Below are 288,358 nucleotides of genomic sequence, written 5' to 3' on the forward strand. Positions count from 1 at the left end.
AACTGCAATCGACCACGATGGAATCGTGAGTCACAAATAGCAGCTACCTCAAATTCAGGACCACTGTCTGTGAGAATCGTAGGAGGTAGAGAATCAATATTGCGATGAAAACGATCCCGCACCACTGGCTTAATCTGAGACAGGTGGAAAACCGGGTGAATCCGAGACCAGGAAGCAGGTAAGGCAAGTCGGACAGCGGCTGCCCCAATCTTGGAGAGAACTAGAAAGGGACCAAAGTATCTGGGAGATAGCTTAGATGGGACCAAATGACGAGGAAGAAATCTGGAACCCAACCAGACTGAATCCCTGATGGTCAGTTCCTTAAAGTCTCGACGATGACGATCAGCATACTTCTTTGCTCGATCCTGAGCTTTCTGCAACGACTGCTTAGCCAGTCTCTGTCCCTCATGGATATCCGCAATCAGAGAATCCACACCCGGACAGCCAGAATCGGAGGGAGACACACTTGGAGCAAAGGAAGGGTGATAACCATAGGTACAAAAGAAGGGAGTTGACTGGAGAGCAGAATGTAAAGAATTGTTGTATGCAAATTCTGCTAGTGGGAGCAGTTCCACCCAATTGTCTTGAGCCGCTGAAATAAAGCACCGTAAATATCCCTCGAGGGTTTGGTTCAATCGCTCAGTTTGACCGTTCGTCTGAGGATGATATCCAGAAAAGAGGGCACGTTTAATACCCAGAATGCGGCAGACCTGTTGCCAAAAGAGAGAGGTGTACTGGGGACCTCTGTTCGACACAATTGTGTCCGGTAGACCATGGCGAGAAAATAACTCAGAGAGAAAAATGTTGGCCATGGAAGGAGCATTTGGTAATCTTCGCAGAGGGGTAAAGTGTGCTAACTTGGTGAAGTAATCGATCGTTACCATGATAGTAGTCATATTCGCTGATGGCGGTAGGTCAGATATGAAATCAGTGGAAATGATTTGCCAAGGACGGTCTGGTATGGGCATTCTTGCTAATAACCCTAATGGTGGTGAGCGAGGAGACTTAGCAAGAGCACAGATCTTACAGGCGGCAACATAGTCCCGGACATCAGATCTCATGGAAGGCTACCAGAAATGTCGTTGGATGAGTTCCAATGTGGGAAGTACTCCCCTATGTCCTGCAGCTCGTGAGTCATGGCAGATTTTTAACACCTCCAGTTGTAAAGAAGGAACGGGAATCAAAACTTGAGTACCATGAAAGTAGTATTCTGTTTCTTTGGAGAGACGATAAGTAGATGCCAGATCTTCACAAAAAGTCTTATTACAAGCGGTGGCTGTTCGTACCTCTTGCAGGAAATCAGTGAGTACTGGAATAAACCGAGCATTGGGGAACAGCTTTTCTGGGCAAAACGAGGAAGTTGGAGAATCCTTACGGGATGAAGCATCTGCTCTTAAATTCTGTCTGCCAGGCCAGTATATAAATTCTATCCGAAAAGGTAAGAAGAAGTAAGCCCAACGTGCTTGTCTGCTGTTAGTGGTATAAGCATTTTGGAGAACCTTGAGATTTTGGTGATCAGTACGCACCAAGACAGGAAAGGGAGAGCCCAAAAGCAAATGTCTCCATTCCTCGAAGGCGCATTTGATAGCCATCAGTTCCTTCTCAAGTACTGAATAATTTATCTCAGCAGAATTAAATGTCTTGGATAAGTATTCCACCGGTCTTTCTTCACCTTGTTCTGATGACTGTAACAACACAGCTCCTAACGCATTCTGAGAAGCGTCTGTCTCGACAATGAATTGTTTGGATTGGTCAGGGTTGATCAAAATTGTTGAGGAAGTAAATATTTCCTTCAAAATATCGAATGCTTTCTGAGCTGATTCATTCCAAACAAATGATACCCCTTTCTTGAGAAGTCGAGTCAAGGGGAGTATGATTTCTGAAAAGGAAGGAATGAATTTACGATAAAAATTTGCGAACCCCAAAAACCTCTGTATGTCCTTTCATTCATTCGGTAATCAATCAATGTGATCATATCAGCTAGATTAGCGGGACGAGGGACTTTAGAGACCTCGTCTTTTAGTTCATCTGTGAGACCTCTCCGAAAAAGAGTGAGGAGACCTTCATCTGGCCAGCCTAGTTCAGAGGATAGTTGTTTAAACTGAGTGATATACCAAAGTAATTCTTTGTTTCCTTGTTTTTAATCGAGAAGTCTCTCTTGTGTGGCAACCGAAATCTCCTTTCTTCCAAACATGGTTTTGAGGCTGTTAGTGAAGGCGGCGTAAGAATCGAGAATAACATTGTTGGAGGTTACTAAAGGACTCGCCCAAGCTATCGCAGGACCAGAAAGGTGGGAAATAATATAGCCTACCTTATCTTTATCGGTAGGGAAGAAGCGAGGTTTGAATGTGAATTGGACGGTACAACTGTCAAGGAATTCTTTTAGTCTGTAGGGATCACCGTCGTACATAATGGAATGTAAGGATGACAGGGGAGTGTCTGAAAAAGCTCTAGCTACGTGATGTCGTAGTTGAGCATTATCCTGTTTCAAGGATTGTACCTCTAATGACATGGCGTACATGGCCGTCACTAGCTGCTGCATTTGTTGTTCCATTTATATATGATATGATATGATAAGGTATTTGTAACGCGCCTATACACAAGTGTTTCAAGGCGCGACGAGGCAGGGAGGGAGGGAAACAAGGGGAAGACAGACAAACGATCCTACTAGGCCAGGTGTCATTCAGATCGCGCAAGTGCAGAGGAAGGGGAAAAGGAGAAAGTGCAGGGGGAGCAGGTGGGGGGGAAAGTGCAGTACAAGGTAAGTAGCGTAAATAAATAATAAATAATAAATAATAAATAAAAAGGGCCAGCTGGTGGCAAGTGCGAGATAAGTGCAGAGTTGGGAAGGGGGCTGTAGGGATACAGTGACAGTCCTGCAGTGCAGGGGGAGCCAGGGAGGCAGTGCAAGTGGAATTACGATTGCCAATATTCTTTCAGGCGTCACTTACTGATATTACTGTTAGGGAACTGTGTAAATCTGAGTAAGCTGTTGTAGAATTAAATCAAGTAATAGCTCACACACAGCTCACCTTGGCAATCGATGACTCGAACTGGGAGGATTAAACAGCTGTGAAGATTTCCCAGTGACAGCCCTGGCCACTCAGCCCAGGGTAATGTAACCCAGGAGAGCGGGCAGGACTCCCAGGGAAACCCTCAATAGGAAGAAAACCCTGGACGAAATCCCAGCTCGTGTAGATCAGGTTTTACGATGGAAGGTTGGACGTCTCTGACAGGAACCCCCGGGAATCACACAAGACACCTTGTCTGCAGGAATGAAAAGTGAAGAAATAGGGAGCAGGTTAGAGGAGGGTTACATTAGAGGAGGGCCCATAGAAGGAAAAGGAAAGAGATATCAATGGGAACACTCTCACCCGAATAGGACTGAGGGAAAGTTCGGATCTGGAACCTGGCTGAAAAGGACAGCTTCGGGCAAGTCCGGAGAGTGTGGAAGGATAACAGGAGATGAGTACCTGGTAAAATATTCAAGGGAATCCTAGAGAAAGGGAACTTACTCAGATGGGGATCTGTCCGGAATGGGAGACAAATAAGATGGACTTGCGAAGCCGGTTGAGAATGAAACCAGCGAAGGCTGAGAGGAGGATCTGACGAGAGAAAGTAACACAGGGTAAGTAGGAGCCGTAAACAACAGAGAGAAATGAGAGCATGAAGAGAAAGGTTTCAGAAGCGAACTCACGGAGCGTCAAAGGCAGAAGCGGCGCGAAGCACTGGTCGCTTCGTTTCTGGATAAAGGATCACGTGATCGGTCGTCCACACGTCAAGGGAGCGTGCAACCACTAGACCGCTGCCAACGGGTCGGGAAAATTCACCAGCTTCCATCTTATAAATGTTAGGAATCAGGGCGCCGCACCAGCGGGTCCGTGCCCATAAAGACCACTTGCAGCGATGTGTAACAATTATATTGCTGACATGTGTACTGTTTAAAATTACTCCATTGATGCAAGAAGTAGCTTCCTCAGGAGGGAAGCAGTAATATGTGGAACTTTAAATTCATAACACATCTGTAGATGAAAAAACACATAGTACACATACAGCAATGTCAATCGGCAATGTATTAGCTGTTACAAGTGGAAATAAACAATTTTCTCTGAATACACAGGAAGATAGTCAGGAATTTGTAATGATTGTCTTTGATTTATTAGTGCAGAAAAGTGTTAGTGTAGATAGGTATGTAGGAATTAGTTATACGTGGAATCATATGTATCCACAATGTAAGAAAGATTAGAGTACTCAGGATCTTTCTGAAAGATTTGTATATTTTCCTATCCCTGATCAGAAAAGTGTGCATTTTTGTGATCTTCTAACTATAGCATTCCATAACATAATTTACAATTAACACTGCACAATCTAGTTTTTAATAAGTATGTATTGATTATGTTTCAAAGATACAGTGTAAATAATAGGAACATTAACACATCAGTAATGAACTTTGTGAATACTCAAGTTTCTATTATCAAGAAACTTTTAAGATGTGTGCAATTATTTTTCATGAGGAGGCATCCATTCACTGTGGACATTTCACAACATGGGTGCCCACAGAAATAGATTGACTTGTTTGTAATGACTCTATATTGATCCAGCAAGCGAAATTGCCAAAGCCTTTGAAGAATGCTCACTTAATGTTGTTAGAACCACACTTTTAAAATGAATGTATTGTATTCTTTGTGAATATAAACATGCACAATAAAAGTTTAAAATGGAAGAATAGGGTAATAATTGTTTCATGGAAAGTAGAAGATGGATTGTTATTAGAATGTATTTTAAAACAGTATGAAATAAATGTAGAGGTAAGATTCCGAGGATTACATAAACTAGAAGAGAAAACAACATTCTGCAGTCTTCTACTCATGTTTTATTATTATTATTATTTTTTTTGTTGTGTTTAATTGTGTTACAATTTTTACAAAATCTTTCCGTACTGACAAGTTCCCTTTGGTTTGCTTATTTGTTTTAATTTGTCCTCCAGTAATCTTCTGTTGTATGCTCTTTCTTCTTAAGGATCGACGCTTTTCTATTTATTCTCGTTTATCTTTTCCTCCAACTTCAAGCTTTCCAGGAATTGTGGTGTTGCTACCGTCAAGGTTGTGGAATCCCCACACATTAATTTGTACCACCAATCTTCTTCACTTCCGGTCAGATGGTTTGATCTATGTAGACGAAAGTAAGTTTTCCTAAGTTTGTCCATTCCTGGGCAGTGGAGAAGCAGATGTCATAACGTTTCAGTCTCCAAAGTCTCGCAGTAACGACAGTTGTTGTTCTTCGACTGCTTTCTGAGAAAAAGGATCTCATTTGTCTTCAATATATTTAGACGTGCTCTCAGAAAGATCGTTCGCAGTCGCTTGTCTGGGAACTTTATTAGGTAGTTTCTTACTGCGTTTATCTTTTGTGTGTTAACTGTGTGATGAGTCGCAGCTGTATGTTCTTCCGCTTTTTCCAGCGTCTCGATCCAGTCTTGTGTTTTTAATTTTTTCTTTACTTTTCCAGGAATATGTTCTATGTCCCAATCAGAACATCCCATTTTTTCTCCTTCTTCTCGTAGGCTGTTATACCAAGTTGTCATCATTAGGTTTTTCTCACTCTTCATTTCTTTGAAAATAATGTCCAAGATTTTCGGTCGGGGGTGTCTTAAGATTTTTCCTAAGAACAGTAGGCTGTTTCTCTCGACCACTGATTTTAGCGATTGCAAACTCAGTTCACGTCAGATGGTTGCTATGGGAGTAGAGTTAGGCAGTCGTAACACCCTACGCCAGAATGTACCTTCCAATTTGTTCCACAACGTCTTCGGAAGATGCGGCACAGCCTCTGCCCTATAGGTCAGAGCTGGAATGGCTTTTGCTTTGTAGAATTTTATTATTGGTAGAATTGAAAATTTGACGTATTTTCTTTCCAGAGACAGTGCTTGTGCTGCTAGTGTTTTTGCTTTGGAGAAAAGATGCTCTTGCATCGTGATTTCAATTTTGCTGCTAGATAGTTTCACCCCTAAGTATGTAAAACTTTTCACTGTGTCCAGTTTTTCTGAGTTCGCAAACCAGTGACGTCTTTTGCTTGGCTTTGATGATTTTTCCAAGATCATAATTTTGGTTTTTGAGGTGTTCAGTTCAAGATCGTTTTTCTTTAGGTAGGTAGTGAGACTATCTAGTTGTCTCTGGAGTCCAATGGCCATTTGATCCAGCAGTAGAATGTCGTCCGCGTAGAGCAGACGTGTCACTTTCGACTCTCCTATCTGGGGAGGAAATGAGCGGGTATCATTTTCTGCATCTACTATGTATGCCATATATGCCTTTTAAAACGCCGGGGCTAAGGAGCAGCCTTGTTTGACCCGTCTGGCTGTCTTTATACTTTTTGACAGCAAGCCAGCTGCATTTAGCCGGACTCTGATTGAAGTGTCGTTGTACAGGGCCTTCATAGGTTCAAGGAGAAATGATGGACATTTTTGTTTTTATAATTTTCTCCATAATTTACCTCTGTTTACTCGGTCGAAAACTTGGACCAAATCGAACGTGGCGATGAATATTGTTGGATGACCCTCGAGAACTTTGGATTTTAAGATGCTTATCATCATGATATTTACAGAGGTACCTAGGTTCTTTTCGAAACCAGATTGTAGTGGATCTGCTATTTTTGCCTCCTTCTGCCATGTTTAAAGTTCGTCCAACACCAAAGTGCCGAAGAGTTTACCGAGCACATCCAATAATGCGATCGGCCTGTAGTTTTTCGGATCGTCCCTCAGGCCCTTTTTGTAAATTGGGACACTGTTTGCTGTTTTCCACGTGTCTGGAATTGATCTTGAGATCCTACATCTTCGAAATATTTCCATTATTAACGGTGCCCAGGTTTCTGCGTCCTGTTTCAGGTGGGCGTTGGAAATTCCATCTGGACCTGGAGCACGGGAGTTGTTTAGCTTCTTGATCTTTTCCAGAATGGCCTGCTCAGAGCATACGATCCATTTGGATGTGTCTCGTTTGTCAATGTTGTTTTCTGTTGGTGTGGTTCTTTGAATAATTCAGTGAAATGTTCCGTCCATTTCTCTTCTGGAACACTATTGATGATTGTCGTATCTGTGACAGCTAGTTTGTTCTCTATTATCGCCCAGAAATCTTGCGAGTTCTTTTTGCACATCGCTCTCAACATATACTCTGTGTCATCTTGATACATTTCCCATCGGATTGATTGTAGCCATGCTTTATACCCTTTTTTCTGTGTAATTGCCACATCGAGATTGTTTTGAGTTGGGTTTGTTTGTGCCCGCCGTGTCACTTTTCGTAAATTGGATTTCTTCACCCTCAATTCTTCGTTGTGTTTGCGGATATGAGATTTTTCCTGTCTCCTTGTGTGTCTTGGACGAAGATACGGTATGAGAAGAGGGCGGTAATCCAATTTTTCTATTTGGTCATTCAGGTTGATTTGTCTGTTGTAAGTTGCTGTAATAGAAATTAAGGCATCTGTTGTCATTTTCAGCCGATTCCCTTGTGGGTTTGTTTCAATCTTTTGTGGCATTTTCACCGGCGAATGTTTCGTTGCAGACCATGTTGCGGTTAATAAATTGTGGTCACTGCAGGTAGTTTTCACTACCTTAAAACTCTTTATTATTGAGTATAGTTCTTTGGAAGTAAAGATGTAATCAATTGTGCTTTCGTTTCCTTCACTTTCCCATGTTGGAATCCTGGGTTTGGCAGTTTCTAAAGAGTTTAGGTTGTGTAGGTCACGAGATTTCATCAGCTCAGACCATGCTTGGCCTCTTGCTATTGATTACAAACTGGCGCTATTTTGAAATGTCTTTTTCATCTCAAAACCCGGACAAGTAGCATTCAGGTCACCACATATTAAAGTGTGGTCCACGTCATATGTTTCAGCGACGTCTGTTAGTATTTTTTCCACGTTGTTCAGAAATTCATTTGTTTTGGTTGCCATTGGCTTCCAATAGATGTTCAATAGGAGGATGAGATCAGGTCTGAGTTTTTTCTGTGATGTTTCGTCTTTCTCCCTTTCTAACAATGTTGCCTGAATTGCCAAAGATTATATCAGGTTTTGAGCTATGCACAATGTTCCCCCTGTAACGGCTGTTAAAAGGCCTGATGTAGGACGGCCTCTTAACCCTTTTTGAGTGGGAGAGAGTAGAACCTCTAAGCTGTCCAGACTAGGCAGAAAAAGCAGCCACGTCTCTTGCAAACTTATTAGATCAAATCGGCCAAGGTTTATCTCTCCTGGTTGTGTCAGGTGAGTGTGGTCTCTGGTGTTCCAAGAGCCAATGATGATGTTTTGCTCCAATTTCTGTGCACAATGATTCTTCTCAGATGTGTCCCTTCCAAGACTGGCCAAGGGACAGTTTGGTTGCTATTTCCCGTCGTACCGTGTCAGCACCGAAGGGATCCATGCCCATTTTTTGTCATCTTTTTTGGACTTGTCTGCATGTTGCCGAGTCGAAAGCTTGTCTCGCTCCATGCGAGTTTCTTTTTCTCTTTCGGACTGCAATAGTAGCATTCTTTTTGGCTTTCTAGTTGACATTCTTTCAGCGTCCTCCTCGTTTGTCTTCAACTGACTTCTACTCCAAAAGATTTCTCTTGTTTTGGCTCTTTCTTTATCTTTTCTGATGTATAATGAATTTGAGCCTGAGGTTCTCCGGGATGCTCATCTTTGTCTTCTTCTTTTCGCTCGTCTTTTTCAGGTGTTTGCTTATAATTTCTCTTCACTCTAAATGAGTCTTTCGTGTTTGGCGTTCTCTGTATCAATTTCCGTCTTTCTTTGTCATTAGTCTCGTTGATGCGTTCATGTTTTGTTGTGTTTAAATTGTCTCTCCTGTAACCTCTTTCTTCTGATGTTGTTTCTCTTAAAAGGTATCCTCTGTTTGATAGTTCTCCTGCCACCGAGAGCAGAAGTTTTTTCACTGTTTGGGACGTAATGTGCAGGAAAATACTATCCGTCCATGCCTTATGTGCAAATTCCACTATGTTTATGTCCACACTTCTAATTTGATCTCTTTTGTGGATTTTTTCTAAGAGCTTCATAGTGGCTGTTCTGTTTAGGACAGTTTTTTCTCCCGTACTCTCACGTCTTTCTAGTTTCAACGTACGTGATGTGTTACTCTTGTGAGTGAAGATTGCCGATGTACGAGTTGGGTTTTGCTGCCTGAACGAGTCAGAAAATCTTCGGTTTGATCTGGTTGTCTTTTCAGAGGATTTATCTCTTTGTCTGTTTTCTTCTGTCCAATGGTTGGTTTTTCTGTGTGTTGATGTGTCGAACTTTTTCGGTTTGTTCCTTGGCTAGACAGATGGTTTTGTCTGTAACGAGTTTCACTGTTTGGGGTCTCTTCAAACCTTTCCGCCTCAAGTTTTTTCTTAAAGCTCTTTGAATGGTAGTCTTCATTATCATCATATTTATATTCTGTTTTGTTTATTCTTGCATTAGCCAATCAGAACAATGTTTTTCTCTCTGGAGTAATCCGAGGTCTTCTGTTGCTTTCATCTTCTACTTTACCTTTCTCTTTTTTTGTAGTTATTGTTTGTCTCTGCTGTTGTTTTTCCTTTGGATCTTGCTGTGGAGAGTTATCCCCGAAGGACACCTTTCTTTTTTTCACCATCGGTCGAGGTATTTCTGACTCTGAGTTTTCAATAGAGTAAAACACTTAGGTTGGATATGTCAAGCGAAGTGTCTTCCAAAACTTGACACACTTCTCTTATTTCGTTATTTTGTTGAGCGTCATTCTCCATAGTTTTTGATTTTGCATCAGCCACTATTACCCACGTTGTCATCAGCTTATTTGTATTTCTTTCAGTTGTTGTTTTCTTCCGCATCTGTTGTGATATTGTGCTTCGTTTTTCTTTTGATGTTAAACAGTTTTTTGTGATCTTTTCTCTCGGTTGTTGTTGGTGCTTCTCGTTATTACATAATTTAAACTGAACTTCTTCAGTTTGACCTTTTAAGTTCTTTTCAGCTTCGCGTGAATTTCCGTTTGTGCTTTTGTGACTTTTTGTCGTATTTGATTGTCGTGAGGGCTCCTCAAGTTCTACTTTCTTAGAAGTAGGTGTCAATCTCGCGCTAGTTTTACCTAGGGTCACAAGTTTGTCTTCTTCATTCTTTTTCTCGACAATCTCCGTTTGATCAGTTTGAGAGCTAATGGACACTGCTTTTTTTAAAACTGGAACATCTCGGGTTTATCAGTCATATTACCTTGCTCTTTTGTATTTGCCTTCCATGCTTCTAAGGCTGTTATATATCCCTCCAAGTGTGTTAGCTTCAAATGACATACCGCTAGTAATGAGGTGTGATCCTTCAATGTGTCGCTGATGGTTTAATATAGCTTCCCAAATGGTGCAAGAGCGATGGTCACTGCAGACATGACAGGTAATATGTCAATGTTTTTAACGGGTGAATTTAATTCTTTTTTCTTTTGGGTTTCGTTTTCCATTTTTGCTTTGTGTGGAGTAGAAAGGAGTGATTGTACTGCATCCACTGAGGTATCAGCCTTTCTTTGTTGAGGAGCAAGTTTCCAACCTGGAGTTGTCTCTCTATGTTTTAACATGTTTTTGTAGTTTAATATTGCCTCTGCCAATTTAGTTTCTTACTGATTCCTCTGTTGGTTAGGTTGGTGTTTCAGTGAGCAGTCTTCCCTTTTTTTCTCCTTCACAATTTATGTTTCATTAGATAGTTTGACTTTGTTCGTTTCGTCTGACAATTTTGGTTGCATGGGCAGTGGTTTTTGATTTGAGGTAAGTTCTGCCATTTTTACTTCTTCATGCTTTCTTTCATCAATGGAGTCAGACTTTGGTGCAATTTCTTGTTTTCTTCCTTTCCCATCTGAAGGTCTAACTGTTGTTATCAAAGCGTTCTTTCCCTCTTCGTCGTGGCTCTGCAACCTTTGCTCATGCTTTCTTTCATCAGTGGGGTCAGACTTTGGTGCAATTTCTTGTTTTTTACCTTTCCCATCTGAAGGTCTAACTGTTGTTACCAAAGCATTCTTTTCCTCTTCGTCGTGGCTTTCCAACCTTTGCTCTATGGTTCCCAGATCTATTACAAGTTTAGTTGTTTCCATTTTCTGTGGAGGAATCAGTTGGTTGAAGTGCCAGCATATTTGGCGTGGAGGACCACCACTTTCAGGTCTGTGTACTTGGACCGGTTGTTTGGATACATTTCTTTGGGGGGACGGTGGAGTCCCCTCCAAAATTTCCAAGTCAGAAAGTTCAAATTGGTTCACCGTGGGGATCTTTCCTAGTTTTTCAAAAAACCTTCCGATCGGATTGTTGGTCAGAACTATCGGTTTGCCTGTTTTTTTCATTTGTAGTTTTTGTGGCAATTTGTTGTTAGGTGTTGATGAGTCAGGTGGATTAGGTTTTTTGACTCCTTGTCTTTTTATGTTTTGATTAGATGAGATTTTTTCCATTTTGTATTCGGGAATGTTTCCTTCTTCCTCATCTTCTTTTTGATCGTTTGGTAGATGATTTAGTTCTGTATTACACTGATCCCCACTTTGAGTTTCTGTTGATGAATAGGTATATGTTTTACCCCAGTTGTGTTCCCTCAGGATGTTTAGTTTGTCTATTTCTCCTTCATCAGGTTCTTCCAGATATGAATGAGTTCTATTACAGCAGTTGTTGTCTCTGATATCTGTTAGATTTAGGTCAGGGCTTGGTAAGTCAGCTCTTACTTTCACTGGATGGGACTCACTTTCACATATCAGCTTTTGGGGGGATACGTTTGTTTCTACCCCGTTATCTTTATTTGAAAAAGTTTTATCAAACAACTCCTTTAATCCTTTTGTGGTGGTTAAATTGTTTTCCTTGACTTTGTCTTTATTGATCTTTTCATGCAGCGTCTCCATCGCGCCACCAGACGGCGCTCCACAGCCGCACTCTCTCTCGGGCTCTCCCTCTCTCCCTCTCAGCAAAACCGAGCCTTGGCCCGGATGCACTCGGGTGTGGCCGGGCCCCGGCCCACTCTCCGCCACACCAGGGTCCTCGGTTCGAAGGCACCGGACCCCCCACCGTGACCCCACTCGGAGGACTCGGAGGGCGGCGTATTCGCGGCCATCCCCTCCAGAGACCCACGTCCACCCTCACAATCGGCTCCACGGCCTCATGCCTGCCGCGAAACGCTGTCCCCGAAGGGAGAGCTCCCGCATGAGAGCCGCGGCGCCCTCACGCCAGCGGGCTCGGAGTCTGATTCCGCATCTTTCCTCCAAGGTAGGCTGTGCTGGTGCAGGGATCTGAGGGGGGATTGGGAGAGAGGATTTGGGAGCTCCTGAATGTTGCATGTCCTTCGTTTTACTTTTACACGTATTTTCTTGTTTTTCTTGTTTTATAAGCGCGTTGGTTTCAATTGACATTTTTGCTTTAAGGAAGCCACTTCTCAACACACGGCCAGTTTCAGTTGGCCAAGGCTCTTCAACCCGGCGACAGCTCTCCATAAATACCAGATTGACAGTCGATATTGGAATATTGAAATGTTTGTGTGTTTATATGTTGTGGCCACCGTTATTCTTAGTTACTCTTGGTTTCCTTGAGTGTGATGAACTTCGGTAAGTTTTGCAGGGGGCAGTCACCCAGCATCCAGACTGCCAGACTGCACCTCCTCGCACCTCTCCGCGGCCGCTCCGCGGCCAGAATGGGTTTTTAAACTCTGTGCCTCAATGAAAGGCAAGAAAAGACTTCAGGTCACAGGTTGCAGGTAGGAAAAATCAGGACTCTCTGCCAGACTGCACCTCCTCGCACCTCCTCGCACCTCTCTGCGGCCACTCCGCGGCCAGAATGGGTTTTTAAACCCTGTGCCTCAATGAAAGGCAAGAAAAGACTTCAGGTCACAGGTTGCAGGTAGGAAAAATCAGGACTCTCTGCCAGACTGCACCTCCTCGCACCTCCTCGCACCTCTCCGCGGCCACTCCGTAGCCAGAATGGGTTTTAAAACCCTGTGCCTCAATGAAAGGCAAGAAAAGACTTCAGGTCACAAGTTGCAGGTAGGAAAAATCAGGACTCTCTGCCAGACTGCACCTCCTTGCAACTCTCCTCTTTATTATGTAAAACACTGTTTGTAATATGTGCAAGCGTTCCTTATAAGTGCTAGGTTACATAAATGGTTCCATGTACATTATTTTGAGTTTTAGGGAAAGTAGAAGGTCATGACTGTTTACATATGAATCACTTAAACAGTAGGTTGTAGGTACAAAAACAATAAATTACAATGTTTGTAAAATAAATAAGATATAACTACTAAAAAGAGTTTTAGGGTAGAATTGAGAAATACTGTGTTTAGTTGTTTAGTTGTTATGTGTGTAGGTGGTGAAAGTAAGTATGCACACAATGGCTAAAAAAAGTATTTCAGTTAAATAAAAAAATGAAAACATCTTACTTGAAGTGTTACTTTTTTCAATTTTAAATGTGTTCTGTGATCAGCGTGGAGGTTTTCAGAAAAATTGTAAAATATATTGAGTCATTAAACCATGGACATTTTTTCTTTGTTTATAGTACGTTTTAGAAAATTGTCATTAGCTTCTTAGTTGTGTAGGTGGCCAAAAAAAGGATGGACACCATATTATAAAAGAAGTATTGTAATTGCAATGTAGACATAATTTTTATATTTTAGAATTAATTTTGATATCATAAATAAGTGTTCCATACTGCACATGACTATCTGTGCAATAGAAGTTTAAATAACAATTCCTACTTTTTGAAATGTTTAAATATGATGGGTGTATTTGGAAATGTCATTATGAACTTCTCATGTGTGTAGGTGGCCAAACAAAGGATGCATGCAGATTTTACAAGAAGCATGGAAATGACATTTGTTAGGCTATTAGTGTAGTTTTTGCTAAGTGTTAATGTGTTTGCACATACAAATGTTTGTGTTGTCTATCTATTAATTGAAATATTGGTATGACAATACATAAAAAAGATTTATACTCAAAATAATGTTATTTATTTGTAAAACTGAAGACATAGTTAGGTTTTATGTCTTGGTTTCCTGATTAAGGTGTTGTGAATTTGTCATCATTTAATATTAAATAATGTTTGTAGAGTATTTTTACATATTTTCATTGTAGTGAAATGCCTTTATTGGCACACAGACTATTGCGATTGTGGGCAATTCTTTTTTAGAATTTGCTGATGAAAACACCAAGTTCATAGTTACCTAAATGGTTAGTATAGTCAAGGTAATCATACTGCATTGTATTTCCCCTATAATGCACTGTAGCAACCCTTTCTTTTTTAAAGTGTTATTGAGTATGGGTGTTGTTTGGATACAATGTTATTTTATAAAATTGTTTACAATTTAAATTCACAAGTTATATAAATATACTTGTAGAAAGTGACAGTGTATAATTTGTATATCTACAATGAGAAGTTGTATGATTAATGAATACAAAATTGTATTGCTTTTCTACTGGGAATAAATTCAGTATTCACTCACTGCCACTATAAAAAAAGTTAGTAATGTTGAAGAAAGCAGACAAAAAATTTAAAGATACTGAGTAAGACGTTTGATCAATATTATATATATATATGCAATGCACATATGTATAGATATATATTTGTATATTTTTTATATTATTATTTTTAGCTGCAACTACAGGATCAGAAAATGAGTCACATGATTATACTTCCATGGATATGGCGAGCAATGACTTAAATGGTTCAATCCAGTGTTAAATGGCTCCCCTGATAAAATTGCAACTGCGGTTACAAAAAACAGTTTGGGGGATTTTAGGCTTTCATACTGCATTAAAAAAAATTACAAGAGATATTGTAATGTATTTTTGCAGTCTTTTTTCAATTTTATCTATTTTTGTAAATTAAAGGGTTGTCCTTAAAAGGGCCGTTTTGGGGGATCAAAGAGGGGGGTGGAACAGGGGAACAAAACATATAAGGATGAAACATGTAACACAGGGAATTAAAATAAAAAGAAGCATATATTTTGTTGGTATTTTCTTTCTTTTTCTACTTCTTTATTCAAGAAGAGTTGGGATAAATGGCACTTAAAAAAAAACAAAATTAAGTGTGGCAGTTAATCTGGTGTTCAGATATTAACTTCTCCCAATCCTTAAATGTGCATCTACTATGGCTACCCATGTGAGGCATCTTTCGCAGAAGACTCTGATCACTGAGAGGTTGGGAGTTGGTAAAATGTCAGGAGGTGAAATTGGCACTGGTGCCGAAATTGAGGCTTCATTCAGTGTCAGTGATGTTCCTCTGGTGGATGCAGGTGATGCATGTTGTGCTGGTCGCCATGCACATAATGCATCAGGCCCATGCAATCTTATTTTGTGCTGCTCGTCCGATTTCCAATAGGCATCATTCACTTCATCCCAGTGGACTCACACAAGAGGGTTTATCATTATTGATGTTCCTAGGCTTTGTGATAGAACATTAGAAAGGCACTGTCGTAGAGTTTGTTTGCACAATGTGCATAGTAAGTCCTCTTCCTCTTTTTTCGAATAGTGTTCTTTCGCCGGAAAGTATCACAAACTGCCTGCGATGGTCTTCATTCCAGTTGCTTTGTTTCACGGTGGCGAGGGATTTTGGGCACAAGTGAAATCGTTATCACTGCTGCTACCATCCTGGTTGGACATGTTGGAACGTCCAATGGGGGAGGAATATGTAAAACAATAAAAATGACAACACTAAAAAGACAATGCCTCAAAAAATGGAAAAGTTAAAAAAATAAAATACAATAAAAAATAGAACATAAATAGACACACTGAACAAATCACAAGTCAAGGGAATAGAGGAGTAGGTGAAAAGTGGTTAAAAATGAAAAAGGATTAAATGGATAAAATGCCAAAAGTTGTTGAAGTTACTTGGATAACCTTTCACAAACAAGCACTGATAGCAATGATCAATGATCAATATAAAAAAAAAATTGTGGGTGGGGTGATATATTTTTTTTATTGGTTTATTCAAACCTTTAAATCAACAACAGAATGTTACATTTCATCTTTCCATCTATGATTCACATACAAATATTCACACATTATTCCATCCCATCATGTTCCTTATTATTGACTATGCAAGTGTTATGCCCTTAAAATTCTACATCACAACTGTTCTCTGCCAAAAGATCTCATGTCTTTCAGGAAAAATGTCAAGGCAAATGTCAGTTTCGGATTGGCCCCATCATACATTAGCTGCCACCAATTCTCAGCACTCAGTGTTTTCTGTTTTATGAGTAGTGGGCCCAAATGTCTTGTCCATTGGTTTTGTAACACTGCAAAACAGTGTGAGATGTTTTAACGTTTCTTCTTGGTGAGCACAAAATCAGCAGGTTTGATTCAGTTCAGCATATTTTGGCCAAGTAATTATTCTATCTTTTGTTTTAAGTACATTGAACCAAAAGCTCATGTACAGAGATCTTTGGCCCTTGCTTCACTGGGCACATCCTTCATAAGTCTGCATCTCCTCCTTTGATCTCCCGTTTAAATTCAATCAGATCTGCATAGTTTTGTTTTTGCCAAGTTTGTATTTTCATGCAACGTTGTCATATCGATTTCGTACTCCTTCAGCACTTCTTCACATCGATTATTCCACAATGATAATAAATTGTTTGGATTACCATTGCCGGGATTATGCAAGATTTGGACCTGTGGGACAGTCTCTTTCATAGTTGTTTTCCGGAATAGTGTCAATAAGTTCTAACATATTCGTGCATTGATTGATATTAAGTTTAGTTTGTATCGTAAACACGCCATTGATGTGCCTTTGGGTAACTGGAGAACTTTTACCCAGAATATGTTCTCAAGTGACGACCAAAGCTCTTTTGAACAGCCAAAGATTAGTGATGGTACTACTTTTTGTTGATAAAAATTGATCACGGGTCTTAAGGAAAACTTCCCATATTTTTTTATTCAAGATAACCGCTTGAAATGCGAGCTGCCGGTATTTGCTTTTATCAGTTTGAGTCCATGGACCATTATTGATGTTCTCGCTGATCCTCATGCCTAAGTATCTGGTGTTGGTTACAGTGTTAAAAATTTCCTTTTCCAAGCACCATACACAGTTTTTACCATTGCTCTTTTTCATTGTCTTGAGGTTTTGAGGAGACAGTATCTCACAATTCTTTTTATTAATGTGTAAGCCATTGTTTCTGATGTATACTTCAACCGCATCCAATTTCCGTTGTAACCCAATTGGGGTTGCGTCTAGAAGTATTAAATCATTAGCATACAACAGCCGTGAATATTAGGTGGAAAAGAAGGAACTCTGTCAATTAAATCACCAATGTCGAAGAGAAAGGATTGAATATAATTGATGCCAGAGGGAATCCTTGTTTCACACCCCGAAAGGTTTTAATCGCGGCCGACAGTGTGCCATTTTGATCCAGTCGAATTTTTATGTTGGTGTTCATGTGAAGTTCTTTGATGGCGGCTAGCAGACTGGGGGACAATCACAATTTTTCATCCTAGACCAGAGTTTTTCTCGGTCGATGCTATCAAACGCCTGTGAAAAGTCTATAAATGCTAGATAAACTTTGTTCCTGGTTCCTAGCACCTCCATTTTAAGTAGATTTCATATTAGGAGGTCCAGGCAGCAACCAACACCCCTCACAAAGCCTGATTGGCTCATGTCAACGTGATTGCTTTACACAATCCATTCCAATAGCTTTTGTTGTAGGAGTGTTGCATAGACTTTCCCCAAGACATCTAACAGAGCTGTCGGGCGATAGTCTTTCGGATTGGCTCTGTTACCTTTTTTGAATATCAGTACAACAACCGCACTCTTCCAGGATCTTGGGTTTATGAATTTGATGGGAATTCTCTTGAATAGAATATTGCAAATGTCAGCCCATCTCTTGGGATTTCTCTTGATTGTATTGTTTGTCAAGCCATTGTGCCAGGAGCCCTCGACTCACTTAATTTTTTAATGGTACTTAGGATATCATGCTTTTCAAACTTGAGGTCCCACTGAATAAGCTTGAGCAGAATCACGTTTCCACTTTCCTTTAAAGCTGTGCAATTCGCTGTAATATGATATCCATGCCGTCTCTGATACCATATTGGTCTGTAAGGCAGTCTGTGGTGCACATTCGTTATTGATGATTTTCCAGAACTCTGATGAATTTTTATCTTTCATCTTGACATCATTAGTTCTGAATCATTTTGCAGCATTATGTGTTTTAATCCAGTTTTGGTACTTTTGTTTTGCAGTTCTTTTTGCAAGTAGAAAGGATGCAATATCTGCTTGTGGTATATTTCTGATTTCACTACGCATCAGCCGTTTTCTCTTTAAGATTTCAAGATCAAATTCATGTTTTGGGACAAATGCTTGATGTTTTAGCCCTTGCTTTTTTCCACAAATTGATTTAGAAAGTATCAATATTCTACCTCCTCTTGTTCTTTGCAGTATTTTGTTGCAATGTGATTCACAGCTTCTTCATTGAGTTTTAATCTAACTCTGTTTGGTTCTACTGTGATTTCATGATTCCATTGTGTGTGATTATTTTACCCATTTTTGTATACCCTCCGACACAAAAATGTAGTCAAGGATTAATTTTTGCTCAGATCTTCTCCATGACAGAACAGCGGGTATGTCTCTGGCCGTGTTTCCATTTAGCATAAATAGGTTCTTTAAATCAATCTCTAGACACCACTGTGTCGCTGGTTGTTGATTAGTACACGTGTCATTCTTTCCTCTGTGCTGTATATTTGCACAGTTGGTATTTAGATCTCTGCAGACTTTTATATCTGTTGAACTGGCTTCTTCATATATCTCATTGAAAACTGAGGTTACTTGGTCTATAAAGTTTGTTGTTCCTGCCGATAAGTAGTGCCAGTGTAAATTGATGACATACATTAGCCTGCCTTCCGCGTTGCATTTCCAGGGCATCGTAACTGTTGTTACCTGTATGTAGGGTGATATGTTCTTGGATTTAACAATCCTGTATCCGGTTTATTTCTTAACAAGGGTTAATAGACCTGCCATTGGTAAGATTTTTTATGGCTGTTTTTATTGCAATTTCAAATTCGTCCGAAATCGGGCACTCTGTCAACCAGGTTTCCAGTAGACAGGCTAGATCTAAGCCATCTAACCAATTGTTCTGAAAAAGGTGCAAGAAACCACTGGTGTTCCATGACCCAAAGGTAAACACGGTTTGGTCCTCATGTTCCTCGCATTAATTTCAGGATTTTGTGCTTAGGGCCTCAGCCAACCAATACCACCCATGCGTCTTTCCCACATTTTTCTGTGTTTCAGATCCATCAGTGATGTTTGTTTAATTGCAATTTACACCTTCAATGGTTATTTTGATTTGTTCTCCTTTCTGAGCCTTTTTTGCTATTTCTACTTCCATATCTGAGGGGCAGACATTTCTTCAGGTGTTCACCTCTTGCACAACATTCTTTTGACTGTCACAGTTCCTTGAATTGCTTGTGCTCTCCGGCTTCTGTGTTTGTGTTGGGACATTATCTGTTGTCGCCTCAGTTCTCACATCTTTGGTGAGGCAAAAACATTTGTCTTTTGCCTTAAAAATGATACGATGGTCCTAAGGCTAGGCACAAGATGAAACAGCTGCACCACATTATTCCAATTCAGGATGAAATCGTCGCTACTTTCCACACATTGGAGCCTGATCCTATAAGGTGCTTGCGGTTTGTTGTTACTCCTCACTTCATATTTATTGTTTTTCATGTGGCCGTGCCCTTGTACAGCACTTCCCGCAATATTTTGAGCACTGTTGTAATTATTGGCATGAGTCTGAGGATCGACCAACGAATTGTGAATTGAGTCACAATTTCCTTCTTTAGCTATTTTGGTGTCGGATTGTGAGATTACTAATTCATTGCCTCTTTTAATCATGTCCATATTCTGATGTCCTTGTGCTAGTTGCTCCCATTTTTTCATTTAAGGTGATGAAGATTGGGCTGGATGTTATCAGTGGCTCTGTTTCAGCCAGTCTTTTCAGTTGTATTAGGGTACACGTTCTCGTTGTCTTTACTGATTTAGTTCCACAACTTTTTACTTCAGGCTCAGTTTTCCTATTTTCTTCATGTGATTCCATTGGACAGAGGATTTCCATCCTCAATGTCGTCTTCATGAGTCGACATGTCCATTAAGTCAATTGAGAGGTCGTCAATACATACTGTCTCTCCCACCATATCTTTTTTAGGCCTAGATTGAATGTTCGCCTCAGTGTATGTTTTTGTTTTTCCCATTTTTGATGTTACTATTGACCATTACATTAACAGTCTTCATGTTTCATAGGGACTTCCTTGTTGCGCTTTCTTGGTTGTTTGATTTTTGGTCTTTTTTTGCTTGTGCTTGTTTCACGGGCATCTTTTTTGTCCTGTCAGAATTTGAGCTCAGTTGAGTTCATCTTTCCTTCACTGTTGTTCTTCGGCGTCCCTTCTTTGTTGTTTGCTTTGGGGGTTAAGTTGGGACTTTCATTGCTTACAAAAGTCACCATCTCCTTTCTCGCTCCTTGCGAGTTCATGCCAAATTCCAGACCACTATTTGCATGATTCATGGTGTGATTCAGCTCATCTGGGAAGCAATTCTCTTTATTGAGCTCATTGTGGTTAACGCTGATGGGCTTCTCTTGAGTCGTCAGATCCCCGTTTGACAGTCTGCAATGGCAGAGCCCGGTGTCATTATTACATGCTGGCCTTGATGTTGACTTTATATTTTTAAAGAGGCCCAGTGCCTCTTTTGCAATTTCAGCAAAATGTTTATTTTCCATGTTGCTGTTTTTCTTTTGCTCTAACAATATATTTAAGGAGGCATCAATACTTTTGTTCAGATCGTAATGGGTCACCTTGAAGAGAATGTTGTCACCTTCAAGATTCATTATTTTAGAATTTATTAGGAAAACCAGCGTTGACAAGTCCTTAATGTTATCGTTAAGTTGCTCATATAATTTTGTAAATGGTGCAATGGTAATGGCCATTGAGGACATTATTATTGGTTGTATTTCTTGTATAAATGTACCTCCTTGTGCCATGTCTAACTCGTCGTGTTTCTCATGATGTCTAGATTTAAAATAACTTTTTGCTCGCCTTATTTTCATGTAAGCCCGCTTCATGATCGACAAGTCAGTCGTAGACATCTCAGAAGTCAAGCACCTCTCATTTCTGTTTTTTTGTTTGATCCTGATTGTCTTCAATTATTGTTTCAAGCTCTAATGTGTCATTGTGTAAATGTTTGTTCATATGCTGGGATCAATTTATGGTAGTTGACATGCTGATTTCGATTATTCTTCGTTTTAATTGTCCACTCTGCCACCTTTTTGCTGGTGTCTTCTCAGGCGAGAAGACTTTATCACTTGCAATTTGTGTGCTGTGGCCACCTTTTTCAGATTTACTTTTAGAATTGCATACCTTGTTTATTTGCATTAAGTCGCATAATAGTTTGTTAACGACTACAAGTGAGTTTCGTCTATCTCCTTCATTGCATGCCGCTGGTGATGTTACGCCTTGTGATCCCTTTAATCCTTTGTTGATCACACCTTTGGGATCCGGAGGTGAGCAAAATACATAATCCTCATCTATTGAGTTAGTTCTGAAATTTTCTTCGAATGGCTCCAGACTAAGAGGTCTTGCAGGTAAATTGAGAGGTACTTTCGGGCTCAAGTGAGATTTAGTACTTGTATTTCCTTCAGCGCTCCATTTTCCAGCTTGTATGTCTGTACAGGACACACACTGATATATATGCAATCTGTGTGAGTCAAGTGGCCCACGAACATCGTCATCCTTTGCGTGTTCTTTGTGATCACGCCATGTGAGTACATGTAACTGGGGGACTGCATTAACAGGACCCAGCTGTCGTGCTAAGCCTGCAGGACTTGCCGAGAGCCCTGCATATGTATGTTCACATATCTGGCACCCCACTTCACTGCAGCCAACCATACTATCACTACACAATGTGTGATGTTTAATATGCTGCTCATTGTACGGTTTAGTGTGATGTTCGCAGTTTGTCAACTCTCCTTCATTTAAACATTCGAACAGTACAGCATTTTCATTCTCAGTACTTTGCTGTGAGAGAGCTCTATGCAAGTGGAGGCAACAGCAACTTCCAGTGACGCACATGCATGTTTATTTGTTTGTTGACTTACTTGAGCCAAGTGTGATGACGCTCCTTCCCACTGAAGTTCCTAATTCCTGCATCGCTGCTGTGCTCTAGTTTTTGGCAATGGGGCTGATTTATTTTTCTCTCGCATGATGCTGCTCATTAAACCGTTTGCAGCTGGGTCACAGGAGTCTCTTCTGGCAGCATTAACCCCACACTTCCAAGGCTTCCACGGACTCCACATACTCTAGTAGACTCCGCGCCCACTCCACAGTGTGAGTCACTTTTTTTATCAGAGTCAAACCCACAGTCAATGGACACAATAGAGATACTCCGCTGCAGACCACGATCCACTTTACTCCACAGACTCTGCTAGAATCTGCGCCCGTTCCGTGGTGCGAGTCAGTTTTCATCAGAGTCACCGCCACAGTCAATTGAAGCAATAGAGATACTCCGCTGCAGTCCACGATCCACTTCAACCAACAGACTCTGCTAGACTCCGCACCCGTTCTGCGGTGCGAGTCGGTTTTTATCAGAATCACGCCCACAGTCAATGGAAACAATAGAGATACTCCGCTGCAGACCACAATCCACTTCACTCCACTGACCGTGCTAGACTCTGCACATGCTGATAGGAGACCTCTTCATGAGTGCATGTCGTATGGCATGGGCACACCTGCGTCAATACATCGCAAAGTGTAATTGGATCATTCATTGACGTAGAGACACAGCACATGATATGATTGGCTGGCGCATCAGGCGCAAAGATGCGTAGGCATGTTGAAGGAGGTTGAGGTCCTACTGGCTCATTTCGCATGCGTGGGTTTCGTCAAACGACATGGGTGTAGCTGAATCAATACATTGCAGCTTGCAGGGCCGTCACGAGGAGGGTGCAGGGGGGGGCAAGCTGCCCCAGGCCTCACGCTTGCCAGGGGCCTCGTGGCCCCCTCTCCTAAGGAGAAGGCAGCTCAGTCTCCCATGTACTTTATTCACACGGGGGAGTGTGCTGTCTGCTCTCTGCCCCTGCAATGATTTTGCTGTTTGTTGCGAAGCCATTTGGCTCTGCAGCAAACAGCAAAATAATGGGAGACAGCAGGGCTCAGAAGTGAGCTCTGCTGCCTACCGTTATTCAGCTGACAACGTGGACATGCTGAATGACAAGAGAGGACTCCTCTCCTGTCAGTCAGTGTGTTCACGTTGCTCAGCGTGGCCATGCTGACTGATGGGAGAGGAGTCCTCTCCTGTCAGGCAACATATCTACGTGTCGGCTGTGTGGATGCTTTTGAAGGGTGCATGGAGGTAAGGTAAGTGTTTTATTTTAAATTAAATGTTTATATATGTGTATTTAAATAAATCAAATTAGTATGTATATGTATGTATGAATGCATGCGTGCATGTTGGTGTTTGTGTCAATGCTGCGTTTGATTTTATGTATGTATGCATGCATGGAGTTGTGTACCTGGTGGATGAATGTATGGGTGAAAGTGTTTTATGTGAATGTGTGTTCAGCCTGACCCCTAAATCTAGGCGCCCTGGCAGCCATTTCATTAAGGGGTGTGCAGTGGTGGAAATGGAAGAAAATGTTGGGGGATCCCACAAGGGATCAGTACTAAAAAAAGAGATAGAGAGAGAGAGAGAGCACGAAAGTGGAGTGGCTGTGTCGATAGACAAGTATATCTCAGGCACAGTGAGGTAAGGGTGGAGATGGGGCAGGGATGACTACACAGGGCACACCTGGGGAAAAGTGAATAGGAGCAGAGAAAATAGAATCTAGAAAAAGAGGGCGGTGCAGACGAGAGAGCAAGAGGGGCAATTACCAGATGAATATTCAGATGAGGGCAGGTATAGTGATTGTGGTCTGAAAATCAAATCAGAATTGAGAAAACGTACGGGAGTATACGGTAAATGGGAAAGGGAGAGGAACCTGCTGAACAACTATGGTTAGTCACAGAGCACTTTGCCTTACAAACCCTGTATTAGGCAAAGAGAGCCTGCAATGTGAGTGGCTTTGTTAGGGTCTTAAACTAAATCAGATATTCTTGGAGTACAGCTGTATCCATATCCATAGTAGCATGTGTTGCTTGATCCAAAAAAGGCGCAGATTAGTGGAAAACTATGCTAGACTACCACTGACTTCTGTCATATGCCCAGCAACCACATTAAAAGTGGCAAGAGACCACCACTAACGACTTCCCCTGTTCAAATGATTATTTATGTGAGAGAAAGAAGCAGTGATGTTGATTCACCAAAATCCCATACATGGCAGACGTGACATCACCGACTTGATGCCATAAAAGGAAGTGATGTCACTTGATCTTTGACTCGGATGTCATCAGTTCCTCTTTAACCATGGAGATGTTACTGGAAGTGGCTTCAGGTTTTTAAAAAAATACATACACATACAACATTTAAAATACCAAACAGGTACTGAAGAATACAAGACTATTTTATATACCACTCACATTTTTACAAGGGTGCTGCCTTCACATGCCATGGATGGGGTCATGATATGAAAGGGTTAGATCCAATAGTACAACATAGGATGAGGAAATATTGGTTCCATCATCGGGTTTGCTATTTGAAGATTTGAATATATCTTTAAGCAACAATTATGACAAAGCATTGAACAATTTTGAGGAGTGCTGTCACCTGATTTTTGCTGAAATGGACTCTGACAAACTTAACTTGATGGAAAGCCTGGTGAAGACATACAACAAAATGAAAATTGTAAAAATGAGGAAAGATCTAAAGAGAATGTCATTGTATGAACTACAAAGGGAGCCAACCACACATCTGAGGAAATATAAGGAGTTACAGTCCTCAGTGATAAGATTCTCAGGGCCGAAATATCATTACACTTATATGTGCTTTTGACGTAACTTACTAGGCTCCCTTCATGAGAGGGATCCCTTGGTAAGAAATACACTGTCAGCTCTGTAAAATGTCATGGAAGGCAGAAATGCAAACTAGGGCCGAGCAAAATGTTGTTGGGAAAGTTCACAAGGAGATTAGAGGATTTAAACAGTGAAGTCATGTGAGATTCACTCTTGTATGGATATTTTATCTCAATGACCATTGCTTTGTGAATATTTTAAAAGTGATACACAAAATGTTGGGGGATATTTTTTCCCTTGATTAGTCCACCATAATGAAGCAGGGAAGGGAGTAATTTGTCAAATAGGTCTAAAATGTGTTCTTGGGTGTTAGAAAGGCATGCCATGATGGGTATATAGTATATGGTATTATATTGTATTGTGTTGGCTAAATTAATGCCTGTAATGTTTGTTTTGAAATGTTGTGTCCAAAGAAATGTATGACCATTTGTAATAAACTAAGCGTTTTGAAGTATATGATTAAAACATGTGTTAATCTTTTAAAACTATAAACACAACAACAACAACATAGGCTGAGGCACTGCCATAGATATGCCACTTCAGCATTGCATAACCATTTACTTCCATGTTATACCAATTATAGCGGCATGTCAGGTTATGTCATTAAATGAAAAGTCGATCCCCTGCATTGCCAGTTGCTGTTATAAAAAAGTATCCAAAACTCCAATAGATGCAAGTCACTCTCAGCGCACAGGAGCATTATTGCTTTATTTCATGATAACAGTCCACTTACTTATAAAATTGCATCATAGGACGACTGTAAGAAGCACTGAACCCTCTTCGCTCACTTGCAGAGTGAGCTGGTATTTATTTGTTTAGACTGCTATCATATTGAACCCTCTTCCTGTCAGCTACAGTTACAATTTCAATGTTAATTATAATAAATGCCTAAGAAGAACACTATTGAAGTCCCATGTCTGTGCCTGATTGAGAAAGGGAGACTCCTCTCACCCATGTGAGAGTTCTATGTAAGTTTAAGAAATCTTTGTGCAACACATGCAAATGATATTTAGAATATTTATTTGTCTCTCTCTCTCTCTCTCTCTCTCTCTCTCTCTCTCTCTCTCTCTGTCTTTCTCAACCTATATAAACTTTTTTCAGAAATAAACAACAAGCAGACAACAAAATGAATGTATACAACATAGTAATAGCTATTGTTCAAAATAGAGCATTTTAAATAAGAAAAATAATCTTATGGGAATTCAAGACAAACATACTCGGCCTTAGCTCTTACAGGAAAGTATTTAGCTAACACATTTCATTGAAGCCCAGTACACTTGGAGTCATAATTTATCTTCACCCATTGATGAAACGGTCTAGAGGCACATTCCATGGCCTTTAGTACACAAGAAACCCATGGTTGTTCCACACTCTGAAGAATGGCCATTAACTGAAATGAATCAGCTATTAACCATTACACCCCAATGATCTATAACCTCCAGAACCTTTCAAAAGAAGACAAGTCATGTATTATGGCTACAATATGCAAAATATATTGATGTCTAAATAAATGTAGATTGTCTATTTTAGTTCCTCATGGAATGCGAATGATATAGGTGTGCAAATCTCATGACCAAAAACATAAGCTGTTTTGCTTACCCTTTTAAATCTGACATGCTGTAGTTAATGAACTCTATGTATTCGGATAAACAAAGACCTACAGCTACAGTTGGTTGGTGCTAGAAACATTACACACAATGCCATAGTGAGGTTGTTGGATTAGCCTCCTCACTACTATAATGGATGTTTCATACCTTAGATTCGGAAAGGACAATTTCACCAAATAAAGTGGGAGGTGGCGTAGGGCGGTGATTTGCTGATAAGGTGGAGAGCAGAGTTTGAAGGATTTACATTTAGGATCCACTCACTTTGAGGATGTTTTACCCAAACAAATAGTCAAGGGCCCCATATGATTGTTAAACTGGTATTGGTGTCCTATATATTTGTGTGTCATCTTCCATTGAGTGCCTTTGTACATTATTGGAATGGAATGGATCCATCAGGGTTTAATGTCATATGCTTGAAAGAAACAGCAAAAGCAGATATTTTGCTTGACACCACATTGAACAGAAGCTAGCAGCAAAGATAAGTCTCCAGCCTGACACACATTCAGACAGGAAGAAAGCGGGACAATGTCCTGACATCGTGGAGATGCTGGCTTCTTGTTTTAGCCTTGAGATAAGGTGTGGTGGTGTACAATGTTGATGGTTGCGGGGACACCAGTAATACACATGCTGACAGATGTTCAATCTGCAGGGATTGGCAGTACTTTCTATAGTGAGACCTCAGTCTTATCTGATCTGTATTTGGGTCATAAATCTGATTTACTGGTGGCAGGATGTTTTTTTTAATTTATTTATTCTGGAAGTTGTGAGGTGACAACTTCTCTCCATGATTCTTGACAATGATGGAAGTCCAGTAATGATCATACAAATATAGTGGCTAAGCAGTCTAATAACGATGGAATTACCTAGCATAACTGGAGGGAGGTCTTGATGAGGGTGGTGGTGAGTGTGAATTATATGGCTGTGTGGGCTGCAGCAAGGGCCGCAGGGCAGGGATCATATCAGCCCTTGCCATGTCTAATCTTTTTGATGATGGTTTCATCTGCTGAGGTTTTGGTGAAGTCATGAGTTTGGTTGGGATTTTGGATGACCCCAGAAATGAGGGGAGGCTGTTTTTCTATCAGTTTTGCATCAATGATTGAGGCTCGGATTCGTTGCTCTTGTGCCTAGGATGTGGTTGGGTTTGTGGCTTGTGGAGAAAAAATTTGAGTCTCTTTGGAACAGTTTGCTGGGGCTGCTGACAGCTTCCTGCGTGCTGTGTGAAATGTCATGTTTTTTTTTTTTTGCGGTTGAAAAGACTGCCTTAAAATACTTGGTTATCTCATCTAGTACGGGGGTCTATTTCTGTTCAGTGTTTCCTACCTGTAGCCTATTCTTTTGAGATGCACTTTAGGTTTCTGACGAGTGGTTGGTTACTTCTGGGGTGAGGTGCAGTATCCAACCCTTTATATTATGCTATGGGGATATGGTAGAGGGGACAAGAAATGACAGTGCCTAGGTGTTCAGTTTGGAGATACTGTCTTTCATTGTAGATCTGAAAAATCAGAAATCGTGTTTCTTTCTGGAGCAAGAAGGTTTTGTTTGGATCTGTGGACGGTAACTGTGGAGAGGTTATAGGGTGAGGTATGGAATTTGGTGATCTTATACATTGATGCAAAAATAATGGAATTATGGTCTGACCATCTGACTGGGAGGGAGTGAAGAATGCCTACTATCTGTTTGTGCTTGTGGACTATGTCCAGGCATTGCCCTTTGAAAAGTAAGGTACCTTTTAACATGAATACAAGTTGATGCCTTCACAGATGTCAATATACTGCTTTGATTATGCAAGGGTGTTAACCTCAATAGAAATGTTGAAGTCCTTCATCTAAGGAGGTGCTTGGAGTTTGGACAAGCTGTTCCAGGAGGGAACAGGAGGGTGTGAATAATTACTTGCATGGACCATAAGGGCAGTAGCAGGTGAAATGTGTGTAGTGCATTTGTGGTGACACATGTAGTTGAATGAGGGAGGTGGTAAAGGGGTAAAAGCATGTGCTTCAGAATTATTGCTACCATTCCATAATAGTTTGTGAGTCTCTTAGGATGGTGGAGTGAGTAGTGGGGTACAATGTGTTTAAGACAGGGTAAGGGGCATCTTTTAATCATGTCTACTTGATTATCAGATACTTGTGTCAGTGATGTGGTTGTGGGCATATTTGACAGCTCATCTGCCATTTGGGGACATAGCAGAGAATAATGTAAGGGAATTGTCATAATCTGTCTCCAGAACCGGCTGATGTCAGTTGAGGGGATCTGAGTGGTGTGGAGAGATGCTAATGAGGTTAGTCAGAGTTTGGTAATTGTGTTAATGATGCAAAGTAGGTTCTGATTTCCTAGCATTGTTTAGCCTTAACTGGTTCTGCTAACTGGGTAGCATGGTGCTGGTACCTGGATCCTTTATGGTTTGAACAGACCAAAACAATGTTTTTCTTTTTCTGAGTTTGTCCTTCACTGGTGGATGCCATAGAGCATTGTAGAAGAATAAAAGATTCCTTGGTCACCTGATGTGCAAGAACCAATCAGCAGTTGGGGATGGGGAGACTGCAAACAAGTGGGAATTCGGTTCTAATTGTTGCTATGTCTGCTGACCTGGGGGTATCCATCAACAGAGGGATGTGGGATCAGTTAATCCCGGTACCCATGTATACATACATTTGTGGTACAATCAACCCGAATGATCAGTGGGTGTCACCAGCATAGGACTAAATAATAGCCTCATCTCTCCGAATTAAATAGAGGTATGATCCCCAATACTTGCTAAATCATGGCCAATGATGAGGATACCTGTGTGACAGCACACATCAGCTGGAGCAGAATGGCAAAGTGAGGGTTTATCATTTGTTCCATGTATACAAAAATCCCCTAACGCGTTTCTCTCTCCTCCTAAACTTTCTTCCTTTTCCTCCACTCTTTCTGCTAATGATCTTGCTTCTGAAAATTCACTTTCCTGCAACACACCTACCCTCCTCTCCTGCTACTATGTCCTCCATTGCCCCTAACAACCATGAGGATATTCTTGCATTACTCCTTAAGGTTAACCCTCCCATTGCTCCCATGGATCCACTGTGCCATCACATTGGTAAAAAGAGATATCCCAGTGTCGCTCCTGAACTGTATGGCCACTTCAACTCTTCTCTTGAAAATGCCACAGTGCCCTCATCCTACAAGTCAGCTAATGTTATCCCTTTCCTTATGAAACCTGGTCCTGATCCTAATTGTCCTTCCAACTTTTGTCTTGTCTCTCTTCTTCCACACTATTCAAAAATCCTAGAGCGCGTGATTTTCAATTTACTAAATGAGTTCCTTGATGCTCACAACCTCAGTGACACTCTTCAATCTGGCTTCCAGACTGCATTCTACTGAGATGGCTCTCCTGAGTGTCAGCAACGTTATCCCTTCTGCACGTCATGCAATCCATTCTAGTTTTTCTTGACGTTTTGGCTGCCTTTGATTCTGAAGAGCAGTCTTACCTGATCTCTTCATGATATCTCTTTGGCATCAGATACAAGGCCCTGGCTTGGTTTACTTCTCACCTTGCCTCCAGACATTTCCAGGTGGCCTGGAGCAGCCATGCCTTCCATGTAGCCCACTCAATGTTGGAGTTCCCCAAGGGTCTGTCCTTGGTCCACTTCCTTTCACTCTATATGCCTCAGCTCTGGGCACACATATCTCCTCTCATTGATTCTCCCATCAGCTTTTTGCTCATGGGAGAATCAATGATCAATGACAATCCACTATCCAAAATTTCAAAATTACTCTCCAACATAAAATACTGGATGGCATCTCACTCAAGCTCAACTCCACTGATAATGAAGTTCTCTATTTCCTAGACAAACTGGCCATCTCTTCCTCTCCCCCGTCTTCTCTTCTCTCCTGACAACCTTCCTTACTCTGCTTCTGTCTGTAACCTTGGTGTCCTATTCAACCCACCACAAACTTCTCACGCTTCATTTCTAAATGTGCCACTGCTGCCAGACTCAACATCAGAAGAATCTGTCATCTTCTTCCTTTAAATACTGCTGAACAACTATCTTATCCCTATTCCTTTCTAGATCTGACTGATGTGTCAGTCTCCTCTATATACTCCCTAACTGTGCATTTTCACCTCTAAATAAAGTCATCAGCTTTGATGTGTGCACACTTCTCAACCTTCCTCCCTTTACCTCTACCTATACTGCACTGTCGACATATTGGCTGGCTTTCTAAGGAACAAAGGGCCATGTATAAACCTCTTATCTTCTTCAAAACTATCCATGCAATTGCCCCATCCTACCAATCTGCTCATCTCACTCACTCTTCTCCTCCTAGATTGCTATGATTATCCGCGTCTCACATCCTTGCCACTACCCATGTTCTGTTCACCCTCTCTCATTTCTACTCTCTCCCACTCCTAGATCATCTACTCTGGAACGCTCTTCTTCTCCCTCTTCATACCTCCCCAAATCTGCCACTATTTAAATCCAACCTCAAAGCCCTCCTCAACTTTGAAAAACCTGTTTTTTTTAGCAAAATGTGATAATTCATCACCCATGCTTTCCTCTCTCACTACCCTCACTAACCTCCTTCCAAAACGTGTCCTTCTCTCCTTCATCCTCATATCATCACTTCACTCCCATCACCTTGCTTTGTTAGTCCATCCTGTCCTCATCCCTGGTTCACGTTTCCACTCCACACCTTCATTGATTCTACAAGTCATATTCTCCCCTCCATTGTAAGGGACAAATGTCCTCTGTTGTGTTATCAAATGTGAAATTGTCGTAAGCGTGTTTGCGTCAAAAATGTATGGCTTTCCTTCTGATTCATTCCTAAATAAATGTTGTCCATTTAAAATGATTTGCAGCAGTTTGGTATGATTGTGTGTCAAGCATGGGACTGTAACTAAACGAGACATTGTGAGCTCTAGGTGCGGATATGGCACTCAAGCCTTTGAGCAGAGCCAAACAAATCTTTGTCTGGTTGGATCTTTTAAGCAAGTCATATCACATATTGATTAACAAGGGCATCAATTTCATAACTTGTTTTAAAACCAGATCTGATGGGTATTGCTGTTAATAATTAAAGTGCATCTGCATTAACATTCATTGATAAATGCTATTATTGAAATATTGCTTATACGCTTCAATTACTTTATTGACTAGGATGTAATGACTGTTTAATAATTTGTGGGTAATTAACATCCAGGCTTAAATTGATAAGTATGCATTCTTCTCCCAAAGGATCGTTACAATGCTGGCAATATTCCATTCAGAAATATACCTTGAGATAAGTACTACTTACTCCATTTGGTAACCTGTGTAGTCTACCTCTATTATAGGTTTACATTCATTATGGCAGTATGAACAGTTATTATTTCCAAAATACTGCATGCTGTACACCCAAAGCGTGCTTTAAACAAACCTGAAATAAAGAATTTCAATGACAGTTTGAGTAATGAAAATGCATATGAAACATCAGTGGTACATACCGCTGCTATGCCAGGAGTAAAATAGTAAAAAATAAAATGGGACAAAAAAGTTAATAATAATCTCACTGCATATTATAAAGATTGCACATATGGCATCAGAATGTACACATTAATGTACATTGAAATGCTATTTGAGTGCCACATCATTTGTCAAGCAAATTAAGAGATGTTTCGGCACATTGATTCACTTATTGGATAACATGTTTTTCTGAGGCACCCAGATTTTTTACACCCAAACAATATGTGTGCCTGTTGCTTTTTAGAGGAGAACAACATAGGGGTTATTTTTGGGCTGTATGCTATAGCGAACTCATGCAATATTTACTGCATGCGATATTTACCAATGTTTTCATGGTTATCCAGTATAATATTGCAGGGAATAATACATAATGAATTTAAAAAGATGACAAAATATTGCAAGAAAGAACAGAGTGGGTATAAGATACCTAAAAGCAGTACAAATATCGAAATAAATTAAAGAAAATGTAATGATAGGGGTGGGTTTTAGGTGTATAAAAAAAGAAAAAAAATGGTTAAAATTGGGATAACGGGAAGGGAGACAATGAGAGTTTGGAGTAGGAGGGATAAGGGATATCTGGGGTACCCCCCAAAAATAGGTATTTTACAATGTGCACTGTAAAAGGCATTTCAATATTTTTTCATGCACTATTTATTACACTGTGTAATTGTACATCACTGTTATTTCTGCGATAAAATCACAGTGAAAAATTTTCATCAGGCAAATAACTCACTGCTCACAATGGGTATCCATGGTCATTAAAAGCAGGGGTATTGTACCAAAATAACGACGACGAACACAGTGAGTAACAAACAACACATTGCTTTAATAACATTGTATCACAGTTTTTTGAAAAAATAGGGGGGGTGTTGGGTTGGGGTATTAATTAAAGTGAGTGATGTTGGGTGGCTGCAGTGGGTCTCCCCCTGCATCTTTTTCAATGAACTGACAAACTTCAAATTTAAGTAGTTGAGAGTATTCAGAGCTACCTATATCTTGGTATGCTGGTTAAAGATTGCCTTATTAACGCTTATTATGGAAATGTTATTGTGTCTAAAGTATTTTAAAAAAATGGTGGATCCTTAGGAAATGTGTAAGTTGTAAGGGCAGATGTAACATCAAGGGATTGATTGTGGTGTACAGAACTAGCATTGTGCCTACGATTTTGTACGCCACTGCGGCTATAACAGAGCCAAAAATAAGGTGGCTAGAGACCTTGGAAGCAAAACTCTTACACTCCATCTTGGGGGTCCCAATTTTGGTCCCTGTTGAAGCTTTATGATTGAAGCTTGGTCTTGTGTCCCTGAGAGCTCTTTGATCCCTTCAACGTTGTACATTTGTGGTTACTCTCCTTTCCGGTTACCTTGATTTTAATTCCCTGCAGGCCTCATTGTGAGGCATTATTCTCGGGACACCTCTAATTTCTATCTTCAAGATCTCTGTGAAACTACATTAAAATTCTTGAATGAGATTCATACAAATATTGATGATTTGATTGATTCCACAGTGGACATGAAGAAATTGAAGGGCAATACTGCTGTGTGGCCTGGTAATCATAATCTCAGTAGGTTATCTGATAAGACAAGTCTTGTTGAATTTTCAAGACAGGGTTTAATTCCTGATACTCCTCGTATTTATCTAATTAAACCATGCACTATACAAATTAGGAGATGTATTACCTATATGCGGTTTCATATTCTCTCCATGAGGGAGGTCATGGGATGCTGGACAGGGGTGCCTCATGAAAAATGGCTTTGACAATTTTGTGTGGAAGAAGTTGAGACCCCTTGTCACTTATTTACCTGTTGTCCCAGGCTGATCGATCTATATGTAAAACTAGCCTCCCTTGTGTCCAGCTTGGATAGGGTCATAACAGACCAATTCTGAAGCTGCATATATGGTGCAGGGTCTACTTTATATGCAACAGTCACATTTTACATATGGAGAGAGATATTGTGCAAAATGCGTAATTTAAGAGTGACTAATATCTTATTTCACACCACTTCATTTATATAAAATGTTGTTTTCACCCTAAAGACATCCTTACTTTTTTAAGCAAGTGTAGGCATTGCAGGGTAAGAGGAGGGAAAAAGTATTCCTTTAAAGTTTCTAGTAGCATGCATATTGATTTGATCTGTACATGAGTTCTCTTATCTGATTGAGCTTCTTATTGTATGTATAATTGTTTATGTGCCTAAGGTTTTATTGTCTAATAACCAAATGCACAATATAAAAATTAAAAAATAAAATAAAATTTAAAAACTCGTTTTGTGACTCGCTGTTAAATGTTTGTTATTTTAACATAGTCCCCAAAGCAGGTAGTATCCCAAATACCAGCCCACTAGTGTTCTGGTCATCTCGAGATGGTAGCAGGCAAAGCGAGCAGGGACTTTTTACAGCAGCCACTCAAAGTCCGTGTCTGTTTATTTATTAGTCAAGTATTTGCAGGGTTGGAACCCGGGTGCACGCCACCTTGAGACCAGGGGTACTGTGGGTTATTTATCATAGTAGTAAGGAAACATTTGTTTTGGGAAAAACAAAGAAAACCATATACTCCCCTTTTTGCTGTAAAGACATTTGTTTCATTGGTCCTCATTCCGAGGTTGGTGCTAGTGATGGCGCTACTAGTGCCATGTCTAGCACCAATACCGGTACCGCCACCGAATTGGTGGTATGGGGACTTACCAGTCTATTCCGAACTTTGCGGGACCGGTAAGTACCCATTTGAAAAGCCATTCCCCATTCCCATTTGAGCCCCCATAGGGTCAATGGGATGGGGGAAGGCTTCAATAACGGTACCACAAATTGCGGTACCATTATTGACCCCGGTATCCCTTTGCAGGTCCCGTCCATAAAGCTGCTAAAACCAGGCGTTAAGGGAGGGACCCGCAAAGGGACCTCGGAATAGGGCGCAAAGGGATTACCGGCACAGGTGTCATTACCGGTGCCCAGTATCCCTTTGCGCCCAGGTCGTAATGACCCCCATTGTCTTATTGTGGTTGGATACACTGTAAGGCAAGAATGTGAGCTTTGTTTATTGTTTGTTTAAAAAAAAAACAATGTAAGTGTAATGTATTAAGCCAGAGGTGTCAAAGGAGAGTTAGACTTTGAACCAGGCCATTCATTATCGTCTGCGTAATACAATTATAGTGTATTGGATGCAGTTTTCTTTCACACAAATAGTATTATTATTGTTATTCAGAGGGAACTCTCAAATTGTTCCTGAAGCTTAAGGACTTTTTTTTATTAACACATATAATTTAACATATTGTGTGCTCAACATAATTAGCAGTTGAATTTGTCAAACAAAAATGGAGGAGGAATGACGAAAAATAAATGAATCAGCCAAAAAAAGGCAATCATCTTGATTTATTTCACCTGAACTTTTTCGGTGTGTGCAGAATTTAACAGCTAATGTCAGCTTGCCACCGTTTTATTTATGTATTAAAACGCTGAGAATTGAAGTTGCAGGGCTGCTGACAGACAATGAAGACTCCTTTAAAAATAAAAAAAATAAAAAACATCACTCTAAAAAACAAATATGAGAATTTGTCATAACACCATACAGATGATGCAAAATAAACATGATCACTCTCTCTATAGCTGTTCTTCCACTAAAGGCATCAGGCATGCCAATGCAGTCTTAAGAAGCTGCATCGTCACCTTCTAATAAGTAAAAGTACGTTCTAATAGTTGTTTTTCATGGGAATTGGTATATCTTCATTAATTTATTGTGTTAATGGGCTCCTTATTACCTGGCAGTTTTAACCCTGGTCAGGATTGAATTCTAGTTGTGACAACAAACTTATTATAACTAGTCAGAGAAGTGAAATAGATGGGGCCTTATACAAGTATTTCAACAAAGCAACACATTCGGAGGGTATTCACAGCTGCATTTCATCTTCCTCTCTGAGGGATTATCTGTGTAGAAGGAACGTGGAAATAGCTCATGTTCATCAAATATGTCTATATTGCACAGAGAGGACGTGTTATGTTTGCACTTAGGTGCATGGGCGTAGGACATGGGGGTAGAGGAGGGACAAAACCAATACACAATTTTAGGCAGGCGGGATATAATGCCATTTATCCCCCACCTCAATCAGAAGCCAAATGAGGAGGGTTTAATTTTAGCAAGGCTGCCTGTGTTAACTTAAAATCAGGGCTGGAGCTGGACACTGTACACTGGACACTGTATGAGCGGATGTTGGCTCGGCTCTGCTCATACAGTGTTTCTTGCTCAGAGACAGTCACACTGGCTAGCTGTATGTGACTGGCTGCCTGGCGCACAGGTCCAGACGGCGCACATAATTTTTTATCTGCTCTCGCTCTTGGATTTATTTTGCTTGTGAGCACAATAGTTCCCACCTCTTTGATTGGATGAAATTCCAGGCATGTTGCTTAATGGGCAGGCTTGAGGTGGCACCTATACTTAAAGCAGTCCAGGCATTGATGCCGAAATAAATAATTTTTTATGGCGCGCAGACAACTGATCTCGTAGTTTTGAAAGTATGATCCATTACTGTTGAAATTTCAATTAAGCAACGTTATGCAGCTTCAGTCTACCTCTAGATTGACAACGTGTGAAATCCCAGACTCACAGACTGATCATAATAATAATAATAATTCACATTTATGTAGCGCTACGAACCCTCAGGTATCTGAGCACTGCTTATTATTAGCCACAGTGTGTGGTGCTCACTTATCGACCTCGGAAGGATGAAAGGCTGAGTCTGGCCTTTCCGGTATTGGAAACCTGCGTCTGCAGGCTCTGCATGGATGTCAAAGCCAACGCTGTGCTATCTGACTGGCATTTTGCTTAATGGGCAGGCTGGAGGTGATACCTATACCTAAAGCATTCCATGCCATGATGGCCAAATAAATGATTTTTTATGGAACGCAGACAACTGTGCTAGTAGTTTTGTAAGTATGAACCATTACAGTTGAAATTGCATTTAAACAACTTTATCATAATACTTGATCGTTGTGAGGCAAGCTAAGCAACATTATTAACAATGCGTTTCGGGCTCGTATTTGATTTGAGTGTACACTCACTGTGATTTGTTAAGTTTTAGCCTCAAGATGCCTTCAGCAGGTTTGCATTTGATTTATCTGCCAGTGCCACTCTGCTGGCGACAGCCATCCATTATCATCACAATGCTTTCCTGGCAGCAGTGGCCAGAAGCGATGGGCATGCAATTACAGGTGCATATTTCACACTTGGGGAAACTGCTGTATTACCAAACATAAATTGTACTCCTCACTGGGGCGGCACTAACTTCAAACTGGAACCTCGGGGATTCCACCCATCGACATCTGCACTTCCAAGCATTAAGTAGGTTGATACCTTGGGTGAATAGGCTTTTATAGTAACCTTTGAGGCATGTTGAGCCTCATCACTGGTGCAATCGTATAATGAGGGGCTCTAGATGCATCTTTTGTAAATAGTGACATGGACCGTTTTCCTGGAAGATTACAAATGGGTGATATCTTTTTTGTACCCAAGAAGAACAGATTTGTTAACATTGAGTGGACACTAGAGGGGATTGGAGAGTTGCCCAAATTGATTGTTGAGAGACGATGGACAAAAAGGGAAAAAGGGTCTGTGTGCCTGTGTGCCTACGTGCAGGGGCTCTTCTCCATAGTGACAGAATCTGGGGGACACGCGGGCAATCAGAGTTGGGGATTTTACAACTCCTTTTATATAGAAATGTTTTAATGCTTTTCCATGCCGACAAATCTGGTATAATTAGCCAATGGTGTGGTGTGATCACTATTTGTTCATATGTGGCAAAGGATATCAATGGAAGGTAAATCTTGCATTCAATGTTTGTAGCCAAATAATAATAAATAAAGTGTAGTATTGTTGCATATGCTGCATAATTCTGCCTCTCATCTTTTCCTTTTTGGGTAGTTTTTTTGCCCTTCTCTTTTATCTGTGGTGACAATGCAGGAAACACAGAAAAGACAGGCTCCGGCCAATTGGTCATCACACACATATGTGATCATGAATGGATTCTTTATTTGTCCTGAGGATGGCTGTGGCATGAAAACCACCTTCAATGGCCAGCCGGAACTCGAGTCAATATTATACTAGTTTAAACTCCAATTAGTTAACAATTTGGACAGTTATACAACGTTTGTGGGAAATTATTGTATCCAAATTATAGAGTGATACATTCCATGATTGTAAATCACTGGTGCATTGATGGTTACAAAAAGTATTTTGCACTCAAGGTCTAATGGTATGACCTATATTCTTTTAAATTAATTGTTCTTATTGCGAGTTTTGCACAGTATGTAAACAGTAGAATGGGAATTAATGTTTTTGGTGTTGATGAATTAGAATGATAGACCATTGTATGTGTGTTGACATGATTAATATGTATTGTTATATCCTAAATTGAGCTATGCATATTCTTTAAAATTATATCAAATTTTGCGCACATTATTTTTATATGCTCTTATGTACTTTATGAAATAAAATGAAGAATTGGGACAAATTATCGAAGTTATTCTTTATTCAGAGAGATTGTTTTTTTTAATGCAATGAGAGTTTGTATTTGCCCTTCGGGTATCTACATGTTGTGATGCATATTTCACACTAGTCATTAATGCTGCATTGCCTGGTTAAAATCATTGGGCCTCATTACGAGTCCTATAGGACTCAATGGGAATGGGGAAGTGGAAACACCGGCACCATCTCGTGATGGCGCTGGTGTTTCCACGTCCGCCTGCAGGCGGGAGGTGTTCAATCCGCCAGGTCAGACCTGGCGGGAAGATCACCTCCCGACTGCAGGACTCAGGATAAGGTGGTCTGGAATTAACAGTGGTGGCGGGTTTACCGCCACTGTTAATTCCGAACTGCCCGACCTGTAATGAGGCCCATTGTTTATCAGCTCCTGGACCGCCCACATGGGCTGAATGGTGTGGCACCCATGCCCGGCTGTCGCCGCACACGAAACACGTGCTGGTCCTTCGCTGCGGTGACCGATGTGCTGACCCGGGCATGATGCATATTATTAGCTGCACTTTGACTTTTAGTGCTATGATAAAAATTAAACCATCGGCATAATCCATGCAGATTGTGTTTAATGTTTGGTCCTGATTATGAGCTAGAGACATTGTAAAGGCAATGTAGGTGCAGTAATGTATAGTAGCGCATTTGGTTCTGCGGCTGCTGGAGCTTTTTGATATATATGCTCGCTGCTCACGTTCCAAAGTGTCATGATGATGCTGCACTCATAGCAACTTACTAGCAAGTGCAATTTTGGTAAAAACTGTCGAGCAGAGCTTGCTTCTTTGGCCAATTAACAACCAACCACTACAAGACCAGTTTATTTACCCAAGATTAGCTGAGTGGGACTTGGGGCGGGAACAAAGTCTACAAGTCTCCAAGTTGTCCCATGCCCCCCACCACAAGTTTTTATGTGTCTCCTATGCCCGTGCTTAGGTGCAAACAGTTCCCCTCCCGGTAACTATTGTCATTTGCTTTGGGAAGGGCAAAAGGTGGGGGAAAAAGGCTGGCAAAATAACCTTTACACTTCACTTTGATACTTTGCAGCACACAATGGATTCCTCTGGAATATGCATGTTTTTCCGGCTGTACAAAGTCATGGGAATCCATTGCTGCTACACCATCATGAAAATTCCATGCTGGTGTAAAAACAGGTGTTTTTTGGAGATGGCGGGGACAATCGCAGCAGAAACATAAATCCCATTCCTAGCCTACTCTCTCCACTGGCCAAATATCACAAACATGCCACCAAATGTGAAAGTAGCACCTGCCTCTGGAACTGTTTTAAGCTCTGCGGACCTGGAACATGAGATCCACTGTGTTTTAGTCAAACTGTTGATGTCCCCACATAGTAGCAACAGATATTTGGTTCTGGCAACTGTAGCCTATCCTCTACAAGATAGGGTGTATCCTTGACCACATATGGCACCATTCATATCCCATTCTATTTTGAAAAATGTCTGGCCATTGAAATCGGTACTGGATTTTCACAGGAAGATCAGCAGGGGCTTCCCAGTGTCTTCATGCTGTAAATCTCTTGAATCAAAATAGTATGCTACCAACCAATCGAGCCCAGAAAGCAAGTTCTGTGAGGAGTCGCACACCGTGAAATTCAGAGAGGCTCTTGATCCTTCAGGGGGCTCAGTTTGTATACTCATGCCTAATGAGGTGTTTAGTGAGGACTCATCGGGGGAAAAACAAAAAAACTCAGCCTTATGTCTAGAAGTGCATGATGGAACTTTTAGCCTCACAGGCGTGCAGCACTGCACCAGATGTGCATTGACAAACTGCATGTGGTAACCAGCACGTGAACAACACAGGTATCTGTATCTCTGGAATGAGCTATAGTGAAGAATGGTTTGTGGGACAAGACATAGCTGCATCTCAGGAGTGCAATTGTGTGAATCGCTGGATCTGGAATATACCATGTGAACATCAGCCCTGGAGTTACACGTATTGCAAAGATACATGGGATACAATGCATGAGAATAATCAAGGATGCTTTACAGACATGAGGAACTTTGAGGATCTGCAGGTTGCAGATATCACTGAAACAGTGCATCCTTGAATTGTGTGTTGTACACATCATTAGTGCGGAAGAGGTGGGTTCATCTTAGGACTCTTGCATATTAAAGAGCTGGGCGTGGTACATTGAGCCCTAAAGGCAGAGGTGGATACTGCTCATAGTTCCTAGTATTAGTTGATTCCATTGTTCTAGCCATTTACTGGCTAATTTTCTTAGTTTCGTGCAGCTGTATGGTTAGTTTGCTGTTGGGGCTTAAGTGATTTAACAATAGTCTACTTTCAGGGGTGAGGGGCTTGGTGAAATGTTTATGGTGCCAATCCACAGTAGGTCCCTTGGGATTTGCTTCCAAGATGGAGGTGAATCACAAAAGGCATACCAGTGAACATACCATTAATGGGCCAGAATATTACCCTTTGTAAACCCATAAGGACAATTGTAAACATCCTGACTGGAGTCAGCCATTTCCATGCAATGAAATGTGCAACATGTATTTATAATTTGAGTGTACTTTAAAGTCATGCAAATTCATCCCCTCCTTTAAAACTGTTCCAATCAGGCAGAAAGCAATGGGCAATGCCTAAAATGGTAAATTCTAAAAGATTCCTTATTTCTGCTTCCTACAGTTACATTGTAGAATTACATGCCCAGGATCCCTTGCCTGCTGTACCTTCTTCCTCCTCCACTCAGGCTCCCTTGCCTATTATGCATTCCTCCACCTCTACACAAGCTCCCTTTTATACTGTGCTTTCCTCCTCCTCTGCACAAGCTCCCTTGCCTACTGTGACTTCCTCCTCTTTTGCACAGGTGCCCTTGACTTGCCTCACTGTTATGGCTCCTGCGTCGGTCTTGGCTTCTCAACCTTCCTCCACTATCCCTCTGGCTTTCTTGCACCCTCGCGGGGGACCAACGTCCCCTGCTCCCCCCCACGGAAGACCTTCAAAGATGGCAAGCTGCCTCATATTGCCACGCTTAACTCTCGCTCTGCTGTCAAACACTTGTCTGACATCCTGCAATCTCCTTGAATGCATGGATCTGGATGTGCTTGCCATTACAGAGACATGGTTCAAGGACAGCTAGGCCTAAAAGGACAGGAGGTGTAGTGACGCTGATCTTCCCAGAATGGATACCTGTGTCCATCATCCCCTCTCAGGCCTACTCCTCCTTCGAGTGTTTAGTCTGCAGGCTCTCACTCTCTCCTAAATCTTCTCTTCTTTTGGTCACCTTCTACCGGCCACCAGGACAATCCAGTCTCTTCCTCACGGAATGGGCTGACCTGGAATCCTCTCTACTCTCCTCCTCCTCTCAACTTCTCCTTTTGGATGACCTCAACATTCATCTGGACTCTCCTCAGGACCTTTCTGCAACCTATGCAACTCTCTCTCCTAGCCCCACACACACAGCGGGCCACACCTTGGATGCTCTCATCTCTACCGACATGCCACTCTCTATCCCTCTCACTCCCTCTCTCTCTTGGATGGACCACTTTCTTTTATCGTCACACTTGAAGCTCTCCTCGCCTCTTGCATTGGCACACCCAGTGCGGACACTCGGTTTCAAAGTCACCAGACCCATGAAAAGAGTGACAGCAGCTGCCTTTGCCTCCACCTACTCTCAGCCTCCTACTCCTGTGGTTGACTCCGAGACTGACACACCCCTCGCTACCTTCAAGCTCTCTATCTCTAACACCTTTGATACTCTTGCTCCTGTCTTGAGGGTCTGACGAAGCCTTCAAAAAAAGTGCAACTCTTGGTACGACTCTGATCTGGCTGACCTCAAACGCAAGTGTCAGACAGCTGAGCGGAAACTGAATTCATCAGGAGGACCCTCTGACAAACTTTCATGCCACCTCCGTCAAAGGCAATATCAACTCTGCATCCACACCAAGAAAAGAATCTTCATTCAAGCCTGCATGTAGGTGGCATCAAGCAACACGGCCAAACTTTTCAAAGTCTGTAAGGAACTGGCCATTCCTGCAGCAGCCTCCTCATCCGTCACACCCACCCAGATGCTCTGCTCAGCCCTGGCTGCACACTTCACCGCAAAAACCTGAGACATCCTCTCCCACTCCCACACCAAATCTTACACCAACTCCTCTGGAGCCTCCCTTGGCTCCTCCACCATTTCTCCTCTCTTTCCTCACGCTCATCACAACTGATGAGGTCGCCGGACAAGTCCAGTCTATGAAAACCTCACAAAAACAGGTGGATCCCTGTCACTCCAAAACCATTAAGGACAACATGGAATCTCTCGATCCAGCCTTGGCTGATCTCTGCAATCTCTGTTTTGCCATTGGAGTTTTCCCAACTTCTCTCAAGCACTCCTGTGTGTGCCCTCTGCTTATGAAACCCTCTATTGACCCCTCCATTCCGACAAACTGCTGCCCACCTATATCACCCATTTCCTGGGCAATCTTGTGGAGAAGCTGGCTATCTCTGGCTATCTCCCAGCTCACCCTCCACACTGAATCTGCTGGTTGCCTGCATGATCATCAGTCTGGCTTTAGACCATCCAGAGGCATGGAACTGCTCTTCTGAGCACCCGTGAAGACCTGCTCTCAAATCCTGACACTAACACTCCCTTTGTCATCATTATTCTTGAACTCTCCTCTGCCTTTGACACAGTAAACCATAACATCCTGATCGCACGTCTCTGATACCCTGGGAATCCCAGGTCAGGCTCTGGCATTGTTAAACTCCTTCTTCTCTGACCTCCCATCCCAGGTGGAACTTGGGTCCTCCCTCCTACTATCACTCTATCAACATGTGACATTTCCCATGGTTCTATCCTATCCCCCTGGTTCTTCAATGTCTACATGGCTGCTCTGGCATGTGTGATTGCCACTTTCTCCAATAACGTCCAGTGTTATGCGGATGATGCTCAACTCTCCTTCAAGCTACCCTCAGCCACCTCCTCTACATCACTCATATCTGTCTGTCCGCAATTCAGTCATGGTGTACTGCAAACAACCTCTGCCTCAATGCCAGTAAGATTGAGATCTTTTGCGTTGGGACTCCTGCTTTCCCACTCTCACTCTGGCCAGCCTCCCTTGGCCCTGTGCCCGCACCCAGCTGCAAGGCAAAAAACATTGGGGTCATCTTCAACCCACTCTCTCCTTCCCCATTCACATTTCGGACATCTCTACGAAGTCCAACTACCAGCTGCACCTCCTCAGAGGTGCTCTTCCTTTTCTCACCATTCCCCAGTAAATCGCTGTCTCCAGAGCTCTGGTTCTCTCAAGGCTGGAATACTGCAACAATCTCTTTTTCAACCTCCCACCCTCTGCTTTGCGCCCTTTGCAACTCATCCATAACAGAACCTCAAGACTTATCCTTGGCCTCAAGCCAAGAGACTGCATCTCTCTAGCGCTGAAATCCCTTCACTGGCTCCCCGCGGCTGGAAGGATAAAGTTTGAGATCCTCTGCATTGTCCACACGGCTTTCTGGGGCCTGCAACCTACCTATCTGCAACAATGCCTACCTAAATACTATCCTTCGCGAAGCCCCCCACTCATCTACCTCCAACCGTCTGCGAGTGAGCCGGTTCTCCAAACAGAAATTTGGAGGGAAAACTTTATCCACAGTAGGGGCCTCCCAGTGGAATAACCTCCCTGCCACCCCCCACCTTGAGCCTGATCTCCTTAAGTTCTGGAAATTCCTCAAGGCATTCCTTTTCTCCTCTTCCTTCTCTCTCCTTCTACCCTGCTAACGTTTCTCTCCATTCTATCCCTCTCCCCCTCCTTTTCCACACAGCTTGCATACTGGCTGCTGGTTGTACCTCAGAGTCTCACAGGTCCCTGGCATCCTCACCAGTCCTATTCGCGCTTGCCCCTGGCCTGCACTTGCCTCATCAATACTACACTTGGTTAATGACCCATGACACTGTTAACTGTACTATATGGAGTTTCTCTGACTGTGCAGACTTGTATCGTTCAGAAATTCACGGGCTGTGAATGACTTATTTGTTCTCCCCTTGTTTCCCTCCCTTCTTGAGGGCTTTGGAACACTTGTCTTGTGTATAGGCGCTTTATAAATAAACATTGCCATTTACCATTTACCATTACAGACACTAGGATTAGCTACTGAAGGAAGTCAGACATTACTTTTTTCAACCATGTTTTATCACCTTCCTTTTAGTGAATTTCATTGTACAGAGGTCGTCCGACCATTTTTACTTGCCATCATTCAATGTGTTCCTCATACATCATAGCTTTCGAACTGCATTTCCCTACCATAAGGGTGCCAGGGTCACAAAATAAACCCTCTCCCGTAATAAAGCCTCCCTGGGAGAATTTATTCTGAAATGGAATCTCTCCCTGTGAAATAAATTCTGCCCATGACAAGAGATTAATTTCCTTTCATTTTGAACACACGAATATCTGAAATGTATTTTAAAAGTGTGTCTTTATGAGTCTCTGTTGAAATTTTGTTGAGTCATCACATTGATGGGGAGAGACTCTGTAGCAGAATAAACACCCCAGCCTTGAAAGGGGAGATTCTGTATCAAAATAAACGCTCCCCTTGAATGGGGAGATTCTGTAGCAGAATAAACTCTCCCCCATCAAGGGGGAGATTCTGTATCTGTATAACTCTCCCCCTTAAAGGGAAGACTCTGTATCAGAATAAACTCAACCCATTGAAGGGGAAGACTCTGTATCAGAATCAACGCTACCCCTACAATGGGAGACTCTGTTGCAGAATAAGCTCTCCCCCTTCATGGGGGAGTCTCTATATAAGAACAATCTCACCCCTTTGAAGCATAGACACTGTAGCAGACTAAACTCACCCTTTTATGGGGAGATACTGTAGCAGAATACATGCTTCCCCTTGTAGAGGAGACTCAATAGCTGAATAAACTCTCCCCATTGAACGGCGATACTCTGTAGCAGAAAAAACTCTCCCCTCGAAAGGGGAAACTTTGTATCAGAATCAACCTCACCCCTTGAATGGGAGACTATGTTGCAGAATAAGCTCTCCCCCTTCATGGGGAAGGCTCTATATCAGAATAATGTCTCCCCTTTGAAGGGAAGACACTGTAACAGAATAAAATCCCCCCTTGATGTGGGGTACTCTGTAGCACAATCAACTCTCCCCATTGAATGAGGGACTCTGTATCAGAGGAAATTCTCCCCTTGAATGGGGAGATTCTGTAGCAGAATAACTTCTCCCCTTCGAAAGGGGTGACTCTGTACCGTAATAAACTCTCCCAGTTGAAGGTGAGACTCTGTATCAGAATACACCCCCTTCTTGATGTGGGATACTCTGTAGCAGAATCCACTCTCCCGATTGAATGGGAGACTCTGTAGCAGAATAAACTCTCCCCCTTGATGGGGGAGATTCTATACCAGAATAAACTCTCCACATTGAAGGGGAGACTCTATCAGTATAACATTTCCCCCTTAAAGGGAAGACTCTATGTCAGAATAAACTCTCCACCTGCAAAGTGGAGTCTCTGTAGCTTGATGGGGGAGACTCTGTAGCAGAATAAACTTTCCCCATTGAATGGGAAACTCTGTAGCAGAATAAACTCTCCCCCTTGATGGGGAGAACCTGTAGCAGAAAACATTCTTCCCCTTTTAGGGGAGACTTTATAGCTGAATAAACTCTCCCCATTGAAAGGGGAGACTCTATCAGAATAAATTCTTCCCTTGATGGGGGAGATTCTGTATCAGAGTAAACTCTCCCCCTTGATGGGGGAGACAATGGGCTTCATTACAAATTTGCCGGTCCGGGAACTACGGTACGGTAAGCTTGCCGGTACGGTAGTTTCCTGACCGGCAAACTACGAGTTGTGCTCTCGGGTGCCATTCTGCCTGCCAGGTATAACCTGGCGGGCAGAGCAGCACCCGCGAGCACAGCATGTCAAATGCACCAGCACCATTCATAACGGTGCCGGTACATCTGGCTTCCCCATTGAGCCCTATGGGGCTCAAATGGGAATGGGAAAGAATTTTTCCGGCGCAAAGGAATGGGCAAACACCGGGTCCAGCAAGGCCTTAATGACCCGGTAATTTTGTATTACAGGCGCAGCTACCGCCAGCCTCGTAATGAGGCCCAATGTCTCGTGGTAGGCTAAACGCCTTGAAGAGGAGACTGTGTATCAGGATAAACTCTCTCCCTTGAAAGGTAAACTCCATAGCAGAACAAAAACTCTTCCTTGCTGGGGCAGACTCAGTAGCAAAATAAACTCTCCTGCTTGAAGAGGACACTCTGTAGAAGAATAAACTCTCCACCTTAAATGGTAGACTCTGGTGCACAATAAACACTCACTCTCCCACTTGAAGGGGGGACTCTATATCAGAATAAACTCTCCTACTTGAAGGGGAGACTTTGTAGCAGAATACACTCTCCCCCTTGAATGGGAGACTCTATTTCAGAATAAACTCTCCCCTTTGAAGAGGAGACACTGTATCAGAATAAACTCTCCACCTTAAAGGAGGAGACTCTTTTTCTGAATAAAAACTCCCCAATAGACTCTGTATCAGAATTGACTCTGCCCCTTTAAGTGGAGACTCTGTAGCAGAATACCCTCTCCCACTTGATGGGGGAGACTCTGTATCAGAATAAAGTCTATCTCTTGAAGAGGAGACGCAGTCTCAGAATCAATTCTCCCCTTGATAGGGGAGACTCTGTTTCAGAATACACTCTCCCACCTGAAGTGGGAGACTCAGTACCAGAATTGATTCTACCCTTTAAGGGAAGACTATGGGCCTCATTACACGGTAGGCGGTGAGCCATGGCGCTAATAGCGCCATGGCTCATGCCGGTAAAATACCGGCACCGCCTTGGCGGAAAGGGGATTTACCGCCCCATTCCAAGGTTGGAGGGGCGGTAAATCCCCTTTCCGCCATTGCCCTTCCCCATTCCCATTTCTGCCCCATAGGGCTCTATGGGAATGGGGAAGGCGCTAATTACGGCACCGCAATTTTGCGGTGCCGTAATTAGCTCCGAGGTCCCTTAGCGGGTTGGATTTTACCGCCTGCAAGAAGCAGGCGTTAAATCCTCCAACCCGCAAAGGGACCTCGTAGTACGGCGGTAAGGGTTAACGGTCACCGTTGCCATTAACGGTGACCGTTAACCCTTACCGCCGTCCGTGTAATGAGGCCCTATGTTTCAGAATAAATGTTCCTCCTTGATGGGGGAGATTAGGAATCAGAATAAACTCTCCCCCTTGAAGGGGAGACGCTGCAGCAGAATAAACTCTCCCATTTGAAGGAGAGAAACTGTAGCAGAATAAACGTTCCCCTTTGAAGCAGAGAAACTGTAGAAGAATAAGCACTGCCCCCCTTGTAGGTGAACCTCAATAGCTAAATACGCTCTCCCCCTTGATGGGGGAGACTTTGTATTAGAATACATGCTCCCCCTTGAAGTGCAAGGCTCTGTACCAGAATTGACACTACCCTTTAAGGAGAGACTCTGTAGCAGAATAAACTCTCCCTCTTTTTTTTGGGGATTAATTATTTTCAATTATTCAGATACAAAATACACAAATAGAAATTCCAAACAGTATAAACAAATCATCCATTAAACAACATCAGATATATCAATAATAGAACTATGTACATTAAAAGCAAATTCTGTACACCTCGCCATCACCCCGCACCTATCCCTCCAGTCCATAACATAATCAAGCAGAGTGCACTACAAAGCATAAACTTCACACAAATCTTATCAAAAATAGTGAATTTCCTTTCTCTCCTATAGATAGTTTTCTCCATTTCAGCCAGCTTGTGCATTTCATCAATCCAAACATCAATTTTCGGTGAGAAAGCTGAATTCCAGCCTGTAAGAATCAATTTTTTTCTCATCACAGCACCTCGAAATAGTCATTTCTTTTGACAAGTAGTCAATTCTTCAAGTAATTCATCACCTCCCAGTATCAATGTCATGAAATCAAAATCAATGTTCTCCTCCAATAACTTGATGCACACACCCCCAGCAATCACTGGTATCAGAAAGTCCTCTCTTACACAATCTCTGCGGGGTCCAATATACCCTGTTTAAGATTTTAATTCCCCGGGACCTTTCACCCAGGTTTAAAGAGCAAAATATGACATTTAGGCATATTCTCAGCCAGAGCGCTTAAGAAATACCCCAACAAATTCTCTGACTTCATCCCGTAGTTGAACATTCTCCTTGTATTCTGTAACAATCTGTCTATAAATCCTACTAGCCAAACCTCCTTCACCATTTTTCGATGTAGTAGTGAAACATTCCATATTCAATCCATTATCTACCTCCACATCACCAATGGCTCTCCTAAGCCTCTGATAATCCATGTTCGTAAAACCATTAATATTCAATTTTTCATTAACTTCCCTGGCCGTCAACCACTTCCCATCTTTGAACAGGTCAGCAATCCACTTGATCCCTCCCAAAAACCATTCAGGCCAGCATAGTCTTCCCACACATGTTATGCTCACCTGGTATCCATGGGGGCACCACACGATAATGGATGGAGGTCTAAGCGCTATCCTGGACCCCTCTCTGCTTGGTTATGTGCCAAATATTGCGTAGTGCCTATAACAGTAGAATGGAGGGTTAAGATACTGGTTCTGTGATGAGTGGACTCCCCCCTCCCTCCGGTCCAAATCCCCTCACTTGGGGTTATTGCTCACCTTAGGTTTTTGTGCGTTGAACTCTCCGTCCTGCGTCTCTGTGCAGGGGCGCATGGTTGGTGCGGGTGTTCTGTGGACCTCGTTGCTGCACTCGTCCGTGTGCCCTTATGTCGGGTCCAGACCAGCTGTGACTCTGACTCTGCTTGCTGTCTTCCAGGTGAGTTATAATGTGATTTCCGTCTTTATTCTGTGTCTTTCTTTCCCACCGTTTTCTCTGTCTTCTCAGCGTCTTGCTCCACTATGCTGTTCCCTAACAATGTCTCTTTTTGTTTTCACAGGGATGGTTGCGATCTTGGCGTTGCCGCACCGATGGCGAAGACCACGGTGAGTTATTGATGGGCGGAGCGCTGCGTTGTTTATTGGTGTTAATTGCTAACCTGTGTTCTCTTCCCTTCTTTTTACAGGCTGCAGTGATGTTCCGGAGTGATGAGCGATCGAAGCGCTGCTTGCCCAGGTAAGTGCTGACCTTGTTCCTTCTTCATTGCAGGTTGAGGTGAAACCCAGAGATGGGCGAGGTAAGACAAGCACAGGGTGCTGCCAGGACTCGCTGCTTCCCCCGGTAAGAATTGTTAATAATGCTGTCCTTGTTTCTTTACCTTTGCAGGTTGCAGCAAACTCCGGAGATGGGCGACGTAAGCGAAGTGCAGGATGGATTCAAGACCGGTTACTTCACAGGTAAGTGTTCTTGCTCACTAATGCTGTTCTTGTTCTTCCAGGTTATTAATGGAACCAGATCTAGGGCTTCAGGATCGGGCCGCCGGAGAAGCAGATGAGCAGGAGCTGGACATGGTGAGCATTACGCTGCAGGAGTGAAGATTAACGCGAAGCGTGTTCTGCTGTTTGGGTGTGGTTCAAATAGCCCAGGTAAAGTAGTTCCAGGCCAAGTAGGACCAGGCCCAGCCACACCCAAAACACTAGACCGCATGGCTTGGTTCTAAAGAACTGAGCTGTGTAATAGGCCTCCATGTTGGATTAAGGTGCAAAACTGATATTGCTTTATTCCTGATAATGAGCCTGGTGCCAAAAGTGCCAGGACTGAATCCACGTATGTTTTTGATGGAGTTTTAAGGCCCTTGGGGCCAGTGTGAAGGGCTTTAGGCCCACTGCTGCCAGGGGGCTGTTATACCTGAGGGGGTCAGGGGCCTGGATCGTGACAGCACTCCCCCCTAAGGCCCCTCTCAAGGTATTTCCTCCGCCTGGCCCTGGTTTGGTCAGATGGTTCCGATGAAATCATCTTACCAGGCATGGCGCATGGACGTGCTCGCTAGGCTCCCATGTCCTGTCCTGAGGGCTGTATCCCTTCCAGTCCACTAAGTAATATAACTTGGACCTGGTGAGCTTAGAATCTAGGATGTCCTTGACTTCAAATTCGGGTTCTCTGTTAACCAGTACCGGATTTGGTGGTGTTTTGAACCAAGTTCTAGGCTGAACAGGTTTTAAGAGTGACATGCGGAATACGGGATAAATCTGCATATTTGGTGGTAAAGCTAGTTTTACTGCCACAGGGTTTATAATAGTCTTGATTGTATAGGACCCTAGATATCTGGGACAAAATGTTCGAGTTCCTCTTATGGGCACGTGCCGAGACACCGGCACGCTACGATACAATGTTCGTTACGATACAGCCGTATCGATACACAGATTAGTCCCACCCTTTCTGATGCTACTCCTTCAATAGCAGAGTACTGAAGGAGCGTACCTGACCCAAAATAGACTACTGTGGAGTAGAAGCATTTAACAGCCACCAAATAGTATCAGCTGATTATAATTCCAAATTTGGTGCAATTATATGTATTTTTATAGATTGAAGAGCCACTCTCTTTATCCTAACTCGAGTGTATATTTGGTTAAATGATTTAGCAAGGAGTTGAGGACTAGGATGATAGCAAAGACATAGAGACATTTGCTATGTTTTTCAATGTTTTCTCCTTTACTCAAGACAGATTACTTGTGGAGCAAGATCTGTAGGTAAATTGCCTCTGGCACCAGTCTGCTTTTCTAGAATTTAAATTCCCTTTATCAGGCTGAGACAAGTTTTAAATAGTGAGTTATCAAGACTCTTTGACTTGGGTGATTAAACATCTACTATTCCAGGATCTTATTCCTTATTAGAGAGGTAATGGAGAGAAAGAGATTTTCAAATTGATACAGCAGTATCTTCAGTGGTATGCACAGATGTATACATGTGTAATTCTCTCCCAAACTGAAAAGGGCCATTTCATAAAGTATACTGACAGGGTTTGATTCTTTGAAATTAACTTTAGGGCATGAACCTATTTGGTCATCTTTGGTCTCCTTTTTTAATACAAAGGCCATTTGTTCTTGAGGGGAGTGTTGTCAGACAGCCTTATTTATGTGTTTGCTCCACAGGCTAAAAGAATACATCACAATTATAGATCATACAGTATTAATTCCATCTCAGAAGGAAAATGAAAAGTTTTCATTTTTACTATGCACCTAAATCTTTCCTCAATAGCAGCAGAGTCAACGCTTAGGCCTTTAACTTTGGCTAACTGCACGGCACTTATCCCAGGCACTAATCGCACTTCACTTGTGAAGCCTTTTTGAGTCTTTCCGGTTTACTTTCTTTACTCCCTCCACTGGGAGTCCTCTGGGTTCAGGGGACATATTATAAAACCTTTGCACAGTGACAAGTGCAGTTTGTCATGGCATAAGAGCCAGGGCAAACATCTTCCTAGTGCGGAAAAGATACATTTTCAATGCATTTTTAAGATAGGGGAAAGTTTGCCATAGTGCTAATACAATCTGTATTAGCAGTAGGGCAAACTTGTCCCTGGTGCAAAAATGCATTGAAAATATATCTTTATTTGCACCAAGGCATTTTGTGCCCTGGTACCTATGTCATGTCAAACTGCATTTTTCACTGTGCAATGTTTTTAGAAATGCAGGTAAGCTTTGCCCTAGTGGTAATACCATGCAAACTAGTTACATTTCTATAATCTGGCCCCAAGTGTTCACTGAGCTGCAGTGCATTTTAAGAGATTCATTTCACAGGACACTATGGTAAAATAAGGTCTACCGTTGCTAATACTGACAGTGCAGTTGAGTCACACTTTCACTATCGGTGTAGGTGCGCCTTATCACCATTTGGGAAAAAGCATTGGCAACCAGAGGAAGGGCTGGATGTGCAAACCTTTAGTAAAGCAGTGAACGCTGTGCATTGGAAATATCCCTATGTATCATTCCCATGAAAAATCCAATAATGTTTACAACAGTGATCCAATGCACCTGTGATATGTTAACATGATATGGATTTTTCCATATACGATCGTGTGTTTTTGCTTTTGAAAAACAGGCATTGGCAATGCCAACAGTTTTGGATTGTGTGTAGGCATAATAAAGCCACTTGGCAGGCAGTGCAGTAGTTGTATTAACCGGCCATTGATGCTAGTAGGCGCAAAACGGTGTCACTACCTGTGCATCTAATAGAAGTTCTTGGCAAATGCCTACTACTTAAACAAAAATAGTAAAGGTTGGCTTTGCCAATGTTTCTTTTAAACAGGACTTCAGTGAAAGACACAGATAATACCTATAAATCTAGTACTGAATGCAGATCTGGCTAAGACATTTTTATTACATCAGTAGTGGGTTTAACGCTCCAATTAAGTCATTAACTCTCAGAAGAATGTTTTGAAAACTAACATGCACTTTGAGTGCAACGTTTGATGGTAATGTTTGAGTAAAGCAAGTTCAAAGATTTCCCATGAGGAGGTGTTTTGTGCATGGGGAGGGACTGGAAGTGAGTGGGAATGCCTTTAGGGATTAGCATGGCCATTGGCAGCCAATGGTTCGGCAAATAACCAAACACCACCTAGCAGTTGTGTGTAACTCCTCATATGCCATTTCTCCCTATCTGTACTACAATACAATAGTTTCAGCGTATAGGTTGCATTATGAGGGCTGCAGATACCTAAACCAAATACTACAGGATTATGAATGGTGTCTGTGTTCCAGACCAGAAAAAAAAAAAAAACATCTCAGTGAAAGCCTGTTGAAATGTCTTTGAAAGTTTGAATGAGGGAATGCCCAGTGACTAGGCGCCTGTTAAAAAGTTTGAATGGATACACAACACCTAATTGGGAACAGCTTGTTAACTCGGCTCTCAAATTCCCTATATTACCAGAACATCTGAAGCTATAATGGTTCAAAGAATGTAAGTTGAGCTTAGTGGATTCATGTAGGAAGATGAAACTGAACATTGGATGCATCTGTTTCCACTTGAAAAGGTTTTACAGGGTCTGGGTGTCTCAATACTGGGGTGAGCTGAGGTGAATGCCTCTTTCATCTCTTGAAAAGCCCTTTCCGCTTCCTGATTCAAACAAAAGCTAGTTGACTTCCTTAACAACTTGTTATTAGAGTAACAAGTTGTGCAACATTTGGAATAAACCTTCTATAAAAGTTAGCAAATTCAAGAAAGACTGAATATTCTTGATACATTGTGGCTCTGGCCATTCAGTGACTGCCTGTACTTTCTTTTTGTCCATTACTATGCCTGTAGAAGTCAATATGAACCCAAGAAATTCCACCTGCATGGTATGAAATGCACATTTTTCCAATTGTACATACAACTGATAATCTTGCAACTTCTGCAGAACTGCCCTGACATGTCCTATAATGTTGATCTTCTGAAGAAGTGTAAATCAGGATGTCATTGATGTATACAATAACAAATACATCCAGGAACACACTCAACACTTCCTGAATGAAAAAACTGGAATGCTGCAGGCGTGTTACACAACCAAAAAGTCATAAATAAATATTCAAACAATCCAAATTTAAAAGCAGTTTTCCATTCATCCCCTTCCTTCCCTCCAATCAAATGATATGCCCCTCTTAAATCCAGTTTTGTATACACCACTGTTGCCTTTACCTGATCTTACAATACTGAAATTAAAGGCAAGGGATACCTATTCTTCACTCTCACTTTGTTCAAAGTTCGATAGCCAATGCAGGTTATAAGTGTTCCTTCCTTCTTTGGATCAAAAAACAAGGGCGACGAAACCCTTTTTTTAAATGTAATCCAAATATTCTTGTAAATGTTGATTTTCTGTTTCAGTTAGCACATATAACCTGCTACAAGGTAATTTGGCCCCAGGCTCTAATTCAATCCCATAATAATACGATTGATGGGCAGGCAACCTTTCTGCTCTTGCTTTATCAAAAACACTGGCAAAATCACCATACTGGTCTGCAATACCTGGCCCCACAGCTCCCACCACTTGTGGTTCTTATGTATGATACGCCAAGAACAAGGCAGGACCCATTTCTTCCTCCATACGACTCACACACTCTGACATTTCAAAAAGTACTTCCCGGGTGACCAAATCAATCCTAGGATTATGCTGTACTAACCAAGGCATACCTAAAATGAGTCCAAACTGAGGTGCCACTATTAGATCAAGCACAATTTCGACCGACACCTCATCTGAATTGGTTGAGTCTGTTGACAAATGGGCCCAGAAATTAAGGGATACCCATCCAACAATTGCACCCCTTCCACCTGTGATTTATCCCTCAAAGGCAAACACAACCTATCGGCCAAACTGATGTCAATGAAATTTCCTGTGGCCCCTGAGTCCACCATAGCTGACACCATCTGTTTAGTGCACGCAAAGAATAGCATCAGCAGGATGTACAAATGTGAATTCCTGTTTCCTGCCGTATTCACTACCCAACTGGGGAACCTACCTTCAGTTGGGCCTGACACCTCATTTCCCCCCATACTGGCCCAATACTTTTCCCATCTCCCCCTTGCTTCCATCACCTCTTGCCACTTTCTTTGGAGTATTTGGGCATGTCCGGACATAATGTCCTGGTTGCCCACAATACAAACACAGATTATTAGCCTTACGTTGCTCTTTCTCTGCTACCAATAAGGGACCCCTCACTCCTCCAATATGCATAGGCTTTCCTTCTCCACTTCTGCTTCCCCTACCCTTATCCAATCGTGCAAAAGGTACCACCTCTGGTCTCTTCTTACCTCCCTTGCGTTCATTCATACAGTGGTCCAATCTCAAGGCTAAGTCAAAAATCGCTGTGCAAGAACTAGGTTAAGGTTCTACTTGCGCAATAGCTTCCTTCAATTCTTCTCTCAGCCCTTGATAAAACAAAACGGTCTGTTTATTTTCCGGCCAATCTGTCTCAATGACCAGTCCATTAAACTGGGTCACATATGATACCAAATCGTGTGTTACTTGTCTTAAGGCCAACAATTCTTTATCTTGTGCCAAAGAAATTTCTCTACGGTCGAACAATCTTCCAAATTCTGTCAAAAACCCATCCCAATTGTACATTAAGGCATCATCCTTTTGCACTAGAGGCATCGCTCAAGCTGCCGCATCCCCAGTTAAGTATCAAATTACAAATGCTGTCCTGGCCTGAATTGTCTCAAAAGCGGAGGGTTTACACAAGAAATGCAATCGACACTGCCTCAAAAACATCATATATTTCTTCGGATCACCTGCAATCCTTTCTGGTGTCGCTATTGTTACACTACTAGGGGGTTGCGCAATCACTGTGGAAGGCCTTCCTGCTGTGATCCCTGTAGATGATCCAGCACCCTCCAAAGGGGTGCCTTGCGCTCCTGACCCTTGCACCTGAGCCTTAAGGGTACCCAATTCCTGTCTTCTGTGTGCTAATTCAAGTTGAATCTCCTGCAAAGCCTTTAGGACATCCCCTAAAAAGGGAGGATTCAACTCCATTGGGCCTGGGTGGTTCAAATACCCCAAAATCAGCGGCGGATAATTCTGTCAAAACTTAAAGGGATGAAAGGATATCTACCCCCTCTACCGAACCACAGAAGCCGAATAGATCGCCCCTCGCCCATGGTTGGCACGGGCGTCTGGATGTTAATAACACAAGTAACCACGTGGTAGCCAATGGGGGGAAGAAGGAGTTAGGGAAAGGGCCTGGAAAGATATGGGGAAGGTGGGGAAGAGAGAACATGCATGTACATAACAATCAAATCCTACTGAAAATCTGTACTCCTAGCCTAACCTCCAAAGCCTGATAAATTCTACTCCTACCTGACTCCTGCCTCTCTGTGTAACCTATGCATAATAGTACATGCTTAATCAGCTAAAACAAAACATGAATGCACACGTAACAAGGTTTTAACTAACATGAAACATGATGCAACATAACACCAGACATAAAGCGTATGAGGACCAAAATAGAAGACATGGTTTTGACAGCAAGCTGTATGGCACACATAAGGGAATTTCCCTTTGGGGAAGAAAGATGACGCATGGCCCATTGGGCTAGTAAAAGCAAGAAACAAACATTACATTTAGCAGCGCTCTTCTTAACTTGACTAGAGAAGCCACCCCTATTTGGCATGTAATATTCAGAATAACGTGTCCTTAGTGTCCTATATCAGCACTAATGGCGTTCTGCTATCCTCATGGGCATGTGTGCTACAAAGGTGTTCACCAGCATAAACCAATAAATTAACGTGTCCTTAATCTCTCCCATTTATACATAAGGCTTGTTTGTAAACCCAGATGGCATGAGCTATACTGCACTTGCCAACATAATATGCCAAAGCACGTGTCTTTAACGCCTCTCCATTTGCTTATCACAAGCTGCAGATGATTGCTTTGACCCGGCACTCATACACTTCCCCATAAAGCGTATAGGGAGAGGTGAACACTGGCATTCCCAACAAGGTAATAAATGCTCTGCCACTTATCTGAGTGTCTGAGTGCCTCGCAAGGTCACCTACCTAATTTCGTAGAATGACGCAAGGTTGCCACTGGGGCCGATGCTGCTCACAGCCGCAGTCCGGGCTCATAAATGAGCATTCCTTCAGCATCCAGCTTTGCCCAGAATCTCCACACTTCCGAACGCTGTGACTGCCCGTGCTGCACATCATTAAATATCTGCACCAGAGCACGGGTGGCCGGCAGTTTAGTAAGCCACATAATAACTTCCAATTTGCTCACCGCGCAAACACACACTGAACTACACATTGGCCCACAGGCTGCTGGGAAATGTAGTTCAGAGCCTATTTTCTGCAATTGATGCACCTTCTCTTGCCCCAAACCCAATTCCTGACAAGAGAAGACCGTCCACCTTCTGACGGATCTGGGGTTCTCAGTGAATTATACAAAGTACTGCTTGACTCCATCGCAGGGCGCTCTGTTCCTGGGATCCCGACTCAACACAGTGTCATGCCTGGCATCACCGTCGGAAAAGAGGATATCAGCTATAATGAGCAAGGTGCAGCGCTGCTAGCGCTGAAGATCGCCATGGTGAGGGCCATCTAGGCTCTTCTCGGCATGTCTTCATGCATTTACCTCATCAGACTCTGCAGGTTACTGAGGCGCCTGCTGCAGGAGCTGCTCTATGCCCGTAGGCTTCAGGTGTCCAAGTTTCCAAGACAGGGTCACGCTCAATGGGGGTTTCCATTGAGCGGTAAGGTGGGGGGGTGTGCACTCTCATCTGACCAGAGGCATGGATTTCCAGGCCCCACCGCACCAGGAGACGGTCACGACAAATGCTTCCATGGAAGGATGGGGAGCCCACATCGGAAGTCTTCACACCAGAGGCCTGTGGCTGCCAGAGAAGACTTTGCACATCAACGTTCTGGAGCTACGGGCAGTGTTTTGGGCCCTCAAATCATTATTTCCGTCCCTCAAGGACAAGGTGTTGCGGGTCTTCATCGACAATACCACCACAATGTTTTACATCAGGACACATGGGAGCCCAAGATCCTCAGCACTCTCCAAAGAGGCACAGGACTTATAGCACTCAGCTGTTGTCCATGGGATGTTCCTCATTCCGTTTCATCTGACAGGAGTAAAGGACACGGTCGCTGACTCTCTGAGCAGAGAGCTTTGCTCTTGCCATGAGTGGGAACTTCGGCAGGACCTAGTGGAGAACCTTTTTGTCAAATGTGGCAATCGACTTATTTGCGACAATGACGAACACCAAGTGTCGGAGGTTTGCCATCAGGTTTGCCCAGTGAGGGATCATCGGAGACGCATTCTCATTGCGTTGAGAAATCCTCTTTCTGTATGCGCTCCCTCCGTTGCCGTTGTTACTTCGAGTCATCAATCAACTCAGACGGTGCTGTGCTGGATATTCTATGTCGCACCGGCGTGGCAGAGGAAGATCTGGTACCTGGACTTTCTCAGCATGTCAGCGTCCCCGCCAGTCAAGCTGCAAGTGGTCGTGGATCTTCTAGCCAGGCAAGGAGGTGCCATTATTCACCAAGATCCAGGGTCTCTGAACATGAAGGCATGGCTCCTGCATCGCTAGAATTCGGTGTCTACGATCTCCCGGCAGACTGCAAGGAAGTTCTCGCCAAGGCTAGAGCATTGTCTACTCTGAAATGCTGTGGACACTAATGGAAGCGTTTTGCGATTTGGTGACGGTCTCAGAAGATTAACTCCCTGCGGGTCACGGCTCCTCAAGTTCTTCTATATTTGCTGTCATTGGCCAAATCGGTACTGGGCCATGCCTCCATTAAGTTATATCTGGTGACCCGCTATACCCGCTACACCAGATCTCCGGGACGGTCTTCCTTGTGGTTGCACCGTCTGGTGAAGGAGTTCCTCAAAGGACTGGTTAGCCTGTTCCCTCTGTTGAAGGCTCTGGCCCCGGCATGGGAACTCAATGTGTTGCTGACCAGGCTCATGGGGGCCCCATTCGAAACTATGCATCAAGCTTAAGTTGCTGTCGTGGAAAACAGCTTTTCTTGTGGCCATCACCTCTGCAAGATAAGTTGGTGAAATCCAGGCCCTGCCATGCAACTGGCCTTACTTAACTTTTCATAAGACAAGGGTGGTGCTGGGGACGCAACCCTCCTTCATGCCCAAGGTTCTGTTGGAATTTCACCTCAACAAGCCCTTTTTGTTACCTCTATTTTTTCCGACACCTTCATCAACAGCTGAAAGTACTTTGCACTTGCTGGATGTGGCTAGAGTGCTGGAGTTCTATGTGGCCCGCACAAAGATTTTCCGGAAAACCTCTCAACATTTTGTGAACTTTGGTCCTGTGAGCCACGGGAAAGCCCTGTCCAAGGCTTCCATTTCCAGGTGGCTCTCCGACTGTATCACCTACTGACAACAGTTGGCAAACTGACCGCTGCCTGGCCGTCTGAGAGCCTATTCTACTAGAGCGATCACTGCTACAATGGCATTCTTGTCTGGTGTGCCCCTGCTGGACATCTGCAGGGCTGCTATGCAGAGGTCAAAGCACACGTTCATGAAATTCTACTGCGTCGACAGGGATTGCAAGGAGGAGTCCAGAGCCGGCCAAACAGTGCTGCACGACCTGTTTGCTTTAAGGTGAGCCTGGTGAGGGGGTAAGAGATGCTTATGTTGAGCCTTGCCACCTCCCGTGGTTGTGCAAGATGTACTGCTATTTATTCTTTATTCATGAGCGTGTGAATCCATGCCGACCCCATGCTGGAGAAGGAACAAGTTACATACATGTAACTGTTGTTCTCCAGCAAGATCTGGCATGGATTCACATGTGAACTCTCACCCTGCCTCTCTGCATCTCTTCTGTTGGTCATACTTTATATGGATAAATGAAAACGATGCAAGCACTCACCTCTGAAGTGTCACAGTACTAAACATACTGTAGGAAAAGTTTTCGTACCTCCATTTTCTGGTGATGGGTGCTTATGTGGATCAATGTGGATGCACATATCTTGATGTCCAGTGACAGCACACTAGCAGGCTGTTTTTCTAATGGTACCTACAAATTGCTGTACAGAACTGACAGTGTTAGATGCTATTGTCTTGGATAGCATTGGTGGAATCGTGTGTGCCTATATACCCATACCCAATGAGTTAGTGGTGGGCAAAAGGTAGTGGAAAGGGAAGAAGGACTGTTCCTGCTTTACTGGGGTGTGGTCCTCTTGGTAATTTGGGGAACACACGTGCCACAATCTGCGCTTCTCAACATGTTGCCCAATGGAGATGGTACTGTGGAGATTATCCAATCAGGTACTGTGGGTGTGGTTCACAGGAAGGGTGGTCCAACTGTTGTACATTATACTCTGCGTAGTGAGGGTGGCTGACATGGCGAAACACATTGTGTTGACTGTAGGTGATCCACTTGTCATAGATCTGCACAAGTATGCCCTGGAAAGACACTTTGACAGCAATTTCCATATGGAAGGAGTGGACGCATTGTGGAACGCTGTGTATGAGTGCAGTTTCGGCGATATGCATGCACTTTGTAAAGATCTGGTCACTTTGCTCATGTCAATGTTATCGTCATCCACTAAGGCGGAATGCACATGGGTGTCGTGGCTTTAGATTTGTTCCGTCGACTGAGGAGATTGCTGAATGAAGTAAAGAGGCTTTTCCCCACTGCCAAGGTGCTTTTCTCATCCATAACATCATGAAGAGTATGGGGCAATGGTCATGGATGTTGTTACGAGCCAGACACAGGAAGGTGTCTCAGCAACAGAAGCGTGTACACTTTTTTGTCCGCTCGTGGAATGTTCTACTGCAACAATTACCTTATTAGTTGTGGAAATGCTGAATTTTTCCAAGAAAATGGCATTTTGTTGTCACCCATTGGTAATGCAGTTTTGTTTGCCCATCTACAGGATGTGGTAAAGAGTTTACTGTAATTATGTCTGCACAAGAACACACAAAATCAAATAAAAACTGAAAAAGGTGTTTCTATAGAAGCATCTGAAAAAAAGGAAGCTCTTTTCAGAGCTGCCCCATACAACTCCGCCTACTCTGGTGGCAAGTTATTCCACCACGCCTGTATGCAGCACGAAAAGCCATATCCAGGGATTTTCAGGATGGCGGCCATGGAAATGGGGCTGTGGGGCTGTGGGGTTTGTCCAATCAGGTGTTCAGGGTGGGCAGCAATAGGAAGAAGGACTCCTGCTTCACTGGGGAGCAAACCTGGCGGTACTTGGGGTAGCGCACGTGCCACAATATGCGCTTCTCACCACGCCGGTCAATGGAGATGGGTCTGTGGAGATTGTCCAATCAGGTGCTCAAGGTGTGAGTCACAGGAAAGGGTGGCAGTATATTTTTCCATTACTATGTGTACTGAGGGTAGCAGGCAGAGATGGAGAGATGCACTGTCTTGAAAGTCGGGATGCCTTTGTTGAAGATATGTTCCAGTATGCTGTCGCAAAAGTCTTTTATGGCAATTTTGATTTGGAGGGAACGGAGGCTGTGGCGATGTGTTCAGTTTTGGTGCAGTGCTTGCAGTATGTCGACGAGTGGCCACTTTAGCTACTGTACATAGTGTGGTCATGAACTATGGAGCATTGCATTTGGGTTCCATGCTTTGTTCCCGTCTGTACCGTCAACTGAAGAAAGTGATGAAAGTAGTGCAGCACGTTTTTCCCACTGCCAAGGTGATTTTCCCATGTATACCACCAAGATTAGTATGGGCCTATTCCAATGAGTGCTGTCACCAGCCAGATGTCAGAAGGAGTTTCATCAACAGAAGCATGTATACTTTTTTGTCCGTTTGTCGGATGTTCTTCTGCAACAATTACGTCATTAGTTATGGAAATGTAGATTTTTTCCAAGAAAATGGCATTTTGTTGTCGCCCATTGGTAATGCAGTTTTATTTGCACATGTACAGGATGCGGTCAAGAGTTTACTGTAATTATGTGAGCAGAAGAAAACACAAAAGCAAATAAAAACCGAACAAAGGTGTTTCTCTGGAAGCAACTAAATAATAAAAATACACAAACCTTTTCAGAGCCGTCCCTTACAACGAAATCCTTCTACCCTGGTTGCAATTTATTCCACCAAAGCCGCACCCAGTACGAAAGCCACATCCAGGGATTTTCAGGATGGTGGCCATGGAAATGGGACTGTGGAGGCAGAGGGATTGTGCAACAAAGTTTTCTGACCATGGTGTGTACGCAGAGGACTGTTGTACAGAACTGATACTGTTACATGGAGAGCTCTTCAATGTCATTGGTGGAAGTGTGTGCAACTTGTTAAGAGTATGCAATGACGGCATGCTGCAAAGAAGAAAGTGGAAAGGGAAGAAGGTATGTTTGTGCTTCATTGGACATGGCCCTCGCCGCCCTTGGGGAAACGCACGAGCGCATACTCCCATTTTCCGCTAGCTACCCATTAGATTGGGACATTGAGACTATCGCTGCTGTGGGTGTGGGTCACAGCAAGGGCCGTTCTTAATTTTCTCCATTACTGTGCATACTCAGCCAGACTGACATGGTTGATATTAGTTGCAAACGCACTGTAGCACAACATATTTGGAACACCATCATTTACAGGGCAAACCTATGTGGCCTGCTACTCTGTTCTGAAAATCTGCAAGCAGATTGTGGAGCAGACCTGGGTTGTGCCCTTTTGTAGGGAGGCTGTGGGGAATTTTCACCCGGAAAACAGGCCTATATTGTTCAAAACCATACATACATGTGCAACGGCACATTGTGGAGAGTTTGTAATTGTGTACTTTCCGAAAAACAATCCGTACATTGCTCAACCCTGTACTTTGCCGCTGTTTGAGGGTCAGTCTCGTGTCCCCCCTAAATAAGGGCCCATGCACAGTGTGGGCACAGTTGCATGGTGACTTAGCCACTGTTCTCCTTTGGGACGGTTATCCAATAGGATGCATTTTGGGTGGAATACGTGATGCGCATGTGCATGGGTGTCCTATGCACACCGTTGCCACTGCTCTACTGACAAATAGTGTGCCACACGTGCGTCAACCATTTTGGGAGACACTGGCTATTTATAGGGTAGAGCAGGTGAGATGTTTATTTGTATAGCTACCTGTAGGACGTAGGTGGCCGCCTCAACCTAATTAACGTTCCTTTGCATATGCTGCACAATGCCTATGTTACCAGGACACAGAGGATCACATACACATGTGTGTACTTGAAGAACAAACAAACATCCGCTCTCACACTCATTGATAGGTGTTGGACAACATGCAGACATTCAGAGCCTGCTGGCATCGTACAGATGCCTCCATTGTCATTGTGGATAGGCCAGGCAGCTGCATTGTCCATAGGACACCTACCTTTTTCTTAATTGTGATCATTGCAACAAGGACTGTGTGCCGCTGAGTCAGAATGGCATTTCAGGAAAACAACTATACCACACATTCACTCAGCAATATTTTCATTATTAACGTCTACTTGTACATATTCATAAACACCTTTAGCAAAGGGAAGGGGTAGTAGAAGTGGGTACTTATTGTGTGGAAATGGGGATTTGCACAACTTGGTTGTGAGGGGAGGAAGAGATTGATGTATCACCGTAAAGTCTCCCATCAGATGGATTTTGAGGAGATGGCGGCCTCTGACATGGGGAAGTAGTACACGTGCAGGTGTGCCAGTGCTGTTTCATTTTGTCCAAAATATATTGTTTTGCGCAATCTTTAAGGTGGCACATTTGTTCACCAATTTGTCCACTTTGGCTTTCATGCTGTCCATTTTCCTACGCACAGAGTTTCATTCCGTTCCAATGCTCGTATGCTGTAGTGGAAGTGTTACAGCTTGTACTGCCTTGCTTTCCTTTCCAATATGTTCTCTTACCAAAAAGAGAATGAGTTTGGAGTACATGTAGCAATATATATTACATAATGTATGGTTCACACTACTTTGCGTACCAATGGGTTTAATACATTAAGTCATTGCGTCATGAGGGAAATGTTCTTCCTGCCACTCTAAGGTGCTTTCCATTGCTGTGTTAAAACAAAGACATGTTATGCTTATGTAATATTGTATACTGCAGCACCTGTGCAATTATTAGACAAAGTTTAGTGTCCTTACTACATTGTAGTGATGCTCTGGTCTTAGTACTTTCCATCCTTACTCTGACCGTTCGTTCTTTGTTCCCATTTACAGTAACAGTGCAGTAAGATTGTTGAAGGCAGATGTCACTTCTGTTGTTGATGCATTCCTTTGTGATGTACTCCCTATGCCTTCGTCCTGTTTGCTTCACAAGTACACAATTTGCAAACATACTCAATGTTCCCTTGCAATTCTTGTACATGGTGCTGTTTGTATATGCTCTTTGAGTTTGGTGATTGGTACCACTATGTAAGAAATCACTTGCCTTCCTGACCAGGTTGGATGCCACCCGATCCACATTAACATGGTCCCAGCAGTTTCACTGTGTTGCACAGTGCATCTTTACAAACTAAGGGTATTCTGCTAAAAACCATTGAAATTCACTGACAAAAAATGTTGGTAAAGGGACGTTATGGTTAAGTTGCACTAGTAAAAATCTATGCAATTCAATGGACAAACATTGTTACAGGGACGTTATGGTTACAGGTAAAACCGAAAACCCCCAGAAATGTGCAAGTTATGGTACGGTGCACAACCATAACTCACGCTACCACTGTGCACTGCATGGACTAACACCCATGACCTCAAATATGACATCACAAATGGCATTTATGACATCACAATGCCATCACATGTGCCTTTAGTTTTCATACCAAGCCTCCACAAGGGATTGCCCATATAATGTTGCCACAAAACTATCAGAAGTCATTGGGAGAACTATCATAAGATACATAACTCATTACACAATCCATTGCTGTAAACACCATTGCACTACAGACTTCTTTCCAGTATAGCAATGAACTCATGTGGAAATGTAGGCATTGTCTGCAGCATGCACCATAGAGGTGCAATATTAAAATGTTTGCCATGTTAGATAGTATAATGTTGAATTATTTATTTTCCTGTACTGTGAAATATGTAATAAGTAGCTAATATCGCCTCACTTACTACATATTTGGACTACTACACAGAAAACATAAAGAGACCACAACACGCAGAAATATGCCCATATACCGAGCAAGTACAGTAAACAAAAAAGCAGCAGCATTACCAGAAAGTGTTCATAACCTAACCGATTATATTCATGCACAGAAATGATTGCTATATTTTAGGCCTGCTTCTTCCCCTATATATGTATGTATCATACGATGTGACTGAACCCTTAGGAAAGGAGTATAAGGACATATGAAAAGGGTAAGGTCTACAAATATAGTACCATTTGAATGTTTACTTCCTGACTGTCAGCGAAGAAAACCACCTGCCCTACCTATGTCAGTGAACACAAAAAGAGGGAGCCAGACATGTGATGGCATCAGTGATGTCATCAATGATATGATATGGCATTTATAAGATATATATCAATGACATTTGTGATGTCATATTTGAGGTCATGTGTGTTAGTCCGTGCAGTGCAAAGTGGTAGCGTCAGTTATGGTTGCGTACCTTACCATAACTGGTCAATTTCTGGGAGTTTTCGGTTTTTTCTGTAACCATAATGTCCCTGTTACAATGTTTGTCCATTGAATTGCATACGTTTTTACTAGCGCAACTAAACCATAAAGTCCCTTTAACAATGTTTTTTGTCAGTGAATATATATTTCTTCCGGTTATGGAGACTTAATTGACAAAATATCTGTCAAGGAGGTTTAGAAATTCTTATATGAGATTCAGATTTAATGTCATGCATACGTATTGTATATTAAATATAAGAAATCCTTTGGAGGAAAAGAAATGGTGTAGATTCTGCAACATGTTTGAAACAGAAGAGACTCTAGAACATATTCTGTTGAGATGTCCCGATCTGCTAAAACAGAGAACTTAATACTTTGCAGAGTTATTCAACAAGAGTCTCAGCAACGAACCCAATTATATATGGTACAGAATGAGAAATGGATACTCATTGATTTTGTTTATTCGTGTAATTTCTTTCTTAAAAACAGTATGTGATTTAAGTTAGATATTTTTTTGACATTTGAATTCCGCTTCACTGTTCTTATTTGTTTTTGTCCTAAAGCATTTTAAAGAATTGTTTATATCGTGAACATGTTAATGGATTTTAATGGTTTGTTATTATGCTCTTATTATTCTGTTCTTTGTGACTATTTTTTAAAGGTTTGTGATAAACCATGAACAAATAAACAAATAAATATATATATATATATATATATATATATATATATATATATATATATATATATATATATATATTATATATGCCACTATGGTGTGAATGTGCATAAAAAATAATTGCATGCCTTCTCGACACCATCAGGAAGGGGAATACTGACCTTAAATGTCCAGCAAAAGACGATTTTAATTAACAGTTGTGTATATTTTGTGAATTTCTACTGTGTTCCTCGAATGTTTAAACTGACCAACAAACATGTATTTAAATTAAAATGTAAAGAACAGTTTCATTTCCTCTTTAACAAATATGAATGCATTAGGTGAAAAAGGATTTACGTCAAGGTAGTGTTAAAACCCAGTTTTTAAATGTATTTAGTATCCGTTTTTAATGTTTCAAAACTGCAGCAAAACCAGTCACCCAAAGCCAACAAGTTAGGTGTGCGCATTCGTTCATGCTCGTTTTAAAAAAATACATTGCTTTTCAGCATAGTTGGGGTTTCACGTTCATTAACAAGGTTAGAAGAACAAACTAAACAGACTTATTGGATGCCTGTAGGTAACTGGCAGGTGGACGTTATTAGAATGGACAGTTTTTCATTGAACACACGTCCTCTGTGGGGTTTTGCCGACATGTGTTTCCCTTCCCGTTACCCTACCTTTGCTTCAAGCGACTGTGTCCTCGGAAACACGAAAGACCATTTATCTCTTGGTTTCAAGCTCATCGCATGAAATTAGACACCAGAATGTGCAGTAATTAGAAATCACCTCGCCCTGGAAAATTGTCTAATGGCGACGTCCTTGAAATCAATGGAGGTTAGAGCCGCTTGCTTACAGCACAATTGGGTGAACCTGAGATAAGAGGCTGATTACTAACACGCAGTCTCCATTACACTACAATTAAAAGTTATATTCGATCCTCCGCAAGGCATGTGTTTTGAACAATGTGACCTTATAATAACGTTTTCGCGAGAACAAGCTGTTGAAAAGAAACAGATATGGACATAAAATACCCACTGCTGACTTGCACTGGTGCATCTTTCAAGCTCATTAGGGTAAAACGAATTTGATAGTTAGGTGACCAGGACACTTTATACCAAGCCTTATTTTTTTTTAACTGAGATATCTTTCATCTATTCCAGGTGAAATATGTTCGAATTCTCAAGCAAATGATCATCCTGTTGCCCCATCCGCTCTACGTCTTTGCCGTTGATGATGGTTTCCTATATGCTTTTCTGGTGGGTTTTACCCATCCGTGGTATTACTGCAGGATATCCTGAAGGTCAACCTCTTCTTTGAGTCAAGGCACGATTCAAGGTCCCGCCGTGTCCTTTTGCAAGGCCCCGGAATTAGGATGAGAGCTCGACCAGCCAATCAGATGCACTTATCCATTCTAACACTGGTTCAAAGTTATTTAGACGAAACAACCTGCTTCCTTCTTACTTTGTGGGTTTTGTTTCATCCCTTTTACATAGGAAGGCTCCATTCTATTAATTGAAAAACATTTTTAATAGTAGACACAATTATGATGACCCCCATCCTCAGTGACATTTCTGTAAACAACAAACCTAACATATATGTGTGTAAAAAAATGTAATGTCCATAAATGTATCTCTTGAAATCATGTTTTTCAAAATATTCTTACTTGTATTGATAATGTCAATTTTCATTCAAGACATTGTAAACTCAATGGCAAAAAAGAACGATAGATTACATTGAAACAATGCTACAGTTATTTTGCATTTCTTGCTTGATATTATAAAGTTCACCTAAAACCAACAATGTTATTAAACTTACCTCCATAAATTCAGTCACCACTAAGAGAAGGTTTTCCTGGAGTGTGGTAGGTGTCTGTGAAAAAAATGTTAAAACCATACAAAAACGTACTTAATTGTGATGGCAGCTACATTAATTAAATAATCTAAAGCTTGTGCCTCCGAAGAAAAGAATCAACTCCCAGGGTTATAGTGACATGAAATGCTCACCAAAAAGTAGTTTTTCTATGCTGTTTAGACCATGGATGGAATTTGATTAAATGCAGTATTTCTGTAAACAGTAGAGAGAACGTTCAGGTGATGCCACAGGTGTGATAATGTCATCAACGTGATGGTGTCATTGGTGCAGTGACATCACACCTCAAGTATGTCACTGCTATGAAATAGCAGTAAAAAGATTTTAATGCGGGAACAAGTGGAATTAATAGTAGACATGTATATCATTTCGTAATTACCATTATATTGAACAATGCATATTAAATAATCAAGTTATATATATATATTTTTAAAATCATTGAAAAAACTTTGTTAAAGGGACGTTATGGTTACAAGTAAAATCAAAAAACTCAGAAATTCACCAGTTGTGGTAAGCTAAGCAACAATAACTTGTGCCACCACCGTGCACTGCTAAGACTAACACCTAGGAATATCAAATATGACATGCCAAATGTCATTGATGACATCACTGATGACATCACATATCTGGGCCAGTTGTTTTTGTTCACTGACATATATAGGCCAGTTGGTTTTGTTCACTGACGGTCAGATAATTAAAATTGAAAAGGTCCTATATACCTAGACATTAACCTTATCATATGTTCTTAAAGTATGCTCCTTAGGAATTAGTCTCAGCTAATGGTGTACATACATGGGGAAATAAGCAGGTCTCAAACACATAATTCATTTGTATACATGAAGATAAACTTTAATGTTATTAACATTTTCTGATGATGCTGTTTCTTTCTTCCTTACTTTAATTTCCCTGTATGTGCTTCTGATTTGTATGGATTGTGGTTCTTCATATGTACTAGCAGAAGTGTAGTAAGTCTTGAATTGTTAGCTTGTTATGACATGTTTAGCATTACTCAAAACTTGCATAAGGTAGCATTCATTATTGTACTTTCCAAAATTACAAGATTATAGATATTCTACTTCTATGGTGCATGCTGCAGCCACTGCGTCTGTTTATATATGATTAGGTTCCTGTAATAACAACACTCCAAAACAATGTTGTTTATATGAGTACATTCTTTAATACATTAAGTAGTTCATGATAGGTCTACCGATCACCCCTGACATCCTGTTACCAAAATTATAAACACAACCCCATGTAGGGACTTTTCATCAAAATTAATTTCAGATGTGATGTCATCAGTGATGTCATCAATGACATTTGTGATGTCATGTTTGATGTCCTGGGTGTTAGTCTTAGCAGTGCACGGTGGTGGCGCGATTTATGGTTGCTTAGCTTACCATAACTGGCGAATTTCTGAGGTTTTTCGGTTTTACTTGTAACAATAACATCCCTTTAACAACGTTTTTTCAATGCATTATATAGGTTTTTATTAGTGCAACTTAACCATAATGTCCCTTTAACAGTTTTTTCTGTGAATTTCATGGGTGTCTACCAGTGCATGCTATTTTCCTACAATTTACTAATATCATATTTACCCAATTAGCAACATTTGTGTGCAATTTACAAAGTTTCACCTTAAAACTCTGTCATTTCCCACCTTCTTGCATGATTTTTAACACTGATATACACTTTTTGCAACGTTTTCAATTGATTTTGCGTCCGTAGACGTCCACAAACATCTGACTTCATCGTGGCGATTACAGACAGTGTCAAGTGACCATACCCTGGTGTGCGGCATGATGACGTGTCAGAGAACGCGTCTGCACATCGCGAGCAGATCCATGCTTCGCGGACAGTTCGGAACTGCTTTTTCTACTGATCTTGGAACTTTCAACTTCAAAATTTCCCATGCACAGCTCCTACACCTATTCTTACTCATTATCCATTAACAATCTACTACACAGCACATACTTGGAAGAATTTAAGCGCAACTGCTATTTATCTTAACAATGGCATCACATATTGCCATCCATCCTCCCAAGAGCCACCACCACCACCAGCTGGAGGACCTTCACAACAAAAAAAGCACGGTACTTCCAAAGACAATAAAGAGGACCAAGAAGTTGCGGTAGAGGAAGTACCTACCAATAGCACTGAGATAGAATCATGCGTGTGGCAGTTCTTTACCACTGTTAGGAATGTACTGAAGGTTAAAGCTGCCAAAGTGAAACGCACTGAGTGTTGCAGACTCCTAGAGGACCACCTCCATGTGCTGTCACACCAAATCCAATGACCACAATGCTCTCAGAAATGTTGTTCCTTTCTTAGCAAGTAGGAGGCTATTTTCCTCCACCTCACCTTCCTCAACCAATACTGTAACCACACAGCCTACTTCTGTGGGACACAAAATCGCACCAGCGACCGTGCAAGCAGTAAAAGATGCTGTTGATCCATTTCTTTTAAGACAACAGTCCTCTGTATATACTACAACACATCATTCTGCAGAGGGAAGCAATTTCTAAGTGCTTTTGAAGCAGTAATCAAGGAGCATGAGAAACACAGCCCCCTACCTTAGAAGTAACACATGTGCAACATCTTTCCTTCTCCACCTGCCCCTCCATATTAGTGTTTGGTGCCTCTTCCCTCTTTTCCCTCCCCACCATTTGTTCTAAGCTCACCTGCCAAAAAATAAATACATAAAAAAACAACAAAAGAAAGTTCCTTTAGGAACCACCTTTCACAGTTAAAAAAATAGAACAAAGCAACACTTAGACTCCATCTACTTTACATTTCTCAGTAAAATACATAGATTCAATAAGATTTTCCAACATTTCCATTAGCATGTTGGGTTATGCTAATAGGAATATTGTGCTGTTCATCCCCCGTTCCAAGGACTGTAACAGTGGATACCACTGTTTTTCAAGGTTGTGTCTTCCCCTATGTATATATTTCATATGATATGACTAGACCATAATGGAATTATTGTAAGAACATACTTGAAGAATAAGGCTACGAATATAGTACATTTACAATTTTTAGTTCCTGACTGTTACTGAAGATAATCATGTTCCCTAGATATGTCAGGAAAGGAAAAAAGGGAGAGTCAGACATATGATGTCATCAGGGATGTCATCAATGACATTTGTGATGCCATCTTTGATGTCCTGGGTGTTAGGCTTAGCAGTGCACTCTAGTGGCGCGAGTTATGGTTGCTTAGCTTACCATAACTGTCGAATTTCAAGTGTTTTTAGGTTTTACTTGGAACCATAACATCCCTTTAACAAAGTTTTTTTACTGAATTTCATAGGTTTGTAGTAGCGCAACTTAACCATAACGTCCCTTTAATAAAGTTTTTTCACTGAATTTCATAAGTTTTTAGTAGCGCAACTTAACCATAACGTCCCTTTAACAAAGTTTTTTCACTGAATTTCATAGGTTTTTAGTAGCACAACTTAACTGAATTTCATAGGTTTTTAGTAGCGCAACTTAAACATAACTTCCCTTCAACAAAGTTTTTTCAGTGTATTTCATAGGTTTTTAGTAGCGCAACTTAACCATACCGTCCCTTTAACAAAGTTTTTTCACTGAATTTCATAGGTTTTTAGTGGCGCAACTTAACAATAATAACTTTGACCTTATGTACATGTAATATGGAACATACTGAACCTCTTCTACTGAACTTGATGTCCGCAAACTCTTTTAATGTCCGCGGACATGTTCGGAGAACAGTACCACTACCGAAAAACTCTGGGGGGGTATGTTTGATCGTTATATCATAACATAGGAACATTTAACAAATTCAAAAAGCAACACACACACACATTATATGTAGTAATACATAAGAAATGTAAACCATATATGTAACACACTAACCATTCATTTAAATACAATATGTTCTAAAATGGAATATACTAGAAGAACATAAATTGGCTTCCAATATAATTACCTCACAGACACTACAGAACTAAGAACAACACCAGACCTACACAGTACTTAGAACATATTTTACCTGAAATAGTAAGTGTACTTCATTTTACTCATATATTTATAAACTTTCTGTATTAGATAAAAAAAATATAATATCTTTTTTCTTCTCACAGAAATGTCTAGTAATCTGGAATGGCTAGAGCAGCATTTCCCACATGAGAAAATGTCACAAGATAGTGAAACTAATGGTAAACACTTTACAATACAAACCATTTAATTATTATTATTTTATGTACATTTAACATATATATTTTTTTTGTACAGAGCATGCCAATATAGAAAATACCTCTGAAGAAGCTGTTATGGAAAACATACGGAGAACAGTACCACTACCGAAAAACTCTGGGGGGGTATGTTTGATCGTTATATCATAACATAGGAACATTTAACAAATTCAAAAAGCAACACACACACACATTATATGTAGTAATACATAAGAAATGTAACCCATATATGTAACACACTAACCATTCATTTAAATACAATATGTTCTAAAATGGAATATACTAGAAGAACATAAATTGGCTTCCAATATAATTACCTCACAGACACTACAGAACTAAGAACAACACCAGACCTACACAGTACTTAGAACATATTTTACCTGAAATAGTAAGTGTACTTCATTTTACTCATATATTTATAAACTTTCTGTATTAGATAAAAAAAATATAATATCTTTTTTCTTCTCACAGAAATGTCTAGTAATCTGGAATGGCTAGAGCAGCATTTCCCACATGAGAAAATGTCACAAGATAGTGAAACTAATGGTAAACACTTTACAATACAAACCATTTAATTATTATTATTTTATGTACATTTAACATATATATTTTTTTTGTACAGAGCATGCCAATATAGAAAATACCTCTGAAGAAGCTGTTATGGAAAACATACGGAGAACAGTACCACTACCGAAAAACTCTGGGGGGGTATGTTTGATCGTTATATCATAACATAGGAACATTTAACAAATTCAAAAAGCAACACACACACACATTATATGTAGTAATACATAACAAATGTAACCCATATATGTAACACACTAACCATTCATTTAAATACAATATGTTCTAAAATGGAATATACTAGAAGAACATAAATTGGCTTCCAATATAATTACCTCACAGACACTACAGAACTAAGAACAACACCAGACCTACACAGTACTTAGAACATATTTTACCTGAAATAGTAAGTGTACTTCATTTTACTCATATATTTATAAACTTTCTGTATTAGATAAAAAAAATATAATATCTTTTTTCTTCTCACAGAAATGTCTAGTAATCTGGAATGGCTAGAGCAGCATTTCCCACATGAGAAAATGTCACAAGATAGTGAAACTAATGGTAAACACTTTACAATATAAACCATTTAATTATTATTATTTTATGTACATTTAACATATATATTTTTTTTTGTACAAAGCATGCCAATATAGAAAATACCTCTGAAGAAGCTGTTATGGAAAACACGCTCGACAGCATAAAAGAAAAAATGGATTTATTGTTGACCAATTTTAATAATTTGAAAACTTTTGTTGAAAATCATTTTAAAACAAAAATGTCATACCATTGCCCCACATGTACTTGTCCCCCCTCCCATATCCCAGTCAATTATCCCCAAACCCTCTCCATAACCCAAAACGTTTTGATGAGACTTCCATCCCTTCTTCACCTGATACCAATCATGTTGAACCCCTAATTCTCCTGTTTTTGTTTCCGTTTCTGCCTCACTTTCTCTGTCATAAATTATTAATATATGTTAAATAAAGTTACATTTTTATATTGAGATGTAATTAGTTTCCTTTTAAAAAAAAATGTAGGTGTCCCCGGACAGCGCAGGTGTTCTCAAATGTTCGTAAATAAACAAAAATGGAGCTGTCCTGAAGAACACTATACCTGTCCATACTGTTCGCTAGCAAGTTGAAACTGTTCTAAGAACACACGTGGTGTCCGGAAATGTTTGTAAATAAACGAAAATGGAGGTGTCCTGAAGAACACTTTACCTGTCCGTACTGTCAGTTAGCAAGTTGAAACTGTTCTAAGAACACAATTGATGTTCTGAAATGTTGGTAAATAAACGAAAATCGAGGTGTCCTGAAGAACACTATACATGTCCGTACTGTTCGTTAGTAAGTTGAAACGGTTCTAAGAACACAATTGATGTTCTGAAATGTTCGTAAATAAACGAAAATGGAGGTGTCCTGAAGAACACTATACCTGTCCATACTGTTCGTTAGCAAGTTGAAACTGTTCTAAGAACACACGCGGTGTCCGTAACTGTTCGTTTGACATCTGACGCACTTTTAATTACTTCAGGACCCGAACAGTGTCTGTAGAACATCAACGCGCATGCGCAAACCAATGCCCGTGCATTTGGTGTCCTGCGGACAGCCGCTTCCTTCGCGAACATGTTTGCGAAGCAAAAACAGTCTTATTAACATTGCACCTTGCTTTTTCCATTTGTGGACCAAATGAAGTAGAACGAAGCCACATTTGTCTCCGTGCAATCCGTGAAAATATTACTTGAGAATTAGGGAACATGTCCATGACCTTCCCAAGTCCTTCTTTCATAGAAAATTGCAAAGAAATTCCAGACACATGTCCTAAACTGTTCTCTCCACAATGAATTACAATTATGTCTGGATGTTGCTCTGTCTCCAAACTAGCACAAAGAGGTAGCAAGCCCAACCACTTCATTCCACGTACTCCATGCCAGTGTACTTCCACATGTGGAAATCCAAGATCTACAGCTACTCCACAGCTTTCTGCATGTACCTTCAACCAATGTATCCATGAATCTCCCAAAATCCAAACAATCTGTTTTCTGAAACACACAGCCATAGCTATCTGTTGTTCTCTCAGCAAAAAGAGTATCTGAGAAACTCTCTCCTGGCACAACACACCCACTAACCTTTCCTGATCAATCCCTTTCAGTGCTCATTCTCATGTGCATGACTTCTGAACCCAAAAATCCCCAGATGTAACACCCGATGTCCGCGAACTACCGCCATGTCCGCGGACATATCGTAACATGAACAGCCCTTCTACCATTTCCACTTCACTTTCTGTGCCATTCCCTCATTGATTGTAGCTAAGAAGTCACATGAACATCCACCAATCACAATCAAGACCTCTACATCTAACTGCATCATCATAGATCAGCACTGCAAATGTACTGTGAATCTCTCTGAGTACAAGTGTCATATCATTGGCAAGCACCATCTACAAGAAATACTGTACATGTCTCCAAGATTTCTACTTGCAGTGCCATGCATATCCAAATGCATGAACACAAACTACAGGTATGCATATTTTCTGTACAATACATGAACACATTTTCAAACTGACTTAATATTTTTGTTTTATTTCTTTATTTATTCAATTACTTTAATTTAAGCATGGCATTGAAACACTATTACCTGGAAGACCTTAGTTACAGAAATAGTGGTATTCAGTGGTACATTATGAATTTCACAAACATAGTAAAGAGATTTTGTATGCTAAAGTTAGTCATTACAATACAATTTGTTCATTAAGAACATATCATGTGTATTGAACTTGTGCGACGTATCTTATGTAAATAAGATAGTTTTAATTGTTTTGAGGAAGGCGCTGAGGATTTCAATTTAAAAAAAAACAATGTCTAAATTAAAAACAGTGCTGTATACAAACACAATTACTAATTTGTTTCTTTTACAATTGCAGTGAAGACCAGTCTCCTAAAAAGAAGCAACCGAATTTGAAGAACAAAGAAGAACTAAGAATTAACCTGTTCATTTAAAAAAAAGTAAGTAGAATATCACAATAATATTTGTATTATTACTGAAACACACTGTAAAGTTAATTCATGCTATTTCTGTGCCTAAAAATAGAGATTGTGCACCATTCTGTCCAAAAATCCCCATGTCTTAAACAGCGATTTACAGACAGAATGGCCCACAAAGTCCTATTTTTGGACACACAAATTACCTAACTCAACCGCTACAATTTGGATATTATAGGACAAACAACTGTTTTAATTGTATACATTAGATTTACTATTTGTACTTCTCCAAACCACTAGCTTACTTTTTTCTGTCATCTGAACCCCAGTTTAGTAGCATATAAATTCAAGAATACCCATCCCTACGAGTTGTAGTTCCCAATGCACAATCACACACCATTACATACATCTTTATCATCTTACTCAAACACTCATGCACACAGCACACATACATTGCAGAACACCCCAACCCATACCTTCTTTATTTTTTCAACAGACCCTTAAGAATGCCTACCAAAAGTCAAGTCCATAGAAAGCAACGCAGAAGTAGAGCAAATGAAAATAAAAGTGTCCAACATAAGCATCCATATCTAGCGGAATTTGTAAAAGAAGTTCAAACAAAACAGCTAATACAGTAATTTAGTGAAACAAAAGAAGTTTCAAGTGGAAAAACTTTGCCTCCTCTATCAAAATGTAAAACAAACCAGAAAACAATTAACAAAAAATCAGCTATCACTACAGATAAAACTGCTTCTATAAATCTTAATAAAGTTCAAAGTAAGCATACCAAGAATAGTATTTTAGCCAAAATGTTCCGTCACAGAGTCCTTCAAAATCTTATAAAAACAGGAGAGAAACCAGGTTCAACCCTTAAAACCTATCGTAGGAAATGAATCTTAGAAGTGTTGATAGGCATTGCAATTCTTCTCAAAAGAAAGTTATTTATGTTAGTGTTAAACAAAATGAAACTACTAACAAAATTAATAACTAAATTACAAAAAAGACTTCTCAATAAATGAAATGTCAACAGAAAGAACTTCTTAAGTATATGCGGAGGTGAATGGAATCACACTACGTGCACAGAACCATACTTTAATGAAGAAGCGTACAAACAAAAGCAAGCAAATACAATTGCCATACATAGCAGTGGTCGAGGTTATGAAAAAGTTAATAATACCATAATGGAACAAGAAGTACTCCTTACAAAAATCTTCCCTGAAAACTTAGAATTACCCCTCCATTCAACTGAATCAGAACATCTAGTGTACAAATGGCCATGCATGTCAATGTGTAACATTCCCAAACAATGTTTCAAGTCTTTACGCCAATTCCTCAATCAAATACCCCCATCCCCCAGCAGTGCAGGGCACCTGCCAGCAGGCCCCCACTCATGTCCCCCTGCACCCCCATCCCCAGCAGTTCAGAGCACCTGCCAACAGGCCCCCACTCATGTCCCCCTGCACCCCCATCCCGCAGCAGTGCAGGGCACCTGCCAGCAGGCCCCCACTCATGTCCCACTCATGTCCCCCTGCACCCCCACCCCCCAGCAGTGCAGGGTACCTGCCAGCAGGCCCCCACTCATGTCCCCCTGCACCCCCACCCCCCAGCAGTGCAGGGCACCTGCCAGCAGGCCCCACTCATGTCCCCCTGCACCCCCATCCCCCAGCAGTGCAGGGCACCTGCCAGCAGGCCCCCACTCATGTCCCCCTGCACGGCCACCCCCCAGCAGTGCGGGGCACCTGCCAGCAGGCTCCCACTCATGTCCCCCTGCACCCCCACCCCCAGCAGTGCAGGTCACCTGCCAGCAGGCCCCCACTCATGTCCCCCCTGCACCCCCACCCCCCAGCAGTGCAGGGCACCTGCCAGCAGGCCCCCACTCATGTCCCCCTGCACCCCCATCCCCAGCAGTGCAGGGCACCTGCCAGCAGGCCCCCACTCATGTCCCACTCATGTCCCCCTTCACCCCAACCCCCCAGCAGTGCAGGGCACCTGCCAGCAGGCCCCCACTCATGTCCCCCTGCACCCCCACCCCCCAGCAGTGCACGGCACCTGCCAGCAGGCCCCCACTCATGTCCCCCTGCACCCCCACCCCCCAGCAGTGCAGGGCACCTGCCAGCAGGCCCCCACTCATGTCCCACTCATGTCCCCCTGCACCCCACCCCCCAGCAGTGCAGGGCACCTGCCAGCAGGCCCCCACTCATGTCCCCCTGCACCCTCACGCCCCAGCAGTGCAGGGTACCTGCCAGCAGGCCCGCACTCATGTCCCCCTGCACCCCCACCCCCCAGCAGTGCGGGGCACATGCCAGCAGGCCCCCACTCATGTCCCCCAGCACCCCCACAACCCAGCAGTCCGGGGCACCTGCCAGCAGGCCCCCACTCATGTCCCACTCATGTCCCCCCCTACACGAAATAAAGATGCACAATCATGGCCCACTTCTACACCAAAAAACCATATGCCGCCACCCCATTCTTGAGACACAATGATTTCCCAATCCACCCCACACTGACATGCCCATCTCAAGACACAAATCAAAACTCATCTTTGTAAATCAACACATGTCCATCACACACATACACTGGTTGGCATTGCTTGTGTAAACCCACATTTTCACATGCATCAACCCAATGAGCGAATCCCACACATGGAACTAACATATGAAAATGTATTATGTACATAAATAAATAAATGAAATGAAAGCATACAAAAATATCAAACATGAAATGAAAAGCATGTGAAAAAGATGAGTGAATGAAATTGATAACCAATCCAAAAAAACAGTCATAGCTCTCCCTCCACCAACGCAAATCCAAAGGAAAGGTAAAAAAATGATATCCATTGTTTCATGTTCATAATGAAAACTAAAAAAGATAAATCAATCCATAGTCCAACTATTTACAATACATTGTCCGAAAAAAAAATAATAATTTCTCCATGTCCATAATGAAAAAAAGAATCCAAATTAATCCATGATCAAACTATATACAATCCATGGTCCAAAATAAAAATCCATTAATCCATGTGCAAAATTCCCAAAAATATATCAAATTAATCCATTGTCCAACGATGTAAAGGGTCCATGAGCCCAACCAAACAAATGAAACCTACCTAAGAAACTACCTAAAAAAAAAACTATATACAAATGTGTTTGGCATTGTCCATTGACCACAAATAAAAGGAAAAAGAAAAGGAAACCTAACTCTAAAAACTATTTACAATGGCAGCGGCCTAGTCCGACAGCTCACTTTTGGATGTCCCGGGCCAGGGCATCATCGAACTCCCGCTCAATGTCCTGGAGGTGGTCCTCTTCCATGGCCCCGAGGGTTCGCAGGGACGACGACATGTTCTCCTCCAACTCCCTGCGAATTGCCTCGAAGCACTCGGCCCGCCTCCGCCCTGACCATTGTGAGCCGTGCCTCTTCCGCCTGCTGCCGCTCCGCATCTATGGCGTGGGCCAACCGCTGCCACATGGAAGACACTTGAAATCCAGGGTCCTCCTGCCCTATGGCCGATGCCTGCCCCTCCGATGTTGAAGGCCCGAGCCTCATGGCTCCCACCTTGTTGCTGCTGCTGCTGTGCCTCTGCCTGTGCCCTGGCTCTTGCTGCCTGCACATCCTCCTCGGGCTGGGGTGCAGTTGTTGAGGTGGCCACCCCTGCTGGACGTCCGACTCCCGACTGTGGCAGGGAAGTGTCCTCCACCAGCCTGGCCGCAGGGTCAGAGCCAGCTCCACAGGGTACCCAGGTGATACATGGGTGGGAAGATGGCATGGAGGACGACTGGCACATAGTGGGTTCAGGTGAGGAGGGGGTCGGAACAAGGTCCAGCAAATGGAGGAATCCGGCCCTGGTGAACTGTGCCAGTAGGTCAATGCGGTCAACGAGCCATTCGAGATGACGTGCAGTCTCCACATGAGAAGACTGCAGGTCACCTTGCATGGCCCGTTGACGCAACGCCACACCACCCAGGACAGGCTCAACCCGGTCCCGGATAGCCACATCCACAGGAAGAGGAAGGCCAGTTGTTGTGCGCTCATCCCCTCCCTGAAAACGTGTCTGGACGTAGGCATCCCTGCTGGAGCCAGATGATGCAGTGACAGGATCAGGGACAGGATTGCACACAGGCACCGCACCTCCAGACCCCGTGTGTGTCCCTTCCACGGCCTCCTCCTCCACCAAACCGCCCACCAACCTGGATGACTCCATGCCATCTTCCTCCGTCGTACCCTTTGGGGTCTCAGCTGGCCCTTCTAATGCCGAGGAGTCCACCTCCAACCTCCGCCTCTTGGACCTACCCTCGGCAGCTGCGGCCTGGGACGCGGCACCAGACTCCTCACTCCCCGATGAGATGACAATCTGGGAGGGGAGCCGGGCCTTGCGTCTCCGGCTGGTGGTGCGATCCCTGCCGTTGTGCTCCACAGCACCCTCTCCGCCCTCTTCATCAGTCGACGCTGCAGACAGGGAGAGATAAAACACAGGCATCAGGGCACAGTACATTGGACTGATACACACATGACAGTTGTACATGAGTGGCGTAGTCGAAATTCAGACACAGCATCACACTCCACGACACACATGTCATTTTAACTCACACACATGAGCATTTCCACAGTAATATTGCACCAGGCAGCAGCATCCATACACATTCAACAGCATGTACAGCCAAAGGTGAGCCAGACATCACATGAAACAATGGGAGTGTACTAGACATGCCCACACGCCACCACACTTACATGTATGTGTACATATCCAACTGTTGCAGTGATGAGATCGCCATACATGTAACATCTGACATTCAGCCTTCTACATATCAGTGTCACGTGCATCCATGTTGCATCACAGTTGCACACTTGTCAAATACACATACATACACATGTACACAGTGCAGATACATGCATAATGAACCAACATTCATGCCACAACCTTGCCGATGTACATACTCAGAAATTCAAACATGTGTGCTCCCACACCTGCATTTGCCCAGCAAGCTTACCAACACATACACCATCGATGTGTCTCACACCTGAGAGGACTCACATGTGGCAGCCTCACGCCCATGTTCATACACATCCCTACATGGCCCTACAAAAACACATGTGCAACCTGCACACTACAGGCACACCACGACACGCACATCGTCCAATCACCATGCATGTACACTTACTGCTCGACTCCAGACGGGTCTGCCTCTAAAGGATCTGGACTTTGAGTTCTGGGCATATGCGTTCCAGGACCCTTAGTTGGTTGTCCGACAGCTGGACCCGGCGCCCCTTGGCATCCGCTGCCTTAGCGAGGCGTCGGGCCTTGTTGAGGGTCCTGGACCTGAAGTCCTCCCAGTGCTTCTAGACATGATGTAAGTCGCGGACTGCCACCCTCCTCCGCATTGATGGCAGTCATGATGTCCATCCAGATCCTTGTCCGTCCTTCCTTGTCAGCGCGTGAACTTCCAAAGAGGGCATCCTACTGCCCCAAGACTTGCTCCACCAGGACACCAACTTCCCTGGCACTGAAGCTGGTGGCCCTCTGCCTCTCTGGCTCGAGGTTGCCAGTGGTGCCAGATGGTGTTGTGCCCGAAATGGCAACCCCAGAGGCAGGAGTGGGTGGGCAACTGGGTCCTGGGCTGTGGAGCGATGGTATCCCAGTCGGGAGTCTTTGGTTCCAGCAGGGGTGGTCACAGCAACTGCACCCCTGGCTGACGTGCAGGCAGCAAATAGCAGGGCATGTGGGCAGCAGGCAGTCAGGCAGCAGCAGATGCCAGGTGGGAGCGTGCTCGGGGCTCTGGGGGGCAGTAAATCGGCCTTCTGGGCAGGAGCCTAGTCTTCCGTGTGTTGTTGCGTGGCCAGCTTGATACGGAGTGATTTGGCACATGAAAATCTTGCACGTCAGCGTGTAATTCGAGGAAAGTCCCTTAGCGCGTAAGCGCATCAGCACACGTACGTGGTTTCATTGGACCAAAGGCCCTTAGCGCGTGAGCGCGTCTGTGATATATTGCACACGGGCGTTGCCCTGGCACGGGTTGAAGATCCCACGTGGCTTTCCATTGCTCTGTACGTGCTTTTCGTGGGGTGCGGCCGTGTATTTTCCAACCGTTGGGGTTCACACGCTATTACTTCACAGCGGGTGGGTGTTGGCTATGCATTCTTCTACACGCAAAGCAGACGGTGAGTGGTATCCCGCTTGCCTAGGGCAATCGCGTGTGAAACTACCCGGGAACCCCAGTAATACACGTACCCCACTCGCACAGGGCCAATCGCGTGTGAAACTTCCCGCGCACCCCAGTAATACACATACCCCACTCGCACAGGGCCAATCGCGTGTGAAACTTCCCGTGAACCGCAGTAATACACGTACCCCACTCGCAGAGGGCCCTTTTGCGTGTAAAACTTCCCACGAACCCCAGTAATACACGTACCCCACTCGCACAGGGCCAATCGCGTGTGAAACTTCCCGCAAACCCCAGGAATACAAGTACCCCACCCGCACAGGGCCAATCGCGTGTGAAACTTCCCGTGCACCCCCGAAATACACGCACATGCTATTTTTCACACAGCGGGTGTCCGTGTTTGTCGCATACCCCTTTTTTTACGGCCATACTAGCCTGCCTGTTGATCGCATACGTTTTTTTGGGCTCCTGGCTGCCACACCGTACTACGTGTGTCATTTTGTCATTCGTGTGGCGGACGTTTTTAGGCCTGTGCATGTCTTTGCCCGTGCGCGGGTTTGCCCTATTCGATTCCATGAATACGTGTGGTTTGCGTGTGTGTGGGCGTTCCGTGTACTTCCCAGCAGTACTTCCCCAGTTACGCCTTCTTTTTCATGCCCCGTGTCCCGCCCCCTTTCTGGTGTGTGCACGGACATTGAGTGCTTTCCCTGTGCGCGTCACGCATGGCGTTTGAGCTGTTGCAATGACGTGTGCGCCCGTGTGCACCCGTGTGCGCCACGCTCGCGTTTGGCGCACATCCCAAGGAAAACACGCGCAGGGACTTCCATGGAGCGCCTGTTTTTTCATGCTTGCGCCTGCTTGGGCCTGCTTGCGCCAAGATGTTCGGCGCACGTTTGTTCCATGAATCGGCCCCTTAATGTCCGCGGACATTACCAGTGTTCTTAGAACACTTTCAACTTGCCAGCGAACAATACGGACAGCGTCTTCAGGACACCCCCTACAAACATTTCAGGACACCGCAAGAGTTCTAAGAACACTTTCAACTTGACAACGAACAATACGGACACCGTCCTCAGAACACCCCCATTTGGTATTTGTGAACATTTCAGGACACCGCGAGTGTTCTTAGAACACATACAACTTGCCATCGAACAATACGGAAAGCGTCTTCAGGACACCCCCTACGAACATTTCAGGACACCACGAGTGTTCTTAGAACACATTCAACTTGACAACGAACAATACGGACAGCGTCCTCAGAACACCCCCATTTTGTTTATTTCCGAACATTTCAGGACACCACGAGTGTTCTTAGAACACATTGAACATGACAAAGAGTAATACGGACAGTGTCCTCAGAACACCCCCATTTTGTTTATTTACGAACATTTTAGGGCACCGCGAGTGTTCTTATAACACATTCAACTTGACAAAGAACAATACGGACACCGCGTGTGTTCTTAGAACACTTTCAACTTGACAGCGAACAATACGGACAGCGTCCTCAGAACACCCCCATTTTGTTTGTTTGCAAACATTTCAGGACACCGCGAGTGTTCTGAGAACACATTCAACTTGCCAGGGAACAATACGAACAGCGTCTTCAGGACACCCCCTATGAACATTTCAGGACACCGCAAGAGTTCTTACAACATTTTCAACTTGACAACGAACAATACAGACAGCGTCTTCAGGACACCCCCTACGAACATTTCAGGACACCACGAGTGTTCTTAGAACACATTCAACTTGACAACGAACAATACGGACAGCGTCCTCAGAACACCCCCATTTTGTTTATTTCCGAACATTTCAGGACACCACGAGTGTTCTTAGAACACATTGAACATGACAAAGAGTAATACGGACAGTGTCCTCAGAACACCCCCATTTTGTTTATTTACGAACATTTTAGGGCACCGCGAGTGTTCTTATAACACATTCAACTTGACAAAGAACAATACGGACACCGCGTGTGTTCTTAGAACACTTTCAACTTGACAGCGAACAATACGGACAGCGTCCTCAGAACACCCCCATTTTGTTTGTTTGCAAACATTTCAGGACACCGCGAGTGTTCTGAGAACACATTCAACTTGCCAGGGAACAATACGAACAGCGTCTTCAGGACACCCCCTATGAACATTTCAGGACACCGCAAGAGTTCTTACAACATTTTCAACTTGACAACGAACAATACAGACAGCGTCTTCAGGACACCCTCTACGAACATTTTAGGACACCACGAGTGTTCTTAGAACACAATCAACTTGACAAAGAACAATACGGACAGCGTCTTCAGGACACTCCCTACGAACATTTCAGGACAACGCGAGAGTTCTTAGAACACTTTCAACTTGACAACGAACAAAATACGTACAGCGTCCTCAGAACACCCCCATTTTGTTTATTTACGAACATTTCAGGACACCGCGAGTTTTCTTAGAACACATTCAGCTTGCCACAGAACAATACGGACAGCGTCCTCAGAACACCCCCATTTTGTTTATTTGCGAACATTTCAGGACACCACGAGTGTTCTTAGAGCACATTCAACTTGCCATTGAACAATACGGACAGCGTCTTCAGGACACCCCCTATGAACATTTCAGGACAACGCGTGAGTTCTTAGAACACACCCCCATTTTGTTTATTTGCGAACATTGCAGGTCACCGTAAGAGTTCTTAGAACATTTTCAACTTGTCAACGAACAATACGGACAGCGTCTTCAGGACACCCCCTACGAACATTTCAGGACACCACGAGTGTTCTTAGAACACATTCAACTTACCATCGAACAATACGGATAGCATCCTCAGAACACCCCCATTTTGTTTATTTGCGAACATTTCAGGACACCACGAGTGTTCTTAGAACACATTCAATAACATTTGTGATGTCATCTTTGAAGTCCTGGGTGTTAGTCTTAGCAGTGCACGGTGGTGGCATGAGTTATGGCTGCTTAGCTTATAATAACTGGCGAATTTCAGGGGTTTTTCGGTTTTACTTGGAACCATAACGTCCGTTTAACAAAAAAATGTCTTTGAATTTCATAGGTTTTTATTAATCCAACTTAACCATAACGTCCCTTTAACAAAGTTTTTTCAGTGAATTTCAAAGGTTTTTATTAGTGCAACTTAACCATAACGTCCCTTTAACAAAGTTTTTCATTGAATTTCATAGTTTCTTTCCAGTGCATGCTATTTTCCTACAACTTACTAATATCATAATTACCCAATATAGCAATATTTGTGTCCAATTTCCAAAGTTTAACATTAAAACTCTGCCATTTCACACCATCTGGAATAATTTTTAACACTTCTATACACTTCTTGCAACTATTTCAACTAGTTTTGCATCCGTAGACGTCTACGAACATCTGACTTCATAGCGGACCTTCCGGACAGTGCCACATGACCATACGCTGGCTCGCTGCATGATGACGTGTCTGAGAACCCGTCTGCACTTCACGATAAGATCTCTGCTTGGCGGACAGTTCGGAACTGCATTTTCTACTGATCTAGGAACTTCCAACTTCAAAATTTCCCTTGCACAGCTCCAACACCTATTCCTACTCATTATCCATTAACAAGCTAGTACACAGTACATACTTTAAGCAAAACTGCTATTTATCTTCAAATGGCATCACCTAATGCCATCCCTCCTCCCCAAGAGCCACCACCACTGCTGTAATCAAGGAGCAGGAGAAACAGTGCACTATTGGGAATATTGTGGCGTTGGATACCGACCCAGCAGCCCAAGTTATCAGCCCAGCCCAAGGGTGGATAACAAGGTCTCTGGACCATTATCCCCCCATTCCAGCCCCTGAAATGGGGGATGAAGGCTATTAGCACCCTAGGTTCCCAAAGCGGGAACCCATGGTGCTAAAAAATAGGATTTTTCAGCCAACACCGGGACTCCTGTGGCGTTCAGGTGTAGGAAGGAATATCCTTTTCCAGGATGGCCACCATGGAAAGGGAAGGTGAGGGTTCCATACAGGGCCCCTCTTCGCTTTCCATAGCAGCCTGCAGAAGGCAAAAAGAGAACCCTATGACAATATTACCACAAGCACATTTTTCTTCCCTTTCAAATCTATCCTAATTTCGAATAACTTTACCACAAAGCCAGACCCAGATGGACATGGCCACTTTAATCCTATGTTTTGTCCCTTGTGGTCATGGCCAGTAGCCAGATTGTGTGGATCATGACCTTACTCCATGACCTGGACCATCTGGCCACTGTCCATGGCCACAGGCTACCCCTCAGTCACTAAAGTTATACCGCTATTTTTTGTAGCTACATTATGACACTTGCCAAATAATAAAACACTGGCACATTTGCAAAACCATGCTTGTAGGTCCTTGCCAATGCTCCTTACGCAAGTTTGCTGGAAATCCACCCATGTTTGTATTTTTTCAAAAGTGTCAAATGTATGCACATACAATTGTCATATAACCTAGCCCCTACTTGACAAAATCCATTCAGACTTTACGAAAACATCTAAATCTACAGCTATAATCTTTTTGCAAACCTTTGTGTAGATTTGCCAAATGGCATCAAATTTATGAGCCTTTACAATATTTTGGGACCCCCACTCTAATTGTGCTCCCTCTCGACAGAATCCCACCAAACTTCGGAAAAACATATATATCTTGATCTATTATCAGTTTGCAAATTGAAGAGTAGATTTGTCAAATGGCACCTCATGTATAAGCCTTTACATTATTTTGTGACTCCCCTCTAATTTTGCTCCCTCTTCACAAAATCCTACCAAACTTCGGAAAAAAAATTCCTATCTAAATCTATTATCAGTTTCCCAAATTAAGTGAGGATTCCTCAAATGGTACCTCATTTATAAGCCTTTACATTATTTTGGGACCCCCCTCTAATTTTGCCCCCTCATGACAGAATCCCACCAAACTTTTCATACTCACTCAGAATCAGCCCAGGAATATACATGCAAAATTCATGCAGTTCCATTAAGTGACGCCAAAGTTATAAGCCATCCAAGAACTGCATTTCACCAACCCTGTAATGCCGAGGTGTTTGTGAACTTTTCAGCACTGTATGCGGACATCCGAACTGTTCGCAGACTTTTGCGGTAAAAACCACCTGTTTTTTTGCTTCTTGCAGCCATATTCCATCCCATCCTCATCACCCCTCACCCCCCAGAGATTATTTGATAAGTTTGACAAGTGCAATGTTGTGTTTTTTTATATGTTTTTACTGCGATGTCCGCGGACACCAGCCGATTTCCCAAGATGGCGGGCGTTTCCAAAAATCTGACGAACAGGGAATGACCTAGATATCACTAATATTTTTGCTTTATATTTTAGTCATTTTAAAAAAAAATACTGGACGGATTTACACCAAATTAACAAAAGCACGCTTTCGGGACCAAGCCGCCACTCCTGCCGCAAATTTGGTGAAAACCCGTCTAGCGGTGTGAGCTGTAGGCGTGAGCAAAGTTTTTTCCCATTATGTCTATGGGGAAAAAGGACATTTTGCGACTCCCCCTATAACTTTGCCCCCCCTGGACCAAACCTCACCAAACTTTGCAGATGACATCAGTGATGTCATCAATGGCATTTGTGATGTCATCTTTGAAGTCCTGGGTGTTAATCTTAGCAGTGCACGGTGGTGGTGTGAGTTATGGTTGTTTAGCTTACCATAACTGGAGAATTTCAGGGGGTTTTCAGTTTTACTTGGAACCATAAAGTCCCTTTAACAACGTTTTTTTACTGAATTTTATAGGTTTTTAGTAGCGTAACTTAACCATAACATTGCTTTAACAAAGTTTTTTTTCTGAATTTCATAGGTTTTTAGTAGCGCAACTTAACCATAATGTCCCTTTAACAAAGTTTTTTTTTATTGAATATACATTTTCATAATGTAAATTTGATAGATGTTTACTAGGATTCCCTTACTTTATATACATCTAACATAGAACATACCGAACACCCCGCTAATGATTTTGATGTCCGCGGACGGTCTCGGACGACATCAACACTACCCAAGCACTCAGGGGGTCTCTGAAATTGTTCTATCATACCATATAAACACTGCACAAGTTCAAAAAGCAGCACATAAAAACATTATATGTAATGATATATAAGCAGTGGAACCTACATTTCTAACACATCAACCTTCCATTTAAATACCATATGTAATAAAATGGATTATACCATAACAAAAAAGATATGCCTCCAACATATTTACCTCACCGAAACTGCAGAGCTAGAAGCAACAGTAGACCTACACAACACTACGAATACAATTTATCAGAAACTAGTAAGTAAACTTAATTTTTCATATATATTTCTAAACTTTTTGTATGAGGTACAGTACAATTAATATATTTTTGTTTTTAACACAGAAGTGTGCAGTACTTTGGAGTGGCTTGAAGAACATTTTCCACGTGAGGAAATGTCTGAAGACAGTGATAATAATGGTAAACACTTCTCTATATAAGCAAATTAATAATCATTACTTTATGTGTACTTAACATATACATATTTATTTTTAACAGACCATACAAACATTGAAAATAGTGGTTTCATAATAATAATAATAAGTAATAATGTCGCCACAAAAATCTCACCATACAAAAATATCGCCGAAAAAAAAATGGCCGTTTTTTGTTCCGACATTATTGCATGGAACATGTGGGGGACACCCCCGCAACCCTCTCATTTTTTTTTTTTTACATTTTGTTTTGCCCCTGCCCCCATATATATGGTTACCCAAATAATATTGCCACAACCTTTTCCCGGCGATATTATTTAGGATGACCATATGTATGGGGATAATATTACCTGATACCAAAATATTACACCAAAAGACACATTGCAAAAGACTCTGCAACACATGGAACAGAAAATAGACATGCTCAAGGGAAATTTCAATGATTTGAAACAATTAGTAGATGACCACATAAAAGAAAAAATTAAATACCATTGTCCCACCTGTACCTGTGTCCCCTCTCCATGTCCCAGTGAACTACCCCCAAACCCTCAACACCAAGATAAATGTTTTGATGAGACTTCCATCCCTTTATCCCCTCCCATCCATCCTCTCCAAACCCCTAATTCCCCTGTATTTGTATCAGTTTCTGCTTCCCCCTCTCTTTCATAAACTGTGTATATGTATATAATAAAAAAATGTTATGTTTGTTTTAATGAAATTCTTTGAGTATTTTTTTTTTAAAGCAGTTAAAATGTCAGTGGACAGCTCGTCTGTCCAGCCTGTCCGTAATGAACAAAATGTGGATGTCCTAAGGACACTACACCTATCCGTACCATTCGCAACCAAGATGGAACTGTTCTTAGAACACACGAGGTGTCCAGGATGCCGTAAGTGAACAAAATGGATGAATCCCAAGGACACTATACCTGTCCGTACCGTCTGCAGCCAAGTTGAAACTGTCCTAAGAACACGCGCAGTGTCCGGGATGTCTGTAGTCAAACAAAATGGAATTGTCCTAAGGACACTATACCTGGCCGTACAGTCTGCAGAACATCTACGCACATGCGCACCACACCCGTAAATCCTGCGAACATCGTGCCTGTCCGTAACTGTCGGTCTCAATTGTGTTGCACTTTTAATTAGTTTCAGGACCCGAACACTCTCCGTAGAACAACAGCGCGCATGCGCATGACCGTTCCTGTGCATTTGGTGTCCTGCGGACACCCGTTTCCTTCGCGGACGTGTTCCCGACATCATCATGTGACCGCACCCACGCTGAGCGTGTGTCCTAATTTGCGGCCTCTGTCCGGTTCCCCAACATTTTAAAATAACCTATTCAGCCAATCCAAATTATTTTACAGTAGAAATTCACCATTTCACATGTCCCAGACAATGGCCCTGGCTTTCCACATACTTTTTATAACTTTTTTAACCTTTTTGGGTGTTCGATATGTTCGTGAGGTGCACCCCTCCACCCCTATAAAAGGTCACACCCCAGAGCTGATCTTCATTATAGTTCTTGCTATTGCAGATTGACTTTTGCTGCCTTTGCTGCTCTTGCTGAGATTATCTCATCAACCCTAATGGCATCCATGGCTGCAGTTGCTACATCTGCCTCAGCACCACCCCCAAACCCTCCACCACCACCACCTCCCCAAGGGCCTGCAGAGGGGAAAACGCATGAGGATGTAGAGAACGAGGATGAAGAGGATGAAGAGAATGAGGTCGAGGAACTCCCTACTACCAGCACTCGCCAGGAGTCTTGGGTGTGGCATTTGTTTACAGTTTATGGTAACGTAGCAAAAGCACATGCAAACTAGGTCACCTGTAACCAGTGCAAATTGGTCCTGAGTTATGGGAGACGTGGTTAGTACAGCTTTGGCACGACATCCATGAAGCGACACCTAACTTTGTTCCACAGTGCAGACATTCGCAAGGTTGTACCTTGTGATAAACGTAGTAGGTATTGTTCCTCTACAGCATCCTCCGTTTACGCTCCTCTCACCACAAGAGACACTCCTGTGGGAGAGCGCATCCCTCCAGCTGCTTCACAGGCCTTTCGCGATGATGTTGACCCTTATCTTTCGAGGGTCACAATATTGTGTATGTAATGCGACGCAGTATTCTGCAGGGGGGAGAGTCTTCAAGTGCTTTCGAGACTACGGTCACGGACCACCAGAAGACCTGCTACCTACTTAAGTAAGGACCACCCTACATCTTCCTCTCTCCACCTGCCCTTTCTTATCCCCATGGTTCATGTGCCTTCCTTACCCTCCTTTCCCCTCCTCTCCTAGTGTGTCATGTGTAAAAAAACAAAAAAAATATACAACAACAAAAATCCAAAAAAGGCTCTTTTCAGAGCCGCCTTTCACACTTTAAAAATAGAAGTGTCAAATACACAGTGCAGGGCCCTGTGCATTTTCTGAAGGTCCGTGGACAGTCCTAGGACATATAAAATTTTAGGGTGCTGCCCTAGCAAAACCAATGCACTTTTCTCTGGGAAGAAGTGGTGGCTCTGAAAAGAACCTTTTGGTGATGTTTTTGTGTGTTTGAAAAACTTGAAATCGTCAACATCTACTGCAAAATAAGTCACTCTAATTCCAAAAAACGTTGCAATGCATTTTGTACATTCCTCAGAAAAATCTGATTGCCCGTATAAGTAAGATGGACTCCCTCTCTGCAAAAAATGTATGTGCTACGAAACATAATATTTTCATTGTGAAAAGAGGACATGCCAACATCTCTTAGAAAGGCGCAAACAGTCTTATTGACATTGCGCCTAGCTTTCTCCATTTGTAGACCAAATAAAGAAGAACGCAGCCACATTTGTCTTTGCGCAATACGAGAAAAAAATACCTGGGAATTTGGAACATGTCTATGACCTTCTCAAGTCCTTCTTTCATTGCAAATTGCAAAGAAATTCCAGACACAGGTCCTAAACTGTTCCCTCCACAATTAATTATAATTATGTCCGTATGATGCTCTGTCTCTAAAGTAGTACAGAGAGGTACCAAGTCCAGCCACTTCATTCCACGCGCTCCATGCCAGTGCACTTCCATGTGAGGGAATCCAAAATCTGCAGCTACTCCACAACGTTCTGCATGCACCTCCAACCAATGTATCCATGAGTCTCCCAAAATCCAGATAATCTGTTTTTGAAAACACACAGCCATAGCTATCTGTTCTTCTCTCAGGAAAAAGACGTTCTGACAAAATCTCTCCTTACCAACACACCCACTAAACTTTACTGACCAATCCCTGGCTCTGCTCATTCTCATTTGCATGCCTCCCCACCCGAGAATCCCCACATGTAATACGCGCTGTCCACAGACTACCACCATGTCCGCGGACATATCGAAGATCTGAGCATGGTGAATCTACATTTAAATAGTGTGCCCCATTTCCCCTTTGAGGTGGGCTCCGAAAAGAGCAGTTTTTTTGTTTTTTTGCAGATGCCTGACAGACACCTGTTATTTTGTATTTTTTGGGGGGGTTTCTTCTTACTTTACAACTAGAATCTTCACATAACCTTCTCCAAAGCAACCCTTACATTCCAAAACAACATAGCATTTCCCAAAAAAGATAAAGAAATACCATCTTCTTCAAAATAAACAGCATTACTCGAATCAAAATTCTCATTATTACAGAAAAACATACCAGCTCTAAGCATAAAAGCACACATGCCTCGATTGATTGCACACCTAGCAATGTTTTGCTGAGGACAAAAAACAGAACTATTGTCCCATATTGCCCTAGGTAGTAATCCAGAAAAAAATAGTTTCGCATTTGGAAGGATGTTCATTACTGCTTGAACCAACTGTTCCAAATCTGCCAACAGAGTAGGGGCACTCACGTAGCCCAAATGGAAAGCACCATAGTGCAAAACTACCAGATGGGGACTGTACATCCTACGCATATCTTCACAAACAGAATTCCCTCTACATTGCAATCAGGCACAGCGCTCCACACCACCTCCACTCCTTTAACATTGAAATTGTTTGCCACATGCCTGCATTGAGCATACTGCTGTAAACCATGGACAAACATATCTCCGAGCACCAACTCCCTGACTTTCTCCACCTCTCCCATCTTCACTGCACACACTCTCTTTCTACACAAATCCACAACATCAAAATCTGATTGGCTGATTCCTACAGTCCCCTTTCCATACTGGATTTGCTGGAAAACCCTGGATGTGGCATGCCCTACCCACGGGCAGCCGTGGTGTCCGCGCGGCACGTAACACTTAGCCAGCCCTTCTACCCTTTTCACATCACTCTCGGTGCCATTCCCTCATTGGATACAGCTAAGCAGTCACACAACCATCCACCAGTCACATCCAAGACCTCTACATCTAACTCCATCATCAGAGTTCCGCACTTCAAATGTACTGTTGATCACTCTGAGTACAAGTCTCATATCATTGGAAAGCACCTACTACAAAAACTACTGTACAAGTCTCCAAGATTTCTACTTACAGCTCCATGCATATCCACATGCACGAATACAAACTACAGGTATGCATATTTTATTCAGAGTACATGTACAACTCTTATGAATGCATATAAACAGAGTAATGCCACTACACCTATATGGCCTATACATACATGCCAACACTCCCGATTTAAGCGCGAGACTCCCCATTTTTCGTTGAAAAATTGCACTATTTTTTACTGTCTCCCGCATAACCTATACATACATGCAAACCCTCCCGATTAGGCGCAAGACTCCCGATTATTCATGAAAAATCGCACTATTTTTTTACTCTCTCCCGCCTAAATTAATGCTAATCCCAATGCAATCCTATGGTAAAATAAATGTTCCCGATTGCTGTGGTGAAATATCCCTCTCAGGGGCTCCTATTGTTGTCATGTCTACCTATAAGATGAACTTATTGAAATGTTTCCCATCTACTATAATCAACTGTCACATCCAAACCTGTCTGCTATCTACAACATACCTTTAAAAAACCAATTGAATTTCATACACTTAAAATTCTACTCATTTGCAAAGCATGTTGAACTAACATATTGTAAATAAAATAGAAATGCTGCACATAGTCAAATGAAATGCATGCATATACTATGTTCAGATATCAAACAAGAGTAATACCACAAAAACATAAAAATCAACGTCTACATTAACATCAGTGCATAAACACACAAAATTACTAACTTCTTTCTTTTACAATTGCAGTGAAGACCGCTCTCCTGAAAATCAGCAGCATCTCAACTACAAACAACATATCCAAAGAAACCTGCCCATTCCACAAAAAAAGGGTAAGTACAATACTACCTTAATATTCTTACTGTTCCTCAAAGAAACTCTGTGGTTCATTCATGTAATTTGTGCACCAAAAGAAACAGCGATTTCTGAACCATTCTGCCCGCAAATCCCCATGTATTAAACAGAGATTAGCAGGCAGAATGGCACACAAACCCCGTTTTTTTAGAACACAAATAATATACTCAACCCTTAGAATGTTAGTACTACAAAACAAAGAACTGTTTTAATTTTATACCATTACGTTTACTATTAATGCTTTTCCTCACCACTAGCTCACTTTCTACTCTCATGTGAACCGCAGTTTAGTAACACACAAATAGAAGAATAGCCTTCCCAACTCATTGTAACTGCCCAATGCACAATCACACACCACCACATACATCTTTCCCATCATACTCAGACACTCATGCACACAGCACACATACATTGCAAAACGGCCAACCCATACCTTCTTTTTTTTTCAACAGACCCCAAAGAATGCCTACCAAAAAGCAAGTCCGCAGAAAGCATACGCAAAAATAGAGCAAATGAAAATAAATGTGTCCAAAATAAGCATCCATCTCTACCAGAGTTTGTACAAGACGTTCAAACAAAACAGCTAATACTGTCATTTAGCGAAATAAAACAAGCTTCTAGTACAGAAACCTTGCCTCCTCTATCAAAATGTAAAACAAATCAAAACATGCTTAACAAGAATTCGGCTACCACTACAGCTAAAACTACTTCTATAAATCTTTATATATTAGCAAGTAACCATACCAAAAAAAGGATTTTAGCAAAAATGTCTTGCCACAGAGTCCTTCAGAATCTTATAAAAACAGGAGACAAATCATGCACAACCCTTCAAAACTACCGTAGATAATTAACCGTAGAAGCTTTAATAGACAGTGCAATCCTTCTCAAAAGAAAGTTATTCATTTTAGTGTTAAACAGAATGAAAGCACTAACAAAACTAAGTACTAAATTACAAAAAAAAATTCTCAATATATGGCATGTCAACAAAAATAACTTCTTAAATATCTGTGGAGGTGAATGGAGTCACACCACGAGCACAGAACCATATTTTAATAAAGAAGCATACAAACAAAACCAAACACACACAATTGCCATCCATAGCAGTGGACGAGGTTATGAAAAAATTAATAATACCATAATGGAAAAAGAAATGCTGCTTACAAAACTATCCCCAGAAAACTCAGAATTACCTCTCCATTCAACTGAACCAGAACGTCCAGTATACAAATGGCCATGCACGTCAATGTGTAATATTCCCAAAAAATCTTTCAAATCTTTATGCCAGTTCCTCAATCAGTATGTGAAAAATAAAGACAAAATCAAAATGAAAGTGCTGCAAAATATGGATACCTGTCCATTGCGCAAATACACAGGTCTACAAGGACATTCATTAACCTGCATTTCAGGACCTATTTGCAAAAGCACCTTCCATCATATCAAAATGATATCAACACATCATTAAACTATAAGAAATCTAGTCTATCAACTGTACTATGCTAAAAGTCCTGCTTTAGAACTAGCCAATTTAAATAACACTCTTCTACATGGTACACCCAAAGACCTGCAAGAAGAAATCGACCGTATCCAGAGAAAATATTTTGGAAGTGAAAGCCACTTACAAAATGCAATAGCTTTACAACAAACTAGCAACGGTTCTGCACATGGCAACCTTCTACTATAAACATACAAAAGAGAAATATTAAAATGTAAAAGTACATCCGCTGAAGTACCAAACCATGTGTGTGTGTGTTGCCGCAGAACTTTTTATAAAAGTAACACACAAACTATAGTTGTAACATACAAAATAGAAGACAATGAAGATTCCAAATGGTTTAAATTAGCTCTCTCCCTTGTAGCAGAAAACAAATACGAAATAACTGACCCATTAATACTTTGCACTTACTGCACTACAAAACTTGACAACCAAACTCCTTCACGTGCTATCACAAATAACTTGGAATTATTCCCGAGCCAAAACCCCTGCAAAACTCAATTTATATGAGGGCATCATAATTCAAACATTTCAAGCAATAATACGCCTTCAACCAAAAACAGCAAAATTACCTCCCTCTGAATTGGTGAAAGGCATCCATGGCAAAGTAGTATATTTACCATTAGATCTGAAAAAAAAGATGTCCACGCTCTAGGAGTGCAAGGTCCAATAGAGCAATCTTTAATTGTCTTAGTAATTGGTGTACCAACAAAAGAAAAATAATTTGGCAACAACTCGTGGACTTACATAAAGTTAGACAATCCTTGCAATATCTAAAAGACAATAATGAATACTACAAAGAAATAAATATTGAAGAAAACTTAAGGGAAACAAATGAAATAATTCAAGAGTCACCAGAAACTGCTCAATTTGAACTTCTAGATCCTGCTACAGTATCCAATATTTTAGACAATTATAAAATTCATCCATTACACTCTAATGACACCATAGATGATGCACTAGAAATGTACCAAATGCGACACACCAACGGATCACCAATGAGCATATGGGAAAAAAGTATAGAAGCACATGCTTTTCCTCTACTCTTTCCTACTGGAAAAGGAGGAAGGTACGATGATAGACCCACTCAGAAATACCGCTCATTACGAATGTATTCTGAAGATCCCAGATTTAGACAAAATGTGGAATACATATTCCACCTACTCTTTGAAAGTGAACTAGCAACTCTATGTTTTGGTGTTGCACACATATTGAAATCAGGAACCCACTTTCAAAATATGTCAGCTATGCAATTAATACAAAAAGTGCAAAAAAAAGATGAGGTTTTACAATAAAGCATTACAAATCTGTTTGCAAACATGCGTGGTACGAAAGAGTACTGGTTCTGACGTCATGGAGATGTACGTTGTATGATAAGAAACCTTGGCCAACCCGCTTGGTTTGTTACATTAAGTTGTGCAGAATATGCACGGGAAGATTTACATGATTTCCTACGCATATCAAACAAAAACAAAACAAACATAGATATACTAACACCTGGAGAACATTTCTGTCTAGATCCTGTTAATGTTTCAAGATATTTCCACCATTGATTCATTGCTATGCTATACTTTATTTGTAATAAAACTGTTTTTCTCCTCGGAGAAGTGCAACACTTCTTTTGGAGAAAAGAATACCAAGCCAGAGGAGCACCACATATCCACATGCTTATATGGATTAAAGGTGCTCCTAAATTTGGTCAAGACAGTGATTCCACTGTTTTACAGTTTATCGAAAAATATTTCACTTGTGAAATTCCATCAAAAGCAACAAATAGTGATCTTCATGCACAAATTGTACAATTTCAAAGACACAAATGTGGCAAATATTGTTGTTGCAAATACAAAAAACAAAGGGAAATACTACACCAAATGTCGCTTTGGTTTCCAATAACCAGTTACACAAACAGGTGAAGTGAACAACATCATGCCTTCAGTTAGACATAGAGTTAAAGGTAAATCACCTAAGAACACGTATCACATAAAAAGAACAGAAGAATCAAAATATATCAATGATTACAATGCAATCATTGCCCTCTTATGGAATTCAAACATAGATGTACAGTACATTGCAGACAATTCCACTGCAGTTGCATGATATGTTACAGCCTACTTAACAAAAGCAGAAGAATAGAGCTTCAAGACCTCTGGAATGACCTATCATCAGACAAAACACGATCTCAGAAATTGTACAGCTTAGGCATAAAAATGCTCTCTCGTAGAGAATGTGGCTCCTATGAAGCTGCAGATCATTTAACCGGTACTGATTTGTATGGAAAATCTGAAAATATAGTATTGCTATGTATTGGTCCTGCTAAATCTAGAAAAAGAGTTCTCAAATCATATGAGGACATAGAAACAATAGCCAAAAATGATCCCAACAGCCAAGACATTTTGAAGAACCCATGTGTCTATACCACATAGCCCATAACTTTGCATATAAAAATAATATAAAACCCGGTGAAAAAAAAGTAACTGTAGAGTGACAGATTGTGATGGCAGCTTAGTGAAACTTACCAAACGAAGCTTAATTAATCATATCAAATTGTCATTAAAAACTCCTCAACAGAAAGAACTATATTACATGTCCCTGCTACAACGTTTTAAACTATGGAGAAAAGAAGAAGAGATACTAGATAACTATGACTCCTATGAAGACGCTTTCAAAGCAAATGAAAGCACTATCACCGATCTAAACTTTACGCAGTACAAAACAATGTTTCACAATGAACAGCAACACGAAGAAGAACTCCAGGCCCAACTAGATAAGGACACTCCGACAGTAGTCAACCTTCTGTAACAGGAAGCCAAGAACTACTGGGAGAACCACTAATAGCAAATGAGGCAGAAGTAGCTATGACAGAAGTAGAAAACACCATGTGTCACAATGAAGAAGTTACAGAAGACTTACCTGTACTACAATCAAAACTGAACAAAGTGCAGCGCACCATTTTTGAAGAAGTAACAAAAGAAATTGCACATGGTGTACAACCTGAAAATAAAGAATGTACCTGCCAAAATTACAAACCTATACTACTATGCGTCAGTGGTGAAACTGGTTCAGGCAAAACATTCTTAATCAAAATCATCAGCAAGTTCCTTCAACAATTGACTAACAACAAACTGTCAGCTGTTGTAACTGCCCCCACAGGTTTAGCTGCCTACAACATAGGCGGTGTCACTTTACCCTGATTACTACTCCTTCCAGTAGAACACCAAAACAAATGAGTCTATTACAAACTTTCTACAGAAGTTGCAATGGAACTACGCAGAGTGTTAAAACAAATGAAAATGCTACTAATAGATGAAGTGAGCATTGTCTCCAACCTAATGTTGGCTTTGATTCAGCTCAGATTGCAAGAAGTACTTAAAACAAACTACGAAGAACTCTTTGGAAGAAAACACATTGTTTTCGGAGATCTTCTTTAATTGACACCAGTGAAAGGTGAACTTATTTTTAAAACCTTAGGACACAAACTCTGCCGTAAAACTGTTGGCAGCATAGGAAATGTCAACCTTTGGCAACATTTCCAATACAGAGAATTAACAGAAAACATGCGCCAATCTGCAGACCTCACTTACACCAACATTTTAAAAAGTATCAGACTTGGTGTACTATCTCAAGAAGCACAAGCAATATTAAAAACCCAGCACATCTATGCACTTAATGGCGATAACTCATGTGCTACTGATATTATGGAACAAGTAGCGCACAAAAATACAATTGTATGTCCTTAATGCCAACTCTTGCAAGCTGTTCCAAATTCAATGAAACAATGTTGAAAAAAGAAATGCAACCAATAATTGAAATTTGCTCCACATACAAACTGGACGTACATGGTATGACACTACCCATGTGTCAATAAGCCACAACAAGACTACTACCTTAGAAAATTCTATCTCTAACACAGCTGGATTGGAGAAAATATTAAAATTATCCTTAAACTGTAGAGTAATGCTTAAACGTAACCTTGACGTGGAGCAAGGACTAGTTAATGGAGCAATGGGTACAGTTGTTGGATTTCAAACATACCCACATGACAACAACATTCAGTTTGTCAATATTCTCTTTGACAAACTTTCAGAAGTAAAAAGGATAAGGCGCTCATCAGCTTGATTCCTTCTCTTCAAAGACATGTATGTACGCAGAGAACAATTTTCTCTAACTCTAGCATATGCAGTCACCATTCATAAATCATAAGGTCTTACCCTAGACAAAACATTGATAGATATTGGTAACACAGTCTTTAAAAAAGGCATGAGCTACGCAGCACTATCACGCTTATGAACACTTGACAGTCTATTTCTAATCAACTTTGATGCAAGTAAAGTAAACGCTGATATTCCTTGCATTATAGAATACAATAGACTACGTTCACTATACACCCCCATCTAAAAACATATCCTGTTCCACAAAAAGGAAAACTTTGTAAAAGAAAACTAATTCAAACAGAAATGCAACAGAATCTCACTGCACATCCTCCAAAGAGAATAAAACAAGGTAATACTTCATCAGTTAACACAACCAAAGAAGAACCTATTATTCAAAGTAACTCAGGTACTTCTTCAAAGAAGCAACACACACTCCGAGAAAATGACTTGGACACAGAACTATCTGGTCCATTCAAATTTTCAAATATAACTGGTGTAAATTGCTGTGCAAATGTAGCAATGAATATTCTATTTCAATTGCCACCAATTGTTGACAACATTTACTTACACAGTACAGACCAATTGTGTTTGCAAATGTTAGTCCTTCATAGAAAAGCAACAAATAATCCTGACAACACGTATAGTGTTCATAGAATAAGACAAGAAATGGACTACTGTGCTGGAATGGTGAAATTCACTATAAACTCACAAGAAGATCCACACGAAGTTCTAATGTACTTACTACAAGTACTGGAAAACAAAAACATACCTATTGTAACGCTCACCTGATTCCCACGGAGGCGCTGGTCCCGGCTGTACTGTTATAGTCTCTTCAATTGAGAAGCGTAGAGCTCGGATGACTCTCTGGACTGGGCTTCCTCTTATTGACTGTCTGGCTTGCAGGGAAGGTTTCTGCAGGCGGAAGAAAAAAGGGTTAATGACCGTTTGGCTGGACTTCCTCCACACTAATCGCCAACTCTCCGAAAGTCCAATGTCCTGGTGAGCTCTCACCTTAGGCGTATAAATGCTGAGCTCTCCATCCTGCGACTTATGCTGCTGTGCGTGGGTTCCAGTTACGTCACTGGAGGTCCTCAAAGTCTTTTGTGGCCTTAGAAGTGGCACAGGTGCTGATATGCCAAAAGGTGATGCCGCCGTAACTGCATGAGCGGATGCCAGTAGGTATAAAGAGTTTATAGTCTTGAAGAGATGGGCACCTTTAATGAAGTCTTTGCATTGTCTTTTTCAGGTGCCTGGATGCTGAGGGCGTGGTCACTGAGAGCGCGACACGTGCGGTTGTACGTAGGTATGGGAATTTCAATTACACCTCAATAATGTCCGTTGTTTTCTGTTTTCAGGTCTTGAGATGTTGCGGGCATTGTTCGTCCGTTGCCGTTGCACGTGCGAAGTACGTGAGTATAATGATCGGTGACCTTATTATAGCACCTCTAACAATGTTCTTTTCTTATTTGCAGGTGTCGGGACCTTGCAGGCGTTTTGCCAGTCGCGGATGCACGTGGGGAAACACGTAAGTGTTAGGCTTTCTTGAAGTCTTTAATGGCACTTAATAATGTCTTTTCTGGTTTTCAGGTGCCGGGCTGCTGCGGTTGAAGAGATCGTAATACGCGCACAAAAGCAGGTAAGAAAAGTAAATGCGGCCGCCTTCACCCGATTCCTACTTAAAAATGTTCTTTGTCTTTACAGGTGCCGTTAGGCTGCTGAAGAGAAGGCCGCGAAGAATCCGTGAAAGCACAGATGGATCAGGTAAGTGAGCGCGGCTGCAAACGTGTTGCAACTTGCTAACCTTATGTTTCTTTTGCTTGCAGGTTCTGCCGGTGTCTGGATTCCTGGATGGTAAGTATAGTTCTCGTGTCTTTCTTCCACAGGTTGCTGAGCTGAAGCTGGAGATGTCACTGGAATGCTGGAGCTGACTCGGTGAGCGTCCTGCTGCAGATGCAGAATAACGCAAAGCACGTTTTCCCAATCGGGTGTGGTTTAAATAGTGTTGGAGTGATTGGGTGTCTTCTTCCTCAGCCTCGCCCAGGTAAAAGAGTTCCTGTGTTCCAGAGCTAAGGAGTGGCACCAGCCCCACCCAGGTAAGAAAGTAGTCCCAGTTCAGGGAATAGTTCCTCCCAGCAGAAGGCTGGGGACTTCATCCTGCCAGCATTTGCAAAGGTGAGTATGCAGCATGGTCTGCTACAGGTAGGTCCACCCAAGCACCTTTGCAAGAATTATGAGCCCGGCGCCCCTGGCTCCGGGACTGAGGTTCCTTATGAGCCTGGCGCCAGAGGCGCCAGGACATGGTCCAAAGGGCCCCAATAGGGGTTTGCTGGAGCCGGGGACGAGGGTCGTGAGCCTGCTTCCGGGGATGCTGGGCTTGACTTGGCTTCTCGGGAGCAGTGCTCATGACACCTATAAATGAAATCTTCCAGATTTCATACATGTGGAAACATACATGCACTCTCTGCAACAATGTGACACAGGAACAAATCCCTAATGAGCGCTTTGTGTATGTATCCATACCTAATTGTGAATCCGTTCCATTACAGCAACTTGTACAAAATGCAAACCATGGTAGATTATGTACTACCTGGAATTCAGATAATCGCTCCACCTTACTAATACAAACACATAGTAAATATGTAATACTAATGCTTCTACGTTACAATGCAGATGGTACCAAAAACAACTGCAAGCTGACTGGATTCACACATGGTCAAGTATCACTTGGTAAGAAAACCTTCACAACATTAGGTATAATCTACCATGCAGGAGCCACAACCAATGCAGGTCACTACACTACATATATAAAAAAGAAATGTGGATGGTTGGAATGTAATGATAGTACCATTACTCTAAAGCAGAGATTACCAGCAAATCTTACAAACACGTATTTAATCTTCTTAAAACCAAAATTTAATAACTAATCTGTACTTAAACATTAACAAAACTTCAATTAAAAAACTCTAAACTGTTAGAATACGCCAACAGGTATCTAACTGCTCCAAAAATCTGCAACAAGCCAACAGATAGAATATTAGCCAGAAACAACAAGTGAACACTGAAACAAACAAATATACTGTAGCATAACAAAAAAGTTTTTTTTTAATCCAACATGGATTTTATTTCCCGACAGACCCAATGATTTGAAAAACAAACACAGAAACTGAGCAAATTGCACAGTACACTGGTTTGCCAACTACTAAATATGAGGGTTGTAAAAAAAGCTGAAATGTATATTATGCAATGTAATAAGTCTTTATAAAATACATATACTAACATGCTCTTTTCTTTTATCATAGAAATTGAAAACAAATATGTACTCCAGTTAGCAAACTCATGAAAAACATATATTCAATCTGAAAAAATCAAACAGTAAGTATATTCTAATAGAACGCTTAAATACTGCTACATAACAGAACCATTGAAGCAAACATCTAACCATACACCACAATACAAAATGTTCACTTCCATGGATATGTTATACTACAGTGCTTGTTACCAAACTCTACAATCTTAATGACATGACATAGCCAAAACTTCACATACAAACTATACAAATCAAACAGTATAGAAACTGTAGATTTCAAACATTTGATATATATTCGATTCTATGGGTGTGATCTATGGGTGTGATACACTGCGGTGGTTCTGGCCAGGGCCTAGAGTCTTGGGTGTATGGCCTACGGCATACGCCCTAGGGCCATGCACCCAAGACTCTAGGCCATGGCCACAACCACCTCAGCATATCACACCCATAAATCCCACCCATAGAATCAAACATTTTAACTGTCTATATGTGCCCACCCATATCACACTTTCTGCAAAGTTTGATGAGAATTCATCCAGGGAGAGCGAAGTTATAAGCCACCCATGGCGGCTCATAACTTCAATGCATATAACTTCAGTCTTGGGTGCATAGCCTTTGGTCGTTGCACCCAAGACTCTAAGCCCTAGCCACAACCACCGCAGCATATCACACCCACAACCACCGCAGCATATCACACCCATGCTGACTTATAACTTCAGTGCTTATAACTTCGGTCTTGGGTGCATGGCCTTCAGCCATGCACCCAAGACTCTAGGCCCTGCCCACAACCACTGCACCATATCACACCCATGGTGCCTTATAACTTCAGCACTTATAACTTACGTCTTGGGTGCATGGCCTTTGGCCATGCACCCAAGACTCTAGGCCCTGACCACAACCACTGTAGCATATCACACACATAGATCACACCCATAGAATCAAACATTTTAACTGTCTATATGGGCCCACCCATATCAGACTCTAGGCCCTGGCCACAACCACCGCAGCATATCACACCCACAACCACCGCAGCATATCACACCCATGCTGCCTTACAACTTCAGTGCTTATAACTTAGGTCTTGGGTGCATGGCCTTTGTCCATGCACCCAAGACTCTAGGTCCTGGCCACAACCACCGCAACATATCACACCCATGGTGCCTTATAACTTCAGTACTTATAACTTAGGTCTTGGGTCCATGGCCTTTGGCCATGGACCCAAGACTCTAGGCCCTAGCCACAAACACTGCAGCATATCACACCCATAGATCACACCAATAGAATCAAACATTTTAACTGTCTATATGGGCCCACCCATATCACACTTTCTGTAAAGTTTAGTGAGAATTCATCCAGGGAGAGCGAAGTTGTAAGCCACCCATGGTGGCTTATAACTTCAGTGCATATAACTTCAGTCTTGGATGCATGGCCTTTGCCCATGCACCCAAGACTCTAGGCCCTGCCACAACCACCACAGCATATCTCAACCACAACCACCACAGCATATCACACCCATGCTGGTTTATAACTTCAGTGCTTATAACTTCGAAGGCAGCCATGCACCCAAGACTCTAGGCACTGGCCACAACCACTGCAGCATTTCACACCCATACAATCAAACATTTTAACTGCGGCATATAGTCAATTTTTATGTCCGCTTGCACCGCGTGTGTCCTTAGAACAGTTTCAACTTGCCTGTGCACAGCACGGACGGGAATACTATCCTTAGGACACCCTTCATTTTCACTAATTACGAACATCCCGGACAGCGCAGGCATGGCGAATATACATCAGTAGCGCCTGCCACCTAAAAAAATACAGTATTTCACCCATCTCTTACTCCCCAAACCTCCACAAGCACTCTTGCACACCAAGACACTCCCCAAAACTGCATTCCGCCTCTGTTCGCCGCTGCGCTGTCGGCAGATCCAAGATGGCGAGCGCATCGGAACAATCTGACGCACATCATGCCTCACTCCAGCCAATCCGCATGTTGCGTGTCCGCAGACATGACGCGAGCCAATTAGCCAATCGGTGACCTGCCCGCGGAGCGGACAGGGAAGTGTGTCCGTGGAGCAGACATAGATATCACTAATTTTTTGAGACCTACTTTTTCATTGTTTTAAAATAATACTACTGGATGGATTTTCACCAAATTTACAAAAGCATGCTTTCGGGACCAAGCCGCTGCTCCTGCCGCAGGCCAACATTTCCTGCCAACATTTCTTTTTTTCCCATAGCCTGAATGGAGAAAAAATGTTGTGCATGCCTACAGCCCAAACCGCTGGATGGATTTTAACCAAATTTGTGTCAGGCTTGGTCCCTAAAGCGTGCTTTTGTAGATTTGGTGAAGATCCGTCCAGTAGTTTCTTTTGAAATGACCAAAAAGTGGGTCTAAAAAAATGTGTGATATCTATGTCCGCTCCGCGGACACACTTCCCTGTTTGCTCTGCGGACAGGACACTGATTGGATAATTGGCTTACGTGATGTCCGCAGACATACGACCTGTTCGCTGATTGGTTTAGGTGAAGCATGAGGTCCGTCACATTATTTCGATGCGCCCGCCATGTTGGATCCGCAGATAGCGTGACTTGAAAGTGAGCATGAATCTAATTTTGAGGAGTGGGTTGGTGTGTAGGAGTGGCTGCAGAGGGTGGGGGAGTGAGAGATGGGTCAAATGCTGCATTTCTTTAGGTGGGAGAAGGCCATGATGTGTTTGCAGTATCCACGGTCACCGTGGTTGTCCAAGGGCATACTAAACACTTGGCGCACTACTGGCTATTTTACTTTACTATGATGTTGATTTTGGGCCGTTAGTAGAGCATTGGGTAAAGAGGGTATGTATTGAAGAGTTTGTGCGTTGGCTGTAATTATTATTTTAGAATGTTAATTGAAGTGGATAGGTTTTGAGGTGGATGTGTTATGTTTTTGGGTTTTGGTGGTTGTGAGACTCTAGGCCCTGACCACAACCACCGCAGCATAACACAACAGTACTACCAAACATTATGATTGTGGTATGTGGGCTGCTTAGGGGATATGCTTTCAAAAATGGGAGTACTGATATTGGCAGTAGTGTAATAGTGTTTATAGGATAGTGAGATGATGTGTGTTAGTTTGTTTGTTTTATTGTGTTCAGATTGTTGGTATTGAAGACTGTAGGCATTTTGGGTTCTATTTATTGGTGAGGTGTTCGTTTGCATGGCTGTGTTATGTTGCCGTTTTTGTGAGTCTAATTATTATATACTTACTGTTTCTTTTGTTGAGGTTGTATGTTGAGTTTTGGCCAGGCCATGCAGTCAAGATTGTAGTATTTGGCAACAAGCACTGCAGCATAAGATACCCATGGAAGCAAACATTTTGGATTGTGGACTGTGGTCAGGTGTTTGCTTGAATGGGTGTGTTATGCTGTGCTGTTTGTGAGTTCAATTTACTCCCAATTCATTATATGAATCATTATATAATTACTGCTTCACTTCTTGTGGTTGTATGCTGTTTTTTCATGACATGGGTAGTTGGAGCAGACAATTCTTTTCAATCACTGTGATAAAATAAAAAAAAATACATGGTAGTGTAGGTAGTTTATAATGAGTAGTGCATTCAATAGTACACATTTCTGTATTTTGTTAGTTAGTACTTTAGAATTATTATAGTTCATACCAGTGTACTGTGCAATTTGCTCAGTTCCTGTGTTTGTTCATTAAATCATTGGGTCTGTGGGAAAAAAATCCATGCTATAGTAAAAAAAAAAAACCTTTCTACGTTGTGGTACAATATATTTATTTAATTGATTTCCATAGGAGGAATTGCATAGGTGTATGGTTTTTGATTTGGAAGTGATGTTAGTATTGTTGCAATTTGATAGCAGTTGGTGTATTCTATTTGTTTATTTCTTTTTTCTATTTTAGTGGTATTCATCTATCTGTTGGCTTATTGCATATTTTTGCGGCAGTTAGATACCTGTTGGCATATTCTAACTGTTTATTTCTTGTATTATTTTAGTGGTATTCATTTATCTGTTTGCTTGTTACCGAATCTTGGGGCAGTTAGATACCTGTTGGCGTATTCAAACTGTTTATTTCTTGTTTCATTTTAGTGGTATTCATTTAGCTGTTTGCTTATTGCAGAATCTTGGGGCAGTTAGATACCTGTTGGCGTATTCTAACTGTGCATAGTTTTGAAGTTAAAGTTTTGTTTATGTTCATACACAGATTACTTATTTCATTTTGGTTTTAAGAATATTGAGTAAGTGTTTACAAGATTTGCTGGTAATCTCTGTTTTACAGTAATGGTAGTATCATTACATTTGAACCATCCACACTTCTTTATTATATATACAGTATAGTGACCTGCATTGGTTGTGGCTCCTGTGTGGTAGATTGTACATATTGTTGTGAAGGTTTTCTTACCAAGTGATACTTGACCATGTGTGAATCCAGTCAGCGTACAGTTGTTTTTGGTACCATCTGCATTGTAAGGTAAAAACATTACTATTATGTATTTACTATGTGTCTGTATTTGTAAGGTGAGCAATTATCTTAATTGCAGGTAGTACATAATCTGCTATGGTTTGCATTTTGTACAACTGCTGAAATGGAATGCATTACCAGTTGGATACATATACAAAGCGTTCATTAGGAACTTCTTCTTGTGCGACATGGCTCTAAAGAGTGCATATATGTTTCCTCATGTATAAAATCTGTAAGATTTCATTAATAGGTATGTTTTTGTTTTCTAGTACTTGTAGTAAGTACATTAGAAATTCTTGTGAATTTTCTTGTGTGTTTATAGTGAATTTGACCATTCCAGCACAGTAGCCAAATCCCTGCCTTATTCGAGAAACACTGTAAGCGTTGTCAGGATTATTGGTTGCATTTCTATGAAGGACTAACCTTTGCAAACACAATTGGTCTGTCCCGCGTAAGTAAATGTTGTCAATACTTGGTGGCAATTGGAATAGAATATTGATTGCTACATTTGCGCAGAAATTTACACCAGTTGTATTTGAAAATTTGAATGGACCTGGCATTTCTGTGTCCAAGTCATTTATTCGGAGTGTGCATTGTTTCTTTGAAGATGTAGTTGACTTTGTTTGTGCAGTACATTCTTCTTTGGTTGTGGTTCTTGATGAAGTAGTAGCTTCTTTTAATTTCTTTGGAGGAATTGCTGTGAGATCCTGCATAATTTGAGAGTGAAGTAGTTTTCTTTTACACAGTTTTGCTTTTTACGGAACAGGATAGGTTTTTAGATGGGGGTGTAGAGTGAACGCAGTCTATTGTATTCTAGAATGCAAGGAATATCAGAATTTACTTTACTTGCATCAGAGTTGATTAGAAATTGTCAGTCAAAAGTACGTAAGATTGATAGTGCTACATAGCTCATGCCGTCTTTTAACACTGTGATACCAATATCTATCAATGCTTTATCTATGGTAAGACCTTGTGATTCGTAAATGGTGACTGCGTATGCTAGAGTTAGAAAAAATTGTTCGCTGCGTACATAAATGTCTTTGAAAAGAAGGAAGCAGGCTGTTGAGCGTCCTATCCTTTTAACTTCTGATTGTCAAAGAGAATATTGACAAACTGACATTGTAATTCATAAAATTTCGCACAAAAGTGGCGCACGCGGCTGGCGCACAGTGTGCGCGTGTGAATGTCTGCGGCAGCCGCATGCGCTAAAATCGATTTCCGCGCACAGCATATTCATGGATTTTAGCCTCCAAAACCAGCCGTGGCACAGAGTGGTGCAGCAACCCTGCAGCAGCGCCAGTTACGCCCCCAAGAACGCCCTTGCACAAGGAAAAGCCATCAAAATTCCCAATTCATCTCAAAGGGCTGCGCTAACCCTGGACCAGTTACAGGGCTGCCAAACAGCAAACGCCAAGCGGGGAACGTGTATTGACGTCAAGTCAAATGTGCTGAAGAACTTGGCTGCGCCAAGTTTATCCACCAACTCATTTGTTCTTGGCAAAGGGTGGGAATCAGTCTTGGTGACTGCATTAAGAGCTCTATAATCCACGCAGAATCTAAGTTCTTTAGATCCGGCCTTTGGTACTAACACAACTGGGCTAGACCATGGACTAGTAGAGGGCTCTATTACCCCGAGATCAAGCATCTTGCTGACCTCACCTTTGATGTGGGTTTGTATGTTTTCTGACATTCGGTATCCTCTGCTTTTGACTGGCAGACAGTCACCAGTGAGTATGTCATGCTGGCCCCAAGGGGCCAAGCCTGGTGAAAGCGAGAACAGAGAGGCAAACTGATTCAACATAGATTTGCACTCTTCTTGTTGCTCGGGTGTCAGATTTGAAGAGAGATTGACTCCTTCAATTTTTTCGTCTAAAGGTAAGCCTCTGAGGAGATCCAGAAGAGCTTCACTCTCTTCTTCTTCCTCTGATGATGCTAGAAGCAACGCTCTTACAGCAGGTCTTGAGACATACGCTTTGAGTCGGTTGGTGTGGAAGACTGTCGGAGCCTCCTTGGGATTGCCCAAGTCCACCAGATAGTTGACCTCTCTGAGTTTACCCACAACTCTGATGGGTCCCATCCATTTGTCTTGTAAGGCCCTCTGCCTTGTTGGGAACATAACGAGAACGAGCTGGTCTTGAGCGAACCCAACCATGTTAGCCTTTTGATCATGCCAGTGCTTGACCAATGCTTGTCCAGCTTTCAAGTTATTGCTTGCTTCTGTCATCATGTGCTACATTCTCCTCTGGAGACCTATCACGTAGTCAGTCACTCTGACTGGCTTGGGGGAAGGAGCACTCTCCAACCCCTCCTTAATCAGGGCCAATGGACCTCTGACGGGATTACCATAGAGAAGCTCAAAGGGAGAATAACATACTCCCTCCTGAGGGACCTCTCTAAAAGCAAAGAGAAGGCATGGCAGTAGAAGGTCCCACTTTCGTTTAAGGGGTTCTTCTAAAGCACCTATCATGCTCTTCATGGTTCAGTTGAACAGTTCTACCAATCCATTGGTTTGTGGGTGGTAAGCCGTTGAGAACTTGTAAGTAACTCCACAGGTTTTCCACATGGCTTTCATGTAGTCGGACATAAAGTTTGACCCCCTGTCAGAGATTACTTTCTTAGGAAACCCGACCCTGGTAAAAATACCAAGGAGGGCCTTAGCCACAGCCGGAGCTGTAACAGTCCTCATAGGAATTGCCTCAGGATACCTAGTAGCATGGTCTAATACAACAAGTTTAAACCTGTTGTCTGAGGAGGTTGGAGGATCAAGGGGACCAACAATGTCAATCCCTACTCTCTCAAATGAGACTCCCACAACTGGGAGAGGCACTAAAGGTGCCACATTCTTAGAGCCAACCTTACCAGAGGTCTGGCAGGTGTGGCAGCTCCTGCAGTGTTTTTCTACTTCGGCCCCCATCTTTGGCCAATAAAAGTAGAGAGAGAGCCTTTCCTTAGTCTTCTTGAAACTCAAGTGACCAGCCAAAGGAATTTTGTGGGCTAACTGCAAGAGCTGTGGTCTGTTCTCTTGGGGTACTATAAGTCGCTTGTAGTCTCCAGGTGCAGACTCGGTCGGTTCACTGTAGAAGAGGCCATCTTCCCAGTGCAACCTGTATTTCCCAGGCTCTTGCCCTTCAGCCTGAGCTTCTGCCTGGTGGCGAAGACCTTCCAGAGTTGGACATTCTCTCTGTCCCTTACTGAAGTCGGCCCTGCTGGGTCCACCTTCTGCCAGTAAAGACTGCAGCTCAGGATGTTCAACAGGATCCAGATCTCCAATGAGTCCCTGGCCTTCCATTAGCTCTTCTTCAGAGTCTAATTCTACCATGCAGGGTTGTACCTCCATCTCAGCCTCCGCTGGAGGGGGAGTTACGGGTGTAACTTTGGACAACCGTGGGGAAGTCCTTGTTGGCTGCACTGAAATGCTGGCTGCTGGTTTCGGTATAGAATTCTTAGGTTTCCCTTTCGCTTCTGATTTTTTTGAGACAGCAGCTGACAATTCCAGTGGAGCAGGAGTGATATCTTTCTTCATCATCTCCTGGAGAGTTCCTCGCATGGTTCTCTCCCTTGCAGGTCTGGTTAGCTCCTGTAACCGTTTACTAGGAGGTCTGGGGGTATGCGACACAACTCCGAGAGTTTTCAAATCGTTACCCAACAGAGTGTGTCCTGGTACCTCACTCTGTATGCTGACAGGTATCTTCACAGTCATGTCGTTACACTGGATGAGAACTGGTAATTGGGGAAGCATCTGCACAAGCCCTCCAGCTAACTTGGTGAGGCGTTTGGGTGCCTTAGCAACATCCTCAGCCTGCAAAAAAAGATTTATCCACCACAGTTATGCTGGCCCCAGTGTCCCTAATGGCAGGAGTCTCCTGACCATTCACCTGGACACTGTCCTTATAATACTCTTTAGTATTATCGGGGATGGAGTTATAGACATCTAAATTCTGTTGTTCCCACAAACCCAGAGACACTAAAGAAACACTGGCTGAGACTCCAATGGGTTCGTCAGCCAGCAGTAGAAAGTTTCCACTTGCCATTTGGACTTCCTCCTCTGGAGCGAAGGCTAAGGAAACAAGCTGGACCCCGGAAGGTTTACCCTTACATCTGGGATCTACTTTCACGTGGTCAGTCGAGCCACAAACAAAGCATTTACCAAATGCTTTCTGGAATGGTGGCTTGTTCTGGCCTCCTTCCGGTTTGGCACCAGAAGGCACACTTTTCTGCTGCGGTTTTCCTTGTGGCTTACCCTTATGGTTTTGTTTGGGGCCCTCTTTGGAATTTGAGTTATTCGAATTCTCTTTTGAGTCTTTCTTACGCTGTTTTCCCTCATCCTTTTTCTGAGTTGCCCCAGAATCCCTATGAGTAGCCCTGTTGGCAACCCACAAGTCAGCAGCCTTAGCTAGCTTCCTGGAATCCAATTCCTTCGAATCAGCCAAGTGCTGTCTGAGCTCAGGAGAACAGGCATCATAAATAGACTCCAACATAAAAAGATTCTTCATACCCTCATAAGTGTTCACTTTGTAACCCTTAATCCATCCCTCTAAGTTTTTCAACCCTTCACTCACCCAGGTAGCCCAAGGGGTACCATCATGCTTTTTGAGGGTTCTAAACCTCTTAAGATACTGGGAAGGGGTCTTCCCGAACCTAGCTATCAAAGCTAGTTTCACACTTTCGTAATCCTTCTTATCCACCTCCCCCAACTCCATTACCACATCAGTCGCAACAGGGGGAATCCTAGAGAACAACCAGGGAAGTAACTCATTCCCGGTGATGTCCTGGAGCCCATGATTATATTCAAACAGTTTACCCAATCCAACACATCCAATCTCGGTTCATACATACCCACTAATTCCTTAGGCATCCGGGGATTAAGACACCTCACGCTAACCGTCACAAGGGAAGCTAGGCGGACACGGTACCTTGTATGTGGAGAGACAGCTCCGGCGGGGGCAGTTGTTCCTGGTGGTGGATGCAAGTCGGGGCTTTGCCAAGAGAAGAGATGCTCTCGTTGTCGAAGGAAAGTTGAAGATCGTTGCACCACCAGGGAAGAGACCAGCCGCGGAGTGCTCGTCACAAGGCACCACCTTTTGGTTGCAGTACGGGTTAGTGGCTATCCGGTTGCCGGGGTGCTCAGCACGGGCAATTAGACCACTATGCCCTGGAAGCGAAGAAAAAGCGAAGGGAGACTGGTTGTTCCCACCAGTCAGGGGAAGAAGACTCTCCAGCCGGGAGATCTCCTCTGTCGTTGGGAATTGGTGAGTCGGTTCAGCAGGGCTCCACCGGAGGTGTCGTCGTTGCAGGTTGGCTCAGCTTTACCCTCGTTGTATTCTTAGGTCCTGTGGCAACTTCTGAAGATCCAGTCCCAAAAGCCCTGCTTTTATGCAGAAAACCCCCATTCATTCAGCCTAGCTGTCAATCAAAACACGCTAAGTGGTGAGCGGGGTGGCTCACCACTTGGGCCAATCACACCAGAGTGCGACTTGAGTTGGCAAGGCAACTCAGTCCAGGGTGCCTAAACCCCTTCCCACACCCCCTGTGGTACCCAGACAGAATGGCACCACTTTGGAGGGCCTCTGTGCAGAAGCCCGCCAAAAGTGGAACAAAGGGCTCAACCTTTGGTTTAGGAGTCACAGAGACGAACACAGACACCATTTTAAAAACCAAGTTCTGGCAGAAAATACCAACCGATAGATTTATTTAAGATAAATAAACCGGTGGTATGTTAGAGACTAACGAGAAAAAGTATTAACCTCCAACAATGGGAAGAATCCCATAGAGTTATATTCGGGGTCGAATATAACAAGTAGTTTCCACTGCCACCAGCCAAAACTCAACGAGGGGGGACGGGACAGTGCCCCCTCGAATAACAGACCCAGGGGTAATCGAATTAACCTTACTAGTACATCCACAATAGGATGGTTTGTACTAGTTCTGTTAGTAAATTTAGGTCTAGTAAAGCCAATGGTGACTTTACATGCCCTGGGAGACAGTAGTCCGTCCCAGGGTATGGAGTCTATGGTGGGGATCCTCTAGGATGCCCCAGTGTTACGGCACGGAGGGTGTGGTGTAACACACACAGTAAAACATATGAGACCCTATGGAGTAAAAGACCCCATAGCCCATAGAACACATTGACATTCAAAGGAATTAACCACATTCATGTCCAAGAGTGGGAGAAAAAGAGTCTCACTCTTGGCAGGATGGAAAAAACAAACTCCAGAAATCCCAGAAATCCAGCAAAGCTGCTGGGGGACTCACTAGGTTAGGAAATTCAGCCTAAACAGAGAATTCTCCCTAACACCTACAAAACCACATGTGCAACCTGCACACTACTGGCACACCACCACACGCACAGCTTCCAATCAGTATGCATGTACACTTACCGCTCGACTCCAGATGGGTGTGCCTCTCAAGGACCTGGACATGGAGCGCTGGGCATACACGTTCCAGGACCTTCATTTGGTCTTGCGACAGGTGGCCCCGGCGCCCCTTAGCATCCGCTGCCTTCAAGAGGCGCAGGGCCTTGTTGAGGGTCCGGGACCTGAAGTCCTCCCAGTGCTTCTTGACATGATGGAATTCGCGGACTGCCACCCCCTCCACGTTGATGGCAGTCACGATGTCCGTCCAGATCCTGGTCCGTCCTTCCTTGTCAGCGCGCGACCTTCCAAAGAGGGCATCATACTGCCCCAGGACTTGCTCCACCAGTACACCAACTTCGGTGGCAGTGAAGCTGGTGGCCCTCTGCCTCTCTGGTTGGGGGTTGCCAGTGCCGCCAGATTGTGTAGTGCTGGACATGGCAACCCCAGAGGCAGGAGTGGGTGGGCAACTGGGTCCTGGGGCTGGGCTGTGGAGCGATGGAATCCCAGTCGGGAGTCTTCGGTTCCAGCAGGGGTGGTCACAGCAACAGCACCCCTGGCTGACGTGCAGGCACCAAATGGCAGGGCACGTGGGCAGCAGGCAATCAGGCAGCAGCAGATGGCAGGTGGGGGGAGCGTGCTCAGGGCTCTGGGGGGCAGTAATTTGGCCTTCTGGGCAGGAGCGTGGTCTTCCGTGTGTGAACGCGTGGCCAGCTTGATACGGAGTGATTTGGCACGTGAAAATCTTGCACGTTAGCATGTAATTCGAGGAAAGGCCCTTAGTGCGTAAGCACGTCAGCGCACGTACGCGATTCCATTGGACCAAAAGCCCTTAGCGCGTAAGCGCGTCTGTGAGGTGACACACGCGGGTGTTTCCCTCATAGCACGTGATGACAGAGCACATATGGAAAAGCTGCACGTCCGAGTGTCAGCGCGTGTAATTGGAGGAAAGGGCGCGTACATGCGTAAGTGACGTGTACGTGTGGGCTGTTTTAAAAGGTACGTGTAGGACACCATTTCCTTGTATGTGCTTTTTGTGGAGAGCGAGTGGGTGGATTCTGTACTTCTTGTTGGTTCACACACGATTACTTCACAGTGTTTCAAGTTCGTACTCCCTGTTACCTCTGACAGCTTTCATTTTCCTACATTTTTTGGGCCTGTTTCCTCAAACAGTGTTCACTTCTCCTTTTGTCCTGTCTCCTCAGACAGCGTACAATTTTTCTTTTGGCGGGGCGTTGCCAACGCGCACACGCGCATATTTTTCACGTTCTTTTTCCAGGCAGACTGTGAGTTCCACACGTACTTAGCAACTGCGCTTGCCCCGTGTGTCGCGTACCCCTTCAGAGGTCATTGTAGGCTGCGTGTATCACGCGTACGCTTATTTTTGTGTTTCTGGTTGCCACAGCGTAGTGCGGGTTCATTTTTCCACGCACGTGGTCCACGAGGGGTTGCGTGCACATTTATTTTTGTTTTTGGGCTGCCTGTGCGTTGCGTGACCCGTCATCTTCTCCCAGGGGTCACAGACAGCCTTGTTAGAGCACTAGGGTACGAATTCCATATAGTACCCTACCCCTTTGACCCCCAATTGCCCAGCACAATAGTTTACTGCTCCTCCCATACGCACAACAACATCAGTGCCATGATTGGGAGGCGGCCAAGCGGTAAGGGAGGCAAAGGTGGCCGACCTTCAAAAGGTAGACGTGGTGGGTGCGGTAGGGGATGTGGCCAGGATTTGCAGGGTGCCCCTATACCCCCATGTGGAGGACCAATCAGGGACACCCATGACCCCCCCCCAGGGTTGAGGGAAATGTGGCTGAGACCATCCCAGCTCAGCCCTTGTTGGACCAGCCCATTGTGGCACATGACCTGGCACAGGATGACTCCCTGGCTGACTTCCAGGTCAGCAAGTCGAGGCCACGTGTGGTGGTGCAAGTTGTCACCAAGGCACGTGGATCTGGGGCAGCTATGTCATCTGATGCCCCAAGTATGCAGGTTGGTGAGGCTGCAGGGGCAGCTGCAGCTCTGTCCGCCCCAGCTCTGACTCTCCCAGCCAGGACAGTGTTGGTCCTGGTCCATCATACTGATGTTCCCCCTGCAACATCACACTTCAGACAATGCCTGCACCAAGTCCTATGGTCAATGTGCATTTGCACACTCCAACAACCCAGTCCACCGGTGATTCTGCCCCTACTGACAAGAGCGGCGTTAGCCACTCTGGCTCTGCTCCACCTTCTAAAAAGAGGAAGAAGGGTGCTCTGGCACAACAGGCTGAGACCCCAGGCACGGCTAACACTCCGGTACCTCAAGGAAGCCTTGCTTCAATGATTCGGAACTTAATGCACTTGTGAGCTATGTGTTGCAACATAGCCACGAAATGGTGGTGACTACAGGGTCCAAGACCACACCTGGTCACCGTAAGGCACACTGGCAGACCATCACCAACCACATAAGTGCCCTTGGATTTGTGAGGCGCTCAGCTGATGATTGCTACAAGCTGTGGAACGACCTGAAGCGCAGAGAAAAGGACAAGCTGGCCTCAAGTCATGCCGCTATTCTGGTGACTGGCGGTGGGTCTCCACAAGAGGACAACAAACTCACTGAACATGAGTCTGTTGCTGGGACCTTCGTCACAGTGGAACAGATCCGAGGTGTGGGAGAACTACCCGATTATGACACATTGTCCGGTGAGTGCCCATGCGTGTGTGTGCAATGCATGTGTATGTTGTTTGGGTGACGGGTTCTGATTGAGTGGCAGGTGAGGGTGTGTGTGACTGAGTAGTATGGGTCACCCATGTGCTTCATCCAAAACATTCTGCGGCCTTGAATTTGGGTGTAACACTATCCCTTCTGCCCACAGTAGTAATTTAGCGCAACATTATGGCAGTTGCCCTTGAGGTGGCATCATGCAACAACATTGTTTGTATTTTTCATTGTTCTTTCAGGCTGATTGTTTCAATTCTCCCACTTTTGCAAAACATTCCTCAGCCCTATTGTGACATATGTGACATGCTTCTGTCATTGAAGAACTCCACATTGGCCCACATGTGTCACCTTGGTAGTTGAATGATTTGACCATTCAGGCTGAATGAGTATTATCCTGATCACATGATGTTTTTGGGCCTGTTTCAATGTGGAACATGCTAGTTGTTTCCTGTCATGTTGAAGTGCACAACCATTGAAGTGTACATGGCCCTGCAATCACTGTATTTTTGTGCACTGGATGTGTTGCAGTGTGTGGCAGATGGCGTATCTTTTCACACTCTGTGGCATTTTTCATCTCTTCATGTCCATCTCACATGGATGGGTGACAGTACTCATTCACTAACATGTGGATGTACTTGTGTAATGTACCATGGCTATGGAACATGCCATCTGTGTGATGGCATGTGTCATTTATGTGTATAGGACATGCCACTCACAGGCCAATGTGTGATGGTAGTGCTACCCAGCATGCAGCAAATGTGTTGCTCTTCCATCTTGGTGTCATCAGTGTCAGACTTTTGCCTCCCCTTCCAACTATGTGACAGTGCATGCATGGAAGGGTAATAGTCATGTGGGACATGTGTAAATCATGTACTGTTTCTGTAGCTTGGTGCTAATGCCTGTTTCAATTTTTTGTCTTTCATGTTTTTGCAGGGGATGACACACTTGATGCTGTTGAGGTTGAGGAGATGGTGCAGACCCAGGAGGAACCTGAGGCACAACCGGCCACCAGTGGAGGACGTGGTGTGGTGGTGGGTGAGAACCCACTCTTGCTGCAGACGATTCTGTCCAGGGGTGTCTCTGGGTGCACCTCCCCAGATCTCTATTCAGGTGTTGGTTCAGATGATGAGACCTATGTGGCGTCACAGGTAAGTGTTTCTGGAAGGGGTTCTGTTCTGTCCAACCCACCTGCACCAGGGGTAGAACCCTCTATGGGGATGTCAGTGTTGGTTAGTCAGCCTTTGGCGGTTAGGGGTGCAGGGTCACACTCCACAACATCTGATCCTGTTCCTGGGCCACCAGATCAGAGGGGGAATGCAGTCCTGCATCCTCAGGCAGTGCCGGCACAGCAAGGCGCAGATCGCTTTGCCCCAAACAGGTGTGGTGCCTGCCAACGCGGTGGCCGGACGCCACCAGGCAATACCGCTTGGGAACAATCCATTTATTTTATAGCAACCCAACAGGCAGCATCAGTTGAGATGATGGCTCAAGCAATGGAGAGGGTGGCCACTTCCATTGTCCCCCCTAAAAGGCAGATGGAGCTACTACAGCAGGCAACAGACTCCATTTGCCAATCACACAAGGAGGACATGTTGGCATCCAACAGGGACAGACGGGCGGCACCGGAGACTCTATGCCAATCGATATCAATAGAGTCCCAGGGCCACAGGGAAGCCCTGAGGGTAGAACTCCATCATCTCAGGGAGACTCTTGTTGACCTTGAGACTTCCACTAACTTGAGGACAGAACAGCAGCTGGAGCGGCTCACACGTTCGCTCTCAGCTGAGATGCAGGCAACTCGGGAGGAGATCCGGGCATCACGTCAGGTGCTGCATGGGGATCTCCGCACTATAATCCTCCAGAACGAGACCTTCCACACCCGCATGCTTGCTGCCATGGAGGACCATACCAGGGCTTTGCATGGGCTGCCTCCTATAGCACCACCACCTCCTGCGGCAGCAGCAGAGGTTAATGAGAGCGACAGCAGCAGTACTCCCACATTGGCATAGCTGTGCAGGCCATGAGCCCATGGAGGTTTGTTTTTTCCCAACATCCACACAGGCGGCTGTTGGTGCGCACCCTGTCCTCGGACCTCCTGGGTGGCCTTCCCCGGACCCCCACGTGGCCATTATTTATTTTTATTTTTGCTTTTTTGCTTTTTTATTTTTTATTTTTTATTATTTTTTAACAGTGTGTTGCCTTGTGTGGCTCCAGTGGGCATCCACTGTATTCTGGCTGGGCACATGCAGGCTTGTCCTGAGTTTGGGTTTGATGCTTGAGTTTGTGAGACACACACACCCCTCCTGCTTCCCATTTCCATGGGCTTGCAAAGGGTGTGACCAAGTGACAGTGGTGTACACAGTGATGTTGGGCTCCCATGAGCTGTGTGGGCAGTCTGTAGTCAATACTGTATAGACATTCCTTGTGTATTTTGTTGTTGTATTGTACACTGCATGTTGGAATTATGTATGCTTCTGTTTCCATGTCTCCCTCTGAATTTGCAGGTTCATTCCTCATGTCTTCACAAGGCCGTCTACTTTGGAGATGGAGTTCATGTTGTATGCAGTACACAGACAGATTTTGAAGCCTGCAAGACTACAGTTGGAAGGGGGCGATGTGGTGGCATATTCAGGTTGTAAGACTACGACTACTTTAACTTAGTACTGTCATGTTTTAGTTATGTTTGAGCTTGTGTAGCTGCATTGTATTGTTGGTAAGTATTTGGTCATGTGTGTTGTTAGTTCAACATTACTGGGAGCATATTGTGTGTGGCCAGTTTCCATTAGGGACACTGTACTTTGTGACACTTGTGTCAGGTTTTCGGGATTGCTTTGTTTGCTCTCACATAGCATGACATGCCATGGTGTGTTGGGTGGTGGTGCTGGGGAGGGGTTGGGTGACATGGCACTGTTCTCATGTTGTATTTTGCAAGGGGGTAATGCATTTAGCAGCATATGTGTCTTTTGATGACACAGCATTGGTGGTGTTTCTGTAGGTAGGGATGCACACATTGTGACACTTCCAGGTGACCAATCTCAGGCTGGTATGGTTGTGACAGTTCACTGTCCCTTGTGTCATCATCGATTGTCAGCTGGTATGTGGCAGGGCTGTGTGCACTCCACAGGGGTGTGATTCTAAGTGAAGTAATTAGCCACCAGCTGCGTTCGGGCTGCCTTACCCCGTGCCCTTTCCCCTCCCATGCGCAGCGGGCGTGCATGTGGTTGGGGATGTGGGGGCACCACCATGTCCACCGGGAGGCCCCAGCGTGTTTCAACGTTGTGCAGGACGCATGGTGCCACTATGATGCTGCACACTACTGGGGGAGCGTATAACAGCTGCCTGCCAGAATGGTCAAGGGAGCGAAAGCGTGACTTGAGCACTCCGAATGTGCGCTCCACTATGCCCCGGGTTGCAATATGGGCTGTGTTGCATCTTACCTCGGGTGGCGTGGTGGGGTTCCGAATTGGCGTCATCATGTGGGTGCTCAGAGGGTAGGCACTGTCCCCATGGGGAGGTGGTGATGGGTATCATTAGTAGGGTTGTGACATTACTCAGTATCTGGCATGCATGCATGTGCTGTGGCATTTATACTCACCGAGCAGCCATGTATCGCCATGCCGCCCAGCTTCTAGGTCCCGGTTTAGGGTTGACATTCTGTAAATGAAACTGTCGTGGGTGGACCCTGGATAGTTGGCATATACTGAGGTGATGATTCCCTTGGCATCACATACTACCTGGATGTTGATGGAATGCCAGTGCTTGCGGTTTCTATAGATGTGCTCTGATGCCCTGGGGGGACGTAGAGCCACATGGGTGCAATCAATGGCACCTAGGACTTTGGGGAATTGTGCCACCCCGTAGAAATCCTTGACGGCAGCCTGCCTTTCTGCAGGTGTTCTGGGCAGGTATATGTGCCTGCGGACTGATGGGCGTGCAGTCATGATGGCTGGTGTAGGCAGCGTGACTACGTGGCCTGTGACACCCCCCCCCACCATGGCACTTGTCTGCTGAAATGATCCGGTGGCCAAAAAGTGCAGTACATTGAGGACCTTCTCCAGGGGGATGAGTGCTTGGGAGCAGAGGGTGGGTGATGTGAGGTCATCCTCCCACTCACTGACCAGGTCGAGTATTATGTGAGGTGGAAACCTGTACCTCCCATACACCTGGTCATCAGGCATACCAAAAAGGCTGGTTCTGGGTGTGAAAATTCTGGGCCTGACTATCCTCCTCCTCCTCCTGTGGTATCCCACGACCACTGCTGCTAGGAACGGTATGTTCATCCTGGCGTCTGAGCTTGCTTGTTGTTTGCGCGCACTTTTGTGCAGCACGGGTCCAAGTACGCCTGCTTCCTGCTGACGTACGTGTTTCCGGATTAGCGCATCTTGTTTGCCGCGTGCGTGTGGGCGTTCTGCGTATTTGCCTCCTGTACTTCCCCGCCCCCAGTAATACACGTACCCCGCTCGTCCAGGCCCAATCGCGTGTAAAACTTCCCGCGAGCCCCTGAAGTACACGTACCACGCTCGCCCAGGCACAATCGCGTGTAAAACTTCCTGCAAGCCCCTGAAGTACACGTACCCGCTCACCAAGGTACAATCGTGTGTGAAACTTCCCGCGCACCCCCGAAATACATGCTATTTTTGACACATCGGGTGTCTGTGTTTGTCGCGTACCCCTTTGCACGTCATTTGTCCTAGAGGGCCACAGTATGGGACATTCATCAGAGCTGTATATACAGGCTTTTTGTTAGCGCACATTTTTTAATGCGCAGGGACGCTACCGCCTGCCTTCGTGTGGCGGACATGTGTTGATGTACATAGTTGACTTTTGGTTTGTGTCTTGAGATCGCCATTTCACTGCTGGGGGGTGGGTGTGCAAGGGGACATGAGTGGGGGCCTGCTGGCAGGTGCCCTGCACTGCTGGGGGGTGGGGGTCCAAGGGGACATGAGTGGGACATGAGTGGTGGCCTGCTGGCAGGTGCCCTGCACTGCTGGGGTGTGGGGGTGCAAGGGGACATGAGTGGGACATGAGTGGGGGCCTGCTGGCAGGTGCCCTGCACTGCTGGGGGTGGGGGTGCAAGGGGACATGAGTGGGACATGAGAGGGGGCCTGCTGGCAGGGGCCCCTCAGTGCTGGGGGGTGGGGGTGCAAGGGGACATGAGTGGGGGCCTGCTGACAGGTGCCCTGCACTGCTGGGGGGTGGGGATGCAAGGGGACATGAGTAGGACATGAGTGGGGGCCTGTTGGCAGGTGCCCCCCAGTGCTGGGGGTGGGTGTGCAAGGAGACATGAGTGGGGGCCTGCTGGCAAGTGCCCTGCACTGCTGGGGGGTGGGGGTGCAATGGGACATGAGTGGGGGCCTGCTGGCAGGTACCCTGCACTGCTGGGGGGATGGGGTGCAAGGGGACATGAGTGGGACATGAGTGGGGGCCTGCTGGCAGGTGCCCTGCACTGCTGGGGGTTGGGGGTGCAAGGGGACATGAGTTGGACATGAGTGGGGGCCTGTTGGCAGGTGCCCCTCAGTGCTGGGGGGTGAGAGTGCAAGGAGACATGAGTGGAGGCCTGCTGGCAGGTGCCACCACTGCTGGGGGTGGGTGCGCAAGGGAACATGAGTGGGGGCCTGCTGGCAGGTGCCCTGCACTGCTGGGGGGTGGGGGTGCAAGGGGTCATGAGTGGGACATGAGTGGGGGCCTGTTGGCAGGTGACCCTCAGTGCTGGGGGGGCGAGTGTGCAAGGAGACATGAGTGGAGGCCTGCTGGCAGGTGCCCTGCACTGCTGGGGGCTGGGAGTGCAAGGAGACATGAGTGGAGGCCTGCTGGCAGGTGCCCTGCACTGCTGGGGGTGGGAGTCCAAGGGGACATGAGTGGGACATGAGTGGGGGCCTGCTGGCAGGTGCCCTGCACTGCTGGGGGGTGGGGGTGCAAGGGGACATGAGTGGGACATGAGTGGGGGCCTGCTGGCAGGTGCCCTGCACTGCTGGGGGGTGGGTGTGCAAGGGGACATGAGTGGGGTCCTGCTGGCAGGTGCCCTGCACTGCTGGGGGGTGGGGGTGCAGGGGGACATGAGTGGGACATGGGTGGGGGCCTGGTGGCAGGTGCCCTGCATGGCTGGGGGGTGGGGGTGCAAGGGGACATGAGTGGGACATGAGTGGGGGCCTGCTGGCAGGTGCCCTGCACTGCTGGGGGGTGGGGGTGCAAGGGGACATGAGTGGGGGCCTGCTGGTAGGTGCACTGCACTGCTGGGGGGTGGGGGTGCAAGGGGACATGAGTGGGGGCCTGCTGGCAGGTGCCCCTCAGTGCTGGGGGTTGGGGGTGCAAGGGTACATGAGTGGGGGTCTGCTGGCAGGTGCCCCTCAGTGCTGGGGGTGGGTGTACAAGGGGACATGAGTGGGACATGAGTGGGGGCCTGTTGGCAGGTGCCCCTCAGTGCTGGGGGGTGGGTGTGCAAGGGGACATGAGTGGGACATGAGTGGGACATGAGTGGGGGCCTGTTGGCAGGTGACCCTCAGTGCTGGGGGGTGGGTGTGCAAGGAGACATGAGTGGAGGCCTGCTGGCAGGTGCCCTGCACTGCTGGGGGGTGGGGGTGCAAGGGGACATGAGTGGGGGCCTGCTGGCAGGTGCCCTGCACTGCTGGGGGGTGGGGGTGCAAGGGGACATGAGTGGGACATGAGTGGGGCCTGCTGGCAGGTGCCCTGCACTGCTGGGGGTCGGAGTCCAAGGGGACATGAGTGGGGGCCTGCTGGCAGGTGCCCTGCACTGCTGGGGGGTGGGGGTGCAAGGGGACATGAGTGGGACATGAGTGGGGGCCTGCTGGCAGGTGCCCTGCACTGCTGGGGGGTGGGTGTGCAAGGGGACATGAGTGGGGTCCTGCTGGCAGGTGCCCTGCACTGCTGGGGGGTGGGGGTGCAGGGGGACATGAGTGGGACATGGGTGGGGGCCTGGTGGCTGGTGCCCTGCATGGCTGGGGGGTGGGGGTGCAAGGGGACATGAGTGGGACATGAGTGGGGGCCTGCTGGCAGGTGCCCTGCACTGCTGGGGGGTGGGGTTGCAAGGGGACATGAGTGGGGGCCTGCTGGTAGGTGCACTGCACTGCTGGGGGGTGGGGGTACAAGGGGACATGAGTGGGGGCTTGCTGGCAGGTGCCCCTCAGTGCTGGGGGTTGGGGGTGCAAGGGTACATGAGTGGGGGTCTGCTGGCAGGTGCCCCTCAGTGCTGGGGGTGGGGGTACAAGGGGACATGAGTGGGACATGAGTGGGGGCCTGTTGGCAGGTGCCCCTCAGTGCTGGGGGGTGGGTGTGCAAGGGGACATGAGTGGGGGCCTGCTGGCAGGTGCCCTGCACTGCTGGGGAGTGGGGGTGCAAGGGGACATGAGTGTGGGCCTGCTGGCAGGTGCCCTGCACCGCTGGGGGGTGGGGGTGCAAGGGGACATGAGTGGTGGCCTGCTGGCAGGTGCCCTGCACTGCTGGGGGGGTGGGGGCGCAAGGGGACATGAGTGGGACATGAGTGGGGGCCTGCTGGCAGGTGCCCTGTACTGCGTGGGGGTGCAAGGGACATGAGTGGGACATGAGTGGTCGCCCGCTGGCAGGTGCCCTGCACTGCTGGGGGATGGGGGTGCAAGGGGACATGAGTGGGGGCCTGCTGGCAGGTGCCCTGCACTGCTGGGGGGTGGGGGTGCAAGGGGACATGAGTGGGGGCCTGCTGGCAGGTGCCCTGCACTTCTGGGCGTGGGGGCTCAAGGGGACATAAGTGGGGGCCTGCTGGCAGGTGCTCTGCACTGCTGGGGGGTGGGGTGCAAGGGGACATGAGTGGAACATGAGTGGGGGCCTGCTGGCAGGTGCCCCTCATGGCTGGGGGGTGGGGGTGCAAGGGGACATGAGTGGGGGCCTGCTGGCAGATGCCCCTGCACTGCTGGGGGGTGGGGGTGGAGGGGGTCATGGGTTGGTGATCAGTAGTGCAAGCTGACATGTGGCTTGTCTTGGGGCATGCCCATGGTGGATGGGCTGCCTGCGGGAAATGACCATGGGTGCAGGGTAGTCCCCTGTGGTGTGGGCTGCCTGCAGGGGCCGTGGAGGGTGTAGAGGGAACACCTGGGAGGAGCCACACTGCCAATTCACGTGAAGAACTCCCCTGCACCCCAGATATACACGTACCCCACTCGCACATGGCCTGCCGCGTGTGAAACTTCCCGCGCACCCCCAAAATACACGTAACCCGCTCGCTCAAGGCCAATCGCGTGTGAAACTTCCTGCGAACCCCAGATTTACACGTACCCAGGCCAATCGCATGTGAAACTTCACGCGAACCCCAGGAATACACGCACCCCACTCGCACAGGGCCTATCGCGTGTGAAACTTCCCGCGAACCCCAGATTTACACGCACCCCGCTCGCCCAAGGCCAATCGCGTATGAAGCTTCCTGCGCACCACGGAAATACACGCACACGCTATTTTTGACACAGCGGGTGTTAGTGTTTGTCGCGTACCCCTTTGCACGTCATTTGTCCTAGAGAGCCACAGTATGGGACAATCATCAGAGCTGTATATACGTGCATTTTGTTAGCGCACATTTTGGCGCACATTTTTTTCATGCGCAGGGACGCTACCGCCTGCCTTCGTGTGGCGGACGTGTTTAGCCTGTGCGCGTTTTTGCCTGTGCACTGGTTTGTCCTATTCGATTCCATGAATACGTGTTGTAGGCGAGCGTGTGGGCGTTCCGCACACTTGCCTCCTGTACTTCCCCTGTGACGCCCACATTTTCACGCGTTGTTCCCCATTCCGCGTGTCACGCCCCATGTTACGCCTACTTTTGTTATGTGTGCCGCGCTATGTGCGCTTTCGCTGTGGCCGTAGCGCATGCCGCTAGATGACCTGTGCGTCGGCATGCGCCGCGCAGATTTTCAGCGCACATCCCAGATTTTACTCGCGCACGGACTTCCATGAATCGATGTGCGCGGGTTTTGCTGCGATTTTCGCACTTGCACTGCGATTCGCACGGTTTCGCACACTTGCGCGGGAATTTTCAGCACACATTAATTGCATGAATCGACCTGCGAATGTTGCTGTCACATGGGTATGTTTAAAAGCCAACAACTGTACCAAGTGCTCCATTAACAAGTCCTTGGTCCACATCAAGGCTAAGTTAGAGCATTACTCTACAGTTTAAAGATAATTTTAATATTTTCTCCAAATCAGCTGTATTTAGCTTTGTTGTGGCCTGTTGACACATGGGTAGTGTCATACCATGTACGTCCAGTTTGTCTGTGGAGCAAACTTCAAGTATTGGTTACATTTCTATTTTTAACATTGTTTCATTAAATTTTGAACAGGTTGCAAGAGTTGGCATCAAGGACATACAGTTCACATTTTTGTGTGCTATTTGTTCCATGACATCAGTAGCACAAGAGTTATGGCTATAGAGTGCATGGATGTGCCTGGTTTTCAATATAGATTGTGCTTATTGAGATAGTACACCAACCCTAATCATTTTCAAAATGTTGGGGTATGTGAGGTTGCAGACTGACACATGTTTTCAGTTAATTCTCTGTATTGGAAAAGTTGCCAAAGGTTGACATTTCCTATGCTGCCGAGAGTTCTGCGGCATAGTTTGTGCTCTAAGGTATTAAAAAAGAAGATCTTCGGAAACTATAATGTGTTTTCCTCCGAAGAGTTCTTCATAGTCTGTTTTCAGGACCTCTTGTAATCTGATGTGAATGCAGGCTAACATTAGATCAGAAACCATGCTTACTTCATCTATTAGCAGCATTTTCATTTGTTTGAAAACTCTGCGTAGTTCCATTGCAGCTTCTGGAGAAAGTTTGTAATAGTCTAATTTGTTTTGGTGTTCTACTGGAAGGAAAAGTAACTGGTGTAAAGTGACGCCGCCTATGTTGTAGGTAGCTAAACCTGCGGGGCAGTTACAACAGCTGTCAGTGTGTTCTTTGTCAATTGTTGTAGGAACTGGCTGATGATTTTGATTAAGAATATTTTGCCTGAACCAGCTTGACCACTCAAGTATAGCAGTATAGGTTTGTAGTCTTGGCAGGTACAATTTTTAGTTTCATGCTGCACAGCATGTTCAATTTGTGTTGTTATTTCATGTAAAATGCTATATTACTCATTGTTTAGTTGTGATTTTAGAAGAGCAAAGTCTTCTGTAGATTGTTCATACTGACACTTGGTGTTTTCTTCTTCTGTCATGGCCAAGTCTGCCTCATTTGCTATTCGTGTCTGTCCAAGTGGTTCTTGGCTTCCTGTTACAGAAGGTTGACTACTGTTCATTGTGCAACATTGTTTTGTACTGTGTAAGGTTTACGTCTGTTATAGTGCTTTCATTTGCTTTGAAAGTGTCTTCATAGAAGTCATAGGTATCTAGTAAATCTTCTTCTTTTCCCCACGGTTTAAAAATTCGTAGCAGGGACATGTAATACAGTTCTTTATGTTGAGGAGTGTTTCATTACAATTTGATATGATTAATTAAGCTGTGTTTGGTAAGTTTCTCTAAGCTGCCTTCACAATTGTCCACTCTGTATCTACTTTTCTTCTCATCTGGTTTAATATTATTTGTGTGTGTGAAGTTTTGGGCTATGTGGTATACACACATTGTTTCCAAAGTGGTACTCCTGTTTGGGTAGTATGTGTCTAGTAATTTTTTTTAAATGTCTTGGCTGTTGGGATCATTTTTGGCTATTGTTTCTATGTCTTCATATGATTTCAGAACTCTTTTTCTAGATTTAACACGACCAAGTCTTAGCCATACTATATTTTCAGATTTTCCATACATGGCAGTGCCGGTTAAACGGTCTGCAGCTTCATAGCAGCCACATTCTCTATGGGAGCGCATGTGCATGCCTAAGCTGTACAATTTCTGTGATAGTGTTTTGTCAGATGATATGTCATCCCAGAAGTCTTGGAGCACTGTTTTTTTCTGCTTTGGTTGCGTAGGCTGTGACATATTGTGCAACTGCAGTGGAAATGTCTGCAATGTACTGCACATCTATATTTGCATTCCCTAGGAGAGCAATGATTGCATTGTAATCATTGATGTATTTTAATCTTTCTGTTCGTTTTATGTAATATGTGTTCTTAGGTGATTTATCTTTGACGCCATGTCTAACTGAAGACATGAAGTTGTTTGCTTGACCTGTTGTTGAAAGTGGTCTAGGGAAACCAAAACGGCATTTGGTGTAGTATTTCTCTTTGTTTTTATATTTGCTACAACAATACTTGCCACATTTGTGTCTTTGAAATTGTAAAAATTGTGCATGAAGGTCACCATGTGTCGTTTGTGAAGGGATTTCACAAGTGACATATTTTTGGATGAACTGCAAAACAGTGGCATCACCGTCCTGACCAAATTTAGGAGCATCTTTAATCCACAAAGGCATATGGATGTGTGGTGCTCCACTGGCTTGGTATTCTTTTCTCCAAAAGAAGTGTTGCACTACTCCAAGGGGAGGAACTGTTTTATTACAAATGAAGTGTAGTATAGCAATGAAGCGATGAAGGAAATATCTTGGTACATTTACAGGATCTAGAGAGCAGGCTTCTCCTGGTGTTTTTCTAGCTATATTTGTTTTGTTTTTGTTTGCTATGCATAAGAAATCGTGTAAATCTTCCCATGCATATTCTGCACAACTTAATGTCACAAACCAAGTGGGTGGGCCAAGGATTCTTATCATACAGCGTACATCTCTGTGCTGTTGGAACCAGTATTCTTTTGTACCACGCATGTTTGCTAAAAGATGTGTAATGCTTGAATGTAAAACCTAATTTTTTTCTTGCACTTTTTGTAGTAATTTCATAGCTGACATATTCTGAAAATTGGTAAGTGATTTCAAAGTGTGTGCAACTCTATAGCATAGAGTTGCTAGTTCACTTTCAAAGAGAAGGTGAAATATGTATTCCACATGTCTGAATCTGGGGTCTTCAGAATACATTCGTAAAGAGCGGTATTCTGATGATGTTATTTGTGTGGGTCTATCACCGTACCGTCCTCCTTTTCCAGTAGGAAAGAGTAGAGGAAAGGCACGTGCTCCTATGCTTTTTTCCCATATGCGGATTGCTGATCCTTTGGCTTGACGCATTTGGTAAGTTTCCAGTGCATCATCTGTGGTGTCTTTAGAGTTTAATGGGTGAATTGTATATTGGTCTAAAATATTGGATTCTGTAGTAGGATCTAGAAGTTGAAACTGACCAGTTTCTGTTGAGTGTTGAATTCCAGTGATTTCCCTCAGGTTTTCTTCAATATTTATTTTGTTGTAGTATTCATTGTTGTATTTTAGATATTGCAAGGCTTGTCTAACTTAATAAAAGGCCACAAGTTTTTGCCAAATGTTTTTGTCTTTCGTAGGTGCGCCATTTACAAAGATAATTTAAGATTGATCTATTGGACATTGCATTCCAGAGTGTGTACATAATCTTTGAGATCTAATGGCAAATAAACTATTTTGCCATGAATGCCTTTCAGTAATTCAGAGGGAGGTAGTTTTGCTGTTTTTGGGTAATATGATATGATATGATATGACATTTATAATGCGCCTATACACAAGTGTTTCAAGGCGCGACAAGGTAAGGGAGGGGGAACAAGGGAAGACAGACAACGATCCTACTGGGCCAGTTGTCATTCAGAACGCGCAAGAGCATGGGAAGGGGGAAAGTGAAAAGTGTGTGGGGGAAGGGAGATGAGAACGTGCAGTACATGTGATAGTAGAATAAATAAGATAATAACAACAGCCAGCTGGTGGCAAGTGCAAGGTAAGTGCCGACATAAGTGCTGGTAGGGGGGACTGTAGGGATACAGAAAACAGTCCGCAGGGGTAGGCATATAATTGCTTGAAATGGGTGCACAGTTTGAATTATGATTCTCTCATACAAGTTAAGTTGTTTCAGGGGTTTTGGTAGTGAGAATAATTCCAAGTTATTTGTGATAGCATTTGAAAGTGTTTGGTTGTTGTCAAGTTTTGCAGTGCAGTATCTGCAAAGTATTAAGGTATCAGTAATTTCGTGTGTGTTTTCTGCTATAAGAAAGAAAGCTAATTGGAACCACTTGGAATCTTCATTGTCTTCTATTTTGTACATGATGTCTACAGTGTTTGTGCTATTCTTATAAAAAAGTCCAGCAGCAGCACACACACATGGTTTGGTACTTCAGCATATGTACTTTTAAACTTTAGTATTTCTTTTTTGTATGTGTGTAATAGAAGGTTGCCATCTGTAAAGTTGTTGCTAGTCTGTTCTAAAGAAACTGCATTTTGTAAGTGGCTTTCACTTGCAAAATATTTTCTCTGGATATGCTCTTTTTCTTCGAGTAGTTCTTTGGTAGTACCATGTAGAAGATTGTTATTTAAATTGGCTAGTGCTAAAGCAGGACTTTTGGCATAGTACAGTTTATGAACCATATTTCTTATAATTGTATGGTGTGTTAATATCATTTTCATATGGTGGAAGGTGCTTTTGCAAATAGGTCTAGAAATGCACACTAATGAATGTCCTAGTAGTACTGTGTGTTTGCACGCTGGACAGGAGTGCATACTTTGTCATGGTTTTATTTTCAATTTGTCTTTGCTTACACATACTGATTGAGGAACTGGAGTAAAGATCTGAAATATTTTTTGGCTATGTTACACATTGATGTGCACTGCCATTTGTATACTGGACGCATCGGTTCAGTGGAATGGAGAGTTGATACTAATGGGATAATTCATGGAATAAATGTGTGCCGAAAAGTGGAGCGCAAGCATGAAAATCACAGTGCACGCGTGCCAAAGCCGCACACGCAGCCATTGATCGATTCATGGAATGCGCTGCACCAGTAAAAGTTGGTATGTGCGCCAAATCCGTGGGTGGTGCACGTAGGGTGCACATGTCACTAAACGGCGTGCGCTACATGCACAGGGAAAGCGCACATAGTGTAGCACACACAAGAAAAGTGGGCGAAACACGGGGCGTAACACGCGGAATGGGGAACAACGCGTGAAAACGTGGGCATTACGGGGGAAGTACAGTATGTAAATGCTCGCAATGCCCACACGCGCGCTAACAAAACGCATTCATGGAATCGAACAAAGGAAACGCGTGTGCGAAAAAAGACGTGCTAATCCGGAAACACGTACGCCAGCAGGAAGCAGGCGTAAGCGACCCCATGCACCATAAAAGTACGCACAAACAACAAACAAGTTCAGACGCTACGATGAATATACTGTTCCTCGCAGCAGTGCTCGTGGGACTCCGCAGGAGGAGGAGGATAACCAGGCCCTGCATTTTTTTACCCAGGACCAACCTTTTTGGGATGCCCGATGACCAGGTGTATGGGAGGTACAGGTTTCCACCACACATAATCCTAGACCTGGTGAGGGAGTGGGAGGATGACCTCACATCACCCACCCTGTGCTCTCAAGCACTGAGCCCCTTGGAAAAGGTGCTCAATGTACTGCACTTCTTGGCTACTGGTTAATTTCAGCAGACAAGTGCCATAGTGGGGGGTTGTCACAGGCCACACAGTCACGCTGCCTATACCAGGTGTTGGCCATCATGACTGCATGCCCCTCAGTCTGCAGGTACATATACATGCCCTGCCCAGAACACCTGCAGAAAGGCAGGCTGTTGTCCAGCAATTTTATGGGGTGGTACACTTCCCCAAAGTCCTAGGTGCCATTGATTGCACCCATGTGGCTCTACGTCCACCCAGGGCCACTGAGCATATCTATCGGAACCGCAAGCACTGGCATTCCATCAACGTGCAGGTTGTATGTGATGCCAAGGGAATCATCACCTCAGTATATGCCAACTATCCAAGATCCAGCCATGATAGTTTCATATTCAGAATGTCACCCCTAAACCAGGACCTGGAAGCTGGACGGCATGGCGACACATGGCTAATTGGTGAGTATAAATGCCTCTGCACATGCATGCATATCAGAAACTGAGAAATGGGAAAACCCCGCTAATGACAACCATTATCACCTCCCCAGGTGACAGTGCCTACCCTCTGAGCACCTACATGATGAGGCCAATTCGGAACCCCACCACACCACCCGAGGTAAGATACAACACAGCCCATATTACAACCCGGGGCATAGTGGAGTGCACATTCGGAGTGCTGAAGTCACGCTTTCACTCCCTTGACCGCTTTGTTGGGCAGCTGCTATATGCGCCCACAGTAGTGTGCAGGATCATAGTGGCAGCATGTGTCCTGCACAACGTTGCAACCCGGCCGGGCATGCCAGTGGACATGGTAGTGCCCCTAAATCCCCAACCACATGCACAGCCGCTGCTCATGGGAGGTGAAAGGGCACGTGGTGAGGCAGCCCGGACCCAGCTTGTGGCAAATTACTTCACCTAAAATCCCATCCCTGCGGAGTGCACACAGGCCTGGCACACACCTGCTCACAATCAATGATGATGACAAAAGGGACAGTCAACTGTCACAACCATACCAGCCTCAGATTGTTCACCTGGAAGTGCTACATTGTGTGCATCCCTAGCTAATCAATGACACCCAATGCTGTGTCACAAAATGGCACAAATGCATGCAGCATGAAGGACTACCCCCTTGCAAAATACCACATCAAAATAGTGGCATGTCACCCAACACCTCCCCAACGCACCATGGCATGGCATGGAATGTGAAAGCAACCAAATGAATGCACAACAAATGACAGAAGTGTCGCAAAGTGCACTGTCTCAAATGGAAACAGGCCACAGACAATTTTCTCTCAATAATGAATAAAAAAACAACACACATGAACAAATACTTACCAGCAAGAGAAAACATCAGTGCATGTTCAAACAGTGGCAATATATGAGATGTAAAAATCAAAGTAGTGCAAGTGTTGCAACCTCACTAAGGCAGCACATCGACCCCTTCCAACTGCAGAGTGTTGGTAGTAGGTAAAGGTTTCAGTGTACTGCATACAACACGAACTGCTTCTGCAAAGTAAACGGGCTTGTTAAGACATGATGAAGGTACATGTATATAAAGAAAAAGTCATGGATGTAGAACTATACATAAATCCACCATGCAGTGGAGATTTCAACAACAATACCCACTAGGGATGTATACACAGTTTTGACTACAGGCTGTCCACACAACGTATGTGAGCTCAATGTCACTGTGTAAGTTACTGTCACTTGGTCACACCCTTTGCAAGCCCATGGAAAGGGGAAGCAGGAGGGGGGTGTGTATCAGGAACCCAAGCAGCTAACCCAAAGACAGGACAAGCCTGCATGTGCCCAGCTGGAATACACAGTGGATGCCTATGGGAGCCACACATAGCAGCACACTGTAAAATAAAATATTTTAAAAAAAGAAAAAAAATCAAAAATGGCCCTGTGTGGACCGGGGGTTGTGGGGGAGGCCACCCAGGAGGGATGAGGTACAGGGTGCACCCAACACCCTCATGCGTGGATGTTGAGAAAAATAAAATACCTCAAACTCTCAAAATCAGAACGTCTAGCTTTGAAAAATCTGGAAACCAATCCTCTATTTATAATCAAGCCGGCTGATAAAGGAGGAGGTATTGTCCTTTGGGGTTCTGACCTCTACAAAACCGAGGTGATAAAAAACAATTGTCGGACACCCTAGTATATAAAACTATTCCATCAGACCCAACTATAAAAATCATGGAACAAATAGCCTGGTTACACATGCGGCAGAACAAGGTCGGATCAATGTCGAAGAGAAATTTTTCTTGATCAACCGAAATCCAGTTTCCCTGGCATTCTACTGTTTGCCCTAGATATATAAACATTTAACCATTCCTCCAGGATGGCCAATAGTGTCTGCCATTGGCTCACTATTGGAACCCCTGTCAGTGTATGCTGACGTGTTTTTGAGACATTTTGTGAGTCAAATGAAATCATTTGTGCAAGATTACACTGCAATGATAAACATTTTGGATTCACTCACCATTCAGACTGAGGATATTTTTGTCACACTTGATGTGACATCTCTCTACACCAACAGATGAAATGCATTAATGTCATGTTAGAATCGCTTGAAACACGGGTAGACAAACACCCACCCACGGCTTCATTGCTGAATGTATACATATTGTATACATATTGCCTTGACAAAAAATGTCTTTATGCATGACAGTTCTTTTTTCCAACAACTTAACCTTACCAGTATGGGGGCCACATTTGCCCCAGATCTGGCTAACCTATACATGGACCATTTCGAGAAAAACTATATATATATTGACACCAATCCTTTTGTTAAAAACATCCAAGCCTGGTATTGATACATTGGCGATATCTTCATGATCTGGCGGGGTACCATGGAAGAACTTAAGATCTTTAACACCTGCCTCAATCAATGCGAGTTGTTTCTAAATTTCACCTGGGAGGCCAACAATAAAAGAATTGCTTTTCTAGATTTACTCATTTACCGAATGCAAAATAATGTAATTGGGACAAGTCTGTACAAAAAAACCACTCAAAAGAATACCCTGCTTAATTTTGGAAGTTTTCACCCGCAATCATTAAAAGAAAACCTACCTTTCGGCCAATTTTTACGCATCAGACATAACTGCTCTGAGAAATAAGACTTTGTAGCCCATAGTGAGGCATTAAAAAGCAATCTAAAAGCCAGAGGGTACCCCCCACATACGATCAGAAGGTCATATAAAAGGGCGGTCAACATTCAAAGGATCGATTGCCTTTCTAAACAAGACAACACTAAACTACACAAAATAACCTGTGTGACATCTTTCACTCCTGTAAGTAATGATTTGAGAAAGACCAATCTTAAAAACTGGAAGATTATTAATACAGAGTCTTTTTCCATCCTTCCTCCCCATTTTCTTTTAAACGGTTACAAAATCTAGGAGACAAATTGGTGCACACATATCCGAGACAGCTTGCCAACTTGTCCACACAATCGACACTCTGGAATTTGCCTCCAGTTGTAGGTCATTATAAATGCGGAAAATGGGCCTCATTTCACGGATGGCGTTAGGGATTTACCGGTACCGGTAAAATATCGGTACCGGTAAATCCCTACCGCCTTACTACGAGGTCCCTTTGCGGGTTGGGGGATTTAACGCCTGCTTTTTGCAGGTGTTAAAATCCAACCCGCTAAGGGACCTCGGAGCTAATTACAGCACCGCAAAATTGCGGTGCCATAATTAGCGCCTTCCCCATTCCCATAGAGCCCTATGGGGCAGAAATGGGAATGGGGAAGGGCAATGGCGGAAGGGGGATTTACCGTCCCTCCAACCTTGGAATGGGGCGGTAAATCCCCTTTCTGCCAAGGCGGTGTTGGTATTTTACCGGCATGAGCCATGGCGCTAATAGCGCCATGGCTCACCGCCTTCCGTGTAATGAGGCCCAATGTCTTATGTGTAATTTCACCAAAAATGTAAAAACCATTGACCTGAAAACTGTCGTCTGGAAACTCAGATCATTCACTAACTGTGCAACAAAATGGGCCATTTATTGTATAATCTGGCCATGTGGGCTTGTTTAAATAGGTAAAACTAAAATAACAGTCCGCACTAGAATAGGGGAACATCGGTCCTATATAAAAAATAGGACGAAGGATAAACCACTAGTTGAACAACCAAAAAATGAGACATTCACACAACAACATATCATGGTGTGTGTTGCAAACTGTGGATCCACACCCCCGCGGGGGAGATAGGGACCTCAAATTGCGGAAGCTCGAACAAATATGGATCCATAAATTAGACTCTGTCAAGTGTGGCTTAAACTTGTACATTAAGTGGAACCTATTTGTCCACAAATGAGCCCCACATACAATTTATCAATGGCACCATCAAGCATTGACAGCCATAGCATGTTTGTAAACCTATATATTCTCATCTGGGGTGGACATAACATTCGTGCTAGTTAGCAGTTCATATAATATATATAACTTACATGCGGTCATACACTAGCCGCTACCTTCATCCTTCATCCAATAACTAAGTGTCATGCCTTTTTTCTTCGACTTTGTTGTCCAACATTCTGTATTTGTCAACTATGGATGGACACATAAATGTCACAACAATCATTTGACATGGTCACACGAAATCATGTGACTCAGATCTTATATCTACTTGCCCCAGACAAATATATAATAAAATCTATACACAGTAATGAGCCTTTTGACATTTCAAAATGGCCACCACACAAACATAATCGGGTTGTTTAGACATCAGTAGTCGCCGCCTAGCCACACAATGACGTCACTAAGTGACACGTTGGCTACATTAGGCGGATCATGTGACCCAATATGAAAAATGTGTACTTGCATACGGATCCCGACACGCCGTAGCCGCTCTGACATAGAAGTAAGTGTTCTACCATCCCTCAACAACTACTACACATTTTGCAGGTAGACACGTTCAGCGCAATATTCATTTTTCTAACACATTGCTATGTTTCTAATTAACGACAACAGAGCGCCCGAAAAAGACTATCATCCAGCAAAGGAGGTTTCCAAGTTCGGCCCGCTATACAAACAATTTCCCACACGCCGATACGAAAATACACCCGGTGACAGTACAGCCGTGCGGGTCCACAAGAAAGTTGAAGGTACAAACACGTAGCTCACGTGCACCTTAGAACATACATTGTCAAAGGCAAAACAAATGCTCACTATTCCTCTGTTTCCCTTAATGCAGAGCCACATGGTTAAAAACGTACACGTCGGGCTACGATGCACATACGTACCAGGATGAGTGTAATAGATGTATTGATGACACACATCCCTTGAACCTCTTCTGGTTTTTCTCAAAGAAATTGACAAGGTATTTATGCATAGAGGGGGGTATAACCCAGCAGGCATAATTATAATTTATTCTTTCTTGTCTGTTCATTGACCAAACCAACCCCCCCTGTACTCTTTGCATTTAGGCATCCACGAGGGTGTATGCAATATGATTATTGAAAGACTATTAGGTTAGTCCAAAAAAGAAAGACATATACTTAGATATTATATGAATACTAGACAGAGAAACTAGATATATCCAAATGCTAGAAAGTGGTATATAGATTATCGGATAATGTTATACCTTTGATGCACATTGGAAAATTTCTCAAATGTTTGGAAATATTAGGAATAATGAGGTAACGCTATAATTGTAATTAGCCACTGAGCCGGTTGATAATAGTTTGATATTTTTGTGTTTCTGTTTACATTGTCAAACAAAAAGCATCTCTTCTGAAAACACAACATCCAACACCAGGTGTCCTCTGTGTGTCCTGACGAAAGCCTTAGTCAGACCATCAGGTGTCCGGGTACAACAGTTGACACGTATTACCCCGAGTGTTTACATATCTAAGGCTGGAAACAGAGTCATCTCTGTCGACACATCCTCTATGAGGGTTCCCTTGAAAAATCATTTTTAATGTTTACGATTGGAAGTCACCTTGTTTTACTAACATCACTAACATTACTAACATCAAGTCAGCAATGGGCTTTATTGAGTTTTGACATATGCCAACAGATTTATTTGTATGCTTTTGAGCACAGTGTCTCATTCATTGTTGTTATATGTTGTCACATGTTGTCTTTTTTTTTAAAAAAAGGACCATTGACGTCCATGCTTTTTAGCATGTACTAGAAAAATAAAATGTAGTATATTTTTGTAATACCGGCCTTTGCTTATAGTCTTGTGATATATGTTTCCACACAAGATTTTGACTTATAGTTGCCTCATGCCAGTCTGAATTTCCAACCTATATGTTGACATCAATAGGTAGCTTGTTTTTGGGACTCCCTTTCTTGTCTATGAATTGTATGCCACATCCCACAAGCCCCTAACAAAAAAGTGGTCTATTTTTGCTCATTTAGCATTACCCCAATCCACATACATGACACATGCCAGCACACAGACGGCACGTACCATAGCCATGGCAGATTTGACAAGGACATCCAGATGGTAGTGAATCAGTACAGTCACCCGTCCATGTGAGATGGACAACATGAAATAAAACATGTAAAAAAGAGTGAGAAAACTTGCATGTGCCACACGCTGCAACAAAGCCAGTGTTCACTGATGCAGTGATGGCAGGCACATGGATACATCAATGGTTGGTCACTTCGACATGAGAGTTTACAATTGTCATGTTCAACAATCAAACAGGGCCCCAAAATGATATTGTGCTGGCCATGTGTAGGTGCACATTACTCAATCAGCCTGATTGTATAAATCTTTCCCCTAATAAGTCAAGAAATGGGGGCCATTGTGTGGTGTAATCTATGACAGAAGTATGTCACATTAGGGACAGCAGGTCAAAAAAATGTCTGGTAAATATGCTAGACATTTCATCAATCAGGCTGAATGAAGCGGAAAACAGTATGAACAATGTTGTGGCAAGAGGACAGCTGAAGGCCAAGTGGATTAATCATGTGCAAAAAGTGAACTCTGGTCAGAAGGGATACGGTGAAACGGAAACACAAGGCTGGGGAATGGTTTTGAGGCACCACATGGGTGACCCATAGCAATCATGCCTAGACAGCCTCACCTGGCACTCAATCAGAACACATCACCCAAGCAACATACACATGGATTGCATACACATGCATGGTCACTCACCGGACATTGCTTCAAGATCTGGTAGGTCTCCCACGCCTTGGATCTGATCCTCTGTGATGAATGTTCCAGCAACAGACTCATGTTCAGTGAGTTGTTCCTCCTCTGGTGGAGACCCACCGCCAGTCACCAGAGTAGAGGCATGATTTGAAGCCAGCTTGTTCTTTGCTCTGCGTTTCAGGTCATTCCAGCGCTTAGAGCAATCATCAGCTGTGCGCTTCACAAATCCAAGGGAACTAATGTGGTCTGCGATGGTCTGCCAGTGGGCCTTACGTTGAGCAGTCATAGTCATGCACCCTGCAGTCACCACAATTCCGCGGCCATGGGCCGACACATAGCCCACAAGTGCATCTAGTTCTGCATCATTGAAACTAGGATTCCTTGAGGTGCCGGAGTGGGTAGCTGTGTCTAGGGTCCCAGCCTGTACCGCAAGAGAACCTTCTTCCTCTTGGAAGGTGGTGCGGACCCTGAGTGGCGTATGCCCCTCTGGTTGGTAGGGGCAGAAGCGCAGGTGGACTGGGCACTGCAAGTTGCCAAAGGCACGATGATCAAAGGTCTCATTGGGTGATGTTGGCAGGACCAACCTCAGTGTGATGGACTTGGACTGACACTGTCCTGCTGGGAGACTCGGAGCTGGGGTGGCTTGAGCTGCTTCTGCCCCTGCAGACTCCTCACCCTGGCTACTTGGGGCAGCAGATGACATTGCTGCCCAGATCCACGTGGCCTGGTGACAGCAACTTTCACCGCCACATGTGGCTTAGACTTGGTGACACGGAAGTCAGCCTGGGAGTCATCCTGTGCCGGTTCTGTTGACAATATGGGCCGGTTTAACAAGGGCTGAGCTGGGATGGTGTCAGCTATATCTCCCCGAACCATTGTGGAGGGCATTGGTGTCCCTGATTGGTCCTCCACACACTGGCCTCTTGGGCCACCCTGCATATCCTGGCCATGTCCCCTACCGCGCCCACCTCTTTGAGGTCGGCCACCTTTGCCTCCCTTACTGCTTGGTCGCCTCCCAACCATGGCACTGATGTTGTTGTGCATATGGGAGTTGCAGTAAACAATTGTCCTGGGCAATTGGGGTGAAAGGGGTAGGGTACTAGATGGAATTCGTACCCTAGTGCTCTAGCAAGGCTGTCTGTGACCCCTGGGGGAAGATGACGGGTCACGCAACGCACAGGCACCCAAAAACAATATTTACTGTGCACGCAACCACTGGTAGACCACGTGCGTGGAAAAATAAACCCGCACTTCGCTGTGGCACCCAGAAACACCAAAATAATCATACGCGTGGTACACGCAGCCTACAATGACCTCTGAATGGGTACGCGACACACGAGGGAAACCACAGATGGAAAATACGTGCGCCACACACTGTCTGCCTGGAAAAAGAACGTGAAAAAGACACACAACACCCCCGCCAAAAGAAGAATTGAACGCTGTCTGAGTAAACAGGGAGTACGAACTGGAACCTTTGTGAAGTTATCGCATGTTAACCGTCTTGAAGCACAAGAATCACCCGCTCGCTCTTCACAAAAAGCACATACAAGAAAATGGCCTCCTACAAGTACCTTTTAAGCCAGCCCACATGTGCAACGTCACTTATGCGCGTACGCGCTAAGACCCTTTCCTCCAATTGCACGCAGAGACACCCGGACGTGCAGTTTTAGCACATGTACAATCAACATGCACCCGTGTTGAGGGAAACGCCCTTGCGCATCACGTCACAGATGCGCTTACGCGCTAAGGGCCTTTCCTCAAATTACATGCAGACGTGCAGTTTTTTTACATGCCAAATCACTCTGTATCAAGCTAGCCACGCAACAACACACCGAAGACCATGCTCCTGCCCAGAAGGCCATTTTCCTGCCCCCCAGAGCCCTGAGCACGCTCCCACCTGCCATCTTCTGCTGCCTGCCTGCCTGCTGCCCACGTGCCCTGCTGTTTGGTGCCTGCACGTCAGCCATCTGCAGGGGTGCAGTTGCAGTGACCACACCTGCTGGAACAGAAGACTCCCTACTGGTATACCATTGCTCCACAGCCCAGCCCCAGGATCCAGTTGCCCACCCACACCTGCCTCTGAGGTTGCCATGTCGGACACAACACCATCTGGCACCACTGGCAACCCCCAGCCAGAGAGGCAGAGGGCTACCAGCTTCAGTGCCAGTGAAGTTGGTATCCTGGTGGAGCGAGACCTGGGGAAGTGTGATGCGCTCTTTGGAAGTTCACGCGCCGACAATGAAGGACAGAAGAGGATATGGATGGACATCGTGACTGCCATCAACGTGGAGGGGGTGGCAGTCCACGACATTCAACACGTCTGTAAGCGCTGGTAGGACTTCAGGTCCAGGACCCACAACAAGGCCCGGCGCCTCTTGAAGGCAGCGGATGCCAAGGGGTGCCGGGTCCGCCTAACCAACAACCAGATGAGGGTCCTGGAACTAAACGCCCAGCGCGCCACCTCCAGATCCTTGAGAGGTAGACTCATCTGGAGTCGAGCGTTAGGTGTACATGCGTACTGATTGGACGTTGTGCATGTTGAGGTGTGGCAGGAGTGTGCAGGTTGTACATATGTCTGTGTAGGGCCATGTATGCATGTGTATGTACAGGTAAATGAGCCTGCTAGGTGTGAGTCCTCTCATGTGTGAGACCCATCGATGGTGTGTGTGTTGGTAAGCATGCTGGCCAAATGCATGTGTGGGTGCACACATTTTTACATTTCTGTGTATGTACAGTGGCATGGTTGTGGTGTCATACATAGATGGTGGTTCCACCTGCATGTATCTGCACTATGTACATGTGCATGTGTTTTTATTTTACAAGTGTGCAACTGTGATACACCATGGATGCATGTGACAGTGACATGTAGGAGGCTGATTGCCAGATGTGACATGGATGGCGATCGTATCACTGCGACAGGTGGTGGAGATGTACAGATGCATGTATGTCTGGTGGCGTGTGTGCATGTGTTCTGCACTACCCGTGTTGCATGTGAGGTGAGGCTCACCTTCGGTTGCTCATGCTGTTGTTTGTGTATGGATGGTGCTGCCTGGTGCAACATTCCTGTTGATGTGCTCATGTGTGTGAGTTCAAATGACTTGTGTGTTGGGGAGTGTGATGCCATGTCTGAAGTTTGACACTGCCACTTATGTACAACTGTCATGTGTTTATCATACCATTGTACAGTGCCCTGATGCCTGTGTTCTATCTCCCCCTGTCTGCAGCGTCAACTGATGAAGAGGGCGGAGATGGTGCTGTGGAGCAAAGCGGCAGGGATCGCACCGCCAGCCGGAGACGCAAGGCCCGGCCCTCCTCCCATGTTGTCATCTCGTCGGGGAGTGAGGAGTCTGGTGCCGCATCCATGGCCGCAGCTGCCGAGGGTAGGTCCAAGAGGCGGAGGTTGGAGGTTGGAGGTAGACTCCTCGGCAGCAGAAGGGGCTGCTGAGACCCCACAGGGTCTGATAGAGGAAGATGGCATTGAGTCATCCAGGTTGGTGTGGGGTTTGGTTGAGGAGGAGGCCTTGGAAGGGACACACACAAGGTCTGGAGGGGGGGATTCCACTGCTGCTGGTGGTGCAGTCCAGGGGTAGGGACAGGAGGAAGCACAGGCTGCCGCGGAGGTGCCTGTGTGTAATCCTGTCCTCGATCCTGTGACTGCATCATCCCACACCAGCAGGGATGCCTACGTCCAGACCCGTTTTCAGGGAGGGGATGAGTGCACAACAACTGGCCTTCCTCTCCCTGCGGACGTGGCAATCCGGGACTGTGTTGAGCCTGTCCTGACTGAGATGGCGTTGTGTCAACGGGGCATGCGGGATGGCCTGCAGTGTTTTCGTGAAGACACTGCACATTATCTCGGATGCCTCTTTGACTGTTTCGACCTACTAGGACGGGTCACCAGTGCTGGATTCCTCCATGTGCTGGACCTTGTACCAACCCCCTCCTCACCTGAACCCCCTAGGCACCAGTCGTCTTCCGTGCCATCTTCCGGCCCATGTATCACCTGGGCACCCTGTGGAGCTGCCTCTGACCCAGCAGCCAGGCTGGTGGAGGACACATCCCTGCCACAGTCGGGAGTCGGAGGTCCAGCAGGGGTGGCCACGCCAACAACTACACCCCAGCAGGAGGACAACATGCAGGCATCAAGAGGCAGGGCACAGGCACAGCAGCAGCAGGTTCAAGGTGGGAGCGATGATGGCTCGGGGTCATCAACATCAGAGGGGCAGGCATCGGACGTAGGGCAGTAGGACCCTGGATTGGGAGTGTCTTCCGAGTGGCAGCGATTGAACGAACATAGATGCGGAGCGGCGGCGGGCAGAAGAGGCACGGCTCACTATGGTCAGGGCAGAGAACTCCATGCGCAGGGCGCTGAGGCGGGCCAAGTGCCTCGAGGCAATTCGCAGGGAGTTGGTGTTGGACATGGCGTTATCCCTGCAAAACCTCAGGGCCATGGAACAGGCCCGCCTCCAGGACATAGAACAGGAGTTCGATGATGCCCTGGCCCGGGAAATCGGCAAGTGAGCAGTAGGACTTGCCCGCCGCCATTGTATATAGTTAGTTAGTGTTAGGTTTCATTTATGTTTTTCTTTCATTTGGGGTGCTTGGACTATGCCCCACCTTTTTGTAGATAGTTGTTTATTAGGTCGTTTTTTTGTAGGTTTCATTTCAATGGTTGGGCTCATGGAGCCTGGATTTGTTATTTGTATATAGTTGAACAGTGATTTAATCATCATTCATTTATTTTTTCACCATGGAGCAATGGATTTTACTTATTTCTTTCCCGTTGGATTTGCTTTGTTGGACGGAGACTTTGGACACATCTTCCTTTGGATTTATTTTGATTCTGATTTCATATATATTTTATTAATTTTGGGACATGCTGCATTTTATTTCTTATTTCCATTATTGTGTGTTTTCATTAAATTCCCTTCATTTTGTGTTCAATACATTTTTGTTTGGTACTTCAATTTGTGGTATTCTCTCATTGGTTTTATGCATGTCACAATGTGGGTTTTCACATTCACTTGCACCCATTGTGTGTGTGTGTGTGATGGACATGTGTTGATGTACATGCTTGCCATTTGGGTTTTGCCATGTAATAGGCATTTCAATGTGGGGTGGATGGAATACTTGGTTGGCTCTTTGGACAGGGGTGGCATGCAGTGGGCTTTGGATGGCCATAAGGCCCATGATTGTGGATCATGATGATGTTTTGGGGGGTTACAAGTGTGTCGGGGCCTGCTGGCAGGTGCCCGTCACTGCTGGGTGGGTGGGGGTGCAGGGGGACATGAGTCGGGGCCTGCTGGCAGGTGCCTGTCACTGCTGGGTGGGTCGGGGTGCAGGGGGACATGAGTCGGGGCCGGCTGGCTGGTGCCCGTCACTGCTGGGTGGGTGGGCGTACAGGGGGACATGAGTCGGGGCCTGCTGCCAGGTGCCCGTCACTGCTGGGTGGGTGCGGGTGCAGGGGGACATGACTCGGTGCTCACTGGTGCATGATGACATGTGGGCTGGCTGGGGGGGCATGCCCAAGGTGGATGGGCTGCCTGTGGGGCATGGGGAGAGGGGAGAGGGTACACCTGGGAGGACGTATGAATTCACGTATGAAACTTCCTGTGTACCCCCAAGATACATGTACCCCGGTCGCACAAGGCCTATCGCGTGTGATACTCCCCGCGCACCCCCAAAATATACGTACCCCGCTCGGCCAAGGCCTATTGTGTGTGATACTCCCCGTGAACCCCCAAGATACAGGTATCCTGGTCGCACAAGGCCTATTGCGTGTGATACTCCCCGTGCACCCCCAGTAATACATGTACCCCGCTTGCCCAAGGCCTATTGCATGTGATACTCCCCGCGCACCCCCAAGATACACGTACCCTGGTCGCACAAGGCCTATCGCATGTGATACTCCCCGCGCGCCCCCAGTAATACACGTACCCCGCTCGCCCAGCGAAATCACGTCTGAAACTCCCTGCGCACACCCAGAAATACACGTACCCCGCTCGCCTAAGGCCTATCGCATGTGAAACTTCCTGCGCACCCCCAAGATACACTTACCTCGCTCGCACAAGGCATATTGCGTGTGATACTCCCCGCGTACCCCCAGTAATACACGTACCCCGCTCTCCCAAGGCCTATCGCGTGTGATACTCCCTCTGCAACCCCAGTAATACACGTACCCCGCATCCCCTGCGAAATCGCGTGTGAAACTCCTCGCGCACCCCCAGAAATACACGTACCCCGCTCGCACAAGTCCTATCGCATGTGAAAGTTTCCGTGCACCCCTAAGATACACGTACCCCGCTTGCACAAGGCATATTGCGTGTGATACTCCCCGCGCACCCCCAGTAATACACGTACCCTGCTCAACCAGCGAAATCATGTGTGAAACTGGACGCGCTACCCAAAATCCATGTACCCCGCTCGCCCACTACCTATCGCATGTGAAACTTCCCGCGCACCCCCAAAATACATGTACCCCGCTCGCACAAGGCCTATCGCGTGTGATACTCCCCGCCCACCGCTCAGAATACACGTACCTCGCTCGCACAAGGCCTATTGTGTGTGATACTCCTCACGCACCCCTCAGAATACACATACCCCGCTCGCCCAAGGCCTATCGCGTGTTAAACTTCCTGTGCACCCCCCAAATGCACTGTACAAGCCCTGTGAACTGGTGCAGGGTTAGCGCAGCCCTTTGTTCTGCATTGGGATTTCAATGCCTTATCCTTGCGCAAGGGTCGTTCTTGAGGGCATAACTGGCGCTGCGGGATGTTCTCTGCGCTAGCGCTCAAAATGGCTTTGATATTCCATGAATACGCAGTGCGCCAGAATGCTGTTTAGCGCACACGGCTGGCGCACGCTGGCGCACGCTACCTCTCTGTGCTGCTCGCGTGCGCTGCCTCGACGCTGAAATCTATGAATTACCCTGTAAATCTTCTGGGGATATTTTTGTTAGCAGCTTTTCTTGTTCCATAATGGTATTCTTAAGTTTTTCATACCCTCCTACAATGCTATGCATGGCAATTGGGTTCATTTGCTTTTTTGCTTTTATTTGTATGCTTCTTCATTGAAATATGGGTTTGTGCTGGTGGTGTGAGTCCATTCACCTCCACAGATGTTTGCAAAGTTATGTTTCTTGATATTCCGTTTACTGAGAAGTCTTTTTTGTAGTTTAGTACTTCGTTTTGTAGTAGTTTTATTCTGTTTAAAACTAAAATAAATCATTTCTCTTTGAGAAGGATTGCACTGTCTATGAGAGCTTGTAGGATTCATTTTCTAAGGTAGGTTTTAAGGTTTGTGAGTGATTTCTCTCCTGTTTTTCTTAGGTTCTGAAGGACTCTGTGGCGGAACATTTTTTGTAAAACATTTTTTTGGGTATAATTACTTGTGCCTACATTGAGATTTATAGGTGCAGTGTTAGCACTAGTGGTAGCTGCAGTCTTCTTAATCACTTTCTGTTTTGTCAGTCTAGAAAAGTAGACACCCCTCGAACAGAAGGCAATGCAGGATAATTGGTTGGCCGAAGACCAACTGCCTCATTTAAAGTATAAAGAATATATGCCCATTACTTATTACGTAGCTATTAGTTTAACTAGAGTGCAGCCATTTTAAGGGAACCAGAATCGCCATTTTGTTTTCTCTATGTTTCTCTTTAACATCGCCACTTTTGCCTCATGTAAAACTGCTTTGCTGTAGGTATTATTCCGCTTCAATGGTCCAAGGTTATTAAAGACATGTTGAAACATTGCGCGAGGAGCCTGACAGAAAAGCCCGTTTTCCTCCTTCACATATCCTTGGAAGCAGGGAGCAAGGCATTCTTATCAGTACACGCATGCCAGTGAGTCTCCTTAAAAGAATAGCAATGCCTAAAACTAATATTAAAGGGTTTGAATTATGTTCTTCTTTACGGCCCCCCTTCTGAGCGCTGTGAGCCCCCAGAGAGCAAGCTGACCTCTAGAGCGTGAATCGAAACCAGGAGATAGTAAGGCCTGGAATGTGCCAGCTTGTCCATGAAAACAGAAGCGCTGTGTTCTCACAAATAAAGAATAGTGGCTGTAACTACCGAGATACGCAGACACGATGTCATTGATTGCTTCAGTATACGGACGAATTGTGTCTTGAAAAGACAAATTGACTAATCAGGTGAGTCGTGGCCCCATTCGTAAGTAATCCTGATATTGGTTGAGAGTTGATTTTGCAAAATCAAATGCCCAGAGTAAGTTTGATTAGCCAAGGGTAAGGTTAAAACATGCCTTGGGTATTGTCCACCTTAGCAGGTTTTTTCTGCTGCGGTGAACAATCTTTGGAAACTGGCCAGGTTGTGCCTCCGGGGGGAACGCCGGTTTATGATATGTATGTGAAGTATGGTGTGGGAGCGATAATGTTTTGTGAAATTTGGCATAAGCAAACCAGAAAGCAGGAAGACCTTCAATGGCCGAGGAATGGTAGTTTTGAGATGGATCGGATACATAACCTGGAAAAGGTTTTGATAAGTAAGAAAGCGGGTCCTGCGGCACTTGATATCCTTAGGGATTGGAGGAGGGAAGCAATGCTCCGATTTAGAAGTAGAGAGAAACATGCGCACAGGCATAAGCCAAAAGCAGAGAGAGCGGAGGATAAAGAGGAGGAGGAGTGGAGCAATAGTTTGAGAAAGGCAAATAGACGTGACCAGTTGAATATTGAAAAATATATCCACAGAGAGAGTTACATTCATCAGATGAATTAATAAACAAAATACTAACCGAGACAAAACAAGGCCCGAGAAGTGAAACTAAGAAGATCACGTCAGTAGCCGTCATCCAACCCCCTCCTATTGCTCAGCCTGTCCCAACTCCAATACGGTCACAGGCAGCATTAGTAATTGTACCGCCCTCTAGTCAGCCAGCCCTGAGTGTTTCGCAACCATCACAGCCCCAGCAGATCTCTCCCGTGCCCACTGCCCCTTTCTCACCTTCCGCTCAAGGGCGTATTTCTATTCCGACTGCGCCCCCCATAAGCGAATTAGAACAAAGCGAGTGTGTGAGAGTGACCCGCAGCGCGATTAGCAAGGAGAGAAAGCGTGAGCTACAAGAGCAGGTGGAAATGTATATAGACGAGAACGATGGGACGGCCACGTTAGCATCAATACATGACTTCAGGAAGAGCAACGAAAAACAGGTATTGTTGGAATGCATGAGGGAATATTTGTCGGTTGGATTTGAATGCATTGGCCCGTTGTAGAGGGAGAGATGAGGAAATAGAAGAGCATGTGAAGCGACGGTTTGAATTAAAGAATGAACTTGATGAAGATTTATTCTGAAATACTTGCCACACCGGGGTACAGCAGGAAAGACATTGAGAGGGGTAGACAGCAACGATTCTTGTCACCAGCAGTGCAAATTAGTGCGGAACTAAAAGTATGTATACGAGAGGCACTAAAATGGATTTCTGATCCTAGTACTCCCACAATGGAAATACATGGAATATTTGATGAATACACTCTAGCAATGAAAAGGAAAGCTTTACAGACAATGGTTGAATATTTGATAAACAAAGATATAAGCGAGAGAAAGGTCAGCCCTACTGAGCTGTTGGCGGTATATAAGAGGGCAATGGAACGGGGAACAGGAGAGACAGCTTTATCCCTCGATTTGGGAATATTGTTGCATATGAGAGAGGGGGAGGAACAGTGAGTATGGCATTCCCCATGAGAGAAGTGTCCCCTACCTTTGTACCGAATGTAGAGACTCCTAGGGTAGGCAATTCGCCACCTCAGGTAATTCCAGCACATTACACAGCCCAATATGTGCACGTTCCTTTCTCTAGACAGGAAGTGAATAATATAAAACAAATGATCCCTGACATACGGAAAAATCCATTGGGTTTTTATAAAGAAGTAGAGTCTTTATTGCAATCCTTGGTGTTCACTATGAGTGATATAGATAAAATATTCCCTGTGATTCTGCCAGTGGATATATGGAAACGAATAAGGAAGGTAGATGATGGGACGGCCTATGGCACTACTTGGGCAAATTTAATACTGGAGGATAGAAATAAAGAGGTGGGTGCACAGCCAGGGGCGATTATGTTAGCATTACCGGCACGAATAGTACAAAAGTTAAAAGAATTTGTCCCAGAGAAAAGAATTCAGTGGGATAAAATGACTGCGTGCGTTCAAGGTAAAGACGAGCTGGCCATGGATTATTTTAACAGATTCGAAGAAGTATTTACAGATAATAGTCGGCAGGATGTGAGCACGGAAGCAGGAAAAAGGTTATTTGTTGATAAATATGTGAGGGGATTAATACTCCCGATTCAAAATTTGATAATGACATCAGAAAGTGCATGGCAAGCAAAAACGTTAGGAGAAGTATTACACATGGCCTAATATTATGAGAACCGGGTAAATACTGAGAAAGAAAGAGAAGCGAAGGATAGAACGAACTTGAAAACAAGAGTGTTACTTCAGCAGGTAGCAGGACATAACAGGGCAAGGGGAAATGTGCAGAGCAGGGGCAATTTGAATATGCATGGAGGGCCTCTGGGGTTAAACCAATGTGCATATTGTAGAGAGGAAGGACACTGGCAAGCCCAATGTCCACACTTGCAAAATAGAGGCGGATATGGTCAGAGGAGACAGCACAGAGGGCATCCAGGAACAAATGGCCATAATAGAAACCATATACAGCAGCACCAGAGTAGTCAAGGGAATGGTGCACAAAATCAGGGTCAGGCGCCGAATCAAAATGCTTTTAATCATCAGGCCAATCAAAGTGGAAACAGAGGAAGAGGCAGAAATATGTTTGATACTCAGACAGGTGCATACTATAGTAATAGTAGTGATTACACCTCGGATGATGTGTTGTTACCCCAATAGGACAGAGCAGGACAGGGGTCGGAACCAGTATCCTTTCCCGTGAATCAGAAAGGACCCTATGTAGAAATGAAAGTTGGGAATGAAGAGCATAGATTCCTCATAGACACGGGGGGCACAGAGATGCTCGATAGATCATCACTTGGTTCCAGATATACCTCTGTCAGGGTGACAAAATATCTCAGTAGGGTTTGCAGGCACCCCAGTAATAAATCCTGAGTCCAAATCAGTAGCAGTGACAATAGGGCCTTTTACTGAACATTGTCCATTTCTTTTGACAGAGAAATGTGGGGAAAACCTCCTAGGATTGAATTTATTGAAAAAGCTAAGCGCGTTTATCCATTGCACACCAGATGGGGTATTTTTGACTATTTCTCCTTAAAGTGGGCCGACTTCTGAATTTGTGACAAAATCTTTAACAGGGTAATTGAGTGAGGTGCCAACTTGTATTTGGGCTATGAATGGCAATGATGTGGGATGCTTGAAAATAGAGCCAGTGAAAATTGTTTTGAAAGAAGGAGTGACGTTACCACGTATTCCACAGTATAAAATTTCAGCAGAAAGGGAGAAAGGATTGTAAAGTATTGTTTCTGATTTGGTGAAATTGGGAGTGATTGAAGAAATTACAAGCAGTGTATGCAACAGCCCCATTCTTCCTGTGTATAAGAAAGGGGGTAATGAGGTACCGTACCGTTTCATAATTGATCTCCGTGCATTAAACAAAGTAGTAGATCCCCAATTTCCGTTAGTGCCAGATGTCACTACGATATTGACAATGATCCCTGCATCGGCAGAATATTTTAGTGTCATCGATTTGAAGAACGCTTTCTTTAGCATTCCAGTACACAGAGAAAGCAGGTATTTATTTGCTTTCACTTAAGGAGGACGATCATTCACATTAACACGCATTCCCCAAGGATATAATAAAAGTCCGAGCATATACAGTAGAGCATTGAAAGAACAGCTAGACATGTTAGAATTACCGGCAAACTGTGTGTTGTTGCAATACATTGACGATTTGTTAATCGCTGCTGACACAGAAGAAATTTGTAAAAAAAGGTACAGGCCCTCATTACAACCCAGGCGGTAAATTCCCTACTTTACCACCATGGTGTAAACTCTGTTTACACCATGGTGGATGGCGGATTTACCACCCCATTCCAAGTTGAGTGGGGCGGTAAATCCCCATTCCCCATTTACCCTTCCCCATTTCCATTTTTGCCCCATAGGGCATAATGGGAGTGGGGAAGGTGCTAATTACGGCACCGTAAATTACGGCGCCGTAATTAGCACCAAGGCGGGTTAGCGCCTTGCATTTTAATGCCTGCTAAAAGTAGGCGTTAAAATGGTAATCAGGCGTTAAACCCTTAACGCCTGGGTTGTAATGAGGGCCATTGTCTTATTATTGACCCATCTAGCTGTGCATGGCCATAAAGTGAGTTTAAAGAAATTCCAGTACTGTCAGAAAGAAGTGGCTTATTTAGGTTGCTTACTTTCAAAGGAAGGGAGAAGATTAACCCCAGAGAGGATAGAGAGCATTTCTGGTATGCCTATTCCAAAGACGCAGAAGGAAGTCAGAGCTATAATTGGCAAGGGTTCATATTGCCGTCAATGGATTGTGAACTTCGCCTTAATTGTAAAACCAATGGTGGAATTGACAAAAAAGGATGCTGTGATGCCTTTGCAGTGGAATGAAAAATGTCAGAAAACATTTGACTCGATAAAAACCATTTTGAGTTCTGCTCCAGTTTTGGACACACCGAATTATGAAAAGGTTTTTAGGCTGTTTGTGCATGAGAGCGAAGGATGTGCGTTGTCTGTCCTAACACAGGAACAAGGTGGAAGAAATAGGCTGTGCGGTTATTTTTCTTCCGCGCTGGACCCTGTAGCGTGCGCACTACCACGATGTTTGCGAGCTGTTGTAGCGGCTGCTGCGTCAGTGAAACAAACAGAAGGGATGGTATTGGGCACACTTTAATTCTAATGGTGCCACATACCGTAGATGTTCTACTCAATAGAACGCAGACGCAACACCTCACCTCTGCTAGATTGACTAGATATGAAATTGTATTGTTTGCCCCACACATCCAAATCATGAGGTGTAGCGCTTTGAATCCAGCAGAATTAATGCCAATGCCCAGGGAAAACATTGATGAGACTGAATGGTCATGATTGCTTAATGGTTACTGAGGAAGAAACAAAAGGGAGAGTTGATCTACATGATACACCACTAAAAGAACCAGATGGAGAACTGTTTTGTGATGGTTCTTGCTTTAAATTACCTGACGGCACTTCAACCGCTGCATACGCTATCACCACGTTAAAAAGCATTGTGGAGAGTAAAAGAATCCCATACAACTCTGCCCAAGCAGCAGAGATAATTGCCTTAACAAGGGCTTGTGAAATTTCATAGAACTTGAGCGTAAATATCTACACTGATAGCCAGTACGCCATTGGCGTGGTTCATAACTTCGGCCGACTGTGTGCCGAGAGAGGGTTCCTAACATCACATGGGGCTAGAATTCAACATGGCCCTTTGATTGTACGATAACTGTCTGCACTTACGCGTCCAAAGCACCTGACGATAGTGAAATGCGAGGCGCTTAAAAAGGTGACATGCAAAGTGGGAGAAGGAAACACACTTGCAGACAGAATTGCGAAACAAACTGCCACTAATTTGAATGCAAAAATGTTAACAGTACAATCGAAGGAAGTACCCTGTATAATAGAAAATGGAATTGTAATTGTTAGAGAGATGCAGGCGGAAGCTACCGCCGACGGAATACAGGGATGGGCCAAGGGCTCTGCAGAACTAGACTTGGAGGGTTGTTGGGTGGACAAGAAGAGCGGGAATTGGATGTTGCCGAATGCTTATGTAAATGCAATGGTAACAATGGCTCACAGTCCCACCCACATCTGTGCGAAGAAAATAGTCAAACATTTAGCCACGGTCTGGGATAATCCTCTCATAAAAAAGAATGCTGAAAGGCTAGTACAGAACTGCATAATGTGCCTACAGCACAATGTGGGGAAGGGAACGGTGACTCCAACAAGAAGTTTCGGACCTCCCTCTATGCCATTCGAAGTAATCCACTTTGACTTCATAGAAATGGAGAGATGCCAAAACCTGAAGTATGTTCTGGTGATCATATGTGCATTCAGCAAATGGGTGGAAGCGTATCCATTGAAAGACTGCACAGCCATGAGCATGGCGAAATTAATGCTAAAAGAGTATTCCTCTCGCTTCGGTCTGCCCCGTGTCATATGGTCGGACAATGGTATGCATTTTGTAGGTGCAGTAATATTGCAGATTTGTGCAGGTCTCCAAATCGATAAGCGATTCCATTGCTCCAGGCATCCCATGAGTGCCGGACTTATTGAACGTCATAACGGCATCCTGAAATCCAAAACAAGTAAGATTTGTGCAGGCAGCAAGCTAAGTTGGGTAGATGCATTGCCAATAGCGTTACTGTGTATGCGAACATCAGTGCAAGCCAGAACTGGGCTCTCCCCATACAAAATCATAATGGGAAGACGGGCGAATGTATGGTGTGCACCCCAGCCGAAAAGAATGAGAGAGGTAGAATACCCTGTACTCAGCATTTATTGTAATCTGTTAGTAAAAAAACTGTGTTTGATTCATCAGCAGGTGCAGGAGGCATTACCGGTGAGGTACACTGGGCCAGGACATGCATTGGAGCCTGGAACCTGGGTGCTGATTAGAAATTATGAGCGGAAAACATCGCTGGCACCCAGGTGGCATGGGCCCTACCAAATCCTTTTGACCACACAGACAGCGATAAGCGTGGATGGGCAGAAAGCGTGGATTCATGCCACGCACGCCAAGAAAGTTCCACCGCCATTTGACACTTCGACTGATTGGGACAAAGGCCAGAAAGAGACAGCAGCGGCTCCAGAAACGAAAAATGCAATTGCCAGTTCTTTGCCACAAAAACTGCCTGATCCCGAAAGAAAGCCTGATGAGATTGCCATAAGAGAGGAAGGGCAAAGGGCGCCCCAATGTTGTCCAGCAGATTCTGCATCACTGCTGGCCGATATCAAGCGTATACCTCTGTGGCGCCCACCATCTTCTGTTGCGCCGCAGCCTGCACCGTCGCCTGGCTACTCATTATAATCTGCCATTGTGCCCCAGGCTGACTCCAAGCTTGAGACCGGAAGTGCACCCGCACTATTTGTCAACCACACTATACCGGGAGCAAATCGGTATAACCTGCGGAGCAGAAAAAAGGAGTGATCACATCTTCAGCTTTTTGTGATTTTATTGCCTCTGTTTCCTATTCTTGGATGAAGTAGGAACTGGAGGCGTAGAGGAGAGTGGCGTGAGAGTTGTGCAAGTTAGACAGCTCAACAAACGCAACTCCTCGGTGCTAAATCCATGTGTCCGGAACCCGAGTGAACAAGCGCGGCGCACATAGTACAAAGGCAACTGCTCTGAAACTCTAGAGCAATGTGCAAATGCACGGGAATCTTACCAAACAGATAAGCAATCCAGGCTGAACGAGAACTGGGATGGAAGAACTGTAGACATTTATCGAACTCTCTGACATTTCAACAAGCGCATCAGCAGGAGATATTCATGGCGAGAGCAGAACGATGAGGGAAGATGCCGGAGCCAGCCAACGTCTCCTTCTGCACCAATGCTGATAGCGAGTTGAACGCAGTACATAGAAAGGTGAAAAAGGGACATGGTCGAAAGAATTGTATGTAATGTGTATAATGAGAATATTAGCCCCAATATTGACCATATCAGTATTATGGTACCTAGAAGAAATGCAACCCCTTGAGGTACTGTTGCCTATTGTGAACATTTCCACGACGGAAAGCCCAGTCCATTTGATTTGCTATACCTTGTCCCCAATGGAAGAGAGATATAGGGAAGGATATGGCAACAACACATTACTATTGATAATGAACATGACACACTCAATACTAAGAAAGAACAACTGTTGGGTCTGTGCCCACCTGCCGCAGCATGGTGTTAAGGGAATAGGATGGTATGTACAGCCCCTGCCATTGACTTCTGCATGTTATGCTTCTCTGAGTGCCTTATATTATGGGAAATGGAACGAAAGTGAAACTGGTCAACTAGACAAAACAAACATGAATGAATTCGAGGGAGTGATTATGAAACCGGTGGGTTGCTCCATATTCCATAAAAGATGATTAATTACACCAGCAATAATGCCACAGGATAGATTGTCTGTACCTTATAAATCTTCTGTGATCACGTTCCTCATGAACCCAGAAGGGAATAAGGATGCAGAACCCCCTTCATATACAGTGAATGATAACCCTCATTCTGTCCCATTCTGTTTGAAGAAAAAGGGTTCTTTCCAGGTAGGAACATTTACAGATGCAGGAACATAGCATTCCTTGATAAAGAAGGGGAACCAATATATGTGGGAGATCCTGTGTACTTTATATGTGAAGAAAATGCATATCCTTGGTTACCTAGGAACTGGGGAGGCACGTGTTATTTAGGCTTTCTTTTTCCTAGGGTGTTTATTTTTAAAAATCAGACATAACCAAATTGACCAGGTCACGACCTCGCCGGAATATTGTAGACGGGTTGATTGTAGGGGACATAGCAAAATCATTCATACCATTTTGGGGCCAGGCGATAAACTCTTATAACATAAGACGACTGTCTAGAATATTGGAAGAAACAATAAATGGAACCACCGACATATTATATAATATGACTCTTGAGGAAACAGGAATTAGATTGATGTCACTGCAAAACAGAATGGCTCTTGATATAATCTTAGTTGATCGCGGCAGTGTTTGCAAAATCGTGGGATCAGCATGTTGTGTATTTGTAAGTGACTCCTCCCCCACGATTTTCAAAGCGATAAGTAAATTGCAAGTATTAAGCTCTGACCTTCACCCTCCTGAGATTGGTTGGAAGTTAAACATAAGCTCCTGGTTCTGGGAAGTGTTACGGTCCTGTGGATGGATGCTATTTGCAATCTTAGTAGCAATTTTAGGAATATTCATGACGTGCTGTTGTTGCATACATTGTCTCCCCATAGTATGCACAGAAATGAGTGAAGAATGTGTTCAAATGGTAGAACGAAAACCCATTACTAGACCAAATACCCACAATGATAATGAACCCAAAACAATTAAAGAATTCATGGCAATTAATAAAGATGATGAAAAGGAGGAATCTGAGAGCGTATATGAGTCAGAGTTCGAATCAGATTCCGAGTCTGATCTAAACACTTACAGGGTAATTCATAGAATTTCGCCGAAAAGTGTCGCAAGCGGCTGGCGCAGAGTGTCCGCGTGCGATTGTGTGCGCCAGGAACGTGCGCTAAAACCGATTTCCGCGCACAGCGTATTCATGGATTTTAGGCTCCCAAACCAGCCGTGGCGCAGAGAATCGCAGCGACCCTGCAGCAGCGCCAGTAACGCCCCCAAGAACGCCCTTGCGCAAGGAAAAGCCATCAAAATCGCTAAATCATTGCAAAGGGCTGCGCTAACCCTGGACCACTTCACCGGGCTGGCAAACAGCAAACGCCAAGCGGGGAACGTGTATTTCAGGGGTGCGTGGGAAGTTCCACACGCGATTGGCCCAGTGCGAGCAGGGTACGTGTATTTCAGGGGTGCGCGGGAAGTTCCACACGTGATTTCATCAGGTTACGTGTATTTCAGGGGTGCGCGGGAAGTTCCACACGCGATTGGCCCAGTGCGAGCAGGGTACGTGTATTTCAGGGGTTTGCGGGAAGTTCCACACGCGATTTCAGCAGGGTATGTGTATTCCAGGGGTGCGCGGGAAGTTCCACACGCGATTGGCCCAGTGCGAGCAGGGTACGTGTATTTCAGGGGTGCGCGGGAAGTTCCACACGCGATTTCAGCAGGGTACGTGTATCTCAGGGGTGCGCGGGAAGTTCCACACGCGATTTCAGCAGGGTACGTGTATTTAGGGGTGCGCGGGAAGTTCCACACGCGATTGGCCCAGTGCGAGCAGGGTACGTGTATTCCATGGGTGCGCGGGAAGTTCCACACGCGATTTCAGCAGGGTACGTGTATTTCAGGGGTGCGCGGGAAGTTCCACACGCGATTTCAGCAGGGTATGTGTATTCCAGGGGTGCGCGGGAAGTTCCACACGCGATTTCAGCAGGGTACGTGTATTTCAGGGGTGCGCGGGAAGTTCCACACGCGATTGGCCCAGTGCGAGCAGGGTACGTGTATTTCAGGGGTGCGCGGGAAGTTCCACATGCGATTTCAGCAGGGTACGTGTATTTCAGGGGTGCGCGGGAAGTTCCACACGCGATTGGCCCAGTGCGAGCAGGGTACGTGTATTCCATGGGTGCGCGGGAAGTTCCACATGCGATTCCAGCAGGGTATGTGAATTCCAGGGGTTCTGGGGAGTACTACACGTGAATTGGCCGTGTGGGTCCTCCCAGGTGTACGCTCGACAACCTCCACGGCCCCTGCAGGCAGCCAACACCACGGGGACTACCCTGCACCCCTGCTCATGTCCCGCAGGCAGCCCATCCACCATGGGCATGCCCCGCAGCCAACCCACATGTCACCTTGCACTACTGATCAACAATGCATGTCTCCCACCACCCCCACCCCCAAGCAGTGCAGGGGCATCCCCCACCAGGCCCCCACTCATGTCTCCCACCACCCCCACCCCCCAGCAGTGCAGGGGCACCCTCCACCAGGCCCCCACTCATGTCTCCCACCACCCCCACCCCCCAGCCACCAGGGGCACCCTCCACCAGGCCCCCACTCATGTCTCCCACCACCCCCACCCCCCAGCAGTGCAGGGGCAGCCTCCACCAGGCCCCCACTCATGTCTCCCACCACGCCCACCCCCCAGCCACCAGGGGCAGCCTCCACCAGGCCCCCACTCATGTCTCCCACCACCCCCACTCCCCAGCCACCAGGGGCACCCTCCACCAGGCCCCCACTCATGTCTCCCTCCACCCCCACCCCCCAGCAGTGCAGGGGCAGCCTCCACCAGGCCCCCACTCATGTCTCCCACCACCCCCACCCCCCACCATCCAGGGGCACCCTCCACCAGGCCCCCACTCATGTCTCCCACCACCCCCACCCCCCAGCAGTGCAGGGGCAGCCTCCACCAGGCCCCCACTCATGTCTCCCACCACCCCCACCCCCCAGCCACCAGGGGCACCCTCCACCAGGCCCCCACTCATGTCTCCCACCACCCCCACCCCCCAGCCACCAGGGGCACCCTCCACCAGGCCCCCACTCATGTCTCCCACCACCCCCACCCCCCAGCAGTGCAGGGGCACCCTCCACCAGGCCCCCACTCATGTCTCCCACCACCCCCACCCCCCACCATCCAGGGGCACCCTCCACCAGGCCCCCACTCATGTCTCCCACCACCCCCACCCCCCAGCAGTGCAGGGGCAGCCTCCACCAGGCCCCCACTCATGTCTCCCACCACCCCCACCCCCCAGCAGTGCAGGGGCAGCCTCCACCAGGCCCCCACTCATGTCTCCCACCACCCCCACCCCCCAGCAGTGCAGGGGCAGCCTCCACCAGGCCCCCACTCATGTCTCCCACCACCCCCACCCCCCAGCCACCAGGGGCACCCTCCACCAGGCCCCCACTCATGTATCCCACCACCCCCACCCCCCAGCAGTGCAGGGGCAGCCTCCACCAGGCCCCCACTCATGTCACCCACCACCCCCACCCCCCACCATCCAGGGGCACCCTCCACCAGGCCCCCACTCATGTCTCCCACCACCCCCACCCCCCAGCAGTGCAGGGGCACCCTCCACCAGGCCCCCACTCATGTCTACCACCACCCCCACCCCCCACCATCCAGGGGCACCCGCCACCAGGCCCCCACTCATGTCTCCCACCACCCCCACCCCCCACCATCCAGGGGCACCCTCCACCAGGCCCCCACTCATGTCTACCACCACCCCCACCCCCCAGCCACCAGGGGCACCCTCCACCAGGCCCCCACTCATGTCTCCCACCACCCCCACCCCCCAGCCACCAGGGGCACCCTCCACCAGGCCCCCACTCATGTCTCCCACCACCCCCACCCCCCAGCAGTGCAGGTGCAGCCTCCACCAGGCCCCCACTCATGTCTCCCACCACCCCCACCCCCCAGCAGTGCAGGGGCACCCTCCACCAGGCCCCCACTCATGTCTCCCACCACCCCCACCCCCCACCATCCAGGGGCACCCTCCACCAGGCCCCCACTCATGTCTCTCACCACCCCCACCCCCCAGCAGTGCAGGGGCAGCCTCCACCAGGCCCCCACTCATGTCTCCCACCACCCCCACCCCCCAGCAGTGCAGGGGCAGCCTCCACCAGGCCCCCACTCATGTCTCCCACCACCCCCACCCCCCAGCAGTGCAGGGGCAGCATCCACCAGGCCCCCACTCATGTCTCACACCACCCCCACCCCCCAGCCACCGGGGGCACCCTCCTCCAGGCCCCCACTCATGTCTCCCACCACCCCCACCCCCCAGCAGTGCAGGGGCAGCCTCCACCAGGCCCCCACTCATGTCTCCCACCACCCTCACCCCCCACCATCCAGGGGCACCCTCCACCAGGCCCCCACTCATGTCTCCCACCACCCCCACCCCCCAGCCACAAGGGGCACCCTCCACCAGGCCCCCACTCATGTCTCCCACCACCCCCACCCCCCAGCCACCAGGGGCACCCTCCACCAGGCCCCCACTCATGTCTCCCACCACCCCCACCCCCCAGCATTGCAGGGGCAGCATCCACCAGGCCCCCACTCATGTCTCCCACCACCCCCACCCCCCAGCAGTGCAGGGGCACCCTCCACCAGGCCCCCACTCATGTCTCCCACCCCCCAGCTGTGCAGGGGCAGCCTCCACCAGGCCCCCACTCATGTCTCCCACCACCCCCACCCCCCAGGCACCAGGGGCACCCTCCACCAGGCCCCCACTCATGTCTCCCACCACCCCCACCCCCCAGCAGTGCAGGGGCAGCCTCCACCAGGCCCCCACTCATGTCTCCCACCACCCCCACCCCCCACCATCCAGGGGCACCCTCCACCAGGCCCCCACTCATGTCTCCCACCACCCCCACCCCCCAGCAGTGCAGGGGCACCCTCCACCAGGCCCCCACTCATGTCTCCCACCACCCCCACCCCCCAGCAGTGCAGGGGCAGCCTCCACCCGGCCCCCACTCATGTCTCCCACCACCCCCACCCCCCAGCCACCAGGGGCACCCTCCACCAGCCCCCACTCATGTCTCCCACCACCCCCACCCCCCAGCATTGCAGGGGCAGCCTCCACCAGGCCCCCACTCATGTCTCCCACCACCCCCACCCCCCACCATCCAGGGGCACCCTCCACCAGGCCCCCACTCATGTGTCCCACCACCCCCACCCCCCAACCACCAGGGGCACCCTCCACCAGGCCCCCACTCATGTCTCCCACCACCCCCACCCCCCAGCCACCAGGGGCACCCTCCACCAGGCCCCCACTCATGTCTCCCACCACCCCCACCCCCCAGCAGTGCAGGGGCAGCCTCCACCAGGCCCCCACTCATGTCTCCCACCACCCCCACCCCCCAGCAGTGCAGGGGCACCCTCCACCAGGCCCCCACTCATGTCTCCCACCACCCCCACCCTCCACCATCCAGGGGCAACCTCCACCAGGCCCCCACTCATGTCTCCCACCACCCCCACCCCCCAGCAGTGCAGGGGCAGCCTCCACCAGGCCCCCACTCATGTCTACCACCACCCCCAACCCCCACCATCCAGGGGCACCCTCCACCAGGCCCCCACTCATGTCTCCCAACACCCCCACCCCCCAGCCACAAGGGGCACCCTCCACCAGGCCCCCACTCATGTCTCCCACCACCCCCACCCCCCAGCAGTGCAGGGGCACCCTCCACCAGGCCCCCACTCATGTCTCCCACCACCCCCACCCCCCACCATCCAGGGGCACCCTCCACCAGGCCCCCACTCATGTCTCCCACCACCCCCACCCCCCACCATCCAGGGGCACCCTCCACCAGGCCCCCACTCATGTCTCCCACCACCCCCACCCCCCAGCCACCAGGGGCACCCTCCACCAGGCCCCCACTCATGTCTCCCACCTCCCCCACCCCCCAGCAGTGCAGGGGCAGCCTCCACCAGGCCCCCACTCATGTCTCCCAATACCCCCACCCCCCACCATCCAGGGGCACCCTCCACCAGGCCCCCACTCATGTCTCCCACCACCCCCACCCCCCAGCAGTGCAGGGGCACCCTCCACCAGACCCCCACTCATGTCTCCCACCACCCCCACCCCCCACCATCCAGGGGCACCCTCCACCAGGCCCCCACTCATGTCTCACAACACCCCCACCCCCAGCAGTGCAGGGGCAGCCTCCACCAGGCCCCCACTCATGTCTACCACCACCCCCACCCCCCACCATCCAGGGGCACCCTCCACCAGGCCCCCACTCATGTCTCCCACCACCCCCACCCCCCAGCCACCAGGGGCACCCTCCACCAGGCCCCCACACATGTCTCCCACCACCCCCACCCCCCAGCAGTGCAGGGGCACTCCCAACCAGGCCCCCACTCATGTCTCCCACCACCCCCACCCCCCAGCAGTGCAGGGGCAGCCTCCACCAGGCCCCCACTCATGTCTCCCACCACCCCCACCCCCCAGCAGTGCAGGGGCAGCCTCCACCAGGCCCCCACTCATGTCTCCCACCACCCACACCCCCAGCAGTGCAGGGGCAGCCTCCACCAGGCCCCCACTCATGTCTCCCACCACACCACCCCCCCCAGCCACCAGGGGCACCCTCCACCAGGCCCCCACTCATGTCTCCCACCACCCCCACCCCCCAGCAGTGCAGGGGCACCCTCCACCAGGCCCCCACTCATGTCTCCCACCACCCCCACCCCCCACCATCCAGGGGCACCCTCCACCAGGCCCCCACTCATGTCTCCCACCACCCCCACCCCCCAGCCACCAGGGGCACCCTCCACCAGGCCCCCACTCATGTCTCCCACCACCCCCACCCCCCAGCCACCAGGGGCACCCTCCACCAGGCCCCCACTCATGTCTCCCACCACCTCCACCCCCCAGAAGTGCAGGGGCAGCCTCCACCAGGCCCCCACTCATGTCTCCCACCACCCCCACCCCCCAGCCACCAAGGGCACCCTCCACCAGGCCCCCACTCATGTCTCCCACCACCCCCACCCCCCAGCCACCAGGGGCACCCTCCACCAGGTCCTCACATTCCCCAATCATGTGCGTTATGGTCAGCCTCCACAGCCAAAAAGCCCTACCAAGTAACCCATTCACCCACATGGAAATGGAAATTACATGTCACACCCCCAATGTTCATGAAGCTAATGAACCCATGTCCGTCACACACAATGGTTGCAATTGAATGGGAAAACACCCAACATGACATGCATGAAACCAATGAGAGGATACCACACAGTGAAGTATGAAAAAAAATTGTATTGAAAAAAAGAAAGAATGCCAAAGAAATGAAACAAACTACAATGGGAATGAAAAAAAATAAGCTGCATGTCCGTATAAAAAAAAAAAACAGCAAATCATAATCCAAAAAAATGTTGTCCAAAGTCAAATGTAAAAAAATATCTATCCAATTAAGAACTATGTAAAAAACTCGAAAGGGTCCATGAGCCCAACTGAACAAAGGAAACCTAAAAAAAAACCTAACTAAAAAGCAACTATATACAAAAAGTGGAGCAGTGTCCGTCGACTCCAAATCATAAGAACAAACAAAGGAAACCTAAAACTAAAGAACTATATACAAAGGCGGCGGGCAAGTCCAGTGGCTCACTCCGTGGTGTTCCGGGCCAGGGCATCATCGAACTCCTGTTCGATGTCCCGGAGGCGGTCCAGTTCCATGGCCCTGAGGGTCCGCAGGGATGACGCCGTGTCCTCCTCCAACCCTCTGCGGATTGCCTCGAGGCACTCGGCCCGCCTCAGGGCCCTCCGCATGGAGTTCTCCGCCCTGACCATTGTGAGCCGCACCACTTTCGCCCGCCGCCGCTCCGCACCTATGGCGTGGCCCAACCGCTGCCACACGGAAGACACTCTCTGTCCTGGGTCCTCCTGCCCTCCGGCCGATGCCTGCCCCTCCGATGTCGAAGGCCCCGAGCCTTCATGGCTCCCACCATGTTGCTGCTGCTGCTCTGCCTCTGCCCGTGCACTGCCTCCTGCTGCCTGCACATCCTCCGCCGGCTGGGGTGCAGTTGTTGATGTGGTCACCCCTGCTGGATGTCTGACTCCCGACTGTGGCAGGGATGCCTCCTCCACCAGCCTGGCCGCACTGTCAGAGGCAGCTCCACAGGGCACCCAGGTGACTGATGGGTGGGAAGATGGCACTGAGGATGACTGGAGCGTAGGGGGTCCAGTTGAGGAGGGGGTCGGAGCAAGCCCCATCAGACGGAGGAATCCGGTCTGGGTGACCTGTCCCAGCAGGCTGACGTGGTCAACGAGCCATTCGAGATGACGTGCAGTCTCTCCATGAAAAGACTGCAGGTCACCTTGCATGGCCCGTTGACGCAACGCCACACCAGCCAGGACAGGCTCAACCCGGACCTGGATAGCCACGTCCGCAGGCAGAGGAAGGCCAGTTGACGTCAGCTCATCCCCTGCCTGAAACCGGGTCTGGACGTAGGCATCCCTGCTGGTGCAAGATGATGCAGGGACAGGATCGGGGATCGGGCCTTGCGTCTCCGGCTGGCGGTGGGATCCCCGCCGCTGTGCTCCACAGCACCTGCTCCGCCCTCTTCATCAGTTGACGCTGCAGACAGGGAGAAACAAAACACAGGCATCAGGGCACTGTACAATGGACACATACACACATGACAGTTGCACATGAGTGGCATTGGCAAACCTCAGACAAGTCATCACAATCCCCAACACACATGTCATTTCAACTCGCACACATGAGCCATACCACAGCCATATCGCAACTGCCACCACCATCCATACACATACAACAGCATGAGCAGCCAAAGGTGAGCCAGACATCACATGCAACACAGGAAGTGCACCACACATGTACACACACCACCACACTTGCATGCATGTGTACACCTCTGCCAAGTGTCGCACTGTTCAGACGGGCATCCATGTCACATCTGCCAATCAGGCTTCCACATACCGCTGTCACATGCATCCATGTTGCATCACTGTTGCACCCTTGTCAAATACACACACATGCACATGTACACAGTGCTCATACATGCAGCCGAAAACAACATACATGCGTGACATCACGGACATGTCTACTTACATACACATTCATCCAAACATGTGTGCACACACAACTGCATTTGGCATGCAAGCCTACACACACAAGCACCATCCATGTCTCACACATTACAGCCCTCGCATGTGTCAGCCCCACGGCCCTGGACACCCCCACCCATACTCGACCCCATACAAACAGATGTGCAACCTGCACACTACCGAATAATCAGCACATGCACTGATCACTATCAGGATGCATGTACACTCACCGCTCGACTCCAGACGGGTCTGCTTCTCTAGGACCTGGACGTGGAGCGCTGGGGATATGCGTTCCAGGACCCTCATCTGTTCTTCCGAAAAGTGGCCCCGGCGCCCCTTGGCATCCGCTGCCTTCAAGAGGCGCCGGGCCTTGTTCAGGGTCCTGGACCTGAAGTCCTCCCAGCGCTTCCTGACATGTTGTAAGTCGCGGACTGCCACCCCCTCCGCGTTGATGGAAGTCACAATGTCAGTCCAGATCCGAGTCCGTCCTTCCTTGTCGGCGCGGGAACTTCCGAAGAGGGCATCATACTACCCCAGGACTTGCTCCACCAGGACACCAACTTCGGTGGCACTGAAGCTGGTGCCCCTCTGCCTCTCTGGCCAGGGGTTGTCAGTGGTCACAGATGGTGTTTGCCCCGACATGACAACCCCAGAGGCAGGAGTGGGTGGGCAACTGGGTCCTGGGGCTGGGCTGTGGAGCGATGGAATACCAGTCGGGAGTCTTCGGTTCCAGCAGGGGTGGTCACAGCAACAGCACCCCTGGCTGATGTGCAGGCAGCAAATGGCAGTGCACGTGGGCAGCAGGCAGTCAGGCAGCAGCAGATGGCAGGTGGGAGCGTGCTCGGGGCTCTGGGGGGCAGTAGTTCAGCCTTCTGGGCAGGAGCGTGGTCTTCCGTGTGCATACGCGTGGCCAGCTTGATACGGAGTGATTTGGCACGTGAAAAGTCTGCACGTCAGCGTGAAATTCGAGGAAAGGCCCTTAGCGCGTAAGCGCGTCAGCACGCATACGCGATTCTATTGGACCAAAGGCCCTCAGCGCGTAAGCGCGTCTGTGACGTGACCCGCACGGGTGTTTCCCACACAGCACGTGATGACAGAGCACACGTGGAAAGACTACACGTCAGAGTGTCATCGCGTGTAATTGGACAGCACGTCAGAGTGTCATCGCGTGTAATTGGTGGGAATGGGCCTAGCGCGTACACGTGGCAGTGACAAAGCGTGTAATTGGTGGAAATGGCCCTACACGCAGAAGTGACAAAGCGTGTAATTGGTGGAAATGGCCCTAGCGCGTACACGCCGCGTAAGTGACGCTGGACGTGTGGGCCTGTATAAAAGGTACGTGTAGAACACCATTTCCTTGTACGTGCTTTTCGTGGAGAGCGAATGGGTGAATTCTGTACTTCTTGTCGTTTCACACGCGATTTACTTCACGGCGTTTCAAGTTCGTATTCCCTGTTACCTCTGACAGCTTTTTCTCTTTTTTCTCTTTTACTGGTTTACCTGGGCCTGTTCCCTCAAACAGTGTTCCCTTCTACTGTTGTCCTGTCTCCTCAGACAGCGTACAAATCTTCTTTTGGCGGGGGTGTTGCCAACCAAACGCGCTCCTTTTTCACGCTCTTTTACCTGGCAGACGGTGAGTCACGCACGTATCTAACATCTGTGCTTGCCCCGTGTGTAGCCTACCCCTTCAGAGGTCATTCTAGGCTGCGTGTGACACGCATACGTTCATTCTTGTGTTACTGGGTGCCACAGCGTAGTGCAGGTTTTTCTTTCTGCACACGTGGTCTAGGAGGGGTTGCGTGCACGTCATCTCCCTTTTTTGGGGCTCCTGTGCGTAGCGTGAACCGTCATCTTTCCCCAGGGGTTACATTCAGCCTTGCAAGAGCACTAGGGTACAATTACCATCTGGTACCCAACCCCTTTGACCCCCAATTTCCCAGGACAATAGTTTACAGCCACTCCCTTACGCACATTTACATCAGTGCCATGGCTGGGAGGCGAGGATTCCGTAAGGGTGGCAAAGGTGGAAGAGCCACAAGTGGTGGCCGTGGTGGATCCGGTAGGGGACGTGGTCGTTACTTGCAGGGTGAGCCTGTCCCCCCATGTGTGGATTACCAGTCAAGGGCACCCATAATCCCCCCCCCTCCCGTTGAGGCTGATGTGGCTGACACCATCCATGCTCAGCCCTTGTTGGACCAGCCCATTGTGGCACCAGACCTGGCTGACTCCATGGCTGACTTCCAGGTCAGCAGGCCTATGACACGTGCGCTGGTGCACGTTGATGTCACCATGCCACATGCATCTGGGGCAGCAAGGTCATCTGCTGCCCCAAGTAGGCAGGGCGGAGAGGCTGCAGGGGCAGCTGCGGCTCCATCCACCCCAGCCCTCACACACCCAGCCAGGACAGTGTCGGTCCTAGTCCATCCTGCTGACATTCCCCCTGACACCATTACACTTGAGCCAATGCCTGCACCAACTCCCATGCTGAGTGTGCAATCCCACACTCCTGATACAGAGTCCACCAGGGCTCCTGCCCCTAGTCCCCAGAGCAGCGCAGGACACTCAGGATCACCACCACCTTCCAAGCGGAAGAGGAAGAGTGCTCGTCCGGCACAGGCTGATGCCCCAGACACAGCTACACTGTCCGGCCCGTCGAGGAAGCCCAGCTTCACGGATGACGAACTGAATGCACTTGTCGAGTATGTGTCCGCACATGACAACGAGATGGTCATTGTTGCAGGATCCAAGACCACACCTGCACAACACCAGGCACACTGGCAGACCGTTGCGGACATCGTAAGTGCCCTTGGAATCGTGAGGCGCACAGCCAATGATTGCTATAAGCGCTGGAATGACCTAAAGCGCAGGGCAAAGAGTAAGCTGGCCTCAAGTGATGCCGCAACTCTAGTGACTGGAGGTGGGTCTCCAGTAGTAGACATGGAACTCACTCCACATGAGTCAGTCGCTGGGACCTACGTCACGGAGGAACAGATCCAAGTCGTGGGAGATCTGCCTGATTACGAGGCATTGTCCGGTGAGTGCACATGCATGTGTGTGTCATCCATGTGCATGGTGTGTGTGAGGGCTTCTGTTTGTGTGCCAGGTGAGAGTGTGTGCGCCTGAGTCGTATGGGTCAGCCATGTGCTTCATGCAATACATCCTGCGCAGCTGCATTTGGCCATATCAGTATCCCTTCTGCCAACAGTAGACATCTAGCCCAACTGCACGCCAGTTGCCCTTGAACTGTCACCTTGCCACAACTTGTTGCTTATTTTTCACTGTTCATTCAGTCAGATTGTTTGCATTCCACCACTTTTACTAGGCATTTCGCAGTCCTCTGGTCACATGTCTGACATGGCTATGGTAAAGTGGAGTGACTTTGTTACCTGGATATCATTTGTTCACACATGTCCCTGTGCAATTGGACCATTTCGGACTGGCAGCTCCAGGTGAAAAATCTGACCTGTTTGAATTAGAAAAGCTATTACATGCGGGAACTGGAATGAATGAATAGGTGCTGCCCTCCTCTCCATCTTCACTCAATAGCAATGGTACATGCCATCTGTGTGATGGCATGTGTGTTTCACCTGGCAATCACAGGCTAATGTGTGATGCCACTGCCAGGCAGCATGCAGAAAATGTGTTCATCTTCCATCTTGGTGTCATCAGTGTGTGCCATTTGCCTGCCCTTCATATGCAGTGAGCGTGCATGCATGGGAGGGTTTTAGTCATGTGGGACATGTGTCAATCAAGTACTGGTTCTCTTGCTTCTCAGCCCTCATTGTGTGCCATAGTGCTAATGCCTGTTTCCATTTCTTTGTTTTTATGTCTTTGCAGGGGAAGACGCACCTGATACTGCTGGGGTTGTGGAGATGGTGCAGACCCAGGAGGGGTCCGAGGGCCGACCAACCACCAGTGAGGGACGTGGTGTGGTGGTGGGTGAGAACCCACAACTGCTGCAGGTCGTGCTCTCAAGGGGTGTCTCTGGCTGCACCTCCCCCGAGCTGTACTCAGGTGTTGATTCGGATGAGACCTACATGCCGTCGCAGGTGAGTGTTCCAGGGAGGGATTCTGTTCTGTCCCACCCACCTGCACCAGGGTCAGAACCCTCAATGGGGATGTCAGTGTTGGCAGCCACGCCTTTGGTGGTTACGGATGCAGGGTCACACTCCGCGACATCTGATCCTGTTCCTGGGCCAGCAGATCAGAGGGGGAATGCAGTCCTGCAGCCTCAGGCAGTGCCGGCACAGCAAGGCGCAGTTCGCCTTGCCCCAGACAGGTGTGGTGCCCGCCGACGTGGTGGCCGTACGCCACCTGGCAATACCGCATGGGAACAATCCATTTACGGTATGGCAACCCAACAGGCAGCATCATCCGAGATGATGGCTCAGGCCATGGATAGGGTGGCCACTTCCATTGTCCCCCCTGAAAGGCTGATGGAGCGACTACAGCAGGCAACCGACTCCATCTGCCAATCACACAGGGAGGACATGTTGGGGTCCAACAGGGACAGGCGGGCGGCACTGGCGACTCTGCAGGAGGCCATCTCCATAGAGTCCCAGGGCCACAGGGAAGCCCTGAGGCAGGAGCTCCTTCACCTCAGGACGACTCTTGTTGAGCTTGAGGCTTCAACACACCAAAGGACAGAACAGCAGCTGGAGCGTCTCACCCGTACGCTCTCAGCTGAGATGCAGGCAACGAGGGCGGAGGTCCAGGCATCCCGTGAGTTGTTGCATGGGGACCTCCGCACACTCATCCTCCAGAACCAGACCTACCACACCCGCATGCTTGCAGCCATGGAGAAGCAGACTAGGGCCTTGCGTGGGCTGCCTCCCATAGTGCAACCACCTCCGGATACAGCTGCACAGGGTGATAATAGCGACAGCAGTGATACTCCCACAATAGGGTAGCCGTGTGGGCCATGAGCCCATGGAGGTGTTTTTTTTTCCCAGGATCCACGCAGGTGGGTTCTGGTGTGCATCCTGTCCTCGGACCTCCTGGGTGGCCTCCCCAACCCCCCCGGGCCCATCAATGGCCATTTTTGATTTTTTTTATTTTTATTTTTATTTTTATTTTTATTTTTAATTATTTTTTTCCCAATTTTTTTGGGACAATTTGTTGGCTTCCGTGGTTCCTGTGGGCATACGCTGCATTGTGGCTGGGCACATGCAGGCTTGTCATGTATTTGGTTCAGATGCTTGGGTTAGAGTCACACACACCGTTCCTGCTTCCCGTTTCCATGGGCTTGCAAAGGGTGTGCCCAAGTGACATTGGCGTACATGGTGACATTGGACTCCCACTACATGTGTGGGTAGTCTAGTCAATACTGTGTATACATTCCTAGTGCATATTGCTGTTGTGTTGTACACTGCATGTTGCATTGATGTGTAACTCATCATCTGTGTCTACCTCCCAATTTGCAGGTCCCTTCCTCATGTCTACACAAGGCCCTCTAGTTTGGAGATGGGGTCCATGTTGGCAGCAGTGCACCTACAACTCTACATGGCGCCAACACTGCACAGTTGGTAGTGGTGGGAGTGCAGGCATTTCCAGGTGGTGAGACTACTAATATATAACATTTGTGATGTCATGTTAATGGTAGTACCTGCTCAAGTTTGTTGTTGGTCCTGCATTACTGCGAGCATTTCAGGTGTTGCAAGTTTCAATTAGGGACACTCTACATTGTGACACTAGTGTCATGTTGTGGGGATTACTTTGTTTACCTGCAAATAGCATGACATGGCACGGTGTGTCGTGTGGCGGTGCTGGGGATGGGTTGGCTGACATAGCACTGTCCTCTTGTTGCATTTTGCAAGTGGGTATTCATTTTAGCTGCTTGAATGTGTTACTTCACAAAACTGCATTGGTGGTGTCTGTGTGGGTAGGGATGCACACATTGTGACACTTCCAGGTGAACAATCTCAGGCTGATATGGTTTTCACGGTTCATTCTCCAGACATTCAGGATCAGTGTCAGGTTGAGTCATCATTGATTGTCAGATGGAATGTGCCAGGGCAGTGTGCACTCCACAGGGGTGTGATTTCTATGTGAAGTAATTAGCCACTAGGTGTGTACGGGCAGCCTCCCCCCGTGCCCTTTCCCCTCCCATGCGCAGCGACTGTGCATGTGGTTGGGGATGTGGGGCCACCACCATGTCCACGGCCAGGCCCCGGCATGTTGCAACGTTGTGCAGGACACATGCTGCCACTATGATCCTGCACACTACTGGGGGAGCGTACAACAGCTGCCCGCCAGAACGGTCAAGGGAGATAAAGCGTGACTTTAGCACTCCGAATGTGCGCTCCACTATGCCCCGGGTTGTAATGTGGGCTGTGTTATATCTTACCTGGGGTGGCGTGGTGGGGTTCCGAATTGGCGTCATCATGTGGGGGCTGAGAGGGTAGGCACTGTCCCCTGTGGAGGTGGTGATTGGTATCATTGGTGGGGTTGTGACCTTGCTCAGTATCTGACATGCATGCATGTGCAGTGGCATTCATACTCACCAAGCAGCCATGTATCGCCATGCCGCCCAGCTTCTAGGTCCCGGCTTAGGATGGACATTCGGTAAATGAAGCTGTCGTGTGTTGACCCGGGATAGTTGGCAAATACTGAGGTGATGATTCCCTTGGCATTACATACTACCTGCACGTTGATGGAATGCCAGTGCTTGCGGTTCCTATAGATGTGCTCTGATGCCCTGGGGGGACGTAGAGCCACATGGGTGCAGTCAATGGCACCTAGCACTTTGGGGAATCATGCCACACCGTAAAAATCCAGGGCGGCAGCATGCCTTCCTGCAGGTGTTCTGGGCAGGTATATGTGCCTGCGGACTGATGGGCGTGCAGTGATGATGTTTAAGACCTGGTGTTGGCAGCGTGACTGGGTGGCCTGTGTGTGATACCCCACCCACAATGGCACTTGTCCGCTGAAATGATCCTGTGGCCAAGAAGTGCAGTACATTGAGGACCTTCTCCAGGGGGCTGAGTGCTTGGGAGCACAGGGTGGGTGATGTGAGGTCATCCTCCCACTCACTCACCAGGTCCAGTATAATGTGTGGTGGAAACCTGTACCTCCCATGCACCTGGTCATCAGGCATCCCGAAAAGGCTGGTTCTGGGTGTGAATATTCTGGCCCTGACTATCCTCCTCCTCCTCCTTTGGTAGCCCACGCCCACTGCTGCTAGGAACGGTATGTTCATCCTGGGTCTGAGCTTGTTATTTTGTTAGCGCGCAAATTAATGCGTTGCGCGTGTTGTAGGTGAGCGTGTGACCCGCGCACCCCTGAAATCCAGTACCCAGTCCAATAGCGTGTGGAAATTCCCGCACACCCCGGGATACAGGTGCGCTGACGTACTTGCGTGTGTAAGTGCCCGCGCCCCCCTGAAATACACGTACATAGGCCAATCGCGTGTACGCGCACTTTTGTCCAATTACACGCGATGACACTCTGACGTGCTGTCCAATTACACGCGATGACACTCTGACGTGCAGTCCTTCCACGTGTGCTCTGTCATCACGTCCTGTGTGGGAAACACCCATGCGGGTCATGTCACAGACGCGCTTACGCGCTGAGGGCCTTTGGTCCAATGGAATCGCGTATGCGTGCTGAAGCGCTTACGCGCTAAGGGCCTTTCCTCGAATTTCACGCTGACGTGCAGACTTTTCACGTGCCAAATCACTCCGTATCAAGCTGGCCACGCGTATGCACATGGAAGACCACGCTCCTGCCCAGAAGGCCGAACTACTGCCCCCCAGAGCCCCGAGCACGCTCCCACCTGCCATCTGCTGCTGCCTGACTGCCTGCTGCCCACGTGCACTGCCATTTGCTGCCTGCACATCAGCCAGTGGTGCTGTTGCTGTGACCACCCCTGCTGGAACCGAAGACTCCCGACTGGTATTCCATCGCTCCACAGCCCAGCCCCAGGACCCAGTTGCCCACCCACTGCTGCCTCTGGGGTTGTCATGTCGGGGCAAACACCATCTGTGACCACTGACAACCCCCGGCCAGAGAGGCAGAGGGGCACCAGCTTCAGTGCCACCGAAGTTGGTGTCCTGGTGGAGCAAGTCCTGGGGCAGTATGATGCCCTCTTCGGAAGTTCCCGCGCCGACAAGGAAGGACGGACTCGGATCTGGACTGACATCGTGACTGCCATCAACGCGGAGGGGGTGGCAGTCCGCGACTTACAACATGTCAGGAAGCGCTGGGAGGACTACAGGTCCAGGACCCTGAACAAGGCCCAGCGCCTCTTGAAGGCAGCGGATGCCAAGGGGCGCCGGGGCCACTTGTCGGAAGAACAGATGAGGGTCCTGGAACGCATATCTCCAGCGCTCCACGTCCAGGTCCTGGAGAAGCAGACCCGTCTGGAGTCGAGCGGTGAGTGTACATGCATCCTGATTGTGAGCAGTGCGTGTGGTGATTATTCGGTAGTGTGCAGGTTGCACATCTGTTTGTATGGGGTCGAGTATGGGTGGGGGTGTCCAGGGCTGTGCCGCTGACACATGCGAGGGCTGTAATGTGTGAGACATGGATGGTTCTTGTGTGTGTAGGCTTGCATGCCAAATGCAGTTGTGTGTGCACACATGTTTGGATGAATGTGTATGTAAGTAGACATGTCCGTGATGACATGCATGTACGTTGTTTTCGGCTGCATGTATGAGCACTGTGTACATGTGCATGTGTGTGTATTTGACAAGGGTGCAACAGTGATGCAACATGGACGCATGTGACAGCGGTATGTGGAAGCCTGATTGGCAGATGTGACATGGATGCCCGTCTGAACAGTGCGACACTTGGCAGAGGTGTACACATGCATGCAAATGTGGTGGTGTGTGTACATGTGTGGTGCACTTCCTGTGTTGCATGTGATGTCTGGCTCACCTTTGGCTGCTCATGCTGTTGTATGTGTATGGATGGTGGTGGCAGTTGCGATATGGCTGTGGTATGGCTCATGTGTGCGAGTTGCAATGACATGTGTGTTGGGGATTGTGATGACATGTCTGAGGTTTGCCAATGCCACTCATGTGCAACTGTCATGTGTGTATGTGTCCATTGTACAGTGCCCTGATGCCTGTGTTTTGTTTCTCCCTGTCTGCAGCGTCAACTGATGAAGAGGGCGGAGAAGGTGCTGTGGAGCACAGCGGCGGGGATCCCACCGCCAGCCGGAGACGCAAGGCCCGGCTCCCCTCCCGTGTTGTCATCTCATCGGGGAGTGAGGAGTCCGGTGCCGCGTCCCAGGCCGCAGCTGCCGGGGGGAGGTCCAAGAGGCGGAGGTTGGAGTTGGACTCCTCGGCAGCAGAAGGGGCAGCTGGGACCCCACAGGGCCCAACAGGGGAAGATGGCACGGAGTCATCCAGGTTGGTGGGGGGTTTGGTGGAGGAGGAGGCCGTGCAAGCACCAGAGACGGGGTCTGGAGATGAGGATCCCACTGGTGCTAGTGGTGCAGTCCAGGACCAGGGACAGGAGGCAGCACAGGCCGCCGCGGAGGTGCCTGTGTGCAATCCTGTCCCCGATCCTGTCCCTGCATCATCTTGCACCAGCAGGGATGCCTACGTCCAGACCCGTTTTCAGGCAGGGGATGAGCTGACGTCCACTGGCCTTCCTCTGCCTGCGGACGTGGCTATCCAGGTCCAGGTTGAGCCTGTCCTGGCTGGTGTGGCGTTGCGTCAACGGGCCATGCGAGGTGACCTGCAGTCTTTTCATGGAGAGACTGCACGTCATCTCGAATGGCTCGTTGACCACGTCAGCCTGCTGGGACAGGTCACCCAGACCGGATTCCTCCGTCTGATGGGGCTTGCTCCGACCCCCTCCTCAACTGGACCCCCTATGCGCCAGTCGTCCTCTGTGCCATCTTCCCACCCATCAGTCACCTGGGTGCCCTGTGGAGCTGCCTCTGACAGTGCGGCCAGGCTGGTGGAGGAGGCATCCCTGCCACAGTCGGGAGTCGGACGTCCAGCAAGGGTGGCCACATCAACAACTGCACCCCAGCTGGCGGAGGATGTGCAGGCAGCAGGAGGCAGTGCACGGGCAGAGGCAGAGCAGCAGCAGCAACATGGTGGGAGCCATGAAGGCTCGGGGCCTTCGACATCGGAGGGGCAGGCATCGGCCGGAGGGCAGGAGGACCCAGGACAGAGAGTGTCTTCCGTGTGGCAGCGGTTGGGCCACGCCATAGGTGCGGAGCGGCGGCGGGCGGAAGAGGCGCGGCTCACAATGGTCAGGGCGGAGAACTCCATGCGGAGGGCCCTGAGGCGGGCCGAGTGCCTCGAGGCAATCCGCAGGGGGTTGGAGGAGGACACGGCGTCGTCCCTGCGGACCCTCAGGGCCATGGAACTGGACCGCCTCTGGGACATCGAACAGGAGTTCGATGATGCCCTGGCCCGGAACATCACGGAGTGAGCAGCTGGACTTGCCCGCCGCCTTTGTATATAGTTCTTTAGTTTTAGGTTTCCTTTGTTTGTTCTTATGATTTGGAGTCGACGGACACTGCTCCACTTTTTGTATATAGTTGCTTTTTAGTTAGGTTTTTTTTTAGGTTTCCTTTGGTCAGTTGGGCTCATCGAGTTTTTTACATAGTTCTTTATTGGATAGTTATTTTTTTACATTTGACTTTGGACGACATTTTTTTGGATTATGATTTGCTGTTTTTTTATTATACGGACATGCAGCTTATTTTTTTTCATTCCCATTGTAGTTTGTTTCATTTCTTTAGCATTCTTTCTTTTTTTCAATACAATTTTGTTTTCATTCATACTTCACTGTGTGGTATCATCTCATTGGTTTCATGCATGTCATGTTGGGTGTTTTCCCATTCAATTGCAACCATTGTGTGTGACGGACATGGGTTCATTAGCTTCATGGACATTGGGGGTGTGACATGTAATTTCCATTTCCATGTGGGTGAATGGGTTACTTGGTAGGGCTTTTTGGCTGTGGAGGCTGACCATAACGCACATGATTGGGGATTGTGAGGACCTGGTGGAGGGTGCCCCTGGTGGCTGGGGGGTGGGGGGGGTGGGAGACATGAGTGGGGGCCTGGTGGAGGGTTCCCCTGGTGGCTGGGGGGTGGGGGTGGTGGGAGACATGAGTGGGGGCCTGGTGGAGGCTGCCCCTGCACTGCTGGGGGGTGGGGGTGGTGGGAGACATGAGTGGGGGCCTGGTGGAGGCTGCCCCTGCACTGCTGGGGGGTGGGGGTGGTGGGAGACATGAGTGGGGGCCTGGTGGAGGCTGCCCCTGCACTGCTGGGGGGTGGGGGTGGTGGGAGACATGAGTGGGGGCCTGGTGGAGGCTGCCCCTGCACTGCTGGGGGGTGGGGGTGGTGCGAGACATGAGTGGGGGCCTGGTGGAGGGTGCCCCTGGATGGTGGGGGGTGGGGGTGGTGGGAGACATGAGTGGGGGCCTGGTGGAGGGTGCCCCTGGATGGTGGGGGGTGGGGGTGGTGGGAGACATGAGTGGGGGCCTGGTGGAGGCTGCCCCTGGATGGTGGGGGGTGGGGGTGGTGGGAGACATGAGTGGGGGCCTGGTGGAGGGTGCCCCTGGATGGTGGGGGGTGGGGGTGGTGGGAGACATGAGTGGGGGCCTGGTGGAGGCTGCCCCTGCACTGCTGGGGGGTGGGGGTGGTGGGAGACATGAGTGGGGGCCTGGTGGAGGCTGCCCCTGCACTGCTGGGGGGTGGGGGTGGTGGGAGACATGAGTGGGGGCCTGGTGGAGGGTGCCCCTGGTGGCTGGGTGGTGGGGGTGGTGGGAGACATGAGTGGGGGCCTGGTGGGGGCTGCCCCTGCACTGCTGGGGGGTGGGGGTGGTGGGAGACATGAGTGGGGGCCTGGTGGAGGCTGCCCCTGCACTGCTGAGGGGTGGGGGTGGTGGGAGACATGAGGGGGGGCCTGGTGGAGGCTGCCCCTGCACTGCTGGGGGGTGGGGGTGGTGGGAGACATGAGTGGGGGCCTGGTGGAGGGTGCCCCTGGTGGCTGGGTGGTGGGGGTGGTGGGAGACATGAGTGGGGGCCTGGTGGGGGCTGCCCCTGCACTGCTGGGGGGTGGGGGTGGTGGGAGACATGAGTGGGGGCCTGGTGGAGGCTGCCCCTGCACTGCTGGGGGGTGGGGGTGGTGGGAGACATGAGTGGGGGCCTGGTGGAGGGTGCCCCTGGATGGTGGGGGGTGGGGGTGGTGGGAGACATGAGTGGGGGCCTGGTGGAGGCTGCCCCTGGTGGCTGGGGTGTGGGGGTGGTGGGAGACATGAGTGGGGGCCTGGTGGAGGCTGCCCCTGCACTCCTGGGGGGTGGGGGTGGTGGGAGACATGAGTGGGGGCCTGGTGGAGGCTGCCCCTGCACTGCTGGGGGGTGGGGGTGGTGGGAGACATGAGTAGGGGCCTGGTGGAGGGTGCCCCTGGTGGCTGGGGGGTGAGGGTGGTGGGAGACATGAGTGGGGGCCTGGTGGGGGCTGCCCCTGCACTGCTGGGGGGTGGGGGTGGTGGGAGACATGAGTGGGGGCCTGGTGGAGGCTGCCCCTGCACTGCTGGGGGGTGGGGGTGGTGGGAGACATGAGTGGGGGCCTGGTGGAGGGTGCCCCTGGATGCTGGGGGGTGGGGGTGCAGGGGGACATGAGTGGGGGCCTGGTGGTGCTGCCCCTGCACTGCTGGGGGGTGGGGGTGGTGGGAGACATGAGTGGGGGCCTGGTGGGGGGTGCCCCTGGTGGCTGGGGGGTGGGGGTGGTGGGAGACATGAGTGGGGGCCTGGTGGAGGGTGCCCCTGCACTGCTGGGGGGTGGGGGTGGTGGGAGACATGAGTGGGGGCCTGGTGGAGGCTGCCCCTGCACTGCTGGGGGGTGGGGGTGGTGGGAGACATGAGTGGGGGCCTGGTGGAGGGTGCCCCTGCACTGCTGGGGGGTGGGGGTGGTGGGAGACATGAGTGGGGGCCTGGTGGAGGGTGCCCCTGGATGGTGGGGGGTGGGGGTGGTGGGAGACATGAGTGGGGGCCTGGTGGAGGGTGCCCCTGCACTGCTGGGGGATGGGGGTGGTGGGAGACATGAGTGGGGGCCTGGTGGAGGCTGCCCCTGGTGGCTGGGGGGTGGGGGTGGTGGGAGACATGAGTGGGGGCCTGGTGGAGGCTGCCCCTGCACTGCTGGGGGGTGGGGGTTATAGGGGACATGAGTGGGGGCCTGGTGGGGGCTGGCCATGGTGGCTGGGGGGTGGGGGTGGTGGGAGACATGCATTGTTGATCAGTAGTGCAAGGTGACATGTGGGTTGGCTGGGGGTCATGCCCATGGTGGATGGGCTGCCTGCGGGACATGAGCAGGGGCGCAGGGTAGTCCCCCGTGGTGTGGGCTGCCTGCAGGGGCCATGGAGGTTGTGGAGCGTACACCTGGGAGGACCCACACGGCCAATTCACGTGTAGTTCTCCCCAGAACCCCTGAAATACACATACCCTGCTGAAATCGCGTGTGGAACTTCCCGCGCACACCTGAAATACACGTACCCTGCTGAAATCGCGTGTGGAACTTCCCGCGCACCCCTGAAATACACGTACCCTGCTCAAATCGCGTGTGGTACTTCCCGCGCACCCCTGAAATACACGTACCCTGCTGAAATCGCGTGTGGAACTTCCCGCGCACCCCTGAAATACACGTACCCTGCTCGCACTGGGCCAATCGCGTGTGGAACTTCCAGCGCACCCCTGAAATCCACGTACCCTGCTGAAATCGCGTGTGGAACTTCCCGCGCACCCCTGGAATACACATACCCTGCTGAAATCGCGTGTGGAACTTCCCGCGCACCCCTGAAATACACGTACCCAGCTGAAATCGCGTGTGGAACTTCCCGCGCACCCATGGAATACACGTACCCTGCTCGCACTGGGCCAATCGCGTGTGGAACTTCCCGCGCACCCCTGAAATACACGTACCCTGCCGAAATCGCGTGTGAGACTTCCCGCGCACCCCGGTATACACGCACACGTAATTTTTTGTCAGCGGGTGTCCGTGTTTGTGGGTACCCCTTTGCACGTCATTTGTCCTGGAGGGCCACAGTATAGGACATTCTTCATGGCTATATATAGGTGCTATTTGTTGGCACACCTTTTGGCGCACATTTCTTCCAGGCGCAGAGACGCTACCGCCTGCTTTCTTGTGGCGGTCGTGTTTGTGCTTGTGCGCTGGTTTGAGCGTGCGCTTTTTTGCCCTATTCTATTCCATGAATACGTGTTGTAGGCGAGCGTGTGGGCGTTCCGCGCACTTGTACCCTGTACTTCCCCCGTGACGCCCACGTTTTGGCAAGTTGTTCCCCATTCCGAGTGTTACGCCCCGTGTTCCGCCTACTTTTGTTGCGTGCGCCGCGCTATGTGCGATTTTCGCTGTGGCCTGTGCGATTTTCGCTGTGACCTGGCGCACGCTGTTAGATGGCCTGTGCGCCAACGTGCGCCGCGCACTTTTTTATCGCTCATCCGATGGTTTTCTCGCGCACGGCCTTCCATGAATCGATGTGTGCTGCTTTTCGTGCGATTTTCGCACTTGCACTGCGATTTTCGCTATTCCACTGCGATTCGCACGTTTTTGCCCACTTGCGCCGCGCTAATTATTCCATGAATCGGCCTGTCTATCGGAGGAAGATGCAATGTATGGATGAGGCGTTTGGCATATGGCCAAGAGGAGGGTTTGTCAGTCTAGAAAAGTAGACACCCCTCGAACAGAAGGCAATGCAGGATAATTGGTTGGCCGAAGACCAACCGCCTCATTTAAAGTATAAAGAATATATGCCCATTACTTATTACGTAGCTATTAGTTTAACTAGAGTGCAGCCATTTTAAAGGAACCAGAATCGCCATTTTGTTTTCTCTATGTTTCTCTTTAACATTGCCACTTTTGCCTCATGTAAAACTGCTTTGCTGTAGATATTATTCCGCTTCAATGGTCCAAGGTTATTAAAGACATTTTGAAACATTGCGCGAGGAGGCAGACAGAAAAGCCCGTTTTCCTCCTTCACATATCCTTGGAAGCGGGGAGCAAGGCATTCTTATCAGTACACGGATGCCAGTGAGTCTCCTTAAAAGAATAGCAATGCACGAAAATAAAATAAAGTGTTTGAATTATGTTCTTCTTTACGGCCCCCCTTCTGAGCGCAGTGAGCCCCAGGAGAGCAAGCTGACCTCTAGAGCGTGAATCGAAACCAGGAGATAGTAAGGCCTGGAATGTGGCAGTTCCCCTACGCGCAGATTTTCCATGAAAACAGAAGCGCTGTGTTCTCACAAATAAAGAATAGTGTCTGTAAATTTGAGATTGCAAACTGTTATTAAATATGGTGATCTAAAGTGTCATATTCGTCACCATGGTCAATCATCACCTCCACTTCAAAGGGAATGAATTAGGGGCGGCATTGAATGTGTCAAATGTGTCATTACTGATTGTAAGATGCTCATTTTGTATATATGTAACTGATGTACGATTTTCGCTCTCTTGCATCCCCCGAGGTCTGTTAGACACATGTCGCGGGGCGTGAGACCATTTGGCCAACTGGGACTATTTGTTTTTGCAATAAACCCTAGATTTTGGGAATACAACCTTGTGTCTGGCGTATCAGTTCGTGTGTGGTGATTGTGCCTTGTTTACACATCCGAGGGTCCCTCAGGGGCCCCTTCAGTTTCATTTGACATTTTGAAAGAGGAGGCACATCTTCTTAACTGGAAGCAGTTTTTGTTTCACTTAGTGACTGTATTAGCTGTTTTGTTTGAACTTTTTGTACAAATTCTGCTAGAGGTGGATGCTTATTTATTTTGGACACTTTTATTTTGATGTTGTCTACTTCTGTGTTGCTTTCTACAGAGTTGATTTTTGGTAGGCATTCTTTGGGGTCTGTTGGAGAAAAAAAGAAAGTCTGGATTGGGCTGTTGTGCAATGTATGTGTGCTTTGTGCATGAGTGTCTGAGAATGATGGTACGCATGTATGTAGAAGTGTGTGATTGTGCATTGGGCTGTTAATTCAGGTTAGGAAGCCTATTCTCGCATTTGTGTGTTACTATACTGGTGTTCAGATGACAATACAAAGTATGAAGCTGCTGAGGGGCAAGCAGTAATACTGAATCTAATGCTGCAGGGTTAATATAATTGTTTCTTCTGCAATACTAGAATTCGATAGTGTTTGAGTAACAGTTAGAACATTATGGCAGTGTTGACTTTATGTTTTGGAATAGGTTTATTCTGAGTTCTGGTTCATATTTTAGACGCTGCTGGTTTTCAGGAGAGTCTTCACTGCAATTGTGAAAGAAAGAAGTTAATACATATGTGTGTTAATAGCACTGTTGTTAATGTAGACATGATTTTGCAGTATCTGTGCTTCTGATAACTGTGCATAGCATGTAGATGCACTTTCATTTGTCTATGTACATTCTGTATATTTTACTTAGAATCTATCAGTTGAACATGCTTTAGAAATGATTACAATAGTATGCACACACAGAGCACACTTGGCCTTTTAAGGTGGTGTTATTGGATGTTAGGAGATAGGAGAAATAACAGTATGCTTTTCTTGCTATTTATACAGGGTAAATGGCAGGAACTGTGGGGAAAAGCATGCAATGTATGCATTTGTGAAGGTGTAGGAAATAAAGTAGCAGGATTTGCTGGCTTCAGCAGCTTATTAATCTCCAGGATAGTTGTAGGGGAGAAGGTTGAAATAAGAAAATCTGGAAAAGTGGCAATGGGACAAAGCACATTTACCAGACTGCAGGTGATTAGCAAACTACTGGGTGATCCTGTAAAGGATTTCAATCAGGCGACACACACCATGGTCTCGGCCTAGTATGCAGCGCACCAAGGAAATGCTTATATTTTTATATTGATTCAATATTGAGATGGAACACCACTCATATCACACCCCATCTTCAAATACCCCGGGTCACAATGGACCATGAACCAGGCTGGTTGACAAAATACAATATTTATTTATTTTAAAATTCAAAACAAATCATACACTTTTTAATATGGGGCAGCAATCACCAATGGGGTGATAATTACAATGAGAATGTAAGCAAAGCACTGGGTTTAACCTGCTAGGGGAACATATATACAGCACTGCGGAATAGGAGCACTTTTCGATTTAGGAAAGATAGCACCTAAGTTAGAATGTCCCCCTGCAATGTTGCATCAGCCCACAAATAATCAAATCTGAGTGGATAAACAGACACAACAGGTAATCAGGAATAAGGAGCAAGAAACAGAATCCAAATCTGAACTTCCCTCCCCAAATAAGAGAGAAAAACAGATTTTAAACCCCTTTCAATGTTATAAAATGACGCTCGGAAATTAGCAAATAAATAATGAATGTGTGTTATAAACCTTGAAGGCAATATATTTCCTCACTAAAGCAACAATGCAAAGACACTAATAATCAGAAAGAATGGATTACCAAAAGCATACAGTTCGAAAATGAGTGGCAAGTTTAAATCATGTTGCAGCAAAATGACATGTGTGACAGTTGCATTTCTTCCATTCCCGCCTAAAATTAACCAGACGATTTTTAATAAAAATGGGTGAAATACACTGATTTGGAGTGCGGGGGATAGCTATAGATCGCAGGTACAATATGGAAGTGAAAGTAAGTCTCTAGCTGGTAAATTGAGAGAAATATGGAAGGTAGAGTGAGGTTTGTTTTTAGGAAAATAGAGTAGTGAAAAGACGAACCGGCTTTAAAATTGAAAGGCAAATCTCACTTAAACTAGATTTAATGGCTAAGAAAAGAGGAACCCCACCCGTGAATATCAAAAGTTACGCTGCAGTTGTAACCTTTTATTTAAACACAATATCGCTGATGACTTAGGTTCTATGCAAGACAGAAATGAAGAGAAACGTGGCGCTAACACTAAAAATCAAGGACATGGTGGCAAGAATGATTCTGACAGTTTGAACAGGTTATCAGTATAAGGATGGAATGACTTAGAGAATGGGATACAGACCAAGGCAAAACAAGATATACTATGGGTTCAGATGGGATGGGGATGATACTTACAATCCACTTTTAGTTTGGGATTTTGGACCATCAAGGGTTCTGGTCACTACACCAAGGCAGGGCGCGCCTGGCAAACAGCTGGGCAGTTCTGGTCACCGGATAGCACTGTTGGTCTGGCATTTCTGGTCACTGGATACTACAGATCAGCTGCATGGCAGGTTTGCAGGATGCATGCAGTTAGTGGGATCTGGATGCTTCCCAAAAACACCACAGCTTTCCCCTAGGGTTATTTGGGGATTTTAGTATGTTTTCAGAATTGAGGCCTTGCTGCAGCAGGATCAGCAATGCTTGGGTTTTGCAGTGGGTCCTGGAGTGAGGTCAGCAATGTTTTGGCCTTGTAGTTGGAATCTGGAATCTGGATGGATGGAACAGGAACAGGACGCTGGCGCAGGAAAATCAGGAAGAGTGTGCGTCTCTGTCTGTCAGGGACTCTTATTTATAATGCCTAGTGACATCATCAAAGTATATGACTTGGGCAGGCTTAACTAAACACGCCTCTAACAATGGGACTGGACCAGGATGATAGTCTCTGCCTCGCTCTCAGCTGGTTGGATTTTTGGAAAATGAGGTTAGATTTATGGTGTGAGTTTACAATGTCCAAAAACCTCCCACAGTTACTTTAACTAAAATCTGATTTTGCCACAAACATACATTTATACAATTGTAATCTCTTAACAAATTATATACAAAGGTTACATATTTTGTGCAGCACATTGCAGTCCAATCTTCCAGTCAGTGAGGCCTTGTTATGCCCTTCTACAAGTTTTTCAAGTTTTTCAATGGGATTTATATTCCTCAACATTCTATAACTTTATACATGGGTGTGGATTATCATAAGGGATGTATGTAAACAAATTTGAATTTGCAACATGGATGCTTTTCTCGTAATCTGCCGGACTTTGCCAATTCTGTCCCCAAGGTGTCAATGAATTCTCCCAAGTCTTAAAAGAACGCCCCAAAAATCACTTTTGCACTGCGAAAATCTTACATTTTTACAACGTCTTGCTGCAGAGATAAAGTCTTTAAAGTTTATTTATAACATAGGCTTTGGAAGCAAATGTCAGTCCTTTCTCCTGCACTAGACCATTTTTTTCTTTTTCAGCTCTAACCAACTGTCACTTCAGCCCTGTGTGGGGTAGGGGTTCCCAGTTTGATTGAAGGTTTTTTTGCCCCCTACATTTGAAAGTCTAGTGTCACTTCTATTGTTCCAGCCTGGAGCACAGACGAATGTCTGAGGAGTGTGTGAACTTTAATTGTCGTGGCCCATTCAATGTTTTTCAAGCTGCCAATTATCACTTTTGTGTCCTGAAGTTTATGGTGTGTCTCCCTTCCTAGGGGCAAGCTTTTAGGGCTGGCAACTGGAATAACTGTTTTTTTGGGAGCTTGCAAATTCAGCCGATGTGTTTTAAATATTTATTTTCTTATTTTGGGTCCTGACTTAAAACAAACCTGCGGAATAAAAATATCCCCTATGTGTATTATCACCAACTACAAACATCTTGACATTGCTAAGTAATGGCAGGCTTTCCTTCAACAGTTTACTTTTTAAATGGGCATTTTTCTCCTTTAATTTTGCAAAAGCCCATTTTTACACGTGTTGAAAACTGCTAGCATTTCCTTTCAAATTCGATTTTGCCATCTGACTTCCCAATATTGCCTTGCAGCCATAGTTAGTTTCTTGTACACAACAGTCTGTACAAGGCAACAGTCTCCTGGAATGGACATGTGCACTGAGCTATGATTTCTTTTGCAGGTTTCATTCCTTTGACACTTTATTGCACAAAATAAACTGTTTCCCGTGCACAGCAGAAAGTGAAGTTTCTTGTTGTTTTCTCTCAGAGTTGGTTTGACAGGGCCTGTCATTCAGAAATCATGCCTGGTTTTGCTGAGGCACAATGCGATATCCTGGGCATGGCAGGGCCTTTTCAATCACAGTGATTTCAGAATGAAAAGATGGAATTAGCATCAAAGCAGCATTTTTAAAGGGTGAAAATGTTTCATTTTGAAGGGGAATTTTGGGTTTTCAGCAAAGCAGTGCTGCCTTTTCACTTCATTCCATTTATAGGTTTCAGAACACATTGGCACGCTCCTTCAGTGTGTCCCCTTGTTCCATCCTACCTGAAGTGTGCTTGGCAAGACGGTGCAGCCATCTTTTTGTTGCTGCAAAAATGCTGTTTTGAGGTCATGGTGCGCACAGGAGTCAGCAAAGCCATTTGCTGTTTTCTGCAAACAGGCATCTTGGTGATGTAGTGAAATAATGTTGAGTGAGTCAAGATATCCCACATATCCCCGCCCCCAATTCTTTTGAGATTTCAAGTCGAGGGAGAATCGGGCAAGTGCTATTTTTTCATTGGACAAAGCAGGACCAGTCAGGTATGCGTCCTTCTTCCATCAGAGAGTGGTGCGTCACGCTCTTCAGACTGTTTCTGGTTCGAATGTGGAACGACACCCCCAGCTTTCTCTTGGATCTTCCTTTATGGTGTTGAGCGACAACCCCGCATTTCCTTGCGTTTCTTTTTTCCAGGTCCCCGAGGAGGTCTTCATTGGTAGTGATGGTGCAACCAGTATCAATCTATGAAAGAGAACACAAGCCGGTTACTAACATTTCCCACTAACTGCCCTCCAATCGGGTTGACAGCAGTGGGATACGCATGCATTCAATGATAACAATTGATCATGAAGAAAAATACTCCCTGTTACATAATTATACCGAAGACTCTATCTGTTCCCTTCTGGTTCTTCTTTTTCTTATTCTCATGTTTCAGATGTCTCCTCTATTTGATTCTCTCTTGGCTCCTCAATTCGCTGCAAAGTATGCCTAGGGTGACAACTCCTTAACTGATTAATATGGACCCATTTCTCTTCTGTCAATTCGCCTTTGGGATGCAGATTCTGTAGGCTAGGCCTGGGATGGTGACCTCTTCTCCATTTTTGAACTTCAATTTCCTACAGTGGCACTGGGCTGACTGGAAGGCTTTCTTTAGGACTGCCAGGGCCCTAAGATTTATTCTCCATTTGGGACCGGGCGTGGCAATAACTGGGATCCAAATTAATCTCGAGTTGGTTGAGGATGTGACTGCCCATGTAAAAGGCGGAAGGAACACCTCGCATGACCCAACAATTGTGTTCTATACTTTTGTCACCTCTAGAACTTTTATAATACAACTGCTAAGCAGAAGATGTTTGGAACAGGGAATTTCCAGGCCCCATACCCATTGATAAACTGACTCCACAGTGGGCAGGGTCTGGTCTTTTGGGAGTTTTCTGAATAATACTTTGTTGATGAAGCTTTATTCGCTATTCAAGTCAACACGGACGAGGACAGACTCTTTCCCGTCATTTAACTGAATAGGAAAGAAGAGCTGTTTGCCCTTCTTCTGAATGTCAGATACACTTTGTGCTGGTTTGTTATCAATTTTGGCGATAGAATTGGGATTTTCAGATTGTGAATTGGTATAAGATTTCAAAGTATTTCCTTCCAGTGTGGAATGCCACTTGAGACTGGAAGGAAGGTTGATTTTCAGGAATGGAGAGGAGTTCCCATCACCAGTTTGTTGTCCCACAGCAATTATTGTTACGTCGGGTATTTCATTATTTTGAAGATGAAACTTAATTTGATCTGGTTTTTGTTCAACCATGTTGCATGTGCCATTTAAACTAACATTGTTGACACTCTGTTTCAATTTTATTGGCCTGAGGGTCTGGGTCCTGAGTACCTTGTTCACACAGTGTATCAGGGGAGACAACCTAAGGAGGATGTCATTCCCTAATAGACAAGGGTTTCCCTCTGGAGCCACGACTATGACGGGGTGCTTCATCTTGTGTCGCCCTTTTTTAATTTCCAGCTCTGCAGTCCCCTCGACAGGAATTTAATTCCCATAGAAGTTCTGCAGTTGTCCAGGAAGAAGGGTGAGAGGGACCTATTATCTCTCCCCCTTCCTGAATTTAGCTGATCAAAGGCCCTTTTTGACAGAACAGTGGCTTGGGATCCAGTGTCCACCAGTGCTGGAATTGCACACTGCCGTTACACCTGGACTGAGGCGTAGAATCTACCTTCTTTCTCCTCCAATGGGTAAAAAGGTAATGGGCATTCTGTGCAAGCTGGCTGGTCAACTTACTTATGTTTGCCTCCGACACAGGGGGAGTTTGTGCATAATTCTGTGTGGAAGTTTGGGGATCTGAAAGAAAATGTTTACATTCTGCTATATGGGGAGTTTCGGCTCCCCTTTTTCTGATTCGGGGCTGCCCCCCCCTTTTTGGAGGCAGTCAACCTAATTGGTTTGGGACGTTTGGGAATCCTCTTGTGCTGGTTCCGAGCTGCTCCCCCCTTATTGGAGGCAGTTACCAGAATTGATTTGGGAATCCTCTTGTGCTGGTTCTGGGCTGCCCCTGCCTTCTAGGAGACAGTCACCAGAATCGTTTTGTGTGGTTTGGGAACCCTCTGTTACTATTGGGCTTCCTGCATGCTCATTCGGGGGTTCAATGATGGGTGATTCTGACTCAGTGCCCACATCCACCCAGTCTTTATTTAAATCTCTTGGGACCCATTTTTCTTTGGGAGGAGTCCCCCCGTCCCTGAAGGAGAAGATCTTTTTCCCAGAATCCTCTAAGGGTTCTTCCCCTTCAAATTGGAGGACACCAACTTACTCCACAAAATGGGTATTTTTGAGTTCTTTATTTCTCCTACCCACCCTCTATTCCTTGGGTTGCAGATTTTCGGGGGCAGGAGATTTTGGTTCTGGTTTCTGGGTGTCCAGGGGCTTTGCATTAGTGAGGAAGGAAGCTTCCTCTAGGGCTTTACACCCCTGTGCCCCCATGCCTCCTCCTCTGGAAGTGAGTTGTCAGGGTTCTCTCCTCTTCATTGTTCTGGGGTACCAGACCCTTGGTTTGTGGGGTTCTGAGCCACCAGGTTTAACTGAGGGTTCACTTGAGCCCTCAACATGCAACCCAGATCCTGGGTAAGGTTTTGGACCTGGTGCTCCATTTGGGACACCCGTTCCGGCTGGTTCAGGGGTCTCTGGTCAACTCTAGGTGGATCACGGGAAGGGTAACTATCCCTTCTCCCGTAATACCCTGGATATGGTGAATTTTGGTAACCGTCCACCCTTGGCCTCCCCTCTCCGGGATTGGGTTGTCTGGGTTCCTGAAATCGGGCAATGAAAGGAGGGTTGTCCTGCAGGTTGGGGTTTTGTGAGTATCGGGGGAAGAAACTTAACATAGCATTTGGGGAATTACTGCCTTCCTGTGGAAAGTTAGGATGGAGGTTTCCCGGGGCAGTACTTACCTGATTGGACCCCCCCCTTTGGCTGGGGGAGTCCATAAATTCCCCAGGATTGGTTGGTTGCCCTTGTATCAGGGGCTTATATAATTAGGGGCATTAGGGGTCCCACTAGTTGGGATTACTTCCCTGACTGCCACCTGTTTGTGATTGGCCTGAAGGCCTTCTGGGTCTTTGATTTGGCTGGCTTTGTGCAGGTATATTTTTAGGCCCCCCATCTCTAGGTCTAAAATGGGGTCACCCTTCACCCCTGCCACCTTAGGAGCAGCAGGGGTCTTGGCTGGTTTGGAGTTTTTGATCAGATTTTTATTTTCTGCACGTTTTTGGACCTCATAAATGCGGGTCGCCTGCTCTATGACCCAGTCCAGAGATCTTTTCTTGTTGAAGTCACTCACCAGCTGGGTCATAATATACTTTGGGAGTGCATGAAAGAAGGTGGGTACAAACTCCCTGCTATCTGTGCGCACCCTTCTTGTGGTTTGTACGATGGCGCGTTTGAGCCCCTGCACAAATTCTCGTGGGGCCTGATCTTCCCCGCACTGCAGATTGTAGGCCGCTTTGCGAGCCTCTTGGGGGTTTCTTTGTGCGGAAAAGTGTTTCAAGATGGCCGCTCTGTAGGTGGAGCATCTTGAATGGTTCTAGTCCTCCAGTCCAGCAAAGAAACTGGAGTACTCAGGGGAGAACGTCCAATTTACATACTATATGCAGTTCTGGTTGTCTTTCATATAAAAAGTGCCCATCATCTGCTCATAGAGTTCCAAGTGTTCCCAAACAGAATATTTTGCATTTTTATGATAGGGGGTTATGACACTCCTAAGGGCCTTAATCTGCCTAATGGAGTCTTTGGTAATAACTTGCTTGAATTTATTTGCCTTCTTTGACTTAGTCACCCAAGTCCACTCGTCCTCAGACTCAGAGGCGCTGCTACTTGAGGTTCCCTCATGATCATGTATGCTCTCCCGGTTTCTGCAAGCTTGAGAGGGGATCACAGAATGATGAGGCCTAGTTTTTCCACTCCTGTGGGGCACAGGAGAGAAGTCCCCCCACCTGTTGTGCAACCTATGACCACAATGATGACATCATGGATGACATCACTGGTGACAACACTAATTACGTTGTCTATAACTGATTACATCAATAATGGCATTAGACATAACATAATTAATAAATTAGCTCATAAAAGCTTTGATTATCTTAATAACAATTTAGGCTGTGCTCTTGGCCACGACAAAGGATGTAGTCACTTGCCATCATCAAAGGCCATAACTAGGGGTCAGTTAGTGTTGCAAAATACCAATATGACCAGTTAAAAACCATGCCTAGTAGTCTATCACTGTTTTAAAATACAGTCAGCACAGCCAAAGGCCATGGTCACTGGCTACTATTGTGTTGAAGACCATGCCTAGTGGCTGGTTACTGTATATAATATACAATGGGCACACCCGAAAGCCATAGCTAGTGGCTAGTTAGTAAAATGAGCTACTAGACATGGCCTTTGACCATGAGCAGTTTGTACATCTTTTATCATTGTCTACTAATAAATGATAAATGATACAAGATTTATTTGCACATTGAGGCCTATTGCCGTGGGTATGGTCCAGCGAACCCACAGCTATGACCCTCCCCAGTCGTTGCTGCAGTGAACAGTGCCTCCAAAATTCAACACCCCATTGGACGATACGGTCGCCACGGTTATGCATCTATAGAATTGTATAAGGTGCCCCGTCAAATGACAACTACAAAAATGTAGTAGGGTTACGCATCGATGTTTTAAAAACATTCATATGCTTCTACCTGTAAAAAAGAAAACATAATTAGTTAAAGAACATACACACTTTAAGAAACACAATTCAATACACACATTTTATGACCCTCATATCTTGTATGCAGTGCATCACATGCACTATATAAAATCCAACATTTGTGCTGACAACACAGTTGTTCTCTTCACACATGGTAATCATTGGGTCATTGGGAAAAAAAAGAAGGTGGATTAGAAATATCAGAGTGGCAGTACACCACTACATTCTGACGCCACTGTTAATTCCTCTTGATCGTATCTCCTCTCTCAATCATCTCTTTCCTGTTTTCTGTCATTGCTTTTTGTCTCTGGGTTGGTAAACTTCATTGTAAGCCTTCAAGAACTTTTAAAAAGCAGTAACAAACATGACCCAAAATAACCATTCTGTAATTGGGAAAAAAATGGAGGAGTTAAAATAACTAAGTACATGAAAACATAGTGTGGGTGCCTTCTGCTTTAGCTCAATTCAAAACACAATCCACAAAGTTTGGAAACCTCAATATTGATTCAACATCTTGTCCAAGTACATTGGGATGAAGTGGATGAACCATACAGGAAAGGTCATGTGAAACAAAGTAAAAGCGCATAGAGAAAAATCAGCACACCAGTATTTATTATCTGTGCCACAGTGTTCCACTACGATCACTGCTTATTTTCCATCAACTAACACCCAACCTCAGCCCATCCTGCCTGCACCCGATCTTTCAAACTATAATGTTCATGTCTATTGGGATGATGTGTAGAAACCCTTTAGTAAGACTCTTGTTCAACACAAAGGGCCTGATTCATGGGAGTGTTGTATAATGGTGCAATACCATAGGAAAACGTTCTGTGAATCAAGTCCAAAGTATCAACACATAGTTCACAATCAGCAGACCACTGCCTACACAAGCCTTCTGTAACAAGCGCCACAATGCCTCAGGGCCGCTGTGCACTATATACATTTTAATAAATAACAAATAAAACCCTGCACAAGTACAAGAAAGTAAACCTTTACCCTCAAACACCTGCATACACAAAAACAAATACATACATAAAAATACTATTGAATTTAAACAGCATATTACTAAAACTTTAAAAAATAACATCAAACATTAACTGTCATTAAATATGAGTATATCAAAAATAATACCAAAGTATGCCAGCTGACAATAGAGATAAATATAACTGACACACATTTTAAGCAGCATTAAAGTAAAAGGTAAAATAATACATTAAAAATAAAGTGCCACTAGATCTAACTAGTCCCAAAATAGTGCCAATATACACCATCTGATAGTAGTGGTAATTTATCTGACACATAACACCCCAAACAAACTTTAAAATATTTACTTCTATATGGGTACATACTTCCATAACTGCCACCCACTCAGCATACTGTACTGTTGGAGTTCTGCAATCAAAATTAGAATACTAATAATAATAATAATAATAATAATAATAATAATAATAATAATAATAATAATAATAATAATACATTTTCACCATTTCACTAAATTTTCACTACACACAATGGTGGCTTTTATGCTACCCAAAAGCAATAGCACAAAAGAAGACCATATATTAAACAAGTTACTAAAATGGATGACACATTTTCACCACAACCTATGACAGATAGCTACACAAATAGAACAGTAACAACAAAAAATAACAAACAATCATATTAACAGATATCTTTTTAATCCCTGCCCAGCAGCTCTCGTAGCCACGGCTATTCAACGCAGCTATAAATCTTGCCTTGTAGCCGTGGCTGCATGTCCATTTTCTGCATTTTCAAAATCAAACTAAATCAACCTTCAAAATTCAAATAAGACAAGGGAACACCTAAGCACATAAAATAACAAACACAGATAACATTCTGAGCTGTATCATTTACATAACAATATGATTATTGCACAGGAAATGTATGGTCCAATAGATGCGGCTATAATAATAGCCGTGCCTACCACAACAAGCAATGAAATGGTGAAAATCGTTGACACCCCCATGCAATTGCTTGTTATAGCCGTGGTTATAGAAAAGCCTCACCTGCTCGGCTGCTAATAGCCGTGGCTACCACATGTCCACAAACACTCACGTGCCATTTGCTGGTATGTAGCCACAGCTGCACAGGATGCCACTTCTATGATATGATATTATATTTTATTTGTATCGCGCTCATACGCAAGTTTTCAGAGCATGACAAGGCAAGGGAGGGGAACAGGGGAGAACACAACAACAATCTTACTAGGCCCAGTGTCATTGAGAATGTGCAAGTGCATGGGAAAGGGAAAAGGGAAAAGTGCATGGAAGGGGGAGAGTGTGGAGCAGATGAGACACAGATAAATAACAATAAATAAAAATAAATAGATAATAGAGGCAATAAACAGTGGTAGTGCAGCCAGCAAGTGGCAAGTGCTGTGTTTACGGCAGCAGACTGAGTAAGTCTGATAAGTGCAGAAAAAGAAGAAAATGGGGGTGTGGGGGACTAAATGGGTACAGATAGAGTCCCCAGTGCAAGGGGTGGCCTGGAAGCAGTGCAGGAGGGTGGCAGGGTGAGCAGGCACCTGGGCCCAGGGGACAGAGGGTGGCCAGGTGCATAGTGCCAAGAAGAGAGAAGATCTGCAGGGGAGAGGGGGAACAAAGGCAGAAGCAAAGAGGAAGGTCTTGAGTGCTTCCGGGACCAGAGATGGTTCTTCTCAAGTTTTAGAGTGGAAGGGAGGCTATTCAAGAGGGAGGCCCCAGCCAAAGACAGCGATCTACCCCCAGCTCATTTCTTAGAAAAACGACTGACCCTGAGGGAGTTAGGGGTAGAGGAGCGAAGAGCACAGGAGGGGAGCTCTTTGCGGAGGGATAGCTGAAGGTATTTTGCACCCAGGCCCTAGAAAGCCTTGTGGACAATGCAGAGTGTTTTGAATGTAATCCTTGCATCCACTGGGAGCAATGGAGAGATTTCAGAGCTGGAGATATACGATCCCAGGGCTTGAGGCCAAGGACACGTCTTGCAGTCCTGTTCTGGATTAGTTGCAGAGGGTGGAGAGTAAAGGCAGGTAGATTTAGAAAGTGGCTGTTACAATAGTCCAACCTAGAGAGAACCAGAGCTTGCATCCATGGATAGCAATGCCATGCACAAGGTGGGTGCTGTATAGCCATGGGTTAACACCCCAGCCGTTTCTGGGGCTAGGTGTGTTTCTCAATAAACCAATCACACCCTTTTTTGTATAGCCGCGGTTATAAGATTGAAAAAAATAAATCTGAGTATGAAATAGGAATGACAAAAGAGTCAGTAGTGATACAATCATAGTTCAAATGTGTCACTACAGTATATGACTGCTCATGGAGTTAAGTAAAGTGGATGATGATTAGTAAAGTGCAGCATACCTTGTACTTAGGATACAAACGATGGGGTAACTTGGCTGCATGCAGATTAGATCATATACATTAGTATCTTTCTATCTGCGAAAAAAGAAAACACAATTATTTAAAGAAAACACTACATGACAAACAATTACATACATGTTTACCCTCATATATAATGCAATATCTACAGAATATAAAATACAATATTTGTGCATAGTACACTGTTCTCTTTGCTTGCTCACAAGTGTCTCGCCAACTCTGCCCCAAAATATTTAATGGGCAATTTTTCCCAAAACACCTGGACTCAACCTACCAGAACCTTACACTTACACTGTTTGAAGATCCCCAGATACAACCTTGAAAGAGCAGGACGAAGTAGTTTCCCGGTTTTGACCTCCAATATTTGGAACTCTATGCTTGTATACCTAAGAACAGATCCTTCCTTCCATCTTTTTAGATAAAATTTAAATAATTGGCTTATCTCTCTTGATGTTTAACCTTTGCACTTCATTCCCATCTTCACAGAATTGCTTGGTATGATAATACACTCTATCGGTCGCTGAGATGATCATGTATATTGTAAATAACTCTCTTTACCTGTTCATGTTGTATACTATGTTTTATTTTGTAATCTCTGCAAAAGAACCCAGATACCTACTGGTCAGGTGCGCTATATAAATTAATAAACAAACAAACAAACAAACAAACAAACAAACAAACAAACTAATCATTGGGTCATTGGCAACAAAAATCCAACTTGGATAGAAAAAAAAGCATACAATAATATAAAGAAGTACTACAATTGTCATTACAACCAATGAACACTAATATATATATAAACTGAGTAAGAATAAACAGGGGAGATTATACTAGGTAGTTGCAAAGGAATGGATGAGGTAGGGTAAGTACACTTGGAGAGTAAGATAATATAGGGTGGGATTATTAAATGTGGAGAACATGGGATAGAAAACAAACACACAGGTAGAAACTCTAGTAATTTTTTAGCATTATTTTTTCATTTTTTCTAACATTGTCTTTTTCATCTTGTCATCGCTCTGGTTTTATATGGAGTGCCTCTGTTAGTCATTTAAACTTGGCTGATAATTATAGCAGAATGAAGACCACTACAAACAGTCGACAATACATCAAAGTGAAATAAGATTAAACTGCTGTGAGTGGCTTTAGCTTTACCTCCATAAAGAAAAGCAAAGTGCACAGATAACAATTGCTGACAGTTGGCAATATTACCGGGTGAAGGAGCAACAAATCAAAAAGGAGATCGATTGTGAAAGTGATTTGAAAATTGTGTGGAAAGGTTTTAGAGAGGGATCCTTCAAACAAACCATTGCAAACTTTAGGACCATCAATTTTCATTCAACATCTTGTCTGCGTAGATTGTAATGAAGTGAAAGAATCATATATGAAGGTTCATATGAAACAAATTCAAAGCGCATGGAACAAAATCAGCAAACTAGTATTGATCATCTACACCACAGTGTTCAAATACTATCACTACTTATTTTCCAACAACCAACACCCAACCTCAACTCATCCTGCCTGCACCCGATCTGTCAGATTTGTTTGGAAGTGTGTACACCCTTTCACAGCTGAATCACAGTGGGACATTCCACCCTAGCCAGTTTGGAAAAGGCTATTTCAGAACATCAGGACAATTGCCAATTCCTGGTGCATCATTCAAAACTAGACTAGCATGGCTGAGGTTCAAAACAGGGAAAGGATGGGTTAGACACAAAGAATGACAGTATAGTGCACAGTGGTACAGAGATTAAGGGTCAAATGCATTGGGAATTATACAGTAAGAGATAGTATGTGTGACCCAACTGCCAGGAGTGATCACAAAATAGTAGGTTCCCAATCCATCCCCACCACGTAAAAGGGCTACAGGAATGAAAACTTGTGCACACATGGATAAACTGCATAGACCTGTACAAGATGTGGATAAACTACAACTCCAATAAAACACACAACAAACTAACAATACAGGTATGCAAACTACTGCTACAATAAACAAACAGGGATAGAGAAGCTGTTTGAGAATAAACAAAGGATGTTATACTAGTTAGTTGCAGGACAGAGGATGTGGAAGTTTAAGTAAACTTGGAGAACAAGTGAAAATAGGTTAAGATGGATAATAAACAATCACACAGGTAGAAACACTAGTACGTTAAAAAAAGAAATAATTTGTTTAGTATTGTCTTTTTTACCCCACAAAAAAACAACCTCCAAGAAGACCATGCTGATAGTTGGAAATACTTCAAGATAAAAGAACACTGTTGAAAAATAAAATGTTGAAAATCCTATGCACCTTGTGTAAAAAGACACTAAGACGTGGGCCTTCAAATGTTCCATTTCAAAGCTTGGAAAAATGCAGTTTCGGTGGGACGCAACTGACAGTGAATGAACCCTCATCTTCTGCAGTATTATCAATTACACCTGTACCAATTTTACTGGTTCTCAATGTTTCAGATATGAGAGAACATTGTCTATGCCATAATTGGCTTGTCATGTGAGATGTCACACTAGCACATTGAGAAATTAGCCTCTCCAGACATACTATGCATGGCCATCACTAATTCACTAACACACTTATAATAATCAATGAACATACATATATAAACCCGGGTGAGAACAAACAAAGGACATTATGCTAAGGAATTACAATAGAGTGAATGGGGAAGGTTAAGTAATTTGGAAAACAAGACAGGATATGATAGGTTAAGTAATCATCAAAGCTCAGTAACATCAGTGCTAAAAAAAAAAATGTTTTGTGCAAATCCCAAATCCACTGGGATGATGAGAACGATGCATATCGGAAATCGCATGAGCGCCACAAAATGAAAATGCAAGTGCCTCATGCATTGTATCACAATCAGCACCTCATCCAGCAAGTCCATCCACCCGTGGGAAACAGTCAACCTTCAACATCTGTGGGTATTTCTTCAACTTCACCTCTTGCTAAACTAGCAGCAATCAATGTATCTGTTAAGAAATTAAAGTGTTCCGTTAGCCACAATTTGATTGCCATGAAAGGTACAACCACATAAGATTGGCACAGAGGTACGTCTACTTTTTACCAGATCCACTTTTCCCATGACAAGTTATTTCTTCAGTTTTTCTTCATTCCACTCCTACATTTTGAATGCAGATTGACATTTCACTGGAGTTAACTGAACAACTTCTTCAGTAGCCACAAATCACCTCAAGTACTTGAATCCTATCAGCAAACACCCACCATAAAAAACAATAAAGACCAAATTAGAAAATAAATACAAAGAATTCAACATTCTTTCAACAGATACAAAAAAAGCAAACACAATAAAATACAAAAATAAAAATGACTATGATGAAATTGCAAAACACCATTAATTGTACTACCTCACATAAAACTGAAAACATTGGAACGTACTGCATAGCTAAAATTGTATTACAATTATAACAAATACAACCACATAAACCTTTAACCTCACTAACATGACTACAAAAACGAAATGCCTGCATATAAATGCCATTGATTGACACATCACAGTTTGTAGGTCCATGTTAGTGAAAGTTGAAAAATACTTTAAAAAATACTTGCCATTGAATCAGAGCAGATGAAAAAAATGACAATGAGCACCATCCGATAGCAGGGGTTAATATAACTAACACACACAACACCGCAAAAAACCCTTCAAATATGTAGTAACACTTACTTTGACATCAGCCAAACTCTTGCCATATGAACAGTGTGAGTTCTGGAATCAAAGGGATACAACTGCAGAAAATGGGGGCTTTTATACTTTCAAAAATGAAAAGAAAAAGAGGACTATTAATAAAACTACTAAAATAGATGACACATTTTCACAACAACCTATCACAGACAGCTGCACAAATAACAAGAACCAATAATAAACAATCAAACTCACTGAAATCCTTTTTATCCCTGCCCATCAGCTGTTGTGGCTGCCGCTACCACACGTCCACAAACTCTTTACATGACATTTGCTGTTACAGACTTGTGGCTACACAGTGTGCCACTTTCTCCCATGGGTAGCATGCCACGCACTAGGTGGGTGCTGGATAGCTGCGGGTAAACGCCCCAGTCATTGCTGTTACTAGGCACGATCCTCAATACACTAATCACACCCCTTTTTTCTTATAGCCATAGCTATAAGATTTATTTTTTTTATTTGCGTATGGAATATAATGATAAAAGAGACAGTAGTAATACAATAGTACTTAAAAGGTGTCAATACAATAAATGTCTACTCATGAAGTTATTTAAAGTGGATGATGATAAAGAAAATAGGATGCATAAGATTGGAGTTAGATAGGGTGGATGAGGTTGGAAAACAGGTAAAGCAAGAGTTTGACACAAAGGGCCTCATTCCGAAGTTGGAGGTAGTCATGGCACTGTTTGCGCCATGACTACCTCCAATACAGGTACCGAGTCCGCCCTCATTCAATTGTGACTTACCGGTCTATTCCGACCTTTGCGGGACTGGTAAGTCCCCATTGAAAAAGCCATCCCCCATTCCCATTTAAGCCACCATAGGGCTCAGTGGGAAGGTGCTAATAACGGTGCCGCAAATTGCTGTTATTAGCTCTGAAATCCCTTAACGGGCCCCGTCCATAACGCCTGGTAAAACCAGGCATTAAGGAAGGGACCCGATAAGGGACCTCGGAATAGGGCGCAAAGTAATTATGGACACCGATGTCCTTAACGGTGCCCGGTATCCCTTTGCGCCCACCTCGTAATGAGGCCCAAAGAATGAAAATATGGTGCATAGTGACTTCTACAATCAAAAGCACACAACGGCACAAATGGTGCCTTTTATACTTTCCAAAATCAAAACCACAAAAAGAGGACTATATTTATTATGCAAAATACTAAAATGGTTGCCACATTTTTACTCTAACCTATCACAGACAAGTACAAAATTACAAGAGTAAAGTTAACCAATTACAAACACTGAAACAAACACATCATACATACCCTAAACTTACACATAAGTAAAAATTCAAACTAGGAGTCATTTTCCTGGAAACTGAGAAAAACTGCAGATATCATGGATGGATGATCGGAGACAGTTGGCTATTTTGGTTACTGGCTTTTTGTAAGAAACTAAATATTAACATGGACCTAGGTTTGAGTGATTTTACTATTAAATGGTTTGGACTGCAGGGAATGCGTTGGCACCAAATATTTCCTAAATTGTTCAAACTAAGAAGTACAGGGCAGTCAGAAATCATACTAATTTATTGTGGAGGCAATAATGTGGGTAATGTACAAGTTGTGTCTCTTGCTTTGATGAAGAAACAAGAGTTGGAAAAACTAATGGAACATTTTCCACACACCATCTTTATCTTTTCCAATCTGACTGAAAAATGGAGACGGACCACCTGATTTAATGGTAAAATTGAACAATCACAGAGATATGTCAATAAAGTCATTTTAGCACTCATGACAGACCACAATCAATTATGGATTTCAAGCAACAACATACAGTTCTACATAACCAATTTGTTTACACATGATGGAGTACACCTAACCGATAACATCAAAGCAGTACTCCAAATGTGCTAAAATACTACTGTCAGTTTACCCCAAAACAATGTACCCAGGACTACATATCACAAATAAATACACACATACAATGAAAAAACTTTCCAACAATGTTTTCAGTATAACCGCTTCTAGAGTTAATTGACTTTTTTATAGCCGTGGTTACAAGATGATACTCAGGGGAGGGGGTCACATAGATTTGTATACATATGTACATATTTATGTAATAGACAGTTCTTTAAAAAGTGTGCCTTTGTGTACATAAAGTGTTCTTTTCAGCACATTCAGGCTTAATAACTGTGCGTAAAATCTGTTTTTATAGTTTACATTTTTTATCTGCGGTCTCGCATTTAAATATGTCAGGGACCATCAGCAACAAAGAGGTGATGTAGGTGTCTCCTGCTTTACCTCCAGACTGTTGCTGATAGTTGACAGTATTTTCTGGATAAAGTAACAGCAAAGTAAAAAGGACCTTGAGGAAATGCAGTGTATTTTCTTTGGGAAGGTGTCACGAAGGAAATCTAAAAAAGCATCTTAAAGTTTGAAAACCTCAACTTTTATCCAGCACCTTGTACAGGCCAATCAGGATGATGTGGAGGAATCCTATAGGAAGACTGATGTTCAATAGAAAGTGAGAGCGCATGGTCCACAATGAATAGACCAGTGGACAAGTACAAGGAAGTACACCTTTACTCTCAGAAACCTGCTTACAGGAAATGAAATAGATGCATATAAATGCTATTTATCTAAAAATATATATTGTAAGCAGCATGTTAGTGAAAGTTAAAAATACATCAAGAATTAATTACCACTTAACCTGAGTATGTGCAAAATAGTACTGACTATGCCATCTGATGGTAGTAGTAAATATAACGGTCACATATTTTTAAAGCAGCATGTTAGTGAAAGGTAAAAAAATGCATTAACAGTCACTTAATCTAAATGGATGCACAATTGTGGCTACATAAACCATCTGATATCAGTGATAATGTACTTCACACACAAAACCCTAAATAAATCTTTGAGTATTTAAATATTTACTGACACTTACTTCCACATCAACCAAACACAGCAAATGTACAGAATTAGTTCTGCAATCAAAATGATAGTACGGCCCAAAATGGTGGCTTTTATAGTACCCAAAATCAGGAACACAAAAAGAAGACTATATGTTAAACAGTAAAACAACACCTTGCACCACAACCTATCACAGATGGCTTCACAACTACAACAGTAAAAGCAACGAATAGCAAACAATGAAAGTCTCAGAAAGCATTCTTTATCCCTACCCAACATTTCTCATAACTGCGGCTATCCAGCACGGCTATGTACCCTTGTAGCTGGGGCTACCACATGTTCGCAAACACACAACGTACCATTCACCATCATATAACCGTGCTGCACAGGGTGCCACCTATACCCATATGTGGGAGCGCTGCATGACGAGCAGCTGAAGGCTAGAGGTTGGTAAACACGCCAGACCTTGCTGTAGCTAGACATGATTCTGAATACACCAATTGCACCCCTATTTGTCTAGCCGTGGGTATAAGATTTGTTCTTTTAAAAAAAAAAACTCTGTATGGAATAATGAAACACCCAATAGTGATACAATGGCAATTTAAAGGTCAATGCAATAAATGAAAGCTAATGGAGGTATGTAAGATAGATGATGCAAAAGAGAGTATGGTATACAAGGTAATACACTAAGTGAGGATACATTTAATGGGTAGAATTACACAAGACATGGTAATATTGATGATAATACACAAGCTACAATACATTGGACAGGGCAGATAAAACAAGAGCAGGATGAAGCAGCTACCTATCAATTTTTTAAAATGATATATTGTATTTCATATATACGTATATATGTAAATAAACAGTACTCCTTTTATGTCGCTATATTTTTCTTTGTAGAATTTCCATTTTAAGTCCATTTCACATGTTAGAACAACTGGGAAGACACAGCCAAAATAAATAAGTCTCCCAAATCCCCATTGGGGCACTGATCATGGCCTTGGGCCATGGCCAGTAATTTTTCACTCCCAACGTCCCCCCACGCACTACCAGCTCCCCACACTGCTGCCAACGTCGCCTCACCTCCCCTACCCTCTCCCATTGCCCCCTTGACACACACTGTTTGCATGACGCAGTTTAATTTGAAATGTCGGCTATTTGAGGCTATAGTCACGGCTACAGAAAGCTTAGTTTTGCAAACTCAGTTCCTGGACCTCCTATAACTCCCAGTTTTCACTTGGTGTCCTCTAGCAACCTCCCCACCTATAGACTAAGGTAATCTGTAAATATTTTATCCTATAAATAGCTTTTTAACTACTTTTCTTTTCCTGTTATCCTTGGCTATAACCACAGTAATCTCTCACATCGAGAGTAAAACAAGATGGTGGTCATTTCATTTCTAAAAACCCATGGTGTTGGTGATTTACCTGTGAAATAGCTATCTATTTTTGAGAAAAGGCACCACATTCTCCATCCAATATTTATATAACTACTGCACGGAATAATCTCAAACCAAGCATAGATCGCAAGCTAACGCTTCAAGCCTAAATTGTTTCATAACTGGTCCAAATCTGTCCAGCAGTTTGGGCTGCGTGCTTTGGCAAAAAAGTACCTTTTTGTCAATGGGAAAATTAATGCTAAGTAGGATGCAACTTTAAAATAACAAATGTGGTTGCCTTCTTAATAACTTTTTTTATTTTTTAAGAGATATTTACAGAACTTTGCATTACGGGGTAACACGCGAGTCCCTAATAACTTTCAAAAATTACAGTCAAATCCGTTACTTGACTCAAAGGTTATTAACAATAGAATTTTAAGGGGTTCCTATAGGGGTCTGACTCACCTTAACTATTGGGTGGCTATCACAGTCCTATGATTTATTATTTGGCCTGCGGTAGCTATGGTTAAGTTATAGTTATGGTTATGTTGCTAAACCCATAGGAAGAGGAATTTTTGGGCAGCTTATAACTTCGCTCCCCATGGACGCAAAGATTGGTGCAGTTTGGTCAAGGGGGGCAAAGTCATACGGGTGATCCCAAAATTCCTCTTCTTCCAATAGACATAATGGGAAAAAATGTCTGTCGCGACTACAGGAGCGGCGGCTTGGTCTTGAAAGCATGCTTTTGTTAATTTGGTGTAAATCTGTCCAGTATTTCTTTTTTTTTTTAAACAACCAAAACGCGAGGCAAAAAATTAATGATATCTATCTCCGCGGACACAGTTCCCTGTTCGCTCCACAGACACACACTTCCATGTTCACTCCACAGACAGGACACCAATTGGCCAATCGGCTTGCGCTATCTCTGCCGACACGCGACCTGTTCTCTGATTGGCTGGGATGAGGCGTGAGGTGCGTTATATTGTTTCGATGCGCCCACCATATTGGATCCGTGGACAGTGCAGCATGGAAGTGAGCATAAATCCAATTTTGGGGAGTGTTGTGGTGTGTATGAGTGCTTGGAGAGGGTAGGGGAGTAAGAGATGGGTCAAATGCTGTATTTGTTTAGGTGGGAGAAGGCCGTGATGTGTTTGCGGTTTTCGCGGTCACTACGGTTGTCCGCAGAATACTAAACACTGGGCACGCTACTGGCTATTTCACTTTACTATGATGTTGGTTTTGGGCCGTTAGTAGAGCATTGGGTGAAGAGGGTATGTATTGAAGTGTTTGTGGGTTGGTTGTTAATTGAAGTGGATAGGTTTTGAGGTGGATGTAATATGTTTTTAGGTTGTGGTCATTTGTTAGGTGCTTGTTTCTATGGGTGTGTTATGCTACGGTGGTTGTGGCCAGGGCCTGGAGTCTTGGGTGCATGGCCGAAGTGCTGTAGGCCTTTGGCCATGCACCCAAGACTCTAGGCCTAGCTACAACCACTGTAGTATAACCAACCCATGTTAACAAAGATTTTGACTGTGGTATGTGGGCTGCTTAGGGGATATGTTTTCAAAAATGTGTATATTGATTGGTAGTAGTGTAATAGTGTTTATAGGATAGTGAGATGTCTGTTAATTTGTTTGTTGGATTCTGTTCAGAATTTTGGTATTGAAGACTCTAGGTATTTTGGGTTGTATTCATTGGTGAGGTGTCTGTTTGCATGGCAGTGTTTGTGAGTTTAATCATTATATACATACTTTTTCTTTTGTTGAGGCTGTATGAAGAGTTTTGGCCAGGCCTTGCAGTCAAGATTGTAGTGTTTGGCAACAAGCGCTGCAGCATAAGATACCCATGGAAGCAAACATTTTAGATTGTGGTTTATGGTCAGGTGTTTGCTTGAATGGATGTGTTATGCCGTGGTCTTTGTGAGTCCAATCATTATATAATTACTGTTTGACTTTTTGTGGTTGTATGCAGTTTTTTCATGACATGGGTATTTGGAGCAGACATTTTTGTTCAATCACTGTGATAAAAGAAAAAAACACATGTTAGTGTAGGTAGTTTATAATGAGTACTGAATTGCATAGTAGACATTTCTGTATTTTGTGAACCCTCGTAGTTTGTACTTTAGAAGTACTATAGTTCAAACCAGTGTACTGTACATTTTGCTCAGTTCCTGTGTTTGTTGATTAAATCATTGGGTCTGTGGGAAAAAAATCCATGCTTGAAGAAAAAAATCCATGCTTGATTCAAAAAATAAACTTTCTACGGTGTGGTACAATATATTTCTTTCATTGAGTTCAGTAGGAGGAATTGAATATGTGTATGGGTTTTGATTTGGAAGTGGTGGTAGTATTGTTGCAATTAGATAGCAGTTGGTGTATTCTATTTGTTTATTTCTTTTTCCATTTTAGTGGTATTCATCTATCTGTTGCTATACATAGGAAATTGTGTAAATCTTCCCATGCATATTCTGCACAACTTAATGTCACAAACTGTAAGGGATTTCAATCAGGCAAACACCCAGGTCTCGCCTAGCAAGTAGTACGCAATGAAACCCTTATTTATGTTTGACTATAAGTTCAATATTCTGAATGATATACCACTCATATCACACCCATCTCAAAATACCCCCCGGGTCACACTGAACCAGGAATCAGGCTAGTTTGTAAAGGTAAATATTTATTTTATTTATTTATTTAATATTCAAATCACACATAACTTTAATATATATACATGGGGCAGCAATCACCTAACAGTGACAATGCAATTCAGACAATGAGCAAAGCAATTGAATTCACTTATAATGATGCAGAATAGAAAACAGGAAAAAGAACAGTTTTGTTTTGTGCACAGATAGCATTTAGGTTACTATTTCCCCCTTCAAGGTTTCTTTAAATACAAATGAGCAATCCTACACAGATGTAAGTAATCAGCAGGTATTCAGGAATGAAAGAAATGACTAGAGTTAGATGCAATCTTCCCTCCCCCAACAAGAGAGAAAACCGTTTTTGGCAAATGACACTTTTAAACTGACAGGTGAAAATTGCTTTGTAAAATAATGAAAAAGGGTGCAAACATGCTTAAATGAATAGAATTTCTGCGGAAAACTACACTAATTAGGTCTTAACACACATGAGCTATAATATAACCAACAATACACACTTTAGATCAGAATGGGATGGAAGAAGCACTTTGAAAGACCTGTGTAAACTTTTGAACTTTGCAAATTCGCGGCAAACTTTTACTATGCGATATTGGAGAAAAATGGGTCAAATACACTGTTCCGATGTGGTTTTTAGTTGTGGATGTAGCTAAGGGTCTTAGGTATCAGTGAGAGCTGGAATTCTGTTTCCATCTTTAAAATTGAAGAAGTTATAGAGGTTTTAGTGAGAGGCATTTTTGCAAAACAGCCGCGAAAATGATAACAGAAAATTGATTTAAAAATGACAGATAGGTTTTCTTATACTTTATTAAGGACTATGAAAAATAGAATGGCACACAGGAATCAGTTATTCACGGCTGCTCATAACTCTTAATGTGTGAAACTCTAGTTTCCGTTCTGTATGGGAATTACTTTAATTAATCAAAATCACTATGGAGTTATGGTTTTGTAAGACAGATGAGAGAAAAGTCAGCGCAAGAAGGATTCTAACAATACTGGGGTTCTGAATTCAATGATGGGATGGGTTGAGATTGGGATAATACAATGCAGATATACTATGGGTCACTGTTCTTCCTGTTCATACTTACAGTCCTTTGTAATTAAATTGGACCGTCAGCTATGGTCAGTGTGTGGATCAGGTCTACCGACAGCAGGGCAAATCTGGAGGGATTGGATCAGCAGCGTGGTTCTGGTCAATTTTGGACTGCACCTCAGACTGGTTTTGGATGGGCCCTTCTGTGTCACTGGACACGGTAGATGACAGGATGCAAGTTTCAGCAGGCAAGCCTTAATGGTAGCAAGCCAAGCTGAATCTGAATTATTCTTTTACGGTTTGGAGGTTTGTATTTGGGTCAAGCTATCAACCTTTCAGCAATGCTAAATCTCGATCCTACAAAGGAATCTGGCTCTTCAAATAATTCTGGAGTCAGCTACAACATGAAGAGTTCTGGACCACGGTGCTGCACGGGAATCTGGATGTAATTCGGGAAGCAGTGTGTCTATGCTTTGTGAAGTTCCTATATTTATACTGTCAAATGCCATCCCCCAGTTTATGGTGTGGGCAGAATTTCAAAAACACCCCCCCACGGCTGTGAGTGGCTGCAGGCACATACTTTGTCCTGGTTGGCCGTCTGAACAGAGTTGTCATCTTTATGATGCGATTTAGGAACTCCCACATGGATTTTTACCAAAACATAACTCTTGCACAAATGTACATTTCTAACATTATGTACCCTAATAAAATTGGACACACATATTTATATTTGATTGTCTACATTCACATTTAATCCACATCTTTGTATGAACTGCCTTTCTCACTCTACAGATTTTTATCAATTTTAACCATCACAGTTTGGATTAATCATTTCTAACTTGGTACATCTATGGGCGCTTATCAGTGGACCATGTACATACAATCTTGGGTTTTCAACATTAATCATTCTGCTATAATTATACTTTTTTCATAACTTTCGGTCCTTAAATGGTACAAGTTTAATCAATGTCTTCAAATCAAGAGCCTGAAATTAGGTTAATGTCTACCAATTTTCAGATTTATACCTCTTTAGGGTGCTCATTTAAAGAGTTTTAAACTTTAATTCCAAATAAGGATTTATCATCAAAGTTCTCCTTTGTTACCTCCCCTTCCCAGGCAGCAGCTGTACAGTCCTTTGATTCGGGAGGTGTGTCCCCTTTCTGGAGGGTAGCTCCCCTGTAGAGATCAGTAGGGCAGCTTGCCATTGTCCTTGGCTCAGCCACAGACTAAAGTCTACTGAGGTCCTATTGTGCTGCTTGATGTCATTATGCAGGAACAATTAGGCTTCCTGTTTTCAAGGGAGTGTCAAGCTGAGATGTCAACTTTCCCAGGCCATGCACTGCCCAATCAGATTTTAGCAATTACTTCCACTGAGTTCTGTAAGATTCACCTACAATCTTTTATTTAAAATATATAACATGAACAGTGTTTGTAATGGATTTTGACATTTTAAAGGAATTAAGCCCTGTTTAGAAACATCCTTTAAACAGGTGGATTTTTCACTTGTTCAGGAAAAAGGAAACACTTTTAAACTGGGTTTGACAGCCAATTTCCTTAGGAAGCAGTCAGGCAGTGATGCCTGGATTCCTCTGACTGCCTGGATTTCAGCGCACTTTTCCTTCCAATAATTCACTGGAACGATGACAGAATTTAGTGCCAAAAAAGCACTTTGAAAGTTGCCATTGATTACAGAGCTTTATTTAAGGGCATTTTTCAGATTTTGAGCCCTTGTGTGGCCTTGTGACAGGTGACAGGTGACTCCTGTTTTTACACCATCTTTACCTGTGTGGCAGGGTGTGCAGCTCTTTTGTGGTTTATGAACCATGCACAGTCTTGCAGATTTGGTGCGCACAGGGTTATAGCCGTTTTATTTCCCCATTGGCAAAGGGGTGTAGTAGGGTGCATTGGCATGGGTTGAAATATCCCACAAAACCAAGTGGGTAGGCTAAGGTTTCTTATCATACAGCGTACATCTCTGTGACATCGGAACCAGTATTCTTTTGTACCACTCATGTTTGCTAAAAGATTTCTAATGCTTGACTGTAAAACCTCATCTTTTTCTTGCAATTTTTGTTTAAGTAATTGTATAGCTGACATATTTTGAAAATTGGTACCTGATTTCAATGTGTGTCAACTCCGTTCCATAGAATTGCTAGTTCACTTTCAAAGAGAAAGTGGAATATGTATTCCACGTTTTGTCTGATTCTGGGATCTTCAGAATACATTTGTAAAGAGCGGTATTCTGATGCTGTTATTTGTGTGGGTCTATCATTATACCTTCCTCTTTTTCAAAGAGTAGAGGAAAGGCACATGCTTCTATACATTTTTCCCATATGCTGATTGGAGATCCTTTGGCATGTCGCAGTTGGTATGTTTCAAGTGCATCATCTATGGTGTCTTTAGAGTGCAATGGATGAATTTTATAATGGTCTAAAATATTGGATTCTGTAGCAGGATCTAGAAGTTGAAATTGACCAGTTTCTGATGACTCTTGAATTATTTCAGTGGTTTCCCTCAGGTTTTCTTCAATATTAATTTCTCAGTAGCATTCATTGTTGTCTTTTAGATATTGCAGGGCTTTTTTAACGGTAAGTCTACAAGTTGTTGCCAAATTTTTTTGTGTTTTGTAGGTACGCCATTTACTAAGATAATTAAAGATTGATCTATTGGACATTGCACTCCCGGAGTGTGTACATTTTCTTTGAGATCTGATGGAAAATAAACTACTTTGCCACAAATGCCTTTGAATAATTCAGAGGGAGGTAGTTTTGCTGTTTTTGGTTGAGGGTGTATTATTGCTTGAAATGGGTCCACTGTTTAAATTATGATGCTCTCATGTAAGTTGAGTTGTTACAGGGGTTTTGGTAATGGGAATGATTTCTGATAGCACGTGAAGGTGTTTGGTTGTTGTCAAGTTTTGCAGTGCAGTAACTGCATAGTATTAAGGGGTTAGTAATCTCGTATTTGTTTTCTGCTATAAGATAGAGAGCTAGTTGGAACCATTTGGAATCTTCATTGTCTTCTATTTTGTACGTTATGGCTACCGTTTCTGTGCTACTTTTATAAAATGTCCACACACACACACACACATGGTTTGGTACTTCAGCGGATGTACTTTTAAACTTTAGTATGTATTTTTTGTATGTGTGTAATAGAAGGTTGCTATTTGTACAGTAGTTGCTAGTTTGTTGTAAAGCTATTGCATTTTGTAAGTGGCTTTCACGTCCAAAATATTTTCTCTGGATATGCTCTATTTCTTCGAGTAGTTGGTTGGCTGTACAATGTAGAAGATTATTATTTAAATTGTCTAGTGCTAAAGCAGGACTTTTAGCATAGTAGAGTTTATGGACCAGAGTTCTTATAGTTGAATGATGTGTTGCTATCATTTTGATATGATGGAAGGTGCTTTTGCAAATAGGTCCTGAAATGCAGGCTAATGAATGTCCTTGTAATCCTGAGTATTTGCGCACTGGATAGGCATCCATATTTTGTAGTAGTTTCATTTTGTATTTGTCTTTGCTTTTTACATACTGATTGAGGAACTGGCATAAAGATTTGAAATATTTTTTGGCAATGTAACACATTGATGTGCATGGCCATTTGTAGACTGGACGTTTTGGTTCAGTGGAATGGAGAGGTGATACTGAGTTTTCTGGGGATATTTTTGTGAGCAGCGTTTCTTGTTCCATAATGGTATTATTAAGTTTTTCATACCCTCGTCCACTGCTATGTATGGCAATTGGGTTTGTTTGCTTTTGTTTGCATGCTTCATCATGAACATATAGTTCTGTGCTCGTGGTGTGACTCCATTCACCTCGACAGATGTTTAAGAAGCTATTTTTGTTGATATTCTGTTTAATAAGAAGTATTTTTTGTAGTTTAGTAGTTAATTTTGTTAGTGGTTTCATTCTGTTTAAGACTAAAATAAATAACTTCCTTTTGAGAAGGATTGCGCTGTCTATGAGAGATTCTAGGATACATTTTCTATGGTAGGTTTTTAGGGTTGTGCATGATATCTCTCCTGTTTTTATAAGGTTCTGAAGGACTCTGTGGTGAACATTCTTTGTAAAATATTTGTTTTTGGTATGGTTACTTGCCACTACATGAAGATTTATAGGTGTGGTGTTAGCAGTAGTGGTTGCTGAAGTCTTGTTAATCACTTTCTGTTTCCTTTTTCCATTTTGAAAGAGGAGGCAAAGTGTCTGTACTGTAAGCTTGTTTTGTTTCGCTTAATGACTGTATTAGCTGTTTTGTTTGAACTTTTTGTACAAATTCTGCTAGAGATGGATGATTATTTTGGACAATTTTATTTTGATTATCTCTACTTCTGTGTTGCTTTCTATGGAGTTGCTTTTTGGTAGGATTTCTTTGGAGTATGTTGGAGAAAAAAGAAAGTGTGGGTTGGGTTGTTGTGCAGTATATGTGTGCTTTGTGCATGAGTGTCTGAGTATGATGGTAAGGATGTATGATTGTGCAATGGGCAGCTACATCAAGTTGGGAAGGCTATTCTTGTATTTGTGTGTTACTATACTGGGGGTCAGATGACAATACAAAGTATGCAGGTGGTGAGGGGAAGCACTAATACTAAAGGGTTAATTCACTTGTTTGTTCTACAATACTAGAATTCTAGTGTGTTTGGGTAACAGTTAGTAGTATTGCACTTTTTTGAATGGAAAGAGTAGGTTTCTTCTAAATTCTTGTTTGTACTTCAGACGCTGCTGCTTTTCAGGAGAGTGCTCTTCACTGCAATTGTAAAAGAAAGAAGTTCATAAATATGTGTGTTTATAGCACTATTGTCAATGTAGACATTGATTTTTTGTTTTTGCAGTAGAAGTGTTTTCTGATAACTGAGCACATTATGTACATGCACTTTCCTTTGCCTATGTGCATCCTGTATATTTTACTTAGAATCTTTTAGTTGAACATTTTTACAAATGAGTATAATAATAATTGTACAGAGCATACTTGGCTTCTTAATGCTGTGTTATTGTTTGTTAGGAGATAGAAGAAATAATCATTTATTTTTGTTGCTATTTTTAGAGGGTAAATGGCAGGAACTGTACAGAAAAGCATGCAATGTAGGCATTTGTGGGAAATAAAGCAGAAGCGTTTGATGTAGAGGCAGTGGTGTTGTTTCAGCTGGGAGCCTTTGTATTGATATTGTCTATCTGTGTGTATGAATAGAGATGCATGTACTCATCCTGCTGCGTGCCATTTTATAGTACACTACAGAGCCTTTTTCCACAGTTATACTTTTATTTCTCTCATTTTTTAATATGAAATTACACTTTTTTAGATAGCTGTTTGTATAAACAACAATTTGGAGAGCAGACAGGTTTACAAGGGACACTTGATTATAGCAGATGGGAGAAATGAGAGTAAGTTTATTTTACAGGTTATACAGTGGCAGTTACTTTGTTGATATGCATTCATAAAACAGCTGTACATGTACTGTGCAGAAAATATTCATACCTGTAGTTTGTGTTCATGCTTGTGGATGTGCATGAATCTGCAAGTAGAACTCCTGGGGAGTTTTATAGTAGTTGTTGATGTAGGTCCATTGCAGTCACAGCTCAATTGTACTGAGAGTGATCAATAGTACATCTAAAGTGCTGATCAGTCTTGATGGAGTTAGATGTAGAGTTCCTGCATGTGATTGGTGGATGGTTGTGCGACTGCTTAACAGTAGCCACTGAGGGAATGGTGCAGAGAGTGAAGTGGAAAGGGTAGAAGGGATGCCCCATTGTCACGCGCTCTGCAGACACAGCGACTGTCCGCGGACAGGGCATGCCACATACAGGACTTCTCAACATATCTGGCATGGAAATAGGACTGTAGGGATCAGCCAATCAGGTGTTGAGGTTGTGGTTTGTATTGAAATAGGCTGTGTGTAGTGAAGATGGTAGGGGTGGTCAAAGCCAGGGGGGTCATTACGAGTTTGGAGGCAACCATGGTGCTACAAGCACCATGGTTGCCTCCAAAGTCATTTCCGGGTCTGGGGTCTCTGAATGGGGACTTATCGGGTCATTCCAACCTTGGAGGACCCGGTAAATCCCTATTCAAAATACCTTTTCCCATTCCCATTCGAGCCCACATAGGGCTCAATGGGAATGGGGGGGAGCTAATAATGGGCCCGCAAATAGTGGGCCCGTTATTCTCTCCCTGGTCCCTTAGCGGAACCCGCTAAGGATGGCTGGTTTTACCAGCTGGCCTTAGTGGAACCTGCTAAGGGACCTCGGAATACGGCGGAAAGGGGTTAAAGGCACTGGCATCCTTACCGGTGCCGGTGACGCCTTACCGCCGCACTCATAATGAGGGCTAGGGTGTTAGTGCTCAGAGATATATTTGTTGATAGTTTGGAGCTATATGCTAAATGTAGGAATGTGGCAAAGAATTTTGATGTAAAGGGAGTGGAGGTGGTGTGGAGTACTGTGCCTGGTTTTAATTTGCAGGCGATGTTGGAAGTTTGTCAGGATATGGCTAGGTTCAATAGTCCAGATGTAGTTGTCCTGCATTGTGGTGCTGTGCATTTGGGCTATGTCAGTGCCGCTACTTTGTTGCAAAATTTGCAAAATTTGGTTCAGGTAGTCATGAAAGTCCTTCCAAATGCCAAGGTTATTTTTTCTGCTTTATTACCTAGGGCAGTATGGGACAATAGTTCTGTTTTTTGTCCTCAGCATAATTGCTAGGTGTTTAATTACCCAATGCATGTTTGCTTTTATGATTAGAGCTGGGTTGTTCTTTTGCAATAATGACAATATTGAATCTGGTAATGTTGTTTACTTTAAAGCAGATGGCATTTCTTTATCTTTAACGGGAAATGGCATGCTGTTTTGGAATATAAGGATTGCTTTGGAGAAGCTAATTCTGAAGCATATTAAAAAAAGGCACTTTTCAGAGCCAACCTCAAAGGGGAAATGGAGTACACTATTTAAATGTTCATTCAAAACTCTCAGATTTTACGATTTGTCCATGGACACCGCGGTTGTCGGCGGACACAGCGTATTACATACAGGGATTTTGAGGTTGAGAGGTATGCATCAATAATTTTTACTGGGTTTGATGTGTAAGGAGAGAGTTTGTCAGAAAGTCTTTTACCTGAGAGGAGAGCCCATAGCTGTGGCTGTGTGTTTCAGAAAGCAGATTGTTTTGGATTTTTGGAGATTTGTGGATACATTGGTTGGAGGTGCATGCAGATCGCTGTGGAGTGGATCGCTGTGGAGTGGCTGCAGATCTTGGATTCCCTCATGTGGAAGTGCACTGGTATGGAGAGCATAGAATGAAGTGCCTGGATTTGCTACCTCTCTGTGCTACTTTGGTGACACAGTGTCATCCAGACATTATTATTATTCAGTGTGGAGGGAACAGTTCAGGACATGTGTCTGGAATCTCTTTGCAATTTGCAATGAAAGAAGGACTTGGGAGAGTCATGGACATCTTTCCAAACTCCAGAGTAATTTTTTCTTGTGTAGCGCAGAGACAAATGTGGCTGCGTTCTTCTTTATATGGTCCACAAATAAAGTAAGCGAGGTGGACTGTCAACAAGGCTGTTTGTGCCTTTTTGAGAGATGTTAGCATGTCCTCTTTTCACAATGAAAATATTATGTTCGGTAGCAATCAGATTTTTCTGAGAAATATACAAAAAGGATTGGAACCCTTTTTGGAATCACAGCAATCCATTTTGCAATAGGTGTTGATCATTTGAAATTTTCGAAACACAAAAAAAAGCTCTTTTCAGAGAAACCACTTCCTCCTGGAGAAAAGTGCAATGGTTCTCATAGGACAGCACCCCAAAAATTTTAAAAGTCTGCGGACAGTCTAAAGACTACTAAAAATGCACAGGGCTCTGCAGCATTTCATTGACACTTCTATTTTTGAACTGTGAATGGTGGCTCTGAAAAGAGGCTTTTTTTGGGTGTTGTTTTATATTTTTTGTTTTTTTTTAAACATGACACACAAGGAAAGGAGGGGAAAGGAGAGTATGGAAGGGACACCAAGCACATGGATAAGAAAGGGCAGGTGGAGAGAGGAAGATGTAGGGTGGGCCTTATTCAGGTAGGTAGCAGTCCTTCTCATGTCCTTGACTGCAGCCTCAAAAGCACTTCAAAGGGTCTCCCTCCTGCAGAGTAATGCATCGCAGTACATGCACAATACTGTGACCCTCGAAAGGTAAGGGTCAACATCATCACGTATGTCCTGTGAGGCAGCTGGAGGGATGCGCTGTCCCACAGGAGTGTCTCTTTGTGGTGGCAGGAGCAGAAACGGAAGATGCTGCATGGGAACTCAACCTACTACGTTTATCGCAAGGTACAACCTTACGAACAGCCCCACCATGGAACGATATTAGGTGTCGCTTCATTGATGTAGTACCATAGCTATACAAACCAGGCTTGCCATGACTCAGCACCATCTTGCACTGAGCGCAGCGCACCTTGTTTGCACATGCTTTTGGTACTCCATCAAGAGTGGTAAATAACCTCCACACCCAAGTTTCATGATGAGTGCTAGTAGTGGTGACTTCCACTACTTCATCCTCTTCATCCTCTTCATCACTCTCCTCTGCATCCTCAGGCCTGTTCCCCTCTGCATGCCCTTGGGGAGGTGGTGGTGGTGGAGGGGGTGGGGGTGGCACTGAGACAGCAGCAACAACAGCAGCAGCCATGGATGCCAACAGAACAGCTCTTAGCAATCAGCAAAACCAAATAGCAAAACCAGGTCAGTCTGCAGTAGTAGAAAGACAGAATGAGGATCAGCTCTGGGGTGTGGCCTTTTATAGGGATGCTGGGGTGCACTTTGTGGACTCCCGTGCTGTCCGTGGACACTTCGACCACCAAGAAAGGGATTAAAAAGTTCCAAAAAGCATGTAGATCGCCAGGGACTTTGTCTGGGACATGTGTAATGGTGAAATTCTACGGGAAAACACCTTGGATTGCTCAAAGCACTTTTTAAATGTTCGTGGGCCCGGACAGTGTCCGTAAATAAGGACCCACATGATGACATTGCGGACATGTTCGCGAATGGGACGGTTTTTCGTAGAACACTAAATGCGCAGGGTTGGTTATGCGCATGCGCGTGGATGTTCTCCAGACAGTATTGCAGTCCCCGGACTAATTAAAAGTGCGACACACATGCAGCGGACAGTTACAGACAGCCGCGCTGTTCGTAGGGCCCAAGAGTGTGGTACACATGCACACGGGTGTTCTAGTGACAATGTTCAAGTGTTCAAGTCCCCGAATAAAATAAATGTGCATCAGAACTTTGCGGACACGGGGACCGGATAGGTGTTCTATGGACATATTGATTTTGGTTGTGGACATTGCGAACTGGGGGAATGTTCTTAGGACACCTTAATTTGAATAGTTACGGACATGCGGACAGATTTAGAGTCCTGCGCACACCCACATTTTAACTACGAACAGTGCGACCAGGTATAGTGTCCTTAGGACACTTCCATTTTGATTCATTACGGACAGACGGACATCTTGTGTGTCCTAAGGTCATCTCCAGTTTGTTTGCGAACCGTACAAACAGGTATACTGTTCTTAGGACACCCTCAATTTGGTTAATTGAAAGCAGGCGGATATCTTGTGTGTCCTAAGGACACCTCCATTTTGATTACGAACAGTAAGAACAGGAATAGTGTCCTTAGGCACCCCCATTTTGGTTAATTGTGGACATCCCAGACACCCGCGCTGTCTGCAGACACTCTGATAGCCTTTTTAAAAAAATAAGACACAAGAATATACTAACAACACACTTAAAAAAATGTATTATTGTATAACAGTATAACAATTACAAAAGAGAGGGGGAAGAAGAAACTGAAACAAATGCAGGGGATTAGGGGTTTGGGCATGATGGATGGGAGGGCAGGAAGGGATGGAAGTTTCATCATAATGTTTTTCTTGCTGGGGAGGGTTTGGGAATAGTTGACTGTTACATGGAGAGGGGAAACAGGTACATGTGGTACAGTGATATTTAATGTTTTCTTGTATGTGGTCCTCTACAAAGTGTCTTAACATAATTAAATGTTTAATTAACATATCCATTTTAGATCCATTCGCTGCAGAGGATTTTCTAATGTCTCTCTTGGTATATTATGTTTAGTGTCTGTATGGTCTGTTTAAAAAAATGTGTTACGTACACATAAAGTAATGGTTATTAATTGGCTTATATAGAGAAATGTTGTGTCTACCTTTAGTATCACTGTCTTCACTCAATTCATCCCGTGGGAAATTTTCTTCCAGCCATTCCAAAGTACTGGACATTTCTGTGTAAAAATAAATATTAGTTTTAGTGTACCTAATACAGAAAGTTTATAAATATATAAAATAAATGCAGTGTACTTACTAGTTTCTTGGTAGGTTTTGCTGTTACTGTTGTGTAGGTCTACTGTTGCTTTTTGCTGTGCAGTTTCTGTGAGGTAATTATGTTGGAGGCATATTTGTTTTGGTATATTACATTCTGGTGCATATGCTATTTAAATAGACAGTTGATGTCTTAAATATACAGTTTCCACTTCTTATTTATTATTAAATGTAATGTCTTTATGTGCTGCTTTTTGAACTTCTTCAGTGTTTCTATTGCATGATACAACAATGTAAGATATCCCCTGAAGTGAAGTTATAAGCCGCCCAAAAAGTGCTCTTCCTCTGGGTTTAGCGACTTAATCATAACTACACGGCCACTACTGTGGGCCATGTAATTACTGGGTCTGCAGTAGCAGCCAAGTAGTTATGGTTAAGTTGCTCATCTTTTTGGGTGGTTTATAACTTCGCTCCCTCTGGTCGAATCCTCACCAAACTTTGCAAAAAAGTATATGGCTAGCTCTGAATTGTTTTAGAACATTTTGTGAGGTTTGGTCAAGGGGGGTAAAGTTATAGGGGGTCCCAAAATGTCTTTATTTGCCATAGACTGATGGAGAAAAGCTTTGCTCACGCCTACAGCCGAAACCACTGGACGGATTTTCACCAAATGTGCTGCAGGAGCGGTGTCTTGGTCTCGAAAGTGTGCTTTTGTAAATTTGGTAGAAATCCATCCAGTAGTTCTTTTTAAAACGACAAAAAGTAGGTGCAAATAATTGTGTGATATCTGTGCCCTGTCCGTGGACACACTACCCTGTTCGCTCTGCGGACAGGACACCGATTGGTCGGTGGGTGTGCATCATGTCCGTGGACAGGCACTGTGTTCGCTGATTGGTTGGAGTGAAGCGTAAGGTGCATCAAATGTTCTTGATGCACCCGTCTTGTTGGATCCGCGGACAGTGCGGCGTGGAACAGAGATGGAATCTAATTTTGGTAAGTGTGTTGATGTGAAAGAATAGCTGGAGAGGGTGGGGGAGTGAGAGATGGGGCATATGCTTTATTTGTTTAGGTGGGAGAAGGCCATGATGTGATGGTGGTGTCCGTGGTCATCGCGGCTGGTTGAGGACATGCTGAGAAGGACCCAAGTAGCCGTCTGCTGGGGGCTGGGTGAGCAGTGTGAGAAGACCAGGGGTGCAGAGATGGGCCCAAGAAGTGTTCTGCTGGGGGCTGGGTGAGCAATGTCAGAAGGACCAGAGGTGCACAGATGGGCCCAAGAAGTGGTCTGCTGGGGGCTGGGTGAGCAGTTTGAGAAGCAGCAGGGGTTCAGAGAGGATCTTGCTGGCATTTGAACCCGTGTCTTGTGAGTACATTTCTCAGTTCTAGGTCTTGTTCATGATTTCATGATACCACTGGCTCTATATTTTACTGCCCTTTCCTAGGCATCGCTTCTGTGGGCTGACATCCCCTCCCCTCCGAGTTTTTGGTTTGAATCTTTATTGTTGTGAGTTCTCCCTCATTGGCCAAAAAGGACAATGCCGTACATCTAGTCAGTCTCTCTCTGACTCTCTCGCTCTCTCACTCTCACACACACACGAAGGCACACACACACAGACACACACTTGCTTTCTCTTACAAATACCACATACTCTCTCACTCTCTCTCTCTCACACACACACACACACACACACACAAACACTCTCTCTCTCTTATTCTCTCTCACTTTCTAGCTTTCACTTCAAATAATTGGGGGGGTACATAGGCTCCAAAGCTTCAGCTCCCAGTTCTGATAAGTTTAAAAATTGTCATACCGGAAAACAATTGACTGCACTACTGGGTATTTTATTATGCTCTGATGTATTGGTTTTGGGTAGTTTGTTGAATATTGGGTGGAGAGGGCATGCATTGAATAGTTTGTGCATTGACTGCAAGTACTGCATTAGTAAGTCAAGAGAATTGGATAGGATTTGAGCTGGTTGTGTTATGTGTTTGGGTACTGGTCAGGTGTTTACTTGCATGGGTGTGTTATGCTGCGGTGGTTGTGGCCAGGGCCTAGAGTCTAGGCCATGGCCACAACCACCGCAGCATAACACACCCATGCAAGCAAACATTTTGACTGTGGTATGTGGGCTGCATAAGGGGTATGTTTTCAAATGTTTGTGTATTGGTTGCCAGTAATGTAATAGTATTTATAGGACAGTGGACATGGTATGTGGTGGTAGGTTTGTTGGACTGTGTTTAGAATGTTGGTATCTAAGACTCTAGACATTTTGGGTTGCAGTTAGTGGTCAGGTGTTCGTTTGCATGGGTGTGTTATGTTGCGGTGGTTATGACTCCAAATCATCGTATAACTACTGTTTGCTTAGTTGACGCTGTATGCAGTGTTTTGTCCATGCCATGCACCCAAGACTGTAGGCACTGGTCACAACCAACACAGCATATGACATCCATGCAACCAAGCATTTTGGGTTGTGGTGAATGGTCAGGTGTTTGATTTCATGGGTGTGTTATGTTGCAGTATTTGTGACTCCAATCATTGTATACTTACTGTTTGCTTTGTTGAGGTTGTATGCAGTTTTTTCATGGTATGGGAAATTGGAGCAGACATTTTTTTTTTAATTCTCTTTGATAAAAGAAAAGATCGCATGTTACTTAAGGTAGTTTGTAATGAGTTATTGCATTGCACAGCAGACATTTCTGTACTTTGTCGACCCTCATAGTTAGTGCTTTAGAAGCACTATGCTTCAAACCAGTGTACTGTGCAATTTGCCCAGTTCCTGTGTTTTTTCGTAAAATCATTGGGTCTGTGGGAAAAAAAAATCTGTGAGGACTAAAAAAAAAAACTTTCTACATTATGGCACAATATTTTTCGGTGGTTGATTTGATTTCAGTAGGAGGAATTGAATAGGTGTATTGTTTTTGGTTTAGAAGTGGTGGTACTACTGTTGTAATTAGATACCAGTTGGCATATTCTAATTGTTTATTTCTTGTTTCATTTTAGCAGTATTAATTTAACTGTTTGATTGTTGCAGAATTTTGGGGCAGTTAGATACCTGTTGGCATATTCTAACTGTTTATTTATTGTTGCTTTAGCAGTATTCATTTATCTGTTTGGTCGTTGCAGAATTTTGAGGCAGTAAGATGCTTGTTGGCATATTCTTACTGTTGATAGTTTTGAAGTTGTTGAGAGTACTTTTATACGTAATAAGTACTGTAGGGATTCCTTAGAAAAATTTATATTGCAGTTGTCTGGTTGTAGTCAGATACTGGTTGGCGTATTCTAATTGTTTATAGTTTTTTACCATTAGATAGCTGTTGACCTATTCTATTAGTTTATGGATTTAAAGGTTGTTGAGGACATTTTGTAGATGTTTATACTCAGGTTAGTGAATACATTTCGGTATTAAGAATATTAAGTAAGCATTTACAAGATTTGCTGGTAATCCTTGTTTTGGAGTAATGGAAGTATCATTACATTCAAACCATCCACATATCTTTTTTATGCATGCAGTGTAATGCCCTGAATTGGTTGTGGCTCCTGCATGGTAGATTATGCCTACTGTTGTGAAGGTTTTCTTACCAAGTGATACTTGTCCATGTGTGAATCCGGTCAGCTTGCAGTATTTGTAAGGTGGAACGATTATCAGAATTGCAAGTAGTATATAATCTGCTGGGTTTGCATGTTGTACAAGTTGCTGAAATGGAATGGATTCAGAGTTAGGTATGGATACATACAGGAGGTGTTCATTAGGGATATATTCCTGTGACACATGTTTGCAGAAAGTGCATGCATGTGTTCATATGTATAGAATCTGGAAGATTTCATTTATAGATATGTTTTTGTTTTCCAGTCCTTGTAGTAAGTACATTAGAAATTCTTGTGGATCTTCTTGTGTGTTTATAGTGAATCTGACCATTCCAGCACAGTAGTCCAATTCATGCCTGATTCCAGAAACACTGTAAGTGTTGTCAGGATTGTGGGTTGTATTTCAGTGAAGGACTAACATTTGCAAACATAATTGGTCTGTCCCATTTAAGTAAATATTTTCAATAACTAGTGGCAATTGGAATAGAAAATTAATTTGTACATTTGCATAGCAATTTACACCAGTTGTATTTAAAAATGTAAATGGACCAGACAGTTCCCTGTCTAAGACATTTGTTGAAAGTGTGCGTTGTTTCTTTGAAGATGTAGTTGGTTTTGGTTGTGCAGTAGATCCTTCTTTGATTGTGGTCATTGATGAAGTATTAGCTTCTTTTAATTTCTTTTGAGGTATGGTTGTTAGATCCTGTATAATTTGAGTCTGAACTAGTTTTCTTTTACACACATTTGCTTTTTGAGGAACAGGATAGTTTTTGAGATGGGGTGCGTAGAGGGCACATAGTCTATTGTATTCTAGAATGCAAGGAATATCAGTGTTTACTTTACTTGAATCAAAGTTGACTAGAAATAGTCCTGCAAGTGTACATAGGCGTGATAGTACTACATAGCTTATGCCTTCTATAAACACTGTGCTACCAATATCTATCAATGCTTGATCTATGGTAAGACCTTGTAATTTATGAATGGTGACTGCATATGCTAGAGCAAGAGAGAATTGTTCTCTGCGTACATACATGTCTTTGAAAAGAAGGAATCGGGCTGTTGAGCGTCCTATTCTTTTAACCTCTAATAGTTTGTCAAAGTGAATATTGAAAAACTGAATGTTATTGTCACATGAGTATGTTTGAAAGCCAACAACTGTAGCAAGTGCTTCATTAACTAGTACTTGCTACACGTCAAGGTTACGTTTGAACATTACTCTACAGTTTAAAGATAATTTTAATATTTTCTCTAAACCAGCTGTGTTAGAGATAGAGTTTTCTAAGGTAGTTAGTCGTGTTGTGGCTTGTTCACACATGTGTAGTGTCATACCGTGCATGTCTGGTTTGTCTGTGGAGCAAATTTGAACTATTGGTTGCATTTCTTTTTTCAACATTGTTTCATTGAATTGTGCACAAGGATATACAGTTTACATTTTTGTGTGTTAATTGTTCTATGACATCAGCAGCACATGTGTTATGGCTGTATAGGTCATGGATGCATCTGATATTCAAGATACTGTGTGCTTCTTTAGATAGAACACCAATCTGAATACTTTTCAAAATGTTGTCATAGGTAAGGTGTGCAGACTGATGCATGTTTTCAATTAATTCTTTGTATTGGAAATATTGCCAAATATTGACATTTACTATGCTGGCAAGAGTTTTATAGCATAGTTTGTGCCCTAAGGTTTTAACAATAGGTTCACCTTTAACTGGTGTTATTTGAAGAAGATCTCTGAAAACAATAATGTGTTTCCTCCAAAGAGCTATTTGTAGTCTGTTTTGAGGACCTCTTCTAATCTGAGGTGAATCAAAGCCAACATTAGGTTGCAGACCATGCTCACCTCATCTATTAGCAGCATTTTAATTTGTTCCAAAACTTTGTGTAGTTCCATTGCAGCTTCTGGAAAGGGTTTGTAGCAGTCTAATTTGTTTTGGTGTTCTACTGGAAGGAGTAGTAATCAGTGTAAAGTAACACCGACTATGTTGCAGGCAGCTAAACCTGTGGGGACAGCTACAACAGCTGAAAGTTTGTTTTTTGTCAATTGTTGGAGGAACTTGCTGATGATTTTTATTAAGAATGTTTTCCCTGAACCAGCTTGACCACTCACATACAGCAGTATAGGTTTGTAGTCTTGGCAGGTACACGTTTTAGTTTCATGCTGCATACCATGTTCAATTTGTTTTGTTATATCTAGGAAAATGCTATGCTGTTCATTGTTTAATTGGGATTTGAGTATAACAAAGTCTTGTGTAGACTCTTCATACTGGTACATCATGTGTTCTACTTCAGTCATGGCTAATTCAGCCTCATGTTCTATGAGTGGTTGTCTAAGTGGTTATTGGCTTCCTGTTAGAGAAGGTTTACTGCTGTCAGGAGTGTCTATATTTAGTTGTGCTTTGAGTTCTTCTTCTTGTTGCTGTTCATTGTCTAACATTGATTTGTACTGCAAAAGGTTTATATCCGTTATAGTGCTTGCATTTGCTTTGAACACATCTTCATAGGAGACATGGGTATCTAATAAATCTTCTTATGTCCATGGTTTAAAAAGTTGTAGGAGAGACATGTAATACAGTTCTTTATGTTGAATAGTTTTTATGTCAATTTCATATCATTATTCAAGCTTTGTTTGGTAAATTTCACTAGGATGCCTTTACAATTTTCAACTTTGTATCTACCTTTCTTCTCATCTGGTTTAATATTATTTTTGTATGTGAAGTTTTGGGCTATGTGGTGTAGACAAATGGTTTCCAAAGTGGTACACCTGTTCGGGTAGTATGTGTCTACTAAATTGTTTTTCAAAATGGCTTGGCTGCTGGGATCATTTTTGGCTATTGTTTCTATGTCTTCAGATGATTTGAGAACTCTTTTTCTGGATTTAGCAGGACCAAGGCTTAGCCATACTATGTTTTAAAATTTCCCATACAAGGCAGTACCGGTTAAATGGTCTGCGGCTTCGTAGCAACCACATTCTCTATGGCAGGGCATTTTTATGCTTAAGCTGTACAATTTCTGTGACAGTGTTTTGTCAGATGATATGTCGTCCCAGATGTTTTTGAGCTTTGTTTTTTCTGCTTTGGTTAAGTAGGCTGTGACATATCGTGCAACTGCAGTGGAATTGCCTACAATGTATTGCACATCTATAGTTGCATTCCATAGGAGGGCAATGATTGCATTGTAACCATTGATGCACTTTGATACTTCTGCTCTTTTTATGCTGTATGTGTTCTAACTTGGAAGATTCTTCAAAATAGTACAGAAGCATAACGTGTCTTTTTGTAATGCAGCAATGGCAAGCACCTTAGAGTGGCAAGATGTAAATTTCCCTAATGACGCAATGACGTTCTATAGTAACCCCATTGGTATGCACAGTGCTATAAATCAAAAATATGTAATATATATTGCTTCATGTGCACCAAACACATTCTTTTTTTGGTAAGAGCGCATATTGGAAAGGAAAGCAAGGCAGTACAAGCTGCAACCCTTCCACAGCAGCATACGTGCATAGGAAAGGAAAGAAACTCTGTACATAGGGAAATGGACTGCATGGAATTCAAAGTCGAGAAATTAGTGAACAATTGTGCCACTTTACATGTTGCATACAAGGATATATTTTGGACAAAATGAAACAGCACTGGCACACCTCCATGTGTACTCCTTCCCCATATCAAAGCCTGCCATTCCCTCACAAACCATTTCAAGCGTGACGTTATAGTAATACATCAACCTCTTCCTCCCCTCACAACCAAGTTGTGCAAATCCCCATTTCCCCACAATAAGTATCCGATTCTGCTAGCCCTTCCCTTTCCAAATGGGGTGTATGCATGTGTACAAGGAAACGGTAATAATGAGAATATTGTTCGTGTGGTATTCTTTTTGACCTGAAATGGGGTTCCGACTCAGCGGCACAAAGTCCTCGTTGCAATGAATGCAAGTAAGAAAAAGGTAAGTGTCCTACGGACACCCCAGCTGTCTGGCCTATCCACAATGACATTGGAGGCATCCGTACCACACCAGCAGGCTCTGTATGTGCGTATGTTATCCACTACCGATCAATGCATGTGGGAGCACAGGTTTGTGCGTAGTGCAAGTACACGCATGTGTATCTGTTCCTCTGTGTCCTGGTAACATCACCACTGTGCAGCATATGCGAAGGAACGTTAATTAGGTCATTATTTAGGAACGTTAATTAGTTCAGGGCATCCACCCACATCCCACATGTGGCTAGCTATACACATAAACATCCCACCTGCAGTACCCTATATATAGCCAGTATCACCCAAAATGGTCACAACGCATTTTACCCAAAACAAGTCCAGCAGACAGCCGTCCCAAGGGAGAACATTGGCGACATCACCATGCAACCTGACCCACGTCATGGACCTTATTTCGGGGACAGTAGTTGGTCCCTAGAACACCAGAAAAGTGCAGGGTTGAGCAATGTACGATGTGTTTTTCAGAAAGTACACGCTCACAAACACACCACAATGTGCCATTGCACATGTATGTTTTTTTGAAACAATGTAGGCTTGCTTTCCGGGTGAGGTTGTCCACTGCAACCCTGCAAAAGGGCACACCGCATAGGTGCTGTGCAATCTGTTTGCAGCTTTTCAGAACAGAGTAGCAGGCCACTTGCCCTGTAAGTAATGGTGCACCAAATCTGTTGTGCTACAGTGTGTCTGCAACTAATAACAACCATTTCAGTCGGGCTCAGTACGCACAGAAATGGAGAAAATTATGAACAGGCCTTGCTGTGACCCACACTTGCAGCTGCGATAGTCCCCATTGTCCCAATCTCATGGGTAGCTAGCGGCAAAGGGGAGTATGTGCACGTGGGTTTCCCCAAGGTCGGCAAGGGCTGTGTTCCAATGAAGCAGAAACATTCCTTCTTCCCTTTCCAGTGTCTTCTTTGCAGCATGCCGTCAATTTGTACTGTTAAAAAGTTCCACACGCTTCCACCAATGGCATTCAAGAGCTCTCCATGTAACAACATCAGTTCTGTACAACAGTCCTCTTCATACACACCACACCCAGAAACATTGTTGCACAATCCCTATGGCTCCACAGTCCCATTTCCATAGGCGCCATCCTGAAAATCCCCAGATGTGGCTTTCATGCTGAGTGCAAGCGTGGGGGAATTAACCTGCAACCAGGGTAGGGGGAGTTCTTTCTAAGGGGAGGCTCTCAAAAGAGCTTTTATGTTTTTTTATGCTTCTAGAGAAACACCTTTTTTTCACTTTTTATTTGCTTTTTTGTGTTCTCTTGTCCGGACATTGTTACAGTAAACTCTTCACTGCATCTTGTAGAAGGGCAAACAAAACAGCATTACCAATGGGCGACAAAGAAGTGCCATTTGCTTGGAAAAATTCTGCATTTCCACAACCAATGAGGTCATTGTTGCAGAAGAACATGCCAGTAGCGGTCGAAAAAGTATACATGCTTCTGTTGATCAGACACCTTCCTGCCTCTGGCTCAGAACAACTTCCAGGAGTAATGTTCCATACTCTACGTGGTGTTATGGATGAGAAAAGCACGGTGGCAGTGGGAAAAAGCCTATTCACTAGTTTTGGCAACCTCTTCAGTCGACGGAATAAGCCTAAACATGACATGTAACCCAAATGCATGCGCCGTAGTGGACGACGATAACATCGGCTCTAGCAAAAGTGGACAGGTCTTTGTAAAATGCAGCCATGTCGGCGAAACTACGCTCGTAGACACCGTTCCACATTGCGACCACTCCTTCCAATCTGGAATTGTCTGCAAAGTTTCTTTCCAGGGCGTACTTGTACAAATCTAGTAGAAAGGCATCATGTATAGGCAACCCAATGCGTTTGGACATTTCAGCTAGCCTCACTACGCAGAGTGTAATGTACAGCAGTTTGACCGCCCCTTCCTGTGAACCACACCCACAGTACCCAATTGGATAATCCCGAAAGTCCCATGTCCATAGGCCAGCAAGGTAAGAAGCGCAGATTGGGCCACGTGCGGTGCCCAAAGTATCGCGAGAGCTGCTCCCCAGTAAAGCAGGAGCAGTCCTTCTTCGCTTTCTACTACCATACGTCCAGCACAACCTCATTGGGTACAGGTAAATTGGTACACACAATTCCACCATTGTCATCCAAGATGTTACCCTCTAACACTGTCAGTTCTGCACAACACTTCATATGTACAGTTACAAATTCAGCCTGCTAGTGTGCTGTCACTCGACAGCACGTCCAGTAGAAAGCTCAGTAAAATATTGCAAGATTTGTGCATCCACATTCATCCACTTATGCACCCATCACCACACCAGGTACGGGAACATTTTCTGCACTATGTGTATGACAGGGTTATAAGTGTTTCTGCGCACGGTATCTGCCACTGAGCGGCCATAACGTTCTTTAAAAGCATACTGGTTTTTTTCCCATCCGCTACCATTAAGTGGCAGTGATATGTGCTTGCAACATTCTCATTTAGCCATATCATACAGGAACTCTCTGCTTTCCTTCCGACAATGGTACTAAATGTTTTCCCATAAATTGTAAAATAAATGGCACCAATAGCAGCATTGACTGTATGGTACCAAGCAAAAGCAACTTTCCAAAAGATAACTGTCTGCAAAGATGTACTTCTGGTTACGCTGCACTATTGTAACAGGCTCTTTTTAAATCTGCCCCCTTCTACTCTCCCCCCTCTGGAATGCATCCAGAAGAGGAGTGCGTGACTTGGGATGGTCATCTCGCCTGCAGTGAAATGTCGCCAATACCTCCCAGTGGCTGCGAGGAATAAAGTGAGAAGACCTCAAAACCTTCAACTGTCACTCCCTATATATTTGCGTGCGCAAGCTCTTCCCTCATCCGCCACCAACTCCCTCAGGGTCAGGCACTTCTGCAAAAAAACAGTTGGTGGTAGTTGTGCTTTTTCGCCTGTGGCCTCCCACTGCAATAGCCTCCCTGGCTCCCCGACACTTGAGGGGAACCATTGTTGGTTCTGGAAGCAATTTAAAGACTTTCTCTTAGTGTCTGCTTTTTCTGCTCCTCTTCCCAGCTAATTGTCTGACGTAAACTGAATCTGCACTACTTACCTGGTGACTCTGTGATGTTGGGCCCATGTCCCTTCCCCTCGCCAGGCAAAACCCTGCTCTGGCTTTCTAGCAAACCCCACACTTGAGGACTGTTTTCTGTATGCCTAATAGTGCACCCACCACCTGTTGGCACAATAGGCCCTTATTTTTACTTATTGTCATTTGTTCTTCTTCCAATGTACTGTACCTTCCTCTCCTTCCACCCATGCAGTTGGGCGATGTAAGTCACACCTGGTGTAGTTGGCTTGTTGTCTCGGTCTCCCCTCTGTTTCCCCTCCCTTGCCTCATTGCGCTTTGGTAGACGTGTGTGTAGGCGCATTACGAATACCATAGCATACAATTGCACTTCATATGATATCATACACACAATGCATGCACAAGCAGTAGGATGCCTGCCACTTACCATGTACATTGCAAAGTGTTTTTTGTGTTTTCCACAGTACCCCACTTACTGCACACTTTTCAAAAAATATAGCACACACGCAGCACAGCTTGCATGTCACAAACTGCAAATAAATACATACAGTTCATGCAAAGACCCATTATGCCTGCCCCTTACCTTGCAAACTTCCACCATACCCTTCTACACTTATTTTTGCAAAAAAACCTTCTGGCACAGTGTTTGTGTACACACCAGACCCACCAACCTTATAGAGCAGTTTCTTTCGCTCCACAATTTCCTTTCCATGTCTCCCATCCAGAAATGGCTGGATGGGGCACGTGGAAGCGTGAAAGTACAGCGTAATCCACTGAGTTTTCATGCTAGAGAGGGAGAGGCGTTAGGGTGGGAATGTAAAACAGGGTAGTGGTTTGAATATTTGGTATTGTCTCAGAAAACATAAGGTTTTTGTTTATTTTTATTTGTTTGTCCTGTTTTTGTTATGTACCTGCTTGCATACGATTTTTGATGACTTTCTGTTTGCTTCTCCTCGTCATATTTGTATTGACTGAACGTCATCGCTTCTCGTACAGTTCTTCGGCCATGCATCCAACAGTCTGGGCCTTGGGCACACTCACCACAACATAACAGAGCCATGCAGGTGAACATGTATGCATGTGCCAGAATCACAAAGACAACATACGCACCGGCAATTCCACCCAACCGCTGCACCATAAAGCAGGGAGGCAAGGACACATGTTCCACTTATCATAATGCAGAAACATATTGCTGTGTTTGGCACGGCTACCCACTTCCAATCACAAAGCATTATAAGCATGCCAACCAAACAAGACAATCTGCACAACATTGGGCCTGCTTCCAACACTCTAGTACGTGCATAGACCCAATGGTGCGTAGTGCACTGCAACACTTACTAATCTGCTCAATGCACAGTACGCAAGCACATATAAGAACCAGTTGCACTATGACCTCTTCCATATGTACACTATTCCGTTAGTGCTCCCAGTGGACACACTGCACGACTTGTCACGGCAGCATCTCCACCCATACACCAGGAACTGTAGGTTGTAGCTCCTGCCATGCACTGGCAAATATACCATGTGCGAACAATGAGCACACCCATGCAATCAACAATGCATGCACAACCCACAAACACAAAACACACACGAAATGCAACAATCTGAGGAGTAGTTGCAAGCAACCCACATAGCTGTTTGTGTAAGGCTTCCAGCCATGCATCCAAGATATTAAGCCCTCACCACACACAGCACTCCCTAGTGCACCCCATGTTGTACTCCTCATGTCATGTGTAAAGCATTCCCAATCTGTAATTGTGCCTGCCTCCTTTCACCCTGGCCACATCTTTGCAGGCATTGCACCATGACGTTCAGTTGCCTGTGCTGAACGGTATGTGCATGCCTCTATACATTGTCCATATTGCAACGTTCTGATGCTGCTGACTTCCTTTCATGGGGCAATGTGGTCAAACACTTTCTCAAGCAAGGGTATTATAAGGGCCTAACCATCGAAAACACAAATGAGGACATGTGGCTCCCTATTGTGCAACAGGGGCGCTGGTGAACACATATGCTAATGTACGCATTGCAGCTCATTTTTCCTGTTCCACCAAGTGTACAATGTCCTCCGCAACCATTCTGTGATACTGACCAAGTTCAAATGCATGCAGAGTTACAACTGCATCAATGCATTATGCTGTTGTGGCTGTGATGAAGCCCTAGGCTGTTGGGTGCATGGCCTATCCTCCATGCACCCAACAGTCTAAGCCTTGGGCACACTCACCACAACATAACAGAGCCATGCAGGCAACCATGTAAGCATGTGCCAGAAATCACAAAGACATCATATGCACCAGCACTTCCACCCAACCGCTGCACCATAAAGCAGGGAGGCAAGGACACGTGTTCCACTTACCGTAATGCAGAAACATATCGCTGTGTTTGGCACTGCTTCCCACTTCCAATCACAAAGCATTATAAGCATGCCAACCAAACCAGACAATCTGCACAACATTGGGTCTGCTTCCAAAACTCTAGTATGTGCATAGACCCAATAGTGCGTAGTGCACTGCAGCACTTACTAATCTGCACAATGCACACTACACAAGCACATATAAGAACCAGTTGCACCGTGACCTCTCCCATATGTACATTATTCCGTTAGTGCACCCAGTGGACACTCTGCACGACTGGTCACGGCAGCAACTCCACCCATGGACAACTGTAGGTCGTTCTACCACCACACCCATGCAACCAACATTGTGTGCACTGCAGCCGAACCGCACACAAAAAGCAACAATGTGGCACCTACTTTCAACCAGTCGACATACCTTTTCCACCATTGGACATACGTTTCTGTGCTAGGGCTGCAGCCATGCATTGGTGGGGCTAAGGACTTACCTCACACAGCACACCATAGTACACGCTATGTTTAAATCCTAGTGTCTCATGGAATGCACTCCCCTTCTGCAAATGTGCCTGCCAACACTCATCACAAAAAGTCATCGCCGCTGCAACTGCCATGCATAAAGAAGGCTGTCTGCAATGACCACACAAGATTGTTGCCTGTTGAGGTATCCGCGCATTGGTAGAGAATTCACGGATAGCACTGGGACACCACTGTCTTCTTCCAATGTGTCACATTTACTTGTAAAAAGGGGGCTAGGTGAGTCGATAAACCTAGACCTCTCAACCCAAAATACATAAGGTAATACATAAGGTAAAAGGAAAAGGAAAGAAGGGAAGAGGGCGGGGGTGAAAGGAAAAAACAAAGGAAAAAACAGGGAGGGGCAACAGCTACATTTCATCAAGCTTGTCTTAGTTTCTGCATAACAAAACATTCACAGTTTATCAAATAAATGGTGTATCACAAACCAGAATAAATCTGTGTGCTGCCTGATAAAACTTTTATCTATCACAAAATTAAGGACCATGCTCATAGTCCACATTGGTCTGATAAACCTCTTATTTCAAGGAATGTGCTCTATGGGACTTTTTACAAGTAAATGTGACACATGTGACCTGCTGACAGTTTCTTTTGTTAAGAACAAAAACGAATTTGGCCTTGTGTAGAATATTAGATTGGAGAAGTACTTGTAAGAGTCTGGGTTACTATTGAGCCCTGAATTAAATGAAAGAGCTATATTAAGAATAGCTTGCTTCGTTGCCTTGATGTTATACTGTTTGTTGTAGTGACTCCTGTACATTTATGTCATGTTGTGTTTTGTTTTAACATTGGTATTATGATTACGTTGACATGTATAACTTGTCATGTCTTTTAGTGTTTGGAAATCTTTTTTGAACCCGTGTAATGAACAGGGCCTGTAACTTTTATGTGGTATGTGTTTTATATATTTTTTGTAGAAAAGTGGTCATGCTGATCAATTCTGGGGTATACAGTCTTTGTTGACCTTTTTGAAGGAATCGTGTCCTGAAGATGGCCTAAGAAAAGAGAGATCTAAGACACTAGAGTTAGTGTTTGAAACAAGAAAATGGCCGAAACATGTCGACATTTATCTGAAATGCTTGTATGATTGAACTGTGGGATTTCTATACAAACAAAGCATTTGTGTGTTGTTTGCACCCCCCTGTTCCATGAGTGCTTTTATACCTTGGTTTTTAACAAATTTTGTATGGTCTAATTGTGTAATTTTGTATGTAGGGCATTTGTCGCCCTTTTTTATCTACAATATTAAAAAGTGAATTTATTTTTTCTAAGTCTGTGCCTGTTTTGGGTTCATGATGTCCCGTTAGAGCAAGATGGGATATGTCTAGTTTGTAACTGAGTGTCACGGCGACACATCAGGGCAACGGAAAGAGGGGTAATCAGACTCACCTTTTGTGATGTTTACTTTGAATGAATTCCCTTTGAGTTCTCATCCACCGAGAAAAAAAGCTTGGGAATTTACCTGATTTAGGTAACACTATTTAATATTAATCCATCACTAGATTGCAGGATTCTCTCTATTTTTATGGTAGAATTGCTCTCCCATCTTGTAGGCCAATTCATCGATGTATCGTTGTTGTCTCTGCTTTTGAAGGAAACACCATTTGTTTTCACAGGCTGCAGCCTCACATGTGTTTTAATTGAGAAGCGATCCTCAGCTGATTGCAAGATGAGTTTTTTCATCAGACATTCGGAATATAAAGTGCTGTTGGCATCCACATTAGGGGCCGACAACTTCCACCTTTTTTCTTGCATCATCAGAAAAGGGGAAGAGTCCTCGAAATGCCTCAGTGAAGGTGAATGTGCAGTCACTTCGAACCTTTCTTCTACGCCTATTTCATTGGTGTCGGCTTCAAAATCTTCATAAACAGACAAATCCATGAGATCAACTTTTTCCGGGTCAGTTTCCACATTCAGAGAATTCCAGATGTTAGGGTCATCAGTGAATGGTTTTGGGGATGTCTGATCTCTTTGAAGTATTGGGAAAGTTATAGCTCTTCCTTTTGGCAAATTTGGCAGTGTATTTGCTGGCAGTGGTTTCAAGTTTCTCAGAGAGCTCAGAAGCCTGCAAGCTCTTTGATGGGCAAATGTCTTTATGTTTTTAGATTTATTTGTTTGGGACGCCAATTTCTCCTTCCTTTTAGAAAATCAGCAGGTTTTCATGTACCGAAAGATAGTAAAGAGGTTTGTTTTAGTGATCAAAGTCTGAGAACCAGCCATCATATCAAGCGGATTGTTCTTAGTTAAGGATACCGCTGTTGCAATGCTAGCTACAGTGAGTGACGGAATTTCATCATTTACCAGAAGAGGCACTTGTCTTGAGGTTACCACCAATTTGCTCCCAAAGTTAGTCACGGGGCAAAAGCCATTGGGGAGTCAACCCGAGGGTTTTGGTTTAGAGTAAGGGTGCTTTTGGATAATATTCTTTGCATCCCACCCTTTTCTTCTGCATGAGGCTGCAACAAGTTCTTTACGCACCCCTCCAAAAAGATCTGTTTATCAGATTTCACGTCCTGTAGCAGGTGAATTAGAGATTTTAGGATGATTCCATTCATCTCCTTTTCTCTGCCCCTTTTCTCTTTTACAGCATCAATAAATGATTCTACGTTTGTTAATTTAGAATTCATCAGGGCTATCAGTGTTGTTTGATCTCAGTAATTTTGCTGTGGATTTTCATACAGTTTTAAGGAAGGTGCCAGGGCAATTGTAACAGAAGAAAGAATAGTTTCTTGCATGTTACAAGCCAAGGTGATTGAGTAGAGAGGGCTGTTGTTAAACCTTCAGTCTCTCTGCTTCATAAACAATTTTTCTTTTTTCGAAGATATGTGGGATCACTATGTTCCGGCTCTGAATTTGAATCCTCTGTTGTTTTCGAAGTCCGTTGAGACTGGCATTTAAGAATGCTTGTGGTGAGCGTTAATAGACAGAGTAACTTCTAAATAAGTATTCACATTGTTTTCTATGCTCTAGCTCAGCAGGGTATATCAGTGAGACCATTTTGGTTCATTCTCTGCTCAAATTTTCATTTTTTTGCAGGGCTCGGGAAGGATTGATCAAAGGTACTTGCAGACTTTTCATGGGTTTGTTTTACCTTTTTTGGGCTCATCTTTATACAAATATAAAGCCAATTCTGCCTGATTTTTCATTAGTCGTGCAGTTACTGACAAGCCGTTGTCCACCTCAGAAATCTGAAGGTGGCTTTTCCCTAGTTTTGCAACTATGTGCAACTGAGCCCCCAATCCATTCCCTCCGACCTCATGGTCGATAAGCCTCCATCAGGGCTTACCGGTCGTTCATCTGATGTTATGTTTTCACACACAAATTAAATGGGGGGCTTGAGTGATGTTGGAGCTGGGCGTTATTTCACTCATGATGGATTTTAGATTTTGAAGGTGGGTAACTCCCAGGGACAGTGATGCAGAAGTAGCGGTACTCAAATGAATGTCATTATTTAAAGTATTTAAAAAATGAATTGAATTTCGTCCGATGGTGTATCCCAAACAGACTTTGGTGACTTATTTCCTGCAGATTGAGCTGGAGTTGGTGAGACTGCTTTTTTCCACATATGAGCTTTTATTTCCTGTTAGGGACTTCGCCGATGAGCAAGGTTCCAGTCTTTTGAAGTGCCATTTTAGCTTTCTCACATCAGAAACAATAAGGGAGCTACTTTGAGGCCTGTGACAGATTTATTTGCTTGTATGTTGGCTGCTTCTGGCATGCCACTTTTAGCCGCGCCCAATTTGGCACGGACATATTTTTTTTAATTAGGACCTTCCTGTGCATGAGAAACATCAGGTAAATTAGATGTAATAGAGCAGGCACACTTTTCTGCCCCCTCCATTCTTTAGCATCTGCCTGGCTGTGTGCAGGCTGGTGTTATTACACCAGCCATTGTGCTTTGACACCCCATTTCGGGGTGAGTCTCTGAGTAGTAAATTCATGTTTTCTCCAATTCTAGAGAGGAGCAATGGGAACTTTGGGGATGCACGTTTTCCATATATACAGTAGTTGTTTGTAATGTAGTGTTTTTCTCTGCCGGCAGTAGTCGCAACAGCGAGTTGTTTTTGCTGCATGGCTTGCTAGTGTCTGTTGCCTGTGTGTTGGTATTTGTCGAAGACGCAACATGAAAAGCTGTTCAAAACACGGCTTCGTAAAATTGCTTGGTGAAGCAGCTAACTCTGTGGAGACAGGGCTAGCCTCCAGGCTTTTGTCAGGTTCAAGGTGACTGTCATGTGAAGGCGGCGTAGATATTTTAGAGTTTAAACGTACCTGTCTACGCATCTGTTGCAGGTTTATGGTGTCTGGATCCATTTTAGTGGATTTAGCTTTTCACAGTCGTGAAGAACAAAAGACGTATTGACTGCAGCTGTACTTTTGCAGAGTCCGCTTTTCCTGAAAGAGGAGAGAGTGAAACAAGAGGAGGTTCCACTTCAGCTGCATTCTGCCGGCTGCACACTGCAACACCACTTAGGACCAATTTGTGGCCGCTTTGCCGTCAGGCAAGGTCTTATGGGAAAGAAGGGGGGTGGAGCTCATCCGCTCACAGAGTGTCCCCAACCAGCCTTAAAGGAGCCGTGCAATATGTTTTGGTGTCAGTGCTTTTTCAATAAATTGAGTTTTTCCATGGTTCCAAATGATAGACAGCAGGGCAGCAGACTGAAACACCATATATGCCCCTTTCATTATATTTTCTTTTGGCTTCATACTTACATAGGAGTTTCTATCTGTTGTCTCACAGACAGATCGGCATTCTCTTAAGGACTCGCCAATTCTGGCCCACTAAGAGCAGGTGGGCATCAGTCAGCAAGTTGGGGTCAGATTCCCTCCACAGAATAGTTTCACTCATTCTGTATTGGGTCTGTCTGCTGTCTTTTCCACTGATAGAGGCCTGTGGCTTTAACCCCATATAGGCCTCTTTTACAGTGTTCCTTCAGTAATCCAAAATGGGTTCAAAAAGAAAAACAATCTATTCCATTCTCCTTGCTGTTGTCAATTCTCCTTTCTCTCCTTCTGTCAGTCAGACCATCCCAGTTAGTGAGCGAGCCAGTGAGTTCCCGGAATCTATGAGTTTGAACTTTTTATAGGTGACAATCCCCTCTCTTTAGAGGTGGGTATAAATATTCTAACCTAATTGGTCAGTGTATGTTATTGAATAATGTTCAAAATGTGACAACACACCAAACCATCCCCTTGGAACACATTGGGCATGCTAATGAAGAGAGCAGTCTGACAGGATTAACTCCTACACCCAGTCTCCCTCCTATTTGAAGTGATGTCATCTTGGATCATTCCACATTAAACAATTCTAGCTTTCTAAAACATTGATCCTTTATATTTGATTGCGTTACTAATCATTTCATTAGATTGTTCTCACCTATATGAAGGCAATGATATTAGTATGATTTCAGCACAACATGGGATATGCACATGACAGATATATTGGTTTTATGCTCTGATGCTTTACAACAAAAATATTTTTTTCATTCAGAATGATGGACTTGTCAGCATGGACATTAGGATATATGAATCAGTGAGGTGTAATGTTTCTACGCTAAAATAACAACATTTTTCTAATTTGCATAATTAAAAAATAACAAAATATCGTTTTACATTCAGCTGATAAAGCTTTTCACCCTCAACAATTTTATAAAAAACTAAGTCTCCCCACATTTCCTTTAAAAATCATGAACAAAAATATGATTCCATAGGCAAAATTTAAATAGTTATTTTGTTTTACATATAGTGCTAGCTCACCCGAGGGCATCCAAGTGCTGTAATAACAGTTGATATCAATACCCACCATGTGCTACTCAATTTATCAACCTCAGAAGGATGACAGGTTGAGTTAGCCCCACCGGGATTCAAACCTGTTTCAGCAGGCTATGCACAGATGTCAGAAACAAGCGCTCAGCTCGCAATGCTAAGTGACCGGAAAATATTAATGGTATATACAGTTCCTGGGTTGGAAAACGTCGAATGGTATCAGTTCCTTTTGAAGCTCAGAGCTGGGCCATTTATGACCCCTGAGAATGTGATTGAAGTGGGGCTAGTGTTAGAGAGCTCTTTGAAGCACTCAGCTGGCAGGGCCATTTGTTGACCCAGTCCCATTCCCTTTGTCTGTTTTTCTTACACCAGGTCTCCACAGGTGTCGAAGGTGTAAAATGAATGCTCATGGGTGATTGGAAGATTTGATTATTTGACAGGAGACTACTGCTCAGAATGCATTTGTTTTATTTTTAGGTCATTCTGGGTAGACTCAATGACAAATGAGGTTATAAATGAGTAGCATTGGTTCTGCTCTGGAAGGCCTGCTTTCTGTGAACTAAAGCTCCAGGCATTCTTGTATACATTTTATTACACCAGTACACTTACTATAATATACACATTTTCAGGAGCTATCAGAATTTGCTGAGGTCTACAGTGGGGACAGATGATTTCCAGTTCTGAGTCTTTCCTTTCAGTCTAATATCTTCCCCCAGAGTATTCGCAAAGTGGCTGGCCCCTCTGGTGGCATCCCTGTATCAGGAGGGCATTCAGGTTTACACCTTTATTTTATTTGTATTTCTTTATTTGCATTTATAAAGCGCACAAATATGGCCTTTAGGCATCGTGGCGCTGTTACAGAAAGCTTACTTAGTTACAAGAATAGTATAGAGTAGTGACAATGGGAGAAAAAACACATGGTTAAGCGCAGAGAGATTTTACAGGTTGATTGTTGGAGCTGTTTCATGGTTACAGTGGAACTAGTTATTGGTGATTGAGCAGTGGGGAGACAATGAATACATGGGGGAAAACAGAGACAATACTTTAGACATATAAAGATATTAGGTGTGTAACGCATGATGGGCCCGTAGTTACAGTCGGCCCAAAAAGCCTCAATAAGCCTTTTTATAAGCAATGCTTTCCGGTCTCTATTCTGTTGGGAGTTTGTAGTAAATTTCCCTAAATCACAAATGATTCCCTCGCAGTCCCTAAAATTAATGGAATCACAGGTATTTATGAAGCAGAGGAAGATCTGTCTACCTCTAGTCAGAGCTTGAGAATTCAAACCTTGCCATGCAACCTTCTCAGCTGAACACAGTCAATCAGAGACCAGCTGTCTTATCAGGGGCACATGGCCTCATGTTTATTTCTAGTCCCATTGGTGAGGTTTCACTTGAGGCCTCTACTCTGCCACCACCATTAATGTTGGCACCCTGCATCTCAGATGCACAATTACAAGATCCCAATCACAAACTCCCTGTGGAGCGATCGCCTCTGCTGGATCTAACCATCTCACCTCTTACTGCAGATGCTAGCAGTTTAGGCTGGGGGTGACTTATTTGGGACTTGCTCATCAGAAAAGCACACACACTGCTCCAATTGGAAGGAGATAGCTCCTATTGGTAGGACCTTGGTGTTGTTCAGGAGCCCGATTCATGATTGAGGGTGGTAGTAAAGACAGAAGGTACTACAGTCTTGTCCTATATTAATCATTAGGGGGAACGAGATTCCAGTCTCTGGGGAACCTTGCAATGTCACACATCTTCTCGGCAGCCAGTCCAAATTACAAGAATAGACAATATGGCAACAGAGAGGTTCAGCAGAGTGTTTCCGGTATCAGGGGAGAAGACTCTGCAATAGCAACATCAGCTGTTTCGGAAGGATTGCAGGAGATTCCATGGACATATCTTTTTGCAACCCTATAAATGTTCAAGCCCCAGTTTCCTGACACAGAGTGAATGGGGGGTGGATACTTTGCTCATGGTCTGGCCCAAGACACTTGACTATACCGCCACTCCTATTCACCCAATCCCACAGGTGATCAGGAAGATATGGGAAAGCCTAGTTACAGCCATACTGGTGGTTTCTTATTGGCCCAGGAGGGGTTGGTTCCTGTTGCATCTCCTACTCCAATTAGAACACCCCTGGGATTGGCCCAGGTGGCTTTTCCCTACAGGAGGTGACATTGCTGTCCTTCATTCATCCAATTCAATTGGGGCTTTGGAAGTTGAGAGGAGGGTATTGCAGAGGCTAGGAGTTTCATTTTAGCTGGCAGAAGCAGTCCAGAAGTCTTGGCGGTCTTCTACAATAAGGGCTTATGACCGTCACTGGGCCAACTTTGTGGCGTGGCAGAAAGAATCTCCCAACTTTGGAGTGTGGGATTCCTGAGATTTTGCAATATCTTAGCAAAGGGGCTCTCAAGGCCTAGCTGTGTCCTTCTTAAGAGTGCATTGTGCAGTCCTTATGGCATTTTGGCCCAGGGAATGAGCTTTTGGTGACAAGACTATTTAAGAGCATCGCTGTATCAAGACCAGTGAAATTGTCTTGTGGCCCTCCTTAGGATTTGCCATTGGTTCTTGGCATGTTACAGGCTGCTGGCTCCCTTTGGGCACAATGGGGCCACTGATTTGACATGTTTAACACCGAATATCACCTTTTTGTTTGCTGTCACCTCAGCCATGAGATTGGGTGAAAGTGGGGCTCCTATTTGCAGTTTGCTTTTTTGAAGGTCCGCTATGAGGCTCTCATTTTGTGGTGTGACCCTGCCTTTGTAACCAATGTTTTCTCCAGGTTTCACAAGACAGAGGATATAATGATGCAGGCTTACTTTCCAGAGCCTTGCTTGCCTAATAACGAGCCCTGGCATTGCCTAGATGCCAAACAAGTGGTGCTAGAATATCTGGAACACAAAGAATACACAAGGAAGACTGCCAATGTACTGGTTAGCTATGGGTTCGGGGGATTGGTTTGGAGGTCTTCATGGCAACCATTGTTAGATGGATTAGGGCACTTATTCTTATGCCATATGAACAATCGGCCCAACATCCCAGTGGCCCAGTTCAAGGAACATCCAAGAGGGTGGCCACCTTTTTGGCCAATCTGCGGGGTGTGTCTCTGCCAGACATATGTAGGGCAGCAACATGGGCCAGTCCTAATACGTTTATGAAAAACTACCATCTGAACATGGACATTCGTTGGGTTAGGGATGTTGCAATCTGGGAACATTAATTCTGCACTTCATTATGATTTGAAAGCACACTCAAGTTGGAGATAGGATGTCTAAGCATTCTGTTCTGTGTCTGTGTGGTTCTTCATCAGAAGCCCCTTCCCCATCAACCTGTCTTTGGTACAACTCAAAGTTATGTACTGGGATGAGGAAGAAGGATGTGGAGGTGGTGATCGGATTACCTACCAGTATTCTTCATTACTCCTTGTCCTACACTTCCACATCCCAGTACATATGTCCTGCCTCTCCCTCCATTGGATGGGAAGGTTCCCATGACTTGGCTAAAATATAAACCGAGGGGTCATGTGTAAAGGAGAGGTTATTATTCCCATGGGGTGGGGGCCAGAGCCAGCAGTGGAAACGATTGAATGATGGTTCCTGGAAGGAGGCAGAGCCTCAAAGGTAAGGGCTGGGATGAGGAAGAGTAGGACTAGTAGTAATTAAGATTACCATTAGGTAGTCTGTTCATTGATGCCCCTAGGCACATTAGGCACATTTGAGTTATTCACTTTGAGACCTTAGTTAATATGTCCTTTAATTTGGTTATAGTTGTACAGGGAGAATATAAAGTTCTAGACTACTCCTCCACCTCTCTATCAGAGGCTGATGCAGAGTGGGAGTCCCAAGAAGGCAAATGGAGGTTGAGATGCAGCACATGGAAGGGAAGGCTTTTGTTGAGAAGAGGAAGGCATTGATTGAGGAGGGAGAGATGGTGCTTGAGGAGGGGCGATAGTAGAGGAGTGGAGATGGTGCTTGAGGTGGGTGCAATGGTTGAGGTGGGAAGATAGTGTTTGAGGTTGGAGATGGTGCTTGTGGAAGGGGGGACAGACAGTAATTGTGGATGATATGGGCACTAATTAAGAGTATGTTGTAGTGTATGCAGAGTGACACATGGAATAACTGCACAGGGTAAAAATGTATTACACATTGGGAGTGGGGAGTAGCTGGTACTCCAGAGGTACACTGAGAGATAGTCAACAAGGTGCAGGATGACAGAGGCTACAGGGGGGAGGATGATGAGGTTTTTCAGAAGTAGATGGAAGAGCACCAAATGGAGGATCCAGAGATGTTCACAAGTAGATGGCTTAAAATATGAAGCTTCAGGCCTGTGTTTGATTGACTGCTTGTGCAGAGAGGGCATGGTGAGCTCTGATTATCCTCGTTTGAGTCAGAACACTTGGCAAAAAATTACATCTCCTCTAATCTTTTAATGGGTATTTTACAACTTTACTGTAAGGTACTACTGTAAGGGGGTAGGCAAACAGTCAAATGTGCAACCTTTGCCAGAAGAAACGTTATCAGGTTAACACAAGTAAGGGCACCCTGGGTACCTCTTCAGTGCACAAAAGGTTTTGGCTGTGGTACAATGTGTTCAAGGAGCCCACTGACACAATTGGCTAGCAGTGACTCTTTAGCACCACTAGCAGTGCAGGCTCATTTTGGTATTTTTTCTGAAACATTTTTCCCAAAGAAATACCAATTGTTTTATTATTTTTTATTTGGGGCTCACCCCCCAAGCCACCTTTTCCCACGTTTAAACCACCTCCACACCCTCCCCACCTGTTTTAACCCCTTACTCCAATTTATATATTTTAAAAACGAAAATCAGTATTTTTTCGGTAACACGTGTTCAGTGAAAAATACCTCTATTAGAAAATCCTCTCACTGGATACCCTTTTGTTTGTCTAGGGTGTGGTACCATTTGGGGAGGACAGGTGAGACAGAACAGTGGGGAATACAGGCACACACTATGTGCATTGCCCAATCTCTGTCAGATGCTATGAGGAGGTTGGTACAGGAAAAGGAGGTTGTTCATGATATTCAGCACAAACTCTTCTCCCAGCTCTTACCAATCTCTGTCAGTTAGTATGTGCTGGGTGATGTGTTTGTGTGGTGGATGCCATGAATAAACACCTTTTCCTGCACAACCGTCCCCTATTTTAGATGACTGAGCAAGAGGGTGATCAAATGGAGGACACGATGCACTGGGAGAGAGCAGAAAAAAGGCATTAGTGGGTCCATTTGTCAGTAGAGCCAAATAATTGAGGAAGAACTTCCAGTTTGTAAGCCAAATGTTATAACATGGAGGGAGGCTCTGTTGGTAGAGCCACATACAATTAGTATAATAGGAAAACTAAAGATTTACTTTTGAATACAAAATCAACTACTAATGTCAGAGTCTAAGTCTCCAAAACCTTTCCTCGTGCCATTTCATTGATGTGACTTCAGCTGGTTCAAACGCACATCTTCATTTTCTGAGGAACTGCTGTGTGGTCTTCCAAGTGATAGCACTGGTGATTTCTTCCACTAGAATCTTCAGAGATAACATGCTCAATAATGTATTAAAGTAAGCTGTCAGGTTTGTGTTCCGGAGGCAGTAGCAAGCCAGACTGGAGGAGGAGTCTTTACCAATGCCTCTTATGTGTTTCCACTATCTGCAAGCTGAACTTGATGCAGCCTGCGCTGGTGTTGGTTGGTTGGTGTGGAGAAAGAATGTGCATTGTCTGATTAGCTCCTTTGCAGTGGTGGAGTCCTGCGCTGTTCCCCTGACATTTAACTCTTGTTCCAGTCAGGCTTTGAAATGTCTCTGTAGTGCATCCTTATACATAACTAGCACATCCTCTGGAGAAACACAACCCATAGTATGTTCTTGATTCTCACGCACATGTTGTTTAAAAGGTGCCAGCTTGACTTTAAGCCATGCGTCAAGAAAAGATGCTAGGAGGTACTCGATATTCCCATTCATCCCAACAATGTGTGAATCCCGACAGAAGAGGAGTGCAGATAGCCATTTGCCCCGCTTCTGCATCGATAAACAGTGCATGTTCATGTGTTGTGTTGACTAGTTCTAATCCTAACAGATCTAACCTGATTGGTGGCCTCATTAAATGGCTTCAGCAAAGCACAAATGTAGTCCAACATGTGCCACTGTTAAGTAGGTTATATTTTTATTAGTATTATTATTATTATTATTATATCCAGTTGCCGGCACAAAATGTGTCATTCTTTAGGAAGGTTCTTACATCACCTCCTTATTGGTGTCTGCTTGAACCAGAAACCTTACCATTGGTAGCCCCATGCTCTATGTTCTGGGCTACTGGGGATCTTTTTGGAAAGCAAAGCTTTTTGCATTATGACAGACCTCTCAAAGCTGTAACAGATCAAGATGCTTATGGAAAACTAGCAATGTATCTTGGAATATAGCTATGTGATGCTTTCTCTCTGAGTCTCCAATAGATATAAATGAAATCAAATATCCATACCATTAAAAAATATACATTGTACCTAGTTCCTCCCAATGTACAACTCAGCCAATGAGGCTGTGTAGTTTACAGCCAATGAGCACACTTGAACATGCATAACTATTGGTAAACCCATGCTCTAGCCTCAAGGCTGCTGGGGTTTTCTTTAGAATTCATTGTTTTTTTGCATTATGACATACCTATCAATGGTGTAATGGATGCAGATGCACAAACTAGCAATGCCGGTAGGGATAAAGATAGTTGCTACTCTCTCTATGAGTCATTTGCAATGTAAATAAAATAAAATATGCATAAAAGTAAAAATAAAGTACCTACTTCCTCCTAAGGTACGGCTCAAACTACGAGGTTATGCAATTTCAAGCTAATGGGTCAACTTGAACTGGCACCCTTGCCATTGGTAAGCCAACACATTAACCCTGGCGTCACTGGGGATACTGTCAGAAAGCTAAGCTTTTTGCATTATGATATATCTCTCAAATGTGTAATGGCTGAAGTTGCTTCTGGGATCAGAGGAACACCTACATTTATTCCATTCAGCAACGCTGATTGGGATAAATGTAGGTGTTCCTCTGTATCATGTCATTTTTTATGAAAATTAAGATAAAACTATATAGCCATAACTGTAAAATAAAACATTAAAAATGATACATTTTACCTTGTTCTTCCCAATAAATGGCTCATCCTACGAGGATGCGTATTTTCAAGGAACTACGAAGATTTAAACAAGCAACCTTGCCATTCATAAATCCATACTCTAACCTCTATGCTACTGGGTTCCCTTTGAAAGTATGTTTTTTTGTGTTCAGGTTTATGAAAGCCTTTTACATATATATAAGTCAAATGTATACACTTCAATTGATTTAAATGTCTATTGCATATAAATACATCCAATATTAAAATACCCTTATCAAATTTTCAAATACGTTTCATTACACAATTGATCATAAAAATAATTCAATTAATTACCTTATATAAAAAAAAAAACAGATAAAAGTGCCTTCAAAACATATTCTGTTTGCTGGTAAACAGCACAAGTCAATTAGTTACAAGTGTATGCTTATGAAAAATGTAAGACAGATGTTAAGGGAATTAGAGGAGTCACAAAACAAACACTGCCAAAGTAGTTCCCCATCAATGATCTCAAACTCATTTACATAGTTACCAAAGTATTTCCGACGACCAAATGAGAGTGCACGGCAGGCCACAAGTAAGTGCTTGTGTGCCTCGATTGACTGACTTTCTTTGCAGAAATGACATACCCAACTAACTTGATGAACAGAGTCTCTTATGCAGATTATTTCCCTTGTTAATTTCAGGTTAAACCTAAAATGTAGGAATTGTTGCCTCCAATCCCTATTTGAAAATGTGATCAGTTACACAGTTAGCTGACCCAACTTCTTATGTTCCATTGCAATACCTTGATATAAATCATATTTCGTTAAAGCCTCTTGTGTGGTAATCTAGTTCCATTTCTAGAGACCCACCTTGAACATCTGCATATTTTCTAGAAATGGATTTGGCATGCTTAGAAGGGTGGCCAGCAAAGAGCCTGACATAGGAGCATGCATCTTTCTTTAACAAATGTTACATCTCCATATCAGACACACTTTCAGTCAGTTTAAACCTAGTTCCAAGCATATAACAGAGAGAGGGACACCGTTTGTTAGGTGAAAAACTGATTTCTATGGTCTGCCTGCTAAATAATCCATCTAATTCCAATCATACCATATGACCACCTACATACCATGAATTAGTTTAGGAATCACCTTCAACATGTATTATTTGGTCATAGGTATGATTGGGAATCTTCCATATTTAGTGTGCACCTTGCTTATCTTAGGCTTCACCATATCTACGTTTGAGCTTAAGTATAGAGAGAGTGCAGTTTTATTTGGATGATTAAACAATGCAATAACAATATATAGGAAATTATTAGTAATCTCAAGACGTGTGTTGTCAATAATCCACCTATATTTAAATTGCCTGCTATGAGATGACATTCTCATGTAATTCGTTTTAACATATTTATTTTGAGGTCATTTATCAATGCATAATCGTTCAGAGCACCAAACAGCCTCTGTAATCCAACTTGGATTTGGTCAAGAAGAAGGTTGTCACACATTTGCCTCTAACTTTCCCCATAGTTTACTTTGGTTTACAAGATCAAAGGTCAAGCAAAAATCAATGAATCCCACAAAAACTGGGTTTGAGTTGTTTTCATTTGCTTTAAGAAGAAGCAGGTTCAATAAAGTCCCATTTAAAGTAGTACCCGTTTTTTCCCGGAAGACAGTCTGATATTTATTTTATGTGTCCCATCTGATTGACCCATTGCTCTATTTTACCTAATAATAAAGACACAACTATTTTACTGTCCATGTACAAGAGGGTAATGGGCTTATAATTTAGAGGATCAGAACGGTTTCCCTTCTTATAAATTGGTATCACTATCGACATCTTCATGGAATCTGGAGTTGCTTTTACCTTTATAATGTTTTAAACAATTTAAACAAAAGAAAGGCCCATCATTCTAGGACTTGTTTAATTATTTGCTCATTTAAGCCATTTGGTCCTGGAGCTCTTGAATTACAAGCTCTCTAAATAAGAACACCTTCTACATCAAAATTGATTGTCCAATTCACCAGAGAATAATATAACTCACATCGAAGTGAGGTGATTCCCTTGTATAAAGAGATGCAAAGTGATCCAACCATTTATGTTCTGAAATAGGGTTTATTTGCTGAGTTTCTCTAGGACATCCTGTACCATTAATTAGAGAATAAAATGGACCCTATGCTTTTAGAGACAGAGTTCTTACTATAACTACTGCATCCTGCTGGAACTTTAGATATTTATGCTGCTTAGTACAATTGTTGTAGGATTTATGCAAGTGTTTAATTATTTTAAATGTTGTACTTGATATGATATGATAGATTATTTATAACGCGCTTAATACACAGAAGTTTCAAAGCGCGCTTAATACACAGAAGTTTCAAAGCGTGGACCCGGGTATCGAACCTGTGGTGCTCCGTGTCGTCTTGCTTCAAAGGCGAGCACGTTGCCCCTGAGCTATCCTCCTGAGACTTGGTGGTTCATATCCTTTCTGAATGAACAGACTCTTTTTCATTTGCTCCCTATTTTAATGTGTTCAACTGAAGACCAAATGTGTGTGCAGGAACCCGTTTTTCTAAGTTTAGAAAGTTAGTTATGTTTCTAAAGTGAAAAGCCTATTTCTATCCTTTCTTTCAAGAGCAAATATCGACTCAACAATGAACATATTAAAAGAGACTACCTTATTTTGGTTCCACTTAACTCCATTCCCTGCCATATTAAGGCGTGGCCATTACCAATCGATTCACTCCACCTATATGAAAAAGCTATGCAGAACATACTAAAGCGGGAGATTTCCATTAAAAATTGATTGCATTTTACAAACAAATTAAAAATAGAGAACATATAATCAATGCAATTAGAGAAAGAACCCCTGCACCAAGTTCACCGCACACAGGGTCACCCTCAACATTACTATTCAGTTTATATAATTCCAATGCTTTGCAAACTGCCAGCCATACATAACAATCTAGATCAGAACATGCTGAGTATAAATATAGCTCCACAAGTTTCAACATTTCAAATTTACGAGATTTGGAATAAACCAATTCTCCAGAATTTCTGCTATTTCACCCAAACGCTCTAGCAACTTACTCTTTACTTAATTTCAGTAAATGTTAAAGATAAAGAAATGACATAGATTGCATCTTCTCGATGCTGGGGGACGTTTTTGCCTTGTCACATTCGGATGTGCTGGATTAGGCTTGCGGAAACAGACCTAGTACACTTTATATTCCCTATCATTTTGACACAAGTCAATGAATCACCTCTACATTTTCAAATAGAAATATAAACCTGACTTATTTTTAGAAGATTTCATGAGATTCAATTTAGGTAGACAGGGAGACTTCTTGTGATCTCATACTAAGTGTTTGCCTTATAATTGCTCATAGACCAGTGTTTGCTTCCAGCTATAGGCCAAACTAATGGATGGACACAAGTCAAACCTCTGTAAATACCTTGAATCTAGAGTGACTCATAACCTTGTTGTAGTTTTGCGCACATCTATCCAGTGGTTTGTTTTAGATCTGTCCATAAGAGGGCCATAGCCAATGGCAACAAATTATGGGCTCCAGGAGAATGAGGCATGTCCTGTTCAAATTGAGCAATTGCCATGAATGTAGTCCATGGCCAGGACACATTAAGGGTAGCCATCACATTCACACCAGGTGTGTGCTCTCAAGTCAGGCCCATGGATTTGAGCTTGTATCAAGCTGGGTCTGTGACTAAATTTGAGCCTGCAGACCAGGCCTAAGCCCATAGACCTGTGTAAAAAATGACAACCCTCGGATGCCTCATCAACATTTCTACGGTGAGCAGGACAGCAAGAGGGTTGCAATATACTGTTCTCTAATGTTTCTGCAGTAATGGGTCAGTAGAACCTCACAAAAACTCATGGAACAAAAAGTTGGCCATTTTGAATATGTGTGTGCCCAAGACCAATCAGAATGTGAAGATGGAAAATTGTGGTTGCTCCTTTCTAATATCTTTAATATCGTTGGGTGTGACTCTTAATTGTAAACTTAGATTGGCCAATCAGGGTTCCATAGAAATGTCCCTTTGTGGTCCACGAATATGTCCACAAGCCCCAATATCTCCAATTGAATTTTGCCCACTTTTAGTTAAAAAGAGAAAACAACTAGGAATGGATTTTCACAAAACAACAAAAACGTTTTTTGTTACCATTCACAAACCTCTTTTGAAAGTATGTCGCTAATCTAGGCACGGCTTACTCCCTTGTAAGGTTTGCACTTTGTGTGGAGATCACGCAACCTTCTAAAATCATACAGAGTTGGCTTATATTTGTTTTTAAAACTTTCATGAACATTTGTTTATCAGCCCAAAAGTTATATGCAGCTGAAAAAGTGCTCTTCCTATGTGGAGCCCAATTTAACATTATCTAAAGACCTACATTCACCCGCCCTGCAATATTCTACATAACTGTATACACGTGCACCTGTATATCTAGGTATATATGTTGAGATTTAGTGTAGTGATTTTCTAGTTATGATTAAGTTGCTAATCCCATAGGAAGAGCACTTTTTGGGAGGCTTATAACTTCGCTCTCCCTGGATGAATCCACACCAAACTTTGCAAAAGAAGTATATGGCCCACTTTGAATTTGTTTGCAAAGTTTGGTGAGGTTTGGGGCAGGGGGACAAAGGTATAGGCGGGATCCCAAAATGTCTTTTTTCCCATAGACTGAATGGGGAAAAAACTTTGCTCACGCCTACAGCCCAAACCGCTGGACGGATTTTCACCAAATTTGTGGCAGGTGTAGCGGCTCGGTCCCGAAAGCAGGCTTTTGTAAATTTGGTGAAAATCCATCCAGTAGTTTTTTTTTTAATTACCAAAAAGTAGGTCACAATAAATGTGTGATATCTATGTCCGCTCTGCGGACACACTTCCCTGTTCGCTCAGCGGACAGGACACCTATTGGGTAATCGGCTTGCGTCATGTCTGCAGACATGCGACGTGTTCGCTGATTGGCTGGAATGAAGAGTGAGGTGCGTCACATTGTTTTGATGCACCCGCCATCTTGGATCCACGGACATCTGCGGAGAGCGCAGCGACGAATGGGGAAGAAATACAAATTTGGCAAGTGTGTTCCCATTCTATGGGTGTGATCTATGGGTGTGATATGCTGCGGTGGTTGTGGCCAGAGCCTAGAGTCTTGGGTGCATGGCTGACAGCACACCGATGAATGGGGAAGAAATACACATTTGGCAAGTGTGTTGGTGTGTAAAAGTGCTTGGGAGGGTGGGGGAGTAAGAGATGGGTCAAATGCTGTATTTGTTTAGGTGGAAGGCACCCCTGATGTGTGCGTCATGTCCGCGGTCACCGCAGCTGTCCGTAGACATAATAAATGCAATGCAGTAGCCCATATAGCCAGTTAAAAAGTTGGATTCTATGGGTGTGATATGCTGCTGTGGTTGTGGCCAGGGCCAAGAGTCTGGGGTGCATGGCGTAGGCCATGCACCCAAGCCTCTAGGCCCTGGCCACAACCACCGCAGCATATCACACTCATAGATCACACCCATAGAATCAAACATCTATGAAATATTTGCAAATCTACAGTTTGTGTACTGTTTGATTTGTATAGTTTGTATGTGAAGTTTTGGCTATGTCATGTCATTAAGATTGTAGAGTTTGGTAACAAGCACTGCAGTATAACATATCCATGGAAGTAAACATTTTGTATTGTGGTGTATGGTTAGATGTTTTCTTCAATGGTGGGGTTATGGAGCAGTATTTATGAGTTGTATTATAATATACTTGCTGTTTGATTTTTTGTAATTGGATATATTCTTTTCATGACTTGGAGCAGATATGCTAGTTATGTATTTTTTTTTCAATTTCTATGACAAAAGAAAAGATCATGTTAGTGTAGGTATTTTATAAAGACTTATTACATTGCATAATAGACATTTCTGCTTTATTTCGTCCCTCATATTTAGTAGTTTACAAACCAGTGCACTGTGCAATTTGCTCACTTTCTGTATTTGTTGCTTAAATCATTGGGTCTGTGGGAAAAAATCCATGTTGGATTTAAACAAAACATTTTTTCGTTATGATACAGTACATTTCTTTCTTTGTTTTCAGTGTTTACTTGTTGTTTCTGGCTAATGTTCTATCTGTTGGATTGTTGCAGATTGTTAGGCACCTGTTGTCGAATTGTAACTGGTTATAGTTATTTATTTATATTCTCAAAATGCTAATCTATCTGTTGGGTTGTTACAGATTCTTGGGGCAGTTAGATACATGTTGGCGTATTCTAACTGTTTATTTCTTCTTATAATTTAGTGGTATTGATTTATCTGTTTGGTTGTTGCAGAATTTTGGGGCAGTTAGATACCTTTTGGCGTATTGTAACTGTTTATAGTTTTCTAATTGAAGTTTTATTAATGTTTATGCACAGATTATAATTTAGTGGTATTTATTTATTTGTTTGGTTGTTGCAGAATCTTGGGGCAGTTGGATACCTGTTAGCGTATTCTAACTGCTTATAGTTTTCTAATTGAAGTTTTGTTAATGTTTATGTACAGATTAGTTATTAAATTTTGGTTTCAAGAAGATTAAATAAGCGTTTATAAGATTTACTGGTAATCTCTGCTTTAGAGTAATGGTCCTATCATTACATTCGAACCATCCACAATTCTTTTTTATATATGAAGTGTAGTGAACTGCATTGGTTGCGGCTCCTGCATGGTTGATTATACCTATTGTTGTGAAGGTTTTCTTACCAAGTGATACTTGACCATGTGTGAATCCAGTCAGCTTGCAGTTGTTTTTGGTTCCATCTTCATTGTAACGTACAAGCATTAATATTATGTATTTACTATGTGTTTGTATTTGTAAGGTGGAGCGATTATCTGAATTGCAGGTAGTACATAATCTGCCATGGTTTGCATTTGCATGGATACATACATGAAGCGTTCATTAAGGATTTGTTCATGTGCCATATTGTTGCACAGAGAGCATGTATGTTTCCACATGTATGAAATCTGGAAGATTTCATTTATAGGTATGTTTATGTTTCCAGTACTTGTAGTAAGTACATTAGACATTCTTGTGGATCTTCTTGTGAGTATATAGTGAGTTTCACCATTCCAGCACAGTAGTCCAATTCTTGTCTTATTCCATGAACACTGTATGTGTTGTCAGGATTGTTGCTTGCATTTCTATGAAGGACTAACATTTGCAAACACAATTGGTCTGTATTGTGTAAGTAAATGTTGTCAACAATTGGTGGCAATTGAAATAGAATATTTATTGCAACATTTGCGTAGCAATTTACACCAGTTATATTTGAACATTTGAATGGACCAGATAGCTCTGTGTCCAAGTCATTTCTTCGAAGTGTGTGTTGCTTCTTTGAAGAAGAGTTGCTTTGAGTAGTAGATTCTTCTTTGGTTGTAGTAATTGATAAAGTATTAGCTTCTTTTACTCTCTTTGGAGGATTTGCAGTGAGATCCTGTTGTGTTGCATTTCTTTTACAACGTTTTGCTTTTTGTGGAACAGGATAGGTTTTTAGATGGGGGTGTATAGTTAACGTAGTCTATTGTATTCTAAAATGCAAGGAATATCAGCGCTTACTTTACTTACATCAAAGTTGATTAGAAATAGACTGTCAAGTGTACGTAAGCGTAATAGTGCTACGTAGCTCATGTCTTCTTTAAAGACTGTGTTCCCAATGCCTATCAATGCTTTATCTAGGGTAAGACCTTGTGATTTGTGAATGGTGACTGTGTATGCTAGAGTTAGCGAAAATTGTTCTCTGTGTACATACATGTCTTTGAAAAGAAGGAATCGAGCTGTTGAGGGTGCTATCCTTTTTACTTCTAATAGTTTGTCAAAGAGAATATTGTCAAACTGAATGTTGTTGTCACGTGGGTATGTTTGAAAGCCAACAGCTGTACCAAGTGCTCCATTAACTAGTCCTTGCTCCACATCAAGGTTACGTTTAACCATTACTCTACAGTTTAAAGATAATATTAATATGTTCTCCAAACCAGCTGTGTTGGAGATAGAGTTTTCTAAGGTATCTAGTCTTGTTGTGGCTTGTTGACACATAGGTAGTGTCATACCATGTACATCCAGTTTGTCTGTGGAGCAAATTTTAATTATTGGTTGCATTTCTCTTTCAACATTGTTTCATTGAATTTGGAACAGCTTGCAAGAGTTGACATCAAGGACATACAATTGACAGTTTTGTGTGATAATTGTTCCATGACATCAGTACCACATGAGTTATGTCCATAAAGAGCATGGATTTGCGAGGTTTTTAATATTGCTTGTGATTCTTGAGATAGTACACCAACTCTAATACTTTTCAAAATGTTGGCGTAGGTGAGGTCTGCAGACTGGTGCACATTTTCTGTTAATTCTCTGTATTGGAAATGTTGTCAAAGGTTAACATTTCCTCTACTGCCAACAGTTTTACGGCAGAGTTTGTGTCCTAAGGTTTTAAAAATAGCTTCACCTTTTACTGGTGTCAATTGAAGAAGATCTACGAAAACAATAATGTGTTTTCCTCAAAAGAGCTCTCCGTAGTTTGTTTTGAGTAGTTCTTGTAATCTGAGGTGAATCAAATCCAACATTAGGTTGGAGACCATGCTCACTTCATCTATTAGTAGCATTTTCATTTGTTTTAACACTCTGCAGCTTCTGTAGAAAATGTGTAATATTCTAATTTGTTTCGGTGTTCTACTGGAAGGAGTAGTAATCGGTGTAAAGTTACACCGCCTATGTTGTAGGCAGCTAAACCTGTGGGGGCAGTTACAACAGCTGTCAGTTTGTTGTTTGTCAATTGTTGAAGGAACTTGCTGATGATTTTGATTAAGAATGTTTTGCCTGAACCAGCTTGACCACTGACATATAGTAGCAGGTACATTCTTTATTTTCATGTTGTACACCATGTGCAATTTCTTTTGTTACTTCTTGAAAAATGTTATGCTGCTCATTGTTCTGTTGTGATTGCAGTACAGTTAAGTCTTCTGTATCTTCTTCATAGTTAGACATGGTGTTTTCTACTTCTGTCATAGCTAATTCTGGCTCATTTGCTATTAGTGGCTGTCCCAGTGGTTCTTGGCTTTCTGTTACAGAAGGTTGACTACTGTGGCGAGTGTCATTATCTAGTTGGGCCTGGAGTTCTTCTTCATGTTGCTGTTCATTGTGCAACATTGTTTTGTACTGTGTAAAGTATACTTTGGTTACAGTGCTTTCATTTGCTTTGAAAGCGTCTTCATAGGAGTCATAGATATCTAGTAACTCTTCCTCTTTTCTTCATGATTTAAAATGTTGTAGCAGGGACATGTAATATAGTTCTTTATGTTGAGGAGTTTTTAATGACAATTTGATATGAATAATTAAGCTTTGTTTGGTAAGTTTCACTAAGCTGCCTTCACAATTTGTCATTCTGTATCTACATTTATTTTCATCAGGTTTTATATTATTTTTGTAGGTGAAGTTTTGGGCTATGTGGTATAGACACATGGATTCCAAAGTGGTACTCCTGTTCGGGTAGTATGTGTCTAGTAAATTGTTTTTCAAAATGTCTTGGCTGTTAAGATCATTTTTGGCTATTGTTTCTATGTCGTCGTATGATTTGAGAACTCTTATTCTAGATTTAGCAGGTCCAGGATTTAGCCATACTATATTTTCAGATTTTCCATACAAAGCAGTACCGGTTAAACGATCTGCAGCTTCATAGCAGCAACATTCTCTGTGAGAGAGCATTTTTATGCCTAAGCTCTCCAGTTTCTGAGACAGTGTTTTGTTTGATAGGTCATCCCAGAGGTCTTAAAGCTCTGTTTTTTTTCTGCTTTTGTTACGTAGGCTGTAAAATAGCATGCAACTGCAGTGGGATTGTCTGCAATGCACTGCACATCTATGTTTGCATTCCATAAGAGGGCAATGATTGCATTGTAATCATTGATATATTTTGCTTCTTCTGTTCTTTTTATGGAATATGTGTTCTTAGGTGATTTACCTTTAACACTATGTCTAAATGAAGACATGAAGTTGTTCACTTCACCTGTTTCTGTAACTGGTCTAGGAAAACCAAAGCAGCATTTGGTGTATTATTTCCCTTTGTTTTTGTATTTGCAACAACAATATTTCCCACATTTGTGTCTGTGAAATTGTACAATTTCTGCATGAAGATCACTATTTGTTGCTTCTGATGGAATTTCACAAGTGACATATTTTTCGATAAACTGCAAAACAGTGGCATCACTGTCTTGACCAAATGTAGGAGCATCTTTAATCCATAAAAAACATGTGGATATGAGGTGCTCCTCTGGCTTGGTATTCTTTTCTCCAAAAGAAGTGTTGCACTTCTCCGAGGGGAGGAACAGTTTTATTACAAATAAAGTGTAGCATAGCAATGAAGCAATGATGGAAATATCTTGAAATATTAACAGGATCTAGAGAGCAAAGTTCTCCAGGTGTTAGTATACATATGTTCGTTTTGTTTTTGTTTGATATGCATAGGAAATCATGTAAATCTTCCCATGCATATTCTGCACAACTTAATGTAACAAACCAAGTGGGCAGGCCAAGGTTTCTTATCATACAACGTACATCTCCGTGACATCTGAACCAGTACTCTTTAGTACCACACATGTTTGCTAACAGATTTGTAATGCTTGATTGTAAAACCTCATATTTTTCTTGAACTTTTTGTAGTAATTGCGTAGCTGACATATTTTGATAGTGGGTACCTGATTTCAATGTGTGTGCAACTCAGTTGCATAGAGTTGCTAGTTCACTTTCAAAGAGTAGGTGGAATATGTATTCCACATTTTGTCTAAATCTGGGATCTTCAGAATACATTCGTAACGAGCGGTATTCTGATGCTGTTATCTGAATGGGTCTATTATTGTACCTTCCTCCTTTCCCAGTAGGAAAGAGTAGAGGAAAAGCATGTGCTTCTATACTTTTTTCCAATATGCTGATTGGTGATCCTTTGGTTTTTTGCATTTGGTATGTTTCTAGTGCATCATCTATGGTTTCTTTAGAGTGTAAAGGATCAATTGTATAATGGTCTAAAATATTGGATACTGTAGCAGGATCTAGAAGTTCAAATTGACCAGTTTCAGGTGACTCTTGAATTATTTCCGTGGTTTCCCTCAGGTTTTCCTCAATATTCATTTCTTTGTAGTATTCATTATTGTCTTTTAGATATTGCAAGGCTTGACTAACTTTATGTAAGTCTAAGAGTAGTTGGCAATTTTTTTTTTTTGTAGGTACACCATTTACTAAGACAATTAAAGATTGCTCTATTGGACATTGCACTCCCAGAGTGTGCACATTTTCTTTCCGATGTAATGGTAAATAAACTACTTTGCCATGAATGCCTTTCACTAATTCAGAGGGAGGTAATTTTGCTGTTTTTGGTTGAAGGCGTATTATTGCTTGAAATGTGTGCACTGTTTGAATTATGGTGCTCTCATATAAATTGAGTTTTGCAGGGGTTTTGGTAGTGGGAATAATTCCAAGTTATTTGTGATAGCACGTGAAGGAGTTTGGTTGTCAAGTTTTGTAGTGCAGTAAGTGCAAAGTATTAAGGGGTCAGTTATTTCATTTTGTTTTCTGCTATAAGGTAGAGAGCTAATTCAAACCATTTGGAATCTTCATTGTCTTCTATTTTGCATGTAACATCTACAGTCGTTGTGTTACTTTTATAAAAAGTTCTGCAGCAACACACACATGGTTTGGTACATCAGGGGATGTACTTTTAAATTTTAGTATTTCTTTTTTGTATGTGTGTAGTAGAAGGTTGCTATCTGTACAATTGTTGCAAGTTTGTTGTAAAGCTATTGCATTTTGTAAGTTGCTTTCACTTCCAAAATATTTTCTCTGGCTATGCTCTATTTCTTTGAGTAGGTCTTTGGCTGTACCATGTAGAAGACTGTTATTTAAATTGGCTAGTGTTAAAGCAGGACTTTTAGCATAGTACCGTTTACAGACTAGATTTCTTATAGTTGAATGATGTGTTGATATCTTTGTTGATATGATTGAAGGTGCTTTTGCAGATAGGTCCTGCAATTCAGGCTAATGAATGTCCTTGTAGTCCTGTGTATTTGCACACTGGACAGGTACCTATATTTTGTAGTAGTTTCATTTTGATTTTGTCTTTGCCTTTCACATGCTGATTGAGGAACTGGTGTATAAAGATTTGAAATATTTTTTGGCAATGTTACACATTGATGTGCATGGCCATTTGTGTACTGGAAGTTCTAGTTCAGTTGAATGGAGAGGTGATACTGAGTTTTCTGGGATATTTTTGTAAGCAGAATTTCTTGTTGCATTATGGTATTATTCCATTTTTCATACACTTGTCCACTGCTATTTATGGCAATTGTGTTTGCTTTTGTTTGTATGCGTCTTCATTGAAATATGGTTCGTTGCTCGTGGTGTGACTCCATTCACGTCCACAGATATTTAAGAAGTTATTTATGTTGACATTCCGTTTATTGAGAAGTCTTTTTTGTAATTTAGTAGTTAGTTTTGTTAGTGGTTTCATTCTGTTTAAGACTAAAATAAATTACTTCCTTTTGAGAAGGATTGCACTGTCTATGAGAGCTTCGAAGATTAATTTTCTACGGTACGTTTTAAGGGTTGTGCATGATTTCTCTCCTGTTTTATAAGATTCTGAAGGACTCTGTGCTGGAATATTTATTTTCTAAAATACTTTTTTTTTGGTATGGTTACTTGCCACTACATCAAGATTTATAGGAGCAATGTTAGCAGTAGTGGTAGCTGAATTCTTGTTAATCACTTTCTGCTTCTTTTTTATATTTTGAAAGAGGAGGGAATGTTTTTGAACTGAAAGCTTGTTTTGTTTCACTTAATGACTCTATTAGATCTTTTGTTTGAACTTTTTGTACACATTCTGCTACAGATGGATGCTTATTTTGGACACTTTTATTTTCATTTCTCTACTTCTTCATTGCTTTCTACGGACTTGCTTTTTGGTAGTCATTCTTTGGGGTCTGTTGAAAAAGGAATAAGGTATGGGTTGGGCTGTTCTGAAATGTATCTGTGCTGTGTGCCTGAGTGTCTGAGTATGATGTTAAGGATGTATGTGGTGGTGTGTCATTGTGCATTGGACAGCTACAACTAGTTGGGGAGGCTATTCTTGTATTTGTTTGTTAGTATTCTGGGGTTGAGATGACAGTAGAAAGTAAGCTAGTTGCGATAAGAAGCACTAATAGTAAATCTAATGGTATAGAATTAAAACAGTTCTTTGTTCTGCAATAATAACATTCTAGGGGTTGAGTTATGTCACTTGTGCGCCGAAAAACAAAGATTTGTGTGTCATTGTGCCTGCAAATCCCTGTTTAACAAATGGGGATTTGTAGGCAGAATAGTGTATAAATCTCTGTTTTTTGGCGCACAAATTCCATGAATCAACCCCACAGTGAGTTTCAGTTACAGTAAGAATATTATGGTAGTATTGTACTTACTTTTTTTGTTTGAAATGAGCATGTTTCTTCTGTTTGCGCTTCAGATGCTGCTGCTTTTCAGGTCAGTGGTCTTCACTGCAATTGTAAAAGAAAGAAGTTAGTAATGGTGTGTGTTTATAGCACTGATGTTAATTTAGACGTTGATTTTTATGTTTTTGTAGTAGTATTCCTGTTTGATAACTGAACATAGCGTGTGCATGCCATTTCCTTTGACTATGTGCAGCCTTTATATGTTACTTACAATATGTTAGTTCAACATGCTTTGCAAATGAGTAGAATACTAAGTATATGAAACTCACTTGGTTTCTTAGGGCTGTGTTATTGCATGTTAGGAGATAGAAGAAATAATGATGTACTTGTTTTGCAATTTTTGTAAGGCAAATGGCAGAAACTGTATAGAAAAGCATAGAATGTATGCGTTTGTGAATGTGTGGGTTATAAGGCAGAAGAATGTGATTTACAGGCAGTGGTGTTATTTCAGCTGTGAGCTTTTCAATGATAGTGTCTATCTGTGTGAGTGTATAAAGATGTATGAACTTATCCTGGCTGTGTGTAATTCTATATTACACTACTAACAGGGTAATTCATAGAAATTCGCACAAAAGTGGTGCACGCGGCTGGCGCACAGTGTCCCCGTGCGATACACTGCGCCAGCCGCGTGCAAAAAAATCCTTTTCATCGCACAGCGAATTCATGGATTTTAGCATCCGAAACCAGCCCTCGCGCAGAGTGGCGCAGCGACCCTGCAGCAGCGCCAGTTACGCCCCCAAGAACACCCTCGCGCAAGGAAAAGCCTTCAAAATTCCCAAATCATGGCAAAGGGCTGCGCTAACCCTGGACCAGTTCACAGGGCTGCCAAACAGCAAATGCCAAGCGGGGAACGTGTATTTCAGTGGTTCTCGGGAGTTTCACACACGGTTGTCCTGGGTACGTGAACATCAGGGGTGCGTGGGAAGTAACACACGCGATTCCATCAGGGCACGTGTATTCCAGGGGTGCGCGGGAAGTATCACAGGCAAAAACAGCAAGGTACGTGCATTTCAAGGGTGCGCGGGAAGTATCACACGCGATTCCATCAGGGTAATGTATTCCAGGGGTGCGCGGGAAGTATCACGCGCAAAAGCAGCAGGGTACGTGTATTCCAGGGGTGCGCGGGAAGTATCACACGCAAAAGCAGCAGGGTACGTGTATTTCAGGGGTGTGCAGGAAGTATCACACACAATTCCATCATGGTACGTGTATTCCAGGGGTGCGCGGGGAGCACCACACGTGAATTGCACGTGTGGGTCCTCCCAGGTGTACCCTCTACACCCTCCACAGCCCCTTCAGGTGGCCCACACCACAGGGGCCTACCCTGCACATGTCCCGCAGGCAGCCGATCCACCATGCCCATGCCCCCCGGCCAACCCACATGTCACCTTGAACTACTGCCCACCAACGCATGTCCCCCTGCACCCCCAGCCCCCAGCATCCAGGGGCACCCTCCACCAGGCCCCCACTCATATCCAACTCATGTCTCCCAGCACCCCCACCCCCAGCAGTGCAGGGCCCCCTCCACCAGGCCCCCACACATGCCTCCCATTACCCCCACCCCCCAGCAGTCAGGGGCACCCTCCACCAGGCCCCCACACATGTCTCCCATCACCCCCACTCCCCAGCAGTCAGGGGCACCCTCCACCAGGCCCCCACTCATGTCCCCCTGCACCCCCACCCCCCAGCATCCAGGGGCACCCTCCACCAGGCCCCCACACATGTCTCCCATTGCCCCCACCCCCCAGCAGTCAGGGGCACCCTCCACCAGGCCCCCACTCATGTCCAACTCATGTCTCCCATCACCCCCACCCCCCAGCAGTGCAGGGCACCCTCCACCAGGCCCCCACTCATGTCCCCCTGCACCCCCACCCCCCAGCATCGAGGGGCACCCTCCACCAGGCCCCCACTTATGTCTCCCATCACCCCCATCCCCCAGCAGTGCAGGGCACCCTCCAACAGGCCCCCACACATGTCTCCCAGCACCCCCACCCCCCAGCAGTGCAGGGCACCCTCCACCAGGCCCCCACTCATGTCCAACTCATGTCTCCCAGCACCCCCACCCCCCAGCAGTGCAGGGCACCCTCCAACAGGCCCCCACACATGTCTCCCAGCACCCCCACCCCCCAGCAGTGCAGGGCACCCTCCACCAGGCCCCCACTCATGTCATCTCTCATGTCTCCCACCACCCCCACCCCCCAGCAGTGCAGGGCCCCATCCACCAGGCCCCCACTCATGTCCCCCTGCACCCCCACCCCCCAGCATCCAGGGGCACCCCCCACCAGGCCCCCACACATGTCTCCCAACACCCCCACCCCCCAGCAGTCAGGGGCACCCTCCACCAGGCCCCCACTCATGTCCAACTCATGTCTCCCTTCACCCCCACCCCCCAGCAGTGCAGGGCACCCTCCACCAGGCCCCCACTCATGTCCCCCTGCACCCCCACCCCCCAGCATCCAGGGGCACCCTCCACCAGGCCCCCACACATGTCTCCCAGCACCCCCACCCCCCAGCAGTGCAGGGCACCCTCCACCAGGCCCCCACTCATGTCTTCCATCACCCCCACCCCCCAGCAGTGCAGGGCGCCCTCCACCAGGCCCCCACACATGTCTCCCATCACCCCCACCCCCCCAGCAGTCAGGGGCACCCTCCACCAGGCCCCCACTCATGTCTCCCATCACCCCTACCCCCAGCAGTAAAGGGCACCCTCCACCAGGCCCCCACTCATGTCCAACTCATGTCTCCCATCACCCCCTCCCCCCAGCAGTGCAGGGCACCCTCCACCAGGCCCCCACTCATGTCCCCCTGCACCCCCACCCCCAGCATCCAGGGGCACCCTCCACCAGGCCCCCACTCATGTCTCCCATCACCCCCACCCCCCAGCAGTGCAGGGCACCCTCCACCAGGACCCCACACATGTCTCCCAGCACCCCCACCCCTCAGAAGTGCAGGGCACCCTCCTCCAGGCCCCCACTCATGTCCAACTCATGTCTCGCACCACTTCCATCCCCCAGCAGTGCAGAGCACCCTCCGCCAGGCCCCCACTCATGTCTCCCATCACCCCCACCCCCAGCATCCAGGGGCACCAACCACCAGGCCCCCACTCATGTCTCCCAGCACCCCCACCCCCAGCAGTGCAGGGCACCCTCCACCAGGCCCCCACTCATGTCCAACTCATGTCCCCCTGCACCCCCACCCCCCAGCATCCAGGGGCACCCTCCAGCAGGCCCCCACTCATGTCGCCCATCCCCCCCACCCCCCAGCAGTGCAGGGCAACCTCCACCAGGCCCCCACACATGTCTCCCATCACCCCCACCCCCGAGCAGTGCAGGGCACCCTCCACCAGGCCCCCACTCATGTCCCCCTGCACCCCCACCCCCCAGCATCCAGGGGCACCCTCCACCAGGCCCCCACACATGTCTCCCATCACCCCCACCCCCCAGCAGTCAGGGGCACCCTCCACCAGGCCCCCACGCATGTCCAACTCATGTCTCCCATCACCCCACTCCCCAGCAGTGCAGGGCACTCTCCACCAGGCCCCCACTCATGTCCCCCTGCACCCCCACCCCCCAGCCTCCAGGGGCACCATCCACCAGGCCCCCACTCATGTCTCCCATCACCCCCACCCCCCAGCAGTGCAGGGCACCCTCCACTAGGCCCCCACACATGTCTCCCAGCACCCCCACTCCCCAGCAGTGCAGGGCACCCTCCACCAGGCCCCCACTCATGTCCCCCTGCACCCCCACCCACCAGCATCCAGGGGCACCCTCCACCAGGCCCCCACTCATGTCCAATTCATGTATCCCAGCACCCCCACCCCCCAGCAGTGCAGGGCACCCTCCACCAGGCCCCCACTCATGTCCAACTCATGTCCCCCTGCACCTCCACCCCCCAGCATCCAGGGGCACCCTCCACCAGGCCCCCACTCATGCCTCCCATCACCCCCACCCCCCAGCAGTACAGGGCACCCTCCACCAGGCCCCCACACATGTCTCCCAGCACCCCCACCCCCAGCAGTGCAGGGCACCCTCCACCAGGCCCCCACTCTTGTCCAACTCATGTCTCCCACGACCCCCACCCCCCAGCAGTGCAGGGCACCCTCCACCAGGCCCCCACTCATGTCTCCCAGCACCCCCACCCCCCAGCAGTGCAGGGCACCCTCCACCAGGCCCCCACTCATGTTGAACTCATGTCCCCCTGCACCCCCACCCCCAGCATCCAGGGGCACCCTCCACCAGGCCCCCACTCATGTCCAACTCATGTCTCCCAGCACCCCCCAGCATCCAGGGGCACCCAACACCAGGCCCCCACTCATGTCTCCCATCACTCCCACCCCCCCAGCTGTGCAGGGCACCCTCCACCAGGCCCCACTCATGTCCCCCTGCTCCACCACCCCCCAGCATCCAGGGGCACCCTCCACCAGGCCCCCACACATGTCTCCCATCACCCCCATCCCCCAGAAGTCAGGGGCACCCTCCACCAGGCCCCCACTCATGTCTCCCATCACCCCACCCCCCAGCAGTGCAGGGCACCCTCCACCAGGCCCCCACTCATGTCCCCCTGCACCCCCACCCACCAGCATCCAGGGGCACCCTCTACCAGGCCCCCACTCATGTCCAACTCATGTCTCCCAGCACCCCCACCCCCAGCAGTGCAGGGACACCCTCCACCAGGCCCCGACTCATGTCCCCCAGCCAACATGTCATCACAATCTAGATCGCTGGCCCTTATGGTCAGCCTCCAAATGCCAAACACCCACCCGAGTATTGCATCCACCCACTTAGAAATGGCATTAACATGATAGAACCCCAATTGCAAGTTTGGAAATTAACACATGTCCCTCACATACGCACAATGGATGTCAGTGAATGTCAAAACCAGTATCATGATATGCATGAAACCAATGAGATGATACTACACATTGAAGTTTGAAGAAAAAATATGTATTAAAAGCAACATAAATTGAATCAAAAATAAACAAACAATAATGGAAATTTAAAAAAAAATAAACCAGCATGTCCGTGAAATAATGCAAAACCACAAATCATAATCCAAATGAAAGGTGTCCAAAGTCACAGTCCACAAAAGTAAATCCAATGGAAAATCAAAATCGAAAACCATTGCTCCATGGGTAAATCATGAAAAAAAAATGAAAATCCAACAGTCAACCATATACAGATAAACAATCCAAGGTCCATGATCCCAACATAAGTAATGAAACCTATCTAATAACACTACAAAAAAAACCAACTATATACAAAAATGTGGCCCATTGTCCAAAAGGTCCAAAAAAAATGCAAAACCAAAGGAAACCTAACACTAACTACAGAACTATTTACAAGGGCAGCGGGCTATTCCGACGGCTAACTTCGGTATGTTCCGGGCCAGGGCATCATCGAACTCCTGCTCAATGTCCTGGAGGCGGTCCTCCTCCATGGCCCCGAGGGTCCATAGGGCCGTCGACATGTTCACCCCCAACTCCCTGCAGATTGCCTCGAGGCACTCGGCCCGCCTCAGGGCCCTCCGCATTGAGTTCTCCGCCCTGACCATCGTGAGCCATGCCTCTTCCGCCCGCTGCCACTCCGCATCTATGGCGTGGCCCAACCGCTGCCACACAGAAGACACTTCCCGTCCTGGGTCCTCCTGCCCTCCGGCCGATGCCTGCCCCTCCGATGTCGAAGGCCCCGAGCCATCATGTCTCCCACCACGTTGCTGCTGCTGCTGTGCCTCTGCCCGTGCACTGCCTCCTGCTGCCTGCACATCCTCCGCTGGATGGGGTGCAGTCGTTGATGTGGCCACCCCTGCTGGACGTCCGACTCCCGACTGTGGCAGGGATGCCTCCTCCACCAGACTGGCCGCACCGTCAGAGGCAGCTGCACAGGGCACCCAGGTGACTAATGGGTGGGAAGATGGCACGGAGGACGACTGGTGCATAGGGGGTTCAGTTGAGGAGGGGGTCGGAGCAAGCCCCATCAAACGGAGGAATCGGGCCTGGGTGACCTGTCCCAGTAGGCCGACGCGGTCAACGAGCCATTCGAGATGACGTGCAGTGTCCTCATGAAACGACTGCAGGTCACCTCGCATGGCCCGTTGACGCAACACCACACCAGTCAGGACAGGCTCAACCCGGTAGCCACGTCCGCAGGCAGAGGAAGGCCAGTTGTCGTGAGCTCATCCCCTGCCTGAAAACGGGTCTGGACGTAGGCATCCCTGCTGGTGCAAGATAATGCAGGGACAGGATCAGGGACAGGATTGCACACAGGCACCTCCTGTCCCTGGTCCTGCACTGCACCACTAGCACCAGAGGAATCCCCACCTCCAGTCCAGACCCCGTCTCTGTTGCTTGCACGGCCTCCTCCTCCACCAAACCCCCCACCAACCTGGATGACTCTGTGCCATCTTCCCCCGTTGGGCCCTGTGCGGTCCCAGCTTCCCCTTCTGCTGCCGAGGAGTCCAACTCCGACCTCTGTCTCTTGGACCTCCCCCCGGCAGCTGTGGCCTGGGACGCGGCACCGGACTCCTCACTCCCTGACGAGATCACAACCTGGGAGGGGAGCCGGGCCTTGCGTCTCCGGCTGGCGGTGCGATCCCCGCCGCTGTGCTCCACAGCACCTTCTCCGCCCTCTTCATCAGTTGACGCTGCAGACAGGGAGAAATAAAATACAGGCATCAGGGCACTGTACAATGGACACATACACACATGACAGTTGCACATGAGTGGCATTGGCAAACCTCAGACATGGCATCACAATCGGCAACACACATGTCATTTCAACTTGCACACATAAGCCATACCACAGCCATATCGCAACTGCCAGCACCATCCATACACATACAACAGCATGAGCAGGCAAAGGTGAGCCAGACATCACATGCAACACAGGGAGTGCACTACACATGCACGCACACTACCACACTTGCATGCATGTGTACACCTCAGCCAACTGTTGTAGTGTTCAGATGGGCATCCATGTCACATCTGCCAATCAGGCTTCCACATCCTGCTGTCACATGCATCCATGTTGCATCACTGTTGCACCCTTGTAAAATACACAGACATGCACATGTACACAGTGCTGATACATGCAGCTGAAAACAACATCCATGCGTGACATCATGAACATGCCTACTTACATACACATTCATCCAAACATGTGTTGCCACACAACTGCATCTGGCATGCAAGCCTACACACACAAGCACCATCCATGTCTCACACATGACAGCCCTTGCATGTGTTAACCTCACAGCCCTGTACACCCCCACCCATACTCGGCCCCATACAAACAGATGTGCAACCTGCACACTACTGGCACATCACCACACGCACAGCTTACAATCATGATGCATGTTCACTTACTGCTCGACTCCAGACGGGTCTGCCTCTCAAGGACCTGGACGTGGAGCGCTGGGGATATGCATTCCAGGACCCTCATCTGATCTTCCGACAAGTGGCCCCGGCGCCCCTTAGCATCCGCTGCCTTCAAGAGGCGCCGGGACTTGTTGAGGGTCCTGGACCTGAAGTCCTCCCAGCGCTTCTTGACATGTTGGAACTCGTGGACTGCCACCACCTCTGCGTTGATGGCAGTCGCGATGTCCGTCCAGATCCGAGTCCGTCCTTCCTTGTCGGTGCGCACACTTCCGAAGAGGGCATCATACTGCCCCAGGACTTGTTCCACCAGGACGCCAACTTCGGTGGCAGTGAAGCTGGTGCCCCTCTGCCTCTCTGGCCGGGGGTTGTCAGTGGTGCCAGATGTTGCAGTGCCCGACATGACAACCCCAGAGGCAGGAGTGGGTAGGCAACTGGGTCCTGGTGCTGGGCTGTGGAGCGATGGAATCCCAGTCGGGAGTCTTCAGTTCCAGCAGGGGTGGTCACAGCAACAGCACCCCTGGCTGATGTGCAGGCAGCAAATGGCAGGGCACGTGGGCAGCAGGCAGTCAGGCAGCAGCAGATGGCAGGTGGGAGCGTACTCGGGGCTCTGGGGGGCAGTAAATCGGCTTTCTGGGCAGGAGCCTGGTCTTCTGTGTGCTTACGCGTGGCCAGCTTGATACGGAGTGATTTGGCACATTAAAATCCTCCACGTCTGCGTGTAATTCGAGGAAAGGCCCTTAGCGCGTAAGCGCGTCTGCACGCATATGCGATTTCATTGGCCCAAAGGCCCCCATGCGCATCTATGACGTCACGCGCATTACCGTGGAGAATGGCGCATGTAAAAAAAAAGATACACGTCCGAGTGTCAAAGCGTGTAATTGGTGGAAATGGCCTCATTGCGTATGCGCGTCTGTGACGTGTGTATAAAAGGTATGTGTAGAACGCCATTTCATTGTACGTGCTTTTCGTGGAGAGCGAGTGGGTGAAATCTGTACTTCTTGTCGGTTCACACGCAATTTACTTCACAGTGTTTCAAGTTCGTACTCCATGTTACCTCTGACAGTTTTTTCTCTTTTCCTCTTTTTCCTGGGCCTGTTTCCTCAAACAGCGTTCCCTTCTACTGTTGTCCTGTCTCCTCAGACAGCATACAATTCTTCTTTTGGCGGGGGTGTTACCAACGCGCACACGCGCATATTTTTAATGCTTTTGTTCCTGGCAGACGGTGAGTCGCGCACGTATTTAACATCTGTGCTTGCCCCGTGTGTCGCATACCCCTTCAGATGTCATTCTAGGCTGCATGTGACACGCATATGTTCATTATTGTGTTTCTGGGTGCCACAGCGTAGTGCAGGTTTATTTTTCCACACATGTGGTCTAGGAGGGGTTGCGTGCACCTTACTTCCCTTTTTTGGGGTGCCTGTGCGTTGCGTGACCCGTCATCTTTCCCCAGGGGTGACATACAGCCTTGCTAGAGCACTTGGGTACGATTAACATCTGGTACCCAACCCCTTTGACCCCCAATTGCCCAGGACAATAGTTCACAGCGACTCCCATACGCACAATAACATTAGTGCCAAGGCTGGGAGGCGAACAAGCCGTAAGGGTGGCAAAGGTGGCCGAGCCCCAAGTGGTGGCCGTGGTGGATCCGGTAGGGGACGTGGCCGTGACTTGCAGGGTGCCCCTAGCCCTCCATGTGTGGAGGAGCAGTCAGGAACACCCATGCCCCCCCGGTTGAGGGTAACGTGGCTGACACCATCCATGCTCAGCCCTTGTTGGACCAGCCCACTGTGGAACCAGACCTGGCACAGGGTGACTCCATGGCTGACTTCCAGGTCAGCAGGTCTAGGCCATGTGCGCCGGTGCACGTTGGTGTCATCAGGCCACGTGGATCAGGGGCAGCTAGGTCATATGCTGCCCCGCGTAGGCAGGCTGGGGAGGCTGCAGGGGCAGCTGCGGCTCCATCCACCCCACCTCTCACACACCCAGCCAGGACAGTGTCGGTCCAAGTCCATCCTGTTGACATTCCCCCTGACAACATCACACTTGAGCTAATGCCTGCACCAACTCCCATGCTGAGTGTGCAATCCCACGCTCCTAGTACAGAGTCCACCGGGGCCCTTGCCCCTAGTGTCCAGAGCGGCGTAGGACACTCAGGATCCCCACCACCTTCCAAGCAGAAGAGGAAGAGTGCTCATCCAGTAGAGGCTGATGCCCCAGACAGTCCGGCCCGTCAAGGAAGCCCAGCTTCAATGAGGCCGAACTGAATGCACTTGTAGAGTATGTGTCCGCACATGACCGCTAAATGGTGATTGTTGCAGGATCCAAGACCACACCTGCACAACGTCTGGCACACTGGCAGACCATTGCGGACATCATAAGTGCCCTTGAAATCGTGAGGTGCACAGCTAATGAATGCTACAAGCGGTGGAATGACCTAAAGCGCAGGGCAAAGAATAAACTGGACTCAAGTCATGCCGCTACTCTAGTGACTGGAGGTGGGTCTCCAGCAGAGGACATAGAACTCACTCCACATGAGCATGTTGCTGGGACCTACGTCACGGAGGAACAGATCCATGGCGTGGGAGAACTGGCAGATTACGAGGCATTGTCCGGTGAGTGCACATGCATGTGTGTGTCATCCATGTGCATGGTGTGTGTGTGAGGGCTTCTGTTTGGGTGCCAGGTGAGGGTGTGTGTGCCTGAGTGGTTTGGGTCACCCATGTGCCTCATCCAATACATTCTGCGCACCAGCATTTGGGTAGAGCAGTATCCCTTCTGCCAACATTAGAGATCTAGCCCAACACCACGCCAGTTGCCCTTGAAGTGCCCTGGGTCCTTGAAGTGTCATCTTGCCACAACATTGTTGCTTATTTTCCTCTGTTTATTCAGGCAGATTGTTTGCATACCACCACTTTTACTAGGCATTTCTCAGTCCTATTGTCACATGTCTGACATGGCAATGGTACAGTGGACTGGCTTTGTTTCCTGGATATGATTTGTTTAGACATGTCCCTGTGCTATAGGACCATTTTGGACTGGCAGCTCCAGGTTAAAAATTTGAACCATTTCAATGAAAACATCAATTTCATGAGCAAACTAGACTGAATGAACAATTGGTGCCCTCCTCTCCCTCTTCACTTTATGGCTAGGGTACATGCCATCTGTGTGATGGCATGTGTATTTGACCTGCCAATCACAGGCCAATGTGTGATTCCACTGCTAGGCAGCATGCAGCAAATGTGTTCATCTTCCATCTTGGTGTCATCAATGTGTGCCATCTGCCTCCCCTTCACACGCAGTGATGGTGCATGCATGGGAGGGTTTTAGTCATGTGGGACATGTGTCAATCAAGTATTGTTTCTGTAGCTTCTCAGCCCTAATTGTGTGCCATAGTGCTAATACCTGTTTCCATTTGTTTTCTTTTATGTCTTTGCAGGGGATGACGCACTTGATACTGCTGGGGTTGTGGAGATGGTGCAGACCCAGGAGGGGTCTCAGGCCCGACTGACCACCAGTGAGGGACATGGTGTGGTGGTGGGTGAGAACCCACAACTGCTGCAGGTCGTGCTCTTAAGGGGTGTCTCTGGCTGCACCTCCCCCGAGCTGTATTCAGGTGCCGATTCGGATGATGAGACCTATGTGCCGTTGCAGCTGAGTGTTCCTGGGAGGGATTCTGTTCTGTCCGACCCACCTGCACCAGGTTTAGAACCCTCAATGGGGATGTCAGTGTTGGCAGGTATTCCTTTGGTGGTTACGGATGCAGGGTCACACTCCGCACCATCTGATCCTGTTCCTGGGCCAGCAGATCAGAGGGGGAATGCAGTCCTGCAGCCTCAGGCAGTGCCGGCACAGCAAGGCGCAGTTCGCCTTGCCACAGACAGGTGTGCTGCCCGCCGACGTGGTGGCCGTACGCCACCTGGCAATACCGCATGGGAGCAATCCATATACGGTATGGCAACCCAACAGGCAGCATCATCAGAGATGATGGCTCAGGCCATGGATAGGGTGGCCACTTCCATTGTCCCCCCCGAAAGGCTGATGGAGCGACTACAGCAGGCAACAGACTCCATCTGCCAGTCACACAGGGAGGACATGTTGGCGTCCGACAGGGAACGGCGGGCGGCACTGGCAACTTCGCGGGAAGCCATTTCCATAGAGTCCCAGGGTCACAGGGAAGCCCTGAGGGTGAAACTCCTTCACCTCAGGACGACTCTTGTTTAGCTTGAGGCTTCAACAAACAGAAGGACAGAACAGCAGCTGGAGCATCTCACACGTACGCTCTCAGCTGAGATGCAGGCAACTAGGGCGGAGGACCGGGCATCCTGTGAGTTGTTGCATGGGGACCTTTGCACAATTATCCTCCAGAACGAGACCTTCCACACCCGCATGCTTTCTGCCATAGAGGACCAGACTAGGGCTTTGCGTGGGCTGCCTCCCATAGTGGCACCACCTCCTGATGCAGCTGCAGAGGATGAGGAGAGCAACAGCAGTTATTCTCTCACAATAGGGTAGCCGTGCAGGTCATGAGCCCATGGAGGTGCTTTTTTTCCGCAAGATCCACACAGGTGGGTTTTGGTGTGCACCCTGTCCTCGGACCTCCTGGGTGGCCTCCCCCACCCCCCGGGCCCATTAATGGCCATTTTTGATTTTTGTTTTTTTAATTTTTTTATTTTTGTTTTTTGGACAGTGTGTTGCCTTGTGTGGCTCCTGTGGGCATGCGCTGTACTGTATTGTGGCTGGGCACATGCAGGCTTATCATGAATTTGGTTCAGATGCTTGGGTTTGTGTGACACACACCCCTCCTGCTTCCCGTTTCCATGGGCTTGCAAAGGGTGTGCCCAAGTGACATTGACGTACATGGTGACGTTGGACTCCCATTTGATGTGTGTGCCAGTCTGTAGTCAATACTGTGTATACATTCATAGTGCATATTGTTGTTGTATTGTACACTGCATGGTGTATTGATATGTGCCTCTGCATCCATCTCATCCTCCTAGTTTGCAGGTCCATTTCTCATGTCTTCACAAGGCGGTCTACCTTGGAACTGATGTCTATGTTGTAAGCAGTACACCTACACTCTTGCGTGGCGCTAACACTGTATACTTGGAAGTGTTCGAAGTGCTGCCATTATCAGGTAGTGAGGCGACCAATTTTTTAAGTCTGTAATGTCATGTTTAAGGTAGGTTGGAGGTTGTGTAGGTGATTGTTATTCTTGGTAAGTATTTGGTAATGTGTGTTGTAGGTCCTGCATTACTGTGAGCATTTCATGTGTGGCCAGTTTCCATTAGGGACACTGTAGTTGGTGACACTTGGGGCATGTTGTGGGGATTAATTTGTTTGCTCTCACATTGCATAACATGCCATGGTGTGTTGTGTGGCCGTGCCGGGGAGGGGTTGGGTGACATGGCACTGTTCTCATGTAGTATTTTGCAAGTGGGTATTCATTTCTGCAGCATGGAAGTGTGTCTTTTGATGACACTGCATTGGTGGTGTTTGTGTAGGTAGGGATGCACACATTCTGACACTTCCACATGAACAATCTCAGGCTGCTATGGATCTGACAGTTGACTGTCCCTTTGTTCGTCATAATTGTCAGGTCGAGTCATCATTGCTTATCAGATGGTATGTGCCAGGGCTGTGTGCACTCCACAGGGGTGTGATTTCTATGTGAAGTAATTAGCCACCAGCTGCGTACGGGCTGCTTCACCCCGTGCCCTTTCCCCTCCCATGCGCAGCGGGCGTGCATGTGGTTGGGGATGTGGGGGCACCACCATGTCCACAGCCAGGCCCCGGCGTGTTGCAACATTGTGCAGGACACATGCTGCCACTATGATCCTGCACATTACTGGGGGCGCATATAACAGCTGCCCGCCAGAACGGTCAAGGGAGCAAAAGCGTGACTTGAGCACTACGAATGTGCGCTCCACTATGCCCCGGGTTGCAATATGGGCTGTGTTGTATCTTACCTCGGGAGGCGTGATAGGGTTCCGAATTGGTGTCATCATGTGGGTGCTCAGAGGGTAGGCACTGTCCCCTGGTGAGGAAGTGATGGGTATCATTAGTGGGGTAGTGGCATAACTCTGCATCTGACATGCATGCATGTGCAGTGGCATTCATACTCACCAAGCAGCCATGTATCGCCATGCCGCCCAGCTTCTAGGTCCCGGCTTAGGGTAGGCATTTGGTAAATGAAGCTGTCGTGGGTGGACCCTGGATAGTTGGCATATACTGAGGTGATGATTCCCTTGGCATTACATACTACCTGCACGTTGATGGAATGCCAGTGCTTGTGGTTCCTATAGATGTGCTCAGATGCCCTGGGGGGACGTAACACTTTTGGGAATTGTGCCACACCGTAGAAATCCAGGGCGGCAGCCTGCCTTTCTGCAGGTGTCCTGGGCAGGTATATGTCCCTGCGGACTGATGGGCATGCAGTGATGATGTTCAAGACCTGGTGTAGGCAGCGTGACTGCGTGACACACCACCCACTATGGCACTTGTCTGCTGAAATGATCCAGTGGCCAAAAAGTGCAGTCCATTAAGGACCTTCTCCCGGGGGCTGAGTGCTTGGGAGCACAGGGTGGGCGATGTGAGGTCATCCTCCCACTCACTGACCAGGTCCAGTATTATGAGTGGGAGAAACCTGTACCTCCCATACACCTGGTCATCAGTGTTAGGGAGAATTCTCTGTTTAGGCTGAATTTCCTAACCTAGTGAGTCCCCCAGCAGTTTTGCTGAATTTCTGGAGTTTGTTTTTTTCCATCCTGCCAAGAGTGAGACTCTTTTTCTCCCACTCTTGGACATGAATGTGTGTAATTCCTTTGAAATTCAATGTGTTCTATGGGCTATGGGGTCTTTTACTCCATAGGGTCTCATATGTTTTTCTATGTGTGTTACACCACAACCTATGTGCTGTAACACTGGGGCGTCCTAGCGGACCTCCTTCCTAAACTCCATACCCGGGGACTGACTACTGTCTTCTCCGGGCATGTAAAGTCACCATTGGCTTTACTAGACCTAAATTTACTAACAGAACTAGTGCAAACCATCCTATTGTGGATGTACTAGTAGGGGTAATTCGATTACTCCGGGGTCTGTTATTCGAGGGGGCACTGTCCCATCCCCCCTCGTCGAGTTTTGGCTGGTGGCAGTGGAAACTACTTGTTATGTTCGACCCCGAATATAACCCTATGGGATTCTTCCCATTGTTGGAGATTGATACTTTTTCTCGTTAGTCTCTAACATACCACCGGTCTACTTATCTTAAATAAGTCTATCGGATGGTATTTTCTGCCAGAACTCAGTTTTTAAAATGGCGTCTGTGTTCGTCTCTGTGACTCCTAAACCAAAGGTCGAGCCCTTTGTTCCACTTTTGGCGGGCTTCTGTACAGAGACCCTCCAAAGTGGTGCCATTCTGTCTGGGTTACCACAGGGGCGTGGGAGGGGGTTTAGGCATCCTGGACCGAGTTGCCTTGCCAACTCCGGTCGCACTCTGGTGTGATTGGCCCAAGTGGTGAGCCTCCCCGCTCACCACTTAGCATGTGTTGATTGACAGCTAGGCTGAATGAATGGGGGTTTTCTGCATAAAAGTAGGGCTTTTGGGACTGGATCTTCAGAAGTCGCCACAGGACCTAAGAATCCGACGAGGGTAAAGCTGAGCCAACCTGAAACGACGACACTTCCGGTGGAGCCCTGCTGACCCAACTCACCACTTCCCGATGACAGAGGAGATCTCCCTGCCGGAGAGTCTCTTTCCCTGACTGGTGGGAACAACCAGTCTCATTTTGCTTTTTCTTCGCCTCAGGACGCAGTGGTCGAGTTGCCCGTGCAGAGCACCTCGGCAACCGGATAGCCACTACTCCTGTACCGCAACCAAAAGGTGGTGCCTTGTGACGGAGCACTCCGCGGCTGGTCTCTTCCCTGGTGGTGCAACGATCTTCACTTTCCTTCGACGACGAGATCATCTCTACTCTTGGCAAAGACCGGACATGCATTCACCACCAGGAACAACTGCCCCCGCCAGAGCTGTCTCTCCACAATCAAGGTACTGTGTCCGCCTGGCTTCCCTTGTTGCCGGATAGAGTGAGGTGTCTTAATCCTCGCCTCTCCATAGGGTCGCCTCCAAGCTTTCTCTAGCGTATTGTTCTGAACTGGTCCAATCTGCCGATAACAATTTGCTTCAAAGACTCGAACGCATTTCCACTAAGATACTTTTGGGACATATCGCCTCGCCTCTCTCCGAGTGGGCCTGGCCTCTGAACTTTATAATCTATTGTGGTTCTTGTCTTCTTGCCTTGCATTTGTCCGTTCAGTATTGGGGCCGTGTTGATTTCGTAACCTGCTTATTTTTCTCTCCCGTCCTAACAAATACTAGTGTGCCATCTAGGTTGAGGCATACACCTCTGTCTGCAAATAAGTGATGCTGGTAGAACCTAGGCTTGTCGAACTATTGTTAGGAGGATTGATCTGTTTTCTTCGTAGAGTAATTGTAATTGAAGTATTTGCCGTGCTAGTGCCAAAGTGTTTTCTATAGATGTGCCGTTATAAATAAATACCTTTATATCTTTACACTGAAGCCTTGTTGTGTGTTTGCTTGTCCTACTGTGAAGAATTGCCCTATATTGTATACTCCACATACGACTTAACTCTTCTTGAGGGAAGTCTGACTGCTCAGCCACAGCTACCAAGTGAATCTGTGTGGTACAGACTGCTACCAAGTGGGTTTACTGCCAAACACCTGTAGTCCTAAATCTTTTGCAGTGGTCCCAGAGGGAACTGCACAGGTTTCCGCCTAACAATCAGGCATCCCAAAAAGGCTGGTTCCGGGAGTGAAAATTCAGGCCATCACTATCCTCCTCCTCCTCCTTTGGTAACCCACGGCCACTGCTGCTAGGAACGGTATATTCATCCTGGTGTCTGAGCTTGTTTGTTGCTTGCGTGCACTTTTTTGCTGCGCGGGTCGAGGTACGCCTGCTTCATGCTGGCATACGTGTTTCAGGATTGGACCATTTATTTTTTGGCGCGTTGTAGGCGGCCGTGTGAATCTTCCCGCCCACCCCAGGAATACACGTAACAAGCTCTCCCAGGCCCAGTCACGAGTAAATATTCCCGCCCACCCCTGGAATACACGTACCCCACTTTCACAGGCCCAGTCGCGTGTAGCACTTCACGCGCACACCGAAATACACGTACCCTGCAAAATCACATGTGAAACTTCACACGCACCCCGAAATACACGTACCCAGGGCAATCGCGTGTGGATCTTCCCGCAAGCCCCGTAATACACGTAGCCTGCCGGTATCACGTGTGGAAGTTCACGCGGACCCATAATACACGTACCCTGATGGTATCGCATGTGAGACTACCTGCGCACCCCAGGAATACACGTACCCAGGCAAATCGCACGGCTGGGGGGTGGGGGTGCTGGGAGACATGAGTGGGGGCCTGGTGGAGAGTGCCCAAGGATGCTGGTGGGTGGGGGTGATCGGAGACATGAGTTGGACATGAGTGGGGGCCTGGTGGAGGGTGCCCTGCACTGCTGGGGGTGGGGGTGATGGGAGACATGAGTGGGGGCCTGGTGGAGAGTGCCCCTGGATGCTGGTGGGTGGGGGTGCAGGGGGACATGAGTGGGGGCCTGGTGGAGGGTGCCCCTGACAGGTGGGGGGTGGGGGTGCAGGGAGACATGAGTGGGGGCCTGGTGGAGGGTGCCCCTGGATGCTGGGGGGTGGGGGTGCTGGGAGACATGAGTGCGGACCTGGTGGAGGGTGCCCTGCACTGCTGGGGGGTGGGGGTGATGGGAGACATGAGTGGGGGCCTGGTGGAGGGTGCCCCTGGATGCTGGGGGGTGGGGGTGCAGGGGGACATGAGTGGGGGCCTGGTGGAGGGTGCCCTGCACTGCTGGGGGGTGGGGGTGATGGGAGACATGTGTGGGGACCTGGTGGAGGGTGCCCCTGGATGCTGGGGGCTGGGGTGCAGGGGGACATGAGTGGGGGCCTGGTGGAGGGTGCCCTGCACTGCTGGGGGGTGGGGGTGATGGGAGACATGAGTGGGGGCCTGGTGGAGGGTTCCCCTGGATGCTGGGGGGTGGGGGTCCAGGGGGACATGAGTGGGGGCCTGGTGGAGGGTGCCCCTGGATGCTGGTGTGTGGGGGTGATCGGAGACATGAGTTGGACATGAGTGGGGGCCTGGTGGAGGGTGCCCTGCACTGCTGGGGGGTGGGTGTGATGGGAGACATGAGTGGGACCCTGGTGGAGGGTGCCCTGCACCGCTGGGGGGTGGGGGTGCAGGGGGACATGAGTGGAGGCATGGTAGAGGGTGCCCCTGTCTGGTGGGGGGTGGGGGTGCAGGGAGACATGAGTGGGGGCCTGGTGGAGGGTTCCCCTGGATGGTGGGGGGTAGGGGTGATGGGAGACATGAGTTACATGAGTGGGGGCCTGGTGGAGGGTGTCCCTGGATGCTGGGGGGTGGGGGTGCTAGGAGACATGAGTGGGGGCCTGGTGGAGGTTGCCCTGCACTGCTGGGGGGTGGGGGTGATGGGAGACATGAGTGGGGTCCTGGTGGAGGGTGCCCTGCACTGCTGGGGGGTGGGGGTGCTGGGAGACATGAGTGGGGGACTGGTGGAGGGTGCCCTGCACTGCTGGGGGGTGGGGGTGATGGGAGACATGAGTGGGGGCCTGGTGGAGGGTGCCCTGCACTGCTGGGGGGTGGGGGTGATGGGAGACATGAGTGGGGGCCTGGTGGAGGGTGCCCCTGGATTCTGGGGGGTGGGGGTGCAGGGGGACATGAGCGGGGGCCTGGTGGAGGATGCCCCTGGATGCTGGGGGTGGGGGTGCTGGGAGACATGAGTGGGGGCCTGGTGGAGGGTGCCCCTGGATGCTGGGGGGTGGGGGTGCTGGGAGACATGGGTTGGACATTAGTGGGGGCCTGGTGGAGGGTGCCCTGCACTGCTGGGGGTGGGGGTAATAGGAGACATGAGTGGGGGCCTGGTGGAGGGTGCCCTGCACTGCTGGGGGGTGGGGGTGATGGGAGACATGAGTTGGACATGAGTGGGGGCCTGGTGGAGGGTGCCCCTGACTGGTGGGGGGTGCAGGAAGACATGAGTGGGGGCCTGGTGCAGGGTGCCCCTGGATGCTGGGGGGTGTGGGTGCTGGGAGACATGAGTGGGGGCCTGGTGGAGGGTGCCCCTGGATGCTGGTGGGTGGGGGTGATGGGAGACATGAGTTGGACATGAGTGGGAGCCTGGTGGAGGGTGCCCTGCACTGCTGGGGGTGGGGGTGATGGAAGACATGAGTTGGACATGAGTGGGGGCCTGGTGGAGGGTGCCCTGCACTGCTGGGGGTGGGGGTGATGGGAGACATGAGGTGGACATGAGTGGGGGCCTGGTGGAGGGTGCCCTGCACTGCTGGGGGTGGGGGTGATGGGAGACATGAGTGGGGGCCTGGTGGAGGGTGCCCCTGGATGCTGGTGGGTGGGCGTGCTGGGAGAGAAGAGTTGGGTCCTGGTGGAGATTGCCCCTGGATGCTGGGGGGTGGGGGTGCTGGGAGACATGAGTGAGGGCCTGGTGGAGGGTGCCCCTGGATGCTGGGGGGTGGGGGTGCAGGGGGACATGAATGGGGGCCTGGTGGAGGTTGCCCCTTCATGCTGGGAGGTGGGGGTGCTGGGAGACATGAGTGGGGGCCTGGTGGAGGGTGCCCCTGGATGCTGGGGGTGGGGGTGCTTGGAGACATGAGTGGGGGCCTGGTAGAGGGTGCCCCTGACTGGTGGGGGGTGGGGGTGCTGGGGGACATGAGTGGGGGGCTGGTCGAGGGTGTCCCTGACTGGTTGGTGGTGGGGTGCAGGGAGACATGAGTGGGGGCCTGGTGGAGGTTGCCCCACAGTGCTGGGGGGTGGGGGTGCTGGGAGACAGGTGTTGGTGATCAGTAGTGCAAGGTGACATGTGGGTTGGCTGGGGGCATGGCCATGGTGGATGGGTTGCCTGTGGGACATAAGCAGGGGTGCAGGGTACTCCCCTGTGGTGTGGGCTGTCTGCAGGGGCCGTGGAGGGTGTGTAGAGAGAACACCTGGGAGGACCCACACGGCCAAATCACGTGTAGCATTCCCGGCACCACCGAAATACATGTATCCTGCTGAAATCGCGTGTGAATCTTCCCGCGCACCTCTGAATACACGTACCCTGCTGAAATCGTGTGTGGGACTTCCCGAGCACCCCAAAGTACATGTACCCAGGCCAATCGCGTGTGGAACTTCCTGCGCATCCCAAAACAAACGTACCCAGGCCTATCGCGTGTGGAACTTATTGCGCACCTGAAGTACACGTACCCAGGCCAATCGCGTGTGGAACTTCCCGCGCACCCCGAAACACACATACCGAGGGTTATCGCATGTGGAACTTCCGGCGCACCCCGAAGTACACGTACCCAGGCCAATTGCGTGTGGAACTTCCCACGCACCCAGAAAAACAGGCACACGCTATTTTTCACACAGCGGGTGTCTGTGTTTGTCGGTACCCCTTTGCACCTCATTTGTCCTAGAGGGCCACTGTATGGACCATTCATCATGGCTGTATATGGCTGCTTTTTGTTAGCGCACATTTTGGCGCACATTTATTTCAGGCGCAGGGACGCTACCGCCTGATTTCTTGTGGCGTACTTGTTTGGCCCTGTGCGCGTCTTTCACCGTGCGCTGGTTTGCCCTATTCGATTCCATGAATACGGGTTGTAGGCGAGCGTGTGGGCGTTCCGCGCACTTGCCTCCTGTACTTCCCCCCGTGACGCCCATATTTTCACCCGTTGTTCCCCATTCCGAGTGTTACGCCCCGTGTTCCGCCTACTTTTATGATGTGCGCCGCACTATGTGCGATTTCGCAGTGGCCGTGGCGCATGCTGTTGGATGACCTGTGCGCCGGCGTGCGCGGTGCACTTTTTCAGCGCACATCCAATGTTTTCCTCGCGCACGGACTTCCATGAATCGATGTGCGCTGGTTTCCCTGTGATTTTCGCACTTGCACTGCGATTTTCGCACTTTTACTGTGATTCGCACATTTTGGCACCTCTGCACGGGACTTTCGGCACACATTAATTCCATGAATCGACACCTAAGTGTTTTTCTACAATTATACTGTTATTTCTCCCATCATTTAATATGAAATTATACTTTTTTAGATAGCTGTTTGTGTAAAAAATAATTTTGATAGCAGACAGGTTTGGAAGTGACAGTTGATAATAGCAGATGGGAAACATGACAGTAAGTTTATCCAGGTTAAGTGGCAGTTACTCCGTTTATATGCATTCATACAAGAGATGTACATGTACTGTGCAGAAAATATGCATACCTGTAGTTTGTATTTATGCATGTGGATATGCATGCAGCTGCAAGTAGAAATCTTGGAGACTTGTACAGTAGTTTTTGTAGTAGGTGCTTTCCAATGATATGAGACTTGTACTCAGAATGATCAACAGTACATTTTAAGTGCTGAACTCTAATGATAGAGTTAGATGTAGAGGTCTTGGATGTGATTGGTTGATGGTTGTGTGACTGCTTAGCTGTATGAAGTGGAAAGGGTAGAATGGCTGTCCAAGAGTTACGTGGTCCACGGACACAGCGGCTGTTTGCGGACAGGGCGTGGCACATCCGGGGTTTTCCAGCAAATCCAGCATGGAAAGGGGAATGTAGGGATTAGCCAATCAGGTGCTGAGATTGTGGATTTGTATTGAAAGAGGCTGTGTGTGGTGAAGATGGCAGAGGTGGAGAAAGTCAGGGTGATGGTGCTTGGAGATATGTTTGTGCATGTTTTACAGCAGTATGCTCAATGCAGGCATGTGGCAAACAATTTTGATGTTAAAGGAGTAGAGGTGGTGTGGAGCACTGTGCCTGATTGCAATGTACGGGGAATTGTACAAGTTTGTGAAGATATGGGCAGGATGAACAGTCCCCGTGTGGTAGTTTTGCACTGTGGTGCTTTCCATGTGGGCTATGTTAGTGCCCCTACTTTGTTGGCAGATTTGGAATACTTGGTTCAAGCAGTAATGAACATCCTTCTAAATGCCAAACTTATTTTTCTAGATGAGTACCTAGGGCAATATGGGACAATAGTTCTGTTTTTTGTCCTCAGCAAAACATTGCTAGGTCTGTAATCAACTGAGGCATGTGTGCTTTCATGCTTAGAGCTGGTATGCTCTTCTGTAATAATTAGAATATTGATTCCAGTAATGCTGTTTATTTTAAAGAAGATGGCATTTCTTTATCTTTTATAAATAAATAATAGGTGTCTGCAAGCATCTGCAAAAAAACAAAAAAAAACGCTCTTTTCAGAGCCAACCTCAAGGGGGAAAAGGGGCACATTATTTAAATTTACATTCAACACGCTCAGATTTTCGATATGTCCGTGGACATGGTGTTTGTCCGGACACCGCGTATTACATACAGGGATTTTGGGGTGGAGAGGCATGCAAATGAGAATGAGTAGAGCAAGGTATTGATCAATAATGTTTACTGGGTGTGTTGTGTAAGGAGAGAGTTTGTTAGAAAGTATTTTTTTCTCAAAGAAGAAAAGATAGCTATGGCTGTGTTTCAGAAAACAGATTATCTGGATATTGGGAGACTCATGAATACATTGGTTGGACTTGCATACAGAACGCTGTGAAGTAGCTGCAGATCTTGGATTCCCTTATGTGGAAGTGCATTGGCATGGGTGCGTGGAATGAAGTGGCTGGACTTGGTACCTCTCTGTGCTACTTTAGAGACACAGCATCATCGAGACATAATTATAATTCATTGTGGAGGGAACAGTTTAGGACATGTGTCTGCAATCTCTTTGCAATTTGCAATGAAAGAAGGACTTGGGAAGGTCATGGACATGTTTCCAAATTCTCAAGTAATTTGTTCTCGTATTGTGTAGAGACAAATGTGGCTGCGTTCTTCTTCATTTGGTCCACAAATGGAGAAAGCGAGGCGCAATGTCAATAAGGCTGTTTGTGCCTTTTTAAGAGATGTTGGCATGTCCTCCTTTCACAATGAAAATATTATGTTTCGTAGCACATACATTTTTTGCAGAGATGGAGTCCACCTTACTTATGCTGGAAATCAGATTTTTCTTTTTGTGATGTCATCTTTGATGTCCCAGGTGTTAGTCTTAGCACTCCACGGTGGTGGCGTGAGTTATGGTTGCTTAGCTTACCATAACTGGCGAATTTCAGGGGTTTTCCGGTTTTACTTTGAACCATAACGTCCCTTTAACAACGTTTTTTTACTGAATTTCATAGGTTTTTAGTAGCGCAATTTAACCATAACGTCCCTTCAACATAGTTGTTTTTACTGAATATATATATAATTGCATTTGAGGTACTTACTGCACCTATGCAACGTGAAAGATCAAATGATTCTATTTGAACTCTTCAATATTCAGTTAAGTATCCAAGATGTTTTAAAGTGTTTAAACGTGAAACTATACTCAAGTGATCCGATATAGCATTATGATCGCTAGCTCGATTTAATTACTTATTTTATGTGACCGTTTTTATTGGTTTGACTGGAGTATTAAACTGGTGCAAGACGTTTTTTAAACTGGCACATAACAAGAAACTAAGCCATGGCATGTGAGTCTGAATTTCCTTTTACAGAAGGACCACTGGTATGTTTTTTTTTCATTCAGCTAAGCAGGAGGCAAGTCATTAGGTTCAGCCCAATTGGTAAACTTTTGGGTAAAAAACACTCCATGCACAGTACAGCAGAAAACAAAAGCAAATTTATTCATTCCGCCCAGTTAATTTGAAAAAATCCTGTACATGCTTTCAAGCATAATCATTTATTCATCTTACCAGCTGCTTGGGGTCTCAGAAAACTATTTAAATGGGCAGAGATGTCTCCCGTGGCTCACAATTTGTCTTCATCTGCAATAAGAAAAGTGGCAAAAATGTCGGCACCGTGTGGTTGACAGGTGCGATATCCTGGCTGGGCCAGACCTCCATTCTGACAGGAAGTTACAGGAGTGGAATTGTTGCAGAAACTCGACGGTATTTGGCAGACACGTGCTGCGGAGACATATGGATCCTCTTTGTTTGCCCAAACCGTCTAAGCCTGTTGACTCTCTGTCTTGACACACGTGATTAATTGTCAGGTGTTGCTTTATTCTCCACGTCTGCCTCACCTGCGTTGTTCACAGTGGTCCTCCGACTGCCAGGCGGAATGTCTCTAAAGAATTGAAACATCTTTATATTTAAAGCGAGGCCTGGGATCTGTGTTTATCTGTCACAGAGCTGCCACCTTCAGCTAATAATAGGCAAGCTCAAGTAAGTCATTGGATTTTCGGAGCTCTGAATCGTCACAGCTATGGTGTGAGAAGAACTGCAGCATCTTATGCAACCTGAAATTGCAGTGTTGTTTTCAGAATGTTGTCCTGTGGACCATCGCATTTAGGATTTGTTAATCCCTCACCCTTCCACTATGCTCTGTGCAGCCTTCTATCAACTATCAGTGTGATTTCTCTCTCTCTCCCTCTCTCTCTCTCTCTCCCTCTCTCTCTCTCTCTCTCTTGCTCCCTCTCTGTCTCCCTCTCTCTCTCTCTCTCTCCCTCTCTCTCTCTCTCTCTCCCTCTCTGTCTCCCTCTCTCTCTCTCCCTCTCTCTCTCTCTTTCTCTCCTCTCTCTCTCTCTCTCTCTCTCTCTCTCTCTCTTTCTCCCTCTCTGTCTCCCTCGCTCTCTCTCTCCCTCTCCCCTCTCTCCCTCTCTGTCTCCCTCGCTCTCTCTCTCTCTCTCTCTCTCTCCCTCCCTCTCTCTCTCTCTCTCTCTCTCACTCCCTCTTTCTCCCTCTCTGTCTCTCTCTCTCTCTCTCACTCGCTCTCTGCTAGGCTCTCTCTTTATACTGGGTGAGTACCTTTCAGTAGGAAAAGAGATTTTATTTATTTTTAATAAGATCAGGTGGAGTGTGGAGTGTATGCATGTTGAGAATACCACTGTTCAGGTGGAAACACTCAGTCCATCTGACGCATTTCCTTAATACAAACAAAATCCAACACAGAATAAAGCCTTACCCATCACTGCACCAATATGGCTATGATCTGGAGGGCTTCCGTGAGCAACGCCAGAGGTTAAGATGAATTCCAAACCTTCCAGCCATCACCTCTTGTGTTTTGCTATAGTCACCCCGAATAGGATGGGTATGCCCACACGTGGGTCCTGTGCCTGCTGGGCCTGGGGACCCAAGCTGCTCCTCACTGATGAGGCCCAACAAGACCGAAACATGTCTGGGGATGCTTGTGGTCTTGTGCAGAAGGGATGTGACCTAACAGTTTGGGCTTGACTGCCCCTTTTGGGGTTGGACCAAGCCTGATTTGCATATGGTCATTCCCCTTCTGTAATGGTTTGGCAGGCAAAGAGCAATGGTCTCGAGGGTTGCCAGAGCAATGGCAGAGCTTAAGATTCATTCTAACCTCCCCAGCCATCACCATGTGTGTTTTGCTCAATTGTATTCCACCATTATGCACAAACACATTCATCTCATGTGGTATGGGTGTGTTGCTTGTGCCTGTTGTCTATGGATATTGTGCTCTACGTTATACCACAAAGAGTGTGTCTTCATGAGTTTTTTTCCGTAGTTGTTCTTCCTGACTTTCTACCCACTGTTGTCCATGGTACTCTGTATATATTGTGGATACATAGCTTTGTTCCATGTTGGAGGGTTTTTGGTGATCGTACCTTGTGGGCATGTCTCATCCACCACAGTACATGTATTGGTGACTCTGCAAATGCTCCCTCTAATTATTTTTCACCAAGCATGGCAAATAGTGGACTTTCGGGCATACATTATTTTCCATGTGCGCAACTGACCAACAAGGTAAACTACTTTGTGAGCATGCATAGTGAGCTATCATTTCTGAAGAGATTTTGGAAGGGAACATCCCAAAGGTGCATCTCAAAGCATTTTTTTCCAATGAATAGGCTAAAAAAACTATTATTTTATATGTGATTATAAAGGCAGACCATCAGCCGGTCCACGACTTAAAGATCTGCCAAAGTACTGAGCAAAAGTACTTGTATGCCGAGAAAAAAGTGTACGCATAAAAAAGCACTTTATGCTCAGTCTAAGCAGTAGGTTTAATTGTGGCTATTCATTTGTCAAGACAATGCAGAATGTGTTGTATGCCATTGGAAAAAAACATTCATGTGTATTACAAAAAAACAAACATTGCTTATCATAACTGATGTATTATGTCTGAGGTTTTTGCCAGACACCTTATTTGCCAGATGGAATAATAAAAACAGAAACAAACGTGCCAGAAAACATTCCAATAAGAGTTGAAGTACCCCTTTAATAAAGTATTTCTAGGGAACATACATTTGTGTCAGAATTATAATTACATCAGAATAACCACACCGCAGAGTATGATAATCAGCATTCCTGTGCCACTGCTTACCATCAGCTCTGCATTGTGCTGTGACTATGTGGTTAGAGCAGGTACAACACTTAGGGCCTCATTACGACCCAGGCGGTAATCTTCCGTCATTACCGCCATGGCGTAATGAGCGTTTACGCCGTGGACCGATGGCGTAAAGAGCGCCACATTACGACCCATCGCGCATGAGCATTACGCCATGGCGGTAATGCAATTAACGCCATGGCGGAAAAGGCCCCTACTGGCATCGTAAAGCGAGCAAGGTGCACTTCCGCCACCGTAAGTAGCGGCCACCGTAATTAGCGCCCACCGTAAGTATCGGCCACCGTAATTTGTGGCGGCCGTAAAAAGCAGAACCGGAAATAGCGTCATCGCGCCAGAACGGGAAACAGCACGTCGGCCATCTTTAAAAACACAATCCATTGCCATCCTACCGAACAACACCAGATCCAACCCTGACACCTGTCCCAACCAATCACCCACCCATCCAAGTACCCGAAAATGCCTAAAGTTGTAAAGAAGGCATGTGACCGCCAGCGCCAGGAGAGATTCAGCCGGGAGGAACTCTGCATGCTTGCGGAGACCCTGCAAGACAACGCAGGTGTCGTTTTCTCCCCGGAAATGACCAGGACAGCGATAGCGAAGAAGAAGGCCATCTGGGCCCTGGTGGCCGAGCGCGTCAGCGCGGTGGGGACCGTACCCCGCACCCCACAGCAGTGCAGGAAGCGCTGGGATGACCTACGCATACGGGTCAGAGCCGTCATCTCTGCAAACCGCAACCTTGCCCTGGGTACCGGTGGAGGGTCAGAATCCCCACTAAAACTCCAACCGTGGGAGGAGATCTGTGCAACCACGATTGGCATGGAATCCATTGAAGGCGTCGGAGGGATGGAAAGGGGAGCTCCCACATCAGGCGATGAAGGTAGGTGCCTCAAACAAGACATGCCATAGTCACTGCAGTCCATTCATGTGTAGCACAAGGTTGCCCTACAGTGTAAATGCAACACATTTCAACACTGCCCATAGCCACATGCGAGCACCACCCTGTATACACTGCTGGCACCCGCATACCTGCATCCACATTCCACACTAAAAGGAGACAACCTGCATGGCCCTGCCTGAAATCTGCCTCATCTACTGACCAGAATAATGTCAATCATTGTCATTCCAAAGTCCGCAGACCCATCAATAACGCCCTCCCTCCTTTGCTCCACCACAGGCACAGATTCACACCCCGAGGACCAAGACACCCCTGCGACGAAGAGAGCCAAGAAGGCCATCAATACCGTCCCCGCACCCTCAACCTCAGCTGCAGTGAGGCAGACCCCACAACAAGCAGGACCCACTGCGAGCATACCAGACGTCCCACCAGCAAGCACCCCTGTAGGCAGCAGGCCAGCAGCAGCTGCTCCACCTCTACCGACATTGCCTGCCACAGAAGGCACCGGGTCAGCGGCCAGCAGCAACATCGGTGAGACAGCTGCAATAGCTGCATGTTCAGACTCAGACATGGAGCACGAGGTCAGAAGCCCCACTGACCTACTTCATTCCCCCTGTTTCTCAGACGCTAGCCCCCATGAGATCACACACAGGGGCACACAGAGGTAGAGGAGTGGCCTTCCACCCCATGCCCAGTCCTCACTCCACAGGAGGGGAGCAGCCCCTCCATCACACCACCAGCACTGGCCATGGGCCAGCAGGGCCAGCAGTCCCACGAGGACATCACAGAACGGCAGCAACAACTGTCCACGATGATGACTGAGCATGCAGCGGAATGTGTGGGGGCTAGGGCAACCATTGAACAGGCCACGGAGACCCTAAGGGCCGAAGTAGCGCAGAGCACTGCCACCCTGAGGGATGCCATGCAGGCCATGTCCAGGGACATCTGTGCTGAACTTGCCGGCTTGCGTCGTGCGCTCACTGAGCTCACCCACACCCTACAGGACGTGCATGCACGGAGGCAGGCAGGGACATCCTCCACTGCCAGTTCTGCACAGAGCAGCCCCGTGCGATGTTCCGGACGTAACCTGCGCTCCACAGCCAGGGGTGCCCCGGGGGCCGGGAGAGGGGCCTTGTAACAGCCTGTGGCCACTGTCACAGGCATCTGTTGACACCTACATGGGGTGTGTTGGGGTGTGCAGGGGGCAGGTGGGGGGGTGTTGGGGTGTGCAGGGAGGAGGTGGGGGGGTGTGTTGGGGTGTGCAGGGGGGAGGTGGGGGGGTGTGTTGGGGTGTGCAGGGGGGAGGTGGGGGGTGTGTTGGGGTGTGCAGGGGGGAGGTGGGGGGTGTGTTGGGGTGTGCAGGGGGGAGGTAGGGGGGGTGTGTTGGGGTGTGCAGGGGGGAGGTGGGAGGGGGTGTGTCACGACGTTTCATAGTTTGAATACACTTTTTTCTTTCCAAAAAAGAAATGTGTGGACATTTTCATTGCGTATGTGTGCTTTATTGGTGTACAGTCCACAGTGTGCAGGTCCCAGAGCCACACCGTGCCCCAAGTGCAGTCGCCATGTGATACACACCAGCCGGGTGTGCTAGAAGCAGTGGTTGATGATACTTTGGCGCATTGCACGCCCCTCCTGTGCATCGCCTCCTCCATGGGGTGCCGCCCCATCTGCACCCTCCTCATCCTCATCGTCAGGTGGTTGCAGTTCTGCGTCAGATGCAGGGGCACATTCCGTCTGACGCACATATTGTGTAGCATGACACATGCCATGACGATCTTTGCCACCTTCTCATGGCCATACAGGAGTGCCCCACCAGACCTGCTGAGGCTTCGGAACCGTGCCTTCAATAGCCCGAATGTCTGCTCTATGACCACACGAGTACGTGTATGTGCACGGTTGAAGTCCTCCTCGTGCTGGTTCTGCGGGTTCCGGACTGGTGTAAGGAGCCACCTCTTCAGGGGATAGCTTGCATCACCTGTATGTAGGCGAGAATGTATGTGTCAGTCATGTTGTCTGATCAAGAACATGATGTTCCACCATGGCTTGCATCCAACTGTTACTTTGGCTCACTTCTACATGCACTAATTGATTCACACAATGCAACCAGTATATGCTCATGGCTCCCATGGCCTGTTTTGCATGCCATCACCCAATGTATGCAGAGGGGTTGTGTGCATTGTGAGTGCCCATCCTCTGTCTCCCTTCTCTGTGTTACTCACAGCTAGGTGGCGTATGCATCCCCCCCCTTTCAGCCAGGTGGAGTATGCATCACCCCCCCCCTTTCAGCCAGGTGGAGTATGCATCGGTACGTCATTCACCTGCCCACTTCCATGACATTGGACTCACCGAGTAGCCAGGATCTTGGCCCTGCATGTCGCTCCATGTAGCGTGGTATTGTGGAGTTCCTCAGGACCATGGAATCATGGGTTGATCCGGGGAATCGGGCACACCAATGTGTGATGATCTTGTTGGAGTCACAGACCATTTGCACGTTGATTGAGTGGAACTGTTTCCGGTTGCGGTACGGTACCTCCATGGCACGTGGAACCACCAATTCCACATGGGTGCAGTCGATGGCACCAATGCAACCGGGTATGCCGGCTAGTGCATGGAAACCCACTTTGGTGTTTGCAATCTCCTGGCCAGTCTGTGGTAATGAGATTTGGTCGTCTGTGTGCTTGAGGAGGGCATCGAGCACTTGGATGAGTGTTCGTGAGAATAATGGTTGTGAAATGCCATGCAGGTGCCCCACTGTGTGCTGGTATGTGCCTGTGGCCAGGAAGTGGAGTACAGACACTACCTTCAGTAGGGGGGGTGGCAGTTGGAGTTTCTATCATGCTGACGATGTCGTTGTGTGTCATGTCTACGATGGCGGTGATGGTGTCCCGGTCCAAAGGGTACAGGGTGTGGATCTGCTCAGCAGTGAGGTTGAATGGATTGGCTCTGATGCGTGGGATTGGGGGCTGCCTGCGTGGTGGCACTGGCTGTGCTGGTGGGGCTTGCTGGGCCTGCCTGGCCCTCCTTCTCCTCCTGCGTCTCCTCTGTGCTGCCTGTTGTTGTTGTTGCTGTTGTAGCACATGCATTGCTATCAGGTCCTCCAGCCCCAACATTGCTAGTCGTATTGGTATCATTGTGGAGTGTGACTGGGTGTGGGAAGGGGTGGGGTGTGCTCTTTTTGTACTTCCTGAGTCTGTATTGCCTTCACCTGTGCTGTTTCTGTGCACCTGTGGCAGCTGCATTCACTTAACATGGCCCTTTACGGTTGGTTCGCGATGGCGTTATTAGCACCATGGCGGTAAGGTACTTAACGGGCTGGGTGATGGCGTTAGGTGCATGTCCGCTTGGGTCGGCATTTGCGTACCTTTCCGCCATGGCGCTAAGTACGGTGTGGGCGGTCGCGTGCGTGCACCCTTAGCGCAGTTAGCGGCAGCGTTAACTACGATGCCGCTAATGGCATCGTAGTTAACGGTCACGGGTCATGATCGGACCTGGCGGAAAACGATGGCGGTAACCATTTACCGCCATCGTTTTTCACATAGCGCCAGGGTCGTAATGAGGCCCTTACTCATTACCAACCTTACAGATAAGAGGCAGACATATCACCCATTTTTACTCCCTAAGAACAGGAAAATGTGCACCAAAAAATAGGGAGTATGGCAAACAATGAATAAACACAGGAGTCTATCCCCCACTTCTACACACAAGGGTCTACTGTTATTTTCGAATTAGTGACCAGCAGAGCAGTGGCATAGGAAGGGACTGCAATATTATTGCTGCACAATCTCAAGAGGGACGTAAAGGGGAAAGGGCACATTGCAATAAGAATAAGGTTTCACCAATGGCAAAGCCATTTACTTTTGTACTCATTGAAAAATCATTTGATTCCAAGGAGGAAGTAACATCTCAGATCTCATATTAGAGCTGTGCTTGTAACCCTGAAATAGGAAGTACAATGACAGGGTACATAATACAGCCTATAGTTTTGCCCACCCTTCCTCACCACAGTCTAGACAAAATTCAACAAGTGCCTCACTGAGGTTTCTTATGAAGCCACTTTGAATAAAATCACCTAGATTATTAAGTTAATAGCAACAATGCTTAGATGTACACCAGATGGAGAGCCTTCTTCCTTAACTAGGACCCCTCCATCTTCAATTCTCTGTTATTATTTAAACAAGATGGATGGGGATGCTAGAGGCACTAAGCACAGATACATGCTTATGGTGGTAAGAGATCAGCAGCTGGGAATAGAAAGAAATATATAGGGCCTCATTACACGGTAGGCGGTAGCCATGGCGCTGTTAGCGCCATGGCTACCCCCTTACCGCATTCCGGGTCCTTGTTCCCGGATAGGGACTTACCAGGTCATTCCGACCTTGGAGGACCCGGTAAGTCCCCATTCCGGGAGCCATTCCCCATTCCCATTCGAGCAGCCATAGGGATCAATGAGAATGGGGCTGGAGCTAATAACGGTACTGCGCTATTAGCTATGAAGTCTCTCAACGGGTCCCTTCCATAACGCCTGGTAAAACCAGGTGTTAAGGACGGGACCCGCTAAGGGACCTCGTAGTAGGGCGGTAAGGGATTACCGGCACCGGTGCCCTTACCGGTGCAGGTTATCCCTTACCACCTACCGTGTAATGAGGCCCATAGTCTAGTGTCCTAAACTGTTACTAGAGTTTCCTATACATTAATGCAAGCAAACAACACATTTATTTCACTGTTCTGCCCAAATGTCCAACTTGATTTTTGGAAGTTGCTGATTGGTTCTACACCCCCACAGTGCGTTTTCATGCTCACCTCCTCCTCGTTAAGTCTTTGGCTCGTGTGCTAGCCTACAATACTGGTTGACAGGGATCTCTAAAAAGTGAGGTATTGTAGCAGTAAATCACTCACTAGAACATTTGCATACCGACAATAATTTGCAAGCAAACCATATTTAAAGCCTCACCCTGGTATTATGGTCATGAATGTGTATATACACACAATTCCTTTGCAGTGTATACAATGATTTGAGGGTAAATTAATATTTGAGGTTTTTAATGCGTTAACTTACAAGGGTACCCCCTCAAAGCACCTGCATATATGCACAGAGAATAGGAAGAATGAGGTTACACATTAAAGTAGCCTGCTTACTTACAGGCAGATTCTAGGTTGTCCAGTAATAACTAAATGTGGCCTGGGGTGGAAGTTAGTCATACAGTATAAGTGTGCTAGGGTCAAGTATAGGAGTAATCGGTGGGGAGGGAAGGTTATTTGGTTGATGTGTGCAGGCGTATTTTAGTCAGATGCTCTGTGCACGGAGCCAGATTTTCACCTCTTAAGGGTATATTCTGTTTTTATGTTTTTTAAGGTCATACTGGCATCATTGGGTAATATGAATAGGCTACAACCGAATTTCAAGACTAGCTAGTATAATTTAGCTTTAGTAAGAGAGAATGCAAAAGTCAGGTAACTGCTGTGGTGTGTGCCTTATTAATTCTTGAGAAGGTGGGAAATATCTGTGTGTGCTGCTAAAACTCTTTAGAGCGGCACCCAGAGGGAACCTGGGCAAGCACACATGTGCACAGCTTAGAGGGACAATTGTTCTGGACCTATATTATATGTCCAAAAACATTGATATATTACCATAAAAAGAGAATGAGCCTCATTACGAGTCCGGCGGTAACCACAGTGGTAAAACCACCTGGTTACCACCGGACTTGTATTACCATTCTGCCTCTGTGATTCCCTGATTTACCGGGGCATTACAACCACGGTTTCCCGGGAATCACGGAGGCGGAATGGTGTTAATCCCCATTCCCATTGAATCCTGTGGGACTCAATGGGAATGGGGATCATGGAAACACCGGAAGCATCTCGTAATGCAGGCGGGCCGTGTTAAACCCGCGAGGTCAGACCTGGCGGGAACATTACCTCCCGCCTGCAGGAGTTGTGATCGCCCGGCATGGAAATAACGGTGGCAGCGGGTTTACCGCCACCGTTGTTTCCATACCGGGCGATTTGTAATGGGGCCCAATGTCTCTAGTTTGGCACACACAATTTTTTAAGTTGTGCACTAGATCAGAGTAACGGTTAGGTGGGTGCTGAAAATGTCAACACTCAAAGCAGACATTTCACAGATATGTATCACAAAATAATGCTTTTTAGAGGTCTAGGGATACAAAACCACTTTTTTTGGCATTTCTGCAAGAAAACATTCATAGGACTTCATCAAATTCAACATGAGTACTTACATGTGGCCAGATCATTTGGTTGCCATAGCTGATGAACTTTCATTGATAAGGTCAAAGTTTACAGGGGAAAATTTGTTCTCACTGTCACATTGACACCCTCGCTCCAGCCTTGGCCGACTTCTGCAACCACTCTTTCACCACTTGAACAATCCCTTCCCACCCGGAAGCACTCTCTTGTGCACCCTCTTCTCAAGCAACCCTCAGCCGACCCCTCCTTTCCAGTTGACTATAGCCTGATCTCCATTACTCCTTTCCCGGGCAAAATCCTGGAAAAGCTGGCCATCTTCCAGCTTAATCTTCATACTGAATCTGGTGGTTGTCTTCATGACCTTCAGTCTGACCTCAGAGCATCCAGAAGCATGTAAAACTGCTCTCCTGAACATCCGTGAAGACCCGCTCTCTAACCCTGATGCTAATCTACCCTCTGTTCTCATCTTACTTCATCTCTCTTCTTCCTTTGACATCGTCAACCATCCCATCCTGGTCAACCGGCTCTGTGATAACCAGGGTATCACTGATCAGGCTCTGGCCTGGCTGACTTCTTTCCTCTCGGACTGACCCTCCCAGGTCCAACTTGGGTCCTTCCTCTCCTCCATCTCTCCCTCTTCTTGTGGTGTTCCACAGGGGTCTAACTTTTCTCCATGGTTATGCAACCAATACCTGGCACCTCTCGTCCACTGCATTGCTGCTCTCTGCTCCAACCTTCTGTGCTATGCGGATGATACCTCTTGCTTTCAGGCTTCCCTCTGCCGCCTCTTCTCCTACTCTCCTACTCTCATCCTGGATTGTCTGTCTGCAATCCAGGAGTGGTGTTCCACCAATGATCTCCGCCTGAATGCCAGTAAGGTGAAGATCCTCCTCCTCGCACACGTGCACCTTCTTTTTCCTGCCACTCTCTGGCCCGGCCTCCCTTGGCCCTCTTCCTGCTCCCACCTGTGAGGCTAAGAACCTCAGGGTCATCTTCGACTACACACTATCCTTCTCTCCTCCCATCTCTGATGTCTATAAGAAGTCAAACTACCAACTCCACCTCCTCAGAGGTATTCTTCCTTTCCTCTCTTCCCCCAGAATATCTCTGTCTCCAGAGCTCTGGTTCTCTCTAGGCTTGCCTACTGCAACACCCTCTTTTTAAATCTGCCTGCCTCTACACTCGTCCTCTATAACTCATACAGAACAGGACTGCAAGACTTATCCTTGGCCTCAAGCCCAGCCCTGACATTTCTCCATTGGCTCCCATTGGCTCCCAGTGTCTGCAAGGATCAAGTTCAAGACCATTTGCATTGTCCACAAGGCCTTCTGGGGCCTGGGAACACAATAACTCCAACTCCCTCTTCAGAAATATCTTCCTACCCGAGCTCTTCGCTCCTCCACCTCCAACTCCCTGAGGGTCAGGCGCTTCCCAAGTAACGAGTTGGGGACAGATCTCTCTCTTTGGCTGGCGCCTCCCTCTGGAACAGCCTCCCTGCCTCTCTGAAACTTGAGCAGAACCATCTCCAGGTCAGGAAGCTTTTCAAGACTTTCCTCTTGGTTCTGCCTTCCCTCTTCCTCTTCCCTGCTGATCTCCTTTCTGATACTGCAGTGGTCACCGGGCCACCCTCTGAACTTCAGGCCCAGGTCCCTGGCCGCCCAGTTGCACACCTGCACTGCCTCCTGGAAATCCTTGCACTTGGGTCTGTATCTGCTACCCCACAGTTGTTTTACCTGAATTCATTCAGACACTTGTCTGTACTTAGCCATTGCCCTGCCACCTGCTGGCCGCACTACTTGTTTTTGATCCTGTGTCCTGCACTTGCCCTTCCTCACCTTCCCCTAGCACTTTTCCCCTCCACTCTCCTCTGCACTTGCACAATCCAAATTTCACTATGCTTTTGATTGTTGTTTTGGTCCTTTCTCTGTTTCACCTCCCTTGCCACATCGTGCCTTGAAACACCTGTGTATAGGCATCTTAAAAATGTCATATCATATCATATGATAACCATAACTACATAGCACAGGGGCGTGGCCAACCGCCATGTGAGGAAGCCGTACCTTGGAGGAGCTCTGTGTAATACGCCCAACGATCCGCCGCCAACTTAAGACAAAGATTGCAAAAACGCTTGAAAATAGTCTCATCGGACCGTGAATGCCTGAGGAACTTGTAGCTGCGGCTTGGAGCGGCTCCGTACCTTCATTCCGACACTGCGACGCATGAGAGGGGAGAGACGCCGACGCCGGAAAATGGCGGCTGCATAGATGTCCGCTGCTCTATGGAAACCAGCGGCCTGAACCGAGCCAGACCCAGGGAGCCCGGCCTTTGCCGCGGGGAGCGGGTGTCCAGCGATCGGCACTGGCGTACCCGGTCGGCAGAATGGAGGGAGGTGCGTGGACCCAGCCCGGCGCTCCCCCGATCGCCCAGCACCCCGGGACGGGGCTCCGGGAGGCATTTCGGAGCGACCGCGAGGCCCGGAGGCGGGAAGAGCCGCTTGCGCTGGCTGGGACGCCCCGCC

The sequence above is a fragment of the Ambystoma mexicanum genome, chromosome 6q (genome assembly GCF_040938575.1).
Source record: "Ambystoma mexicanum isolate Mex_15411 chromosome 6q, UKY_AmexF1_1, whole genome shotgun sequence".
Lineage (NCBI taxonomy): Eukaryota > Metazoa > Chordata > Amphibia > Caudata > Ambystomatidae > Ambystoma > Ambystoma mexicanum.